This window comes from Leptodactylus fuscus, chromosome 1, assembly GCF_031893055.1.
Source record: "Leptodactylus fuscus isolate aLepFus1 chromosome 1, aLepFus1.hap2, whole genome shotgun sequence".
NCBI classification, from domain to species: Eukaryota; Metazoa; Chordata; class Amphibia; order Anura; family Leptodactylidae; genus Leptodactylus; species Leptodactylus fuscus.
In genome coordinates, this window is record NC_134265.1 from 45,205,492 (window position 1) to 45,493,849 (window position 288,358).

At 43.0% G+C, this 288,358-nt stretch overlaps 3 protein-coding genes across 3 annotated transcripts; 1 reads left to right on the forward strand and 2 right to left on the reverse strand.

Annotated features, from left to right (window-relative positions):
• Positions 1 to 31,350: 31,350 nt before the first annotated feature.
• ELOVL7 (ELOVL fatty acid elongase 7) lies at positions 31,351 to 64,799 on the reverse strand. The gene is made up of 8 exons (XM_075262406.1): positions 64,756 to 64,799; positions 42,965 to 43,041; positions 40,843 to 41,033; positions 39,114 to 39,194; positions 37,261 to 37,317; positions 36,544 to 36,649; positions 31,905 to 32,041; positions 31,351 to 31,658 (listed from the first exon to the last, which is right to left on the reverse strand). Exons 2-8 carry the CDS (start codon positions 43,032 to 43,034, stop codon positions 31,431 to 31,433), a joined length of 870 nt encoding a protein of 289 aa, XP_075118507.1. The 5' UTR covers positions 43,035 to 43,041; positions 64,756 to 64,799; the 3' UTR covers positions 31,351 to 31,430.
• A 25,870-nt stretch (positions 64,800 to 90,669) lies between these two features.
• On the forward strand, positions 90,670 to 160,459 carry NDUFAF2 (NADH:ubiquinone oxidoreductase complex assembly factor 2). Its single transcript, XM_075269787.1, has 4 exons — positions 90,670 to 90,895; positions 138,212 to 138,301; positions 146,972 to 147,012; positions 160,069 to 160,459. The coding sequence occupies exons 1-4, from the start codon at positions 90,781 to 90,783 to the stop codon at positions 160,297 to 160,299; spliced, it is 477 nt and encodes a 158-aa protein (XP_075125888.1). The 5' UTR covers positions 90,670 to 90,780; the 3' UTR covers positions 160,300 to 160,459.
• Positions 160,460 to 162,789: 2,330 nt separating this feature from the next.
• Positions 162,790 to 175,248, reverse strand: SMIM15 (small integral membrane protein 15). Its single transcript, XM_075262407.1, has 2 exons — positions 175,128 to 175,248; positions 162,790 to 164,353 (listed from the first exon to the last, which is right to left on the reverse strand). Exon 2 carries the CDS (start codon positions 164,333 to 164,335, stop codon positions 164,111 to 164,113), a length of 225 nt encoding a protein of 74 aa, XP_075118508.1. The 5' UTR covers positions 164,336 to 164,353; positions 175,128 to 175,248; the 3' UTR covers positions 162,790 to 164,110.
• Between the last annotated feature and the right edge of the window lie 113,110 nt (positions 175,249 to 288,358).

Consider the following 288,358-nt stretch of genomic DNA (forward strand, 5'->3'; position numbering starts at 1 on the left):
CCGTTCTGAGAGCGACTGTGTGCCTGTACATTAGGGTACCAGCACATATGGGGTATTGTCGTGTTCGGGAGAAATTGTGTAACAAAATGTGGGGTGCAATTTTTCCTTTAACCCCTTGTGAAGATGAAAAATTTGAGGCTACAGTGACATTTTATTATAAAAAAAAAAAAGAGTAATTTTTCATTTTCACATCTCAATGGTAAAAAAATCTGTGAAACACCTGTAGGGTCTAAGTGCTCACTATACCCCTTGATAAATTCCTTGAGGGGTCTAGTTTCCAAAATGGGGTCATTTTTTTTGTGGGGGGGGGGGTTCTACTGTTCTGGCACTTCAGGGGCTCTCCAAATGCAACATGGTGCCTGAAACAGATTCCAGCTAAATCTGCCCTCCAAAATCCCAATAGCGCTCCTTCCGCTCTGGACCTCACAGCGTGCCCATAGATCATTTTACATCCACATATGAGGCATTTCTGTTGTTGGGAGAAAATGCTTGACAATTTGTGGGGTGCATTTTCTCTTTTAACCCCTTGTGGAAATGCAAAATTTGGGGTTAAAGCAACATTTTATAGCAAAAAATGTTACTTTTCCTTTTGTTGGGCCAATTCTGCTACACTCCTGTAGGGTCAAAGGGCTCACTATACCCCTTGGTAAATTCCTTGAAGGGTCTAGTTTCCAAAATGGGGTGACATTTTGGGGGTTTCCCCTGTTTTGGCACCTTGGGGCTCTGCAAACGGGACATGGTGCCTGAAAAGTATTCTAGCAAAATCTGGCCTACAAAATCCAATTAGCGCTCCATCCGTTCTGAAAGAGACCGTGTGCCCGTACATTAGGGTACCAGCACATATGGGGTATTTTCGGGTTCGGGAGAAATTGTGTAACAAAATTTGGGGTGCAGTTTCTCCTTTAACCCTTAGTAAATGTGTAAATTCTAGGGCTAAATGAATATATTAGTGACAGAAATTGAAAAATGTAAATTTGACCTCCATTTTGCTGTAATTGCTGTGAAATGCTGAAAGGGTTAAGAAACGTTCTAACTGCTGTTTTGGATTCTTTCAGGATTGCAGTTTTTAGAATGGGGTGACTTTTGGGGGGTTTTTATTAGAGAGGCCTTTCAATTTCCCTTCAGAACTGAACTGGTCCCTTGAAAAATGTGTTTTGGAAATTTTCTTGAAAATTTGGAAAATTACTGCTTGACTTGTAAGCCTTATAATTTCTGAAAAAAATGAAAGGGTGCTTAAAATTTGATTGCTACATAAATCTGAGGCATGGTTAATTATATTTATGAAAAAATTTGGGTAGTATGACTTTCTATTTGAAAGGCTTGCAATTTCAAAGTTTGAAAACTGCATTTTTTTCAAAATTTTCACCAAATTTCCTATTTTTTCATAATTAAAGACAAAACATATTGTCGAAAATTTACTACTGACATGAAGTAAAATGTGTTACGAAAAATCAATTTCAGAATCAGTTGTGTAAGTTAAAGCGTCTCAAAGTTATTGACATTTAAAGTGACACATGTCAGTTTTGAAAAAAGAGGCCTGGTCCTTAAGTCACTTTTGGGCTGTGTCTCTATAGGGTTAAGAAATATTGAGTCTCAGTTAAAAGCTTTTGAGCAAGATTCTAAATATAACTTGTTCCGGGACAACATCTTGAAAAAAATTGATAATGCCGAAAAACAAATCATGATTGTTAAAAAGAAAAAATTCAAGAGGGACACGGAGGACTACACCACCGGTTATGTATATCCCCGTGTGAATAAAGGTAATGGACCAAAGTCCATTTTGAAAAAAAGATGCAATTGGAATAACACCGGTAGAAAAGTCTCATTTAGTTCCTCAGATATAGGATCGGAAGCATCTAATTCAACATACAATGATATTACCTGCACTAATACATCTGATGTGCAGACTAGTACTTCTACACCTTTTGGGAAAAAACGTAAGTTTAATAAATATATGAACACGTCAAAAAACGCTATAGACGAGCAGGACGTAAAGACAGGTCAAAGATCTCATTACCAGACACGGTCCAACAGGTGGAAGCGTCACAATCAATGATCTATGATGCTTCTAATGTTTTGAATCTATCGTTTCACTCAGGAGGAGTTTTCTGTTTTGTCCTGAGGACTGAATTTTGTTCCAGCTCAGGATTTTGATAAATTTTCTACATTATTGGATGTCAACAGATTTGTAAGACTCTTAACAGTGAAGAGACATTTCTATAATACGCAGGAGAATAATATGCTGACTGAAAGTGTTGCTAATTGTTGCAGAGTGCAGTCGAAGAAGCTTCAGAGTAGATTATATGGGTTACTCTTCAGTTTACTTCTCAGAACATGAGGTAACATCCATCAGCATGTCTATATAGAAATACAACAAGGAATACACTGGAAAGGACTAACCATAGATATGCAGCTATTTGAGATACAGACAAGTCTCCATAGCATAGCATTACATGTATTCAGCACATAACAATAATAACATCGCCATCTAGTGTCCGGAAGCTGTAAGTTCCTCCAACACAGTATAATACAATAAGTCTATATCTGTTGCATATATGTATATACCAACAATAATAATAATAACCATGTTTTCACAAATAATGATGAACAAAAAAGGGTTGATAATATTATTTCTGAGAAATCGTTTAAAGAACAAGTTTCGTTGCTTAATTTAGTCCAATTGGAAAATGATAGTACACCCCTTAATGAACACAGTATACGTATGGTGGGAGTTAAAAGTACTAATCCGGGGTTCTATCCCCTGGAGTCTCGGGCTCCCGTCTACGGTCTGTTCCAGCAGGCCGTGGAGAGGGACCTCGAGACTCTGGGGGAGGAGATTAAAAGTCGCAAACGGACCTATAAAGATAATTTAAATCCACAAGAACGCCAGGTTTTAGCCCTTTTGAAAAATCGTAAGGGTGTCGTTTATAAACAATTGGATAAGGATGGTAAAGTGGTTATCCTTAATGAGAGCGATTATGTTGAGGGTTGTCTCAATATTTGGAAGGATGAATCAGTATATAAAGAATTACAACAGAACCCTACAGAACAATTCTTAGGCAAATTATGAGATATAGTTGATATAGGGGTTAAACTAGGTATTTTTTCAGATTCTCAGGCTAAGTATTTAGTGCCTGATTACCCGATTATGGCTATTCTACATGGTCTGCCAAAGACGCATAAGGAGTGTTTTCCACCTCCTTTGCGTCCTGTTGTCGCAGGAATAGATTCTATCAACTCTAGATTATGTACATGGCTAGATGGGTTATTACAGCCCTTGGTACGAAGAGCCCCGTTTTTTTTTTTTTACAGGATTCAAAGGTAGTGCTAAAGGAATTCCGAGATTTTGAATGGAAACAAGGTTATACTTGGTTAACGTGTGACATAGAACAGCTGTATCCTAGTATACCCCATGATGTAGCTCTGATTGCCTTGGAGTTCCATTTGATAAGATACAGTCAATATTCTTTGAATCTATGTGAATATATTGTGAGGGTTACTTCATTCCTGTTACAACATAATTTTTTTGAATTCTGTGGAAGATTTTACTTGCAAATTAGGGGTGCACCTATGGGTGCCCTCTTCTCCCCGACCATAGCCAATCTCTTCCTCTCATGGTGGGAGGAGGGATTTATCTTTACAACTAGGAATCCTTACTATGATAATATTATATGGCTGGGAAGGTACATAGATGACCTTTTGATTGTTTGGGATGGAGAACAGGAGTCAATTGAGGATTTTATGAAATATTTGAATACTAATAATATCAACTTAAAATTCACATACAGTCATCATAAGCAACGCATTTCTTTTTTAGATGTTGAATTCTATGGTAACACTGACACACAGAAAGTAGAAACTAGTCTTTTTCGTAAAGTGACTGCAGGCAATGGAGTTCTCCTTGCCAGCAGCCAACATCCAAGGCACACTTTAAAAGCCATCCCATTAGGTGAACTTATAAGAACTCGTAGGGCATGTTCGGATAATGAAACTTACCAGTCCCAAAAGAAGCTTACTTTGGTAGACTTAGAAAAAGAGGGTATCCTAATTGGAGCTTGATTAGAGCTGAAACAATTGTGGACAAAAAGGATAGGGAATCTTTATTGAGAGATACTAGAAATAAAAATGAAGGTGGACTGAGTAAGAATAAAATAGTGTTTTCAACATCATTTAGCAGACAGTTCTCAGAGATTAAAAGTATTTTTTTACGTAATATGCCCATTTTGTTACAAGACAGTGTGACTAGGAGCATTTTGAAAAATGGCGTAGAGGTAGTGGCCAAGCGGGGTTGCACACTGGGAAATAGATTGTCTCCTAGTATGTATAAACCACAGACAGAAAGTTCTTCCACCTGGTTAAACCTGAAAGGTTTTTTCAGGTGTGGCCAGAGTAGGTGTACTATGTGTCGTTATGCATACAAAACCAACTCTTTCTGTAGTTCAGACTCCAGAGTAAATTTTGTTATTTCCTCCTTTATGAATTGTTGTTCGGATCATATGGTCTATATTATGGAGTGCACTATATGTGATTTGAAGTATGTCGGATGCACTATTAGGCAAGTTAAAACAAGAATTTCCGAGCATATCACTCAAAGTAGTAGCAATAGAGAGAATACATCTGGAGTTTCACGACACTTTGCAGAGGTTCATCAAGGTGATTTCACCGGGCTCCGATATTATGCGATTGAGAGGGTTTCTAGACCTGCCAGAGGAGGTAATTGGCGCAAAAAACTTCTTTTGCGTGAGGCGCATTGGATAATGAAATTGAAAACTCGCCAACCTCTGGGTCTTAACATCAGGACAGATATTTCTTATATTTATTGAGTGTCATAGTATTCCTTTCTATTTTTTGTATACTATATTGGGTTCTTGTGGTGATCATAATTACATTTCTAAGGATACGAAAAGACTAGTATCGTATTATGAATTTAAAATCATTTTGAATAGTTTAAGAAATAAAGTATAAGTGGCTTGAATGTAGGAGCTAGGGTTACTAAGGACGCATCCTTACATAGCACTGCGCGTGTGCGAGATTTTGATGTGAGCTATCGAGTGAACAGGTATACGCAGGATTTAGAAGAGTTCACTTTTGACCATTTCGCACTATGTTAACCAGGAAGGATTCATGAGAGTCTTATTTCAGGTAATAACGTTTTTATTATTAAAATATCTGATTAATATGTATCTAGTGCTCTTGTAGATTGTTTGTGGAGTAAAATGTTTAGTATTATAGCAATGTATATGGAGCCGCGCATAGACGCGGCCTAGTCACGGTAGTTATAGATCTTTTTATAAGGAGTGTTTAAATTCAAAGTATATATATTTTTGTGTAACTATATTGATATATATTTATTTATGTGTAGATTTCTATAGATCATGATTGTATTCATATCTGTTATTGAATAAATTTTTGTAGTAAGAGTTAATTGTATTTTAAGGTGTGTTCTGATTAAAACGGATAGGGAGGGGCTACGTTAATCATTCTTTTAAAAGTCATTTGTTATATGGAAGTTGAGCTGTGAAGAAGGGAATATATTCCCAAAACGCGTTGCCTATATTAACGATGTACCCTGCATAGTTACCATGTAACTTTTTTAAAAGATGACACAATAAAAGTTAAATTTTAATTCTCCCGTGGATATCTACTTGACATCTCTTGGACGTAGCTGGCTATATTTAACTGTTGGATTCCTTTTCGTGTGGCGGGTTAAGAGTCACCTGCATGCCGGGCTCCCTTGAGATTCCCTTTCATACGTCTATATGGTGAGCTGATTTATAATTGAACTTTGTTACTCCACAGTAAGGGCTCCTTCAGACGGAGGGTACGCTGTCTGATTTTGAACGTGTAGACGTTCCGAATCAGCAGCGTTTAAAGCCGGTCTCATTGCTTTCTATGGGATCCGACGTACGTGCGCTCCTCATAGAAATGAATGGGCTGCTTTTTCCCATTCATTTCTATGGGGAGCGCGCGTATGCCGGCTCCCATAGAAAGCTATGGGACCTGCATTAAACGCTGCTGATTCGGAACGTCTACACGTTCAAAATCAGACAGCGTATCCTCCGTCTGAAGGGGCCCTAAGTATTCACTTGTTCTAAAACTGAGAAACAGACTGTGATAAGACTTTGGTAGGCGATTGTTCCCCTAGTCCTGGAGATGGCTGAAGCAGTTATCTGCAGCACACTATAGGGGGGCCCTCAATATTGAAGGCATTGCACAATCGTATATTGCAATACAATAAATATCAGCCTTATATGGTCTTTGCTTTGCAATGAAATGTAGTGTAATAACCGACTGACCAACTGGACTATGAGGTCGGGTAAAATTCTTGGTCTACTTGGTAAGTTCTGCAGCCTCATAGAGCCCTTGTGGATAGAGTGTCTGCAATTTATAGACCCACAGCATCTCAATTCACCTTAAGGTATCAAAAGCGGTTGTTGACAGAAGTCGGTGTCCCTTCTATTGGGGCCATTTTTATTGGCTCTTCTGATGGTGGGGGGTTCAGTGGCAGGAGAGACTATGTTTCAGATATCCATTTTTGATGAATGTCCTTTGTCGATTTGCCCTATAACGTTTAGGCTGTATCATTCTACTAGGCAGTGGTGTAACTACCGCAGAGGCAGCAGAGGCAGCTGCCACAGGGCCCAGGCCATTAGGGGGCCCGGTGACAGCCGCTAACGCTGTGTTTTTTTTTTGTTTTTTTTTAATAGACTGTTACGGACCCTATTTACTTGCCGATCCTGGCTGGGCTGGGATCAGTAAGTGACACTGCGGGCCCCACAAATACTATCATTATACTCGGGGGTCTTTGCAGACCCCCGAGTATAATGATCGGTGGACTGGGAGAGGTAAGGGAACGTAACAAACAGTGTTAATTACCTCTCCACGATCCTGCCAGGCCTCCTTCCTAGTTGTCTGACATCTCTGATGTCACATGAACCCGGCCTGCTTCCCGGGTCATGTGACGTCCAACGTCATTGAACAAGGATGGCAGCGGAGAAGACAACATAGGAGCCGGGGGACAGGTAAGAAACAGTATTTTTATGTTTTTATTCCCCCGGGTCTCCGATTATTATACTCTGGGGTCTGAAAAGACCCCAGAGTATAATAATTGTTTATGGGTGTCGACTATGGGCTATAATACTGTGTGCAGGGGCCACTAAGGGACATAATACTGTGTGCAGGGCTTACTAAGGGACATAATAGAGTGTTGAGGAGGGGGTCGGTCGAGGTCTTCGGTGTCAGTTGGGGGGGGCCATGTCAAAAGTCCGCCACGGGGCCCCGCCATTCCTAGTTATGCCACTGCTACTAGGTGCAAGAATACTCTTCAGTATAAGGCAACGGTGATAGATTTGAGTAATTTTTTAGGATGAACCATTATTTTTGAAACTGTATGTAATTGCGTTTTTTTTTCTATGGCTATACAAACTCTCCTCTTGCATTAGTTTGTCCACTTCACTCATTCCCCCTGGAGAACCTCTTTTCTTTGACTCACATATGTAGTATTCTGGATTGTGCACTACTGAAATTAGGATAACTGGTTATATCCACACATTTATAATGGCTGGATGTGAAGACCTTCCCTTCTTTGATAAATATATTCAGATTTTGGATTTTTACCAGGTCTTTATTGGACTTAGGAATCAATTGAATAACCCAGTTGTCCAAATCCACATCCTGAGTGAAAGTCAACAGATCTCAGGTTCAGCCCAAATAAATTGTCAATGAATCTTTTCTAAAGAACTATATGACCCCTTTACTGACCTAGTATTATAGATAAAAGTCTCCTCATATTACCCCATGGATCGATTTGCATATGAAGGGCACACCTTCATGCCCATTGCGGTGCCATGGTGCTGTTCATAGGTGAAGCTGTCATATGAAAAGTAGTTGTTACTCATAATAAAAGTCATTTTGGACTGGTAATATATCATTGACCTGTTCCAGATAATATTTAGTACCCCTCAAGTGTTGCATTATTTTAACCCTTTCCTGACAATCACTGGCAGCAATGCCCACAATTAGCGCTGGCACTGATTACGGACCTTAAACCCCGTGGCACTTTGGTCAAAGCGGACCGAGGTTCTATTTTCCCATTTTAGGGTAAATCGCTAGCACCCGGAATGAGATTCGGGGGTGGAGATCTGTTGCCATGACAGACAGAGTTAAAATAGATATGAAAAAATAAATAAAAATTAAAATCACTCCCCTTTTCCTACAACGTATACAAAAGTTCATAAAAAAGAAAAACACGTGTATCCCTGGGTCCGAAAACTCCCAATCTACAAACTTATAAAAAAAAAAATTTCCATTTGGTAAATGCCATAGTGGAGAAAAAAAAATCTAAAGTTGTAGTTGTAAGACAATAGCACTAGATTGTTCATATATTAAAGATAAAAACAATGATGCAGAAAGCTGTCCATTCGATGCACAATGTGAATATAGGCATATGTATTAGATCAGGGGTCTCAAACTCAACTCAGCATGTGGGCCGCAGAGCAAGATCCCAGCCAGTCGGCGGGCCACACCGCGGCAAATTTAGCTCCACCCACTTTTATGTTGACTCCGCCTATTCATTTTTCATGTGCCCCCACACTGTATAACCCTCCTACAGTCACCCGTAAACTATATGTCCCCCCTCCATCTTTCCCCCAGTTACATATACACCCTTCATCTGCCCCCAGATTCATGTCCCCCCATCTCTGCCCTCAGATTCATGTCCCCCCATCTCTGCCCCCAGATTCATGTCCCCCATCTCTGCCCCCAGATTCATGTCCCCCCATCTCTGCCCCCAGATTCATGTCCCCCCATCTCTGCCCCCAGATTCATGTCCCCCCCATCTCTGCCCCAGATTCATGTCCCCCCATCTCTTCCCCCAGATTCATGTCCCTCCATTTCTGCCCCCAGTTTCATGTACCCCCCATCTCTGCCCCCAGATTCATGTCCCTCCATTTCTGCCCCAGTGTCATGCCGTTCTCCCCCCTCCCTTCGTCTGCCCCCAGTGTCATGAGTCCCTTCATTCCACCTCAATGTTTAAAGAGGACCTTCCACCATTTTGCCCACAGGCAGTTCTATATACTGCCGGAAAGCTGACAGTGCGCTGAGTTCAGCACACTGTCGGCTTTCCCGATGTGGGCCCAGTGTGAAGAGCTTACGGTCCGGTACCGTAGCTCTTCTATGGTCAGAAGAGCGTCTCTGACACTCAGTCAGAGACGTCCTTCTTTACAGCACAGCCAATCGCGCTGTGCTGTGATAGCCGGGAGGAACGCCCCCTCCCTCCCTGATAATGCTCGTCTATGGACGAGTACTGCGAGCAGAGGGAGGGGGCGTTCCTCCCGGCTCTCACAGCACAGCGCGATTGGCTGTGCTGTGAAGAAGGACGTCTCTGACTGAGTGTCAGAGATGCTCTTCTGACCATAGAAGAGCTACGGTACCGGACCGTAAGCTTTTCACACTGGGCCCACATCGGGAAAGCCGACAGTGTGCTGAACTCAGCGCACTGTCAGCTTTCCGGCAGTATATAAAACTGCCTGTGGGCAAAATGGTGAAACGTCAGGATTCAACTTGGATCCGGCGTCCCTAGGCTTGTGCGGGCCGCACAAAATTGTTCGGGGGGCCGCATGCGGCCCGCGGGCCGCAAGTTTGAGACCCCTGTATTAGATGATATAGATATGGCCCACTTGGGGCTAACCTGTGATCAAATATATAGATATATAAAGCACAATGTATGACACAGGAGGAAAGCAACAACCGCATTATAAGAGTGCAGAGAGTTACCTATATACCAAAAGTTTAGGACATTGTTGATATGTCTAACCCACGGGCTATCAACAATGTGCAAATCTCCATATTATCGCAAAAAAACGTAATGCTGATCCCACCAACTTAAAAAAAGGTTAGTGAAAGTCAGGGCTGTCGGACCCGCCATTGCGGTTCCAACCAATTGTAAATAAAATTTACCATTAAATGAAATATTGTTCCTATTCAGGACAAACATAAGGAGGTCAAGGACAACGCCATTGACAACATGAAGGCACCCCTCGTTTCAAAAAAACTCTTGATCGATTGGAGACAACATTCATGCAGAATTGAGCTTTACAGTGCTTCTACTTCTAAGCTGGCCAGAAAATATTTGACATAAGACATCCATTGTGTTCTGGGCATAGCACGGCAGAGTTATCACAAAAACATAAGAACGTCAGGTTTTCTGCAAAAATAAGTCCTCACTCAATTCCGTAAAAAAAAAATTTTTTAAAAAAATTTAGTAATGGGTATTGGAAAAAGACGAATCTTATAACAAACTTAAGTTTTTACTTGTTCTCATACAGTTACATTGACAGAAAAAAAAAAGCTGTAGGGCTTATTATGTGATGATGGAAAGAACAAACAAAATAGTTTGGTTATCAAGGCCTAAAACAGGCCGGTTACTACAGGGTTAAGTCCATGGTATTGTTGTCTTACATGTTGTCCCTTACATGTTGTCCCTTAAAGTTAGCATTCCAAGATTCCATGATGACATCACAGAACACGGTTGGCCATTATGACATCACAGCTCACTGTCACTACTAATACACTGTTCACAGTCTTGGGGTCACACTTGTCAGTGTTTGTTCTATAGCTAGGAACGTACTGACTGCGCTTGGATTGCAATGTCTGATTTTATAATGGACAATGCTCAGGTGGAAGCACTACAGGAGATTCTTGACAACTATTCCCCTGACGCTGTGCTTCCACCACCTGATGGCATCCTCAGCTTCACTCACCGGCTGGTGGTGGAGCTAGTGAGAGATTGCCTGACCAAATGTCACCAAGGTCCTCTAACCTCAAGTTATCTTGAGGATCTCCAGACCAACATACGGATGTTACTACAACAGGTAAATAGCAGAAACTCTACAGAAATCTTATATACAATAATAGATAATAATAATAATACTGTAATAGAAGGTTATTCACAGGAAATTGTTATTTAGGCCTAAATGTAATTGTAGCAGCAGATCGGAGGAGTGACATGTTAACATATTATGGCATCCTCCGCTTTCGACTCTACGTTCACTGATATAAGAAATTTACTGAGACTGTCTGCAGTAATCTCCTGAGCTCCCTCTAGTGGTGGCTGCAGGAAGGCAGAATCTTTTCTTTTGAATATACGACTATGAAAGAGATTTGGAATTCTATATTAGATAACAAAGCTCTGATGGCTATAATTATATATTGAGAAATGGGATTTTAGGGCCTAAAACCCACAGGTTAAATGGTGGAGATTCACTTTAAGTTGTCCCAAGACTTAATGGTTTCATTAATAATCTAAATTATTTCAAGACCATTAAACACATAAAACTATAAGGATTATTCTTCATTGGTCAACAACCACGTTGTTTGCTATAATAAGACAAATCTATGAGCCCTAATAAATGCAGAATATTTCTTATAATATGACTGACTGTGCCGCTATGCGGGTGAACATTCCGGTTCCACATAATATGGCGACATCTGTAAGTCTATGGAATGCTGTTCTAAGTATTGCTAGGCAACATGATTCCATGATGACATCACGGATCACGGCTGTCCATTATGACATCACAGCTTCCATCACTACTAGTACACTGTTCACAGTCTTGGGGTCACACTTGTCAGTGTTTGTTCTATAGCTAGGAACGTACTGACTGCGATTGGATTGCAATGTCTGAATTTCTAATGGACAATGCTCAGGTGGAAGCACTACAGGGGATTCTTGACAACTATTCCCCTGACGCCGTGCTTCCACCACCTGATGGCATCCTCAGCTTCACTCACCGGCTGGTGGTGGAGCTAGTGAGAGATTGCCTGACCAAATGTCACCAAGGTCCTCTAACCTCAAGTTATCTTGAGGATCTCCAGACCAACATACGGGCGTTACTACAACAGGTAAATGGTAGAAATCCTGACCAAATCTTATACACAAACCATTGTCCACTTTCTTATCTCATGATTTTCCTTCTCTGTGTGCTTTGATCTATTTAGGCTGAAGAAAGATCCCAAAGTAGAGGATTGGTCTTTCTCAAAGAACTGGCCGAATACGTCCTGGATGTGATAGAACGTCCGGCCCCATTGGAACGCCTGGTAAGGATCATCTTCTATATGATATGTCCTTGTTTTCTCCACATTGAGTCAGATATCAGAACATCAGATTCATGATCTTCCTTGTCAGCTCCAGGCAGACACAGGATATTTTATGACAGCCTGTATTCTGCTGTTGTATTCACAGGACCACGGTGGGAAGTTATTATTTCCGACCTCTATTTCTGGTCTTGTTTAGTTATCAGATTTGTCATTTTTGTAAATGCTGCAGTTCTGATAATAGACGTTATTATAGAAATGTTGTGATTATAAGTTACTTCTACATTAATGTGGATGTGCTAGAGAGAAGCTGCAGTGTAAAGTAATTCCACCCAATAATGAAATAAATCATGTAACTCCAGGTTTAATCCTTCCTACCTTCTATATATGGGGATTTAGTGTGTGTGAAATAAATTCATTATATGTCTTATAACTTTTAGGACAAAACAGAAGGCGACACCAAAGAGGGGCAAATTCCAGAACCAGAAATCCCTGACCATGAGAGCTGTCAACTGGGACCAGAAAGTGATCTGACTGAAGGTAAGCCGACCATCCTACATCCTATTTACAAGTATGGTAAAACATTTCCAATGGCCGACCTCTTTGAGAAGTTCTTCCCTTCATCTAGACCAGATAGTCCATGATTGTCCCTGTCATTGTCTTCATTGTGTTATTGTATTATGTACTTCAGATTGATATAATCTAATACATTATGTTTCTTCTTTGTTCTTCTTCACTATTTTAGATAAATCTGAGTTGCCAAATGCAGAAATTAAAATCTCTGAGACCCCAGAGGTCCAAGAATCTGCCAGTGTAAGTATCATGGAGAGAGGTGTCCTTATATCACCAGAGAACTGGGTATAAATGACATATCTGATATTATACCCCATGAAATATCTCTATTCTTAATGTAGATCAGATCTATTGTGTTACATAATAACATTTATACTAAGACCTCCAGTGTGTGATATCCCTTACCATCCAATACTGTACAATAATACATGTGCATGGTGGATACACCTTATATTCTATAGGGTCTGTGCAGAGTCCGGCTTGTATCACCTCCTCTGTATCTGCTGACATTATATAGAGGGGAAAAGTTTCCACATCTGGAGCTTTTATTCCCTGCAGCTTCTATGTCTTATTGTTATTTCTTTTATTCTTCTTTAGAACTCGATCAGATCATTGAATGCGGCGAGAAAGCCATGTAAGAGGGACTTTGAGACCTCCAAACTGGTCAGCAGTGGGGCTTTTGGGTGAGTATTATGTTGGTATTATATACATGTCCCGGGTTTCTTATGACAATGCTTCTGCCTCTGTCCTCTGCCAGTTTAATATTATCATAGAGAAATGATATAGATCCACATGACTGTCCACATCCAATAGTCACCATTCAGGTCAGTGAGGATGTGACATGGATGAGGACTCTGGCAGTCCTGACATTGTGTAGACCTCCCATAGGAGATAGTTTATGTAGTGCCATTTCATATATTACTAGACATGTATTTGTAGTGATGGCTGTAGATCTACTACTCTATTCTTTATAATCCATGCATTTTTCTCTTCTCCAGGGCTGTCTACTTAGTGCACCATAAAGACACACACCAACTATTTGCTATGAAGAAAATGGATAAGCAGAATCTTAATCCAAGAAGACTTGAACTGGCCTTTATCGAAAGGGACATCTTAACATTCGTAGAGTGTCCCTTTGTGGTCTCCATGCTTTGCTCCTTTACAACAAGACATCACCTGTGTATAGTCATGGAGTATGTAGGAGGTAGGGTATATGCATTGTATTTAGCTTTAGCTCATTTCACCATTACTACAATCAGACTGATAGTATATACTCTATATATCCCTAAATGTTATATCCTTCCCCTATGTCTCAGGTTACTTATGGTTATATGGCATGTGGGATCTGCCTTATATAACTCCCTCATTTTTGCTTTCTGCTGCAGGAGGAGACTGCGGGAGCCTTCTAAAGTCAATGGGCTCTTTACCTGTCACCTTGGCTCGGATGTACTTTGCAGAGCTGGTTCTTGCTGTAGAATACCTGCATAGCTATGGTGTGGTGCACAGAGACCTGAAGCCTGACAAGTAAGTGACACTTGTAGTATAATAAAGGGAGAGTTACAGTTATCTTACTGTCTATGGATTATCACCTGGATCTAACACCATCTTTTCTTTCACAGTATTCTGATAACACCCACTGGACATATTAAAGTCACCGATTTTGGGCTTGTAAAACTCGGCCTTATGAGACCAGCAACAAATCTGTACAGGTCTCCAATTCATGACATTACCAGAGAGTTCCTCCATTATGAGGTCAGTTGTACTTACAAGAACTTAACTTCTTCTTAGCTTGCTCTTTACAGATCTCATCTCTGTTCTCTATTTTCCCTGCTAGAAATTGTTTGCACTGATATTTTTGGTCATACTGATTTTCATTGATCCTTATATCTTTCTTCTGCTGCTTTCCAGATCTGTGGCACAGCTTCTTACATAGCCCCAGAGATTATCCTGATGAATGGTTTTGGAAGACCCGTTGACTGGTGGTCACTAGGGATCATCCTACATGAGTTTATTGTAGGATCTGTTCCGTTTGATGGGGAAACCAATGAGGAGCTTTGTATTAAGATCATCACAGGTAAGTATCATAATCTGGATGATACGTGATGTCATTGTCCATTGCTCTGTAAGTCAGAAGGTGCCTTTATATTGCAATTCAGTGGTTTATTGTCTGTAATATTTGCTTTTCTATATGACAGAAGACATAACTTGGGATTCTGATGACAACGCTCCTCCACCCGATGTCCAAGATATTCTCACTGAGCTTCTTCGAAAATATCCTGAAGACAGACTTGGGACAAGTAATATATATAATATTATTAATATATACTTAATACTACTAGGACTTTGGAACAAGACAAACATCATGTTCATGAGGATCAGCACTGAGACTTGTTTCTCTGTCTGATTGTCTATTTGCAGTTCTTTATTCTATGGCTTCTAGTACATGACAATCTTTCCTTCATATCTCCATTTGGCAGTCTCTTTCAATTTCTCCATCACTTTTTGTCTTCTTTTTCCAGGAGGAGCAAATGAGATCAAGGTTCACCCATTCCTGAGGGACTTAGACTTTGAGAACATTCTCAGTCAGAAGCCGGAGTATGTTCCTCAGCTAGTGTCAGACATGGACACCAGCAACTTTGATGCTAGTAAGTACAATGAGATGTCATCTAGACCGAGCTGTTGTTTGTCTCGTCTTCCATTTCTTTATGTTGCCATTATTACTAGTGATAAAATGATTTCTGTGTCGTGTCTTATACTAATAACCTGTAATAACACTTGAATTCATATGACTTGTAGCTCGTTCTAAGAGACATCACCATATGGTCTCAGAGGATGAGGAAGACACAAGCGAGGACGATGACTGCCTAGAGTACGAACATTTTGTGTCATCAACTCAAAGGCTTTCTAAAGTAAGTCCAGTATGTGAGCTATATGTCTATAATACCTAGAAAATAATACATTTACAGCAAAAGGGAAACAATATATTCATGTACATTATATCTTGTATCTCCTTGTGTGTATTTAGCTCTGTACCAGGACGGTGACCAATGAGGATCCCAAGTCCTCTCCAGATTGTTCCTTGGCGCACAGCGCAGACCACTCAGAAATGTGAGTAGATTGTGGGGTTATTACTGGGATCTCCGGGTTGATATCTGTAGAGAACAACAGATAGAAGACAGGGGTAACACTTTACTAAATGTATCCATCACCCCAGCCATCTTTAATGACCTAGCCAGATGGGGGCAGTATTTGCTGAAGCCTTTCTCACCAGTGTTGGGGTATCAGGTCAGCAGTGTAGACATATTTCCTGCCATCTGTCCTCATGATAATACATTTATCTCACAGCTGGGAGCTCAGTAACATTACACTGGATTTAGCTGGATGTTCTGTATTGTATTTCATTTTCATTTTTTCTTCTATAAAACAGGCAGAAAGAATCTTCAACTTCTGAAGGTGATGGTGACAATAAGAGGAGAACTACTAGTAGCAGCAAGTCATCCTCATACACATCGTCAGGTCTGCTCAGGTCTGCACAACCGTCACCTTCTAAATCTGCATTAAACCTGAGAGAACAAAACCAAACCATAGGAGATGTAGAAATCAGAGCCAGAGGTAAGTGTGACAATACCCTCCATGTTGTATCCTGTCAGTCAGTGAGAATACGTCATGGGGAGCGAATGTTCACTGTCAGTGATGAGATTGTCACATGTATGATGAATGATAATGATCCCTTACCCCTGTAGCTAATACTCCTCTGCCATCCTGCCGCAGTGACATCACAGTAGTATCTTGTAATATATTGTCCCATTACTTACATTATATTTCCTTCTCCTAGCTGCTACAGTCCGCAGATTGGTATCATCCTGCCGGCGCGGATTATCCAGGGCTGCTCGTGCCATTAGAAGAGGCTTCTGTTTTGCAGGCTGTTGCCGTTCCACCAGAAATGTGTAGAAGACAGAAAACTCCAAATCGAGCGCCCTGAAGGTCTCTGTTCGCACCAATGGGCAGCACGGTGGCTCAGTGCTTAGCACTGTTGCTTTGCAGCACTGGTGTCCTCACCAAGGGCAACATCTGCAAGGAGTTTGTATGTTCTTCCCGTGCTTGCGTGGGTTTCCTCCGGGTACTCCGGTTTCCTCCCACACTCTAAAGACATACCAGGCCCCCTTCTAAGTCTAATGCCCTGACTTCTACTAGACTTCCTACATTTCATACCTTGAATGAAGTCAATAAAGAAGTAAAAAAAAAAAAAAAAAAAGCATTGTATCTAAGCCTGTCTGTCTATCGTCATACAATTAATCACATAAAGCACAATATGGTATAGTATAAATCCAAAAAGAACCAGGAAAACCTACAGAGCGCTACTGACAAATGACGAGATTCAGGATGAGCTTGATAAGCTGTTATGATTTTATTTGGTTCCAAAGACAGTAAAAACAAGGGCTACGCATTTCGTCAGGTGTCTTCGTCATGCCACTGCGCGGAAAACACATAGAAAATACATAGAAATAAATATATTTATTTATAATGTGACATGGTGTCCAAAAACCAACAATCTAAATCTGCACTCTAAAAGCACATATCGCTCCTTCGCATCTGCGCCCTGCTGTGTGCCCATACTGTAGCTTACGCCCACATGTATGACACTGGTGTACCCCGAATAACATACTTAATGCCATATGTGGGTAGAAAAGGCTGTTTGGGCACAGTCGGGCACAGAAGGGACGGAGCGCTATTTTGGTTTTTGGAGTACAGTTTGGTTTTAGGACACCATACCACTTTTGCAAATCCCCTGAATTGCCAATAAAGTGGAATCCGCAGATATGTCACCGCATTTTGGGCACTATTGCACTGAAGGGATTTATCAAGTGGTGTAGTGAGCATTTTTAACCCTTAAGTGTTGCATTTATTTAGTTTACAGAAATGAAAGTGCAGCTGATAATGAGAAGTGAAAGGTATTCGGTCATTAAAATTCAATTTTTTGTCCCTAACATGTAGGAATAGCCTTAAGAAAGGCTATTCTTCTCCTACCTCTAGATGTCTTCTCCGCGCCACCGTTCAGTAGAAATCCCGTTTTTTTCTGTATGCAAATGAGTTCTCTCGCAGCACTGGGGGCGTCCACAATGCTGCAAGAGAAATCTCCAGTGCCGCCTCTATCTTTGCCTTGGAACGACCTCTCCCTGCATCTTCTTCCGGCGCTGGCTTCAAACTTCTAGGCGTGCGCAGTCGGCTCTGCCATTGGGCCTCAGGCAGAGCCAACTGCGCGTGTCTGTGGCTATTTTCTTGTGGCCGCTTACCACAGCTTACTGTGTAAGCAGCCACAAGAAAATGGCCGCTTACACCAGTTTACTGTGTAAGTGTGCTAGCACCACAAACACATAATTCAGCAACCAGAGCTTAGAAGCATGTTATTAAAATATAACTTTTAATGAAAATTAAATTAAAAAAATTTTTTCCCATGATGACACAAAAAAATTACGCACTTACTACATGTAAACAAGACAAGTGAAACACGACTGCCGCCTACGCGTTTCAAGGCCGAAGCCCCTTACTCATGGCGATGCAAAAACACACTGAACATTGAGAATAAATACCCTTTGGTTAGGTACTATACAATTAGTCTCTACAAGATGCACATGATGGTGATAGTGCATGTAAATAAAACACACATGCAATAGGGTGGTAAGTGCCAACTTAAACAAAAATGAAAACAAGACAAAACACAGTAATAATAACTGGGACTATGGTATAAAAGCTATAATCATAATATACATTATACAAAACTCCATATGCACAATGGAAGACATAAGAACCTGTCACAAGTCGTGTGCAGGATTTGGTTGTGGGAAACAACTTAACCCAATAATGTCCTGTACATCACAGAAAAACCCTTAGGACACTTATATAAAAACTACATCTTATACAATATAAAAGATAAGGAAAGCTTTACTTACCATTACGTAGTGTGTTTAAGAAGGATGGAGAGGAAGATGTGATCGCTGTGTTTGAATGTTAGGAGATCATATAATTGTGACATGGTGTAAACCAATGCCACGTGACCAGCCCACATCCACGTGATATGTAGCCACTCCCCCCTTAGCTACAATCCCTGCATAGAGGGCATTGTACTCGATGTATAAACTCATTGATTGTTGAAACTGAAAAAGTAAAATGAATGAAGAGTATGGATTGATAATAAATAATGCTAAAGTTGCAAATAGTATTGTCAATACAAATAAGATAAATCAGTTCTATAGTTAAGGCCATTGGGATAGCGAGTGGTTAGTTCTGATATCCAAAAGAACTCCCTTTTTAAAAGCTTTCTTCTCCAGTCACCTCCTCTGGGAGGTTTGCTCACCTGCTCTATGGCACAAAATTGGAACGTATTCACATTGCCCTGGTGGTGCTGTATAAAGTGCTTGGAAGCTCCTGAGATGTTAACAGGATTCTCTTTAGTGCAGTCAGACAGGCGTTCAGAAATTCTGAGTTTCAAAGCACAAATGGCGCATCCTACATAAAGAAGAACTGCACCATATAAGATAAATTACATGATCTGATTTGCAATTTAAAAAATTCTTTATAATGTATTTTCTCTGAGTGTTTTTATTTTCAAAGGAAACCATTTTCTTTGCATATCTGCACACTGGGCAGCGCGGAGCCCCACATTTATAGAAACCACAATGGTGTAACCATGTAGTGCCTGTGGTTTTAGATTGATTAACATAAAGGCTCGGTGAGAGTATATTGCTCAAGGATCTACCTCTCCGGGATACGAAATTACACTTACCAGAGATGATGTTGGATAAAACATCATCCTGGTGAAGAATGGGTAAGTATTTGCGAATAATGTGTATGACCTCACTACAATTATTGCTATAATTAGTGCTAAAATAAACATCTCCGAAACCAGACTTTGCATCATCCTTCTCTGAATCACTCAATAGAGAGATAAAAAACATTATTAAAGCTGAAATAGTTGTGGGATAATAGATATTGCGTCACCTTAACAATGTATTCGCATAGTTCCTCAGAATAATCCGTATACTTATATAGATGGTAAGACAGGGCCATTATTGCAAGATCGTGGGGAATGCATGAATATAGTGTGCTAATGTCACATGCAATCCACTTGTAGTTCTCCTGCCATTCAAAGTTATCAAAGCATTTAGGAACACACTTAGAATCTTTTAAGTATCCTGGTACCCTGACCACTAGGGGTTGAAGGAGATCGTCGAGCAATGTACACATTTTTTCATTAAGGGAATTTACCCCCGAAATTATAGGGCGGAGAGGTGGAGGAGAAGTGCTTTTGTGCACTTTAGGTACTCTATAAAATACAGGTATAACTAGGTTGTCCGCTATAAGATTTTTGCTTTGTTTTTCTAGCAGAATACCTGTATTAACACCCTCTAGGACAATATTTTCCAAAAGTGTCTTGAATGTTTCTGTAGGGCCTGACTCTAATGTTTTGTAGGTGGTTGAATCCTGTAATATTTTTAAAGCCTCTGTTTCATAGACTTGGCTGTCCAGGATCACCACCTTGCCTCCTTTGTCAGCCATTTTTATGACAACGGACTTGTTAGCTATTAACTGATTTAAAGCCCTACGTTCACTATATGTTAAATTGTCCTTTTTACGTGTACAATGTTGGTTTATTTGGCTCGACAAACTTCTCAACTTTTTTTCCACCATATTTTGGAAAGAATCCAGGCAAGGTACTCTAGATTTAACGGGATAAAAATAAGGGTTATTAGTTTTGACGCCTATTGTATGTACATTGCGAACATGTTCCGTATCATCTAATGTTTGCAAATTCATAAGGCATTGTTGCTCATCAAACATCATATCTGTAAATTCATTTTTGATAACGGGAAATGTGTCCGCAATACCATTTTCTGTATCTTCATGATGATCAAAAAAATGTCGCTTTAATGTTAATGTGCGGACAAATTTATTTACGTCCACTAAATGTCTCTGTGAGGTTAAAATTCTCATCGGGTACAAAATTAAGGCCTTTATCCAGGAGAGATATCATGTCAGAAGTGAGGGGAAAAGACGAAAGATTCAATACTGAAGTGGACTCCACATCTGGGGAAACTGCATGTGCATGGCCGATATTGGGACTGTCCCTTATTGTGGTTCTCACATTCTGCGCGTGAAATACCTCCGATTTTTTGTTTTTGTGTTTCCTGCCAGCTCTATGTTTGCGTTTTTTGTTTCCTTTGAAAATAAAAACACTCAGAGAAAATACATTATAAAGAATTTTTTAAATTGCAAATCAGATCATGTAATTTATCTTATATGGTGCAGTTCATGCAACCTTCTTTATGTAGGATGCACCATTCATGCTTTGAAACTCAGAATTTCTGAACACCTGTCTGACTGCACTAAAGAGAATCCTGTTAACATCTCAGGAGCTTCCAAGCACTTTATACAGCACCAGGGCAATGTGAATACGTTCCAATTTTGTGCCATAGAGCAGGTGAGCAAACCTCCCAGAGGAGGTGACTGGAGGAGAAAGCTTTTAAAAAGGGAGTTCTTTTGGATATCAGAACTAGCCGCTCGCTATCCCAATGGCCTTAACTATAGAACTGATTTATCTTATCTGTATTGACAATACTATATGCAACGTTAGCATTATTTATTATCAATCCTTACTCTTCATTCATTTTACTATTTCAGTTTCAACAATCAATGAGTTTATACATCGAGTACAATGCCCTCTATACAGGGATTGTAGCTAAGGGGGGAGTGGCTACATATCACGTGGATGTGGGCTGGTCACGTGGCATTGGTTTACACCATGTCACAATTATATGATCTCCTAACATTCAAACACAGCGATCACATCTACCTCTCCATCCTCCTTAAACACAGTGGCGTAACTACCACCATAGCAGCGGTAGCAGCTGCCACAGGGCCCGGGGCATTAGGGGCCCGGTGACAGCTGCTACTGCTGCTATCATTATTCTCGGAGGTCTTTTCGGACCCCCGAGTATAATGATCGGGGCCCCCTGTTAGTGGAATACTTTCCACCAACAGGGGGCCCCGAAGCTGCAGCAACGGCTGAGACACAGGAGCTGCAGGTCTGGCTCCTGTCAGCGCTTCAGGACGTTCCCCCTCTCTCCCCCCTCCCTTTCTCTGCTGTCCTCTGCCCACCAATGAGAGGAGGAGGCGGGGCTTATCCCTGCCGAGCTCCTGCCGTCCTGCACTGGAGGAAGAAAGGAAGAAGGAAAATGAAACTAAAGCTACACAGGTACGTACTGGGGTTACTTATTAATATCAGGCATATGGGGTGATTACTTGTGTTTTAGTAACTCCATGTGCCTCATATTAATAGCAGTTAACCCCATAATCTCCCTCACATTAACCCCTGTGTGCCTCACCATAAGAGTTACTGATATGTGAGACATATGGGGGTAATAGTTATGAATATACTTTATTATTACCTCCATGTCACTCACATATCAGTAACTCTTATGGTGAGGCACACAGGGGTTAATGTGAGGGAGATGATGGGGTTAACTGCTATTAATATGAGGCACATGGAGTTACTAAATTGTAATACACATGACCAGATTTGTTATCCACAATTTGTCCTGGTATAGCGGTCAGCGGGTGACGTGACAGTATTTAGTCCTGTAGGGGCCACTATTGGGTATAATACTGTGTGCAGGGGCCACTATTGGGTATAATACTGTGTGCAGGGGCCACTATGGAACATAATAGAGCGCGCAGGAATGTTTAGGAGGGACTCGGTCGAGATCTTCGGTGTCGGGGGGCCCCATGTCAAAAGTTCGCCATGGGGCCCCGCCATTCCTAGTTACGCCACTGCTTAAACACACTACATAATGGCAAGTAAAGCTTTCCTTATCTCTTATATTGTATAAGATGTAGTTTTTATATAAGTGTCCTAAGGGTTTTTCTGTGATGTACAGGACATTATTGGGTTAAGTTGTTTCCCACAACCAAATCCTGCACACAACTTGTGACAGGTTCTTATGTCTTCCATTGTGCATATGGAGTTTTATATAATGTATATTATGATTATAGCTTTTATACCATAGTCCCAGTTATTATTACTGTGTTTTGTCTTGTTTTCATTTTTGTTTAAGTTGGCGCTTACCACCCTATTAACCCCTTAAGGACCAGGCCATTTTTTGGTTTCGCATTTTCGTTTTTCCCTCCTCACATTTCAAGAGCCATAACTTTTTCCTTTTTCAGTTCACAGAGTCACATGATGGCTTATTGTTTGCGGGACAAATTGTACTTTGTAATGGCACCATTCAATATGCTGTGCAATGTACTGGGAAGCTGGAAAAAAATTCAGAATGAGGTGCAATTGGAGAAAAAATGCATTTGCGCCATTTTCTTATGGGTTTAATTTTTACAGCGTTCACTGTTTGGTACAAATGACATGTTACCTGTGTTCTACGTGTCAGTACGAACGCGGTGATACCAAATTTATATAGTATTTGAAATGTTTTGATACTTTTAAAAAAATGATAAACTTTGCAAAATAGAAAAAAAAATTTGTGTCATCATGTTCTAACACCTGTAACTTTTTCATATTTCCATGTATGGAGCTGGTTGGGGTGTCTTTTTATGCGGGACAAGATGCCGTTTCTATTGATACCATTTGGGGAAAGATCTGATGGTTTGATCACTTTTTATTCCATTTTTTTATAGGAGGCAAAGTGTTGAAAAAAACACTATTTGGCTGTTTTTATTTTTTTTGCCGCTACGCCGTTCGCAGTACGGGATAAATGTTTTAATATTCTAATAGTTCGGGCATTTTGGAGCGCAGGGATACCTAATATGTTTATGTTTAATGTTCTTTAATTACTTTTATAGCTGATCTAGGGAAAGGGGGGTGATTTGAACTTTTATATTTTTTAAATTTTTTCAATACTTTTAAAAACTTTTTTTTTTTCTTGTTATACATTTATGATCAGACCCCTTAGGTACCTTGAAACCTAGGGGGTCTGATCGCTCACACTATTCACTGCAATACTACAGTATTGCAGTGAATAGGAAAATCGCAGCACTTCTATTAGACGATGCCTCTGGCCTCTGGCATCGTCTAATAGACCTAGTGCAGAGACAAGCCTGGAAGCCTTCAATAGGCTTCCGGCTGTCATAGCAACCGATCACCGCCCTCGTCTGACGTTCAGGTGGGCGGCGATCGGCAAAACATGGCGGCGCCCGTGCCGCGGCGCCATTTACACACTGCGGTCACGTTTGACCGCAGTGTGTAAAGGGTTAACACCAGCGATTGGCTCGGGCACCGACCGCTGCTGTTAGTGGCAGGTCCTGGCTGTATTATACAGCCGGCATCTGCCCTGTATGGAGCGAGCTCAGCGTGTGAGCTCGCTCCATACATCCCCATGCGACCCATGACGTACAGTTACGTCAAGGGTCGCTAAGGGGTTAAATGTGTGTTTTATTTACATGCACTATCACCATCATGTGCATCTTGTAGAGACTAATTGTATAGTACCTAACCAAAGGGTATTTATTCTCAATGTTCAGTGTGTTTTTGCATCGCCATGAGTAAGGGGCTTCGGCCTTGAAACGCGTAGGCGGCAGTCGTGTTTCACTTGTCTTGTTTACATGTAGTAAGTGCGTCATTTTTTTGTTACTTTGTTTTTCATGGTTTTTTTGTGTCATCATGGAAAAAAAAAAATTAAATTTTATTTTCATTAAAAGTTATGTTTTAATAACATGCTTCTAAACTCTGGTTGCTGAATTATGTGTTTATGGTGCTAGCATATCTCCGACCTGGACCGGGAGGTTCATTTACTTTTTTGTGCACCAGAGCTTGGTAACTGTTCACATTGTAACCACTAACTATATATCTTTTAGGGCTGTGGTAATTTTTCTCTTAGTTACTGTGTAAGTGGCCAAAGGAAAACTGCCGCGGGTATGCGCAGTCGGCTCTGAGAAGACCCCCGAGTACAATAATACTCTTTGTGGGGCCCCCTGGCGTCACTTACCAATCCCAGACCCTGCCAGGATCGGTATGTAAATAGGCCCGTTACTGTCTAGAGCATGGGGGGGCACAATTAAATTTCCCATGGGGCCACATAAGAAATTGTAACGGTTCTAGAGCGCCATGCGCGTCGTGGCAAATTTAGCTCCACCCACTTCCCGCTGACTCCGCCCATTCTCAATCATTTTTCCATGTGCCCCACAAAGTAAAATCCTCCTACAGTCACCCTAACATTATACCCTCCACATTATAACGTTTCCCTCCAAATGTCCCACAGTATTAAGTCCCTCTCCTGGTGCCCCAGTATAAACCAGCAGAAACTAGAGGGGACATTAAACTGGGGCAGCTGGAGGGAGACATGTCCCCCTCCAACTACCCCCCATGGTTTAATATCCTCCTCCAGCTGCCCCAGTTTAATGTCACCCTCCATCTGCCCCCTAGTTTAATGTGCCCCCTCCATGTGCATTCAGTTTAATTGCCCCCCTACATCTGCCCCTAGTTCCCCCCTCTTGGTCACACATGCTGTCTCTTCTCTCTTTATCATCCAGCAGCCTCCATTGCCGGCAGCTTGCAGGAAGCACACAGTCCCATGTGGCTCCGCCCACTAATGAGTCATAGCCTATCCTGGTGATGACATCATCACAGGTCCTTGAAAAAACTTCCACTAGCTATGCGGGCCACATGGAAGCAGTCAGAGGGCCGGATGTGGCCCGCGGGCCGCACATTGCCCAGGTCTGATCTAACTCCAGCCGGTAACAGGCCCTGTGGCCATTGCAACAGCTGCTACCCCAGTAGTTACGCCACTGATAGTAACATGCTACTGACCACAACCACCATTAGAGACAATCTATTCCATATGAGAGAATTACATGTCACTGGCCACAGTGACCACTAGAGGGAGCCCAGCATGACAGTGGCTACAGTCACCAACAGAGGGAACCTATGCCATATACAGTAGTATAGTGAAAGTATGAGCGAATCACAAACAAAGACAAAAAGACACAGAACAGATAAAAACCGCCCAGACCAAAGATAATGCATGAGCAGAGAAACACTAACAGTGAGACAACTCACTAAAGCAGGACTCCGGAGCACACCACAGTGCACAGCCAGAGAACCACAAAGTAACTGCTGGGGGAGAGGTAGAGCCACAATAGGGAGCTAGCCAGTCCTGTAGTGGGACCAAATACAACAGCAACAACACTAGGAGCGTCTCCAGTGCTGCGAGCAAACTCTCCAGTGTGACGTGATGCGGCCTATGGCGCTAGTGTCGCCAGGATATCTCAGCAGTCTGATGCAGACAGGTGTCTCGTGAACATGACAGCACATCGCGAGTTAAGTGACTTCGAACGTGGGATGATAATCGGTCAGGACTGTACGCCAAGAACTGCACCGCGTAGGTTTCAACAGTCGACGCCTGACCCATTTTACTTTGCTGATGACGCAACACAGAGCTTGAAGACTGGCATGGACCCGCGACCATCGTCATTGGACTATGGAACAGTGGCGTCATGTGGCATGGTCTGATGAATCACAGTTCCATTTTGTACAGAGCCAATGGGCGTGTGAGAGTGTGGCGTATGCCCCATGAAGCCATGGATCCTGCATGCCAACAGAGACATGTCCAGGCCGGAGGTGACTCCGTCGTGGTCTGGGCCATGTTCACATGGTCGCAGTTGGGCCCAATTGTTCGGGTGCAAGGATTAATGACCAGTGCTCGATATGTGCAACTTTTGGCAGATCTGCACCCCTTTCTGGTGTTGGAGTTCCCTGATGGGGATGTTGTGTACCAGTAGGACAATGCAACATGTCATCGCTCGTTGGTGGCACGGGACTGGCTTAATGAACACACCAGTGACCTCACAACCCTCAAATTGCCTGCTCGCTCTGCTGACCTCAACCCCATAAAGCGTTTATGGGATGCTGTGGATACCAGTGTTCACTCCATGGACCCAGAGCCAACTACACAGGACCAATTGTGGGCTGTAGTGCAGACTGCATGGATCAATATCCCTCCAGAACTCATCCAACACCCCGTGGAGTCCATGCCTCGTCGTCTTGCTGCAGTTATCAGGGCTCGCGGAGGGATGACCCGCTATTAAAGGCGCATCCGGTACCTTCCCATGAGTTTTGGCCATCCAGTGTATAAGACCTCCATAGTTCTCTTAACACCATCAGCCATCATTTCTTTTAAAATCCACAGATTCTCATTATTAATACCAGGGACCTGCTTTACTTCGAAGGCCCGATCTATGATAACTACTATTCAGGTAACATTGTTGGTACTACTATGAGTTTCTTGGGTGTGACCAGAATATTCAAGTGGCAATACCTTTATTGTATATGGTGTGGTTAAGGCTTTCCCTTTCTAACCAGTAACTCATAGATTATGCTATAAAATTGGTGCCAGTTATCTTTGTTATTTAGCAAAAAGAAATGTGGATGTAGTACTAGAGTTGGGCCACAAGATGGTACTGTTGCTTGCCTTATTGTGCTGCTCAATATAATATATAGTGTTACATGCTGCAAAGAACATTTTGGTCACATGTTTAGGTCCTCAAGCCAGTAAGGTTCACTACACATGTAGGAGGGACTTGCCTCAAGGTGGGAGACACCTTGAACATTTGAGGCACATGGCCATGAGGGTGGGAGCAGGATGGCCTGTTGTAGCAGCTGGCACAGCAAGAACTGAAAGCAACCAGGAAATTAGAGTAAGTTGCAGGTAGCACAACCTTTGGAGAGGGATTCATTCCAGTTGTATCAGGAACAGCCAGTATCAGAAATAACACGAGAGGGAGACCCCTTTCCCACAGGTGTGCAGTCAAAAAGAAGGCTGCAGAGGTGATGTCCACTCTGTGAGAGGCAGACTAGTGAAGTGTCAGGTGTGACTAAGCCAATCCAAGACTGCAGAGCAAACAGGCTGTGGAGCAATGAAAATCTGAGGCCCAACCAACAAGATGGGGACCGTATGCAGACTAAATACAACTAAGTCACAGGCTAAGTCAGAGAACTGTTAAAGGGGTATTCCCACGTCGCATACTCACCAGTCTTTGCTGCTGTAAAATCTTCTTTCTTCCTGCTTTGTTGCGTCATTGGTGGGCGGGTTACATATGCAAAGTCAGCGGCGAGATGACGTCGCTTCTATGCCGCTGGCCCTGCGTGCGTGCTCATAGATGGTGAGACCAGTCAGTTCTCCAGCCTTCACAATGCCACTACAGACCCAGCATCCGCTGTAATAGAAAGGTGGATGTCGGGAAGGTTAGACGCCGGCACAGGTGCCTGCGACATCGCTACGTTCCTGCCCTGCATGAAGCCAGCAGCGGCAGTAGCGATGCTGCTATTCCACTCCTCCAGAATAACAGCATCGCTTCTGCCGCCACTGGCTTCAAGCGGGGCAGGAGCGTAGCGATGTCGCAGGCCCCAGCACCTGTGCCGGCGTCTAACCCTCCCCGGCATCCGCCTCTCTATTACTGCGGATGCCGGGTCTGTATTGGCGGCCCCTTCCCCCAATGTGTAAATTACCCCCCCCCCCTCCAGGCTCGCTCCCATGCACTTAGCCCCTCCTCCCTCCCCCCTGAGAGCAGCAGATACATCACTTGACTTTTGACCAGATAAGATATAATGAGCATATAATCCCAAGGGCCATAGAAACACAGTGTCAACAATGAAGTGAATAAAGTAAGATAGTGGACAAACAAAGCAGTTTTGCTGAAGCAGTGTATTTAGGAAAAGTCTGAAATTCACATTAACAAGCAGTATAGATAGGATCCTTGTGATGGGACAACCCCTTAATTTAGTTATGGCCACACATTACGTGATGATAGACTGGTACAACCCCTTGTTGATAAAAGGCATGATATTTCTTTCACGATGCAATGATGAAATTATGGCGGCCCCTGTGGAATGGATATAGGTTTCCGATATATACAGTATATGTTCTGCTTTATTCTGCACCAAGCCACACTTGCAGTACTGTACAACTGCTAAGTTTGTGCCACATATGGCCATTTTGCATTACCATTGTTCTTTCGGGCTCAAATAGTCATAGTGACATGTCAGATTTTGATCGGTGGGGATCCATGTGCAAAGACCCTCACCAATTGCTGAAATGATCAGCTGAGTGCTGTGTCTCTTTGGCTGCCAGTCACATCCTGCCGTGAAGCAATATGTTGGCCTGTCGGAGGTTGGCACTAGCTCAATGCTTTCATTCATGTGAGATGAACATTCACAAACTACAGCCCTAAGCTGCAGCTCTGATATCTGCCCTATATATAATGTTAAAGATCCTATCGGTGTTTCCAGCTTTGGTGACAGGAAAGGGATGTTGTTAAAAATCATGCCTTAAGATACCAGAACATTGCCGAAGCCAGTGGAGATGCAGTTTGCAGCTCTGTCAGGATGTGATAGAGGCCCCATGTTGCTATCCACTTCTGGCTTTGGCTCAAAACCCCCCCAAAAAACACGGCGATATTTGAAGAAAAGCTGTGTTTCCACAATATGGGGCCTCATCCTAAATGGGTTATCCACCCTTAAAATGTTGATGGCCTTTCCTTGGGATGGGCCACCAATATTGTATCTGCAGGGTTCCGACAGCTAGGACCTCCACAGATCTACTGTCCAAGGAAAGCGCTGCTCCAGGTAATGTTTAGATTAGGGGTCAGCAACCTCTGGCACCCCAACTGCTCTGAGACTACAACTCCCAACATGCTCCATTCACTTCGTGGCAGTTCAAAGAACAACAGAGCAAGTAGGCATGCTGGGAGTTGTAGTTCCAAAGTACCAAAGATTGCCTCTGGTTTAGATACTGGTTCTGTTCCATAGACTTCATCTTTGAAGTTCTGTAATACCTAAAGCCACCATTACACTTTGTACCTGTTCCCTTTAAAGTCACCGCCTTCTCTAGACACAAATCTCCATCCTGGCACACAGGCGTGCACCTGATTTATGAAGAAACCATATCCTAAGACACTAAATCATATATGTATATGTTTTTCTTTTCATAAATGCAAATTGAGCCTGAAATATGGGCCATCTGGTTTAGTAAATACAGCTCCTTGGTTATGTTATACTGTATCTTGCATTACTATGTACTTGTACTATATTGTATGATGTATTATATACCCGCAGAACTACATTTTGCCCATGACTTGCACCAGGAGACATTTCCTATTTAAAGGAGCCAAAAAAAAATAACACACAACTCTACACAAATTTATAAAAAAAAATTTTTTTATGTATTTTGCCACAATTTGTGCAGAATTGGATATTTTGTGCTGTCTTGCAGCATTTGATTCATTTGTTACAGCCTGTGTCATGTGTTGGAGATGGGACAATCATTCATGGTCACGTCCAAGATCATTCATTCTAGTTTGAGGTCTCAGACATTCACAAGGCGATGGTTTGTGGTTCATCAGGATTTCAAAGTAGAAAATACTTCTTATATCTATCTATGTGTACAATCCTGCCTTCGGTAGAGGGAGGAAATGGTTCTGGGTGAGACTGCTTGCAGGAGGGTCAGGTCGTTGCTGGAGGATCCGGCGTCTGGTGACACTACTGAAACCAGGAGACGTATTATCTGATTGCAAAGAGGCGAGGACACTTACACCTATAATGGTCCTCCCATATGGAGAACCATGCACCCTAGTGATCAGGAGCCCAGAAGCTGTGGTTACAGATGGCTCATTTCCCGTGACAGTGAAAGAATATAGTCATTGCAGACTGCACACCTGTCCAAGTTACATTTCTACCCCACTGTGAGGGTTGTCTTTGCAAGCAACCCATTATACTACATCACCTACAGTAAAAAGGGAACTGCAGCGCAAACCCAGGTGTCCAAACCATGTTCTTCCCTTGTTGTGGAACTCCAAGTGACCTGCAGGGGGCAGAGGATCTGGGCAGTTGCTCCGCGGGGGCTGAACAGAGGAGCAGAGTGTCAGCTATGGTAGCGAAGAAGAGTGGTGCCAGCCACGTGTGCGCTTTATTGCCACCCTTCCCCTAGGCCTGGTGCCTGCATGATGGCGATCAATCCCAGATGACATCTTTGCCCCACTTCTAATGTCAGAAGCAGAGTCGAAATGATAACAAAGACAGATTTCAGACAGATTTATACATTTTTTTTATATATATATTTTGGCACAATTTGTACAAAATAGGACATTTGGTGCTGTCTTACAGCATTGGATTCATTTGTCACAGCCTGTGTCATGTCTCGGAGATGGGACAATCATTCATGGTCACGTCCAAGATCATTCATTCAAGGTTGATGCCTCAGACACTCACATGGCAATGGTTTGTGGTTCATATGGATTTCAAAGTAAAAAATACTTCTCATATCTATCCGTGTGTACAAAAGGACAAGTATTCCGCTTCATAGGCGACTAACAGATAAATATATGTACATTTGTTGAAATTACAACAAAAAAAAAAGGGACAATACACGGTTGTGTCACAAGCATACAATCCCAAATAAGTTACAGTAAAAATACAGGTTTGACGTCTTTTTTGGAATAAAAAGTGCAAAAATATGAACAGGCCTTATCTATCCCAATTGTCTGAGGGAACTAGTTGTCTTGTTGCAAATCGGAGCATGGCTTAAATTTCTTAGGCTGTCCTAGAAATATGAAGCTAGGCCGGGATTAGTTGCTATGGGAAACAGTCAGTTCGTACGACAGTTTTGATAGATAAGGCCCTGTTTATTGGTAGCTAGTGTATGTTCGATTGTCAAGTAGTTCACAGTACCACATGGACGGGTACGGCTGGGTTATTTCCTTTGCGGTCATTGGCGTTTGTCCTTTACATGTCCATTCTGAAGTGCTTTCCCGTTCTGATGCATTTTTGGAAGCCTTTGCCCCTTAGTGTAGGCGTGAAACCAGAAATTCAGGAACAGGACTAGGAAGATGACTCCATACAGCCAAATGACGTATAAGAAAACCGGGTACTGGTACGGACAATCTTTCATGAAGAAGAATTGTCCGATATGGAAAGTCACCATGATGAACTGTGTCTATGGAAGGAGGGGAAAAAAAAATTAAATATATGGAAAGGTCATATAGATTACTATTAGAAAAAAATGTTATACACTTAATGGGGCAAATTCATCAAAACTATATATATATAAAAAAAATATAATAATAATATAAAAGAAATGAACGCCGGGCTGTAATCGGTTACCATGTAAGCAATGTCAATGAAAATGTAATAGGAAAAAAAAAAAACGCCAGCGTAAGAAGTGCTGAAGTCTGATACCTACCAGTTGTATAGAGGTCATGTACTTTTTCCACCACAGGTACTTCTGGTAGGCAGGTCCCAGCGCAGAAAGTCCATAGTAGGTGTACATGATCACATGCACGACACAGTTCACCAACGCATGGAATGTGCCCAAACCACCTGACCGAGAAAAGACATGGAAAATAATCACATACTGCAATATACAGGTCTGTACCAGCAGGTATGTATAGCGCAAGATCTTTAGATATAGAAAATATTTCAGCTTTGGTCTCTACATTAGTTTTTCAGTCTGCCAAAAAGCTGTAGATGAACAAATGAGCAAGCAAGACTATTCAGATTAGTGTCATGGCATTTCATTATAACAAGATGGCCCTTTTTTTTTCCTGCAAAAGATACCAATGGATCTTGATGGAGCTAAATGACCTTTAATGGGATCTGTCATACTGGAAACCAACAGGAACCAATAACATCTTAAAGTGATAACACAACTTCATCATGTCTCGGCTAAACAGCTCTAAGATATTTCTCCCATCATGCATAGTAATGATGACCCACTACGTGAAAAATTCCTTACATATCGAGGATTCATTGGACAAGTGTGTCTTAAGATAGTTTCAATGTGATAGCCAGGTTTTTCACACTGAACCGCTATATCAGTAAAGGACATATATACACGCTCATGTTCTATCACAGTGAAAAACCCAGGACGAGTCCTATACCTGGACTGTTCTGCGGCCCAGGTGCAATGAAGAAAGTGAATGCACAGTCGGCACATGGACATCATCATCATTATACACTTGTGCAAGTACAGGAGTAGCAGCTGACACAGGGTCCGGGACATTATGGGGCCGGGGCGGACCCCTGATTTTTTTTTTTTTTTAAATAGGATGTTATCTGCTGAAGTAACCGTATTTAACAGTATTTACTCACCTATCCCCACTCCTGCTCACTGCCGCCTACACTTCCCCTTCTGTGTCTCATATCATGTCATTGGAGCCCTCTGAAGGCAGAAGGTGGCAGGAGTGGGGATGGGGGCCTGCGAACCCCAACAAACACTGCTATCATTATACTGATTGTAGGGCCAGGGAACATGAAAAACAGTGTTCTTCACCTATCCTGCGCTCCAGCAGTCTTGGGGCATTTTTGGTGACGTCCCAGACTTAACATAGGTCAGGCTGGCGTCATTATGTGTCGCAACGGCAGCCTGGCTCATGTGATGTCTGTACCGACATCGAAGAGGGCTGAAAGCAGCAAAGACTGCACCAGAGCCCAGGAGAGATAAGTAACTGTGTTTTTTATGTTTGTATCCGCACAGATCTCCGATCATTATACTGTGGGATCTGAAAAATCCCAAAGTATATACATTGTTCATGGGTGGTTCACTATGGGGCATAATAGTTTGTGTGCAGTGGCCGCGGTGGGACATTATACTGTGTGCAGGGGCCACTATGGGACATTATACTGTCTGGAGGTCACGTTGGGACATTATAGTGTGTGTAAATGAGGTGTTCTACTGTGTAGGGATCAGGAAGGGGGGGGGGGTCATGCTGTGCCCCCCCCCCCCCCCCCCCCCCAATTCAAAGGTTTGCTGGGGGCCTAGTCTTTGCTACTTAAGCCACTGGTCGTATGCATGTAGACTTCGCTTTAACCAGTGTATGAATACAGACTTGTATCACCACACAGACATGAAGGTGGAAGCCCAGTCTAAATTTGAGGCTACATGTTGCATAAAAGCTGTAGTTTTGGTACAGATTGTGCTACTGTTTTGAGCTGAAGCCAGAGCACAGATGGTAAAATTATTGTCCATTGTTTTTGAACACTCTATAGTGCAAATAAAAATAAAAAAATCACTTTTGCATCAGAAAATGCAGCTAAATTGGAAACAAAGAAATGCAGATTGTTTGCAACATGTGGCTTTAGCCTAGGATGATCAGAGGTTATTAATGATGATATTTTGATAGGCATTCCGAATTGTTTCTCTAGCCCTCACCTTTACCGAGCAATCAATGCTGTTATTTTTGGTGCCCAATATGCCATTTAGTCTCTGTACTGTCAGGAGGATGGTGTCCGGCAGGAGCTGGATTCAGAGCTCCAATCCAGAGATGGACAAAAGTCAGAGTTCAATCATACCCCTTCCCTGCCTGACAGAGCCTAAGGGCCCCTTCACACGGCGTAAGTGCTCATTTAGATACGTATACACGTGTCCGAGCGCGGCGCTTGAAAACAGAGCTCATTGATTTCAATGGGAAGAGCGCGTATATCGGCATATACGAGCGCTTCCCATTGAAATCAATGGGCTCTGTTTTGAAGCGCCGTGCTCGGACACATGTATAAATGAGCGGCACGCTTATGCCGTGTCAAGGGGCCCTTCATGGCAAGGATATTGTCCTATCGTGCAGATTTTAAAATCCACAGCATATCAATTTATGTCACTTTTCTGAACTAGATTTTAAACAAAAAATAAAAAAGCTTCAAAATACGCATGTATAAATATGAAAATACTAGCTGGTACCCGCGACTTCGTCTGCGGTGATTGTAGTAGTGGGTATATACAGGTGCGGGTAAGGTTTTCGTACTGTGTATATGGTATGGGATATGAAATGTAACTTTGTATCTTGTTTTTGCTGTAATTGAGAGAATACATGAGACGTTTGTGTTGAATGTAATTTGTATTAGAGCTGCTATATATACGGTGTTGTGAGAAACTTTACATAGTGACTTTGGGACAGAGGTATTTGAAGTTAACCCTTTCCCGCCGATGGCATTTTTTGATTTTCGTTTTTGACTCCCCTCCTTCTAAACCCCATAACTTTTTTATTTCTCCGCTCCCAGAGCCATATGAGGTCTTAATTTCTCCTGGGACAAATTTTTCTTCATGATGCCACCATTATTTATTCTATATAATGTACTGGGAAGCAGGGAAAAAATTCTGAATGGGGTGGATTTGAAGAAAAAATGCATTTCTGCGACTTTCTTACGGCGTTCACTGTGCAACGAAAATGACATGTCCCCTGTATTCTGTGTTCCGTTACGATTCCAGGGATACCAAATTTATATGGTTTTATTTACATTTTGACCCCTTAAAAAAAATCCAAAACTGTTAAAAAATAATTTTTTGAAAAGTCGCCATGTTCCGACAGCCGTAACTTTTTTATATGTGCGTGTACGGGGATGTATAGGGCGTCTTTTTTTGCGGGGCCAGGTGTACTTTTTAGTTCTACCATTTTTGGGAAATGTTATTGCTTTGATCACTTTTTATTTAAATTTTTATCAGAATCAAAACAGTGAAAAAATGGCGGTTTGTCACTTTTGACCATTTTTCCCGCTAAGGCGTTTACCGAACAGGAAAAAAATTTGTATAGATTTGTAGAGCGGGCGATTTCGGACGTGAGGATATCTAACATGTATATGTTTCACAGTTTTTAACTACTTTTATATGTGTTCTAGGAAAAGGGGGGTGATTTGAATTTTTAATTCTTTTTTATTTATTTTTTTATATTTTTTTTACTTTTTTTTAAACTTTTTTTTTGCCTTTATTAGACCGCCTAGGGGTATTGACATGGGTGGGAGGTGTCGCGGATTGTCAGAGCGGTGGGGGTCGGCAAACATGGCTGCTCCGGAGCGTTAAAGAGAGCCTCCTGGAGTATTGTTAAGGGGAGGGGCAAAGTGGTAAAGTATCTGTATATGTGAGTGTGTGGGGTTAGGGGCGAGGCTGCAGAGGGCAATATGAATTTTGTGGCTTGCTATGGTCCAAAGTGTGTGAGATTGCAGAGATGGTGGTGTGAGATTGGGTTTTGTGGGGGTCCTGGCACAAACGTATGTGCGTTATTGTGACAAAAAGTAGCTTATTGTTTAATTGGGTGTATTAACTATGTTTCTGGAAAATTTCAGCCAAATCGGTGGAGCGGTTTTTCCGTGATTGAGGAACAAACATCCGAACATGCAAACATCCAAACACACAAACCCACAAACTCACAAACCCACAAACTCACAAACTTTCACATTTATAATATTAATAGGATGCACCAAGATCTGGATCATTTGGTGTAGATTTAAACCCTGATCATGTGCATTTACCTGATAGTTCAAGAAAAGGAGGAATGAAGGACTCCTTTTACCACCCCCAAATTATTATGGGGACACAACACATACATTTGATAAGTTAAAGGGGTTGTCCATGAATTGAAGAAACTGCAGAGGAGTGGTCACATGGGGATCAAGTGGACTGTGGTGGAAAACAATAGGGTGCAGATGGGTGGGCTTTTTTTTTTTTTTTTTTTTTTGGGGTTATGCTAGGTTTACACTAGCGCCGGATCCGTTGGGGGACTCAAATGACAGAGAGCCAGACCGTGACAACAGCAGTTACACACAGACACCAGCAGACCCTCACTGTCTATAATTAGGTCTGCTGATCCAAAAATGAAAGCAGCAGAGAAAAAAAGTCCTCCATGCAGGAATTTCCATTCTCCAATTTTCAGCAGTCTCTGCGACGTAGTCTACAACATAGATATGAACCTAGCCTTACCCCTGCCCTAGGCCCCTAAATAGCGCATCCAATTCCTGGCAAACCCCTTTAAAGCAGTTGTAGAAGATCCATAAAGAGAGCCTGAATTTTTACAAAATCGGTTCATAGGCTGTCTATGGTAAAAAGATCAACTTACCAGGAGCAAATTTTACACCAAACCACCAGGTCCATGACATTATAGAGTGGTGAAACACGTGGAGAAATGTAATTTGACTATTCTTCTTACGTAAAACAAAAAAGACCTGGAAAAGAAAATTCAATGTTTTCATTATTATGGTAATCCCAGTTCTAGCAAATAAGTGACTATCTGCAGGTGTATGGAGACAATAATTGTTGGCGAATCAACTATTGAAGGTGAATAGGTACTTTTTATCTGGGGAACCAGTTCAAAAGTTTCTCACTTTGCTGTTGGTGTCAACATGAACATGCCTATATATATATATATATATAGATATATCTATATATATCACTTTGTCATCTAATTTACTAATATATGACCAATTTTAGATGTTGGAAGGCTCTTCAAAAAAAAATATCAAAAATAATATAGTTAGAGGGGTACTCCAGTTATCTCAAGTTACCCCCTTATCCACAGGCAGGGGTCTGACCACTGGGATCAAGAGTATGTGGAGTTCCACTCCAGCATCTAAATGGAGCATTCATTTTCAATGGGACTGCTGGAGATCTCTGCCAAGTATGCCTCCAGTGATCTCGTAGAAGAGAATGGTTTGACCATCTATTTATTTCAGCGTACAAGTAACCCCTAATCTCATGATTCGTGAGGGTCCTAGTGGGTACGGTGCAACTTGCTAAATACTAAGGAGGACGTATAACCATATCAGAATATACTTACCGTGTCAAGTAACTCTATAAATTTAGAAAAGTAGAACAACCAGCATGTCCAGGCCATCTGCAGACGAAGAAAAGACTGGTTAGAATCGTGTACTTCCCCTTTAAATGATCTTTCATGTGCCCTTGGTTACAAGTAACGCCGCGCACACCATTGTTCTTTCCACAATCATGAAACTGTAAGAGGCCTGCGATACAAAGGGCTTATTTGAATATACGGGCGTGGAGAGGACAATGCTGGATTTGAAACAGCTGACAATGTACATTCAGAAGTGGCTACATTATATACCATTCATACAATGCCTTATCCTGCCTACTGTCACATCCTCTGACCGCCAGGATAGACCAGTTATACCACACATGTAGGATTCTTCATCAGGACTCATCAGAAAATTTTTACCAGATTTGTTACGGAAATTTGACTCCTTTAAATGAATCTTCCAAAATCCATACACATGCTACAGAAATTATTCACTTGGAACTGATTTTGATTTGTAAAAATTTCTGTAACAAATATGTGCAGTGTGAATATAACCTAATACTAATCTTGATGGGTTTAGACATATAGATTCATGGAAGATAAAATTTTGTAGCAAAGGGACAAAAGAAAAATTAAAGGCGGCATTACTCACCTCACCGATCCTCTACCTCTACGCTTTTCCAATGTTTATTGGGTACTCACAGGTCTCTACTTCCTGGTTATGTCTCAGCACGGTAGGAAAAGCCTAGAAATGGCCGCTATGCCAATCACTAGCTGGAGATTGGACAAGCGGAAATTTCCTGCGTGTCAAGAGTGGACCAGCAAGTAAGGACCAGCAGGGTCCCAGCAAGTATTGGAGAAGCTGTGAAGGAACACCGCACCAAAAACCATCAAAGTGAAATTTACATATTCATCAGTCTGAAAAATTCCAGAAACAAAAGCAACTTAAGGAAAACAGAAGCCGCTTTCTTAAAGTGTAACTCCCATTTTATTTTATTATATTGTTTCGGGCGGTGTTTGGTGAATCTTTTTTGAATATACGTTATTAACCTATCAAACTTCCTATTTTTCCATTAGCAATGATCTAACTAAGCATTGTCAGGTAGACTCTGTTCATTCATGTGTACTCAATGTAGTATATAGAGCTGAAGCAGTTAAAGGGGGATATGGTCATTTTAAATGGCTGTAGCTCTGGTTTTATACCAGCTAGAAAAATGGTTCTGGCATCGTAAGAAAGCTGAGATTCTTGTGATACTACAGCTATTTTTCAAGGTGGTAGAAAACCTAAGATACAGCCATTTGAAGTAATCCCCCCCTTTAGTAAATGCTTCAGCTCTACATATTTACAATATAGCTGTGTATGGACTTTCCCTAGTAACAGCTCAGTTAGATGGTTGCTGTTTTCTAATAAAAAAGGAAGTTAGATAGGTTAATAAAATATATTACAAAAATGGTCACCAAGCAACCCATGACAATAGCAAAAAAAAAAAATGGGAGTTACACTTTCATTATTTTCACCTTTAATTGGAAGGACAGAAGGGGTGATATTTAGGTCTTTGGGGTTGCACAGACAATAATACAGCACGTCATAGCATTAATACACATGATTATACCAGGATTTTTCTTAAAGGTGATGTGTTACATCGAATCCCATTAGCAATGACCAAGCATTATGCACAGATAAAAAATAGGATATTGTGGAAATGATATTTGCTGCATTGCTACAATAAAAACATGTTTGTCTGCAGAATGTGTATAATATAAGTGATATTATATTTGTCTAATCGTAATGACTTTCTGCCTTTCATCATATCAGTAACCAGTCACACAGTGAAGTATCTGAATGATCACAGCACCCATTACCGTAATTCACTTACCCTTACTGCCTGCGGTGATCTTGAGTAGTCTACAATGTCACATTGAAAAGAGTAACCTGTGGCCCAGCCCGACATAAGGAACTAAAGAGAAGAGGAACAGTGTTAGAGTTAGATTATTCAACAAGCATGAAGAACATCTCATTTCATATGCCCTATTATAGTATATAGATGGAGGGACCACACTCAAATCTCCCACTATTAGCTATGATCGCCAATTTTCCCGAATTTATTGGCATATCAGAGTCCAGAAAAGGACATTGCTCACAGAAGAGGTTTTCTAAAAGTGGTAATCTAGAGTGCAAGACGTAAAAGTGTCTATTTTAATAACGTTAATTTTGGTAGACCTATATTAGCTGGAACGTTGGTGAGATATATGTCCCATCCATTCATAGAGGACATCTAAAGAGGTGGGACTCTTACCCAAGAGTCATTCCTGTGGAATCAATATCCCTTAAAACATACCTGCCAACATATACTCTGAGAAAACAGCTGGTAGGAGAGACCATGCCCCTTTGAGATGTGTGTCACACTCCCTTTTTGGGAATGAAAATACACTGGCCATGCTCATATTCGTAACATGACCATCACATATTGTGCCAACATCACAGATATAAACAGAGTACAACCTGGACCTGGAAGATTTGTCTGCTCTTCCAAGAGTTTCTCCTTTTTTCAGGAGTCCATCAAGAAATTCCAGGAGACTTGGCACTTATGCCTCAAGTAACACAGTTATGATCTAGCAGCCATATCTCACAAAAATTTGCAACATGCGAGTCAAATGGATGAAACCATGAAATTCCTAGACCACGTATCTGCTTCTGGGGTATCTGCGTGACTCCCCTGGATTACCCACATGCTCATCTGCACTCCAGTTCATCCTGCTCTGTTGGACTTAACTCTCAGGTTAGTGTCTGGGTTCCTCTGGATCCTCTTACTTGGTGTTCGCTGGGTGTTCGTCGCTCTCTGGGCAGTTGCGGATCAGGGCCTCAGATTTTTACCAAGTCCAACTTCACTTCTGGTGAAGAACTCTGGGGCCTGGTTCCACTCCAGTTGAGAGAGCGTAGCACACCCAGGACTGTTTTTGCCTCAGCACTTGGGGATCCTGGTTGCCCGGGACTTACAGAGTTATTTGTTGTATCAGGTTCCTAAAAACAACGCTTTGCAAAAGGGGCTTTAGGCATTAAACAAGCTTTCAGATGGGAGTGCAACTACTAGACTGTGGCAGTCATACTGTAATCCAAAAGCAAGCCAACACAGTACATGGCTACCTGTACAATTAACTCTATAGGGTCAATGCCTGAGCTAAGGGAAGATAGGTTGCAAAACCCACTATGGTTAGAGAAATTTTGTTGGATCTCAATATTGATGGTCTATCAATATTAGGTGAGTGTTTGACACCCAGCCCACCCACTGATCAAACTGTAGACCAGTAAACAGATAAATGTAACAACGAAGAGTTGTGACTCTTTAAACAGCTGATTTGTGAGGGTGCTGAGAATTAAAGTTGAGCTCTGTTCACATTGGTGACTCTGTTCAAAACCTGTGTCTATGATAGCATAGCATCACACTATTCTTGCCATCAAAATGACAGAACTCCAACAGAGCCCATTATAAGTTAAATAATTATGATGACTTATAACATTTAAATTCAGAGGACCCATGAAGAAATTCCACTGCTAAGCAGAGAACTTCCCAAAGGACGTGTTACATACGTTTACAGAGCACTTACTTCATAGCACATGTACAAAGAGAATAGGACCATGAAGAAGTTATACAGCGCCATTATGCCCTTTAGGTCAAATGGTTTCCTGTTCTCCATCATCTTGGGCCCAAACGACGTCACAAAATAAATATAGGCCCCAATGATGAGGGTTTGAGGGATCGGAGAAGACATAAGTGGCCAGTCCTCCACTCGTGGATCTATCAAGACAGGAAAGAGAAATTTAATAATCTTTATAAAAACATTAAAAAAATAAAAATAAATCACCAAAAATGTATTAGAACTGGATTTGAGAATTAACTATTTGGTAAAGATTTATCATTTGTGTACTATGGGAATTCGGAGTAACAGTGAAAGGAACTGACAGCCCTTAGGTGTCGTAGTCATATCTGATCACAACATTGGAGGGGTTATGTGTGATCTGAAATGTCTCATCACAGGCACTGCCACGGGGTCTCTGCTGTGCATCTATATTTCTGACAGCTACCATAACATACCATTATGGTAGATTCTGTGAAGGATTTAATGGGGTCCATCAGGTATCCATTACGGTACTAGTCATTTTGCAGAATGAAAGTCCTATATACACAATGTCTTACATGCACAATTTAAAAAAAATCCTCAGAGGCTTCTAAAGAATATGATTATACCATTATTACATCTATAAGAAACATTACAGTCCTCAAAATCACAACCCCCCTCCTAAATTTGGGTTATTATTCCTAAACTGAAATTCCAAGTATTGTAGGTGTTTAGAATCTCATTACATCTGGACACATCATTCTTTTCCCAACACAAAAAGTGCACTGTATCCATTGACTGAAAGGGGGATATTTAGCACTGCAGCACTTCCCCCTTGTAGTGAAGGGGAAGGACGGAGGAGGTTGGCAGCGCCTTGTACTTCTTAGTGCAATATTACATGCTGCAACCTCTCTTACATTCCTGCCAAGTAAAATATAGCATTCATACAACGTGGAGATTTTCCAGGCATAGTAGAAAGAGGGGAGATTCTTCTCAGGAGTACCCTTATAAGAGGGTGTCAAAGAGTCTTGGGAATAACCTGAAAATATCCTAAAGAGTGGTCGTATAAATAATAGATACAAATGGGACCATACAGTAAAGTTCTGTATGAGTGCATAGTCATTGAATGACATTGGCTTTGACATTGCTCCTGGACCTTGGCCAGCATGCTATAGATGTGAGCTATAATTATTAATCCACTTGGTTATTCATAAATAGCTGTTGGCTCCTTGCAAGCGCATTAGCCAGCCCAGCGTGACTTTCATCTCCTTAGACTTAGCCCGCTCGTATTCCTCATAAGGATTAAAGAACCTAATAAACCTACAGTATGGAATGCGCAGCGCTTATCATATATCACTTACAGCCGGACCAGCTTATGTTACACCTCATAAGTTTTCCTGGTTGGACAGATTTTGGGGTTATTTTTATAGGAGGCAGCAGCTTTGTTGGATCCTGCAGTCTAAAATGTGTTCTACTTCTCAGATTTTTTAAGGCAATGCTACTACATTATGTTTTTACACCATTTTCCCAACAGGAGGAAGGACAACAATGGACGTATGTAGATTTAATAGGGTTTCCAGGACTATGATATTGATCAGCTGTCCTTCAGATAGGTCATCAGTATTAGATCGGCGGGGGTCCTACACCTGGAGCCCCCACAGATCAGCTCATTAAAGGGGATGCAGCATTTGGACAAGTGCTGTGGCTGCTTCGCTGTTTACCAAGCGCAGCACTGTACATTGTATTAGTGACTGTGCCTCAAACATCTGATCGATACAGACCTCCAAGTGCCAGACTAGATCCATCTAATATTGATGGCTGATCCTAAGGATAGGGCATCTCTGCTTATACCCACTTATACAATATGGCCTATTATGTCAGTAACCACTGTATTAACTAGAATACACCTGAGAGTCAATAACAACCTCCCTATAGAGCAGCTGAGTAGGTTCCTTCAAAGACCTATATACCTGAAAAGTCATATAATCTTTTACTTTCACATCTTATGGTTTTAGTGATTAACTTAGAACAGATAACACCACCATAAAGACATCTCCATAGACATCCAGAGGGTCCAAGTAATACTTAGGATTTATGGCCTGTCACTCACCAGCATCTTTAATCCAGTCGTCATATAGCAGCACCGCTCTTGATGTTAGGTCCTTGAAGGTCATGTTCATTTGTGTTCTGTAAAATAATTATATACGTTCACTTACACTTGTGTATATACAGGTAATAGACGCTGATTCTGGCAAATAAACAGTTGCAGACCAAGGTTCGGCCATGACATGTTCCTTTAAATTGTTAGACATTTGCTATATGGCCAAAAATTCTGTGCAGGACACTACAGCAATGCTCTCTACGCCAACAGGACTTCATGAGACGCCATGTCTCTAGGGTCACAGTGCCACTGCAGCCAACTTCTACTTTATGTAGATATGGAAGCTTTTAATGGGAAAACCATTGACTTGGTTAGAGCCAACTGTAAGGATTGAAACGAAACGTTCTTTAGTGCATTAGTCCATCATACCCATAATGGATTAGCCCATTAGGAAACATGAGCATGTACATCCTCAATCTGGAGGGAGGGGGCTTACTGAAACTGATAGGTATCGAAACTTGTCATGGTAGAACAATGGAAGAGAAGTCTATCCAAACCAGCACTACTAAAACGACTGAACTAATCTATAGGTCTATGAACATATTACCCTATCAAACCAAGTTTATGTGAAATGTATGGTCATGGTCATACAACAAATGTAAAGCACCATAGAAGTAATATAATAAGTCCAGCACCATGGAATTAATATAATAATGTACAACACCATGGGATTAATATAATGTACAGCACCATGGAATTAATATAATACTGTACAGCACCATGGAATTAATATAATAATGTCCAGCACCATGGAATATAATAATGTCCAGCACCATGGAATATAAATGTACAGCACCATGGAATATACAGTCATGGCCAAAAGTTTTGAGAATGACACAAATATTATATTTTCACATGATCTGCTGCTCTCTGGTTTTTATGTGTGTTTGTCAGATGTTTTTATCACATACAGAAATATAATTGCAATCATATTATGAGTAACAAAAGCTTATATTGACAGTTAGAATGAGTTAATGCAGCAAGTCAATATTTGCAGTGTTGACCCTTCTTCTTCAGGACCTCTGCAATTCTCCCTGGCATGCTCTCAATCAACTTCTGGACCAAATCCTGACTGATAGCCGTCCAAGACTGTGAGAGAGCCGATTCCCTTGGCTGAGAAGCAACCCCACATATGAATGGTTTCAGGATGCTTTGCAGTTGGCATGAGACAAGACTGGTGGTAGTGCTCACCTCATCTTCTCCGAATAAGCTGTTTTCCAGATGTCCCAAACAATCGAAAAGGGGATTCATCAGAGAAAATGACTTTACCCCAGTCCTCAGCAGTCCACTCCCTGTACCTTTTGCAGAATATTAGTCTGTCCCTGATGTTTTTTCTGGAGAGAAGTGGCTTCTTTGCTGCCCTCCTTGAGACCAGGCCTTGCTCCTAGAGTCTCCGCCTCACAGTGTGTGCAGATGCACTCACACCTGCCTGCTGCCATTCCTCAGCAAGCTCTGCACTGCTGGTAGCCCGATCCCGCAACTGGAACACTTTTAAGACACGGTCCTGGCGCTTGCTGGTCTTTCTTGGGCGCCCTGGAGCCTTTTTGCCAACAATGGAACCTCTCTCCTTGAAGTTCTTGATGATGCGATAGATTGTTGACTGAGGTGCAATCTTTCTAGCTTTCTCTTCCCTGTTAGGCCATTTTTGTGCAGTGCAATGATGACTGCACGTGTTTCTTTAGAGATAACCATGGTTAACAGAAGAGAAACAATGATGCCAAGCACCAGCCTCCTTTTAAAGTGTCCAGTGGTGTCATTCTTACTTAATCATGACAGCTTGATCTCCAGCCCTGTCCTCATCAACACCCACACCTGTGTTAATGGAGCAATCACTGAAACGATGTTAGCTGGTCTTTTTAACCCCTTCCCGACATGCGCCGTAATAGTACGGCGCGTGTCGGGTCTGTAACTATGGCAACCGCCCGGGAGCCGGGCGGCCGTCATAGCCGCCGGGTGTCTACTGCTTTAAGCAGTAGACAACCGGCTCTAATGCCTCCGATCGGTCCCCGGACCGATCGGAGGCATTAACCCCTCCGGCGCTGCTGTCAAAGGCGCCGAAGGCGCCATTTTCCCGGCGGCGCATGGGCGCCGCCATTTTGGCAAGGATCGCCGGCTCCTGGAGCATGCTCCAGGGCCGACCCCCCGTTGCCATGACAGCCGGGAGCCTTGTTAAAGGCTCCCAGCCGGTCTGCAAATTCTCTCTTTTGCAGGCTGGTGTATACAGCCTGCAAAAGAGATGATGCTTTTTTGCAATGCATTGCAATGCATTAGCATTGTAATGCATTGCATTAGTGATCAGACCCCCTGGGGTTCAACACCCCTAGGGGGTCTAATAAATGCAAAAAATAAATAAAAAAAAGTAAAAAAAAATATAAAAAAATATAAAAAGTATTAAAAGTTCAAATCACCCCCCTTTCCCTAGAACAGATATAAAAGTAGTTAAAAACTGTGAAACATATACATGTTAGGTATCCCCGCGTCTGAAATCGCCCGCTCTACAAATCTATACAAATATTTTTCCTGTTCGGTAAACGCCGTAGCAGGAAAAATAGTCAAAAGTGCCAAACTGCCGTTTTTTCACTGTTTTAATTCTGATAAAAATTTGAATAAAAAGTGATCAAAGCAATAACATTTCCCGAAAATGGTAGAACTAAAAAGTACACCCGGCCCCGCAAAAAAAGACGCCCTATACATCCCCGTACACTTACGTATAAAAAAGTTACGGCCGTCGGAATATGGCGACTTTTAGAAAAAAAAATTTTTTAACACCGTTTTGGAATTTTTTTTAGGGGTCAAAATGTAAATAAAACCATATAAGTTTGGTATCCCTGGAACCGTACCGAAACACAGAATATAGGGGACATGTCATTTTGGCTGCACAGTGAACGCCGTAAAACCAAAGCCCGTAAGAAAGTCGCAGAAATGCATTTTTTCTTCAAATCCACCCCATTCTGAATTTTTTTCCTGCTTCCCAGTACATTATATAGAATAATTAATGGTGGCATCATGAAGAAAAAATTGTCCCGCAAAAATTAAGACCTCATATGACTCTGGGAGCAGAGAAATAAAAAAGTTATGGGGTTTAGAAGGAGGGGAGTCAAAAACGAAAAACGAAAATCAAAAAATGCCATCGGCGGGAAGGGGTTAAGGCAGGGCTGCAATGATGTTGAAATGTGTTTTGGGGATAAAGTTAATTTTCTAGGCAAATATTGACTTTGCAAGTAATTTCTGTTAAGCTGATCACTCTTTATAACATTCTGGAGTATATGCAAATTGCCATTCGAAAAACTGAAGCAGTAGACTTTGTAAAAATTAATATTTGTATCATTCTCAAAACATTTGGCCATGACTGTAATAATGTCCAGCACCATGGAATATAATAATGTACAGCACCATGGAATTAATATAATAATGTACAGCACCATGGAATATAATAATGTACAACACCATGAAATTAATATAGTAATGTACAGCACCATGGAATTAATATAATACTGTACAGCGCCATGGAATTAATATAATAATGTACAGCACCATGGAATATAATAATGTACAACACCATGGAATTAATATAATAATGTACAGCACAATGGAATTAATGGTGATATATACAGTATATATATATATATATATATATATATATATATATATATATATATATATATATATATATATATATATATATATATGCAATAAGAATAACAGTATACCAGAGCCAAGCTACCCAATCACCTGTATACAATCTAATAGGAAGTAGGAAGCAATAATACTCTTCTTTGAACATGACAGTCAGACCACATTTACAGGTTTCACATATGGTATGTCTCGTGCATAAAACTGACCTTTTTACATTTAACACATGACCAAAACCCATCCTGAACCTGGGGCAAACTAGAAATATTCTTGACATTCTTTATACTAGAATCTTCCCACAAGAGAATAGTTGACATTCTTCTGCATTCCTTCCTGCTGGTATATTGCAGTTTTACCAGATTACTAAACACAAGGTTACAAGTTAGATGAAACTAGTGTAGTCATGTTACATTACTTCAGATCTAGGAAAAAAAAAAATCTTTCCAGGAAAAAAAATCTTTCCAGGAAAATACATAGACTACAATTACTGGAGCACTATGACCTCTAGTGATCAGTAACTGAAACAGTGGCGTAACTACCGCCATAGCAGCAGAGGCAGCTGCCACAGGGCCCGGGCCATTAGGGGCCCGATGACAGCCGCTACTGCTGCAGGTTTTTTTTTGTTTTTTTTTTTTTTTAATAGGCCGTTACGGGCCCTATTTACTTACCAATCCTGGCTGGGCTGGGATCAGTAAGTGACATTGCGGGCCCCACAAACACTATCATTATACTCGGGGGTCTTTGCAGACCCCCAAGTATAATGATCGGCGGACCGGGAGAGGTAAGGGAACGTAAAAAACACTGTTACTTACCTCTCCCCGATCCTGCCAGGCCTCCTTCCTAGTTGTCTGACATCTCTGACGTCACATAAACCCGGCCTGCTTCCCGGGTCATGTGACGTCCGACATCATTGAAGAAGGACGGCAGCGGAGCCCGACAGCATAGGAGCCGGGGAACAGGTAAAAAAAAGTAGTTTTTTATATTTTTATTCCCCCGGGTCTCCGATTATTATACTCTGGGGTCTGAAAAGACCCCAGAGTATAATAATTGTTTATGGGTGTCCACAGTGGGACATAATAGTGTGTGCAGGGGCCACTAAGGGACATAATACTGTGTGCAGGGGCCACTAAGGGACATAATAGTGTGTGCAGGGGCCACTAAGGGACATAATACTGTGTGCAGGGCCACTATGGGACATAATAGTGTGTGCTAGGGCCACTATGGGGATAATACTGTGTGCAGGGGCCACTAAGGGACATAATACTGTGTGCAGGGCCACTATGGGACATAATAGTGTGTGCAGGTAATGTATGACTAGGCATATTTACCAATTCGGAACCTTAAGGTGGCCTTACTCCTTAAAGGGATGCCAAACCTGACAATTTTGTCAAACCCAGTTCATCATCTAATGCGTGTCCACAAAGAACATGTCTCATTTCAGCATGGATGATTCTTTTTTTTTCCCCCAAGAAATAGTGATTATTCCAGTCTCCTTATTGAAAACATACGTATGGTAGGGGATTGGATAGATTAGCTCTTGGGCCAACATCTAATGTATTATTGCTTTTAATTCCAGACTGCATAAAAATAAAAATCATGAGTTACAATGAATGTGTATGGGTCCATGAAAATAGCCAATAAATGTCATCCATACTCTATCCATTTTTCATTTATCAAACTTAATATAAAAGTTGTTTGTTTTTTTTTCTAAAAATGGATTAACCACTGACCCGACTCTAAAATAAAAATATTCATGTGCCATCAGTGGAAAATACTGAGATCATACGAACATGAAAAACAAGGGAATAAAGCCTAAGGTGTATGCCTACCTTCATAGAGTTGTGACATGACAGGGCCTCGGGGTACACTTGTCTGCAACACCCATCACAAGATTTATCACTTTACTAGTGAGTGCAGTTGCATTTCAACTTGTAGGTTGCCATTACCACAACAGTACAAGTGCAAAAAATCCAGCAGGGTTGCAACTGTAGCCTTGCAGTTGAGGCAACATTATGCCAACATGTGGCATATATAAAGTACAAGCTTGTGTCAGAATAAAGATTGCTGCGTAGACGTCACATCGGCGTTGGAGTCTCCATACGAGAGACTGCTTAAAATCTGCGGAGAGAAAAGAGTCCTGCAAGGAGGACTTTTATCTCTACAGGTTTCAGTATAAAACTGGTTAGAAACCTGGCAGACCCCATTAGGGTAAGTTCAGACGGAATTTTTTGTTTCGGAACTTGTAGGCCACCTCAGGTTCCGGACCAAAATACGGGTAGCTGCGAGTGAAAGCCAGTACACTGCACCAGTATCCAGCCGCATACTCCACTCCAGATTAGTCACAGTCTGGAAGAGGGAGTGTCTTAAGGCCAAATCACGAGGCGAAACGACCTGAAGAATGAGCACCTTGCTTCTTTTTCTGGGAGCCGAAACAAACCGGCTGCGTCCATTCATTCCTATGGGTGTGTGCTATTCGAAACAGGAGTTTAGAATAGTACTCGCTCATCTCTAAAGATGACCCAACTATTTAGAGGCGTATCTGTAATCTACTGCAAAATCTGTAACCGGGCACCTGCCTGCCATGTGTCCCCTATACTAATGGTGTTTTCTTATGCAATGTCAAGTGGACACAATGGGCCCCTTCATACACTGAGGCGTGGTTCACATCTGCGCATGCGTTTTTGTTCGGGGAGTCCCCTTGGAACTAATACACATAAAAAAGCAGTTAAGCAGTTCCCTTAGGAAACCAGCACTCCCCATAGACGATAATGGGGAGCTTGGTTTCCCCAAGAAAAACGCAGAGAGAAATGTGCTGCTTGCAGCGCTTTTCCCTCCGCATTTTTCATGTGAAGAGGGTAACGGAATGACCCGAACACAGGTGTAAACAGAGCCTAAGACCCTGACGAACCCCTATTTCTCTATAGCTGATGTGAACTGGACCATGCACTGGTTAAAACCAGAATGTAATATTTGTAATACCCTCGGTCCCACCCATTTCGTTCACCTTCGTTTGGATCTTTTTAGATTTTTGGTTTCAAAAACTCTTCAGTATAACTTTGCAAATTTAGGACATGTGAAATGTGGCAAGAAAAGTGAAACAGGAGAACAACCTCGTTCCACAATGCTGCGAGTTGTAAAAAACTGGTTGGTCGAGTTGAGCAGGATTAAGCTGTATGGACATATCTGACTACGATCTCCTGTCATTATATAAACAGAAGGTGAAGTGTATAAAGATTTTCTAGGGAGAGTATCTAACAGCAGTAGTACTACATCTAGGAATATGATACAGACTAATGTAAAGTATGAATATTATAGGAATTTTTTTTTTTTTTTAGAAAAAGTTACTAAAACACTAGAGCCTTATTCACACAGCAGTGAAAAGCAGTAGGACGATGTCTGTTTTTGAATGGCCACCACACAGCTATTTTAAAAACCATGAAAGTCTATGGGTGTAGCCTCATCGTCTATATTGAAAAGCCGTCCAAACGCTCTGTCAAAAAGTCAATTTAAATAGAAGTCAATGATAGAGGGTTTTTTTATGGACGTTACTTGGAAGACAATTTGTGAAGCAACCCCAACACTGACACAAATAGCTGCCACCACCCGTCACTTACAGCAGACGAGATACCGATATACCAGACAACTCACACCTGCACCTTCTGGGACCACACCTCTAGCACACTGGCACAAAAGGTTAATGAAGCAAAGGTATATTTTCCCTCCTTAGGATTGTGGGGATGTGTTAAAGCCAAGGATAATCTATTTTAACATTTAATATACACAAAAGTGCTTATATACACATACAGTGCTTATGGAAAAAAGATGTAAAAAAGACAAATAAAACAATAAACAAGATACAAAGGGAATACGATAAAGAACAAACTTCTTACAAAAGCCTAGTTTTGGTGCTTGGCAGAAAGTTGAACAAACTACAGACTTGGTTGCATCTCCAGGTATCTGATAAAGGGGAGTCCTCTCCATCACCCATTTGTAGGATTCCTAACCTAGCCTTCTTATTGAAGCCTCATGGATGATATACACAGCATATGATGCAGAAGATTTTTACCAGTCCAGGCGTACAAAACATGCAAATGAAATTATAATCCCTAATTTGGGCTGGCTATAACATTACCGGATAATACAATTGACGCTAGAGATGCATTCATCTTCCCCAACCATAATTCTGTATGGAGATGGTTATAAAACATGAATTATGACATCCATGCCATTTATGTTATGTTTTTCCTTTATTCTATATAGATTCTGTATTAGGCTGACATAAGTACCTGTGGAGTCTGATCTACCCCATACACACAGGGGCGCACACACACATACGCTGGGCTCTTTGCATTGACCTATTAAGTAGTTGTCTGTTATCAATTTAATGAAGACCTTGGACCTAATTCTCTCTCTGTATTGTGAGAAGTGGAATTACCATGCGAACTAGACATACAGCAACACATAACCACTGCATCCAATTAGTTATACAATATTGTTAATTGTTAGAGATGAGCGAACACTAAAATGTTCGAGGTTCGAAATTCGATTCGAACAGCCGCTCAATGTTCGAGTGTTCAAATGGGTTTCGAACCCCATTATAGTCTATGGGGAACATATACTCGTTAAGGGGGAAACCCAAATTCGTGTCTGGAGGGTCACCAAGTCCACTATGACACCCCAGGAAATGATGCCAACACCTCTGGAATGACACTGGGACAGCAGGGGAAGCATGTCTGGGGGCATAAAAGTCACTTTATTTCATGGAAATCCCTGTCAGTTTGCGATTTTCGTAAGCTAACTTTTCCCCATAGAAATGCATTGGCCAGTGCTGATTGGCCAGAGTACAGAACTCGACCAATCAGCGCTGGCTCTGCTGGAGGAGGCGGAGTCTAAGATCGCTCCACACCAGTCTCCATTCAGGTCCGACCTTAGACTCCGCCTCCTCCGGCAGAGCCAGCGCTGATTGGCCAAAGGCTGGCCAATGCATTCCTATGCGAATACAGAGACTTAGCAGTGCTGAGCCATTTCTGCTCAACTACACATCTGATGCACACTCGGCACTGCTACATCAGATGTAGCAATCTGATGTAGCAGAGCCGAGGGTGCACTAGAACCCCTGTGCAAACTCAGTTCACGCTAATAGAATGCATTGGCCAGCGCTGATTGGCCAATGCATTCTATTAGCCCGATGAAGTAGAGCTGAATGTGTGTGCTAAGCACACACATTCAGCTCTACTTCATCGGGCTAATAGAATGCATTGGCCAGCGCTGATTGGCCAGAGTACGGAACTCGACCAATCAGCGCTGGCTCTGCTGGAGGAGGCGGAGTCTAAGATCGCTCCACACCAGTCTCCATTCAGGTCCGACCTTAGACTCCGCCTCCTCCAGCAGAGCCAGCGCTGATTGGCCGAATTCCGTACTCTGGCGAATCAGTGCTGGCCAATGCATTCTATTGGCGTGATGAAGCAGTGCTGAATGTGTGTGTTTAGCTCAACTACACCGGTGGAGTAGTTGAGCTAAGCACACAGATTCAGCTCTGCTTCAATCAGCGCTGGCCAATGCATTCTATTAGCTTGATGAAGCAGAGTGTGCACAAGGGTTCAAGCGCACCCTCGGCTCTGATGTAGCAGAGCCGAGGCTGCACAAGGGTTCAAGCGCACCCTCGGCTCTGATGTAGCAGAGCCGAGGCTGCACAAGGGTTCAAGCGCACCCTCGGCTCTGATGTAGCAGAGCCGAGGGTGCACAAGGGTTCAAGCGCACCCTCGGCTCTGATGTAGAAGAGCCGAGGGTGCACAAGGGTTCAAGCGCACCCTCGGCTCTGATGTAGCAGAGCCGAGGCTGCACAAGGGTTCAAGCACACCCTCGGCTTCATCAAGCTAATAGAATGCATTGGCCAGCGCTGATTGAAGCAGAGCTGAATCTGTGTGCTTAGCTCAACTACTCCACCGGTGTAGTTGAGCTAAACACACACATTCAGCACTGCTTCATCACGCCAATAGAATGCATTGGCCAGCACTGATTGGCCAGAGTACGGAATTCGGCCAATCAGCGCTGGCCAATGCATCCCTATGGGAAAAAGTTTATCTCACAAAAATCACAATTACACACCCGATAGAGCCCCAAAAAGTTATTTTTAATAACATTCCCCCCTAAATAAAGGTTATCCCTAGCTATCCCTGCCTGTACAGCTATCCCTGTCTCATAGTCACAAAGTTCACATTCTCATATGACCCGGATTTGAAATCCACTATTCGTCTAAAATGGAGGTCACCTGATTTCGGCAGCCAATGACTTTTTCCAATTTTTTTCAATGCCCCCGGTGTCGTAGTTCCTGTCCTACCTCCCCTGCGCTGTTATTGGTGCAAAAAAGGCGCCAGGGAAGGTGGGAGGGGAATCGAATTTTGGCGCACTTTACCACGCGGTGTTCGATTCGATTCGAACATGGCGAACACCCTGATATCCGATCGAACATGTGTTCGATAGAACACTGTTCGCTCATCTCTATTAATTGTACAATTAAAAATAATGAATTATTTCATTCTGAAAGCCAAAGGTAACTTTTTGCTTTACGACTCCAACTCTACCCAAAATTGGTCCCGATTCGAACTCCACAACTATATTTGTCTGATTTAGAAAGTCCACTTTTAAGCACGCTAATGTACCAATCCTAAGTTACATGGAACAGTCGTACATTCCATACGCAGGTTACTAACACTGTGTAATGACTCATTTAGCCTATGGTGGTGTTGCTGGAAATGCAGACAAACCCTTTAAATTAAATCCGTCCCTGGGTTTAGTCTGGCCTACCAGAAGGCAGCAAAAAGTGGTGACAAAGACCCCTATTCCTGCACTAGCCACTTTTTTCTTTTAATAGTGCTCAATAAATCACTGTTTAACAGCTTCAAGGGGTCTTTCAATGATGTGCGCAGACACTGGAGCCAGACCCCTGCCACTGATTGACAGTTTACTCTCTATGCACTGTATAGGGAGAAGGCTGTCAATCAGAAAAGGGATAGGGCATTATAAACATGGTGAGAAACTCCCTGTAACCATGTGATGTGGTGACATCATTACTCTAAAAATATAAGCAATGTGTGAATCACTTTTCAATGACAAGCTTGATAACTATTTCCATTGACAGCCAGCACAATTATGAATGAAGCTCTGGACTAAGTGACCTAAAATCAATACAAGATAAGAAATGCAATTTATTCACAAGGTAACACAACTGTTTCTGTAGACCAATGTACACTGTAAAATGGTGTTGATATGTGGACCAGTGCTATATTATGGTGGACCAATCCAGCATTGTGGAAATTTGCTATATGTGCCCATAGCTTAAGAGTAAGTTCATAAGGGTTTTTGGGTCCGGAACCTGAAGCGGCGTTCTGGGCCAAAAACCGGGTGGCCACGACTGAAAGTCGGTGCACTGCACCAGTATCCAGTCGTACACTCCGCTCCGGATTAGGCCCAATGACTGGGCCTAGTCCAGAGGAGGGAGTGTCTTCAGGCCAATTCGCGAGGCGAAAGTCTGAAGAATGAGCATCTTGCTTCTTTTTCCAGGAGCCGGAAAAAAACTGCTCCCGGAAAAATGACCTGAGCGGCTCCCATTGATTTCAATGGGAGCCATCTTTTTGGTAAGGATTTTGAGGCGGAAACGGCCTCATAATCCTGATCAAAAATCCCCGTGTGAACTTACCCTAATAGTTGAATAGTCTCAGGGTATGCTTCAGGAATTTGAAGATTAATTTTTCTTCTTAACCAAATTTTGCCGTAGAGTCTGCCACAAATTAGCAAATTCCGCACCAAGACAGAATTTTTCTTTCCCATTGAAAAGCCATGCACAATCAACAGTACCAAGCATGCATGTGTATGGGAAAGTCAAAGGAATAGCTGTGAGTTATTGAAGATGTACAAGTATCATGATTGGGTTAAGAAAACAAGTTTCAAACAGATGTATTTCCAACTATACATATACCATATTGGAAAAAAAATAACTACATGCTACACTAGCGTCACATCACTGTTGATCGGGTCCATCAGGGAGGACCTGAACAATGGAGAGGTGAACTGCTATAACGCGAACTCACGAAGTCCATAGTCTTTAAACTAAAACCGGCAGGGGAGAAAAAAGAAAAAAAAAAAAAAAAAAAAAAAAAAAAGAGTCAGATTTTTTTGGGCAACTCTGCGATGGGGTTTACAACAAAGATTTTGGCGCAGATATGAACATAACCTAAAATGGTTTGTTTCTTCACAGCCAGATTTCGCTTAACAAGGCCCCCAGGTAAGTCTCACTTTATGCTACTGGCAGGCAAATCCGCACACTAGGGATAGGGTTGAAGAGTCACCCTCTCCAGTTTTTGACATTGCTATACTACTCTATAGGTGCACCATCTCTTGTTTTTTTAATCCTGACATAGAGCTTTTTATGTACGAGGCACCAGGTTTCACAGTTTCCTCAGTCTTGAATCTATTTAGCGACTTAAGCCCGGTTCCGTTCCCCATCCACATGAAATATGCGGCCAGGGAGTCCTACAAGCAGCACTTTTCTCCGCATTTTTTTGTGCGGAAACAGAGCGGAAACCACACAGACCCCCACTATAGGCTATGGGGTCTGCGGATTTCCTTAGGTAACCGCTTTTTTTATGCGTATAGGTTTCCATTCCAGGGGGGCCCCCCAAGTGGATTCCCTGAATGGGGAATGCAGGGCCTTACACAGTCCAAGATCATCCGGTTACTGCTTTTTGAGACATCAGTGACATAGGAGTAGAACCAAGAACTATATAACCTGGCCAGATGGAGAGCAAGTACGGTATAATACATCACATGTCACATATTGATTCAGAACCTTCTGTCCACGTAATAGCAATGTGTAAATCTACAGAATGGAAACTGCCCTCTAGATAACGCCATGACTCCAGTCATATGAACCACGTCACATTCTTGTGATATCTCTAAATAGTAATACAACATCTTAAAACTTTAGGTAAAAACCACATTATTGAACATGCACGGACTCCACTCCTTAGTAACATCACATTAGCCACTCTATGTTGTGTGTGGTAACGCGGCCAACACCCCAAGTGTACGCAGCCTGAATACACACACCAGGGGAAATATGTTCTTTATAAAGGTAACCGGATTACTACTCAATGGAGAAAACCCTCTGACAGCACTGAAATCACTCACAATTTCCAGGAGGTGAATATGGAGTAATATTGATGGTGCAAGGTGCATTTTTAATAAGTTAAGTGCACGCAAAGATGATGCATTATAAAAAGTGCATAGCAAAAAATATATAGATGCAAAAAAATTGTGCAAATCATAAAAGACCCCAATATATCCAAAATATTTCTGAAAAATCAGACAGGTATTGGCATAGGTAAAATGGGGTACTGAGATGGCAACTGCACCTGAAGCCCTTTTCCCTTGGGCCTCATTGGCTGACCTTGGAGTGGACCTGCAGTATTGTCTATTGCTAATAATAATGTCATTGTATAGATTTATTACATACATAATATAGATTTCTGCACGACAAGGCTCTCACTAGGAAGAGCAGATTTGAAGACTTTGATTTGAGGCTAGACTATGAAGGATCAGTGGGGTGCCCCATGGATGAAAATCAGACATGAAATATGTTCGCCTTTCAAGCTGACTTTGCAGAATCACAGTCATGTGAACAAAGCCTTAGGATTTGATAAAGGTATTTTCGGTTTGCTCCCTATAGTGCTAGCATAGAACAGCAGAAGCCTATCTTTTAGTTCGCTCCCCCTTGTATCTTTACAGAAAACTAACTTGCTCCTTGCACAAGGCTCCCACTACTGCACGGCCATAGTAGTGTGTAAAAGGTAGAATTGCAAATTACAATACGAATATAATCCTAGTTTATGCAAAAACCATAATCCTGTTGTCACCTGAGAGATTATGGTGGAAATAACAAATGACATTACAGTATGGACCTGCAGTGGAAAAAGACTCGGAGTCTCAGGAGGATGTCATTTCCTAGATACAATTTATACCAAGCAGGCGGATTCAGACCAACTCCCGGGATTTACATACATGTATACAATGCTAGTAAGTGAATAATGTCTCATTTATTTCCATAGAGAAACTAACCCAACCTATTGCTATTTTTTTTTATGCACCCTTCGCAAATTTTTGGCTAAGGCTCCAAGTTGCATAAAAGCTGATTTTTTTTGTTGCAGATTTTGCTACTTTTGGCTGGAAAGGATGTATAAAGGAAGTTCTTATACTTCTCTGCTCTTAGGCTGGTTGCAGCATGGTCATCTGCAGATGAATTAAAAGCACAGGCTGCACATGGGGGACACGGGGATGTCCCCATGTGCCACTCGTGCACGAGTCGTGCTTCCGCAGCTCTTTTCATTAAATGAATAGGAGCAATGAAAGGATGGGCCACAAAATAGGACAGGAATAGGACCTGTTCTATCTGATGTGGCCCTGACTGTTGGCCCGCATACAGGACCGTGAAAATCACAGTTGGGTATCAGGGCCTATAGAAAAGAATAGTACAATGACCCACACAGCGCCGCACCTCCCATGAGGCGACCGCTTCAGGCGGCGCTATGCCAGGGCCCTAGGGAGGGTGGCATTTTTGCTTACCTAAGCCAGTCCAGGACAAGCTGTCCTGGACTGGCTTAGCACCGAGCGGTGGATTGGGGAGGCCACTGGAGCAGCACTGCTCCAGCTGCCTCCCCTCACGCTCAGGCAGAGAGCAGGTCCTCTCCGTGCCTGCTCTCTGCCTGCGAACGCCACTAAGCCCCGTCCCCTTCGTTTGGCCCTGCCCCCTTCACACCGCTCCGCCTGCAAGGGGCCATGATCCCACTCCTGGCTTTGGCTAAAAAAAAACAGCAAAATCTGCAAAAAAAAAAAAAAAGCCGCTTTTCCATAACCTGGAGGGTAAATTCACACGTATACAAATCAATACTCTTATGTTTAGTAGACAAACATCCAACTGAACCGAAAACTGCACTTTTCGGTACTTCTGAATATAACAGCGCTGTATATCATTTATCTTAAAGGGTTTGAACAGGCTTAGAAAACAATGGCTGCTTTCATCGCAAAATACTGCCACCCCTTTCCCCAGGTTGTATCTGGTATTGCAGCTCAGCTCCACTAGCACCATTCACAACCTCGAACACTGTTTTTGGAAGGAAGTTTTCCCCGTACAGGCATGCACTTCTATGTGTCTGTCTATAGGCATGATGGAACTGTTTCAGAATTCTATAAAAAAAGGTTATCCCGGACAAGCCCCCATAGGACAGGTAGATATCTGTGAACATGGGAGACGAAAGTGGAGATCATATAACCCAAAATCAGAACCAGCCTGGAAATCTGTGTTTTGGCTGCAATAGACCACCGGAGGAAGTCATTTTAGAAAACTAATGAAACGGCAAATATTATGGGTGTTTTCACACACACAGTGGCATTTATGTAAAAAGTGCTGCAAAACTGCTAGTCAATTGACATGCATGACTATAGTAACATAGTAGATGATGGACTTATCTTTATCCAACCTCAACTACAACCTACTCCCCTACTTTGTTGATCCAGAGGAAGGCAAATAAAAAAACAACCCATGAAGCTGACGCCACTTGCCCCAGGTCAGGGGGAAAAAAAAAAATCCTTCTTGACTCTAAATCAGTGTAAAAATCCTGAATCAACTTGTCTTCTCCAAAATTCTACAACCCCCTACCTGTCAAAAACTTGTATTTTCTTTAGGGCATGATAGGTTTCTCATTGTAGTTTTGCAATAATTACTTGCAGTGCCCAAATGTAGCAGTTCTAGTAATATTTACAAGTGCTTCAGTAAGAGAATGGCCCATAAAATATGGTAGATAGATATATGGAATTCCCTCCCCTCCCACCCAATATAGTTGCGTTTCCTGCTGCACCACTTTCACCTCATATGAACTCGGACGCCCTTTTGTTGCTATTATTCTTGAGGCAGCCAAGAAAGTAATGATAGTATATTAATCTTTACCACTGCCCTATCATGTTATTTTACAATACAATGTTGTACAGAACATTCGGAAATGTCACTATAGAGAATGCACTTGTACTTGTTAGACAATGGAGTCTGAAGAAGCCCAACAGGTTTCCCTGACCCCCATAAGGTCACCAATACTCTATAGATAGTGCTAGTAGGTGGAGACCCTGGTAGAGACTTTGTGTTGCGGCCCAAGAGCTCCCGCTATACCACTAAGAACCTTATTAAATTCAAAGTAAAAAATAAAGTGTCAATGGCCATTTTGCATCAAAATAAGATATGCCCTAAAACAGACCGCGAAAACAAAAAAAAACAACCTTACATGTGAATAGCTCCATGGACATTAAAGGGATCCTATCATTCACAAACTATTTTTTGTAGGTACCACGTCGGAATAGCCTTAAGAAAGGCTATTCGTCTCCTACCTTTCGTTGTCTGCTCCGTGCCGCCGTTCTCCTACAATCCCGGTTCTTGTCGGTATGCAAATTAGCTCTCTCGCAGCACTGGGGGAGTCCCCAATGTTGCGAGAGAACTCTCTCCAGCACCGCCTCCATCTTCTTCAGCAGCGTCATCTTCAGCCTCTTCTTCCGGCGGTGGCTTGTAACCTCTAGGCCTTGGGCAGAGCAGACTGCATATGCCCACAGGCCACGAGAAAATGGCCGCTTGCAATACTGTGCAAACAGCCATTTTCTCATGTCCTGTGGGCATGCGCAGTCTGCTCTGCCCGAGGCCTAGAGGTTACAAGCCAGCGCCGGAAGAAGAGGCTGAAGATGATGCTGCTGAAGAAGATGGAAGCGGCGCTGGAGAGAGTTCTCTCGCAGCATTGGGGACGCCTCCAGTGCTGTTTGAGCGCTGGGGCCCGCCCCCAGTGCTGCGAGAGAGCTAATTTGCATACCGACAAGAACCAGGATTGTAGGTGAACAGTGGCACAGAGAAGCCAACAAAAGCTAGGAGACGAATAGCCTTTCTTAAGGCTATTCCGACGTGGTACCTACAAAAAAATAGTGTGTGAATGATAGGATCCCTTTAATGATACACTAGTTTTCTGATTTTTTTCAGCACCCTCGACACTTTCCTGGAAGGGAGGATAGCATGTGTGAGTGAGATCATTTACATCAGATTACTTGCGTAAATGATACCTGAAATGATGCCGAAAATTTGTAGTATTTTTGCAATGTATGACCTTAGCCAAACTGTGATTTTAAAGGGGTGGACTGGGACAAAACTTTACTCCAAGCAGAAGTAGGGGAGGATGTAAAATGAAAGACAAGCCTGCAACCCCTCCAAACTTAAACCCCATCAATATTTGGTGTGACCTTTGCCCTGGAATTGATGATACGGACCCCACAGAGCCCTGATCTCAACATCATTCAGTCTGTCTGGGATTACATGAAGTGACAGATGGATTGGAGCAAGCCTACATCCACAGAAGATCTGGGCTTAGTTCTCCAAGATGGCGGGAACAACCTCCCTGCCGAGGTCCTTCAAAAACTGTCTAAGTACCGAGAAGAACTAATGGAGGGCAAAGGTCACCCCAAATATTAATGGAATGTGTTTTTTCTTCATTCACTACATTTTGGTAATTGATACAAATAAACGATTAACCCTTTATTTCTGAAAGCTTTCTCACTTTACAGCACTTTTCATACTTGCCTCAACAAATACGGATCTGAAATACTGATCAAATATTGATCATGTGAAAGTGACCTAATAAAAAAATTCCCAGAGGTAAAAAAAGCTGTGGCAGAGGACATACATACGTATTCCTGCCGCATACGTCATCTTGGCCACACCCTTGATTTCTCTAAAAAGTCAGGCTGACAGGTAAAGATAATCTATTTCCAAGTAGGCAAATAAAAAGATCCTGTAAAAGCTTATTCAAACTTCATTTAATATTCAAACCTGTAGGTAGGGAAAAAAAACCCTGACCGCCCTGCTCTCCACAGAGCCATTAATATTTTACTACAGTAGATCAGCTCCGGTCTGTGGGCAATACATTATTCTTAGCAGTGAACCAGATGTCACAATGACACCAAGTCCTGCTATATATCACACATAAGATACACATTATCTGCACTGTGATCAGGGTGAAGAGGAGTTTACGGAATAGCAGGAGCCCTGACAGTGTTCTATACTATGTTTTATAGATAGGTTCCTAGGAGCCCTGACAGTGTTCTACACTATGTTTTATAGATAGGTTCCTAGGAGCCCTGACAATATTCTACATTATGTTTTATAGTTAGGTTCCTAGGAGCACTGACAGTATTCTACACTATGTTTTATAGATAGGTTCCTAGGAACCCCAAACAAATCTTGGACCTAAGCCATTCAAATCCTAAATTAAATTAATTCTGAGAGGTTCTCTCATTCAGCAGTATCACGGGAAAGGAGGAGAACAAACTGAATGCTCTCCATCTCTGTCCATGCAGAACTTGGATACACCTGCTGTATGTAAAGCAAGCCACAGATAGGGGGAAGAATTCACATGCTGCAGACTGTCAGGCCACAGCACATGGACAAAAAAAAACCCAGGACAACTGTACTTCAGCTAGGTGAGCATGAAGAGATTTTCACTCAAAGAAATAACTGCAACAAATCTGTGATGTGTGAATATACTCTACATCAGATTTTTGTTTTTCTCTTTCATTATGGGCCTGTTTGGTATTTCCAGGTAGTACATAACCCGTGTATGGCGATCATATCCAGTAAATTGCATTGCAGTAAAACGTGTAATGATAGTCTACAGCAGACCTGGGCGATGTGCGGCCCACGGGCCACATCCGGCCCTCTGACTGCTTCTGTTTGGCCCGCATAGCTAGTGGAAGGTTTTTCAAGGACCTGTGATGATGTCATCACAGCCTATCACCAGGATAGGCTATGACTTGTTAGTGGGCGAAGCCACATGGGACTGTGTGCTTCCTGCAAGCTGCCAGCAATGTGGGCTGCTGGATGATAAAGAGAGAAGAGACAGCATGTGTGAGCAAGAGGGGGGAACTAGGGGCAGATGTAGGGGGGCAGTTAAACTGAATGCACATGGAGGGGGGACATTAAACTAGGGGGCAGATGGAGGGTGACATTAAACTGGGGCAGCTGGAGGAGGATATTAAACCATGGGGGGTAGCTGGAGGGGGACATATCTGCCTCTAGTTGCCCCCAGTTTAATGTCCCCCTCCAGCTGCCCCAGCTTAATGTCCCCTCTAGTTTTTGCTGGTTTATACTGGGGCACCAGGAGAGGGACTTAATACTGTGGGACATTTGGAGGGAAACGTTATAATGTGGGGGTGTACAATGTTAGGGTGATTGTAGGAGGATTATACTTTGTGGGGCACATGGAAAAATGATTGAGAATGGGCGGAGTCAGAGAAGTGGGTGGAGCTAAATTTGCCACTGTGCGCATGGCCCTCTAGAACCGTAACAATTTCTCATGTGGCCCCATGAGAAAATTAATTGCCCACCTCTGGTCTACAGGATAACATGGGTTGGATTTTTTTTTGCAATGGAGGATCCTCTGAAAATCTTCAAGTGAAGCAATTGCCAGTGATTTATGTTGCTGTGGAGCCCGAGGCTCAAACTGTATATTCCCTAAACAAGACCACCATTACTAAGAAATTACATGAGACATACTGTCACTGACTGACATCTATTGTTTCCAGCGAAGACTGACAGTCCTTCAGGCCACAATGGACAGAGGTCTGAGCCTTGAGCAGAGGACCCCTTCATAATAGACACAGGACTAAGGGTGAATTCACACTACGTAAACGCCAGCTTATTCTAAACGTAAAACACGTTCATAATCAGCGCGTATAAAGCAGTTCCCATTCATTTCTATGGGAGCCGGCATACGAGAGCTCCCCATAGAAATGAATGGGCTACTTTTTTCACTACGAGCGCTCCCATGGAAGTGAATGGAAAGTGCCGGCGTGTACGGCTCTGAAGGAGCAGAGCTAGCCGTACACGCGAGCACATCCCATTCACTTCAATGGGAGCGCTCGTAGTGAAAAAAGCAGCCCATTCATTTCTATGGGGAGCTCTCGTATGCCGGCTCCCATAGAAATGAATGGGAACTGCTTTATACGCGCTGATTCTGAACGTGTTTTACGTTTAGAATAAGCTGGCGTTTACGTAGTGTGAATTCACCCTAAAGCTGGCCATACACAGACTTACTTCTGCCAAGTAACTGGCCATGTTAAATATTTTCATCCGGCCGTCGACCAGAGATATCAGTGCTGGCATGACTGACTCACCAAAAGCGGCCATTGGCAAACTTAGGGTGCATTCACACTACGGAACGCCAGCGTGTATCAGAGCCGTACACACCGGCGTTACAGCAGGGCTGCCGGACACTTCCCATTCATTTCTATGGGAGCCGGCATGCGAGCGCTCCCCATAGAAATGAATGGACTGCTTTTTTCCATTCATTTCTATGGGGAGTGCTCGCATGCCGGCTCCCATAGAAATGAATGGGAAGTGTCCGGCAGCCCTGCTGTAACGCCGGCGTGTACGGCTCTGATGCACGCTGGCGTTCCGTAGTGTGAATGCACCCTTATACAAAATTAGGCGTATTCTTGGCGTAAACACTAATTTTATTCCCTGGATAGAAGGAAGGTAACCAGGGTGGATTGCGCCCAAAAACTCCCATTGAAGTGAATGGGAGGTGGAGAATTGGACCCAGCAGGTGCAGGATTTGAGACAGAATTTGGTCAAGCAGAAAAAGTCTACTGTGTGTTTTTTTAAACAATTAAAGACCTTTCACGTCCTCATTAATGTTTGGTATTGTATACCGCTAGAGATCCCACAGTGCGCGGATATGAGACCACTGTTGACTTTCCCACTATGAGCCCTGATGCTGGAGATATCGGTGCCGTTAATTTCACACCAATATACCTCCCCACTTTCAGAAGGGCGTCATTGCTGGGCTGTGAAGAACGCCCCTCCCTGACTGTACTCTAACGCAGCCTTGTACTGTCAGAGGGGGCGTTCCTCACAGCTCAGCGTCATCGCACATACCCTCTGACAGTCGCATTTTCAGAAATTGCAGCATGTCAATTATACCTATGGAAATGCAAGGGGTTTCCCTGTAGGTATAATGGATGCAGATAGTCCATAGAGAAAAACTATGAGGAAAGGAGCTCCAGTAGGAGCACTGCATACACCCATAACATTGTTTTATACAGCATTGGAGAATCTGTCATAGGAAATCAGTGGAGAGAAGTCCTGCATGGTTTCAGTATAAAAACAGCAGACACCATTATAGCCTATGGGGTCCGCGGGTAATTGCTATTTTAGCAGTCCGGCTCTCCATCGTTCAAGTCCCCTGTGCGTAGATGTAAACCTATCCCTGTGAGCAGTGCACTCATTGCCACATATGAGCACACTAACTATACATATCCCCCTCCCCAATTGCATCAGTTTTTGGATCTACCCACATAACTTCTTTAAGACGTTGTCCATTGAAATCTATGGGATCGGATGTCTAAAAATGAATGTGTGCACACGGTCTTACCAGGTGATTCATAGGCTTCATTTACACATTCAGGATTTTGTATGCAATTTTTAAAGCCATAATCACATGTTGATAAAACAAAAGCGGGGCCTGCACCTGTCATACTTTCTCTCCCAACATGATCCACACCTGGTTTTGGTTTCAAAGGCGGCATGCAAAGACCTGAACATGTAAATGCTCCCGTAGTGCAGCCGTGACCTCCAATATATTACACAATAACTAAGAAAGTTTATAAAACACTTATCAAAAGAATCGTAGCCAAGGATTGGATAGATAGATAGATAGATAGATAGATAGATAGATAGATAGATAGATAGATAGGAGATATGATATACGCACACATCAGTCCGCATGTCTGATATGTTACAAACTATATACAATATAACCATATTAGAAATAACAAATAGTTGCGTTATCTCTTTTATTAATTAGTTACACCCCACATTACAGATGGATAGCAGAGAGAGGATGAGTATAGATATACCTGTAGGCACTCTACCTCTATATCCGCTCTTAGAGGGTAAAGCATCCCATGTATAATAAAGATACAGAAGGCAATAGCTAAGAGCGGCGGTACAGGCAGAGAGATTTTCTTACCTCTCAGGACTAGCAGCACCTGTCCCACGGTCTGGACAAGGAGAGAGAACAGACCTCAAGTGCTGCACACAGGATGGGGCAATGAGTCAGTGCCAGACACCTCCCTACTCACATTACACATGCCTACAGGGAGTGGCTGCTACATCACACAGTGGGATGCAAGGCGTGCAGACAAGAAGCTTTCAGGCAGTCACTAGGCTTCATTCTTTACAACAGGAATGTTGAAATGAAACCACCCCGAGGGTTAATAAGTTACACTCATAGGAGGGTATTGTATAAAGAGGTGGAGAGGAAAAAGTAAGGTTAGCTGCAAGTCACACTATCTAATGAGACCCCAGTACTCACTTAGGGGTCATGTGCATGGCAGAACAAGGCTCCTAGTCGTACCGAGCGTAACACAATATCCGTACAACTACAGCCTTCTAGTTCATATTATCCATTTCATCATTTTTCTGCCCGATTCACCTAAAATTAATAGACAAAATTGTAACATGTTCCACCCAGATCTGTATTATAGAACACTGCTTTTAGTGGAGAGGTTGTACTTAGGGTGCATGCACACGTTGCGGCAGATGCATGTGGCTGAAAGCCCACAATTTAACAACCGCCAATGATCGCACGATAAACCCTGCAATGTGAGCGTGCAAACTTAATAAAATGCTTTATGGAAGAAGGTAACATACTGAGTTCCCATGCTTGTTTATTAAAGGGGTTTCTGGGGGTTTTCCCAAGTCGGATTTTCATACTGATCAAGGATAGGCCCATTAGTATGTGATCTGTGGGGGACTGACACCTGGACCCCACACAGATCAGCAGTTTCAGCAACTTTGGGTGCCAGAAGCTGCTAGTGATTAGGCGGTGAATGCAGCACCGCCGCTATTCAGTAACAGGAGAGGCACAGCATTTCTAGAAATGCTTCCTGTCCACTAGCAGCTTCTGGCACCCAGAGGCTGTTGCAACTGCTGATCTGTTAGGAGTCCAGGTGTCAGTCCCTCACAAATCATATTGGATTTGGGATCGTAAAACCCATCTAATAGATGTTGGATGTAGGTACTTTAGAAAGTTCTTCTGACAGATGGCAGTAATGATGTGTGAACAGAACTTAAGAAAATTATGCAATAGCACAATTGTGGAATCATTAGGCTCCGTTCCCACGGAGTAACGCAACGCTCATTTAGACACGTAAACACGTGTCAGAGCAAGGCGCTTCAAAACAGATCCCATAGACTTCAATGGGTGCTGGCTCTGCTAGCTTTTTTTTCCACTAGCGGAATTTTCCACTAATGGAAAATTCCACTAGTGGAAAAAAAGCTAGCAGAACCCATTGAAATCAATGGGAGGCTTTTTTTCAGCGTGGAAAATTCTGCACCAAATTCCTCACCATTTTTCTCCATGTGAATGGACCCTTATTAGTGTCCAGCTAGTGTCCTGGCCTAGGCTCCTGCTCATTGCTACCATTCTTGTTGGCTGTCCAGGAATTATAGCTGACTCAGGTGCAGCCAGGGTGGGCGTAACACAAAAAAAAATCATATTCACCCTCCGTAGTGCTCCATTGTAATAGAGTGCCAGTTCCTGCTTCCCAGGACTCTCCAGGCCAGAAGCAGAGAGGTTTATATAATCATTGAGGACAATCAATGGCCCTTGTGGTCGCTGGAGAAGGACTATTGAGCTCAATCACATATGCCACTGATGCCATTGTTTTCAGCCGTCACTTCCAGGCAGACAAATACCGGAAAGGGGACCGAGACTGTACAATGAAACACCGGGGACAGGTGAGTATGACTTTTTTTGTTTTACACCCAGCCTGGCCACCGCTGAGTTTGCTATAACTCCTGGCCACCGCTGACTTTGCTATAATTCCCAGCCACCGCTGAGTTTGCTATAATTCCTGGCCACCGCTGAGTTTGCTATAATTCCTGGCCACCGCTGAGTTTGCTATAATTCCTGGCCACCACTTAGTTTTCTATCATTTCTGGACAACCCATTTCATTTACTTTTTCTGGCAGGTAGCAAGGCAAAGATGTACATGTGAATGGCCACCAATAGTTGGTATTAACGTGTAACCTTACAAAGCGTTGATCATGTCTTTCACAGCGACAGGAGAAGAAACCTTTGGATGTCAGTTGGAATGACCCGAGGCAATGTTCTCTCTACTGCGCCACAAATACTCCCAGATCTTGAATATGTTAACTATAATCTCATGGTTTACAAAGGCAGGTGCGGCTATGGAAAACTCCTAGGTAACTACAATGGCCAAGCATGTGACTGCAATGCAAATGGAAACACAATATATTCATCTTACCTAGATGTGAAATATTACACAATACAAGGAGAAAAGCTAAAGAGCTTCACAAGCACCAATTTTGTAAGTTTTTTTTATGGATAAGGTTCTCTTCAGGCACAAATTGTGGTATATAATGTATGTCTAACATTGCCATAGTATGTAATAAAAGTGCCCCTTTGGCATTCTTTGGCCGGTATATATGGCTTATTTTGATTTTATCTGTATTGTTAACAGTTAGTTGCACTTTTATATAAATCTAAATATCTCCAAAAATCTTATAATGCACAGTATTATTTTTTAAATGGGCATCAATGGTAGTTGTACCTAACTGGATAGGTATATAACTGTACTCATCAGGGGATATATTTGCATCACCCTTTAAAGAGGACCTGTCTCCAGGTATGACAGGTATGAAAAGCCCAATGACATACCTAATTTGATAGTCACTGTCACCCTGAGCATTTTGGTGTTTTGTTTATCCAAAACTGTTCAGCTATTCCAAAGATATAAGCCCTTTTACTGTTAATGCAAATTAGGATCTACTAAGCCAAGTGGGTGGTAACACTTCATGACATACAGCACACATAGACCCAGCCCCCAGAGAAGCCACAGTGTTACCACCCATTTGGCTAATTTTCATTAACACTAAAAGGGCTTATATATTTGGAATAGAAGAATGGATTCGCATAAACAAAAAGACCAACACAGTCAAGGTTATAATGATGATGGGCTTTTCAGACCTGGTGACAGATCCTCTTTAAATATGTATCCCGAAGGTAGTAAAGCAATGTTGTGTAGTAATTGTTAGAAAACAAGTAATAGTCATGACTTGGTATACTATGGAGGTATGAAACGGAGCAGGACTCCTAGGAGAGACAGTGAGAGTCCTGATGACCCCGCCCACAGTCAGTGATTGACAGCTCTCCCTGTACCAGTATAGGTACAATTTCAGCTAATTGGATTTTTGAGTATTTCCCTTATTACCTAGTTTTCTCACTACTATGTAATAAGACCAAAGAGAAGAGCACTGAAGGCGGATGACAAGTAATATAAGGGCAGTGCAGCATTGGCTAAACACTGGAGATTATTTGCAAGACAAACTGAATCAGAGGCTTGGTAGGCGAGCAGAACAAACAGTACTGTACTATATCACTATGTCAACCAGGGACACTAATGATTAACTGGCCCGACTTCATTCACACTCACAGGAGTCTGGAATTAACAGTATACACATAATCTGTAATTAGAGACACAATCAGATCACGAGATGTCATCAGTATAGTAAAGTACTCAAGTGATCAAATACTGATACTGTATACCTGTATGATAGCATTGTGCAGGGAAAGGTATGGGGAAAAAACACAGCTCTACGTGCAAAAAATATATATATATGCGGCAATTGAAATATCGCACTCACGTTATTTCTGGAGGAGGTTGAGTCTGCCCGGAAAAATCCCTTTCGTCTAGGGTGGTTACAATCCACACGTTCAGAAGTAAGATTCCAGCAAAATCATAGCTCCTTGTTTAAAACTTAGCGTTTATTGATTGTAGACAAGATTCATAAAATCATAATCATTCGTGTGATAAAGCACACTAAGTACATGCAATCGATGGAACAACAGCTGACGCGTTTCGAACACAATAAGTGTTCTTAGTCATAGCTAAATGCATGTTGCCACAGTGCTCAATATATACAGCCAAAAGAGTATAAAGTAATAACACCTGCGGCTTGAGGCCAAAGTAAATTTAACCCCCAACACTCCCATGCCAGTAAACCTTCACATGGAGTTACACATACAAATAAAAATAGAACAATAAAAAACAAAAAAACAAAAAACAGCGATTGTTGTAATAAATATAAATCACATTAAAACATTATCAAGTGAACCAGGAGGCACAAAATAAAGTGATGTATTAGCGATTCGAACTTGGAAGAGAACAGACAGAAAATTGAATGAACCTATGATGAACTGATCCAGCTTGAGGATCACGCTGCATGTTGAATAAATGCTATCCTTACAATAAACTCACCATATCTCTAAACAGGAGTATAAATTGGCAAGGTAAGTATATGCATGTTGGAAAAACAAAACACATACTATTACCTAATTTCAGAGAATAACAACCAATATGTTTAATGGAAGGATACTGGCAAATTTTGCCCATACTAAAGATGGTGGAACGGTTATCGCGATTGTCATACGCATGCTCAAATTTTGAATGTATGTACCTTTCATTAATAAAGGATGCAACATGCATCACACAGCCAAGATAGATGCTGAAAAGCCATTGTAGTCCAAAAGACACATGGATCAACTCCATGGAGGTAAGTATATAAATGTTTGAAATCTATCAAGGGACACAAATAATGCAATACAAACCATATCGAAATAAACATTGTGGCCCGACCGCAAGGAAAGGCATACAATATAGTTAGGATAGGAGATACTGGCAATTCTTTGCCCATAATAAAGATGGTAAAACGGACATCAAACTGATGGTGCGCATACTCGAGTTTTGAGTATGTGTAACTTTAATAAACAATGGACATATCAGAAGTTACACAGCAAAACAAACACTATAAAACCTCCACAATTAAAGGACGTACGAACAAACCCTCCAAGGTAAGAAAAGTGTCTACAATTAAATTTTCTTGAATGCAGTAAGTTGTTGACTATAATAATAATAATAATAATAATATTGCTACATGGATACAACACAATACTTAAATAATATAGTTAGAATGGGAGATACTGGCAATACTTTGCCCATAGTAAAGATGGTTAAAGCGGACATCAATCTGATGGTGCGCATGCTCGAATTTTGAATGTGTGCAACTTTGATAGACAAAAGACATATCAAAAGTTGCACAGCAAAACGAACACTGTAGAACTTCCACAATTAAAGGACGCACGAGCAAACCCTACAAAGGTAAGAAGAGTGTTTACAATCAATTTATATTGGATGCAATAAGTTATTAATTATATTGCTACATGGGTGCAACGCAATACTCGAATAAAAGATTGTAACACAAGGATGACATATCAGACTGATGAAATAAGGCTCAATTGGAAAAAATTTGTATATATGGCTACTGTAAGAAAATATATATATGTAGCTAATATATATATATGCCAAATCATTGCGGAGGTTCATACCTTTGGGAGATCTTGTGTCAAGCTTCATTATCCATGAAGCTTCTTTCAATCTTAATTTGTGGGTTCTGTCACCTCCTCTTATTGGTTTAGGAACCCTATCAATAATTTTGACTGACAAAGAAGATGTGTCACCTTGGTGTATTTGCAGAAAATGCTTCGATACACCTGTGGTCTTAGTGATGTTAGTGTTATTGATAGCCTGTAGATGCTCCGATATTCTTTGTTTGGCAGTTCTAATTGTGCTCCCTACGTAATCCATATTACAGGAACTGCAGTTAACCATGTAAATCACATGGTCTGACATGCAATTAAAGAAATGTCTGATCTTATAGGTACGATTCCGTGACGAGTTTTGGAAGGTGGTACATTTGTTAATATATCTACACATCTTACATCTGGGCATGCCACATTTGTAACAACCCAATAAATCTAACCAAGTGGATGAAATGTTTTTTGTGCCTACAAATAGGCTTGGTGATAAAAAATTGCCGATAGTTTTCCCTTTCTTAGATATAAATTTGCAGCCTTCTGAGATAATCTTGTGAAGGATGTCATCCTGTTTTAGGATTGAAAGATTTTGTTTAACTATGTTTATTATTTCATTGTAATTAACACTGAAATTGGTGGAAAAATAAACATTACAATTTTTATTGTCTGTGTTTGATTTTGTTTCGTATAACAACGAGTGTCTATCTTTCTTTGATACAATGTTCATGGCCCTGTTTATGGTCCAGGAGGGATAACCCCTTTTCCTGAGCCTAGATTTGATCTCATTAGATTGAGTTGTAAATGTACTGTTCAAAGAGCATGTTCTCTTAAAACGAGTGAATTCTCCAACTGGCAAGGCTTTTTTGGTATGTTTGGGATGAAGACTTTTGGCATGCAGTAGACTATTGCCTGCTTGTTGTTTTCGGTATACACTGGTGTTCACTTGGCCATTTGTAACATCACCCCACAAGGTCACATCAAGAAAATTGATTTCTTTTTTTATCAAAATAATGAGTGAACTTGAGATTAAGATCATTGCTGTTCAAATATTTGACAAATGCTGTGCCAGTTTCTTCTCCACCCATCCAGACCATCAGAATGTCATCTATAAATCTACCAAACCAGATGATGTGTTCTTTAAATGGATTGCTGTCGTTGTGAATGAAGTGACTCTCAAACCATGACATGACCAAATTGGCCAGGGATGGCGAGAATTTGGCCCCCATGGGCACCCCTCGAGTTTGAATATAAAATTCTTGATTGAACATAAAATAATTATGATTCAATAATAATAGTTGATCCATGTGTCTTTTGGACTACAATGGCTTTTCAGCATCTATCTTGGCTGTGTGATGCATGTTGCATCCTTTATTAATGAAAGGTACATACATTCAAAATTTGAGCATGCGTATGACAATCGCGATATCCGTTCCACCATCTTTAGTATGGGCAAAATTTGCCAGTATCCTTCCATTAAACATATTGGTTGTTATTCTCTGAAATTAGGTAATAGTATGTGTTTTGTTTTTCCAACATGCATATACTTACCTTGCCAATTTATACTCCTGTTTAGAGATATGGTGAGTTTATTGTAAGGATAGCATTTATTCAACACGCAGCGTGATCCTCAAGCTGGATCAGTTCATCATAGGTTCATTCAATTTTCTGTCTGTTCTCTTCCAAGTTCGAATCGCTAATACATCACTTTATTTTGTGCCTCCTGGTTCACTTGATAATGTTTTAATGTGATTTATATTTATTACAACAATCGCTGGTTTTTGTTTTTTTGTTTTTTATTGTTCTATTTTTATTTGTATGTGTAACTCCATGTGAAGGTTTACTGGCATGGGAGTGTTGGGGGTTAAATTTACTTTGGCCTCAAGCCGCAGGTGTTATTACTTTATACTCTTTTGGCTGTATATATTGAGCACTGTGGCAACATGCATTTAGCTATGACTAAGAACACTTATTGTGTTCGAAACGCGTCAGCTGTTGTTCCATCGATTGCATGTACTTAGTGTGCTTTATCACACGAATGATTATGATTTTATGAATCTTGTCTACAATCAATAAACGCTAAGTTTTAAACAAGGAGCTATGATTTTACTGGAATCTTACTTCTGAACTTGTGGATACCTGTATGATGCTTGTCGGGAGCAGTCTAAAATGTGCAGAATGTAATGTATATTCCAACTAAAGGGGCCCAAATATAAGAGGCAGGAAACGGAAACCTGCAGAACGGAGTGCCGGGCGCAGATGTGAACGAGCCCTTAGGAATACAGTCACACTGTGCGGTGTCTGTGATGCAGTTGCAGCAGTCGAGTTAATGCTTGGTTCACACTAGTGTTGTATCTCCCTTGTTTGGATCCGCCAGGAGATCTGAACAACAGAGAGGTAAACTACTAAAACAGCAGTTACACATGGAGCCCTGCAGAACCCATTGCCTATAATTAAGTTTGTTGGGAGTCCTTCCTATTAAAGCTGAAACCACCAAGGAAAATCCAGGCAGGACTTTTTTCTTCACAGATTTTCATCAGACCGAGGTGAATGTAACCTAATTGATATGGCCAATTGTAGGTTTTAGTCACTGATATCAACTTTGTGTTTCCAAGTCAGTTGTAGGAGCCCAATAGAGAGAGAAAACCCATTCCAGGTTTATTTTATGCCCATTTATTGGGTGGTAAGAGCTGGCATAAAAATGTGGTCTACATAAGGGGCTAGGAGCGGGGTGATGTCAGGCATGAAGGGGCCTCATTTTTATCTTTTGGCTCACCAGTCGTGTCTGTTCGTCATTGTGTCACATATAGACATAAAGGAATCACTTAGTTCTATAATGCTCATGACTAGAGATGAGCGAGTACTGTTCGGATCAGCCGATCCGAACAGCACGCTCGCATAGAAATGAATGGACGTAGCCGGCACGCGGGGGGGTTAAGCGGCCGGCTGCCGTCAAAGCGGAAGTACCAGGTGCTTCCATTCATTTCTATGGAGCGTGCTGTTCGGATCGGCTGATCCGAACAGTACTCGCTCATCTCTACTCATGACCCTTCTACGGATGAGCAGATGAGTACAATGCTGAGAGAGACAGAAAAACAACCGAGTGATGGAATTGCAAAGGGTAAATTTCTAGTTTTTCTATTTGCTATGTCTGCATTCCTTCCGACATAAACAATTTCTACAATCCCATGGACAATCTGTGGGATCTATGATCAGAAACCAGTCCTGCCTGTCAGTCCAGTCTGTCTGCTTATTGATCTGTCATATCACCAAGTAACCATGTTCTAGAGAGAGATGTCCAAACGGTAGTCACTGACAACAGCTGTAGATACAACTCAACAAAAAGAAGAAATGGACAGCTAAAACTGCTAATCTAGAGACATAGAGGATTGGCAGCAGAAGAAGCCCCTGGTCCTTCTAGTCCGCCCTTATATTCTTCCAATATTATCTTAAGATAGACGTGTTTATCCCAGGCATCTTTGTATTCACTTTCTGTAACTTTCCCAAGCACATGTCCTAGAAGTTTCTTCTCTTTCCCTGTAAAAATATTTCCTGACATTGCTTCTGATCTTCCCCCCAACTCATTTAAGATTGTGCTCCTTGTTCTTCCATCCTGAAATGTATTCATACCTAAGATATTTCAAGGTTTCAGTCATATTCTCCTTTTCCCTTTGTTTCCGAGATTAAGTTCTTCAAGTCTATCTTGATAAGTTTTATGATTGAGACCCTCCACCATTTTATGTTTTTTTGCATGTGTTAGACGGATTCACTAAATGGATTTAAAGGGTTATTCCCATCTTGGCAATTCGATGTCAGAATGGAAGTAACTGCTCCCTCTCCTGACCCCTAGGTTGGGTCATACAGAAATAACGGAGCAGTGCTGCTCTATGCTGTTCTCCTAAATCCTATAGAAGAGAATGGGAGCTACAGAAATAATGTAGCAAATTTAGCTACACTGTTTCTGTAGCCGTAAAGCTATGGAAACAGTGTAGCTCAGCCATGTTAGACTGTTTCTGTACCTCCCATGGAAGATACAGGAGCAGCGTAGAGCAGCACTGCTCAGCTTTTCCCATAATTTCCCCGTGGGGGTCAGAACACAGGAGTATGTATTCCAGTTTTCCCAACATGTAAAAATCTGTCCTTTAGGCTGGGACCCCACAGGTTGACGTTTTACAGTAAGTGCAAAGTGGATGAGATTGTAGCGAATCCCATGCCCACTTTGCAGTAAAAACCGCTGTGCGGGCACACCACGATTTCCAAAACCGTTGAGGTTTCAGAAATCGCAGCATGTCAATTATATCTACGGAAACGCCAGCAGTTTCCCTATAAATATAAGCTTTTTGGCTGAGGGACGTCCCGTGGTGCCTTAGCCTAAGTGAAATCTCTTTAAGGGCGGGTTCACACCTGCGCTCGGTCAACGCTTTGTGGGTTTCTGTCTTCTGCCGACAGAAGATGGAAACCTGGCATTCAGAGTCCTTCCATGAGGGCATGTGAGCGTCTTCTGGTCTCTGCGGCAAAACTTTTTTTTTTTTTAACCAGACACAAAGTCCTGCATGTCCGACTTTGTGTCCAGTTAAAAAAAAAACGGTTTCGCCCATGGACGCTCATGGGTGGACACTTTGCAAACCAATTCAAATGAATGGGTTTGAAAACTGCCGATTTCCATCTCCTGTCCAGTTTCTCGGGCAGAAGACGCAGTGGCGTAACTAGGAATGGCGGGGCCCCGTGGCGAACTTTTGACATGCCCCCCCCCCCCCCCGACCGACGCTGAAGACCTCGACCTACTGACCCCTACCACCGCCGCCACCCCCCCGCGCATTTCTGCACACACTATATTGGCCCCCATATTGGCCCCTGCACACAGTATTGTGTCCCCATAGTGGCCCCTGCACACAGTATTATGTCCCATAGTGGTCCCTGCACACAGTATTATGTCCCCATAGTGGCCCCTGCACACAGTATTATGTCCCCATAGTGGCCCCTGCACACAGTATTATGCCCCATAGTGGCCTCAGTACACAGTATTATGTCCCTATAGTGGCCCCTGCACACAGAATTATGTCCCTATAGTGGCCCCTGCACACAGTATTATACCCCATAGTGGCCTCAGTACATAGTATTATGTCCCTATAGTGGCCCCTGCACACAGTATTATGTCCCTATAGTGGCCCCTGCACACAGTATTATACACCATAGTGGCCTCAGTACACAGTATTATGTCCCTATAGTGGCCCCTGCACACAGTATTATGTCCCTATAGTGGCCCCTGCACACAGTATTATACCCCATAGTGGCCTCAGTACACAGTATTATGTCCCTATAGTGGCCCCTGCACACAGTATTATACCCCATAGTGGCCTCAGTACACAGTATTATGTCCCTATAGTGGCCCCTGCAGACAGTATTATGTCCCTATAGTGGCCCCTGCACACAGTATTATACTCCATAGTGGCCCCTGCACACAGTATTATGTCCCAATAGTGGCCTCAGTACACAGTATTATGTCCCTATAGTGGCCCCTGCACACAGTATTATGTCCCTATAGTGGCCCCTGCACACAGTATTATGTCCCTATAGTGGACACCCATGAACAATTATTATACTCTGGGGTCTTTTCAGACCCCAGAGTATAATAATCGGAGACCCAAGGGGGGGATACAAACATAAAAAACTCTCTTACTTACCTTTCTCCCGACTCCCCTCTTCTCCGTCGGCCATTTTCCGGGACGTCATGTGACAGGGCCCTGCGTCGCGGGTCATATGACGTCACGCAAGTAGGCCGAAGCCTGCGCGCAGCCTGGAGAGGTAAGTAACAGTGTTTTTTATGTTTCTTACCTCTCCGGGCCTCCGATCGTTATAATCGGGGGTCCGAAAAGACCCCCGAGTATAACAGTGCTTGTGGGGCCTGCGGTGTCACTTACCGATCCCGGCCCCTGCCAGGATCGGTAAGTATATGGGGCCCGTTACCGGCTGGAGTAATTCCAGCCGGTAACGGCCTATTAAAAAAAACAAAAAACGCAGCGGTAGCGGCTGTCACCGGGCCCCCTAATGTCCCGGGCCCTGTGGCAGGTGCTACTGCTGCTACCACGGTAGTTACGCCACTGAGAAGACGGGAACCTGAAAGTGGAGACCGGGTGCAGGTGTGAACCCGCTCTAACTCCTGTTGCTACACTGCTACAGAACACTTTTAGGCTAAGGCCCCACGTAGAGAAACGCAGTGTTTTTTTATTGCATTTGCACAGGGTTTTCCTCCTCGCACACCAGCATTTCCACAGGTATAATAGACATACTGCGATTTTCAATTTATGCTTTTCTGCTGAGGATTTTTTTCTGCAAAGTGTGGATGGAATTAGCCAGAATCCCATTGACTTTGCAAGTACTGTAAAATGCAGGGTTTTTGCTGCAGTATTTTCGCAATGTGAGGCTTCAACCTCAGTCTGACTAACCTTAGATGTAATGTAGTGAGCCCAGGAAAATCCAATACTATAACAATAGATATTATAGCAAATCAATTATGACAATCTAAAACACAGGCCATTTCCTTAGAGCACTTTGGATTATATATGGCATTATTACAACTCATTACGCCTGCGTTCACAACTGTCATAAATAACCATAGGGGATTTTGCACCATGGTTATACCTTCCTCTCTATGGAAACGTTGTTCCATAAATAGGCCCCCAACAATTAATGCAAGTCAAGACCAATTTGTGGATTAGTTACCTATACAATGCAATAGAGAATCCCACCAGACATCAGTCGCAGATTGGCAGATAAAGTAATTATCAGCAAGAATAAAAATCAGATAAAAGCATGTACGGTATTATTAGTATATTATCTGCGCATAGACGTGACTTGAGAGGCCTACATGAAACCACTTCAATTCCTGTTGCCTAGAATTGCAGGCTAGGGGTAACATGGGAGACATTGCTAATGTGCTGTGGGACCAATGAGGCTGCAAATGGGATTCTAGGACAGTAATTGTAAAAGTAATTAATTGTAGCCTGGCAGACGAAGGAGGAAGAGACATTTAATAATTAACTAATCAGTGCAAGAATAGGTATAGGATAGAAAAGCCACTACAAGACCAGAGAACAGGAATGGCATTGTATTCCATGGGGCCTACATGGTACTCCTGACTGAATCTATCCAACCGCATAACTCATCTCAAATATAGTAAATGTTCCTCTATTGTAGGTTTTGGATAGATTTGGGTACCACATGGACCCACAATGTAATCTTTAACTGACAAATTACTGTACGTCCTGGTAGAGGTGTAACTATAGGCACTGCAGAAGTAGCAATAGCTATCGGGCCCCAGAACCTGAGCCAAAGGTCCCACTGCCACATAAAATATACCACCAGTGGCCTAACTAGGAATAACTGGGCCCCAAGGCGAACATTTGACATACCCACCCCCAACTGTTCCACCTGCACAAACCGCATTCCTGCACACACTATTATGCCCCATAGTGGCCCCTGCACACACAGTATTAATGATTGGAGACCCAGGGAGGATGCAAACATAAAAAACAATGTTACTTACCTCTCCTAGGCTCCAGCGAACTCCCCACTGATTTTGGACATCTTCAATGTTGTGAGCTGGACCTGCATTGCGATGCATAATGATTCATGCCCAGGCCACATGTTGTCTGGGTCGTCACTAAACAGGCTTGAAGCCTGCAGGAGCACAGGAGAGGTAAGTAACAGTGTTTTTTTTATCTTCCCTCACCTTTCCAAGCCCTCTCCGATCATCATACTCGAATATAATGACCCCCGAATATAATGATAGCAGTGTTTGTGGGGTTTGCAGGTCCACGCCCTCACTTACTGATTCCCGCTCCTAATCACAGCCACCCCCGCAGCTTCAAGTTTCGCCAAGGCTTCCTAGGTTGTGACCTCAATTAGAATATATTTGAACTAAATGATCATATAGATTTTATATATATATATATATATATATATATATATATATATATATAAATTTTCTCTAGCAAGGATTGAACGTGTCATTGCCCCTAGCAACCGCTGTATGCCCGCATCCTCCACCAATTTTATTTTCACTCAAAAATACAGTTCAGCAACAAAAGGAAACAATACAAAAATAAATACCTGCCCAGCTAGGCTCTAACTAAACATAGAATAGGTTACCTCACCTAGGATAACAGAAATCAAAAAGCCAGTTAAATCACTCAGGACACAGCTCCAAAAATATGACCTCTCTGTCAGCAATCCAGCCAAGCTCTGCCAAAGTCTGCTGCTGGAGGAACTTCTTAAGCCTCCTTTGATGAGCAGATTCTCTGCAGCTGAGTCTTGCCGGAACATCCCCAAAGTGTGGACTGGAGGGGGGTGGAATGACAGGTCCCCCTACCAACCTACCTGCCATTCCTAAAAAATCCAGCCCAATACTGAGCATTTACCAAAATGCTCAGCAGACGAAAGTTGTCTGCTGAGAACCGTTCTTTCTGGTGTTTTCTCATCTCACCCACCTTAGTAGTCTGGGTGAGACGTACACCCCCTCCATTACCTGACCAGCCATCGGCTTACAATATATATATATATATATATATATTTATCTATCCTAGATCAATATAATGAACTAACACTTTTGATTATTTTGATTGCTAGATCTACATTGTTTTATATACTTTTATTTTTTAATAATGCATCTGGTATTATCAACACTTACTTGTTAATTAGTTTCTCTAGCTTATATAGCGCCAACATATTCTGCAGTGACATTGCCATTCTCTTTGTCCCTAATAGGGCTCACAATCTAAATTCACTATCAGTATGACTTTGGAGTATGGGAGGAAGCCCATGTAAACACATAGAGAACATAGAAACTCCATGCAGATATTGTCCTTTGTTGGACCCCAGAGTAAGGCTTTAGTATTAAGCCCTGATATATAAATTTATAGAGTGAATATAAATTCTCAGTCACAAATCTTAAGTACAAGATATATTACTTAGTATTTGATAAAAAATGTCTAGTACTCTATGGTGCCCTTAGACAAAACTCATCCTAACCCACCAATTTTGCTGCCATCTGACAGCAATCTAAGGTGTATGCATCCTCATTAATACCAGATAAGCACAAATCCAACTCTCCTGCCGATTAGCTCTTCAAAGCAACAGTGGCACTTAAAGAGGACCTTTCACTAACTCCAGCAATTCTAGTTCTTAGCATCTGTTAACAGGTACTGCTCCACTGATTCCAGCACAGTTGGAACTCTCTCTCTAGCCCCCACCATTCCTGAACAATAAGCGCAGTTAGTTTTGGTGCCTGATGTGCTATTTAAGCTCTGTAGCGTCAGAAGGGCAGTATCACACCCCTTGTATGCTCCTGCCTTACACCGCCCACCTGACAGTATAGAGACTAAATAGCATATTAGGAATCAAAACTATCAAAAACTTATTGCTCAGGAATGGTGGAGGCTAAAGAAAAAATTCCAACTGTACCAGAAGCAGTGAAGCAGCACCTATTAACAGATCCTAAGGATTGGTATTGGTGAAAGATTTTCTTTAAGTAAGTGCCATTTCTGCTTCATAGGCCGGTGACATCACATTATTCCCTCACACAGCTTGTTTGCAGGTCAGCCACATTCAACAGAATATGCCTGACCTGCATTCCCAAACACAGGTGATATACAATGTATGGTTCTATGCTTGGTAAGCGGTAAAGACGACACAGTCACCTCTTCAAACAGCTGATCAGTAGGTGGGCTGGTCAGATCCCGACCAATCTTAATGATAGGTCATCAATATTTTGGAGATGGAAAACCCCTTTAATTATGAAGTTCCAGGAGGAAAATAATTCCATCTGCCCCTATGGTTACATATAATATTTGTTAAGGAGTAGGACCATAGCGGACTGCGACTCTCGCCATTCAGCAGTGTTTGCCTAGTGTATACTTATCACTTGCATGTCACCGACACCGCGCACAATGTTTATATAATCCTGCTGTCCCTACATGTGTGACTTTTACAATGTTCTTTAGAGGTTTGCCTTAAAGGTTAAGTATCTCGGGCAATGCAAATTAGTAACATTATAGAAGGACTAATTAGGGTGTGTCCACTGAGATCACACCATGGTCTGATGTGACGTCACGGACTACCTCTAGGTACAATAATACAATAATTCCGTGCAATCTATGGTAATAAGTAACAAGAGGAACAAGCTAGCTGCAAAAGCTCAGAGTGAAGGGTAAAGGCCCTGGTGCCAATGTCTTTGCTTTTCTGGAACATATAATTGTGACTCCTTAGGATATATTTACACACCGGGCAGTAATGGAGTGCACAGTTACATGCAAAGCAACTCCCTAGACATCAAATGGAGCTCAATTGTGATACAACAATATAGACAGAATCATATAGAACTAGTTATCAGAGTCTCTGGAGAGCACTAGAAGAGCTCAGAGAGCAACCCCCCCTAGTGGTGAAGTAACTTGTTCCTGTTGCCTCTTCTGCAATTTTTGTAATTGGGAGAGAACATATTTGTTCTTAGTGGGCAGACTCATTAAATGTGAGTAATCTCAACACCGACTCAAGATATGGCCCCATCATCCCATTCACATCCCAAGTGATTGTTTCATAAAAGTCACCGGCCATGAAATTATGACCATCATTGTGAAGTCAGTGTTCTATGTCCTGTGACTATGACAGTATATGGCATTATTATGCGTGAGATTAGGAAGGTGTCAGGAATACCAGGAAGTCAGTCACATCCGCCTTCTCTTATCAACTACATAGAGCGATTAGATATGTTCACAAGACATACGTTACTTCTCTAAAACAGTAGTTAAGTAACTTCCTATGTCCTCAGTCTTATCAGGTTTTATCGATACATGAGGATATTGCTCACTCTGTGGCCTTGTAGAAATGTCTTGTGATCTACTGATTCTTTCTTCGTAATAAAGTGGGAACATATAGAAATCGTACGGAATAACTGACGTGGATTGCAGTAAGAATTAAGGCCGTATTGAGATTGTATTACACAACCACATTTTGGTCCTTGAAGTGCCGATCAATGAGATTCTGTGTTGATCGGCACTCGTTTGCACTGGCCTGGTTGCATCGATCTGCTGTGATTTGGCTGGATCATGGATTATTGGCAGTAGTTCTCTGATTCACGCCAATGTTCTGCTGATAATCTGCATAAAAGATGTGATCAGCCAACCAGTGATTGTTTTCTGGCTAGTCACCTGATCAGCAACACTAGGACACGGCTGTTATTGGCAGCAGGACCGGCAACAACACCCATCAAACCCGGACAGGTGATTGGGCCCAGTCAAGTTTAAGATAAAATAAGATAATCCTTTAATAGTCCCACCATGGGCAAAATTCAGTGTGTTACAGCAGCATGGATAATATGGGTGCAGGATAATAACAGTAATATATTACAGAAGGAGACACACATATACTGAGAAAAATACTAGGAATCATAGCAGCTAAAGAGAAAGAAGACTTCAGGATCATTTAGTTCTCTGTGCGGAGTGATCTTCGCCTCATCTGATGTATATTATGTAGCCTGACCATGGTTGGGACCTCCTGTAGCGTTCCTTCTCACACTTAGGGTGACACAGTCGGTCACTGACAGTACTGCTCAATGCTGTCACGGTCTCATACATGGGATGGGAGTTGTTCTCCAGCATGGAGCTCACCACGCACAGTATCATCCACCACCTGTACTGGGTCCAGGGGGCTCCCCAGGACAGAGCTGGCCTTTCTAACCAGCCTGTCAAGGCTATTTCTGTCCCTGGCTGGTATGCTACTCCATCTGCAGGCCAATCTGAAGAAGATGGCTGAAGCAAATTTGGCAAGGAGTGCTTCTATTAATATAGATGGAAACGTTCATTACACTGAGAAAGCAGAGCAGTAAGTGCAGATTTCACTTTCAATTACCAGTTGTAGATCCATAGACCCCCACCCCTTCGCTGCTATAGTGCTGTTCCTGTTCATCTTCTATATGTTTAAAAAGGGTCTTCCCACCCCAAAATGTGATCTTCCAAAGTATATCAATAAACCTGGATCTCCTAGTTCATGCAGCACTGTCTGCTTTGCGTATGGAATGTTGCCACAGAGGTTGTTTGTTTGCTTGTTTTCTTTGCTATAATTGCTATGCACTTTACCCCCTGGACAAATGGGCATCGTATCAGGAGAGACATCCATTTGGGCACTGCCACTGGGCATCTGTAAATGCATGTTGCTTGTTTTAATTCTATAAAAGGTGAGTACTCATTTGCACTGAGAAAGTGAAATCTGTCCTTTCTGCTTGCTTCCCATAAAGCGGAGAGAGTAAAATATAAGGCAGCACTGTATTGTATGGAGGATTAGGGACCATTATATGGGGGCATATGGATGCACTGTACTATATAGCAGGCATGTCAAACATGCAGCCCGCGGGCCGCATGCGGACCTTTACTGCACAAAAGTCTCAAACTTTGTCTCTAAACTTTAGAGACAAAGTTTGAGACTTTTGTGCGGGCCGCAGATGTACAAGGAAAGTGAGCGGTGGATTGGGGCGGCCCTGCTGGACGCAGCGCGTCCCCAGCGGCCGCCCCTCACCCTTCGCAGAGAGCAGGTCTCCCTGCCTGCTCCGCCCCCTCCTCCCCACACGCTGGGTGACGTGGCCATGTAATGAAGCCCGCACCCAAGGTGTGCCTGCGTCCTACGCGGTCTCACAAGACCGCTGCGCAGGCTGAAGAGCAGAAGCAGGTAAGCTTTTGCAGAAGAAATTGTGATTTTTCAAGTATTCAACCCCTAGGGGTTAAATACTAGATTTATGATGATGGGGGGGGGGGGGGGGGTTTGGAGTGCTGGGGAGGGGGGGCTTTTTGATGTCTGTCTGACATCCAGAAGCCCCCCTTCCCCAGCACCCCCCCCCCCAGCACTCCAACCCTTCCCCAGCACTCCAACACAATAATGGTGTCTGCCAGCTTTAACTGAGGTGCCATTTTACCGGCAATCGCAGGCACCCGGAGCAAGATTCGGGGCCTGCGTGCATTTTTATGGCAGCCGGGAGCCTTGTGAGGCTCCAGCCTGTCATTTTATACTTTCTATTGTAGGCTACTCTATGTAGCCTGCAGTAGAAATGCTAAATTTTTGCAATGCATGGTATTAGTGATCAGTCCCCTAGGCCCTAGCCATTAGCTGCTGTGTGTGGCCCTCACAACAACCTCTTGTTACTCATGTGGCCCTCAGGGTACCCTGAGTTTGACATGCCTGCTATATAGGGTAATAAAGGGGTACTAAATGGGGACATACCATACCATTATATGGGGCATTGGGTGGCATTATACATTATGGATACATAAGGGGCCACCTCTAGCCCTTTACAACAGATAATAGGTTCTGCTCCACTGATTCTGGTACTGTTTAGGGGGTGTTCACATGTAGGAATTTGATGCTGAATTTGAAGCAGAATCCGCTTCAAATTCCACCTGAAATCTTTCTTCTGCTAGCTGATTTTTTTTTTTTAATTTTCTTGAAATGAATGGAATATACCTTTTCTGTTGGCGTGGAATTGGACAAGGAATTTAACACAGAATTTGTCGAAATCTGCCTGTGGAATTTGGCCCTGCCCAATAAAGGCAAAATGCAGTGGCATTCTTCCCCAAATTCTGCTTCAAATTCCTTTTCAAATTCAAAATCGAAATCATCTTCAAAATCAGTGTCAAAATCCTTGTCGCTATTTGAAGATCAGAAAAATTTTCTTCTTGACAAATTCAGCATCAAATTCCCATGTGTGAACATCCCCCTTGAATTTTCTCTCTAGCCCCCACCATTCCCAAGCAATTTTAGTTCCTGATATACTAGTTAGGCTCTGTACTGTCAGGAGGGCGGTGTCAGGCCCCTTCTGATATTACATTGTCTAAATAGCACATCAGACACCAAAACTAACTGCGCTTGTTGCTCGGGAATGGTGAGGGCTAGAGATAAAATTCCAACAGCACCTGTTAACAGATGATAAGAACTAGAATTGGTGGAGGTGGTGAAGAATTATATGTATGAGGCTGTGGGTTTTTATACTTCCTACAGCTGTATCGAAGATGAACAATGGGTTTCTGGGCTGGTTCTGATTCTGGGTCACGTGATCTGAACCAGCACATAGAGGGGGGACATATAATTTACGGGTGACTGTAGGAGGATTATACTGTGTGCGGGCACATGAAAAATTAACGAGTGGGCGGAGTCAACACAAAAGTGGGCGGGGCTAAATTTTCTGCGCCGCACATTTTGTCCCTCTTTCAGTTCTTCAAAAGCTGGGAGGTATGCTGACAGTCTGGCCTATCGCGTTGTACAGTGTCAGCAGGGAGGAACGCCCCCTCCCCTCCTTATAATACTCATCTATGGACAAGTACTGTGATCAGAGGGAGGGGGGCGTTCCTCCCCGCTCACACTGTACAGCACTATAGGCGCTGCTGTGGAGAAGGACGTTCCTGACAGTCATAAGCGCAGGCACTGTCATCTCCTGGTTTAAAACATGGAAGTTAGTAAGGAAAATGCAAATACTTTAAGTTCAACAGATACTTTTTAAACCATCACTGTCATTTTACTAAATTTCTGAGATTAAGGGTCCACATCCAAGGGATCATATTTAGACCAACAATGTTGTGGAACTCATCAAAGCAGCGCTCAACAGAGCTTCTAATTTGTTAACTGAATGAGAGCACCATCTAGTGGTCAGTCTGCTTTTCAATTCAATTAGATCAAAGATCAACTAAGGATCTATTATCATTTTTCTTTTTCTGTATATGATCAGATACTTTTCGAAAAGCTCCCTATGTATAGGCCAAACATAAAGCCTTGTCGTATACAGTTATATGCCAGGCAGTTGCATATTTTGTCCTGTGGCTTTTATTATTAAATATAATAAAAAGGTCAATCCATATTTCCAGTAGGATCTGCTTTTGTCATATAATAATAGCCAGTTATAGGCTGTAGATACACATTTGGTAGACATTTCTAGGTTTCCCAGTCACCTGTGAGACTTATCAACACTAGTGTTTTATGTTGGTTTTGATGATCCTATTGTCACTGAAGGATGCGGCTAATTTATGAAGAGATGCAGGCAAAACGTACACCAAAAATGGTGTAAATGATGATAAATCAATCAGGGTCAATGGCCCAGCCAAGAGCATGTCCATGTCATGTCCACTTTTTCGAAAGTAGTGAGGGTTGCTTAAAATTCAAAGGTTTGCAAATTTATTTATACACAACAGTGACATTGGTAATAATAAAAAAGCCTCCCCTACTATGGTTTGGGCGCATAATTTACATATATCGTAAGCTCATCTGTACAGTTTTATATCACACTATAGAGATAATACACACACAGTGATATCTGTGTACAGGAGTAGTGACTAGGGTTGAGCAATCGGGATCGGAAAAGATCGGATACCAATCGGCAATCGAGCAAATTTCACGATCACGATCGGTTGGAAAATGATCGGAAATCGGATTTTGAAATCTCAAGATCGGCTCAACCCTGGTAGTCACCAAACTAAAGGACAAACAAACAGCGATGTCACAGTATAGGGATAGTAAATGCCGTTATGTCACAGAGCTCATAGACACAGTAATGTCACAGTAGAGAGACCATAAAACACAGTGATGTCACAGTACAGGGATAATACACACAGTGATGTCACAGTACAGGGATAATATACACAGTGATGTCACAGTACAGGGATAATAAACAGTGATGTCACAGTACAGGGATAATACACACAGTGATGTCACAGTACAGGGATAATACACACAGTGATGTCACAGTACAGGGATAATACACACAGTGATGTCACAGTACAGGGATAATACACACAGTGATGTCACAGTACAGGGATAATAAACACAGTGATGTCACAGTACAGAGATAATACACACAGTGATGTCACAGTACAGGGATAATACACACAGTGATGTCACAGTACAGGGATAATACACACAGTGATGTCACAGTACAGGGATAATACACACAGTGATGTCACAGAACAGGGATAATACAGTGATGTCAGTACAGGGATAATACACGCAGTGATGTCAGTACAGGGATAATATACACAGTGATGTCACAGTACATGGATAATACACAGTGATGTCACAGTACAGGGATAATACACACAGTGATGTCACAGAACAGGGATAATACAGTGATGTCAGTACAGGGATAATACACACAGTGATGTCACAGTACAGGGATAATACACAGTTATGTCACAGTACAGGGATAATACACACAGTGTTGTCACAGTACATGGATAATATACACAGTGATGTCACAGTACAGGGATAATACACACAGTGATGTCACAGTACAGGATAATACACACAGTGATGTCACAGTACAGGGATAATACACACAGTGATGTCACAGTACATGGATAATACACAGTGATGTCACAGTACAGGGATAATACACACAGTGATGTCACAGTACAGGGATAATACACACAGTGATGTTACAGTACATGGATAATACACAGTGATGTCACAGTACAGGATAATACACACAGTGATGTCACAGTACATGGATAATACACAGTGATGTCACAGTACATGGATAATACACAGTGATGTCACAGTACAGGGATAATACACACAGTGATGTCACAGTACATGGATAATACACAGTGATGTCACAGTACAGGGATAATACACACAGTGATGTCACAGTACAGGGATAATACACACAGTGATGTCACAGTACTTGGATAATATACACAGTGATGTCACAGTACAGAGATAATACACACAGTGATGTCACAGTACTTGGATAATATACACAGTGATGTCACAGTACAGGGACAATACACACAGTCATGTCACAGCACATGAGTAAATGCTTAAAGGGGACCTAACAAGTAGTTCTTCCATTTTTTACTGGCCCCATTATGTGCAGCATCAAGTACATTAATGTCCCCCTCCAGCTTCGCCCAGTATAATGTCCCCCACCAGCTAACCCCACAGTTTAGTGTCCTCCTCCAGTTGTCTCCATTTTAATGTTCCCCAACTACCTCCCCCAGTTTAATATCCCCTCCATCTGCTCCCAGTTTAATGTCCTTCTTCATCTGCCCCCACAGTTTAATGTCTAATGTTTAATGTCTCCTCTATCTGCCCCCAAAGTTTCATGTCCCCTCATACGTTCCCCCAGTTTCATGTCCCTCTTAGTATGCCCCCCCAGTTTAATGTCCCCCTCCACCTTCCCCCAGTTTAATCCTTCATCTGCCACCACAGTTCTCTCTGCCCCCAGTTTCATGTCCCCCTCATATGTCCCCCCAGTTTAATGTCCCTCTTAATCTGCCAAAGTTTAACATAAAAAACACTGATACTCACCTTTCCTTGTTCCCCTGCCGTGCAGTCTGCAGTCTCTTGTCCCGGACTGTTCAGGGAGCTGCAGGTGCGATGTGAGTGACGTCATCACATCAGGCCTACAGCTCCCGAAGCACGCAGGGACACTTCGGTGAGGCAGGGGCTGTCCACTCCTGCTTTACCACTGTATTCAACTCATCTGCATGCTCTCCAGAGGCACTCCAGTTGAATGCGGGACATACCACTCTCCATCCAGGACCGTGGGACAGGACCCAGAATCTAAAATTGTCCCACTGAATCCGGGATGGTTGGGAGGTATGCTGTCAGGAGGGCAGCATACCTTCTGACACTATAGAGCTTAAATAGCACATCAGGTACCAAAACTAACTGCGCTGATTGCTCAAGAATGGTGGGAGCAAGTGAAAAAATTCCAACTGTTCCAGAATTTATGGAGCGGTACCTATCAACAAATACTAAGGACTTGAACTGATGGAGGTGGTGAAACATTTACATAATCCTGGTTGTAGGACCAGTATAATATTTCCTTGCGAAGGCCTCTACATGGCATTGCCTACGTGGTCTTCAGACCAATCTACAACTATTATTACATCCAAGACAAAGGAGAGGCTTATCACTGAAGAGGACAGACCTCTATTCCAGCCTCCATTGTCATCTTGATGTGCACCACAATAGTCTTCTTTCAATTCAAGGATTCTGTCCCTCTCAGTTCCCGGCACATGGCGATCATTGGCACAGCCATGAACAGAAGGGAGCGTCCAATCATCCTACAACACTTGATCCGATTTTTGAAGTTTTATGTGGCTTAACAACATTGCTTCTAATTTGCCATTTATGACCCTCCCATGTGATACAGATTGGAGCTAAGTGCTTGGAAATTTGATCTTGGTGACATCTGCTACTTGCTGGATTTGCATAACCTTTACGACTTGTCCTTCATGTTGCTAAAATTTCAATGTTGAGGAGTGTGGTTATTTTTGCTTTTTTTTCCATATGGAAACTTTCCATTGCATGCAAATGGAGTTTAGGGAAACACAAATTTGATACACAAATCCATGACACATGTATACATATGTGCCTGTAACGTGAATGTGAACAGGGCTTAAAGAGGACCTTTCATGAATTGGGGCACATTGTCACCGCCAGTCACAGTCAGTCAGGAACGCCCTTCTTCACAGCAGTGCCTATAGCGCTATACTGTGAGATCGGGGAGGAACGTCCCCTCCCCTCCTGATAGTGCTCTTCCATAGACGAGTACTGGGGAGGCGTTCCTCAGTGGTCTCACAGTACAGCGCTATAGGCACTGCTGTGAAGAAGGGCGTTCCTGACTGACTGTCAGGAATGCCCTTCTGACGGTGAAGAGCTACGGTATTGGCACCGATAGCTCTTCACCCGGGGCACAGATTGTGAAAGCCGACAGTGAGCTGAATTCAGTGCACTGTCGGCTTTCCAGCAGTATATAGAACTGCCTGTGCCCCAACTCATGAAAGGTCCTCTTTAACGTTAAAGGGAATCTGCCAGGATGATTTGGGACACTAAACCACCCACACGCCATTATGGCCGGTGGTTTTCTGTCCCAAATCGCTCTGTTACTAAGCCATACCTCCCAACCGTCTCAATTTCTGCGGGACAATCACGATTCCGGTGACGTGTCCTGCGGTCCTGGTTGGAGGGAGGTATGTCCCGATTTCAACTCAGATATGCGTCCAGAGGACGCAGATCTGAGTTGAACACATACGCGGCTAAACCAAGGAGCTGTCACAGCGCTGCACGCCGGCTACTGGCTGTGTAGACGCGATGTGATGACGTCACATCGCGTCTACAACTGTGTGCGAGAGAGAGGCGCGGAGAGAGCGGCGGGGGAGTGAGGAGAAGGTAAGTGTAATGTGTACACTGAGGTGGAACGTGAAACTGGGGGCAGATGAAGGAGAGGACGGCATGACACTGGGGCAGAGATGTGGGGACATGAATCTGGGGGCAGGGATGGAGGGACATGAATCTGGGGGCAGAGATGGAGGGGACATGAAACTGGGGGCAGAGATGGAGGGGACATGAAACTGGGGGCAGAGATGGAGGGGACATGAATCTGGGGGCAGATGAAGGGTGTATATGAAACTGGGGGAGAGATAGAGGGGGACATATAATTTACGGGTGACTGTAGGAGGATTATACTGTGTGCGGGCACACGAAAAATTAATGAGAATGGGCGGAGTCAACACCAAAAAGTGGGCGGGGCTACATTTGCCACAGCGCGCTACGTGCGCCGCACATTTTGTCCCTCTTTCGGTTCTTCAAAAGTTGGGAGGTATGCTAAGCCATCCATGCACTTCCGGCACTTGTGCATTAAGGCTGGGGTGTATGTCTTCTGCTTCACTGAAGAGCTGCGCAGACCCTGGAGGAGTCCGATGAGACTAATCTCTAGGTAAATATAAAGGTTTATTTTTTAATGGGAGCATGGATGGATTTAAAATAAGGTGATCTGAGACACTAAACCCCTGGTCTATAAGGACAGGTTCCCTATGTAGTCCTTTATAGCCAGGGCTACCCATCAACTTTGGCCACAACTCCCATGGCGTGACCAAAGATCACCACGTCGCCCTACAACTCCTTCACTCATGTTACTGAATAGAGTCAAACTGAGACCCTAGGGTGCTGCGACCATCACAAATAAGCCTAACGATATTTGACTTTTTTGTGACTACCATCCACAGCACTAACATAAGTGAAGGAGTCGCCAAATAACTCAGTAATTGTTTGGCCTCACAGCCTAACCAAGTGTAACTGTAGCCCAAGCATCTGCAGCAATAATATACAATAATAATCATGATACCACTAAGAAGAACCTATAGCCTTAGCATATGACTAGCACCCTCGAGCTTCTCCAAAATGGCCGCGGCTGTTCAGGAAAACGTTCGTAAAGCTACTGCACAGTTTTCTCTCTAGTGTTCAGGAGGTGAGTGTCTGGCTGTGACAGGAGGAGCTAGAGATGAGCTTTCTGACAGAAGACGAGGCGTGAATGCAGCTCCTTATGACAAGAGGACTATGGCCGGCCATGACTACAAAAAGGACGTATAAGCCGCCTGTCAGTGAAGGAAGCGAGGCCGTGACGTACTATCGCTAGAGGATGCGAGGCTGTCATTGGTTGTCACCGCAGGAGGCGGAGCTGTACTAGTTACCAGAACCAATCAGGTGGTGCGGACATGTGCGTTCCATGCTGTGCTGTGTGGACTTTCCCTCTATGTTCCTTGTTTTCTCCGCACTTTCAGCATGGACAAGCTGCGCTCCCTCCTGCAGAGGACACTGGGGACAGTGAGGCAGCACATGGGCACTGACCAGTTTGGGAATAAGTATTATTACATTCCTGAGCAGAAAACATGGACAGGTAACCAGTAGTCCCCACTGCTGCCCCGGCCCCCCACATGTCATGGGGACACTGTTGTCATCATGTATCAAAGCTGAGCTGTTATGGTGTTGTTACCCTTAGGAACCGACCTCTGTTCAGTTTAGACTCTGCGCTGATGTAACATGAATTCTTGTTGCTAGCGACAAGGATGGACTTTATGTAACCCTGGGAACGCGTGCTGTGGCTCGCAGAGGGTTAAATGCTGCAAAATTGCTGATGTCTAACCCGCTGTAATGTGGTGAACATCCCGCAGCAGACACAACAGGTGGGGTTTAAAGGGGTTGTCCAGGAATTACAGATTTTTGCCAGGGAAGTTGAAAAAAAAAAACCCCATACTCGCCTGTCCCAGGTACTTCGGCGTCCTGCACTGCTGTCCGGGCCAGCGGTGCACAGAGACTTGTTCCTGCGGAAGTAATGTAACCTCTGAGGCCAATCAGCCTGCTGGCAAAAATCTGTCATTCTTGGACAACCCCTTTAACCTTTAAAAAGGACCTTTCATGTCCTCATGCGTATGCAGATTTATATACTGCTAGAAATCCGACAGCGAGCTGAATTCCTGTTCTGTCCTCCGGGGCTGGAGATTATCGGTGCTGTTAATTTCGGCACCAATATCTCCCCACTGTCAGGAGGAAGTTCCTCTGGGCGGTAAGGAATGCCTGCCCTCCCACCCCACATCGTACAAGTCTATGGACAAGTGGGCGCGTTCCATACAGCCCAGCGTTGATGCTGAGCTATAAGGTATGCCCTTCTGACAGTGGGGAGATATTGGTGCCGAAATTTATGACACCGATATCTCCAGCCCTGGGAAACACAGCGGAAATTACCTTCCTTTAAAAAAGAAAAACAAGTGGTGTAACGTAGGGAGAATGTACAGAGTGGCAGATCGCACATGTCCTCATCCAATCTATTCATGTCTATGGGACTGCTGGAGGGAGCTGAACAATGTATTTCACCTCTCTACAAAAGTCCCATTAAGATGAATACATTGGTGGTACACATGCAGGGACATGGGACCCCTATTCTTATGATCTGTTGGGGGCCCAGTGTTCAGAATACTCCTATAGGTCCACTCTAAAGGGAGTCTATCACCTCCCCCGCCATTGCTATAGTATTATACATGTAATGAAGTCCAACTGTACCGTTAGAATATCAATGAGCCCCCGGAATGGCTGTAAAAACCTATTTTAACCAATATTCAAATTTGTTTTCAATCCCTGGGTATTAGAAGATTAACTTCGTCCAGTCCTAATGTAAGTGAGCGCCGTTCTGAAATCCCACGCATGCCCAGTAGACGTCTGTAGACCTGGATGTGTCCAAGCATACTACTATACCCCTATACCAACTAGTTTTGTTTTCTTATTTATGTTATTTCTATACGGATACTATATAGGTTTATACACTTGAAGTTTGCAGGTATCCTGAGCATGTGCAGGGATTATTGCTGTCAGGGCTAGATTATGGTGGTCTTCCACTACCCAGGGGATTAAAGACACCGCCCACTGTGTGCCGTAGCCTCATTTACATATCAGTTAAAATGGCTTTTTACATGTGTCACAAATTTCATGGGGAAAGAGGAATAAATTGTTGTCAGAAACCTCTCGTTTGCCTGTGAACAAAGTATCTGCAAACTAAAATCTAGCACGCCCGAACCGTCTTTCCATGATATCTGCCCATTTGTCACATTGTGCATTAGGTCAGGAGAGGAGCCTACTGGGTCATTGGGGCTATTCCTTGCTGTCTTCTGATCTGCTCTCAGTCACGGCTAGAAATATTCAGACTGTGTCATGGATAGAGCCGTGTACATTCCTGGAGGCCCATGTCAGATGCCCACAATATGGCTGCATTTCAACAGTAGTATAGTCATGCAAGGTCTGGGCAGCAGAGGCAGATCAAGAGCTATATTATACTTGTCTGACATTGGTCTAAGGTCTGGTTCACATCTGCGTTTGGTATTCCGCTTGGGGACCCCCCTGAACAAAATAACGAACTCATTCTAAAGCAGTGAGCAATGAAACTGCACGGACCCCATAGACTATAATGGGGTCTGTGTGGTGTCCGCACAAATCATGTGGAGAGAAAAGCGCTGCTTGAACTACTTTTCTCTCCGCATGACTTGTGTGGAAAACACACGGACCCCATTATAGTCTAAGGGGTCCATGTGATTCCATTGCTCACCGCTTTTGAATCTATTCAGTATTCTGTTTGGGGGTTCCCCAAGCAGACTCCCCCAAACAGAATACCGAACGCAGATGTAAACCGGGCCTAAGACCTAATGCATACGACCGAGTGTGCAGGCCTGGGGGACTGACTTCATAGCAAAATGCACCCGGATAACATCTGAGTGGTTGCTGTCCCTCATGGACTACAATGGGAGTTCCATACTGTTCCGATGTCATGAAGCGGGATAGGACCTGCTGTATAATCAAAGGGGCGAAGCATCGGATTCCCGTCAGAGGAGCCTCAGCCTGTTCACTCAGTTGTGTGCATAAGGCCTTAGGGTGTGTTCACATTTGATTTGTTTGACATAGTAATAATAAAACAGAACCGTCTAAAGATCGAGGTATCCCTATGACTGTAATGGGATCTGTTGGGTATCCATTATTCTATCAATGAACAAAATTGTTGGACTTGCGGGACACAACCTCATTGTGGCTCCATTTTCTGTACAAAATGTCCATTCTAAGAAGCCATATAGACTTGAGTACAGTACGTGCTGTGTACATGAGTCCCTGACTTTGAATAGACAGAATTTAGGAGGCTGCTTCCCCCTCGTGAGGAGAGAAGCATCATGTGTATGCTGCCCTATTAGGCTTCATGTATGCAATCCAAGCGTGTTCTCATGTCATGTGCATGAGGCCTTAGGCTACACAGTCAATGAACGATCCATAGTAATTCAATACAAGAATTTTGTGCCTTGTAGCATCTAGTCAGGCCGTTGTCATATTTGACTTGACCTTAAAGGGGTTATTTGGGATTAATATACCCGTATATACTCGAGTATAAGCCGACCCAAATATAAGCCGAGGCCCCTAATTTTACCCCCCAAAATTGGGAAAACTTATTGACTCGAGTATAAGCCTTGGGGGGAGATGCAGTAGCTACTGGAAAATTTCAAAAATTAAAATGGTTGAAGTTTTTGGGTGCAGTAGTTGCTGGGGAAGGGGAGGGGGGTGTTTTGGTTGTCTGTCTGCCCCTTCCCTGAGCTTGAGGACTGGGATTTTTTTCCCCCACTTGGAATTCAGCCTGGCTGAATATAGGGGATCTGCAGTGCTCCTATTAACCCCTTCCTGATGGAACAGGAGCACTGCAGATCCCCTATATTCAGACACCCCCCCCCCTTAAAAAAAAAAAAGATATATTTTTTTTAGCTGACTCGAGTATAAGCCGATGGGGGCTTTTTCAGCACAAAAGCTGTGCTGAAAAATTCGGCTTATACTCGAGTATATATATAATTTTTTCATAGGGCGGGGAACGTGAAAACATATTATTATTATTATGTTGTTGTTTTTTTTTTGTTTTTTTTAAATATTCACCTGTCCCACCTGCTCCGGTGTCTCCCAGAGCGGTCCAGTCCTACTGCTCCTGTGTTTTCTTCCGGCAGAAGTCCCAGTCGCTTGTGACCGATGAGGCCAATCGGCGGCCTAAGGAAAATGAAGCGGGACATCACAACCGGCAAGGACTTCTGGCACAAGACAGCTGAGAAGCAGGACCAGATTGTGCTGGAAGGACACCAAAGCACTGCTGTATGATGGATAACTTATTTAATGTAACACCAGTAGTATATTGGCGATCTGTGTATTACGCCAGGGGCTATGAATAATCCTTTTGCATAAAATGGCATGCCAGTCTACAGAAAATAAAATATAAAATTTGCTGCTTAGATTGTAGTAAAAATGTCATATATTGTATAGTCTAAATCTCCTTATTGTGTGAGACCTTTACATGTACCGTATCTACCCACGAGAGGGCGCCATTGTCTAATAACTGACTGTAAAGTCTTGAGTATATCCCTGTGTGTTACGGTCCTGCTGGTGTACATGGAGGGGCTTATGTCCGTGCCCATGATCTATATCTGCCACGATATGTCCTCTCTGATCACTTTGTCATGATGTTTGATATGTCATTATCTCTGTGTATATTACAAGCTAAATAATTCACATCCCAATATGTTCTGTAAGGGGCGACCATATGAGCGGCACACATGTCTCCATGACAACACTGCCTGACAGAAATCTGGAGGTAGCGTGTCGCCATTATAATGTCCAGTAGTGTAGCCTCAGGCTTTTGGCCTGTAATTTCAGGTAATCCTATGTGGGACTGGTAATAGGATACGATGTCAGATCTACTTTACTGAAGTACAATAAAAATCACCAATCTGTTCTGTTGTACTTTCTTAGATTGGTTTCTAGACACGCTGGGTGACAACCAATATGGCCGACATTTCACCATCCCACCGGCTTTTCTGAAACATTCGCGGGCTACCCAGTTTCCATAACTCCCATTCTCTTCTGTAGGGATTACAGAAATGGTATAGCAAAGTTAGTTTACCTGTTAGGGTAAGTTCACATGGGGGTTTTTGGACCAGATTTTGACGCGGAGGCCGCCTCAGAATCCGGTCCAAAAAACGGCTAGCCGCGACTGGATGCCGGTGCAGTGCATCAGCATCCAGTCGTGGCATTTTGCTCTGGATTAGGCCCAGAACAGGAGGCATAGTCACAGAGTGGCTCTCCATTCTAATACATAAAAGGTGATTCCAAGTGGGGGCATATGGCCAGAAATTATAGTAAGGAGACAACTTCTTTAGGTTGACAGCACATGTGGTGGTGTTTTTTTTTTTTGTTTAGTTTTTTTTGCATATGATAAAGAGAATTGGGGCCCACAAGTTTCCATGGGTACCCTATGCCAACCCACTGCTTTTTTTTCACTTCTGTGACAAATAACTTCCTTAGAAGTGAATGGAGTAGCAGCCAAGTGTGTATTCCACTCTTCTTTTCTTAGGGGGTACTCATGGTGTGGTCCCCATTCTCATACCCTAAACAATCAGAAATTTCCTCCTTCTCCCTGAAGCATTTAGACCTTTATTTCCCTGACCTATGGATATATACGGGTAGATGTTTTCATTCGGAAACCCTCTTTCAAAGGGTTGTCCGGGCTTCTTTTTTCTATGGCCTATAGTTGGTATAGGTCATTAATATATGGTCAATCGGACTGCGACACCCGGCCTGTGGACCAAATAATTTTTTATGGAGCACCCATCGTGTTCACAATACAGGACGGTCCTGCACCTTCACTATATCTCAGCCCCCATGGTATTTAGTCAGAGCTGAGCTGCAGTGGAGGCTACAAACAGAGCTTTCTGCTTCCGGTCCAGCATTGTTTACTGGAGAGGTCCTGGAAGCGGCACCATACAGATAATCGGCCCCTTTTCTATCACATGTTTATAGGCCATAAAAAATACGCTTGGACAACCACTGTAGGGGGAAAGGCTGTGAAGGGTTATTCTTATCGTAGACAGTTATGGCATAGCTGCAGGAGAATGTCTGTCTGATAGATGCAAATCGCAGCTTTTTCCATTCACTTGTATGGGAGTCGGCATAGCACGGAGAGACATCACAACGGCTGCGGCCCTGTGGATGATGACTGCATGGCACCAATTGTTGCATAAGATTCCCGTAATATTATATTATATTATGAAATTGCAATTTATGCAATTTTGTTACTGCCCTAAATGGTATAAAATACGTTACCAGCATCATTACATATAGTATACACAACTAAATATAGGGCAAAAAATTGGCAAAGCAATATAAATAGAACACTATGCTAAAAAAGCGCACTGCCACAGAAAATGTTTAGCAAAAAATATATAAAGCTTTATTTAAATACATTTTAAAACATATATAAGACAGAAATAATGAATGGGGTGATACAACCAAACAGAACAATGAAGGCCCAAGATGGAATACTAATGGTTGATGATGAATAAATGACACTTACATTACATATATATAAGGATATGTGAAACATCCATGGTTTCTAAAGTGCATATATAACATATAGTTTTTTAAAGTGCAAATATTCTGTGAAATAACATGATACCAAGTGGTAAATTACCTATGGGTGGACCTTCATGTAGTGAACGCGCCCCGACGCGCGTTTCGCCACTACCGTGGCTTCGTCAGGGGGAAAAAAAAAGATGATCATTACATATGTAAATAGTTCTCATGCCACATATGATATCCTGTGGATATTGCGTATATACGTGAAGAGTTCTTGCTGGAAATAACAGAAGGGGGGGGCTCATCATGGTTTAAGTGACTCCTTTACATCCCCCCCTTTAGGTCCTTTACATCCCCCTTCTTTAGGTCCTTTACATCCCCCTTCCTCAAGTATTTGAAATGTTTCCCTGCTAAGTGTTGCCGGAGGTCACTTTGTGGGTACTGCCCATTCTAAATATTTTCTGTACCTCTCTGAGCTGAAATAAGTGCTTTTCTTGCTAGTTTTTACCAACCACGGCTTTTATGCAATCTGTAAATTCTGGAAAGAACTTTGTGCCTTCAAACAGAAATTTCCCATCTGAAAATCCTCCCAGGTGTCAGATGCATTTTGGTGCGGTCTTTAACTAGCAGCCTGGAGCACAGTCGTCCTGTGACTGCCAAGCTGACAGTGACATTGGACAGCTGTCAGTACTGCGATCTGCCTCAGATTGACTGCAGTCATTAGTGGATTACAAGTCCTCTTTGTGCTAAATATTGAAGCCCTGTTCATAGGGAATGACGCTTTCCTATATACAGTCCTATGAAAAAGTTTGGGCACCCCTATTAATCTTAATCATTTTTAGTTCTAAATATTTTGGTGTTTGCAACAGCCATTTCAGTTTGATATATCTAATAACTGATGGACACAGTAATATTTCAGGATTGAAATGAGGTTTATTGTACTAACAGAAAATGCGCAATATGCATTAAACCAAAATTTGAGCGGTGCAAAAGTATGGGCACCCTTATCATTTTATTGATTTGAATACTCCTAACTACTTTTTACTGACTTACTGAAGCACAAAATTGGTTTTGTAACCTCAGTGAGCTTTGAACTTCATAGCCAGATGTATCCAATCATGAGAAAAGGTATTTAAGGTGGCCAATTGCAAGTTGTTCTACTATTTGAATCTCCTCTGAAGAGTGGCATCATGGGCTACTCAAAACAACTCTCAAATGATCTGAAAACAAAGATTGTTCAACATAGTTGTTCAGCGGAAGGATACAAAAAGTTGTCTCAGAGATTTAACCTGTCAGTTTCCACTGTGAGGAACATAGTAAGGAAATGGAAGACCACAGGGACAGTTCTTGTTAAGCCCAGAAGTGGCAGGCCAAGAAAAATATCAGAAAGGCAGAGAAGAAGAATGGTGAGAAGAGTCAAGGACAATCCACAGACCACCTCCAAAGAGCTGCAGCATCATCTTGCTGCAGATGGTGTCACTGTGCATCGGTCAACTATACAGCGCACTTTGCACAAATAGAAGCTGTATGGGAGAGTGATGAGAAAGAAGCCGTTTCTGCACGTATGCCACAAATAGAGTTGCCTGAGGTATGAAAAAGCACATTTGGACAAGGCAGCTTCATTTTGGAAACAAAAATTGAGTTGTTTGGTTATAAAAAAAGGCGTTATGCATGGCGTCCAAAAAGAAACAGCATTCCAAGAAAAACACTTGCTACCCACTGTAAAATTTGGTGGAGGTTCCATCATGCTTTGGGGCTGTGTGGCCAATGCCGGCATCGGGAATCTTGTTAAAGTTGAGGGTCGCATGGATTCCACTCAGTATCAGCAGATTCTTGAGAATAATGTTCAAGAATCAGTGACGAAGTTGAAGTTACGCCGGGGATGGAGATTTCAGCAAGACAATGATCCAAAACACCGCTCCAAATCGACTCAGGCATTCATGCAGAGGAACAATTACAATGTTCTGGAATGGCCATCCCAGTCCCCAGACCTGAATATCATTGAACATCTGTGGGATGATTTGAAGCGGGCTGTCCATGCTCGGCGACCATCTAACTTAACTGAACTTGAATTGTTTGTCCAAAATACCTTTATCCAGGAACTGATTAAAAGCTACAGGAAGCGACTAGAGGCTGTTATCTTTGCAAAAGGAGGATGTACTAAATATTAATGTCACTTTTCTGTTGAGGTGCCCATACTTTTGCACCGGTCAAATTTTGGTTTAATGCATATTGCGCATTTTCTGTTAGTACAATAAACCTCATTTCAATCCTGAAATATTACTGTGTCCATCAGTTATTAGATATATCAAACTGAAATGGCTGTTGCAAATACCAAAATATTTAGAACTAAAAATGATTAAGATTAATAGGGGTGCCCAAACTTTTTCATAGGACTGTATACTCCATGTATTAGAAAGTCTAATCTGATAACATTGACAGTGTCTACCAGCGAGGATTAAAGATTCTTTATTTTAAATACTTTATTGCAGCAAGTCAAGGGTGTCTTAAAGGGAACCTGTCAGGTCTATTTGGGACACAGGTCCTTATAGACCAGGGTTTTAGTGTCCAAAATCGTCCTATTTTAAATCTATCCTAGAGATGATGCACCTGCACGGTACTCGAGAGAAGCCAAGGACATACCGTCCGACTTTACTGCTTAAGGCCTCGATCACATCTGCGTTGGGAAATCATTCGGGGAGTCCGCATGGGGACCCTTCTGAATGGACTACCGAAAGCAGTGTGCAGTGAGAGCACATGGACCCCATAGACTATAATGGGGTCCGTGTGTTTTCCGCACGGAACACGTGGACAGAAAAGTAGTTCACAATCTACTTTCCTGTCCACATGACTCGTGCAGACACCGCGCAGAAAGCACACGGACCCCATTATAGTCTATGGGGTCTGTGTGCTTTCACTGCACACTGCTTGCCAATGCTTTCGGTAGTCGATGCGGACTCCCCCAAACAGATTACTGACGCAGATGTGAACGATGTGTCAGCAGTACGGGGCATGTGCACGGATGCTGAAGTGTAGTCCTCTGGCTTCAGTGAAGAATTGCGCCAGCTCGAGGAGTACAGTGGCAGGGCGAGGAGAAAGCTTTTCTATTTTTATTGCGAGTACAGAAGGCGTTATAACAGGACGAATTGGGACACTAAACCCCTGGTCCATAAGGGCCTGTGTGGGTGGTTTAGTGTTTCTCTCTCATATAGGGAAAATGCTCATTATTGTACGGAGCACTATGTAGCAGCATATGAAGACTTTGCAGTGTGCATGTGGTATAAGTCTCAATTGTGTCGTCTGAATACTTTGTGAATGGCTGAATAGCCTTAGAGGGAATTCACACGGAGTAAAGTGGGCGCATAATTACGCAGCGTATACGCTCGTAACTCCCATTGAAGTCAATGGGATCTTTTTGAGCGTGGAAAACTCTGACACGTCGTATACGTGCCAGATCGCGCTCCACTTTACTCCGTGTGAATTCCCCCTGAGGATAAGGCCCCACGGGCTGGGAACAATCGTGGCGGGAACGCATTGCGATTCTTTTCGCAGCACTTTGAACAGAAAGTTCACAGAGTTTTCCCCCCGCAGCCTTTCTGTTACCATTAGGGCTAGTTCACACGGGGACATGGAGGAGGATTTTGACAGTGGAATCCATGTCATAAACCTCCTCCATACAATGGCTAGTTCACACGGAGGCAAAGAGGCTGATTTTGACAGCGAATTTCGCTTCAAAATCCGCCCCTTTACAATAGTGGTCTATGTAGACTGCTAGCAGAAAAAAAGAAGCAACATGACCTTTCTTCAGGCGTTTTCCGCCTGAAGAAAGCAATAGAAGTGAATGGGAGGCGAAAAACGCGCTTTTTTTCGGCCCATTCACTTTACGGGAGGGGAAAACAGCCTGACTTTTTTTGAAGCTGTTTTTACAAAAAAAAAGCTCCTAAAAGCACGGCAAGGTCAAAAAAAGCTTCCTAATTAGGAAGTTTTTTTTTCAGGACCAAATAAGCCACACGTAATTTACATGTGAACTAGCCCGTCTATGTAGACTGCTAGCTTCTTTTTTTTTTTCTGCTAGCAGAAAGCTTGCCAAGGTAAAAAAAAAACGCTTCCTAATTAGGAAGTGTTTTTTTCGGTGCCAAAATAAGTCACACGTTATTTACATGTGAACTAAGCCTTATATCTACGGGAAAGCTGCTGGCATTTCTGTAGATGTAATTGACATGCTGCGAATTCCAAAAACGCGCCGTTTTTTGAAATCGCAGCATCTCCACGATGCGGTTTTAAACGCAAAGTGGGCATGGGATTCACATGAATCCCACCCACTTTGCAGTTACTGTATAATGCTGGGAATTTTCCTGCGGCGTTACCGGCCCGTGGGGCCCCCGGCCTTATACTGATTTTATCGTGTCCACTTTAGGTGATGGCAATGCACATATTCAGGATGTATGAAGATATGGATTCCTTTTTTTTTTTTTTTTTTTTTTTTTTAAATGTAGATTGTGAGCCCCACCTAGAGCTCACAATGTACATTTTTCCCTATCAGTATGTCTTTGGAATATGGGATGGAAATCCATGCAAACACGGGGAGAACATACAAACTCCTTGCAGATGGTTTTATGCCCTTGGCGAGATTTGAACACCAGGACTCCAGCGCTGCAAGGCTGCAGTGCTAACCACTAAGCCACCGTGTGGCCCCCCGATATGGATTCCTGTCTACCATTATCTACTCACCCTCTGGTGCTCCAGAGTTTGGCTTACATATAGGATTTTCCCAGCCCTGAGACTCCCAGGTCGCTGGCCGGTGTATTTTATGAGAGAAGATCTCAGAAATGAACAGTATGATACAAGGACAGTAACATGGCATGTCTGTTTAATAGAATTGCTGTAACATGTCTGATCTGTTCCTCTTAAAGACAACCTTTTTTATGGTCACCTATGAGTTAAAGCATAACTAAATTTTAGGACAAATTTAGATTTTTTTTTCTGGCAGTATTTGTGTCATTAATAAATTTAGTAATATACTTTATTAAAAAATGTTGGCTCCTTTCTGTGAAATCCTGCATGTTTTTCACTCTTTCCCTTGTTTGTGTATTCAGAGCTGTTCCTGCCTCTCACTGAATGTTACTGTGTATGAAGTACGGGGCTGTGTAATATGGAGAGAAAATGAGGGGGAAGGGTCGGTCACGTCAGTTATATCTTGGACGTTATGAACCGTATCAACTTTGATGTCATATGAAAGAGGAGATTCTCTTGCAGTGCTATCTATATTTCCAGAGATACACAAGGGGAAAAAAGTATTTAGGGCTATCATTTTGTTTCTGGTGTCGACAGCTCTTTAGTGTTCACCATAGTGGAGTTTGGAGTGTGACTGTTTGAGGTTGTGGACAGGGGTCTTTTATACACAGAAGCCATTACTACAGGTAATGAGTGGAGGATGGAGGAGCTTCTTAAAGGGGGATTTGCAGGTCTGCGAGAGCCAGAAATTTTGCTTGTTTGTAGGTGACCAAATACTTGCACATAAATTCTTTGTAAATCAGATAATGTGATTTAGTTTAGCTCTGCCCACTTTTATGTTGACTCCTCCCATTCTTATTCATTTTTCATGTGCCCCCACACAGCATAATCCTCCTACAATCACCCATATATTATATGTCCTCATATTATAATTTTTCCTTCCAACTGCCCCACAGTATTAAGTCCCTCTCCTGGTGCCCCAGTTCAAACTGGGGGAAACTAGAGGGGACATGAAACTGAGGCAGCTGGAGGGGGACATTAAACTGAGGGGCAACTTGAGGAGGAGATTAAACTTGGGCAGCTGGACGTTGACATTAAACTGGGGGAAAATAGAGGCAGGTCCCCCTCCAGCTACTCCCACTGTTTAATGTCCCCCTCCATCTGCCCCCAGTTTCATCTCCCTCCTCTATCTCTGCCTCCAGTTTCATCTCCCCCCTCCATCTCTGCCCCTAGTTTCATCTCCCCCCTCCATCTCTGCCCCTAGTTTCATCTCCCCCCTCCATCTCTGCCCCTAGTTTCATGTTGTCGTCCCTCTTCATCTGCCCCCAGTTTCATCTCCCCCCTTCATCTCTGCCCCCAGTTTCATCTCCTCCTCTATCTCTGCCCCAGTTTCATCTCCCCCCTTCATCTCTGCCCCCAGTTTCATCTCCCCCTCATCTTTGCTCCCAGTTTCATGTCCCCCCCCCCCTCCATCTCTGCTCTTAGTTTTATGTAGTCCCCCCCTTTCATCTGCCCCTAGTTTCATGGGCCTCCTTCATTATGTTCCCCCTCAATTTGCCCTCAAGGTTTAACATAAAAAAGTGATACTCACCCTTCTCTTGATCCCCCGCAGCTCTGTCTGCATTCTCACTCACGGAGTTGTAGGCACGATTTGAGTGACGTCATCACATTGCACCTACACCTCCAGGAGCTGGAGCGCAGCGGTGAAGCAGGAGCTGACGACAGCTCCTACTTCACTGAACTGTGTATTCAACTCATCTGTGTCCTCCGGACGCAGATGCGTTGAAGTCAGGACATACCTCCCACCGACTGGGACTGCGGAACAGGACCCCGAATCCGGGAATGTCCCGCAGAATCCAGGATGGTTGAGAGTTATGTGCTAACCACTGAGCCACCGTACTAGTGTTCAGATTGGTAATTACGACTTACATGCAGACAAAGTTTCATGGATGAAACTCGATCATGTGAATGTAGGCTTACAGTATGTAGTGTACACCGCCCCCTACTGGTATCTCCCAGCTGTCAATTTATGCTTGAATTTCTAAGAAGAATTTCAGGAACAGCACACTAGAGTTCTAAGATAAGATGCTCCATAATTTACTTCTTATGGGGAATACTATTGTTTCCTAAAGGTGACATGTCAGGAGAAGTGACAAATCGCTTTTAACTCATGAGATCCTGGACTGTTTATATATAAGCAGACGGTTATCTTGCTCATACTTTTTTTTTTATTGCAAAAGAATCATCATGGATCAATCTATTTATAATATATATATATATATATGTGTGTGTATATATATATTATTGTGTGTGTATGTATATATGTATTAGTATCATGACTATAGGAAGCCCACCGTATGAGGACGTATAGTATAAAGGGCTATGGTAACCGTCATGTAAATTACAGCTCACTATAGCGGATGTAGTAAGCGAGCAGCTTGCACAGTTCTGTACATTTTGCCGGCCGGTATTGTATACCAGGTGTTGGTGCCTGCTTTGTGCCGCCTGCTCAGCAGAGTGAGTGTATTGCACATTAACAGCACTTTCTATCTTGTCAGTCAGAATCCTGTCACCTTACTTAATGAGTGCCAATACCCAGCATGGCATGGCGAGTTATTATTAAATATTTCGCTATGTTCTGCTCTTCCTTCCCCACACTTATATTGAATCCTAATGTTCTGCTATGGTAGAAGGACACATACAGGACTCCAATGCTGCATCGTTGCTGTGTGCTGTTTTATACGACTATCTTTAGCTTTTCCGCCGGTGTTAACAACAGCGGGCACTGAGGGCTCCTGCATATTTATGGGCCGTGTCTAATTGGTAGGGATAATGGCCAGGGCTGTTGCATTGTTTTGTTGCCTTGTTTATCGGTGTATTGTATTTTTGTTCTTCCTACATTGTCTGAAGCTGAATTACTGACAGTGGTATCTAATGTGTGAGTGAAGTATAATAAGACTTGTCTCCAGTAGCCTTTTTATGTCTTAGCTGTTTAGGCCGATGTGCCTTGTAACTCTGCCAGTGTTGGCTTAAGAGGTGGCGACTGGGCGAATGTTTTTTTCATAGAATGTAAGTAAAACTGTGAATTACTTTACAGCATTCATCTTAATATTATCTGTCTAGTCTTTAAAGAGGACCTTTCATCAGATTGGGCACAGGCAGTTCTATATACTGCTGGAAAGCTGACAGTACGCTGAATTCAGCGCACTATCGGCTTTCCCGATCTGTGCCCGGTGTAAAGCGCTATCGGTCCCGGGACCGTAGCGCTTTAGTGTCAGAAGGGCGTTTCTGACAGCCAGGGACGCCCTTCTGCCTCGCGGCGCCTATCGCGCTGTACTGTGTGAGCGGGGAGGAACGCCCCCTCCCTCTGCTCGCACAGCTCGTCCATAGATGAGTATTATCAGGAGCGGGAGGGGGGAGTTCCTCCCCGCTCACACTGTACAGCGCGATAGGCGCTGCTGGGCAGAAGGACGTCCCTGGCTAACTGTCAGAAACGCCCTTCTGACTGTAAAGCGCTACGGTCCCGGGACCGATAGCGCTTTACACCGGGCACAGATCGGGAAAGTCGACAGTGCGCTGAATTCAGCGCACTGTCAGCTTTCCAGCAGTATATAAAACTGCCTGTGCCCGATCTGATGAAAGGTCCTCTTTAAGAGAACAAACCCAAAACAGCGCCACCCTTGTCCATGGACTGTCTCTAGTATTGCAGCTCATGAAGAGAAGCCAAACTGAAAACAGCATCTCCGTTTTGGGGTAGAAAACAGATCCTATTTTGATATCAGACAGTTTATTATTATTTTATTTCTCTTATATACAGTAGCTCCATCATATTCCACGTAGCCCCTGCTCCATATAGGACTCACAATCTACATTTCCTATCAGTAGGTCTTTGGAGTGTAGGAGTAAACCGGAGTGCCTGGAGGAAATCCACACAAATACAGGGAGAACATACAAACTCCTTGCAGATGTCATCCATGGCCAGATTAAGGGCTAGTTCACATGTGAACTGCCCGCGCGGGTTTTGACACAGAGAGAGACGCGGCGAGCCGCGTCTCTCTCTTGTCAAAACCCGCCTGCCGCGACCATCACGGTCGCGGCTTTCCCCTCCGCTGTCGGCTCAAATGAATGAGCCGACATAGGAGGGTGCTTCCGCCTGAAGATAGGGCAGGTCGCTTCTTTTCTCCGCTAGCGGCAGCCCGCTGCTAGCGGAAAAAAAAAGCCCGGCGGTCTACATAGACCACCATTGTAAAGGGGCGGATTTTGAAGCAAAATCCGCTGTCAAAATCCGCCCCTTTGCCCCCGTGTGAACTAGCCCTAAAAGCCAGGACTCCAGTACGGCAAGACAAAGAAGCTAACCACTGAGCCACCATGATTCCCACTTTAAACCAAAGCGGCGTTCACACTACCGCTGCTGTCTGCCCTGGGTTTTATGCCATAAACCCCGGGGAACTGTACAGGGGACGGCTTGCCAGTGGTCATCTTTAAAATCCATCTTCTGCCCTGTGAAACTGAACAGGAGACGGAAACCCAGCGGTGGTGACCACCCGTGTGCGTCTTCTGCCTGTCTGCGGCAAAACCGTTTTTTTTTAACCAGACACAAAGTCCTTCATGTCTGATTTTGCACCCGGCTAAAAAACAAAAAAAACGTTTTCCCCCCACAGACAGGCAGAAGAAGCACACGGGCGGTCACCTTTCAAATGAATGGGTTTGAAAGCTGACTGCTGGGTTTCCGTCTCCTGTTCAATTTTGCGGGACAGAAGATGGAAACTGGTCGGATTGTACAAACTGGACGACGAGTGCAAGTGTGAACCTGCCCTTAGTTGGGCCTCAAAGCAGCTTCTTCACCTTCTACACTTTTGGTTATTCCATGATGCCAAACTCCATATCCATCCATGTCTCCGCTTTCACTACCTTATTTGTAATTGCACATGTTGCGGATCCGCCTGTGGATTTAGTCCCATTTGGTGGTGCAATGGGCATGTGGCCAATAGTTTTTGTGTATGCAAAATCCGTGATTATGTCAAAAAAGTCTGCCTCAGGTCCGTCATGTGCATGAGGCCTAAGGCTGAGTTCACATGAGGTATTTTGGTCAGGATTTTGAGGCCATATCTGTCTCAAAATCCTGACAAAAAAGACGGCTCTCTTTGATTCCAATGGGAGTTGATCGTTTCATTTTTCCGGGAGCCGGAACAAACAGCTCACGGAAAAAAGAACGGACGTGCTCATTCTTCAGGCAGATTGTGCCTCGCGAATCCGCCTGAGGACACTCCATTCATTTGGGCCTAATCCGGATCGCAGTCGTGGCTGGCCCGTATTTTCAACTGGAACCTGAGGCGGCCTCTGCATCCAATTCTGATCCAAAATACTCCGTCTGAACTCAGCCTTAGGGCTCAGATGAAGTAGCAGAAATCATCCTTCTGGTCAGTGAGGGTCCTCAGGGTCAGACCTCCACCCATCTCAAGGGCGGGCCTGTATATAAGATGGGGGTCAAACCTAGAACTATTACTAATGAGAATGCTCTTTCTTAGTCCACGGTGTGGAATGCTAAATTACCAGGTGTGTGTTATTGAGCAAACAGTTATTACTATTATTATGATGGATTGTGAACTCTTTTTGTTTTTTTATGTTTTTTTTTTCCTTCAATCTGGCGTCCATTCATCAATTCCCACCAAACTGAATATACAACCAATAAGACAGAAAATCCCTCTCTGCCGCCCGGTGATGTATTGAGAGCTGTTAGTCAGATAAATGACTCTCTCGGCCTGGTGGCGACTTTTGATGCATGGCTCTCTGGCCAGTGTTTTGTAAAGCTCCTTTTCTATTCTCTGATAAATAGCATTTAAGATCTCCAATACCAAATATTGGAGAAGGATCAGAAGTCGCCGCGGTTATGGTGCCCGTCCTTCGCTTGTGTGTATTCTGCATCGTGATTGATAGATTGTAATGGCAGAATACCTTCTTTAGTTTTTTTTTTTTCCTTCGGCATACTCCATCATTGTCACATTCAATTACTTTTTATAGCTTGCAAGCATAGGTGTTTTTTTTTTTTTTTTTCCATAGATTATAGGTCAGCCAAAGCATTTTTCTTTGACCTTCCACATCGCTGTTCTGCCTGCAAACCCCAAGCATATAATCTCCGGCAGCCAGGAATGTAATGCCAGTAAATATTGGCATATTTTTGGATGCACGAGGACAGTGCTGTGATAGGGATAATGCTGCAGGGTGACCTTCCTGAAGCGTGGGGGTTGATGCTCGGGGTCAGCAGTTGGCAAAAACAGGATTAAAAGGCTTGTTCTGTGTGTATCTGGATCACATAGTAAGGGGTATGTATTGTCAGAAAGTGACCTAATACATTTACGTACTTTCTAACTAAATTTGAGTAGTTCGGGGTTTTTTTTTGTTTTTTGTTTTTTTTTGAAAGTTATATTTATTTAAATCCTGAAATATTGCAGTTTTACTTCCTCTTCTGTAGAGATCACTTCTCAATAGTTACCTACTAGTCATTACACACAGCATTACAATAACAAATAACATATACTGATAACACAAGACCACTATTCACAATAGATGTTGGTTACAACTTTCACTCCTTGCCCACAACACTCTCCTGTAGAGGCCACTGTGGGGTAAATTCACTTAAAGGGGTTGTCCCATATCAAGGATCCTATCTATTCTGGTAGCGTATGGTAGCTTTTCCTAAATATATTGCGTTACAAATGCTGCTTTGTTTGCCTGCTATGTGAACTTATTCCTCCCATTGAACCTACTGTTCCCAACATAAGCAAATATAGCACCGCTAACTTCCATATCGTATCACTTGATTATTATTAGCCAATAGAAGCTCGCAGATCTGTCACGCTTAATAGCCTTGCTGACATACACCTTCAGAGGACAGCGGCTCTCCCTCACTACTGTGCTGTTTTATCAGCCATTATTGAAGGACAGCACTCTAATAGAGATGAGCGAGTAGTGAAATATTTGAGATTCGTTTTGAGTAGAGCCTCAATATTTGACTGCTCAATCAAATATCGAATCCCATTATAGTCTATTGGAAAAAATGCTCGTTTCAGGGGAAATCCCTATTCGACTGAGTCACCAAGTCCACGAGTAGCAGGAGAGTGTTTAGGAGGAGCAAAGTTCAGTTAAAGCGCAGGGACCCCATAGAATATGCCTCTTGCCTCCCATCCAGAAGGAGTCCACAGGAGGACCCCCTGAATGGAATCTCAGCGCAACTGCAAGCGCTTGACAATTAAGCACACGAACCCCATAGCATATAATGGGTTCCATGTGCTTGCAATGCACTGCCTGCATGAATGATTAACTGTCCAGCGCTTGCGCTGATATTCCGTTCTGTCCATTCTGCGGACTCCTTCCGGACAGGAGGCAAGCGCTAATGTGAACCGGCCCTTACTCGTCCTGCAGAACCAGCGTTGATTGGCCGATAGCATTCGGCCAATCAACGCTGGTTCTGCAGTAGGCTTGTCCTTGCTAGTCGGGAGAGCTTGCAGCTTTCGGTTATGCGCAAGCTGACTTTTTCTCATAGGAATGCATTGACCAGCGTTGATTGGACCAATGCTATACAGTGTACAGCATTTGGCCAATCAACGCTGGTTCTGCCGAAGGCTCGTGGCCTCCTCACAGACGAGCCTCCGGCAGAACCAGCGTTGATTGGCCGAATGCTGTACACTGTATAGCATTGGTCCAATCAACGCTGGTCAAGCATTCCTATGAGAAAAAGTCAGCTCCCGCATAACCGCATGCTGCCAGCTCTCCCGACTAGCAAGGATGAGCCTGCTGCAGAACCAGCGTTGATTGGCCAAATGCTATATGTATAGAATTCGGCCAATCAACACTGGTTCTTAATTGAATCTTTACTGCAAATAGGAGTAGTATTCGAACGAGTACGAATATTTCGAATACCGTAGTATTCTATCGAATACCTACTCGATCGAATACTGCTCGCTCATCTCTACACTCTAATATTAGCTAATAGAAGCTTGCAGGTCCTTCATTCTTAATAGCCTACCTAATAGCTATCAGAGTATTGGAGCCCTCTCTATTGTTCTGTGCTATCTGCCATTATCAGAGGAGTTTACATTAGTACTTGGACAGATGATTACTGACATCAGATTGGTTGCTATGGGCAACTGCCTTATTTTAGCTTTCCACCACTTTACATAAATCCTTCTCCATTACATCTTAGGCTTCTTAAGCACCTATTGCAGTTTTCAATCGTGATTCTCGAAGGGACGGCGGCTGCCAGGTGATCTCCCTGAGTTTGGTGGAATCCTTTGCACCCGCACTTTATACCCCAGCAAGACCTGGTACTTTCCTTATTTATAGCTGCAAAAATGTTTAACTTGCTTGAGCCTTATGGGGTTTCTTTTGCCTTCCATTGGATCAACACTGTAGGGGATTGTAGAGTTATAGGTTGGACTTGATGGACTGATGTCTTCATCCAACCTCATCTACTATGTAACTTTTAATTGTCTACAAACGTAAATCTAGTTCTGTCCATGGTAAAAATCCCGTAAAACTCCTTTAGGCAAGCCAGGAACTCATAGGTGAATCTCCGTATGTGTTTTCCAACATTGACCAGTGTGCCATAGGGTCGAAGAGTCATCCCAGTTAACAAACTCCCTTTAACTATGCAGCCATGTTTGCACAGCAGCGTTCAGATGTTCTGATTTTTGTCACATTGGCTGCCACCCTGAATAATGTACTCTGAAGTGGTTTTCTCTATAAAATATTCAAGTGCAGGCTTTCTGCTGAGTGATTTCTGAAATGCCTGTGGTTACTTTGACCAGTGGATCCCATTATGAACACTTGGTTACAGCACATCCCCACGCTGCGACTGACAAGCTGCTAGTACAAGCCTTATCATATTTTATGCATCTGAGCACTAAGCTCATTCCTCACATACTGAACACCCTGTGTTTGCCAAACTCTGTTGCTTCTATGGTTGATAGTAATATCTTGAGTAGAAATGCCTGCATGTATATATGTATACACCGTGCTGCAGTAAAGGAATGCTACTTGATAAGGTTGTCTCTAGGGCCGTGCAGTCTGTAGGCCAAACCACAGACTCTGACTCCACTCCTTTGTTGTCCATCATAAGCAGTAAATTACTACTCGTTATTACTTGCCTAATGGAGAATTCCTGGGGACCACTGGGGAACATTATTAGGTGTCGGGGCCAGTAGGGAGCATGCAGTGTGTTGGTCACTGGGGAGCAAGATACTGTGTGTGTACCTCCACGGACTGTTATACCCCTCCCCACCCCTCCCCACCCCTCCCCACCCCTCCCCACCCCTCCCCACAACTCCCCACCCCTCCCCACCCCTCCCCACCCCTCCCCACCGCTCAACACCCCTCCCCACCCCTCAACACCCCTCCCCACCCCTCAACACCCCTCCCCACCCCTCAACACCCCTCCCCACCCCTCAACACCCCTCCCCATCCCTCAACACCCCTCCCCACCCCTCAACACCCCATCCCTCAACACCCCTCCCCATCCCTCAACACCCCTCCCCATCCCTCAACACCCCTCCCCACCCCTCAACACCCCTCCCCACCCCTCAACACCCCTCCCCACCCCTCAACACCCCTCCCCACCCCTCCCCACCCCTCAACACCCCTCCCCACCCCTCAACTCCCCACCCCACCTCACCCCTCAACACCCCTCCCCACCCCTCAACTCCCCACCTCACCCCTCAACACCTCAACACCCCACCCCTCAACACCCCACCCCTCCCCTCCCCTCAACACCCCTCCCCTCAACACCCCTCCCCACCATACCTCCCCCCCTCCCCTCCCCCCCTCCCCATATAGCAGTCACCAACTAAGAGGGAGATGAGATTCCACGGACTGTTATACCCCAAATCACCTCCCCCCCCCCCATACAGCTGTCACCAACTAAGAGGAAGATGAGACTCCACGGACTGTTGTACCCCAAATCAGCCACCCCCCATACTCTCCCCCTCCGACTCCAACCCCAACACACCTTACTAGCTTTGGCAATGCCAAATATCTATTCGGACGTGCCAATAAAGCCTATTTGATTTGATTCGATTCTGTGAGAGGCCACTAAGGGAGCTTGGTGATGGCAAAAGGTGAATGTTTGTATGTGCTGGTTGTAAAATATAGGCTGGTGTAGCGTTGAGGGTGCGTTCACATGGCGCAGTTATTGCTGCATCAAAACTGCAATGGAAAAATACATGTGGTTTTGGTGCAGTTTTCTAAATTTACAAGTGAAACAAATTTATGCTAAAAATAAGTACATCATAACTGTAGTTTTTTTGTCTTTTGGTAAAAAATTATTTTTGGCAGGGGTGCCTGGAGGAAATGTTTTATTTCCTGGATTGCCTAGTGTTAGGACTGTGCGGCCTTGGTATCAGGGTCGCAGCCTCTTCCGTTGTGACTGTTCAGTCTAGCATGCATGGGGTTAATCCACTTCCAGCTGATAGGCGTGGTCGGTCTGCTGACTGACACTGGTGTCAGCCTATCGGCATCTGGCTTGAGCACCTGGGCTGGTTGATCGGTCCCGCCTTCCCTCCATTTAAGGAGGCTGGTTTGGACGCCTGGCGCTCTAGCCTCAAACCTCATATGTGCACGGCCATGCAAGATATTAGTTTGGCAGCAAACTGCCTAGTTAGGTAGGTAGTGAGAGTCTATGCCCCTTTTGGTTAAAATTGTGGGAATCCCTTCCCTTAGTCAGTATTGGGGGAATCTCTTGCCTTAGACAGGCTGCTACTTGTGGTACTCTGAAGTGGGTGCGGCCCAGTAAGCTATTAGGAGCACACGGTCATCGTTACTTTGTGTTTGGTCTTGCAGTGCAGTAACTGCTAAGACTTTAGAATTCATTTGTGGCTGCTTTGTCCTGCAGTGGCAGCTGCCCTGTGAGGTAACAGGGAGAACTCAGTTGGTGGTGTAGCCCGGCAGTGAAGTTGGCTGTCCGGCCTTGTTCACACCAGTATGCCCTGCATTTCAGAGCCCAGTGGGCTCCGCAGGATATTTATTATTTAGTTTTTCTTAATATATCCTGCCAATCGTAACACCTAGAGTCTGAAAAGGTTAGAAAAGATTGGGCTAAACATACAGGAAAAGGCACTTGGCTACTGATTGGCTGAGATGGGCTATTCATTGGCTCAGAACGCATTTCCTCTGTGTGACAGAGACCAGTCTGGGACCTGGGTAGATTCTAGAATCTGGGTAAAATCAGGAGCTGGATCCAGTAGGTGGCGCTTCCTCCTGTGACTGTTAGTATGAGAAACCACCTGCTGTATCCACTTCAAACCAGTTGGATTAGGGTTGCATATAGGAGAGGCATAGCTAACAACGCAACACCCAAAAATGGTGAGACTACACAGCTAACGCTCCCGGAATCGAGGTAGCGCCACCTACTGGATCCACAACCCAGCTAATTTAAACCACTTCACTCGAGACTCTACCCTGAGACCTGGGGAGTTTCGATACAAGAGCCTGTCAGGGGTCTTCTTAACCCTTTTTGAACCCATTTATGAAAAAAAAATTTAAAAAATTGCTTGTTCCAAGGCATGACCGTTATGTTCCTTTGAGAATTGCTTTGGGTAAAAACATGCAAAATCATATTGTTTTTTTTCCCTTGGATCATCGGCAGGGACAGCTTCAGGACTTTCACAGCTTTGTGTGTTTTTTTTTGTTTTTTGTTTTTTGTTTTTTTTTTTTTTTTTTTTTTACTTTTCCATTTGGGGGAAAAACTGCAATATTGAAGACGGTTCGTAGAGTATTATGGGAAGAATATGCAAATCCGCCTTCCATGATGTAATTAGGAAGACAGTTGCTGCCTCATTGTTGCAAACCAATAGAGGGCGCTCACTGGAATGTGCAAGCCTGTCTTAAGACAGGATTCCAGTGAAATAACCCAATAATGGCTGCTCCCTTTAGCCTCATGCCCGACCTTCCAAGAGGCCTTTGTTTAGCAATGACGCTGGGATTATTATTATTATAACCCTGTCTAAGCCTCTCACCTCTACCAGGTTATAGTCCTCTCTACATCGGGCTGATGAGATCCAACCAGATCGAAACAGCTGTCCTCGATTGAGAGACTATAACCTGGTAATAATCCCAGCGTCATTGCTAAACAAAGGCCTCTTGGAAGGTCGGGCATGAGGCTAAAGGGAGCAGCCATTATTGGGTTATTTCACTGGAATCCTGTCTTAAGACAGGCTTGCACATTCCAGTGAGCGCCCTCTATTGGTTTGCAACAATGAGGCAGCAACTGTCTTCCTAATTACATCATGGAAGGCGGATTTGCATATTCTTCCCATAGTTCCTTGCAAAGTGGAGTGCTAAAGGCTTAACAAGTCTCCACACACCTATATGGTGGTCTCTCCCTAAGGAGTGACAATATCCCCCGAACCCTGTTCGTAGAGTAGTCGCATTTCTTATATATTTGGCTCTCGTGTAGACAACTGTAGGGTTCGCTAAGCATAACCAACATGAGACCCATTTTATACTATGTCTCATTTAAATACAGTCCTTTTTTTTTCTTTTTTTTTTTCCTTCTTTCTCGTTCCGATCTGTAATTTCCAGACGTTTATCCTTTCATGCCTTTGTTATTTCCAGGTCATACGTGTCCCCGTCCCCAGTTAGAGGTTATTAACGGCGGTGCATTAACCTATCTTTGATAACAAGGACATAGACTATGGCCCTAATTGAAGGGGTAGCGAGGACCGTCTTGATTCTAATTCGGGGGACTGTCACACCGTAACTCTTTGGAAAGTGTACCCAGGATAACGAGGAAAAATTACTCGCCTCAAATTGATAGACAGGATGTCTAGGTTTGCACTATTTTCCCGCAGCTGAAATTCAAACATGAGGAAATTGCAGAAATTTACAATTCAATGTGTGTTTCGTCGGGTAGAAATCCACAGATTGTTTTGACACACAGTTAGAAATACAGCATGAAGATGGACGTCTCATGAAATTTGCAGCTGCTGATTGAATTTAGATTTCCATAAAGGCCATCAACAATAGCAGCCTTAGGGCACAACGAAAATATGACAAAAATCGTGAGGCTAGCATATTTTTTCCCCGGCCTTATAGATGCAAATTATTTTTAATAAGGAATCAGACTGGCCAGGAGTTCCCGAAATGAAGCCAGTCAAAGGCAAATCAGTTTTACCTTAATTGATTATAACTAAAAATGTCTACGCTTGACATCTAAATATATTAAGTTTCGGCCTCTACAACAAGGATGGATTCCGTCTTAAATAAGCCTGGTGAGATTGTCGGGAAATCAGACAAGACGTCTTGTACTTAAGTCTATCAATGTTGTGGTTTTTTTTTTTTTTTTTTTTTTTTTTTTTATATATGTTTTTTTTTTTTCATTTAGTCTATATTAGCTCAAAACTCATTTTATTTCCATGGGGGAAGCTTTTAATTATTCTAAAACGCCATCTGTTATCTGCTACAAGTTTTCTACACTCTATCGGATCGACTCCAAATGAATTACCGTACATCGTCCTTATATTATTACTTGAGGTATGTCATTGTTTTATGAAATATCGCCGTGTCTTATTCCCAGTCATTTTCCTTATTACAAGAAATCTGATTTTAATTTTATTATTTAAAGTTTGGTTTTTTGTTTGTTTTTGTTTTTTTAATTTATATTTTATTTATTTTTGGGGGAATTTTTGTACTTTGTTCCCCAACTTTTTTTTTTCCAAAAATATAATCAACGCACAGTAAGGAACAGCTTTGGAGTCGATAGGCCAAGCAGCCATTTCTGACTCTATTTTTCCCACAGTCCAACTCTAACTCCTTCATGAAGCAATAAAGATCCTCTAATTCTCAAAAAAAAATTCTAGTGATTTGAATCCCTATGAATGTAAATATATATAAAAAAATATTAATAATAATTGTATAATATAATTGAAAATTAATCATTTTATTTTGAAGCCGGAGTCGGTCTTTCTTTTCTTTCCCATCTCCAACTGCAGCCAAAATTGGTCCCGACTCTGACTCCACAGCCCTGGTAAGAAATGGTTGTAGGCCACAGCGTCTGCTAAGCAAGAGAAGACCCAACGTTGAGGGGTGGGGACAATTTTGGCATTGGTTTGATCTATCTTGATCGAGGGTTGTCATTTACATTGAGATGGATGGCTGGATATTTGTATTTATAAGTGCCTGTGGTTTTTGACCACTGAGTTTAGCAAGAAGGTTGGCGGGTTTTTTTTTTTTTTTTTTTTTTTAATCTAGTAAAGGGTTGTCTGGCAAAAAAAAATAAAATAAATAAATAATTAAGATCTCAGAAATTAATGAAAGGAATAATACTTGCCTTATACTATGGCGTTCCCAGGAGTGTGTGGTTGGAGTCTGAGTCAGGACTAGTTTGAGTTGGGAGTCCAGTGGGAGGGGGATGTTACCATCTCCAGCTTCAAAATAAAATATTATATAATATTATATAATAAAATAAATATAATATAATATAATTTAAATAATGAAATTTAAAATAATTATGCATTATTAAATATATATTCTAGAATTAGTGATACTTTATAGAGATTACTGAGTTAGATTTATACTTTGTTACATATTTACCTTCTTAGAAATCCCTTCACTAGATCTTTACTCCTTTTGTCTGACCATGGCTGTTTGTCATTTGTCAAGGAGGCTAAATTCACACTAGCGCTTGATATCTGTTGGGGGTTTCCGTCCCCCATAATAATTCATTAGCTGGAAGACTGGCAGATCCCATTATAGTCTATAGCAGACCTGGGCAATGTACGGCCCGTGGGCCATATCCGGCCCCCTGACTGATTCAGTTCGGCCCGCATAGCTTGTCTAGGGAGGCGTGTATTAGTGCCAGCAGGATACTGTAAGAAGATGGAGACGTGTGGTGTGTGTCCTAAGGTACTGAGAGGGGAGGGGAGCTGTGAGATGCAGGGTGGAGTGTGTGTGTGTCTGTCTGTGTCTCAGTAACCTAGAGGCAGATATGGAAGGGGAATGTTATACTGGGGCAGAGATGGAGGGGGAATGTTTTACTGGGGTCAGAGATGGAAGGTGAATGTTATACTGGGGGCAGAGATAGAGGGGGAATGTTATACTGGGGCAGAGGTGAAGGGGGGGACATGAAACTGGGGGAGAGATGGAGGAAGGACATGAAATGGGGCAGATGAAGGGGGATGTGAAACTGGTAGAGAAATGGAGGGGGGACATGAAACTGGGGGTAGATGAAGGGGGGCACTTAAATTGGGAGGACATTAACCACATGAGGACCGCCGTACGTAAATTTACGGCCTCATGTGCTGGTACCTAAAGACCGGACTATTGCCGAAATACGTCCGGCCTTTAGGTACCTTTCTGGCGGGGGGAGGGGTGCGGGGGGGACAGGGGTTAGGTGTTACTAACACCTAACCCCTTCCTCCATAACGTCCAGTCGGAACTGAGTCCGACTGGAAGTTTTAACCCTTTCGATCGCGCCGTGAAACATCACGGCGCGATCGAAAGGCATCCGCCGACAATTGAAGCTGATCGGCACCCCCCGCGGCGAGATCGGAGGGTGCCGATAGCAGTAAAAGGTAGTCTGGGGTCTGGCCAGTGACCCCAGACTGCCCGGAGCCCCCACATACCTGGTGATCCTGCCAGGACCTTCTGATGTCAGGCTGTGCGTCTACACAGCCTGACATCCTGCTACGGAATGCCATGTGGGACACCTGCAGGCTGTGTCTCACATGGCATTCTATATCAGCAAAGTATTGCTGATTGAAGTGTCCTAAATGGACACATGAAAAAGTAAAAAAAAATGTAAAAAAAATAAAATGAAGTGTATGAAAAAAATTAATAAAGTTATAAAGCCCAAAAATCCCTTTTTCTCAATAGAAAATGAATTATATAAAAAAAGAACTCAAAAGTAATAAAAACAATGCATATTTGGTATTGTTGCGTCCGTAACAATCTGTACAATAAAACTGAAATAATATTTAATGTACACGGCGAACGCCGGAAAAAAAAAACGGAAAAAACTCGCCGGAAGTAATGATTTTTCGCCATCTCACCATACAAAATATGCTATAAAAAGTGATCAAAAAGTCATATGCATCCGACAACAGTACCAATAAAAAGCGCAGGTTGTCCCGCAAAAAATAAGCCCTCAACCAACTCTGTCAACCGAAAAATAAAAATGTTACGCCTCTTAGAAGATGCGATGCAAAAAACATTGATTTATGTCCCCAAATGTGTTTTTCCTCTGCAGAACTAGTAACACATAAAAAAATACTATAAATGAGGTATCGCCGTAACCGTACCGACCCGCAGAATAAAGGGAACATGTTACTTATACTGTACGCTGCATGGCGCAAAATTAAAAAAGTAAAACTCAATGCCAGGATTGATTTTTTTTTTTTAAATCCAGCAAAAAAGGGTTAATAAAATGTATTCAATAAGATGTAGACACCCAAAAATGGTGTCATTACGAAATGCATCTCATCCCGCAAAGAATAAGCCCTTATATGGCCGCGTCACCAGAAACATAAAGAAAATATAGCATCTCACAATGTGAAGACAAAAACCCTCAAAAATCGCCAAATTATTAGAACACAACTGGGTGCGTCATGTAGGGAATATATAAGCTGTGTGAGCGGATATCAGGGGACACCCCAGATTTACAGCTTATGAGGGAACAGACACCAGAAGTGACCCCTAAAGTGACCCCCAGAGTGACTCCCCCAATCATAGGAGCTACGGGGACATAGTAGGGAATTTGGTGTTTGCAATGTCCTCCGCACAGCTTATACATTCCCTCTTCGCCATCCGCTGTGCAGTCACGTCCGGGATACTAATACTCACCACACCCCCTGATAAATTCTTTGAGGGGTGCAGTTTTCAAAATGGGGTCACTCCTGGTACCCCATGGAATCCACTTTTCTGGTACCTTACAGGCTCTACAAACATGACATGGCGTCCAGATACCAAACATCTGAATCTGTACTCCAAAAGCCGCATAGCGCTCCTTCCCTTCTGCACCCTGCTGTACGTCCAAACTGCAGTTTATGACACATGTATGACACATGTATGACACTGGTGTACCCCCGGATAACGGACATAATGTCATATGTGGGTATAAACTGATACTAGGGCACAGCCGGACACAGAAGGGAAGAAGGGTCATTTGGTTTTTGGAGCACAGACGGTTTGGTTTTTGGATGCCATGACACTTTTGTAGAGCTGAAACGCCAGTAATTTGGAATCCCCTGATAAATTACCTTATTTTGGAAACTACACCCCTGAAGGATTTATCCAGGGGTACAGACAGCATTTTTAACCCCCAAGTGTTGCTATAACTTTATATATATAACTATAACTGTAGTGGATTGTGAGAGGTGAAAATGACCATTTTTCCAGGAATACGTCCTTTCAGTGCCTAATATATTGTGTCCGCCTTGTATCAGAGATGAACGCTCTAAAAGCTGTTGTGCCTGGGATACCCGTTTAACAGTTTTTGGAGTGTCTCTGCTGACATAAGTCGGGCACAACATGTTGCACACTGAAATGGCAAATCTGTAAAATTTTCATTTTTAACTTCTCTATCAGTTGCGATTTCATTTCTGGAAACTAAATAAATGCAACACTCAAGGGTTAAAAATTCTCGCTACACCACTTGATAAATCCCATCTGTGGGCTAGTGTCCAAAATAGGGTGACATGTCTGCGGATTCCACTTTATTGGCAATTCAGGGGCTTTGCAAAAGTGGCAAAAAAAACCAAACTGTGCTCCAAAAACCAAAATAGCGCTCCTTCCCTTCTGTCCCCGGTTGTGCCCAAACAGCCGATTCTACCCACATATGGCATTAAGTACGTTATCCGGGGTACACCAGTGTCATACATGTGGGCATACACTGCTATTTGGGTACCCAGCAGGGTGCAGATGTGAAGGAGCAATATGTGCTTTTGGAGTGCAGATTTAGATTCTTCGTTTTTGGACACCACGTCACATTTGCAGAGACCCTAAAATTGCCCCTACAAAATGGGGTCACTTCTTGGTGAATTCCAGTTTACTGGAACCTCCAGGGCTCTGCAAAAACATCATGGCGCCCAGAGGGTCCCTCTAAATCTGTATCCCAAAAGCTAAAACGCACAGTGGTCCTTCCCTTCTGAGCCCTGCTGTGTGCCCAAGCAGCAGTTTACACCCACATATATAATTTTTTGACCCCCGGGATGGCCCACTTAATAGTTTTAGGAGTGCAGGTCTCTGACAACACAAAGTGGGTGCAACGTATTGGGCACCGAAATGGCAGATTTTTAAAAATTTCAATTTTCATTTTGTACATTAATTTTTGGGAAGCATTTTAGGCTCAAAATGATAATACCCCTTGATACATTCCTTGACAGGTGTAGTTTCTAAAATGGGGTCACTTTTGAGGGGTTTCCATTGTATTGATACTTTAGGGGCTCTGCAAATGCGACATGGCACCTCAAAACTATTCCAGCAATATATGCCCTCCAAAATCCAAATAGCGCTCTTTCCATTCTGAGCCCCAGCATGTACCCATACAGCAGATTTTGGCCACATATGGGGTATTGCCGTGTTCAGAAGAAATTGTGTAACAAACTGTGGGGGGCTTTTAATTCTTAAACTATTTGCAAAATTAAAACTATGGCGCTAAATGGACGATTTATTGGGAAAAAAAGTAATTTTTCATTTTCACATCCCAATGTTAATAAAATCTGTGAAACACCTGTGAGGCCAAAATACTCACTCTACCCCTAGACAAATTCTATGAGGGGTGTAGTTTCCAAAATGGGGTCACTTATAGGGGGTTTCCACTGTATTGGTACTTTAGGGGCTCTGCAAATGCGACATGGGACCTGAAAAATATTCCAGCAAAATCTGCCCTCCAAAAGCCAAATAGCCCTCTTTCCATTCTGAGCCCCGCCATGTTCCCATACAGCAGATTATGACCACATATGGGGCATTTCTGTGTTCAGCAGAATTTGTGTAACGAACTTTATGGAGCTTTTTCTCCTTTATCCTCTTGTGAAAATTAAAAATTTGGGGCTAAATTGACAGTTTGTTGGAAAAAAAGTAATTTTTCATTTTCATGGCCCAATGTTAATAAAATCTGTGAAACAGCTGTAGGGTCAAAATGCTCACTCTACCCTTTAATATGTTCTGTGGGGGGTATAGTTTCCCAAATGGGGTCACTTTTAGGGGGTTTCCACTGTATTGGTACTCTAGGGGCTCTGCTAATGCGACATGGCACCTAAAATTATTCCAGCAAAATCTGCCATCCAAAAGCCAAATAGCGCTCCTTCCATTCTGAGCCCCGCCATGTTCCCATACAGCAGATTATAGCCACATATGGGGTATTGCCGTGTTCAGGAGAAATTGTTTAACAAACTGTGGGGGGCTTTTACTCCTTTAACCCCTTGTGAAAATGAAAACTTTGGAGATAAAGTGACATTTTAGTAATTTTTCATTTACACATCCCAATGTTAGTAAAATCTGTGAAACAACTGTAGGGTCTAAATGCTGACTATACCCCTTGATGAATTCTGTGAGGGGTGTGGATTCTAAAATGGGGTCACTTTTGGGGGGTTTCCATTGTTTTGGTACTCTAGGGTCTCTGCAAATAAGGCATGGCGCTGAAAATTATTCCAGCAAAATCTGCTGTTCAAACACCCAGTGTCGCTCCTTCCCTTCCATGCACTGCCGTGTGCCCAAAAATCAGTTTACACCCACATGTGGGGTATTTCTGTGCACGGGAGAAATTGCACAATAAACTGTCAGATGCATTTTCTCCTTCAACCCTTTGTGAATGTGTTAATTTTGGGTCTAAATGAATGTATTAGTGAAAAAAAATGAAATGTCTAAATTTCACTGCCATATTATTTTTATTCTTATGAAATGCTTAAAGGGTTAACAAACATCCCAAATGCTGTTTTGAATAATTTGAGGGGTGCAGTTTTGAAAATGGGGTAATTTATGGGGGTTTCTATTATACAGGCCTTTATAATTACTTTCAGAACTGAAGTGGTCCCTAAAAAATTGGTTTGGAGAATTTTCTTGTAAATCTGGAAAATTGCTGTTACACTTGTAAGCCTTGTGACGTCCAAAATAAATTAAAAGACAATCAAAATATGATGCCAATATAAAGCAGAGATATGGGAGATAATATTTATTCATGTATTTGGATGGTATGACTATCTGCCTGAAAAGCAGATAATTTCACATTTTGAAAATTGCAATTTTTTTCAAATTTCCATCAAATTTCCTAGTTTTTTTATAAATAAATGCAAAAATATTGATTAGTGTTTACCACTAACATGAAGTATAATGTGTTACAAGAAAACAATCTCAAATTCATTTGTGTAAGTTAAAGCGTCTCAAAGTTATTGCCATTTAAAGTGACACATGTCAGTTTTGAAAAAAGAGGCCTGGTCTTTAACATACTTTTGGGCCTGGTCCTTAACCGGTTAAACTGGGGACAACTGGAGGGGGGCATTAAACCGTGCAGGTAGCTGGAGGGGGACCTGTCTGCCTCTAGTTGCCCCCCGTTTAATGTCACCCTCCAGCTACCCCTACGGTTTAATTGTTGCTTCCAGCTGCCCAAGTTTAATGTCCCCCTCTAGTTTACACCAGTTTAAACTGGGGCACCAGCAGAGGGACTTAATACTGTGGGGCATTTGGAAGGGATCATTATAATGTGGGGACATATAATGTACAGGTGACTGTAGGTTACCGTTCCGTTTTTCGGGTTTCCAAGGGGACGTGAAGAACGGAAAGCCGTACACTAGTGTGAACCTAGAGTGAGAGTTGAAGTTTGTTTCTAAATTGGACTCTGGAAGAATAAAGGAGTCATCAACTCCATAGCCATGGCTACTCCTATTTCTATTTATAAGCGTTCCTGGTCCCCATCATCCTCATTATACTATAGTCCATTAGTGACATTCCAACGTGGATGAGTGGCCACTGATGAGACTTGTAAAAAAAAAAAAAGTGGACAGGGTGCACAACCATTTGTAAGTGTTTACCAATGTCCTTTTGTCTTCAGATGAAAATCTTGACCTGTGACCTCTTATGGACTGACTGACCAGCTCAATGAATAGATTGCAAGTGGTCCAACCAAACAGTCCTGCTTGACACTTCATCTCTAAGTAGGGGATGGATTTAGGAAATGTTTCTTTGTTTTGTCTTAATGGGTTTTGACACCACCCTTGGAAATAATATCTATTCCGTGTTTTTTGTGGTCCCCCCCCCCTTCCCCCCTTCCCGCGTCTCTTTACTTTGTTCTTAGAACATCTACCTGACATGTCCGGTCAGTGCTGTTACGAAGAGGCCGCCTCTACTTGTGACCATTCCACTATAGCTGGAATATGGGTGGTGGGACTGACAAACTGTGATGTATGTCCACCGACCAAGGGCACATTAGTCATTTTTGATAGGATATTTATAGAACACCAGGGGGCAGCATAGCAAGTACCGTATGTAATAGTAATGGATCCAATTGAAGAATGTAAGTATGGGACAGCTGCTGTAAAAGGTCTCCGTTCAGTCGTCTTAATCCAGCCCCCGGGATTACCGATTATTATACTGTTATGTGCCAGACCATCAGAACATTTAAAATTTCGATTTGATTTGAAGAAATTTTAATGAATTGATTTCTGAATGACCCCTACAGCTTATGAGAACCAGGGCTGTGGATTTGGTAGGCCAAACCCACCACTCTGATTACTCTTTTTCCACAGTCTAAGGGCGGTTTCACACCTGCGTTCAGTCTCGGCTCTCGGGTTTCCATCTTCTGCCCTCTCGGCGGTCAGTTTTCAAACCCATTCACTTGAATGGGTTTGCAAAGTGACACCCGTGAGCGCCTTGTGCCTCTTTGCGGCGAAGACGTTTTTTTTTTTGTTTTTTTAACTGGACACAAAGTCCTGCATGTCCAACTTTGTGTCCAGTTTAAAAAAATCAGTTTTGCCGCGGAGAGACACAAGGCGCTCACGAGCGGTCACTTTGAAACCCATTCTAGTGATTGGGTTTGAAAACTGACCGCCGGGTTTCCATCTCCTGTCCAGTTTCTCTGGACAGAAGACTGAAGCCCGCCGGATTGGCTAAAGTGGAGACCAGGCGCTGGTGTGAACCCGCCCTCGCTCTGACCGCTTCACAAATTGGGACAGCCATGGTCAAGATTCTTTAATTCATTAAAATTCCAGTGATTGATTACTATAAAAGTAAAAATGAATTTTGAAGCCGAAGTCGATAACTTTTTTCCAACTCCATAGAAAATTTTCCGGGAATCCAGAGCCCTGATTATGACTATTGGCATACAGTATAAAGGGGAGATCCTCTGCAGCTAGAAAAATCAAAGGAATGAAAAATAGTCCTGTGTTTTTGTGTATTTCTTTTTTATTTTTGTTTGTTTTTAATCCTATAAGAGTGCATATTCTCTTTTTTTTTTTTTTTGTGATGCGTATCCCATTGTGTCCAGTAGGTGTCTGCACAGGAACATAACATCCATCTAGTTTAGCTGACTAATTGTAGGAACTGAGCGTTCTACTCCATATGTACTCAGTGACATGGCAAAAAGGAGGAAATAAGTCACTGCTGACTTACACATTCGCAGATGTCTGCTCCGCTGTTGTTTTAGATATTTATATGTCGCCGACATATTCCACAGCACTTTACAAGGCACAGACAAAAACGGACATTATAGAATAACACTCTTTATGATGGCAGCTCGGATCCTATGTTAAATGTATGCTCCTGGAGGGTAGATTTGGGGAGGGGGTGCTCTGGTGAGGGGGTTTATAAAGAGATGACTATGTAGCATAAAATGTAACACATATATGGAGTAGGAAGAAGTGGGTTAAAGAATTCGTTAACACTTGTGAGAGTCTTTCACGTAGGGATTTGATGCTGATTTGGAAGCGGATTTTGCCCCCCGTATCAGCGGCTGATTCTGTCTCCCGTTGTTTGCACTGGAAGGCAGAGATCTCAGCAGCACGTCGAACAAAAAAAAAATATCAATCTCCTATCACCCAAAAAAAAACAAGAAAAAAGGGAAAGCAAAAATCAATTTGGGCGTGGATGTCGCAACTCGAGACTCCCTGCTGGTTAGGTCCATTCGTCTGGGCCTAATCGGCGCCGGAATGACGCACCGGAATGCCAATTCCATTCTGAAGTGGGTAGTCGGCAGCTGGAAAGGGAAGAGGAAATTCTCTTCATTTTGCAACGTGTGAACAGCCCCTAAAGGGGGTTTACAGGGGTAACAAAATTGTGCCGACACCAAGGTTTATGGGGTGGTTGGATATCATTGCTGCAATAGTTTTGTAGCAAATACATACCCCATGTGACTGCTAAGGTCATTCCTAGAGTGCAGGAAATGTACAGTACTGCAGCGGTGGGAGTAAGACGCAGAATAACAATCCTTTTCTTATTTTAGAACATTTCCTGCCCATTCCTGAGTCTTCGCCATACAACACAAATAACATGTTCCGTACAGTACAGTGTCGAAGGAAATCCAACTCCAAGGGTCTGTTCAGTAGGATTATGGCGATACTTCATTTACCTAGTTTTTTTATGTTTTGCTATTGTTATACATTCAAAAAAACTTTATTTAAAAATAATTTTATTTATCTAAAACCCATAACTTTTTGTTTTTGGTTGTTTTTTTTTGTCATCGATATTGCTAACTGAGGACTTGTTTTTTTTTTTGTATTTAGCAAGACAAGATGTGCTTTTCTTTGGGTTTATCATTCTTGAGTACATGAAAGATTTTTTGATTTTTGGAAAATCACTTCTGAATGGCTTTTGATTTCTAAACCAATAAAAGGTCTTGAAGTTACTTCATCTCACCAGTGAAGAACATGGTCGACATTCTGAGTGGGATTCAAAAGAACACTAGGGGGCGCCGTTACATGTACAGTACTTTGCAAAGTAAGAATGCTTTCAAAAATAGAATTGTTCAATTTCAATCCCATCAATATTTGGTGTGACCTTTGCCTTCCATCAATTCCTCTCGATACACTGGGAGACGGTTTTTGGTAGAACTCGGCAGGGAGGTTGTTCCCGCCATCTTGGAGAACTAAGCCCAGATCTTCTGTGGATGTCGGCTTGCTCCAATCCTTCTGTCTCTTCATGTCATCCCACAAAGAAAGAAGAGGAACTTCTGAGCGGCACATTGCGTAATAAAATCTTTGTTAACGGGATAATAATGTAAGTAGGCCTGATAGGCCCCTCACCTTGTGAAGTTGTGAGGAGTCACAACAACATCTGCTCACAGGCCCTAGACACATTGAATAACCAGATATTGAATGATTTTATGCCGTTGAAAAAGGGAAACGCATTCCCAAAACGCATTGTGCCTGATTTTTGAATAAAGAGTGAAACTACACTTGACTATACGAGGTTGTGAACTGTGCCTGTGTAAGTGCACGTATTGTCCTGCCTTCCCACGGGTTTCTTACCCAGATGTTCCTATAATCATGTACTGTAATCCCAGACAGACTGGAATATGTTGAGACCAGGGCTCTGCGGGGGCCGTATCATCACTTCCAGGACTCCTCCTCCAAAGGGAAAAGGTCACACCATATAGTCATCTGCTCTAGATGTCTCTTTTTCTCATTCACTTTGCATTTTGTTAATAGTTTATTTTTGTCAGATAACACTTCTATTTTTGATAGTCTTCTTACTTTGCAGCATATCTTCCCTGCCTGAAATGTTTGCGCAGTACTATATGTAATAGCAATAATTTATAAAAAATAAAAAAATAAAAATATATATATATATATACCGGTATATTTTTTTTAATTATGCCAATTCAAAAAGATGATTTTCCATTTTATTTAGCAGATAATTTTGGGTCACTTTTTATTATTTTTCAATGAATCTGATGATCCGATTGTCTGATCACTAGGGTCCTAATTTTATTTTTTAATTAATTAATTTAATCTGCTCAGCCGATCATGTGATCACTAGGGTACTTTTATTTTTTAATTAATGAAATGAATCTGATGAGCCGATTTTCTGATCACTAGGGTCCTATTTTTATTTTTCAATTAATTAAATGAATCTGAGCACTAGGGTTCTTAATAGGAAATCTAGTCTTAAACAGAAGGCCATTTGGCGGTTCCCCTTCTATGATGACATGTCACATGTTGGATATCTTATTATTTTGGGTCCTGAAAAAAAACGCTTCCTAATTAGGAAGCGGTTTTTTGACCTTGAGGCGTTTGGGGGGGCTTTTTCTGGAGCGGTTTTCCCCTCCCCTAAAGTGAATGGACTGGAGAAAAAAAAAAAAAGCTAGGCGTTTTTGGCCTCCCATTCACTTCTATTGCTTTCCTCAGGCGGAATCCACCTGAAGAAAGGTCATGTCGCTTCTTTTTTCTGCTAGCAGTCTCCATAGACCACCATTGTATGGAGGCAGATTTTGAGGCGAAATCTGCTGTCAAAATCTGCCTCGTTGTCCCCAGGTGAACTAGCCCGTACCCAATACTTCCTTTTTTTTTGCACTCGCTTTGCTTTACTGCTGGCTAGCTTGTATATTCCAGAGAGCCTTGTGCACACACTGCACATTATTTCCAGCACCGGTTACATTAGTCAATGTGTCATTGGTAACACTGGGACGGATCCTATGTATATTTTTCCCAGCTAATTAATGTAATTTTGTTGACACTAATAATCTGGATCTGAATTTCGATCCGTCGTCAGGGAAAACACGTTCAACACATCCAATGCGCGGTTGCTTCACGTGTTGGATCAAATTCTTTGCCATTTACTTTTTTCCTCCCTGTAAGTTGGGTGGGAGAAGGAGACATTGAGAAGTCACCTATTTAAATGAGCCTGGTAGACGTCGGCGCTGCTGTCGCATTGGGTTATGGTAATTAATTGATGCTCTCTGCAGCTGTATCTTTATTCTCATTGTGAATTCGCAGTTCATGCATTAGCTGTCATTTTTCCTTTGCCAATTTCAGCAAGACTGGTTCTTCCCTTACTTGCACAATATGTTCCCCTAATAAAAGTACAAAGTACATTATTTTCTTTTCTTCTGGTGCTCAAGCTACAAATTCTGCAGCTCCAGGATTGTAATTTCAAAAGAGAAAATTGTACATTATTTACACTGACAAAACCCGCTATTCACCCTAACAAACGTCGCCGGGTTCTCTTTTTCCTCTTGTACTCCTTTGTGTAAGAGGAAGTAATTGCAGAAACGACATCGGCGCTGTGTACAGCATGTAGATTTTGTCGCCTTTGGTGCTCTAGTCCGTAATTTGATGCAGCGGTGTTGACATAAAGGCAGGATTTCTTTTTCCATTTCTTTACATTTCAATTATGTTCTCTACCTGTCTACGGTGTCAGAGAAAGATTTACTATAGTTATCTGCACTTTTCTGAAAGCATTCTGCCTGCTTTATGGGGGACGAAAATGTAGCATAGATGTGTAATGTCTTTGGGGGAAAAAATGGTAAAAACCGCACAAAATACCATGTGATAAAAATTACACAAAATACTATATGGTAAAAACCACACAAAATACTAAGGGGCCACACGGTGGCTCAGTGGTTAGCACTGCAGCCTTGCAGCGCTGGAGTCCTGGTGTTCAAATCCCGCCAAGGGCATAAAACCAACTGCAAGGAGTTTGTATGTTCTCCCCGTGTTTGCATGGATTTCCATCCCATATTTCAAAGACATACTGATAGGGAAAAATGTACATTGTGAGCTCTATGTGGGGCTCACAATCTACATTTAAAAAAAAAACAAAAAAAAAAACAAAAATACTATATGGTAAAAAACCACACAAAATACTATATGGTAAAAACCACACAAAATACTGTACGGTAAAAACCACACAAAATACTGTATGATAAAAACCACACAAAATACTGTATGGTAAAAACCACACAAAAACACTATATGGTAAAAACCACACAAAAACACTATATGGAAAAAACACACAAAATACTGTATGGTAAAAACCACACAAAATACTGTATAGTAAAAACCACACAAAATACTGTATGGTAAAAACTACACAAAATACTATATGGTAAAAAACACACACAAAATACTGTATGGTAAAAACCACACAAAATACTGTATGGTAAAAACCACACAAAAACACTATATGGAAAAAAACACACAAAATACTGTATGGTAAAAACCACACAAAATACTGTATGGTAAAAACCACACAAAATACTGTATGGTAAAAACTACACAAAATACTGTATGGTAAAAACCACACAAAATACTGTATGGTAAAAACTACACAAAATACTATATGGTAAAAAACACACACAAAATACTGTATGGTAAAAACCACACAAAATACTGTATGGTAAAAACCACACAAAAACACTATATGGAAAAAAACACACAAAATACTATATGGAAAAACTACACAAAATATCATGTGGTGAAAACCACACAAAATACTCTGTCGATCTGCCAGATGCTTTGGTGGTCGTTGGTTTTGTTAATAGGGAGCCAATTGGTGGTCAACAAAAGGGCTGTGGAGTCAGAGTTGGAGCCAATTTTGGGTTGAGTAAGAGTGAGAATATTAGAATATTATATAATTGAATACGCTAGCCGCGACAGAATGCCAATGCAGTGTATCGGCATCCCGTCTCTGCATTTCGCTCCGAATTAGGCCCGAATGAATGGGCCTAATCGGTAGAGAGTCTCACGCCTCGGACGCTGCGGCTGAGTCAGCCGCCAAAAAACTCTGTGTGCATGAGCCCTTAGAGGAGCTTTACTTCTGATTGGCCATGGGTGTCAGCTGTTTATGAAGCAGGAATTGGTGTCAGGCCGTGGAAAAGTAGAGGATTCAGAGTCAGTGGTTTGCCTACCAACTGCATGTCACATGCTGAAATAATGGTATCGCCGCTCAACAAGTAAAGATTGAAAATAAGTCTGAAAATTACTTGCGCAATAAATTTTTGATAGGTTTATAATGATGGTGTATGCTGTGAAAAAAGTAGTACTTTTTTTAAGGTTTTTTTGGCATTTTTAAAAAATTTACATTTACATAATACAGGGGGGTAAAGTGACAACGAAAAGTTTGTCCATTTTCTTTTTTTTTTAGGTAGGGTGTAATTAGTTTTTATTTGAAGACGAGTCCTAGTTTTTTCTCAAAAAGAATTCAAGAATTACAAGATATAAAAACATGCAATTGTAAATACATAAATATATATTATCGTAGTAAAATGGCAGATTTGTTTAAATTGACGCTAAAATGTATGTCTGTCGATGAATCGTGAATTATGCAGCAGATTATTTAGTGAGATAATGACGCTAATATGCATAGTCTGCACTTATAAGCTGGTTCTTCTCAGTTCTAGAGCAGTAATGGCACTTATATTAGTTTCCTCTGTAACCATGGGGCATAACTGTTTGCTAAAAATATGGTTTATGTTTCAGTTTACCCTATACACATTTATCCATACATTAAATCCTCATGCTTGCCATGTAACATTGGATCTTGCTACAATGACACTATTTAATAAGTGCTTACCATGTACACAGGATAGGTGCTGATGTACCTCATACATTTTAAAAGGCATTAAATGGTCACTAACTTAGTCTCATTTAATAGAGCATGTGATTGTAGACCAATATGTAATTCACTTTATTTAAAACCCTGCGGTTTTCTGTCTGAAATCTTTAAAATTGCTACCACTGGATGTCTACCTTAGTTAATTTGCTGTTCACGCCCTGTTACTAGGGAAGTTCTGTAATTAGTTATCTTCAAACTCAAGATGTGTTCACATCGAGTGGAGAGGGGAAGGGCTGTTTTTCTTCACATAGTGAATGTAAAGGGGTGGCTTGTCCTTCCTTACTACCTGTACATGTCTGCAGACACAAAGAAGGTTCTGCAACTTCTAAAATGTAAGGAGAGTTTATTATGCACTTCTATATACTTGTGACTAACTGCTTATGTTATTGTTCATGGGATATTGGTTATAAACAGAAAGCAGCTGTCCTGGTTGTGCTTGCATTCCTCTTTTTCTGTGTCACGGATCTTTTTAGCCGTTGCATAACCTGGATTTGCAGTCCACTGTCCCTGGATGTCCTGTAGTATGTTTAATTGGGCTTTTCTCAGTTTATTTCTTTGCTATTTTACAGTTACCCCTGGCAGAATTACTTGTAAAGAAACCAATTTTAGTAATAAAGGATAGGGATGGGACAGTTTGCTCTTTACTTTATACCCTCCCTGCCTCAGAGAGCAGTGTAAAATGTGTTTGTCAGAAGAAAAACGTATAGGACACTATGTATGAAGGCTTTTAAAGTCAGAAATCAGACTGGTCAGCAAGGCCCTGCAGATATTTCAACTTTTGATGAGAATACAGATACTATTTAAAGATGAATTTTCTCTATCTCCACTATCCCCAGCACTTTACATACTCCAGTAAAGGTCACCCCTCTCATTTTGGAACAGTTGGATTTTTTTTTTCCTCTAGCCTTCATCATTCTGGAGCAATCAACGCCGTTCGTTTCAGCACAGTTATGCTGCATACTGTCAGGTGGGCAGTATCAGGCAGGAGCAAATGGACAAGGACTGCCCTCTTGACCATAGAGAGCTTATTTGTGGTGAAAGTAACAGAAATGATTGCTTGGGAACAAGAGGGGTTAGAGAAAATGTTCCAACAGTACCTATTAAAAAAAAATTAAGAGTTGGAGTTGTTGTTGCGTTTGTTCCCATGGTTCTCTGCGGCTCGCTACATGGAGCCTTAGCCTTACTGTGAGCTTTGTGTGATAATCTTCACCCCAGTTCAGAGAGAACTCAATATATGTGTGAGAGAGGGCCTGAACAGGGAAAAATAGGTGAAAATTGAGAATATATGTGCACAAGATTAGTGTTATTCCTCATGTACATACATGCACTTACATACTATTTATAGTATATATGAAACGTTTGTTAAAACGTTAGGTACGCACCCGTCTTCTAGGACTTCTGTAATTGCTACAAATTAGAAAGGACCTTTCATGTCCTCAGTTTTCTATATCACTAGTGCACTGAATTCAGCACACTGTCGACTTTCTGGGTATGTGCCCTGGTGGTGGAGATGTTGGTGCAGTTAGCTTCAGCACCGATATCTCCCCACTGTCAGAAGGGCTTTCTTCAGACTTTTCTCTCCACCGATTTTTCCATGATGAAGTCTTCGACAGAGACTTTATATAATAATTATACATTTGATTTATATAGCGCCAACATATTCCAAAGAACTTTACAAATTGTAGGGTTCGAGCACAGACAAAAAATATACATTACAAAGTAAATAACACCGCCCCTGACTGCTGCTTGTGTGTGATATTGCTGCTCAGTCACATTCATTTAAAGCGGTTATGTCCTGAAAAGTTTTTAACCTCTTTCCTCAGGATAGATCCTGATCCTGAGAATAGGGGTGATTTCCCCTTGTTGCACATTAAGCTTACCCGAAAACCTCCTATTCATATCAATGGGAATGTCAGAGATGGTGGAGTGCTGAACGTTGGCTCTCTCATTGAAGTTTATGGCAGCGCCTTCCACCACCTGATACCCGAAAATTCAGCCTGATTGTTTTCAGGATTGGTAGGGTCTTGGCAGTCAGCCCCCCACCATTCAGGTATGTATGCTCTATCCTATGGGTAGAGGATATATACTTTTCATGGCATAACACCTTTAATTTGAGCTGAGCTGCAATACCAGATACAACCATTCAACAGATGTGGAGCTGTTTTTGGAAGTCTGTTTATCATTCAACAGCGATCATGCAGAACTGCAGGGACCAATGGCGAGACACTGATTTTGTCCCTCCCCTGCTTAAAGGGGTTGTTTGCTCCCCAAACTTATCAGCTGTATGGAGTCCTTTTCATAAGCTTACTCCGCTGTATCGCGGCCACTGCAGCTCAGCTCTTATTGAAGTCAGTGGGAACAGAGCTGCCGTGATGGTGCCGGCCATGTTACACTGGATGGAGCCTTCTACTTCTCTAAGTAACAGGCACTGGAAGCTTCTCCATACAGCTGATCGGTCTAGGGGCCAGGTCTTAGCCCCCTGCTCATCAGGTATTTATGGCCTATACTGAGGACAACCCCTTTAACCCTAAAACACCACTGTAGAAGCTTGTACCCTTGGACTGCTCTACTTAACCATATAGTGTTTGTACTGATCATATCCGGGCTCTTGGCCTATATACAGTTGTTGTGAACCCATCTTCTCCTGTGCAGTGAGGGCATGCTGGGAGTTGTAGTTTCCGTAGACTGCCGACCTCCCCTTTAGACTTTGTACCTAAACTGACTCATATTGGATTCAGGCATCAGAAATTATCTAAAGAGCAAAACATAAAAAATGGATAAACTGCTTTCTAGATGTAACCGCAGCCCATGCAGGCCCCCAGGAACGCAGCTCTTCGCTTTCTCTGAAGTCATTTTCTAGTAAGTTGCCTTATTTAATGAAATAAAGATCCCTTTAATTACTCACAGGGGATGGACAAACACACAAACATCTCAGATCACAACTTTCCCTTCTTATCTGAAGAACACATTTGAAGCCAAGGTTCCTTGTTGACTAATCTCTGTAAATGAGCGCCCTACATATAAAGCAATGATGATGGTTACTTCATTATTCCAATTGTCAGAAGCCGCGTCTCTGTGGCGAATGAAGACCTTAATATATTATAATTGGCTCCAAGAAACTGTTACATCTGCCACTTCTCATAGCTCACACCTCATGCTTCCTACGTGAGCGCTCGCTCTGTGTGATGTGGCCTCACATTGGCTTTTACAGGGTTATGGTGGAGGTTGAGGCTAGGCTCTCAAAAAGATTGGCAATCGTGTTTACGATCGTGCCCAATTGTAATTGTAAACATTTTACGCAGAATTGTCCTGGTTTATGTCCTATCCTTATCATTCTCAGGTTAGATTCAAGGGAATGAAGCAACACCTGCAATACCAGGGACAGTCTATAGACAAAACTGGTGCCGTTCCAGGAATATTAATTTAGGATAGGTCATCTCTTGAAGATCAGTGGTTGTCCAGCCCCCAGGGTCCCCATGGGGCGTTGATTCCGGAGTGCTGGTTTGGTTTCACAAGTCATGTGATCAGGGGATGATCAGTCCTTGTGGCGTTGGCACCCTTGCAGGCGTATGGAGACTTACAAAGCCATTTTCTCTCCACTAGGGGATTATGGGGAATATGCAAATCTTTTTCCCAGGGTGTAATTAGGAAAACAGTGCCTCTGTATGCTGCCTGTTAGGATAGCCCCCTTAGCATCATGCATGACTTTCTCAATAAGCCTAATAACATGATGCAGGGTTATTGCCAAACCAGTAGATCCATTCCAAAAGGAACAGAATCCCATCTGTGGACTGTGCTGTTTCAATCTGGTTGGATCACATCAGCACAGTGTAGGGAAACTGGTTTGGCTGGGTGAGAGACTTTAGACCAGGGTAAGGGGATAATAACACTCCTTGAGGAATGGGCACCTTTGCAGGTGTATGGAGACTTACAAAGCCATTTTTGCTCCACTAGGGGATTATGGAGAATTTGCAAATCTGTTTCCCAGGGTGTCATTAGGAAAACCGTGCCTCTGTATACTGCCTATTAGGATAGCCCCCTTAGCGTCATGCATGACTTTCTCAATAAGCCTAATAACATGATGCAGGGTTATTGCCAAACCAGTAGATCCATTCCAAAAGGAACAGAATCCCATCTGTGGACAGCGCTGTTTCAATCTGGTTGGATCTCATCAGCACAGTGTAGGGAAACTGGTTTGGCTGGGTGAGAGACTTTAGACCAGGGTCAGGGGATAATAACACTCCTTGAGGAGTGGGCACCTTTGCAGGTGTATGGAGACTATAAAGCCATTTTCGCTCCACTAGGAGATTATGGGGAATATGCAAATCTGTTTTCCAGGCAGCATACAAAGGCACTGTTTTCCTAATTACACCCAGGTCATGTGATGTCATGTTCATCAGTCACATGGCCTGTTCACAACTCCATCTCTTTGAGGTGGATAGACTGAGCTGCAGCGCCAAATATAGCCACTATAGAAATGTACCATGCTGCGCTTGGTTTCCAAAGGGTTTGCAGCACCAACTCAATTCTATAGGGTAGGTCATTTGTGCAATCCTCAGTGAGAGACCATTTAAGTGGATGGGGCAGGGCTTGATGACTTTTTTTGACCTATGGTATATAGGGCCCAGCACTTCAGCCAGTTCTCTTAGGGATTGTTTTTAATGGGAGGCAGAGATCGCAGCAGGACGCTGAAAAAATAATCTTCCTATTCGACCTTGCTGCAAAGTCCTTGATTTGGGATTCCCACCGATTAGGTGCATTCACCTGGGCCTAATCCGCAGCAGAAAGCCATGATGGAATCTATGATCGGCATTGTGCCATGTGTAGCTGGCGGCTAGAAAATTAAGAGGAATTAGGACATATTAACACGGCCAAATTTGTACCAGCTGAAAAATTCAGCTGCAGGAATTTGAAGCTGAATTTTTCTGTTTGACCAAAGTCTAATACGGAATTTGCTGTGGAATCCATCTTGGAATTTTCAAATTCTGCACCAGCCTGGGAGTTCTCGTGGAATCCTCCTGAAGATCTAGCACGATACTTATATTTTCGGTAGCTGAAAAGCCTCTTTCCCATTGAAAAGGATTCAGGCAGAATTTGAAGATAATTTTAAGGTGCAAACTGTGAGGAGGAAGGGGAACGTGATCTTGGACACAGATCGTTTCTTCGTTTTGATAGAATCGGAGGAAAAGGTGGAGATTAAGGAAGAGCTGGGAGACTTGTTTTAGTATTTAGCGTTCCTAGAAGTCCTGTTATTGTCTAATGTTTTTGCATCTTTGTCCCATTGGTGGTTATACCTGGTTTGATTCCTCTGTATTACAGACCAGAATCTGTATACCCTAGCCCTATTACTCCAGCGGGAGGTTGTCACAGTTAATAACTGGAATGACCTTTATGTAATGTGTAGATGTTGAGGGGGAGATGTAGGATGTGCTCTAGTCTCGGCCAGTCAGTATAGCAGCGCCCCAGTAATGGCAGCGGCTCTGTGCCTCTGGGCTTGACTCCAGAGCCGTCTGACAATGAGAAGTCTTCTTGGCTTTGATCTTCCGTTTTCCTTCATGTGACCTTTGCTGACAGATAATTTATTTCTTTCTAATCCATTTGAGAATATTAAATCCTTAAGGGCGCACGTTCTTCTTTCTTGTTCAAAGCCATGCTAATTTGCAATGCAATTTTCATTGTAAATATTATACAGCCGAGCCATCTTGTCTTCTTAACATCTAATCCTTTTCAAAGAACAAATATCTGGAGTTTTGTGCAGCACTGGAAGAGTTAATCACATCTTAGGTTTTCTTTTCTTTTTTGTAATGTTTTTGTCTCTCCTTACGGGAATCTTGTACTTGAGAATGTGCAATATAATACAGGAGGGATTGGTCAGGTGGGTTCAGTGCAAGGTCTTTGTGGGTCAGGTGACGGGACCGTCATAAGTCTTGATGTACTGAGACCACGTGGGGTTTAGAAGCAACCATAATCCATAACGGCAGTCACCAGGGAGCATTCATCTATCGAGCCACTAACCTGAGCCCTCACATCTATCACGTCTTGGTCGACCAAAGACTAAGAAACGTTGCAGCTGCTAAAATTGCAAATACATTTTGTAATATTGTGTAGAAATGGGTATTGCCTGAAGATAAAGTTCTGCTTTATCTGGTAGACATCCTGTGTATGGGATGGAGTTGCAGTATACAGCACTGTCTCTACTATATGTAAAACACACAGGCAGACCGACCAAGGAAAGCATTGAAGAGGCCTTCAGATGATCAGAAGGGTATCACTAGTTGGACACCCACTGAACAGGAATTGATGCCTATTATGAGGAATATATATTATATATATATATATATATATATATATATATCATGAACATTGACTGATAATGAGGCAAGACTAGATCCCCACCTTGTACTTGTATAGCATATGAATCTATTGAATCAACTGTTCAGCTTCCTGCATAATAATGAATAGCATACGGACCCATTCATTGTTATGACTCCATACACAAATCCATAGTTTTACAACTCTAGATCGAATACGACCGAGTGGCAAAATTTGAAGCAAGTGGTGCTGGGAGAAAGATCCTGCGCTCTTCACTTTGTAGGGCAACCCCTTAGTATCAAGGTAGGCCTTGTCTTTAAAGTGAACCTCTCAGATTGACTTGGAACACTGAACCACCCACCCACAGGTCCTTATTATTGCCCCAAATCACCCTGTTTTAAGTCCATCTATTGCCCACATTTGAAAAAAAAAAACAAACAACTAACGTTGAATCTGATGAGTCTCATCGGACTAATTTTTGATATTCCTGGTGCCTGTGCAGTTCTTCGGTGAAGCCAAGGACATACACCCCAACTCTGAGGTACGTGGCATGTGACCTGATGCCAAGTAGAGATGAGCGAACACTGCTCGGATCAGCCGTTCCGAACAGCACGCTCCCATAGAAATGAATGGAAGCACCTGGCACGTACACTTTGCCGGCGGCTGGTCACCATGCCAGCTGCTTCCATTCATTTCTATGGGAGCGTGCTGTTCGGAACGGCTGATCCGAACAGTGTTCGCTCATCTCTAATGCCGAGGTGTAGTCCACTGGCTTAGGTGAATACTGCGGCGGCATGAGGAGTACAGCGGCGGGGTGAGGATAAAGCTTTTTATTGTGGACACTGATGGCTTTGTAACAGGGCCATTTGGGACACTAAACCCCCCGTTTCATAAGTACCTGTCAGTGGTTTAGTGTCCCAAATCATCCTGACGGTTTCCCTGTTTTTTACATCTTATGAAGTGATGTGATCACTTTCATTGGTCCCACCTTGATGATCCTGAGAATGAAGGACTTGCGGTGTTGGCGTAGCACTGCATACCCCTTTAAGTTGGGGAAATGGCGCACAACCCCAATAATCTGAATATGGCAGACCCCTGCACGTTGGGTGGCCGAGGCACCACTATGCAGTGAGGGAAGGATATGCAGGGCTTTATAAGATGGGAAAATGACTTAAAATACATGAGATGTTTCCTTGGGTTGTCAGGTATAACTTAATAATTCTGTATGTTACATTAGATATATTCCTGGACATCACCAGTCCCTAAGGTCATTCTTATCCTTACAAGACTATTAAGCTCCAAACAGAGAAACCCATGAAGAATCATTGCTTGTCCTTACGAGCGGTGATTTCCAAACTTTGGTTTGGCAGAAAATACATTTATCACCTTCCTCATAAATAAGCCAAGAACAGGATTGCCAGCCATCCCGCTTTTCTCCTGGGTGCATGTACTTGCAGATTTCCGTCATACATTTTACATGTAGTCCTAATGGTCCGTTGTTTAAACCATTTTCTGGATTTCTCAAGAATCCCGGCCTAGAGTAAAAATAAACAGTTTATAGAAGGGCGCCAGTGCGTAGGTCAGGGATTTCATTGTAGCATTGATAAATGTTCTTTATATTTAGATCCGTCTGTGGTTAGAGTCCAGTCACACTGCAGGACGGTAGTAGCTCAGTTAGTAAGATGTCGCTATATCTAAGGCTTGTTCTGTGTCGTCTTAGGCCAAACAACTAGAGCAAGAAGAACAGTAGAACCTGCGGAGAAAGAAATCTACAAGTATGAGACGGGACATATTCCAACTGAATGGGAAGGTAATTACATTAATGATGGTTATATGTATCTGCGTGTGTGTTTGTGTCAGTGGGAATAATAAAGTTTATGGTTTTGTTCACACTTTGCACTGCACTTCTTGGATTTTTTTGGTTCCCGCGCTTTCCACTGCTGCATATTTTGTTTAGACACTGTGAGCCCTACTTGGGACAGTGAGTGACGATATTTGTAAAGCACTACGGAATATGTTGGTGAAATATAAATAAATACACCAAATATGACACTGTATGTCGACTGGTGGCAGCATTTACAATGGACTATGGACTGGTCAGCGGCAGCATTTACAATAGACCAGTGACGGTGAACCTTTTAGAGACCTAGTGCCCAAAATGCAAACCAAAACCCTCTAATTTATCACAAAGTGCCAATACGGCAATTTAACCTTAATACTGTGCGGATCCACAACTGCGGACAATTAAGGACCCGCCAACTACAGTCATGTGAATGGAGCTTTACAAAGTTTTCAATATTGCAAACAACTTTGTACTGCATTTGCTACTTTTGAACAATTAATGTTCACTATTTATATCGCACAGATCTGTTTTATAGTGACCACGTAATATTGTTATGACCTGTAACAATGTAAAATGTCTGCTATAAATATAGATACAGTGTGATATAAATAGTGAAGGACTCACGCACAGTCCAATCTGCTCCACAGTGACTTACACAGTACAATCTGCTCCACAATGGCCCACACACAGTATAATCTGCTGCAAAGTGGCCAACACATAGTACAGTTTGCTCCACAGTGACCCAAACACAGTATAATCTGTTCCACAGAGAGGGCTCTGAGTGCCACCTCTAGCACCCGTGCCATAGGTTTGCCATCACAGCTATAGACTATGGTCTGATCAGTGGCAGCATTTATTATATACTATGGACTAGCCAAGCAGCGTTTACAAGAGACTATGGGCTGGTCAGTGGCAGCATTTACCACAGACTATTGACTGGCCAGTGGCAGCATTTACTATAGACTATGAACTGGCCATCGGCAGCATTTACAATAGACTGTGGACTTGCCAGCAGCAGTTCTTACAATACTCTATGGCCTGGTCAGTGGCAGCATTTACTATAGACAATAGTCTGGTGCAAAAGCTCCTTCTGGCCAGTCCATAAACTGACCAGCGGAGGGTTTCCAGCAAGCTATTGACTGTCAGATGGAGCATTTACACCAGGTTATGGACTGGCCATAGACTATGGAGTCACTGGTGGCAGCATTGATACAGGGCGATTGTATTCTACATCAGTTTCGTACAAGTGTTATGGAGTGGTATCCAGGTGTGGTCACTAGTACTCCTCCAAATAAGGATCATGGGAGCCCATGTTCTCAAGACCGGTGGAAGGGTAGCCAGGGACTCTTATTTGCTGTCAAGGATAAGAGTTCTTAATAGGCAAAATCTGTTTAATGTATAGATGGGTCAGATCTACTAGAGCAGCACACAATCCTACATAATGGCTCTCGATTCTGACGGGGGTCCGAAATGGCGTATACCACTCTGTGATGTCCATAATAATTCAGGGATCCAAGAGTATTCAATACTGGTGACCTTTCCACTGGATAGGTCATCAATACCTGAATGGTGGGGGTTCAACACAGCCACTCCATCCAACTCTGCTACCTTCAGGCTAAAAGGGCTGTATATAGTATATGGCTGGATATTACTCTGCCCCTATTCAGGTGAATCAAAGCAGAGCAGAAGTTCCCTTGGGCCACTGTTCTCCCAATCCCTTGAGCTGCTTCTGGCCATGTATACAGCTTTCTGCACCCGATCAATGTGGGGTTCAGGTGTCGGACTCACTGCTCAGATACTGATGATACATCATCGTATGCAATACACTTGGGTCTTAGACTATTCCTGTAAGTGACTGAGGGTATGAGCATATGATACTTTTATTTATATATCAATAATGGAGGCTTATAAATGGCCAGAAATAATTAGTGCAACTAGTCAGCCTGCCCGATACAATAGTACATCAGTAATATCCCGTAGTACAGATGACCGGGCCTTTATGAGAAGCCGTTCACTCCGATGCCAACTTAGTAGAGCTAATAACCATCTCCATCATTTATTTCCCAGTTTCCCTCTAGTGCTGTTGCTAGAAGATGCACTCTGCAAATTCCAGCCCCACCGTCCTCCCGCTGAATGGTCACCTATTGTCTATGCTGCTAGAATATTTTATTTACCTCCTCCCTGTGTCAGCGGCGCTCTTGAAAGCCTATCCGTCATTGCCAGGGCCTATGGAGATTTGGAGAGTGCATGCCTCTTTCAGCATTTTACTGCCTGCTCGCTCCATCCTCCCGATTTCCTGTAGCATTTAGTGATTAATGGCAGCTTTAATTTGCATGCTCACTTTTCTGCTCATTAAAGTGTATTATGTGCCAGTAGGAGTGTAAAGGTTCAATGGAAATCTCATGCATACTAATCAAAATGCAAATAAGCACAGATGAAAGAATGCCGGGGTCTCGATAGGTAGGAAATGTCCAGTTATCTTTGTAAGCTCTACTCGTACATAGACAGGACTATTTAATACCAGCAACGCTGCAAGTGCACCGCACGACCGTCCCCGGCAGAGGCTATAATTACACTTCTAGAAATGGAGAAGAAGTGACGGCTCATGTCTGAGACTCTTTAGCGTGCACCGCAAAAGTCCGCTCCTCCTGAATATGGTATACTTTGTATTTATTTATTTATTCCAAGCTGCCATCTATTCGGTAAAGTGCGGAGGATAGGATTAGGTCTTACATAGATATACTTATTGTCATTGATCTAAAACGTCCGGTGGGTTAGTTGCACCGATTTGTAAATTAAAAAAAAAAAAAAAAAATCACATGATGTAATGTAAGAACATAAATCAGACTAGTCTAATTGATATTGCTGATTTCTCGGATTGCCCTCTGGTCCCTCTTGGCACACAGAAAGTGACCACTGACCAATCACTAGCTGCGGCAGGTCACCATTGTGGCTAGTGATTGGTTGAGTGATCATTTACTGTGTGTTGTGAAGGTCCAGGAAGTAGAGACTGGTCGGGAATATCAGTTAGGAGAGTGTAACCTATAGATAGATATCCATTTTATTTTATTTTTTTACACCATTCTGCGATATTTATTTATTTTTTCCCCCCAATATTTATTTATTTATGTATTATCTGAATGTACCCCTTTACACCCTACAATAATTCATAAGTTGGATATTAACAGAAATAACAATTTCTTAAAATAAAAGTATTTCATTAAGGCAGTTTACCCAGAACTCAAGTTTTTGGTTGGACTCCAAGCGATCAGACGTTTATCCCCTGTTCTGTGAATAAGGTTAGGGTGTTATTAGTGGCAAAATCCTTCTAATGCTTTCTGTCGGAAAGACAAAACACATCAAAGATCGCTACAGCCTAGGGAGGTATTCACCACTCCACTACCCCCAGACCTCCAGAGACGTTGGTGTTACCTCTCCACTACCATAGATCACCAGGGAAAAAAAAAAACATGAACTCCCTTCACAACCAGGAAAGTTTATTTCATCTCCTCTGCTATCCTAGCCCATAATCCCTATGCGTAGGATAGGGGATAAGTTTCACATCTCTGATTCCCCAGTTATCAAGAAATGGGGACTAGAAGTCACCTCTGCATTCTACCTGTGAGTAAAGCGCCAGTGCACTTGCATGACCAGCACTCCATACACTTCTTGTGGCTGCCGGGGATTGTGAGGGACGCTCATGCACCATTCTCCTGATCACTAGGGGTCCCTGCAGTTGGTACCCTGGTGATCTGACTCTTATCCCCTATCCTGTGGATATTCCTTATTCAGCGTTTCTTAACTTGGATGTGTACTATAGTCTGAAAGATATATAGTAATTCCTACCTCACTGCCTGCTGAAAATGGGTCAGTGGGTATCTTCACTAGTATAGCTGAACACTTTGGTATCTGGATAGATATCTGGGTACATGTGTCCATGCGTCCTGGTACCTGCCGCTTCTGTGGACCGGCCTTCTCATTATACGTTCCGCTCATCTCCTTGTTTCATCGGAGCCGTTCCTAGAAGGAGAATTCTGTCTGGTACATTGTGTGTCAAGTGAAGCGGGAAGGAATTAGAGAAGCGTTAATCTGCTTGGAATTTCATAACCCCCTCACCACGCTCAGAATGAAGACAATTTATCTTATTTAATTCGTATTCAAGCGTCCTGAGAATAAGGAAGATTAGTTAATGAGTCTGGGGTCTTTATTTAAGCCAGTAGCGTCCATATAGGAGAGGGGTCTGCACAGCGTCACAGCTATAGCAACCGTTAATGAAAGCCTCCTGCACATTGTCATTTTTACTATTGTCTATGTGAATTATATAAGCTTTTACATTCAGTATTGTCTCCGTGTATGCGCTCTCCTTTACTGGGCAATAAAGATAGAAGAAAAGGCATATAAGATGCCGCAGACTCTATAAGAATCCTATAAATCTCTGCCATTGCTTATATAACCTTCTCTTCTTCTGCTGAGTACGCATGAATGTCCGAATATAATATAATAAATATATAAATGTATGCCTAATATACAGTCTTCTGTGTATACCGATGTAGATATTAGGATTGGTACCATGATTAAAGCTATCCCCTATCCAGAGAACTCAGAGTTGTGTAAATGGTGAACGATTTGGCTGTTGTCCGTGGCAGGCCATGTTTACAACCATAAATGCACTACAGGTTTGTCGTAACTTGTAACTGATAATCTGGCATTTTTGCATTTCGGCCATCAAGGGGGCATAAAGGGGATCACAATTTAATGATGCTACTCTCTGCTAATACACAGTCCAGTCATATTAATGTGACCACCGCCTACTTTTGACGTCAACGTTAAATAACCAATGGCAGAAGGCACGTGTCATTAGCCATCTGGGTGCATTCATTATTGTAGAAGGCATGATGGATCAGCACAAGTATGCATCTATCCTTGCAGACCATGTTCACCCCTACATGCGAAATGTTTTTCCTCAGGATGATGGCATCTACCAGCAGGACAATGCGACGTGCCATAAAGCTCGCAGTGTTAGTGCGTGGTTCGAGGAGCACCAGGATGAGTTTACTTTACTCCCTTGGCCAGCAAATTCACCGGACTTGAACCCAATCGAGAATGTGTCGGACCACCTTGATCGGGTCGTTTGCGCCATGGATGCTCAACCGCGTAACCTAGCGCAGCTGGCCATCAACACAACATCCACTCTCTTCCTGCACGTCTCGCAGCGGTCCGCTCTGCCAAAGGTGGTTATTCTGGACTTTGACAGGTGGTCACATTCATGTGACTGGACTGTGTATATAGGTGGTGTAAAGTCAGATTGGACACACTAACCTTCCAGCATCCACCACTGTCTAGTCTAGGTTTATACGGTCTAGGCGGGACACACAGGGTGGACATAATGTGGATTTGCTGCTGTGGATTCAATGTTTTCTATTCTCAGTAAGGACGTTCATGTTGCATCAGACCCTGCGTTCATTCCCTGAACAATAAGGGTTAAATGACATTAAATACACATTACACAAATGAAGGCAACCTTGACCTTTTGGGGCTACTTAACCATTTAAACTGTTTTTACAATCCATAGATGAAATGGATGGGAGTCTGCTATTAATCTGGTTGACAAACTACAAGACCCATCTTGACTCATAAGCAGTGGCCTTTCTAATGCCAATTTATAGCCCAGTTGCTCTTTGTTGGAAAGGTTATGCTATCGAGAACACATTCTGAACTTTTCCCTGTACCTTGCCTTGCGAGGAATCTGCTCCAGCGCTGCTTCCTATTAACCAGAGACTTAATTTTATTGTCTGACATTTTGCCGCTCTCAGGTCTCCTGCCGCAGTTGTGTCACTGATCAGTTACTTTATCTATTATGGTGGAGAAGAATAGCGCGGGCTGTAGACGTTGGACGGCGCATCTCTTCATACATCCCATTCTTTTCATTTCACTATCACATTAGGACAGATGAAATCTAACAATACACCAGAAGAATAAAATAAACCATCTTGAAATCTACTCTTAAAGGGATCCTAGCTTTGGATACCATTGTTTTTCTGACTAACACGTAGGAATAGCCTTAACTAAGCAGCCATTTTCTTGTGGCCGCTGGCATGCACAGTTGGCTCTGCCTGAGGCCTAGAAGATTGAGACCCAGGGCAGAAGAAGACACAGGGAGAGGGCGTTCCAGAAGAAGATGGAGGCGGCGCTGGAGATTTCTCTTGCAGCATTGGAGACGCCCCCAGTGCTGTTTGAGCGCTGAGGACCTCCACCAGTGCTGCGAGATAACTCATTTACATACCGACAAAAAACGGGATTTCTACCGAATGGCGGCACGGAGAAGACATCTAAAGGTAGGAGAAGAATAGCCTTTCTTAAGGCTATTCCTACGTGTTCGTCAGAAAAAAAGGGTATCCAATGATTGGATCCCTTTAAAGGAGCACTAAATATAGAAGATGCTCTAAAAAATCTCCATGTCCCAGGAGTGTAGCCATGACTCCTCACTGTCCTGGCTGCAAGTCAACTGGCTGGGGCACAAGACTCCCTGCTGTGGCCTGTCTGATTTAGCCCCATTCCCATATGTTTGGGATCCTGCCTGTCTGTAGGTGAAAAACCTCCCTCCTTGGGGACAGAATTGCGCGTCCACAATAGCACATGACCATACTACAGCTCCAACTACTTGCCTTATTTTGTATTTATTTATTAAAACCAGAGTAACCTCTTATCTCCTTCTTTACTAATCTGATTTTATTTTCTGATTTTGATTTTTTTTTTTTTTTTTTTATATTTCTCATACATGATTATGATGGCTATCCTGCCTGAGCTTCACTTCTCCTCTATTAACAGCATTTAGTGTTATGCTTTACAGCATAGTCACGGCCATAGGCTGGTGTTTCCTAATGTTTTTAGGCTCTGGGCACCCTACCAAATAATTTTTATTAAATGATTACAAAAAATGGCCTAAGGATTCCGGTTTACGTTGCATGAAAGCTTGCAGTCACCTTCCCAACCAGAGTGTCATGGCTTCCTGGCGGGCTTCCAAGGTAGCTTTGGGTGCCATGGCACCCCTTTTGGGAATCACCAGAACCAAGAAGTTTAATGGAGAGTTTACTAGGCTTGTTCTGTGCTAAGAGAGGGAGTAGATAAGCTGTGACGTCATCTATTGTCAGCAGTGGATATACTGAGGAGTCCGTGGTGTTATCTATAAAGGTGTTAACTTCTATTGTAATTGTGTCTGTCTTGTCTGTGATGTAACTAAGGTGACTACTACAAGGAAAACCCATATGTCAGTGTATATTCTCAGGCTTACCCTTGATTCACATCTGCGTTTGGTAATCCGTTTGGGGAGTCCACAAATGGAATACCAAACTTATTTACAAGCGGTGTGCAGTGGGAGCGCACGGATCCCCATAGACTATAATGGGATCTCCGCACGAGTCATGCGGACAGAAAAGTAGATTGTGAAGTACTTTCTTGTCTGCATGTTCCCTGCGGAGATCTTACAGCAAGCACATGGACCCCATTACAGTCTATGGGGATCCGTGCGCTCTCACTGCACATTGCTTACCAATGTGTTTGGTATTCTGTTCGGGGGGGGGGGGGGGTCCGCATGCGAACTCCCCTGAACGGATTACCAACGAAGATGTGAACGAGGCTTTAGTGGATAGAGTGAAAACTGTAGGATTTAGTACTTTACTTTTTTAAGTATGTAGATGGTAACATTGAAAATGCAAAAAAAAAATCTGAAAAAAATGTTTAAGATAAAAGTAGGTCATTTTTAGGGACTCCTTTTAAGCTCCCTCTAGTGATGGTTAAAGGTTGCAGACGTTAATGAAATTATGTGAAGAGCAAACAGATGACATTAATTTGGATGCCACATTCTTAGATATAATAGCATATCTGGCTTTATGGTATATGGCCCCACATATTTGATAATGCTGCCATTTTTAATACATTGAAAGCTGGAGATTTCTGTCCAAGGCATAATGCAGAGATTGGCGTATTCCCTATGTGTGATTTATGCTGTAGTCTGAAAGCACGCAAGTAAATAACAGTCAGGTAATGGCAGCTTTTAGAGGTTCATACATACATTGGGGAATATCTCCGACATAAACATATTTTTAACTATACTAAAAAATTCATTAGCTTCCCATCTGTACAAGTCTGAAGACCGGGATCTGTTCACTATCAGTTTGTTTGTTCTTGAAGATTCATGGAAGTTCAACTTTGTTCAGGTCTTAGACAACACAAATCTATCTATCTATCTATCTATCTATCTATCTATCTATCTATCTATCTATCTATCTATCCATCCATCCATCCATCCATCCATCCATCCATCCATCCATCCATCCATATTATCTATCTATCCATCAATTTATCCATCTATCTATCTATCTATCCATCCATCCATCCATCCATCCATATTATCTATGCATCCATCCATCCATATTATCTATCTATCCATCAATTTATCCATCTATCTATCCATCCATCCATCCATCCATCCATCCATCCATCCATCCATCTATATTATCTATGCATCCATCCATCCATATTATCTATCTATCCATCAATTTATCCATCTATCTATCTATCTATCTATCTATCTATCGATCTACTAACTAAAGACCCATTTCTCGTTCTCTCTTGTAGCGTGGATCAGAGGCAAAAGGAAAGATCCTCCGACAATTGAGGTGAGCTTTCAGATCAACGTTGCTTGGGCTCGAAGTTGAAGAATCCAGGTTATGTACCAGACGACTTCTCACTATGTTTCACTCCATTGGTGTAACTGTACTGTGCTCTTTATATCTTATATGCAGAAGTTTTAGGCAGGGATGGGGGGGGGGCTTGAGGGTGGAAGCTGTAAAGTAAGAATGCTTTCAAAAATAGAAGGGTTAATAGAAGGGGTCTTCATTGATGCGAATGGAGAAAAGTGGAATCTAAATCTCCTCAGTATTTGGTGTTACCTTTGCCCTTTGGTGGACGAATCCTGGAAGTGATGATATGGCCCCCTTCCCTGATCTCAACATCATCCAGTCTGTCTGGGATGACATGTAGAAACAGACGGATTGGAGCAAGCCTACATCCACAGAAGATCTGTGCTTAGTTCTCCAAGATGGCGGGAACAACCTCCCTGCCGAGTTCCTTCAAAAACTGTCTGCAAGTACCGAGAAGAATTAATGGAAGGCAAAGGTTACACCAAACATCAATGAGATTTAGATTTTGTTCATTCAGTTCATTTTTCCACATGACAAAAGTAAACTATTAAAGGGATTGTCGAGAAATTTCAATACTTGAGCAGAAGGCCAGGGAAGGTGAAACACAAAAAGAACAAAACAAAAATCATACCCATCTGTCCGGTCCAGTACACACTGGGGCTTGTAAGGGCGGAAGTCCTTGCCACACGGGACCGCTGAGGCCAATTAGCAAAACAAAAAAAAAACGCTACATTTCCGCAATGTGGGGCTTGAACCTGTAAGCATTCTCATGTTGCGGCAATTCCAGCCCCCACACGCACGCTTAAAGGGTCAGGTCCGGTTATATGTAGATTGCTTCAAAGGCTGTCACTAAAGGTAACACCTTTTATAGCTTTGTCTTTATACTTTTTGTCTTTTGTCTACCTCTGTGTCCTAATGTATCCTCATTGTAGCATTATCCGCTCCATCACTCGCTGGGAGGTAAAATGTTGGAGGTAGGAATATCCTTTTTGTCGTAATCTCAGATTCCATTATTGCTACAACTACTGTTGTGACAGATATTGTTTTAGAGATGTAAAAAAAGAAGCACTTATGATAATCGGGAAAGTTTTTACTGAGCAGCAGAAAATGTATGACTGGAAGAATAGAAAGTCATTCTTATGTAAGTGTGCACGCTACTTAGACAGAGTCTTACCGAGACTGTTCTTGTAATGTAAAGCCTGAAATTAAAGGCAAATCCTATCAGAGCTTTACCTATTCATAACCAGCCAGAAGAAATGGAAGGACAGTGCGGGGAAAGCAGGGAAAATGGGTTTTACAATGTATACATAAACCAACCAAACAAGAGGGCCATACAATAACAAAACAGTACTTGCCTCTCGTGCTCCTTTAGGGTACGTTCACACTGAGTTTTTTTGCAGGCTGGAAATATCTGCATCAAGAATTAGAAAACATTCTCTTGATGTGTTTATTTACATGACATGGTTTTTGTTGTGGGTTTGTTTTGTTTTTTTGCTTTTTTGGAAACCTCTCGCAGTTTTTGCAAAAAGAAGAGTCAATAAAGTGCGACAAACTGTGTCATGTTTTTTTCTGCTTCCCATTGATTTCAATGGGGTTTTCAAGTGGAATCCATCTAAAGATGTGTCATAACGCATTGTACAGAGATATACAGGGAGGCCGTACTATGCTTACATTTGCAGAGTGAAACAGGGAGTCAGTACTATCTGTGCCTATATCATTTATAGTGAAAGACAGGGAGGCAGTAGTATCTGTGCCTATATTATTGACAGGGAGTCAGTACTATCTGTGCCTATATCATTTATAGTGAAAGACAGGGAGGCAGTAGTATCTGTGCCTATATTATTGACAGGGAGTCAGTACTATCTGTGCCTATATCATTTATAGTGAAAGACAGGGAGGCAGTAGTATCTGTGCCTATATTATTGACAGGGAGTCAGTACTATCTGTGCCTATATCATTTATAGTGAAAGACAGGGAGGCAGTAGTATCTGTGCCTATATTATTGACAGGGAGACAGTACTATCTGTGCCTATATCATTTATAGTGAAAGACAGGGAGGCAGTACTATCTATGTTTGCATCATTTATAGTGAAAGACAGGGAGACAGTACTATCTGTGTCTGCGTCATTTATAGTGAAAGAGAGGGAGGCAGTAGTATCTGTGCCTATATTATTAACAGGGAAAGACAGGGAGGCAGTACTATCTGTGCCTATATTATTAACAGGGAAAGACAGGGAGGCAGTACTATCTGTGCCTATATTATTAACAGGGAAAGACAGGGAGGCAGTACTATCTGTGCCTATATCACTTATAGTGAAAGACAGGGAGGCAGTAGTATCTGTGCCTAGATTATTGACAGGGAGTCAGTACTATCTGTGCCTATATCATTTATAGTGAAAGACAGGGAGGCAGTACTATCTATGTTTGCATCATTTATAGTGAAAGACAGGGAGACAGTACTATCTGTGTCTGCGTCATTTATAGTGAAAGAGAGGGAGGCAGTAGTATCTGTGCCTATATAATTAACAGGGAAAGACAGGGAGGCAGTACTGTCTGTGCCTATATTATTAACAGGGAAAGACAGGGAGGCAGTACTATCTGTGCCTATATTATTAACAGGGAAAGACAGGGAGGCAGTACTATCTGTGCCTGCATCATTTTATAGCCTGTACTACTCCCTTTTGCAAGATGACCATACAATAATATAATGTAAAGTAACACTATTCAGATAATGGAAGGAATAGATTACAACGCGGAGTAGAATATTTTGCCAGAGTTTAGTTTTTCCTGGGGTCAGACGTCATGTATTAGTTTCTGAACTCTTGGGTAAATCTTACGCGCCTTTCCATTGTTTGTGATACCCCAAGGTTTACCAGATTCTTAAACTTTGGTATTTACATGATTTTTCTTCTTGGGGTTTGTGGAAAGCGATGAAAGTCGCCATTAATTATGCTCATATTTTAATCATGGCAGCTTCCTTTGCTTTCCTCGCAGAGGCATAATAAATCATAGAGGACATTTCCATAATTACTTTTTACTCTTCACGAAAGTTATTCAGGAAAGTTCTCCTTAACTTTCATCTGCCCCTGCGCATTATTAGTATTGGTTTCTTATGTCGATAATAATTACATAATCTATCTACTAATGTGGAAACGTAATTACGTCCAGCACTTTCTAGAATAGCCCACAATGTCATGTATCATGGAGGGCGGGTGAAGATTAAATCCTTCATTAAAATGCTGATTAATCAATGGGAATATGGGCAGACGCCACACTAGCAGCCAAGATGTAACATGTGTCGTCTTATACTTCAGAATGGTAAGGCTAGCTATGGACAGGGGGTGTACGGTAATACTAGGTCCTTACTATAGAGCCATGCTTCTACATGAGAATGGGTCTGTAACATAGGGAATTTTTTTGCTATTGGGTTTGTTAGGGCGGGTTCACACCTGCGCCTGGTCTCTGCTTTGTGAGTTTCTGTCTTCTGCCTGAAAACCTGGACAGGAGACGGAAACCCAGCAGTCATTTTCCGCCCATGAGCGTCTTCTGGTCTCCGGCGAAACTGTTTGTTGTCTTTTTTACATACAAACTGTTTTCGGATGTTGCTCTTGGTTGACTTTGCACCCAAGGCCTCAGTCCTGCAAGGTAACGGTGCTAACCCCTGAGCCACCATGGTGATGTGGTGGTATGTGACATACTGTATCATGTATACACATTTGTCTTCATAGGACTCAGGTAAGTTGAGGTATAAACACGATAAATCGCATACCGCCATATAAAAAGCAAATGTAAAACCATATGTATGGCTGAGTAATCAGGAGCCGTGCACAGGGAATAGAGCCGGAGATTCTGTAAAATAGCATTTGGAAACACTTCACAGCAATTCTGAGAACATTAAAGATTGTAAATGATGCGCAATTAGGGGGTCCCCGGTGTTTACATAAATAGCGAGGATATTGCGATTCTTTATGGATTGAACACATTCAGCTCTGCACCTGCAGCCATTGTCTTACTAATATTCCTGCCGTCTACGTACAACAGGAAGCCGATCTAGTAATTGTTCTGAGCCGTACAGTTTGTTCTTGAAATATGCCTTGGTTGTCGAGGAAATTCCTCTTCTCTCATATTCATGTTTTTGACTAGTCCCTATAATGTTACCGCTAGCGAAGGCTCTAAGGGTATGTTCATAGGGTGGAGAACGAAAAGGAATTTGAGGTGGACAGCCCCTTCGGATTCATCTTCATTTTCCACCCACAAGGTCCATTCGGCCATTGTGACTTTCCACCAGATGAATGGACCTAAGTAACGGGAGTCTTGAGCAAGACGCTTATTTTTTTTCAGTATCCTGCTATGATCTCTATCTCCTATTGAAATCAATGGAAGGTAGAATCAGGGCGAAATCCAACACAAAATCGGCAACAAATTCCACCATGTGAACATACTCTAAGATGTTTCAGTGGTCGAAGGTGCTTTCTGGGACAGTGGACAAGCAGCCTTTTGATGGCGGTCTGCACTCTGCTGATGGTAGACCAGGCTTTGAATTCCGTTTTAGTAATGAAACTTTATTACCACCTTCATCGGTTTTTCTCAGGTTCACCTGTAAGGCCTCATTCACATCTGCTTTCGGGTTTTCCATTCAGGGAGTCCACTTGGGGACCCTCCGAACGGAAACCCATATGCATTAAAAGGCAGTTGCCTGGGAAAACACGCGGACGCTATAGACTATAACGGTGTCCATATGGTTTCCGCACGAAACGTGGAGAGAAGAGAGCTACTTGCAGTACTTTTCTCTCTGCATCTTGTGTGTGGAAACCACATGGACCCCATTATAGTCTATGAGGTCTATATGTTTTCCCAGGTAACCACTTACCTATGCATGTGGGGTTCCCAAGTGGACCACCCAAATGGAAACCCGAATGCAAATGTGAACTGGGCCTAAGGCTCTCAACCTTTGTATTGTAAAAGCTATGAGGAAAACCTGCAGCAATAATGGACAAGTTGCAGGATATATCCCACAGCTCAAGTCACTATGGTCTATTTAATCTCTTCCACAGTACAGTTACTGTACATAGGCGTTCGCTGGTAACCTGCTGCCATCACGCATGGTGTGGCCATGACCTTAGTCCAGCACTTTTTCAGTATTGGTTTTTTTGTCATTGTAGAGACGAGAAAAAAATTTAGTGTTCCATAAACAGAGAGCTGAACACATTCCCACAATGAAGAGGTTGTGGTTAGTCACTTACACCCCAAAGCCATGCAAGAGGTTTTTTAACACCGATTCTCCAACACAATGCTCCTTCAGCAGCGCTATTGATTTCCGGTATTGTTCAGATCTGGTACAGAAACAGAATAATTGTGTCCTATTCTGAGGTATTGTTGGGAAAAGTTATCTCAGGAAAGGTATACACTTGTTCTCTAAGTCACTACGCGGACAGAACATGAGACCCCTGCTGCTTGTCATGTCTAGCACTTTCGTAAGTTTTGGTTCTTATGGTTATTTTTTGGAAAACTTCAGTTCCAAGAATATCCAATTGATACAGTTACCTGCTAAGTGGAGGAACACTTCCCAATCTACCAAATAGAGGCCTTGGGTTCTTAGAAGGGCCATACACATTAGTTTGTGATTGCTTCCAACTAGAGATGAGCGAATACTATTCGAAACTAGTTTCGAATGCCTTGCTCCCATAGGAATGAATGGGAGTGGGCGAACTGCAAGGGGTTAAGCGCCAGCGTGTGGCCGCTCCCATTCATTCCTATGGAGCGAGGTATTCGAAACTGCAGTTTCGAATATTATTCGCTCATCTCACCCTGTGCCCGTGTTTTTGATAGGAAGAGGGAATAAGTCACTGCTAGACTTCTCTGGCAGGAGATCGTCTCCCTTGAGATCTAAAGGATTGGGCATGTTGTAATCCAGCTGCCTGATCCTTCCTTATACCTACATCTGTGGATAGAGGAGAGTGTGGAGTCACCTATACTCATTAGTTAGTAGCCGGTCAGCTCGAGTTGACATTCAGTTAATATATATGGACTTCTTAATTATGAGGGTCACTTATATCACACTGTTATGCAGACTGTAAAAGAAAATCACACTACATCCTGAAGTATTTCCGTGTGCCGTCTTTATTTTTCAGGACTTAGAAATGTATCTGAAAACCAAATAACACACGGACATCATCCATTTTTTTTCACTAACCCAAAGACTTTAATGGCCAAGATGAGTAGAGAGAAGAAAAAAAGGTACCTGCCATGTTTTGTTTTTTTTTTCTCTCCCAATATCAGGCATCTCTGAGCTAGTCCCAATGACCATGACCACCTTGAAGAGAGGGCCCCATAATAAACATCACACTGGCCCCGTATTATAATTTTGGGATTTGCTTTGTTTGCACTGATGACTGGCACCCATTATCAGAGAGGGTCGGTCTAAGTTGTCATATATATATACAGTATATATGAGTATACACACACACAATCACAATATTTTTGGTCTAGCTGTGCCTCACCTCCACCCTGTAAGAGTAATTGGGACTTAGTCTTTATCCAGACCAAATCTACTTATGTGCATCTAACAAAGTGAAAGAGATAACCGGAGCCAACTGTTCACCCAGCATATGCCAGAATACTTTGATGCCGCTGCCAAAAAATTAAACTGCAATGTAGCTGGATATTGGCGGGCGCAGTAATACGCTTGCAGAATGTTCTGTGTGTCAGATGTGATTTTATCCGGAACTAGTGATACGGTATTACTTCCAAGACCGGTCAGGGATCCTGGATAATTACATACAAGTGAACATTTGCAGCGTATCTGTTTTCCCTTTTGTCTGCTGTAGAGGGGGTGGTGTAACATATTAAATACAAGCTCTACATTTCCAAAAACAAAGGCCCCTTCTAAAGCCAAAAGCAGTATGTCTGCATTCGGGGGCTGTTGTAACACATTGCAAAGGTTTCATGAGTGGAGCCCCCTACTTACAGTCAGAAGGGACCACTTGGAGATGTTATAGTATATATTGGTTACTAATGAGGAATCATCACTGAGTTTTATACAATGTAGGGGGCGCTATTACTGTCTTGGGACCTAAAGCCACGTGGTATGAATGGGTGGATTGAAGAATGAAGAGATAAAGGACGGATTAAAAAAAACAAAAACTTGCGGCAGGGAGCTGGGCGCACTGACTCCTTTGTCCATCTTTGTATCCTATGAAAGTTGGGAAGTATGTTTTTAGCAGGGAGAACAATTTTCTCTTAAAGGGGTTGTCCAGGATATACAGGAAAGGAAACGGGATGTCCCTCACATAAGTCACCTGTGATGTCTCGTGCCCTTTCCACAGAATGCCCTCCACATCATATAGTGTTCCCTTGACTGGCCCCCACGTTGTATAGTGTTCCCTCGAGTGGCCCCCCACGTCGTATAGTGTTCCCTCGAGTGGCCTACACTTCGTATAGTGTTCCCTCGAGTGGCCCCCACGTCCTATAGTGTTCCCTCGAGTGGCCCCCACGTCCTATAGTGTTCCCTCGAGTGGCCCCCACGTCCTATAATGTTCCCTCGAGTGGCCCTCACATCGTATTGTGTTCCAATGAGTGGCCCCTACATCGTATAGTGTTCAATCGAGTGGCCCCCACGTCCTATAGTGTTCCCTCGAGTGGCCCCCACGTCCTATAGTGTTCCCTCGAGTGGCCCTCACGTCCTATAGTGTTCCCTTGAGTGGCCCCCACGTCGATTAGTGCCCCTTCAATCATCACTTACAGAAAAAAAGTTCTACTTACCTAACATGGTTTCCACTGAGCCACCTGCAGGCTCCAGCTGTAGTGACGTTTCGGGCTCGGTGCTCCTCACACCTCCCTGCCACAGATCTCATCAGCTGATGCCTAAATGATGGAGCACCCATTTAATTACTATAATGACAAGCCCATATTGATGGTGTAGATAAGACTCCTACTGCTTGGTGTGTACCAGGGTGTAATAATAATCAATTTTTTTAAACTAAAGACAGCAGGTTGATATAGAAGTAAAGTCTGTACTGAATTCTGTCAACCTTGTTATCCTTAAAATAGGGGAGTTGTTATTTTTATTGGATTACAGGGATAGTTGTGGACAGACATATGGAGTAGATTATGGCCATTGATGGTTCTCTTGGGCCATAAAGTGTACGTTTCTTGAGAACTATTGGATTCTTCCAGTATTCGATGGTGTTTCGTCCATGAGCAGAGTTATAAATAGGATCTGCATGTTTTCCTGAACATTACAAATGGGATTCATTCATGCCCCAGATGTTGCGTCTCCATCCCTTCCATCCAAAGTCTATATTAAGCTTTGCCTTGTGCTCTAGTCTTTGGCGGTATTCCCTCTGTCGCTGCACATGTTGCACAGAAGTGGCCCACATGTATAATAGTTATTTTTTGGGGTTGTCTGGAATATTCTCATGTTAGACCATGACAACACAACTTCTCACATTTACTGAATGCAGTCATCTACCAAGGCTGTGTTGTGTTATAGACCAGATGGGGGTCAATGTCTGGTCCTGGACTTGGCACACATACCAAGTGGGATATTGGAAGCCAAAAAATTCTGCCTTTGGGGTTGATGGGAAGTCATCCAATATGAAGACCTAACACTGTATTTGTAGCAATGTTAGGGGAACGTGTGACTAGGGATCGTGTTGGAGCTCCTCCAAAATTTAAGTCCAATCTTCCCTATATTTATTTGTGTATTTTTTAAAATTATTTATGAGGTGATTCTTCAATTATTAACCATTTTATTCCTTATAAAGGCTTTCCCCATTAGCCTGTAGTAGATCTTCCCACTCCAATCTTCAGAATTGGGCCCCCATTGGGATACATCCGGTGTAGGAGTAGTCCAAAGGCAGACGGAGGGTTGCTGCCCCACATATCACCTGCAGGCTGGGTATTGTGTTTCCTGCCAAGTAGAGGGCGCTCCTGTGCAGGGCTGAAGATGGTGTGGCAATACATTGGTCAAGAGATCTACTCATGGGGCTCCATCTCCTATTTATATGTGGATTAGTACATAAGGCTGCCATTGTTCTGACTCTTTATTTGGCAGGTTGGTTATTATATTACCACTGGAGTGCCATAAAAGGGTTAGCTAGGATTAGAAAGAATAGCGCCACCTCTGTTCACAGGTTATATATGGTTTTGCACCCAAACTCTATTAGTTTATGTGGGGTTGAGCTGCAGTACTGGACCCAAAGCACGGACAGGTTACTAGAATAAAGCAGACGTGTTTTCCTAATTCTATACAACCCCTTACATAGACAGTGCCTCAGCCTGTGCTGTTCTGGACACAATAAGTAGCCTCCCCTCCGTTGCTTTCATGCAGAAGCCAAGTCTTTCATCTATTATGTATGTAGTATTTTTTGTTTTTACCTGATGTATTCATCATTTTCTAATGACTTATAGTATTAGATCCAGACGTAATCGGGAGTGATACATGAGAGTCAATGCAATGAGTGCTGGCAGTCAGGTCCATAAGGTTTGGGCTACATACACACATCTGAGTGCGCAGGCCAAGGGGGACTGATGTTATAGCGGAATGCACTCGCATGATATCTGAGCACCGGCCAACCCCCATTGACTTCAGTTAGGGAGGCTCATTCCATTCTGATGTCATATAACAAGATAGGGTCTGCTCTATAATCATCGGAACGGAGCATCGGACGCCCCCTCAGTCTTCGGTCCTGTGTATGTAGCCTGAGAAGTAATATAGTGAGCATGCACCACTCTATGTACAATATATACACAGAAGGCAAATACTCATTTCATTTTTTTAAAGCCATTTTTTATGCATAAAATGGTTGCAAAATGAGACTATATAACGTCACTCAGGACTAATATAGTTGTAAGTGGCGCTGCCCTTGCCACTTTTCAAAAACTGCGCATGGTCAGGACCATCCCTCACAAAACATCCCAATATAATTTATAGAATCGACCTCATTGTGAATTAAGCACCTTAGCACGGGGGACGTCATTGTGGAACATATAGATATGTAATAGATGACAATCCTACAGGGGATCTAACTCAACATGTGCCTTCTATATGAAATTCATTGTGTGATTAAAATATTACTGATTTGTTATAATATGATTTGTGTTTTAAAAAACTTCCTGCTTATAAGTATAGATAATACCTGAGCTTCCAGCGCAAGATTTGTAAGAAAAACCTAGCTTAACTCGGGTGCCGTGACACATCAAAAAATCCATATTTTAGTGATATTTGTAGTCTCTAATAAGAAAAGAGTTATCTTTTTGATATATTTATATATATACTAGCAGAAAGACACGGCTTTTCACGGGTATATTACATTTTTTTAGTTTGTATAGTGGCCCCTAAGAATAACTTGAGTGCTATGGAAACCTGGTGTAAAGCTGTATGTATGTGAAGACAGAAGAACCTGCTTGTTTCCCTTGGTCCATAAGCGTCATGTGATCATGTGTATCTCAGTTTGGATACTGTATCGGTGAAAAACCTGCAATTGGTTGTTATGGAAACCTTTAGTGAAGCTGTGTGTATGTCACCTTGGGTGACACTGTCATCCACAACGTCCTGCCCCTTTAAAGCTGACCCACAGCAGTGAAGAACTATGGCTGGGTTGCTATGGAAACCTGGAGTAAAGCTGTGTGCATGTGGAGACTAAGCACCTGCAAGCTTCTATTGGCTGATAAGGGACATTAGGAGTGCAAAACTTGCAGGCTTGTATTGTCTAATGCAGGTAATTTTTTGGGAATACTGTATCTCAAGAACAGTACGTCCTAGAGAATTGAGACCCATTCTAAAACCTTCCTGGACACCTGATGCACCTGTGTGCCATATTTGGTGAGGAATGGTCCGGTCATTTAGTAGCGCATAAAGAACAGACACACGTAAACTCATATGTATATTTGTATTAGGCCCCATTCCCACGGAGTAATGTGCCACTCATTCTGACGTGTAACGTGTCAGAGTGAGCTCTTCAAAACAGAATCCCATTGACTTCAATGAGTTCCGTTTTATGCGCGCTACACATTGAAATCAATGGGAGGCTTTATAACCCATTGATTACGCGCGTTAAATGGAGTGTCAGAATGAGTGGCGCGTTACTCCGTGGGACGGGGCCTTATATTTATTTCTGACCCATCTCTTGGTTACTCACCCCCCACCTTTTTTCTTTTGGCCTCCCACAGAATATGACCTCTTTTCTGTCCCAACACCATATATGACCCCCCTTTTTTTTATCTCGATACTTACGGCCCACAGTTGACCCCTTTTATACCAACCAACACTTCCCCCCCCCCCCAACACACACGTATAGCGCTGCCCTAGAGGAGGCTGTGGAGGGCAGCCAGAACAAGGGCATGGACAGGTAAGTAAAAATTAGCGGCAGCTGCTTATTGCAATAACAAAATTAGTAGCTACCGATGTGTGTCACCCAAAATGTCTTGAGGTGTCACCTTTGACATGTGTTATAGGTTTGCCATCACTGTCCTAGGCGAAGCTGTTGGATCCTCCTTACACTGCAGGCCCCAGATAGCGTGCAGTGACTTCCATTTTTCTGTAGCACTTGGTGATGATTATCCTGTAAAGCCCCTTTCACCTGATACAAATGAGCACGCTATATACTCTTCGATTTATGTACTATTTTTCCAAAGTAAAACAAGCTGCTGGCTGTCCCCGAGCCCCAAGGACTGCTCAGCCCAATTTGTTCCATATGACGATAGTGAAAAATCCAGAAGGGAGCGCGGTGTAAAATGTGTTTCAAAGAATCCAAACACAGTAACATTTTAATTATTATAATTGATCAAAGGATGTTTGCTCTGAAACGGAATCTGAATGAATTAGGACTGACATCGATTTGGCAACTGTTTACATCTCCGCTGGCAAGAGCACAAAGGAAACGCAGCTTTTGGGAGAGCATTACTTGGATAGCCTTTGTTGTCCTGAGCAGATTCCCCATTGCGGCCCAAGTGCATCTCACTAGCCTTAAATAGCTGAGGGGGTGTAGGACTACAAGCCTGCGTTCAGTCCACGACTTGTGTACGTGTATCGGGTGGGATTTACTATCCCAGCTGCATCAGATTTCTGGCATAGACTGGTATTATGGCATTTCTTTGGTGCACCGAAAACACAAAACTTTGTTCTGAGCCACACCCGACACTTTCCGGAACAGGACAACGGGTTACTTATGCCAGTTTTCTGGGGTCAGTTATACAGTAACTCTATGCCCTGACTAGTGTAGACATTTATTCTAGTGTATGGGCAGTTTATTAATATCCCAGTACCTCTTAATAAATGGTACAAGGCACAGCTGATTTATCAAGACTGGCGTACAAAATGGCGGCTTCCTTAAATCTGCCCCGTCCTAATATACCTTCGTATAGTGCGAGAGGCAGTATTTTATGCCTGTAATTTATAAGAACCTTTTATACATTTTTAGCAGCATTTCATGTGTGATCTCCGCATCAGACGTGAGCAGTTTCAGCACAGACTCTGAATATTGCAGCTGTCTCTTCCTCGTCCTCAGCAGGAAGTCCCAGCATGAACTAAAGTACCAAATGGCAACTGCATTGCAACCGACGAATCTAATGTTTGTCTCTATCTGAAGTGAAAGAACTTTCTTATTGCTAGAAATAGTTTCTATCTCTAAACAAGCAATAAGGTTGAATTTGCAAACCCTTGTGAGGGAAGAATTACAGTGTGGCACCTCTATTTGTCCATGCGCCTTGCAATATTAGCCAAGGCCAGACACAGACAGCGTAGGGCCCCTGTGAAAAACTAGGTATGCAATGGGCCCCTCTGTATCTTCACATTTGGTATGTCCTCCTCTGCTTTTACTCTATGTGAATAGTGATGTACAGAACATCTTACAATATCATTACTCACAATTGCTGATATGGGGCACTTACCAACTAAGGGGACAGTCAGAGTGATTATTTAGGTTACACATCTCCATCAATTTGTGACATTTGGGTTTCGCCATGTCCGAACCGACAGTATCTACATAAATTGTATAACCATAGTCTTATCTATTGACTTATCCATTTCAGGAGATCCTGAAGAATGAGCAGATAAGACTGAACACAATTGCCAAAGGTGAGGAGTTATTGAAGACTGACAAGGCTGCGCCAAGCACAGAAGGGGTTGCGGCCCAGCCAGTGAGAACACAGACTAAAGGACACGCTTCTGCTAAACTCTACGAAAAACTGACCCCCACAGAAGAACCGACAAGCACCGCAAACACATTTGAGCCTGGATCTTGGAATGCCAAGAAAAAGTAGCAAGAAAGATCAGCGCTTCCTCCAAACAGTCTATATGGGCTGTGGGGGCTTGGTTTTTTTTGTGTTGCATTATATTATTGAATTTCTTTACTTTTTACTTCCCATGTTAGATGTGACCTATAAGAGAAAAAAAAAAAAAAAAAAAATATATATATATATATATATATATATATGCTTTAATGTACATTACAAATGTAATAAAGTGTGTAATATATTCTGTAGTGAGGTATAACTGGCCACTGGTCTCGTAGGTGACTGCATGTTGTCTTATGTTCTAAGATAAGACAGATCTTATGATTCTTAATACAACACTGTATGGAAAAAAGAATATGGCAGCATAAGGATATGCTTATTGTTTATGTACACCAAATATAACCATACAAGCCACAGTGATAAGAATTGGCGCACGTCTGGCAGGCACTAAGTATGTGTTTTAGACTCTGAGCTTGACAAATGATTTAAAGGGATCCTATCATTGGATATTCTTTTTTTCTGACTAACACGTAGGAATAGCCTTAAGAAAGGCTATTCTTCTACCTGATGTCTTCTCCGCACCGCCGTTCAGTAGAAATCTGGATTACCTTCGGTATACAAATGAGTTCTCTCACAGCACTGGGGGCGGTCCCCAATGCTGCGAGAGAATTCTCCAGCGACGCCTCCATTTTCTTCTAGAACGCCCTCTTCCCGTGTCTTCTTTCATCGTGAGTTTCAATCTTCTAGGCCTTGGGCAGAGCCGACTGCGCATGTCTTGAACACAAGAAAATGACCGCTTACACCAGCTTACTGTGTATTTTCTTGTGGCCTGGGCATGCGCAGTTGGCTCTGCCCGAGGCCTAGAAGATCGAAACCCAAGGAGGAAGAAGACACAGGGAGAGGCCGTTCCAGAAGAAGATGGAGGCGTCGTTGGAGAGTTCTCTCGTAGCATTGGGGTCACCCCCAGTACTGTTTGAGTGCTGAGGACCGCCTCCAGTGCTGCGAGAGAACTCATTTGCATACCGATGAAAACCTGGATCTCTACCGAACGGCAGCCCGGAGAAGACATCTAAAAGGTAGGAGAAGAATAGCCTTTCTTAAGGCTATTCCTACGTGTTCATCACAAAAAAAGGGTATCCAATGATAGGATCCCTTTAAATGGGTTTTGCTATTATAGACACTTGACCCCTATCGGCAGATCAGGGATAAATTGTCAGATTACCTGGACCTGCAGTGAGAATGGGGCTCGAAAGTCAACCTGCAAATTGATTGACATTGAAGTCTACTTGCTTGATTTGCGTTCCATTTACTTGTATTGGGATTGTGGAAATTGCGGTCCCATAGCGGTGACTGGAGAGCCAATCTCTGGCCCTACACAGGGACGACACAGGGGGACTTTCAGGCACCTGTTCTAATCACTGGGGACCCAGTATTTGGTAGCCCCATCACTCTGACACTTATCCCCTATCCTGTGAATAGGGCATAGGTGCTTGTAATGGTGAAGCCCCTGTAAAATGCTCCTACATATGCAAAATGTTTGGTAGAAGTGAAAAGTTACATAAAAGTATCTGACGATGCAACAAGTTTATCTTCCAGCGTAAGACACTGTAAATCTGAGGTGTCTTTAGACTGTCTTGTCTAATCTCCCGGCTATGTCCTTTACATCAAATGGAGGGTCCCCGTCTTTTCATAATGTCTCAGTAGTGCAGACCCAGGTGTAAGGCCTGTAAAGATTGGATATATAAGCTATAGTATGGACCGCTGCCGCACTGTTTGATCTATTCGGGACTAGAAGTCACAATAGCAGAACCGTTGGGGTTGTGATTACATCTACTTCATGCTTGATAAAAGTGACTGCATTGTGATTTCTGTGTCCTCCATCTCACACTTACTGCAGCTGTAATAGTCATTGACATTCTGATGGGTTTCAATGCTGAGGTTTGGGTAGGATGGATAATGGGCAATATCATCTCCTGCGGTACTGGTGCATGTGGGGTGACATGATGGGGTATTTTCTGACTTGGATATCATTGCAGCCGAAAACTGGTCCCCAACAATGAGCCGTTACTGCCAGGGAAATATGTTAGGTAGTCCCATCAGTGGGCCATTGGGCAAAGAGGGGTCTCAAACACGTGGCCAGGGGAGGTGATGCTGCCAGTTCTCTATTCTTAAAAATAAAACTGGATTTCAGGATCTGTAGAAGAGGAGCCTTCCCGTGGGTGTGTGTATGTGACACCATAGCAGTACAGTCAGGACGCAGAGAGGTAAGTACTATACTAATAACCACCTCTATATGAGGACAGGTAGGGGCCCAACACAAGGAATACAACCCTGCAACTGCAAATCTTTGTAGTCCAGTCTGAGACCCCTGGTGTAACCTTCTACTAAGATCACTTACTGCATTTTACAAGTACTTCATCCCTTGCTGTCATCTTCAGTCATAACATCTCCCAGGCTGTTGTACTGTGAGGTTATATCATCCCAAGACTATGAGTGACATAACAAGTACGTACAAGATCATCTTTAAAGAAAGTCAAGTTTACTCACTTATAGTCATCACTTTGTATTCATATCAGGCAAATAAAAAGAGAAAAATAGAAAATTTATATCGGTCCCTTAAGGGTTTTGACTAGCCCTAAATTGATTTTTTCATACTGTTATGTGACCTGTGGGGGTCTTATGCCCTTACCCCACACAGATCGGTTGTTCTTGCAGGTCCAGGAGCTGTTAGTAGAGAGGTAGCAGCATTCCTATACAAGTAATAGGGGGGAGTTGCAGTACCCAGGCCATCCACTAGCAGCTAACAGAAGATGCTGGAAGAGCTGATCTGTGAAGCTACCGGTCTCAGAACCCTAAAAGATCACACACTGATGACCTGTGGATACATCATTAGTATGGGCAGCACGGTGGCTCAGTGGTTAGCACTGCAGCGCTGGAGTCCCGGGTTCGACCCTGCCAGGAACAACATCTGCGAGGAGTTTGTATGTTCTCCCCCTGTTTGTGTGGATTTTCTCCTATACTACAAAGACATACTGATAGGGAGAAGAAAAAAAAAACATAATTGGTATGAAAAGTCAATTTGGGGCCATAAACCCCTTTTAATAGCAGATAGAAAAGGTGAAGAGCCTAATCCTTATGACTAATATTGCAGCTCAGGCCTAGTCACTTCAATGGTGCTGACCTGCAATACAAAAGACAACCTACAGACAGGTGTGGCGCTGTTGTTGGAAAAAGGCAGCCATGCTTTTTCTATGCCTGGACAAGCTGCATCTTTTTTGAATAGAAAAGTCCATGTGTTACAGCCAAACGAACACTGGTCTGAAAGCATTAGACAAAGCCACGTGCCCCCTATGGTAACATACAGAGGTCCAAATTTTGTGTGAGCGCTCCATGTACTACCATACATATCCTCTATTGAGGATATACTTCTTCTATAAAGGTTTCTACCTGGGGAAAAATCACATGTATTGAGTGTAGCGTGTGGCCCTACAGCACTAGCGCCTGCCACATCTATATGTACAGTCATGGCCTGCAGACATCTCTAGGCACCATATCAGCGCCAACCATGGTCACATGCAATAACCTTTCATGGGAAAATCGGGTGCCAAAAAGGCTGACACTTAAAGAAACGTATGTGCCAAATATAGAAACCGTACATGGCTGAACATAAAGTCTCAGGACTCGCAGCCAAGAGTCTCACATTTTAGAAAATGTCAAAGTGAAAGCATTAGTCTGCAGGTTAACATGGAGCGTTGGATTAGGACGGGGCTACCGAGAGATGGTGACTAAAGAGAGTCTGTGGTTGCTGATGGGTTAACGCCGCCATGAGCCGGGTCTCTCAGTCCTTCTTTGTCCTCTTGGCTTTTGCAATGTTTTCTTGACGTTTCTGCTTCTTTTTCTGCTCTCGTTCTTTGGCCTCAATCATTTTTGCCAGTTTCCATGAGAGTACGGCGCTCGCTATGAACAGCGGGGTGAGGGCCAGGATCACAGTGGTTAGGAAGCCATACGGGTCTTTGGCAGCCCATTCCACGATGTATTCGGCCCAGGCCTTTAGGTCAATCATGTCTTCAGAGAAGAGTCACTGGGGAAAGAAAGAGAGTCACAAAATGGCGGCACCACCAAAGACATGCATACAATATTAGTGCGAGGGTGGACTACAGACCACAGGCACCTGCCCCAACGCACGTTTCACTCACACGCTGCTTCTTCCCGATGTATATTGGGGCAGTTCTCAATGATATAACTGAAGTGTCCCCACATCCCTGGTGTATATACAAGGCCCATAAATCCAGTAGTGTAGAGATTTCTGACGGCAATAGGGAAACGCGTGGAAAGTGGATTTCAGTACAGGATTTCACAGAAAGGAGTTAAAATTTGTTAATAAAGTTGGCTTTTCCGGGACCTAATGGAAAATTCTGACTTATGACCTATCAGTATGTGATCTGTTGAGGTTTGACACACAGCCCATGCACAGATAACCTGTTCTAGTAGGTCCATTCATTCTAATGGGAGACTAGCTAACATCTCTATTAGCTATGGGCAGCACGGTGGCTCAGTGGTTAGCACTGCAGCCTTGCAGCGCTGGAGTCCTAGGTTCAAATCCTGCCAAGGGCAACATTTGCAAGGAGTTTGTATGTTCTCTCCGTGTTTGCGTGGGTTTCCTCCGGGTACTCCGGTTCCCTCCCACACACCAAAGATATACTGATAGGGAATGTAGATTGTGAGCCCTATATGGGACAGTGACTGACAATATCTGTAAAGCTCTGCGGAATATGATGGCGCTATATAAGTAAGCATAATAAAATAAACTTACCTGCAGAGATGGCTGGTCCGGTGCCCGGTGTTCTCGTTCTTCTTCGCCTCTCTGCCTCCCAGGTTAGTGTTAAAGAGCTAGGAAGAAGGCGGGGCTTGTGGCATAGAGGGTGTGGGCGGGTACAGGGCGGGGAGACCTGACGTCTCCCCTCCCAGTACCGCCCACACTCTCCTAACCTGGGAGGCAGGGGGGCAGTGAGGCGAAGAAGAACGAGAACACCGGGCACCGGATCAGCCATCTCTGCAGGTAAATGGACACCAGGGGGGACTAAGTAGCCAGAGGATTAAAAAAAAAAATCCTCTGGCTACTTAGTCATAAAAAAAAAAAAATCACTACACAGCGTGGATTCTAACAATTAAAGCGTTCGATTGTTAGATTCCATGCTGTATATTGAATAGGATTGTTTTTAAAATCCGATCTCCGATTAGTAAAAAAAAATCCCACTGACTTGCATTGGGATCGGAATTGGGATCGAGATCGGGTTCGAATGAAAAATGATCGGAAATCGGATTTCAATATTGATCCTGAAAAGTCAAAATCGGCTCAACCCTAGTCTTGGGTTAACATACAGAAAATACATATATGTAGCGGCCCTCGCCAGAAGTCACAGACCCCCTAAACCTATTAGGTTTTCCACCACTGGCTGAAATGATATGCTGCCTCATCCAGTAACGTAATTTAGCGGCCATTCATTACGCCTGCGGGGAAGCAATCAGGTTCTCTCTTTGTGTGCATTGTTACCATAGAAATGGCACAGTATGTAACAGGAGGCCCGCGGGTCTACGCAGGACAAAAAGATGAATAAAGAAGAGAAGGATAGTAATAGAAGCAGTGCTGGCACAATGGAGTAATAGTGTGACACCTGACAATGGGAAGAGAGAATACCATACAGCACAAGCACATGAAGGAGGAAACGTAGCTGTGCCATGGTCCTGTATCAGCAGGGGCTTATTACTTGTCAGCTATTATTGGCCGCTATGATACTCCACCGTGCACTGGGATGAGATAATGACCGGACCGTCATACATCTGGGAAATGGAGATACATCCACTAAAACTCCCATATACTGCAGGCAGCACGTACACACCTCATAACACCTACAAAGACAACTCGCCACACAGGGCGCAGAGGGGCCGATCACACAGCAGAAAAAACTGAGGCGTTCATCCACTTTCGGCCCCTCTTCAGTTTACTCACGGATTAGCCCCAGACGCAATGGGCCTAGTCGGCCGGGTGTCTTGTGCAATGGGGTCTGTGGCAAGATCAGGGACGACACTTATTTTTTATTATACACCAGAGTATATAATAAGCAGAGGCCCAGAGGAGGTGAGTAAACATAATAAACAGTGTAACTCACCTCCTTCGGGATCCGGCGCAGGTACCCGTCCTCTTTGGGCCTCCTGAATGATGTCAGAGACTGCTGAGGTCTGTCAATGTGACATCATAAGGTTGTGTTACCCACTCACAGCCCTCAGCAGTGCCTGATGTCATTGAAGAGGTGAGTAACTGGTTTTTCCATGTTTGCTCACATCCCCTGGGCCTCCAATCATTATACTCTGGAGTCTGAAGAGTTTAGGTTTTGGTTATTATTCGATTAATTGTCCAGTCCTAGAAAATTGCCCAACTTTTTTTTTTTTTTTTAATACTATTCCAAAAATAACATTTATTTGCTGAAGCTGAACAACTCCTTTAAGCGCTAGTGTAGAGAATTCTGTCCACAATGTATGACTGCACTGACACTATGTGACCTACACTACAATATGGGCACGGCTGTGGTAGTACTATGCCCTGGTCAGCACTATAATCCAGAGAACACAGGACTTTAATATTGGCAGCCTATCTTTAGGATAGGCCATCACTACCAGATTGGTGGAGGACAAACTGTTAAGGTAAGTTCACACAAGGTTTTTTGGTCAGGATTTTGAGGCTTTATCCACCTCAAAATCCTGACCAAAAAGACGGCTCCCAGAAAGAACAATGGGAGACGGTCAGTTCTTTCTTCTGGCTCCCGGGAAAAAGAAGCGGGATGCAGATTCTTTCAGGCGGAGTCGCCTCGCGACATGCGCCTGAAGACACTCCTGACTAGGCCCATTCATTGGGCCTAATCCGGAGTGGAGTGCGCAACTGGATGCTAGTGCAGTGCACCGGCATCCAGTCGCAGCTACCTGTATTTTGGTCCGGAACCTAAGGCGGCCTCAACCTCACATTCCGGACCAAAAAACCCAGTGTGAACTTACCCTTAGTACCGCTTATAACCAGCCTGACTGAGGAATTTACGTGCTCTAGAAAGTCCTGACCGGAGCACTCATGCTTTTAGTGGACATATAGCATATATGTTAAGCACTTACAGCACATAATCCTGCAGGTTTTCAGGCTGTGTCCTGTCCATGGTTGTTCCTTTAATCATGTCCAGATAGTATCCATGTTCTGTCTGGGATTTTAATGGGTCCGTAGACGTTCATTGGTGTCTGCATGCCCCCTTTAAAATCAATGTCTGCTAAAGGTAGATGTGTCAGTACGGTTCCGGGCTCTATTTAGATGGCCAATGTACACAGCCGTTGTAATTTTTTTTTTCCACGTGGGCAACCATTTTCACAGTCCCCTCATAGATTTGACTATTGAGAGATCTGTACAAATGGGGGAAAAAAATAGGATGTATGTTAAAACAGTCGAAAAATTGGTCATGTGAATAACTCCAATCACAGGCATTGAATTTATTGCAGCCGTGTGACACATGCTGTGAAAATCATCTGTGTGAATAGACTTTTAACTGTTGCAGGTCCTTCACTGTTTTGCAGACACAGCACCATATAGTTTGTAGTGGCCGTGCCTGGTATTTCAGTTCCGTGCCATTCACTTGAATGAGACTGAGCTGCAGTACCCAGAATGACCACTAGAACATGTACAGAACTGTGCCTGGTAAACCAATGAAAGGGATGCATCAGCTTAGTGTCAAACCCCCACTCATCTGGAACCATTATCCTTTCATATCTAGGAGTGTCCGAAGAGACAGACATAACCCCGCAGTGCTCTGACAGCTTAGGAATAGGCTGCAGAGACCATTCATTGATGCTATACAGGGTTCTGCACCCTCTGACTGGTGCGGACCATACAGGCCATCCAGGGAAAACTCCATATTAACATAGGGGCGCACTGATTCTTAATAAAGTCGCTCAAGAGTCATTTAGACTTTTGGATTAAGGAAGACTAAAAAAAAAAAAAAAAAAAGCCATTACCAAAGCATTGGCAATGCCTGAGCCATGTGAGCGAAGGGCGCAATAAATAGATTTATGGCACAGTAAACAAAGGTTTCTTCCAACACAAATACCATCCTGGGCTCATAGAAGACAAAGTGATCCCACACAGTACAGGGTAATGGGAGCAACAACATCAGCCCTCCTTCACTACTCCTGGAAATGAGCAATGTCTCAGTCAGTAATCCTTACACATATATGGCCAAGGATTATGTATAGGGGACACTTGTCATAGGAGGGGTGCACTTTATATAACACTGTAAACTGTGAAGGAGTCCATAACGGGGTTAAATGAAATAGTTTCATACCAGGCATTATTCCAAGTAGGAGATGCTGAATTTGACAGCTTGGTGTGAAATCACTATCCTAGGAATCGGTCTTAGAAGGATTCTGCCACATGGAGAATACTCTGCAATCTGCAGGCAGCATGTTATAGAGCAGGAGCAGCTTAATATATACAGGCTGGTGGAGAAGAGAGATTCAGTATAACCTGTCAGTGACACAACTGCCCCTGTATACACCGCTATAGAGGGGAGCTTGTCAGTCATCCATAGGAGAACCTCCTGGACTGTATTACAGAAAAAGCAGAGAAGTCAATGGATAAATGACAGGTTACACTGAATCTTTGTCAGTAAACTCCTCTTAAAGGGCTAGTTCACACGGTGGAAAAGGTTTTACGCCATGTGATTTCGCCGCAACCTGATGCTGAGGCGGTGCATCGCCATCCCGCTCCTGATTAGGCTCGAATGAATGGACCTAATCGGGAGAGAGTCTCGCGCCACGGACACTGTGACTGGTCAACTTCTTCTTCCTGATAGCTGAAAAAAATAAATAAAAAAAATGAGCGCCTCCCATTGAAATGAATGGGAGCCTTTTTTGAAGGCGGATTTCACTTCAAAAAACTCTGTGTGAACAAGCCCTAACATGCTGCAAGACATTTTCCTAGAGACAGGATCCCTTTAACTAATGCTGTATTATATCACACAACCCATACAACAGACTAACGGCTTTACTTGGGACTAGAGATGAGTGAGTACTATTCGAAACGCCCGTTTCGAATAGCACGCACCCATAAGAATGAATAGATGAGGCCGGCCGCTTAACCCCCTGTTTGCTGGCTGCGTCCATTCATTCCTATGGGTGCGTGCTATTCAAAATGGGAGTTTCGAATAGTACTCGCTCGTTTCTACTTGGGACACATTTTTTGTGCTTTTTAAACACTTAGTTTTTTTATTCTTCATCTGTTGAGGAGTGTGACTTAGTGAATAAGGTTGCGGTAAGACTAGTTTTGTGTGACTGCTTAAAATATGCAGAGAGAAGTTCTCCAAGCAGGGCTTTTCTCTCCACCAATTTCAGGTGGAACCCGGCTGACTCCATTATAGTCTATGGCAGGGGTAGGGAACCTTCGGCTCTCCAGGTGCTGTGAAACTACAACTCCCAACATGCTCCATGCACTTCCATGGGAGTTCTAAGAACAGCAGAGCAAGTATGCATGCTGGGAGTTGTAGTTTTGCAACAGCTGGAGAGCCGTATGTTCCCTACCCCTGGCTCTACGGGTTCGTGGTAACTGTTTTTTAATCAGATAGGGTTTCTGGTTTTCAGGTCCCCAAGTGGACACAAAAACGGAAACCCGGACACTAGTGTGAACCTAGCATAAGAGAATGGGTCAAATCGTGCCAATTTGCACTAAATTTTTGACTGGCGGAATCTGTGGCTTAGACTCCAACCCAGATGTGAACTAGGTTCAGTCTAAGCCACAGATTCCGCCTAAAATCAGCAGAGGGAAACGTCAGGCAAGAAGCACTTTTCTCTCTGCCAGCTCCATATAAAACCCGACAGACACCAGGCTGACCCCATTATAGTCTACAGTGTCTACAAGTAACTGCTGTTTAAGTGGACAGGCTCTGCGGACCCCAACAAGGGACAGCCAAATACTAGCGTAAACCTAGGGTGAGAGGGGTCATAAAGTTAGATTAGACAGGATAGGTCATCACTATGTGATCAGTCGGGGTCCGAGCCCCGGCACCCAGGGGTTACTAGAACATATGATCTGTGTGGGGTCTTGGTGTTGGACCTCAGATCACATACTGATAGGTCAACAGTATAAAAGTTAGATTTGGGGGTCAACGCCTATTCTAAGCTGAATGTGCCTGCCACTGTTAGATCAGCTTCAGGCCTAGCATGCACCAGCGTGGGAGCCTGGCTGGAAATCCTTACTTCTGTTGACCAAAATTAAATGTGGGGCCCTTCAATCCTCTAGGGTTCATCTGGATTGTGCTGGTTTTTTACGATGGCAGCAGCTTTTTTGCAGCATGTGTCCTCAACCTCACAGGCACGAGATCTCTTTAGATACTCGTCCAGCTTTGCCAGTATACTTACCTTTCATGTAGTAATGGTGGCTCAGATCACGTCTCTCCAATCCTTGTCATATAGAGCAAACACATCACCCCTATACAGAGACAGTATCATCACCAGGACAACCACGCATGAAGAATAGTAGCTGGAATACGGCGCGGTTTTATATTACGGTCCTCTTCACCAAGGTTGATGGCCTCTCAACTTAAACCCCGGACTCCAACAAGAACTAATACATTGTGTTTGCTTTTCAAGAGCGGAGCCAATGAAGATGAGAGGTGACGGCCAAAGACAACTTCACATTGCTTATTCTGTGAGCAAAAATAATCCACCAATTATCCTCCTATCTCCGCAGAATGCAAGAATAGGACATTTTTGTCATAGAAGAAAACATTTGTCTAGCATTCTCATTACATGGAGAAGACAGAGAGGTTTTTTGTTTGTTCTTGTAGTTTTAGAAAGCGTTTTAATCATGAAAAAAAAAAAAAAAATATTCATATTGTAATATACGTCCCTGAATGTATCCAGCAGGGTAAATAAGAAATGGCGGAGTCTGTTTGCTGTGGTCACGGCCAGGCACACAACAGGGAAAATTTACACATTTGTGGCAGATTTCTGCATCTTGGTACACCGCCCTTTTTTGTGTGCAAAAGTTGCAACACCTTGTTAGTCACCCCTTTCCACAAAAATAGGTGAAGTAGAGCCCAAGGTGGGGACGTCTCAGCCCAACAAATTTACTTTAACTCATGTCATGGGCTCTGATGCAACTCCCTGTTCTCTTCGGGTCTTCTGAGGCCTCTGTGGTCCCTGATGTCAGTCACAAGACCGAAAGAGAAGAAGGAGTCACTCTGGCGCCCAGGAGAGGTGAATAACACTATTTTTTATGTTTGCTCTCCTCTAGAGATGAGCGAACACTGTTCGGATCAGCTGATCCAAACAGCACACTCCCATAGAAATGAATGGAAGCACCTGTGACACTTTCTTTGCCGGCGGCCGGCCGGCGTCACAGGTGTTTCCATTTATTTCTATGGGTGCGTGCTGTTCGGATCGGCTGATCCGAACAGTGTTCGCTCATCTCTACTCTCCTCCCATGGGCCATCCATTATACGCTAAAGAGACGCCACAGTACAATAACAGTTTTGGTTCACACAGGTTGTTCCTCGCACATACTGCAATAACCGATGTACACAAAATCACATTGGTTATCCGGCCTGACATTTCGATTTGAATATTTTTTTCGATGAATTGCCCAGCCCTACTAGAAGGGCCTCAATGATATTTCTTGTGTTTGGTTTTAATGCTATGGCTGATTGGTGTATATAGCATGGACTAGAGGAGTTGTGAGGAGCGCCCCCCTCTGACAGGACAAAGCTATGTCACAGTTTTGTGTGTGGAGACGTTCCTTACAGCACTGAGCTATGAGGAACGCCCTTCTGACAGTGGTGCGGAAACTAACAGCACCAATATGGCCACCACCGGGGCACATACCCGGAAAACAGACAGTGCGCACAGTTGGCTTTCTAGTAGTAAACCGCACTTTCCTAAGGACATGAAAGGTCGTCTTTAACATAACACCTTCCATACCTGATGATGAGGCTTTTATTACCATTTTATGGTAATCCAGATTTCACATATGAAAATAATCTGTATAGAAAACCATCAATATCTGTTCGGTGAGGGTCTTACACTCTGCACCCTCACAGATCAACTGTTTGGAGGAGCAGCACTCCTGTCATTATTCACATCAGGCCATCTACCCATGGAAATAATGTGCCTGCCAAACCAACACAGCCCCTTCTATCAGCTGATCAGCAGGGGTGCAGAGAGTCAGATCTCCACTGATCTGATACGAATGGTATATCCAAATGTTAGGATATCAGTTCCATTCCTGAAAAGCCCCCTCTCGGTGAGGCTAAACAGGGAGTCTGTCTGCAGCTCCCACTGTGTAACCAAAGACTGCCAGGTCACACAAGCCAAGAGAGTTAACCCCGAGGATGCCTTGACTGCGATTCTAAGTGGCAAAAAGCTCAAAAATCATTTTAGGACTCGAGAGTTTCTGTTACGGCAACATCAGAGCCCCCCACGTGATGTCATTTACTCAGATTATTGCAGGAGCTAAAGCCCCAGCCTTAAATGCACTACAGTCACCAGGCTTTGTCCAAATGCAGAACCTATAACCTGAGGCTTGTGTCAGACAGCTGGATTTTGGTCCATGAAACATGGTCTGAGTGACAGCCGTGTTCCCTGCACCTCAACTGACCCAAATTTACTGTGTTATAGAGATAACTATGGCGCTGTGAGTTTGGTCCAGCCAGGTGGTCTGGGAATTGCAGCTGCGACATAGAGTATATTTTTTAGACCACATATAGCATGACCTGACCCTAAAGGGTTTGTCCAGTGTTTAGGAAAAGCTATAAATATCGGTGGGTTAGGTCAAAAGCCGCCCCCTGCTCATCAATTGTATAGGGTCCGTACTATATGTGGCCAAACACAGATACTGCCGCACATCTCCCTCTGAAGTCAACGGGAGCCAAGCTGTGGTATTGGTGGCGCCTCACTCCAAGGACCGGAGCCATCTCCTTCCAGCTCTGTGTTGTCTATAGTATGGATGTTAGAAGTGACCCCATAGAGCTGATCAGCGCGGGGCCGTCTGTTCTTTACTCAGTTTTGTAGACAGCACCCAGATGTGATAATGTGGAAAATTACTCAATGACTATCCCCTTGTGGAATTAGTTATAGGAACATTTTCTACAAAAATTTATTAGAAGTTATTGGACCAAAACCACATATAGTACATGCGGATTTGGTGCCGTGGTCTCCTCTGCAGACCCATCCCTTCACTGCTATGTATGAGCCAAGCACTATACTTGGCAATCATCCACTGTCCCATAGAGATAAATGGAGCGTCATCACACCAGTGTGAACAATGCTCTATTCAATCTAAGCTACTCTGAATCAGTAGCGGTCCCAGTGGTCGACCCCCACTGATAGGACATAGCTTTCATCCAAAGTGCAAGGGATACAGGCTTTGTCCCAGTGTAGAAGCTAGGGTCCCACCCCGTGTCAATAGGCAAAAGAAGAGCTTCACATAGGCAAAAAAAGCTCTTCTTTTGCCTAGCTTTCATCCAAGTTACAACCACTTGATCTGACTGCTGATTGTCTACACTGGTTACTTACGTATCCTCCTATCTCAGTCCTGGAGCAGCATACAACCCCAATATAAACTACAGTGTTATTAGTCACTGACAGCAAGCAGAGATGTGGAAAGCACTGAGGAAGTAAGAGAGACTAGATTAGAAAAATAGCTCGGCTCTGTTCACATCTACATACCTGTGGAGTATCCCGGCTAGCCAATACAGCTAGGGCTATACAGCGGCTTTGCCTCCCTGTGACCAAAGATCGCCATTTTGTCCTGCACCTCCTTCACCAATGTAAGAGAATGATGTCACTATGGGACAAGGGGGCTGCAACTTCAACTTGCATATAAAATATCAGCGGCGCTCGATCTTTTTGAAACTATAAGGCGCAGTACCATGTGACTCCATTCACTTACATTAAAGAAGGATTCACATACACAGCTATCAGAGTCACCATGTAGTAGGAAAAAAAAACAACACTTTCCTATACATCATAAATAATGGTGGGCACATCACCCCAATGGTGGCCAGAAGGACACTCTATTGGCCTCTAGGGTCTTATGGCTACTTTCATGGGGCACACACACTGTTCTCCAAGACTGGATATTGCTGGCCTATCCTCAGTATAGGTTAGCAATATTAGGGCACCCACCCCGGCACCCCCACCAATCAGCTATGCAGAGCAGACAGCTCCATTCACTGTGTAGAGGTCATGCTACTTTTTTGTCTGCTCATTGACTTAGATTATCCATATCTAGTTTTAGAATGGTGCAAATCTAACTAAAACAGTAAAAAAATAAAAACCTGCCATATACTCACTCATAAAAAACCTCTGCACTATTGGAGTCCATCCTGTACCTCATATTCACAGGTCACAGGCCACTGCAGTCACACGTCACCCATAATGTCACTGTGGCAGCCATAATGACGCATATTGTATAGTGATGACATCACACATCCACAGACCAAGGCAGCCAATCAAAGAACACGACAGCCAGTGATTGGCCACTGACCTCTGGTGATGTCATATGTGGGTCAGTAGGACAATAGCAGGACAGGACAGTATGACAGGGGGCAGTTTATATAGGGGAACTCTTTGCTATAATTTTAGGCAGTACTTAAGTGATTGTGGAAAATCCCTTTAAGATTCATTTACAGACTGGTTGAGAGCCCACATTACCCAGGTACAGATGTGTGACCCGCCTGGACCCAGGTCACTGCCTAACAAGAACCTCAACCATCCCAAACTTACTCCCTGAACTCTCCTCCAGCTCCCCCCGTCAGTCAGGTACATACCAGGCCGCACATGAAGGCTCACACACAACCGCTGCCGGGGAGGAAGTAGGAATTCACTCCGAACCCTGACTGCTCTCCTGCCAGCAACACTCCCGCGGCCACAAGCACTTCCTGGAGTCACGGTGTAACAAGCGCTGTGATTGGATGCAGCAGGCGACTACTCGTTGGATGGAATAGAAGCTGAGCTGTGATTGGTCAGCGGAATCCCGGCCGGGTAAAGCTTCATTGACTAAAAGTCTTCGGCTGTGAACTCGTGACGTCATGAGGTGCCAGGACGTGCAAGGGGGAAGTAAGGGAGCGTGTGCAAAGAGCCGCACTTGTATGAAGCGTTCACCAAGTGTGAGGGTGGGACGAGCAGAGGAGCTGTCAGACCACAGACCAGTGTTAACCCTTGGAGGACCACAAGCGTTTTGGGCTTGTTTTTTGCCTACCTGTGTTTACTGTGTTTGCTAATTTGTTGCAACTTATATATATATCTCTGTGTGTGTGTGTGTGTGTGTATATATATATATATATATATATATATATATATGTGTGTGTGTGTGTATATATATATATATATATATATATATATATATATATGTGTGTGTGTGTGTGTATGTATATACATAGATGGATGTATGCGTGTGTTTCTTATTTTTTTACATTTTTTGTAATTTTTATTATTTCAATTTTCAATACTGTTCACATTTGTGTTAGTTTTCCTGTTCTGCAGAAACTTTGATGGATACCAAAACCAGGGTATTAAATGGGCCAAAATAGTGATATTTATGCCCCAGCTCGCTTCTTTTTTCCGCAAGCGGCAAAAAAACGTTAGCGGAAAAAAGAACTGAACGGCTCCCATTGAAGTCAATGGTAGGCGTTTTTTGGAGCAGATTCTGAGGTGGATTCCGGTCCAAAAAACCCATGTGAACTTACCCTCATTTGGGCCTAATCTGGAGCGGAATGCCGCGATTGGATGCTGGTGTACTGCATCGGCTTCCAGTCGCGGCTAGCCATTTTTTGGACTGGATTCTGAGGCGGCCTTCGCGTCAAAATCCGGTCTGAAAAACCCAGCGTGAACTTATTCTTAGTAAATCGAGTCCATCATATTGACCCCCAAGTCCTTCAGGAGGCATCTTCCTTGATCCAAACTACAATGGGATCCATGCTCAGCCATGCCATGAATAAGGCTGATGTTACTGGAAACTTCACATGTAGTCTGTTCTGATACACCAATAAAGACCTGCTTCTACATATCGGATTGTTGGATCATCTCATCTTTAACCACCATTTTATCAGGTTGTTTTTGTCTGAAGTTTTTGATAAATTTTATAGGAGCTAGGTTCAGCGGCGGTATTCACAATTCTATTGTAGGAACTTATAGGAGCCTCAATCACAAGTTCTGTTGACCTTAATAATAAAATTACATGCAACGCTATTGCAAGACAACATGGATTCCGATAACCCCCCCCCCCCCAACACCCCATTCACCTTTCATTTGGCTAAGTATCAATGTGCCCTGAATTGGGAGAAGGGAGTACCTTGCTTCTAACAGTTCTGGTGGTAACATATCTCCCCAATAACAAACAGATCAGTCAGCTGAAATCCGAATGCTCAATCTTTATGTCCCACAACATCTACTGTCGACGAGTCCTCCCAAAAAGAGTTAACTTGTTCAAGACTTGACTTTAGTAGATGTTGATATCCAGTTGGAGAGGGGTCCTCTCTTACCCTGGTGCCGTGTTGGGGTGTGGAGAATGGTCCTGATGGTTAGCACAGGAACGACTCAGGAGGCAGTGAAACCAAGTTGAGCCTTACCGAGGTTACTGGTAACACACGCAGCTTCCCAATGGGAGTTATAGTTAGGAATTCCACTGTGGTGGCTGGTCCATGACTTAAGATGAGGGATGTCCAGTATAAAGATTGTATTTGGTGCCTATTCTCATTCCAGTGAATGTGTATGTTCTGCCTCATCCACTATGGCTATATTGGGTGTATTAACTGAAGTCCCAGGAATTCAGATACCCGGAGATGAATGGGTCCACGCTGGTAGGTTTCACAAGCTCAGCTTCCTCCATTATGGAACACTTTCTCCCTCCTGGACCGTTGGGTAAGTTCAATCCTTTCACGATACACAATGTACAGGGCAACCTGCTACCATCTCTATACACTGTTCAGATACGGCGGCTCCAATAGATCTGATATTGTAGATAATCTGTTTTCCCTTAGCCCAAACAGCAGCACAAGATGGGGTATTCCTGCCCCTGTGTACTGTTAGGACAGGTGGAACTTTTATTAAACTAACAAGTTGCCCTCCCATAAAGGCCCAGGAGACCTCCCCCTCCCTGTGTTAGTCTCCAAGCATCATACAGAATATAACCGTGTATAATCAACCTAAGCCAAAAGGGAGGGAGCTTTGTGCTGCTGTTTGGGCTAAGGGAAAACAGATTATCTACATAATCTTCCATTCCCCCTACGCCCAAACAGCAGCACAAGATGGGGATTTAACGAGTAATACCCCTTCTAGGGAGGGCGATCCTGGCAAGCTGAGGACAGGATCGAGTAACCAAAGGATTTTGCTTTGGTGGTGTGCAAGTCCAGTCTGTAGTGCCTTGCAAAGGTTAAATGTGAAGACCAAGATGCAGCCGCACAGATTTGGTCCACCAAGAGGGATTGTCTCTCTGCCCAAGACGCGGCTACTGCCCTAGTAGCATGGGCACGCAAAAATTCCGGGACCGGCAGACCTTGTGCCTGCAGGGCCCCTGAAATAGCTTCTTTAATCCACCTCGATAGTGTGGGTTTAGATGCTTTCCTTCCCCTGTTGTGACCCAAGAAATTAATGAGCAAATTATCTGCTCTGCTGAATGGACTCGTCCGATCTAGATATATCCGCAGTGTTCGCACAAGGTCCAGGCTGTGCATTCTCTCCTCCCATTCGGAGGCGGGAGAGGGGAAGAATGTTGGTAAGGTTATTGTTTGGTTAATATTTTCCAACGAGGGAACCTTCGGCAGAAATCCTTGGATAAATCTGAGCTGGACTCTGTCCGGAAAAAAGCTTGTATATGGTTCCGAGGCCGCCAGGGCCTGAAGCTCCCCTACTCGCTTGGCCGATGTGATTGCCAGCAAGAAGGTTACCTTCCACGAGAGGTATTTGAACTCTACCTCTGTCAAGGGCTCAAATGGCGGGGCACATAGCCCTTGTAAGACCGCAGCTAGGTCCCATTGGGGAGCCGGGGGCCGTACCGGGGGTCGGAGCCTAGAGGCCCCTTTTTGGAATTGCCTTATGAGAGGATTCTGCGATAATCTGGTCCCTAATAGAGCGGATAGTGCCGAGACATGCACTCTTAGGGTGGCTGGGGACAATCCTTTGTCCAACCCTTCCTGTAAGAACTCCAGAACTGCCTCAATGGATGATGTATCGCATTGTCTCCTGGCCCCCCAGTCCTTAAATACCTGAGAAATCCTCTGGTAACTGTGATTGGTTGAATCCGCTCTAGAGTGGGCTAATGTCCTTAAGACGGCCTGGGACAATCCTCTGTCTCCACGTACGGTGCGGTCAACCTCCAGGCAGTGAGGTTGAACCTGTCCAGATCCTGGCAGAGCTGACTGTTTAGAGTTACCAGGTTTTGGACACGCGGAAGCCTCCAGTAGGTCCCTCGACTCATTAACATGAGGTGGGTAAACCATGCCCTTTTTGGCCAGAACGGCATGATGACAATGGCCGACGTCTGGTCCTGCCTGAGTTTTGCCAATACCCTGGGAATCATTGGGATCGGAGGGAAAACGTATGCTAGTTTGAAGCTCCAGGGTATTGACAGGGCATCGATCGCCAAGGGATTGCCATCCCGATACAGGGAGCAAAAGACTCCCACCTTGGCGTTGTGTTGGGTGGCCATCAGATCCACCTCGGGGAGACCCCACATCCTGGTGAGTTGTTGGAAGATCTTCTGGCTCAGAGACCACTCGGCTGTTGTTACTAGGCCCCTGCTTAGCTGATCCGCCAGGACATTGAGATGGCCCTTGATATGCACCGCTGACAACCTGGATAAGTTCCTTTCTGCCCAGGAAAAGATTTGGTTGGTCACCCGCATCAGGGAGGGAGACCTGGTGCCTCCCTGTTTGTTGACATACTGCACGGCCGTTATGTTGTCTGTTCTCACTCTGACCGCCTTCCCCTGCACATGGGGAGTCAGGTTCCGAAGTGCCAGATATATTGCGGTAAGCTCTTGCCAGTTGGAGGAGCGAGTTCTCTCCTCTTGGCTCCAGGTTCCTCGTATCAGGGTCTCCCCCAGATGTGCTCCCCAACCTGTGAGGGAGGCATCTGTGGTCAACAGGGTCCAGGAAGTCTGGACCGTGGACCTCCCATCTTTGAGTTGGGACCACCATTCCAGTGATCGACGGGTACTGATGGATAACTGGATAGGCTTCTGAAGTCCAGAAGGACTGTGGTTCCATTCTCTCAGGATCTCGAGCTGTAAGGGGCGCATATGCCATAGTGCCCAGGGAACTGCCTCGATGGCCGCGGACATAAGTCCTAGGACCTTCATAGCTGTCCTGATTGTAACCTTCCTGGTTCGGGATAGGTGGTGGACCGCTCGACCAATCTTCTCCTTTCGAGGAGAGGGCAGGGAGATCATCATACTGAGAGAATCCAAATTGAAGCCCAGGAACTGAATCCGGGTTGATGGAACCACTACTGACTTCTGCCAGTTTACCAGCCAGCCCAGCTCGCTTATGAATGCCACTGTGATACTCAACTGCGTGGCGAGGACCTCCCTTGACTGGGCTTTTAATAGCCAGTCGTCTAAATACGGGACAATAAATATCCCCTGGAGGCGCAGGGCGGCTACGACCAGAGCCACTACCTTTGTGAAGGTGTGGGGGGCCGAAGATATACCGAACGGGAGAGCCGTAAACTGGAAGTGATGTAATCTTCCGTTTAGATGTATGGCAATTCTTAGATACTTCCTATGTGGAGCATAAATGGGAATGTGGAGGTATGCGTCCCTCAGATCCAAGGTGACAAATAGATCTCCTGGCTGCAAAAACGGGAGAACCGACCTTATGGTCTCCATACGGATCCGGACCTTGCGGATGAATTGATTTACGTACCTTAGGTCGATAATCATGCGCCACCCTCCGGTCGACTTTGGCACCAGAAATACGGGCGAATAGACGCCTTGACCCTGTTCGTCTAGGGGGACTGGTTCTAATGCAGCCTTGTCCACATACTCCTGCACGGATCTTTGAAGATGAAGCTGCTTGGTGCCCTGAAGAGGGCGGGTCCTCCTGTATTTGTCTGGAGGGGGGGAAAGAAAGCTTATTCTGTAGCCATCCTGTATAAGCTGGAGAACCCATGGATCTTGGATATATTGATGCCAGGCGGCTAGATGTAAGGAGAGGCGACCCCCCACCGCGGCCCTGCAGGCGAGGGGATTGTGATAGTCAGAAGGTGGATCTTTTTTCACCACCACGGGAGGAACCTCGACCGCCTCTTGATTGGCCGCCAGGGCGCCTCCGGAATTGGCCTCTTGACATGCCTCTAGAGGCCGCATAGCCCCGAAAGGACCGTTGCCTGGACCCTGCAGGCTGAGGGAGGCTTTTGCCCTTCGAGTCGGCCAGCCCCTCCATTATGCGGTCGAGCTCACTACCGAATAATCTGCCCGGCTCAAATGGCAAGGCGCACAAATTGAACTTTGAGGCATTGTCTGCCCTCCAGGGTTTGAGCCAGAGGGGACGCCTCGCGGCAGTTGACAAAGCCATAGCCCTTGCTGCCAGCTTGACCTGGTAGAAAGCCGCCTCAGAGAGGTAGTCAGACATCAGACTGATACTCGTCATGGCTGTCAGCAGATCGTCTCTGTGGACACCTGAGTCGATGTCTCTCTCGAGATTCGAGACCTCCGCCCGCAGCCTGGTGACTACCTCACTAGCCGCAATGCCCACTGAGGCCTGCGCTGCAGAGGAGGCATAGATGCGCCTAAGGGACCCCTCCGCCCTGCGGTCCATCACATCCTGGAGGTTCGAACCATCCTCCGCTGGTACCACGGTGCGCTTAGATAGTTTTGAGACCGCTATATCTACTTTAGGCGGAGGGCCCCAAGAGCTGGACTGGGCTTCAGCTAGGGGAAACAGCGACCTGAAACGCCTGGAAGCGTTGAATGGTCGTTCCGGAAACCTCCATTCCGCTTCCATCCTCTTAATCATTTCAGAGTTGGCCTTGAAAGATTTAAGGGAGGTAGATGGAGTCTCTTCAGTAGGGTCTCCCACTTCCTTGGCCCGTACAACTTTTAACAATTTGGGCATTTTGTCTACAGAAAAGACCGGTTTAACGGGTTCCAAGATGTCCTCTTCAGAGGAAACCACATCTAGGATCTGTAGAGCTTCCATAGGGGGGAGAGAAGGAGGGGATGACTCCAAGCGAGGCCTTTTAGACAATTGGGAGATTGAAACTTTCATCTCCCTCATTGACTCCTCCACAAACTCCTTCACCCAGCCAACAACATCTCGGACGGACGTGTCCTCTGACGGGGGCCCACGGCACCCACGGCAGCACTGATATGCATAGCCGTCCGGAAGAGGCACCTCGCACTTGATACAGGCTAGGTGGCGTCGTTTGGCGGGAGCCTTCCTCCTAGGATTTTCAGGTACAGAGGAGGAAGACGACATCTAAGGAGAGATATACATCAATTAATCTCTTATCTTATGCTTTACCCTGAGGCCCCACTAGGGGGAATACATCACCTTATTCCTTCAGGAATCTCTTTCACAAAGGTTTGCTTAGCTGCCTTCTGGTTGCCCAAGAGCAGTAGCAACCTGTTAGCAAGAGCTGACAGGCAAACTATAATGGGCCAGCCAGCTTAAAATAGGGCGGAGGGGGGGGGGGGGGGGGCTAATCTTGACCACGCCCCCAGCGACCTCCGCCTAGCTATCCAAGCCAGGGGGCACTCTGGCCTCCCCTGTGTAAAAAAGAGAGCCTTCCTGGCCTCTTTAGGTGGGGAAATCCTTCCCCTAACAAACCCCTACCTGTGGGCATATAAAAAACACCGTCCGGCGCTTAAGATCACTGGTGCGCATGCATCGGACGGAAAGCCGCGCATGCGCGATTGGCCCGGCGAATCGGGACCCGCGCGCATGCGCGAAGCGGTAAGTGCCGGAAGGCCGCGGCGCACACACAGTGTCCGCGGCCGGAAAAACAGAGGCGCCGCAAGGATCCCCCCTCCGCCAGAAGGAAACTATGTTCCTAGGCGGCTGGGAGCGGCGCCGGAGGACAGAATGGAGCCGACAACGCGGGACCAGAGCTGCCGTCCATCGGAAGGTGACCTCCACTACCCCTAGGTAAGTCAAAAGGGGAGCGGAGGCCCACCTAACTCAGATGGGAGAGGAGACCTCTCCCTCCACCTGTCCTGGTAACAGGACAGAAAAAAACACAGGGAGGGGGAGGTCTCCTGGGCCTTTATGGGAGGGCAACTTGTTAGTTTAATAAAAGTTCCACCTGTCCTAACAGTACACAGGGGCAGGAATACCCCATCTTGTGCTGCTGTTTGGGTGTAGGGGGAAAACCTTTTTAAACCATCATAGTATATACAGATCTTTATACATGTAGTTTATCTGATTTTCCCAGATGCCCATTTATTTCTGTGTATGGCGGCAAAGAAAATAGCCTGATTTCAAATGGCTGCAATGGTGACATCACTGATAGAAAGGGGTATGGGCTACTCTATTAAAAGGGGCTGTCATAGCATTGATGGAATACTATAATATTGTCTTATTCTGGAGGATCAATTTAATCAGTGCATAGTTAGATGGACACCAATGTAGGTCAGTGGGTTTAGTGTAATATTTCATTCTGCAAGGGGCTTGATAATAAAATTTTAACCTCATGGTGGTGAACGGCCATACACGTCTGATGTAACTTGAGGACAGACAACGGTGGGTACATTTTGATCACGCACCAAGGTGAAGGGACAAGATGCAAGCAGCCAGGAGGAGACATGACACGAGTGAACTACTTCTCATCACATTTTTTAAATTACCAAACACAAATCCATGTGATTGACCCGGGGGCAAACCAGATGTGGGCGCTAAACAAAAACAGAAGACGACTGCGAAGCTCTGAGTCACCTTCATCCATATAATAATACACAAAACAGTTTCTTTTTTTATTGAGGAAATGAACAGGCGGATTCCTGAATCCCGTGTTCTTTATACTTGGACTTCAGGGTTTTACAATCTTTCAGAATGGCGGGGTATATAGGATAGTGAGGTGGGGTATGTCGGTATGCTAGAAGTCAAAGGAAAGTGAGTGTGAATGAGCCAATTGTGCGAGAAGATTATAAAAGGATAGAAAGAATGAAAAGACCCCCTAACATACAGTAACTCTGGGTACTGTGGTCATAATTAGAGATGAGTGAACACTGTTTGGATCAGCCGTTCCGAACAGCACGCTCCCATAGAAATGAATGGAAGCAGCTGGCACGTACACTTTGCCGGCGGCCGGTCGCTTAACCCCCCGCGTGCTGGCTACATCCATTCATTTCTATGGGAGCGTGCTGTTCCGAACAGTGTTCGCTCATCTCTAGTCATAATGGGAGAGTCAACTTTTTGGTGGCTAATTTTAGGGGCCTGCTAGAGCTAATTCTCTACTAGATCTCATAATTTCTGGCAATGCAAAACTTGTTGAAAATATCTCTGTGAAAACCTTAGTAACAGTGGGCGCATTGTAATAACATTCCACCTAAATTGTAAAAAGCAAATGCGGGCTGTGAGGACAAAAACATTTAATTTTAGAAAGGTCAGTTTCCCCAAGCTAAGGGCTACATTTCAGGCCATAGACAGGGAGCAGCCATTGTCAAATAATGGTACAAATACTAAGTGGAACTGCAGAAAATCTACTTCGCATAACCATAGTGCTAAATTTATTCCTATAGGGAACAAGTATAAATTTCTTACGTTAACCCCCCCATGGCTTATAGATAATGTAAGGCAATAAACAATAAAAGAGGAAATTTTAAAAAAATACATAAATCTGTAGCCTTTAAAATTTACAAAGGGCTTAATAGTATCTATATAAATAAAATATAATAAAATTAAATGTGAGCAAAGCTCCAGGACGGGATGGAGTACACCCAAGAGTTCTTAAAGAACTTAGTTCAGTTATTCTTGTGTACCTGTTTATAATTTTTTACAAATTCTCTAGTGACGGTACAATGCCACGGAACTGGCACAATACAAATATGGTCTATAGGATTTTCCCAGGTCCTAACAACCCCTAGAATGGCCCAGAGGGGGGAAGGAACGATTAATCGAAATGACCATCTTGTTTTCTCAGTCCAAAGATACAACCCCTCTACAAGTGTGTCAACTGGACAAAATGTCTTCAAGTGTATCATAGATGCATGTCACCAAGAGGGAACTACCAAAAAGTAGCTACTGAGAACCTTTTTATAGGGCATAACTGGAAGAATTTTTACACCCTCTTCTGGAAAAACTCAGTATCTAACAGTTTTGCAGCAATCTGACATTTCTATCTGGGAGCATTATACTCACAATGGACCATGGTTAAAAATGATGTACCCCAAGGCTCAGTATTGGGTCCTCTGTTATATTTGGTGTACCCCAGGGCTCAGTGCTAGATCAACTATTACAGTATAAGTGCACCCAAGAGTTCAGTGCTAGTTCCACTCTTATAGGTGACGTACCCCAGGGCTCAGTCCTTTGTCCTCTGTTATAAATGATATATCCCAGGGTTCAGGTCTGGGTCCTCTGTTATAAGTGGTGTATCTCAATGTTCAGTACTGGGTCCTCTATAATAAGTGGTGTAACCCAGGGTTCAATGCTGGGTCCTCTGTTAGAAGTGGTGTACCCCAGGGTTCAGTGCTGGATCCTTTGTTATAAGTGGTGTATCCCATGGTGCAGTCCTGGGTCTGCTATTATATGTGGTGTACCCCAGGGTTCAATGCTGGGTCATCTGTTAGAAGAGGTTTACCCCAGTGCTCAGTCCTTTGTCCTCTGTTATAAATTATGTACCCCAGTATTCAGGTCTGGGTCCTTTGTTATAAGTGGTGTACCCCAGGGCTCAGTCCTTTGTTATAAGTGGTGTACCCCAGGGCTCAGTGCTGGCTCCTCTCTTATTAGTGTGACAGATGCGGCCCAATCACAGGCCTCAGAGGTTCCTGAAGTCAGTCGGAAGACCTGAAGAGAACAGGGTGTCTTGCTGGAGCCCAGGGGAGGTGAGTAACTCTGTTTTATTATATTTGCTCACCTCCCATAGGTCTCCGATCTTTATATTCTGGGATCTGAAGAGACCCAGAGTACAATAATAGCAGTTTTGGCTCTGAAGTGTTTGGCCTGAACGAAACTGCATGTAGAACCGCATGAATATTGTAATAACCGAATTTAATAACCGATGTGCACAAAATACTATCAGTTATCTGTGTTGAAGATCGGTTGTGGTTATTCTTCAATTAATAAGTAATAGAGGGGCTACCTGCTTGGAACCCCTCTTCCTCTATGAAACAGAATAGAGATGCTCTGCTTGTACTACTTCATTTAGTTTTGGAACTTCAGAACCAGAGCAAAGGCAATAGCTAATCATGTTGCAGGCTCTAAAATTATCTGTGATGAGACAACCCCTAAACAAAATATGTATATATCACAAATACATAAATAGAAGCAAGGGGAAGAAGTAGGAGGGAGATGCAGATCGAAACAAAAGGAGGGATCCACAGATATGCTGTGCAAAGGTTTTAGGTATGGAAAAAAGCTGTAAAGTAAGAATGTTGTTTGAAAAAATAGAAGTGTTGAGAGTTAATTTTCGTCAATTAACAAAATTAAGTGAATGAAGACAAGAGAGATCTAAATCCCATCAATATTTGCCCTGGAAATGATGATACGGCCCGCATTGCGCCCTGATCTCAACATCATCCAGTCTGTCTGGGATTACATGAAGAGACAGAAGGATTAGAGCAAGCCGACATCCACAGAAGATCTGGGCTTAGTTCTCCAAGATGGGGGAACAACCTCCCTGCCGAGGTCCTTCAAAAACTGTCTGCAAGTACCAAGAAGGATTGGTGGAAGGCAAAGGGCAAAAGTCACACCGAATATTGCTGGGATTTAGATCTCCCTTTTGCTTATTGTTAATACTTCTGTTTCTTAAAAAATTATTTGCAGTATTTTTCCACCCCTGCCCCCTACACTTTTACATATACAGGATATAAATATATATCGATTCTCCATAATATAACAATTCCTGATAGCTCTGTGTAATGTGTGTTACTCTGTTATTTCTCCTAGACATTGTTCATTGATAAGTAGGCGCTAATAGTTGGAGGTGTGCCCGGTCCAATCAGTGCTGTAGTCTATGTAGAAACACGCCCCTTTGACAAAGGGAATGGTAACACCCAGCTGTCAATCTGTTATACCGTTCTAGGAGGAATATCAGGGGAATGACACAATCAGAGTAATAAGAAAAGATGCTGCAGAATTATTTTTTCATGGGGAAAGGAGAAAGTATTTTCTCAAGCAGACATGTCAGGAGAGGTGATGGATCTTCTTTTAAGACAATTATAAGAAAGTAACATATATATCAAGTTCTCTGGTTTTCTAAAACATTCTCCTTGGACTCATTTTCCATGTACGACATGCTAGCCATTCCCAAATGTGTCCATCTATCTAAATATTAGCATAGTTGTGACAGAGACAGATAATATTTTAACACAGCATTGCCAAGTTCTCCTCCCTGTGCCGGCTTCATTGTCTTAGAAACCATGGAGATATCTCTAGTTAACGGCACTTATTTGTGACTAAATTATTCATACCAACATTGCAGTGGAAGGAGAGAGACTGTACCTAGCCTGACGTCTTCCAGTTTGGAAATATTCTTGCTATTTTAGACACAGATGTAGAATGTGACTCATGGCATCCATTTCCTCAAAGGACCTGGCCTCTGGCCCTATTCCTTCCCAATGCAGTCACGTCCTATAGACTGACCGCTCCTTCTGTCCGTATCCCTAATTATACCTATATATATTCTTCCCGTTTACACATACACGCAGGGTATAAGGACTATATGACAAGGCGTACCAGAGGTGAACTACTAGGAATAATCCCCTGATATCGCCAGCCCCAGCCAGCTTGCCATTTTCTTGGCTATTTAGTGCGGATTAGTTAAAGGTCAGACATTATTACTCAGTTGTGTTGATTGTGGTTTCTTGGAAGAAAACAACATTTAATACTGGGTACTGGGTATGGGAAATATCTAGAGATACATTTAATATAATCTGCCAATCCCACTAATGTATTACTGAGGGCGGGTTCACACCTGCGCCCAGTCTCCGCTTTGTGGGTTTCCGCCTTCTGCCCCAGAAACTGGACAGTAGACGGAAACCCAGACGGGAAACCGTTTTTTTAAACCGAACACAAAGTCCTGCATGTCTGACTTTGTGTCCGGTTAAAAAAATGGTTTCACCGTGGAGAGGCACAAAATGCTCACGGGCGGTCACTTTTGCAAACCCATTCAAGTGATTGGGTTTGAAAACCCACTGCCGATTTCCAGTTTCTCAGACAGAAGACAGAAACCCACAAAGCAGAGACCGGGCCCAGGTGTGAACCCGCCCTGAGGTTTACCAGTATAACTGATCCTAAAATGGTTGTAATAGACTCCTTTGTAGTATGTCAGTCTTTACTGAGTTCCCCTGCATGAGAATAAGGGTATGTTCCCATGGCGGAAAATGAAGAGGAATTCCGTGGTGGGATACTGATGCAGTGCATTAACATATAATCGCGGCATCCTGCTGCTGATTAGGCCTGGATGAATGGGCCTAATCTGCAGGGAGTCTCAAGCCATAGACCCTGAAGCTGAATCAGCCGCGGTGTCCGCAGCAAGATCGAGCAGGATGCTTCTTTTTTCCGCATCCTGCTGCGATCTCTGTCTGCCATTGAAAACAGTTCTCGGAAGAATCTGCCTCAGAGTCAGGGGAAATATCTGCACCCAAATCCACAGCAAATTCCTCTGTGTGAACACAACCCAAGCCCGGGGCCCCACAGGCCGGTAACACTGCGATTTATCCGTGGCAGAGACGCCGGGGGAGAAGTCGCAGCGTCTTCAAATACAGGCTCACTTTGAGGTAAAAACCACTGCATGGACACACCACGATTTCCAAAACTGGCGCAGTTTTGGAAGTCGCAGCATGTCAATTATACCTACGGAAACGCTGGTGGTTTCCCCATAGATATAATTGTAACAGAAAGTCTGCGAGGAAAACTCCCCGAACTTTCTGTTTAAAGCGCTACAGGAAGAACCGCGATGCATTGCCGCCGTGTTTTTCCCGCAGCACTTTATTGCTGGGACGTCCCATGAGGTTGTAGCCCAAAGGTGTTTTGTTTTTTGTTTTTTTTTTACTTTCTATGGTTTATTTATTAGTATGTATTGTAAACTATGTGTGTGTTTGTTGTTTTTTACATGTCCCACAAGAATCCATAGTGCAATGTACCGCTATACATAGTATTATAGAACATCACACATTAGCTCCTGTTTCCTGACTGCCTTAGAAATCCCTTATTGTGGGGGGTCCAAGAGGTGACGGGGAAAGGGAATCTTGCCCCAGGACCCCCTTGATTCGATAAATGATATTGATCATGGCATCAGGGTGGTTAATCCTGTGCCTGCGGCATTACAGCGCTATACTATTACCTGTAACGTGTGACGTGATTTTGGGATGTATTTTGGACATGACCAAGGCAAGGCGAGGCACCAATCTGGTAATAAAAATTCAACCTTTATTGTGTCACTAGCTATAACCCGCGACTTTGTCCGCTGTCCCCTCACCCTTGCGTGAACCACCTGCAGCACGGCCCATGGCTGCAGCACGGCGCTGGGCCCTCCCACAGCATCATGGGCCGGGACCCCATGGCCCCGCTGCTACACCTCCGGCCCTCCCCTTTCCCCCCACCCTCGCCCCCGGCCCCCTTCCCCCCTTTAGAGATCAGTCACCTCCTACATCTACCCCTTCCCCCCACCAACACCTACCCATGACCCCGGTTACCCTCCCCCCCTTTCCACATGTACAATCTGGCCCCCCTCCCCCTACTTACCTTCTGCCCTCTGGTGCCAACCCCCCCTTGCACTCCCTAACCTGCGCTGCTGCATGCTACGCAGGCCTGAGGCAATGTGTGGCCGGCCGGCATGTCAGCGGTGTTCAGAACCATGCGGGCAGCCGCCATGTTGAGGAAAGGGTCCCCGTGCGCTGGCCACGCCCAAAATTTGGCACCAACCTATGGGCTGATGTGCTGGCTCCCTATCCCGCCCACACACCACCATGCACCAATAGGAGTGGCGTGTAACTACCTGCACTGACGTCATGCCCGGGCCAACAGCGGAGCAGGAGACAACTTTTGAGGGTCGCGGTGGCGTTTTGGGGTGAGTGAGACACTTTTAAAGTAGCCCATTTTTCCTTCCTGGCCAATATGTAGGTATGTGTCAAATTTCTATGAAATCCATCCAGCCATTCCGGTGTGATTGAGGAACAAACATCCAAACACACAAACCTTCACATTTATAATATTAATAGGATCTTAAAACAACAGCAATGATCATTTCGGCCAATATGGCCTTCATCAAGCCAGTTCCCCAACAAAATACAATAATCCAACACAAGTGATGTTTCACCTGCTCCTCAGTAATATAACCTGAGATATGCATCATACATTGTTCTATAGATACCAAGTACTGAGCGGATTATTAAGAAATAGATTGTTTGACACCTTGACCTTGCAGAACCAGATGAGGCCCACAGGGACTACATTATTCCTCTATTTCAGGTCTACACTCATAGAAACATGTAAGATACCTCTTTATTGTACAACAATTGGACTGACAAACAACACCACGAATCTCAGCCCCCAGTACATGTTAAGTGTATTGGAGGTCAAAGTCTTTCGGTGCCTCAATACAAAATGATATTATCCGTTCATTGTCAAAATTAGAGGGGTGCCCCTTGTCAGTCTTCAGCACATTGTCCTCCAGAACCAAGATTAGATTCTCTTATCTATCTAATACAGGGGGCTCCTAACCTCAAAACCCACTCCCATTAGCTGCATGGACCCAGTTCATGGGGGATACTGTTCTTCATTGAAGAGACAAAGCAGTGTATGGAGACATATTTTTCAGGCAATGCCCCATGGGAAAAAGAATGCAAATTAGCTCATAGTAAAGTCCCATATCTGTAGCCAGTACGTTTAGTACTTGTTTTTACTGAGCAAGGCACTGATGGGTTTGGATGCAGCTTTTAAAGAGTACCAAACCTCTTATGATCGGCGCTGACACCCTGAGCAATTTTTTTATCTATCCAAATCCGTTCAGCCATTCAAAGATATAAGCCCTTTTAGTGTTGATGTAAATTAGGGTATACTAGCCAAGTGGGTGGTAACATTGTAGTCTGTGTGTGCTGAATGGCATTGAGTGTTGCCGCCCATTTGTCTAGTATACCCTAGTCACTAAAAGGGCTTATATCTTTGGAATACCAGAAAGGAGTTGGATAACCAAAACACCAAAATGCTCAGGATGACAGCACCGATCACATGATGTATGTCATTGGTATTTTTGGACCTGGAGTCAGGTTTTCTTTAACATACTTTGGGGCAGATTTACTAACCTAAATTCTGGCTTAACTTGCTCAAAAAAACTTGACATACGTGAGCAGCAGATACATGGATGAGGCCATGAGGTTGGTTCCTGTGGTTATTGTAGCAATAGGTCCTCTATTATGATTGGTGTGCCTGTGACGGGAGGTGCAGCAATAAGACTGAGGAAACAGGGAGTGAACAACAAGGTAACCCCTCGTTCACATCTGCGCTTGATAATCCGTTTGGGAGTCCTCATGCCCCGAACAGAATACCAAACACAATTGCAAGCGCTGTACAGTAAAAGCACACAGATCCCCATAGAATATAATGGGGTCCGTGTGTTTGCCACGTGCTGCCCACACGAATCATGCGGACAGGAAAGTAGATTGTGAACTACTTTCCTGTCCGCATGTTCTGTGCGGAGATCTGGCAACAAGCACACAGACTCCATTATAGTCTATGGGGTCCGTGTGCTTTTACTGCACAGCGTTTGCAATTACGTTTGGTATTCTGTTCCCATGCGGACTCCCCTTGTAGATTACCAAACGCAGATGTGAACAAGGGGTAACTCGCTGTGTTTACTGAGGTACAACAGGGTAAATCCAACAACATCCAGATACTGTAGGGTTCCTACTCTTGCTGGGGCTCTAGATAATCACGTCTTTCTGCCCAGAACCCCCCTCCATTGTTTGAGAGACTTTATCCCACTTTGTCATACTTAGCAGTTCGGAGCAGTTCTCTAGAGCAGAGAGTGAAGCCCCAGGAGGAGGAGAAATGCTCCTAAAACCCCTTTGCATAAGAATAAAACACCTATTTTCATGAAAATGGAGCTGCAATGCAGAATAAAAAAGGCATCTTTGGAAAGTTTAGAAGCCGCTCTACAAGGTGCTGCCATTAGCCTGATACCGATTTTCCCGCTGACAGACTCCCTTTAAGGTGTGACAATCTATGCAAAAAAATCACAGCGTTAACCCTGTAGGTTAGCTCCCATGAATTTAACCTGAAGCAGTTTATAGTTTTAACAAATCCCCTCCACATGCCATTTAAAAATGAAGTCACTTTTAACCTTTGCAATGCGGACATTCATCAGCGTTCTTCGCCACGTGTGGCTTTAGGTGTAGTAAGTAGATTTTCAAGCATCACCACCCCATAATTCCTGACATTTGCAAGCATCCATACATCCTTCAAGCAGCTTCGCCGGGTTATTTTCATTAGTCCAGCAATTCTAAGTGTTTTGCATTGTTACATTTCCTGTAGAAATAATGTAATTTTAGCTCGGCGCTCATGAAGCTGCATTTGTGGGGTTCTGGGCCACAGTAATGGTTCCTGCGGTGATAATCAAGTTTAGTAAAGAACAGTCTACTCTTTCTTGTTGATTTAACGCTATTTTCAGGCAGTTGTGTTATTAGGCTAGAAAATCAATGCTGGAAAGAGCGAGGCCTTTCCTCAAGTTAATTGCAAATGTGAAGGCTTATTTTGAGGACTTAACAAAACCTTGTGAAGTGTATTCCTCACGCTGGGTTTCAGGAATGAATGTATTGTATTTAGCGCTAATTGATATTGACAGCAGGATATGCTTGTAAAAAACATAACATTTAACCTCACTGTGTTTACATTGCAAGAAGGAAAAAATGCCGGGCAATTAGCAAGCGGCGGAGTGTATAGATTAGTGTATTACTGCAGTAGGGGGGAAAGGGGAGCGGGTGACTGTAGGGGGTGTCAGAAGGCAAAGGTTAAAGAACCATTACCAGATAATCTATCTGTAAATGATCAACACTGGAAAAGGTGATTAGAACCCGCACAGTTTGCAGTAGCAATAGCAAAAATCCCCAAACCTATTATTTATCATCTAGCTGCAAAATATAATGCGTGATACATATCAGTGGCGTGACTACCATAGAGGCAGCGGAGGCGCCTGCCATAGGGCCCAGGCCATTAGGGGGCCCGGTGACAGCCGCTACCGCTGCATTTTTTTTGTTTTTTTTTAATAGGCCGTTACGGGCCCTATTCACTTGCCGATCCTGGCTGGGCCGGGATCGGTAAGTGACACCGCGGGCCCCACAAATACTATCATTATACTCGGTGGTCTTTGCAGACCCCCGAGTATAATGATCGGAGGCCCGGGAGAGGTAAGGGAACGTAAAAATCACTGTTACTTACCTCTCCACGATCCTGCCAGGCCTCCGTCCTACTTGTCTGACGTCTCTGACATCACATGAACCCGGCCTGCTTCCCGGGTCATGTGACGTCCGACGTCATAGAAGAGGGCCGACAGCAGACAAGACAGCGGTAGGAGCCGGGGGACAGGTAAGTAACAGTAATTTGTTATGTTTTTATTCCCCCGGGTCTCCAATTATTATACTCTGGGGTTTGAAAAGACCCCAGAGTATAATAATTGTTTATGGGTGTCCACTATGGGCTATAATACTGTGTTTAGGGGCCACTATGGGGGATAATACTGTGTGCAGGGGCCACTATGGGGGATAATACTGTGTGCAGGGGCCACTATGGGGGATAATACTGTGTGCAGGGGCCACTATGGGGGATAATACTGTGTGCAGGGGCCACTATGGGGGATAATACTGTGTGGAGGGGCCACTATGGGGGATAATACTGTGTGCAGGGGCCACTATGGGGGATAATACTGTGTGCAGGGGCCACTATGGGGGATAATACTGTGTGCAGGGGCCACTGTGGGGCATACTAGTATGTGCAGGGGCCACTATGGGGGATAATACTGTGTGCAGGGGCCACTGTGGGGCATACTAGTATGTGCAGGGGCCACTATGGGGCATAATACTTGCAGTGAATGGATATCCAGCACTCTGATGCTTCTTGTATAAAAAATAAACTTTTATTTCGGAGACATGCTCCCTTTAAAATCAGTGTATATACAGGACATTGAAGAATGCAGATGGGATGGTGGAACAAACCAAAAAACCAATACTAATACTGTGTGGAGGGGCCACTATGGGGGATAATACTGCGTACAAGGGACACTATGGGCTATAATACTGTGTGCAGGGCCACTATGGGCTATAATACTGTGTGCAGGGCCACTATGGGACATAATACTGTGTGCAGGGCTTACTAAGGGACATAATAGAGTGCGGAGGAGGGGGTCGGTCGAGGTCTTCGGTGTCGGTGGGGGGGGGGGGGGGCATGTCAAAAGTTCGCCACGGGTCCCCGCCATTCCTAGTTACGCCACTGATACATATGATATATATATTTATACTTCTAATGTTACAGCATATAACTGCCATTATGGTCAGTGTTGTTTTTGACTTTTGGGGCTTCATCTAAAAAATGAAGGATCCCCTCTGTGCAGAAAACTGCAACACAACCCTACTTAAAGAGGACCTGTCATCAAGTCTGAAAATCCCACTGACCTACATCACGTGATCGGCGCTGTCACCTTGTGCAGTTTGGTTTTTTCGTTTATCCAAATCCGTTCAGCCATTCCAAAGATATAAGCCCTTTTAGGCTAAGGCCCCACGGGACATCTCACAGGAAAAAAGCGCTGCAGGAAAAAACGCAGCAACGCATCGTGGTTCTTCCCGCAGCACTTTAAACAGAAAGTTTACAGAGTTTTCCTCCGTGGACTTTCTGTTACAATTATACCTATGGGGTAACCGCTGGTGTTTCCATAGATATAATTAACATGCTGAAATTTCCAAAACTGCGCCGGTTTTGGAAATCGTGGCTTGTCTGCACGGCGTTTTTTCACCGCAAAGTGGGCACTAGAATCCCATCCACTTTGCCTGTACTGTAAAACGCCGCGATTTTTCCCGTGACAATTTCGCCATGGGCAAATCATGGCCTTTCCATCCCATGAGACCCTGGACCAAGTGTTAGCCAAATGGTGCATGACATAAAGCACCCGGGGCTCGGGAGAAACCCACTTGGTAGCATTCCATACTTTGCATCAAGATTAAGAAGGGCTTATATCTTTCGAATGGCTGAATGACTTTGTATCAACAGAACACCAAATGGCTCAGGGTGATGGTGTCTATAGCTAGTGATTGGTGGTCGTCCTAGTTTTAATACCTATCTGTTCTTATAACGCTACATTTTGTCGTTCCTCTATTACTCCTCCTAGAAACATATGAACAAATTGACAGCAGCATTTTCCATTTGGGGAAGGGGGTTTGGCTACTATCAGCACAGTGCCATAGTTTGAAGGGACACACCCGTTTGACAAGATGAATGGTAACGCCCAATTTTCAACGTCAGGAGCTCATGTTCTCCAGAATTTCCATTTCATGTGGATTACAAATATTTGCTAAAGAAGACATATCAGGGGAGGTGACGGGTTCTCTGCAAACGGCAGAATTCTGGCTGTATATAATCTTGATATTGTAGATGTTACATACCTATAAGTGATAAAGGACTACTCCACCCGGCATCCATTATTCTCATATTATTCTTGTATTTGTGATGTACCCGTGCCCCTATCCTATATAATGGACAGTAACAGCTTCATCTGCTTTTGTTGACAACCTTCTATGCCCCGAAAATGAAGTAGAATGAAGTAGAAGTTGTCAGAGCCCTAACTCTATCTCTAACTTCACTAGATTATTATACGGTCCTGTTTGAAGCTCTCCATGAATATTTGTATACATATATATAACTGTACCCAAACTATTTTTGTAGAGATTGCCAACAACAAAGCATAACAATGAGTCTTCTTTCAAGCTGTTTCGGAAATATGGATATGAACACCTGTCTATGTGAAAACAATTCATACAGGAAAAACATACTTTGTATGCAGACGCCATAATGATCTTCTGGAATTAAATCCATGTGCTACAGTTACCCAGCTTGAGAACAGACAAGTGCAAGATAGAGTAGTTTATGGATTACTGCTTCTTAATGTGGAATAAAAAAAAAATTCCTTGACTTTAGGATTTTTTTTTTATTACTTCCTGTCCAGAGAGTACAGCTCCTTGGAGTATGGCGCCTCCTGGTGTTCAAACTGTATAGGGATGTGCACTTCCACCTACTGTGCTTAGTGATTATGGACAGGGGAACGTATATTTACAGCTGCCTATATGGGAAAGAGACTGACCAGGATTTGATAAGGACTATATTTAAACCTCCCAGCAGGGGAAGGAGACTGACTGGGAACATAATGGGAACTATATTTACAAATGCCAGAGGGAAAAGGACACTTCATTAATAATTTAATAATAAGTCTGGGTAAGGAATATGCAAATAAGACCTCATTAGTCAAAAGAGGAATCTACCACCTCTTGGAAAGTAGCTCCATATACCTAGTTTTCAAAGAACCCTAAGGGCATAGTCTGGGAATAACAGCTAAGCCAGAATAACTCCTCCAAAGAAAAGGAAAAGCAGGTATTAATCAATAGGGATCTACGTTCCAAAAGGTGGCGCTATGGGCAAATTCTTCTTTTTCATCAATGAGGTCTTATTTGCATATTCCTTACCCAGAATTCTTAGCAGAGCATTCATGATCTAATAAGTCCCTGTACCGTCTCTCCCTAATAAGATACATTACACCTTCTAATCAAGTCTGAACACTCATGCCCCAAGTCTGAAGTAAGAAACTGGAGGTTTTTGGCAGGCTATATGTGTAATACTACTTCAAAGATGAAAATGTAAAAAAAAACACGACAGCCATCCTTGTCAATATTTTCTTACCCATTGATGCTATTTGTTGATGCTATTCTTCCAATTTCAGTCAAAATGGATTTGAGACATTCATTTTATCCCTTTTACCACCTCCATCAATTCCACGGATGGTTGGAATTTCTCTCTAGCCCCCACCATTCCTGAGTAATCCTTGCTTCTTAGTTTTGATGCCTGATATGATAATTTGTCTCTCTACTGTCAAGTGGATGGTCTCAGGCAGGGCAGGTAAGGGTGAGTTCCAGAAAGGGAAGTTCTAGGGCAGCATCATCACCAGTCACAGAGCCCTGTGCTGATATCCCACCATGCACAGTACGCTCCTGTAGTTTGGATGCAGTATATTTGGACATGGTGTTAACTACAGGAGCGGATATCGGCGCAGCATTCCATAACTGATGATGCTGCTGCTCTGGAACTGCTGACTGGATGGGCATTATTTCGGATGACATGGCTGTGCTCTGGCAACGAACTCAACGCCCCCTGTGCTCCGTAAAGCTCAGGTACATACCATTTAAAAAGGTTTTACAGTCATCCCGGTGTGCTAATCTACATATCAAAAGTGCACTGCCTGGCCAAAAAAAAAAGTCGCCTTGTGCAACAAGGTACCGTTCCACCCCTGATATAATTATGAACTGTTCATGACAGGAATTTGCATATATTGAGCTTAGCCTGTCAAGTGCAGATCATAATTAAAGGTGTGAAGCGATGTCTACCAACGGAAGAGCTACCAGAGGAAGAGATGTTAGTGCCTTCAAAAAGGGGCAAGTCATTGGATTGCATCAGGCCAACAAATCGACCAAGGAGATAGCTGAAGTAACTGGTATCGGACAGAGAACTGTTCAGCGTATCATACGAGCATGGTGAGATGGTGGAGAACCCCCCTCCAACCGTGGAAAGTGTGGGCGTAAGACTATACTCAAAACTCGAGGTCGTAGGTCCCTAAAGCCACTGGTGAAGAATAACCGCCGGAAAACCACCTTTGAGCTCACATAGATGTTCAACTCAACGGAGCGACACATTTCGGAGTGAAAAATGCGACGAGAACTCAAAGGAATGGGTCTCAACAGTTATGTCACCACACGAAAGCCATTGGTGACAGAGACCAACAGACGTCGGCGCCTGTCATTTGCAAGAGTCCACAAGGATTGGACCCTAGAGCAGTGGAGAAAGGTCATGTGGTCAGATGAATCACGTTTCACATTGTTCCAGAGTGATGGTCGTGTCCGGGTGCAACAAGAAGCACACGAAACACTGGAATGTGCTGGAAAGGAACCTGCGCTGTCACTCACCACCCCCAACGAATCTGCGTAACCTGGGCTCCCTGATACTCGAGAATTGGATCAAAATCCCTGAGTCTACACTACAGAACATTATAGACTCCATGCCGAGACGGATGCGTGCTGTTATTCATGCTCATGGTGGCCCAACTAAATATTAACACTCGCGACTTTTTTTTTTGGCCAAGCAGTGTATGTTTAGAATTGTCTTTTCAGCGCCTACATTACTATAACAGTAGTCCATCTTGGCTTGTGTAGGTTATAGATTCTCTTTAACCTATTAGTCTTCCTAATCGTATGACGTGTGTGTGAACATCTTGACATCCAATGGCCCAATTTCCCTTTGTCTAGGTTCAATGCTGATGGTTCTCCCATAACATGGATGACCACCAATTAGACTAGCTCATCCTTATGGACACAATTTTCCTCCTCTCTTCCTTATGATAATGAAGAATGAACGCTCAGTCCAGAATACATTATTATTTATTCGCATGCTACGAATTGTCTCTGGCGGGATGACTTTTATTAGTATTTGTTGAGTTCTATGAAACCATTACACGCTAACGTTTCGCCATTTAATCTGATATGTCATGTTGTTTACAAAGCAGTGTGATTTCTCCTGTAAAAGAACAGGTGCAGGATGTATTTTGCACAGCCTGAATTGAAAAGATTCTGTTTTAATGTAGCATATCTTTGAACATAAGAGCTAGTGTTCCTGGTATTTAGAGTAGCTAATCCCGGCAAATGTTTATTCCAGCAAACAGCAGGACAACGGCATTCATCTGCGCAGGAAAACACACCAGTGAATTTCAACCTATTTGCCTATAAATACTTTTTGTCTCTTTGAATGCCCTATTCATTCCTTGCTGTGAACTGGTTTTGAAAGTAATAACATTTATATTAAATCTACCTTAATTATACATCGAGCATTGCGGATAGTAAATTGGCCTCGGCTTGTCTGTGTCATGGTGTCTCTTTACCCACTATGATTAAATAATATCACTGGACGCGGCTAGAAACTGAGATGGAACGCGTGCCAGGGACTCAGTAAGAAGTTCCTTTATTGTTTAGATATCATCGGGGCTGCTTAGGGTTTGCAATGTACTAGAGGCTGTATGTTGGTCGCAGGCCAGGCACAGGCTTCAATGAGAATAAAGCTTGAAATTGCACTTATTGTTTGCACATTTTTAGATTTTTTAATAATATATAAGTTCACAAAATTAACGGAATCCTATAATTTCCTGAATGAGCATTTGGTTAATGAATGGTAGATAAATCCCTTTTTTTATAATAGTAAAATTAAAAGAATTCTACATTTTTGTACATGAATTTTTTGTGTAGTAAAATAGTCCCCTAAATGGCAATGAGTTCCCCATAGAGAATATGCTTTATTGTTTGATTCCACCATTACCGAACCATTCCCATAGTAGGGTGGACCAAGCTCTCCTTCCTTATAAGATAAGATAATCCTTTAATAGCCCCACAGTGGGGAAATTTCATTATGTTACAGCAGCATAGTAATACAGATACAGGATAATACACAGTAATATATTACAGAAGCAGATACACATATGCTGAGAAGAGAAGATATACTAGGAGTCCATAGCAGCTAAGGAACAGAAGAAGAAAGAAGCAAGACTTCATAGTCATAATCATTAGTTTTCTGTACGGAGTGATCTTCACTTGGTCTGATGTAGATTATACAGCCTGGTCGCAGTTGGAAGGAAGGAGGCTGGTATGAACCTCTCGACCACTTCAATAAGCATGGCATGAATAGACTTGCAAATCCCTTGTCGTTCTTGTGTCCTAATCTGCACACGCTAACATATACCTCAAATCTCATACAGAGGTTTGTACATGAATCCACTAAAGCATTGATTCTTGGTAAATTATCCTTGTTGTAAAAAGACCCCCTAGCCCAGTACATTCAGGCTCAATTCACATGGGTTTGCTATCTGTCATGGTGACCAGTTTGGACGTCAACTCTAGTTAGTTGTCATGTTCTTGGCATTCAGACCTTTTGTTGGGGAATGCAGTGGCTCAGTGGTTAGCACTGCAGCCTTGCAGCACTAGAGTCCTGCATTCAAATCCCACCAAGGACAGCATCTGCAAGGAATTTGTATGTTCTTCCTGTGTTTGCGTAGATTTCCTCCCATACTCCAAAGACATACTAATGGGGGGGAGAAAAAAATTCTGTGGCTGTTTCGTATATCAGCGACTTTGGGATGTACATAAAATATTTGTGCACCTGGAGTTCTTTGATTTTTTGCTTGTTTTATTGACTTTTTTTTCTAAGTAGTGCATAACTCGCTGTCCGTTGCGGAGCTGTAGTGTTTGTTCCAGGGGAGTAGACTTGTCTAGTGCTGAGTCAGTCCAGAATTTCCTTAGGCAACCCCTTACTCCATAAGGAAAAGTAAACACAGCTTTCCCCCAAGCTGGTTCAGCAAAACCTCAGCACAGCAAAATAATCACAACAAGGTGCTTATCAAGACGGACGCAGAAGACATTTATTAGGCACTTACTTCAGATTGCGTGTTCATTGTAGGGAAGCTGTACTAAAATTATTTTTAGCAACAGCTTCAATGGAATAAGTCACCAGACTAGGACAGAAATCACGCTTTATGTTAAACAGATTGCTTTAGGCTTAGTGGGGAGAGTTGGAATTGCAAGATTTTTAGGATAAAAAAATACTGTATATAGATAGTAAAAATGGAAAATTAAAAATAACATCAACAAGTATGGCTGCATTATGGAGGTCAGATCACTAGAACATGACATTATCCAATAATATGGAAGATAAAGGGGGCATTCACACGGAGTAAAGTGGCGCTGATTCTGCCATGATAACTCGCGGCAGATTCAGCACTGAAAACGGAACCTATTGAAGTCAATGGGAGTCTTTTTATCAGCGCTGATTCTGCCGTGAGTTATCGTGGCAGAATCAGCGCCACTTTACTCCGTGTGAATGCCCCCTAATTGTGAGCATTTTGGGAAAAACCTTCTGGATCACACATGACTTAGGCTTGGTTCACAAAGAGGAATTTGCCATGGGTTTGGGGGCAGATTTTGCCCTGAATGCGGAGCAGATTACTTCCGGAATCCACCTCCCATCTCAATAAAATACATTTAAGTTTGTGGTTGTAAGGTGCCAAAATATGAAAAAGTTCAAAGGGTATGAATACTTTTGCCACTCTAAGGTTAAGGCCCCACGGGACGATACGCGGCGCTAAAACGCTGCGGGAAAAAAAAGCGGTGGGAACGCATTGTGGTTCTTCCCGCAGCGCTTTGAACAAAAAGTTCGCAGACTTTCTATTGCAATTATATCTACAAGAAAGCCGCCGGTGTTTCCGTAGATATAATTGACATGCTGCGATTTCCAAAACTGCACCGGTTTTGGAAATCGAAGCATGGTTGCACTGCAGTTTTAAACGTAAAGTGGGAATGGGATTGCATGAATCCCATCCACTTTGCAATTACTGTAAAACACCGCAATTTTTCCCTCGGCGTTTCTTTTGTGTACAAATTATGGCGTTTCGAGTCTGTGGGGTCCCGGCCTAAAGTACATTCTCGTGGACCATCGGCGTGCCCGTACCGGAGCATCCAATAACCACTTCTACCAAGTTCTGCTCACTTCTATAATGAGATGTTACTATGTTGCTTCATTTGCTGTTATGATTTTGTATCAATTATTTCCCATATACCTTTTCTAAATTTGTGCAACCCCCTTATTTTCTGTAACAAAAATTCTTAAAAAATCTGTTTACCTTTCAGGACTTTTCTCTCCCCCCTATTTCAAGCAGAATGGGAGTTGTAGTCCCCCAAATGCTAGTGTGAACAAACCATTATTTTTATATAATAAATGGCCAATAGGGGCAACACGGTGGCTCAGTGGTTAGCACTGCAGGCTTGCAGCACTGGAGTCCTGGGTTTGAATCCCACCAGGAACATCTGCAAGGAGTTTGTATGTTCTCCCCGTGTTTGTGTGGATTTCCTCCCATTCTACAAAGACCTACTGATAGGAAAAAAAAAAGTATATTATGATTCCTATTCCTATATGGGGCTCACAATCTACATTAAAAAAAAAGTCCAATATTTTATAGATTTTTTAATTTGAAAAATTGTTCAAGTTGTAACAATTTTTCATTTTAAGCAGTTATACGCTCCCTTGTTGAATCTGTAGACCCCGTTTTGCTCTAGCCATTAACGACCACCGTATTATAAATCTATTTTACATCATGTGTTTGGCTTTTCAGTATTTTTCTATATCTCTATGTGAGTACATTAACAGCACAGTTTCCACAAATACAACAAATAAGCGCAATAATATCATTTATTCCTACCAAAGACGTCAAAGAGCCATGCATTGATTGAAAGTTGACTCATGGTGCCCCGAGCAATCCTTAAATAATACACCTATACAATGCAATCTCCATTATGGTATTGAATTCGCGCAGACACTATAAATTGGCCCAAAAATAACCAAACATCCAGAAAGCAAAATCTATTCCACAATGTCAATGTGTAATTTCAATCTTTGACCTGCAAGTTCATCGAGATTATTACCTTCACAGTTACATGTGGCTTCTGTCATTTATCCACAAAAACATAGTTCACCGAAAACATATTGAACTCCATCCATTCTCAGCGACGGCCTTTCAAAGAGTATTTTATTTCTGCTGTAAAGAGGGAGCAAGAGGACATGAACTGGAAGCAGGTAATACATTTCCGAAGACACATCTAACACAATTGGTTCTCTTTACAGTCAATGACACTTGGGCTAGAATTGATTTGAAATCTATAGATTTTTTTTTTACCATAGAAAATTTTATATAAAAAATGTTAAAATATGAGGAAGGCAAGGTGGAAGTAATGTGATATTAGAGCAGAGATAGTCATGGTATTTGGTATCAGCGCCGATGCAGAAGGCTACCATTGCCTCGATCCCCCCTTATCCTATTTTCCACACCCTTGCTGTACACTGCGCCGAACAAATCACCTTATTAATCATGGATTACAAATATTGTCAAAGAAGGTGGCAAATGACTGTTAAATTTTCTTCCTGATACCAAGGTGCCAAGCCCTGAGGCTGAGCCGGTGTCAGTAGATATCTGGAATTGCGAGGATGTGGGTGGTTCCTTTAAGGAACATTTTAATTTAAAAAATAAACACAAAAAATAATCTCCAGTAAATAGAACTCCTTGAGCCATTCCCATCTGTCACCTGGCTCCCCCACACTTATAGTCATAGAGACACGCTTCTTTGTTGCTATAAAGCTAGAGAGGTTTGCCATTCTGGAGTGTAGGAATGCTGAGTGGCAACTGTAACGGCGAACATTCTTTGTTGTCACATAGTTATATAGTAGATGAGGTTGGATGAAGACATCAGTCCATCAAGTCCAACCTATAACCATACAATCCCCTACAGTGTTGATCCAGGGGAAGGCAAACAAACCCCCATGAGGCTCATGCCAATTGCCCCATTTCAGGGGAAAAAATTCCTTCCGTCACAGTAAGGCTGAAGCCACACATTGCAGAAAAAGCACAGAAAATACAGTGTTTTACAGTACTAGCAAAGTGAACGAAATTCTGGCTAATCCTGTCCATACATTGCAGAAAAAGCAGCATTTTCAAAAGTACCTGCAAAAACACTCACATTGTCCCTATAGGTTTAATAAGGGAAGAAAATCCAGTAAAAAACTTCATTAAAACACAAAGCTGTAGTGTTTATGTGACTTTTTCTCCAAGAAATCAAATGTGTGAAGGTAGCCTAAATTGAATTTTTGGACAAATTGACATAATAGAAATATTCAGAGACTTGTATTCTCAGGAGATTCTTGGTTTTGTGTGTTTGTTTGTTTCCATGTCTTGCATTCACATTAATAGAGCTTGACTGTGCATACTTGCCTTGTCACCTCCATTCTCTGTGTTCCAGTGGTTAGACCGCCAGCACTTTTATGATAGATTTAGTAGCAATTTAGGAAAACTCACAACCACCCCCCTCGCTGAGCCATAAATGTACAGGTCTGGTTCGAAATATTACCGTGTCCAGAATACTTTGTCTCCTGCTCCATCTTCTGAAGTGACCCTGTTGGTTCAGGTTTCCCTATACCCTGTCCTGGCTGCACAATGGTGTAGGGTTACAAGGGCACATGGCACCTGAGGATGATGCTGAGTGGCCTACTCAAAGTGAAATTTTCCTGTAAAGCCTTGTCTTCTGATTAAGATTGACCTTGTCCTTATTCGGACCTTGTCCATATTCCTAGGTATTGCCTCTACCTAGCCTTTAGGATTGTTCTTCTGTTGTTTTACTCATGGTTCTGATCCTTGGCACAGTTGCTGACTACTCTCCTGTCTCATCCTCTGGCTTGTCATATCCTTCCCTATATCCTGGTCCTCTTCCTGGTGATGCTACTACTGTATAAGTGCTACCGCCACCAAAGTCCGACTGCACTAGAGACTGTGACCTAGAGATCCACCTGCTGAACTGTCGGTCCCCCCTTTTAGTGCTTATGCTTGATGATCCTTAGACTCCAAACCTTAGTCTAGCCAGTATGGGGCATTTTATTTTGTATTATTCATGTTTCAATGAAATTCATTCCTTTTTTTATAGGGTGAAAAAATTCAAAAATACGGTGTTCAGAATGTCGTCCACATCTATCCATATATCACCAAATATGAATCTGGCTGATACTATATAGATGACATTCATGTATCAATATGTTTAAGGCCTGGTTCACATATGCGTTGGTAATCTGTTCAGGGGAGTTCGCATGGGGACCCTCCTGAATGGACTACCAAACGCATTGGCAAGCAGTGTGCAGTGAAAGCACACGGACCCCATAGACTATAATGTCAGAACATGTGGACAGAAAAGTACTTCACAATCTACTTTCCTGTCCGCATGATTAGTGCGGAGACCGTGCGGAAAGCACACACACCCATTAGTCTATGGGGTCCATGTGTGCTAACTGCACACCGCTTGCCAATGCGTTCAGTAGTCCGTTCAGGGGGGTCTCCATGCGGACTCCTTGAATGGATTACCAACGCAGATGTGAACCAGGTCTAAGACAAAATCTCCCCTAAGTATACTATGCATTACTTTTGTACTAGACTATTCTAGAAACCAGTTGATGGAAGGATATTTTGCACTTCTTATGATATTTCGTCTCTGTATTTGTAGGCACAGCTGCAGGACAGCATTCTAGTCATCTTTGGAAGACCTTCTAGATCAAGTGCAAGTCTCCCTGTAAGTTTCACATTTCCTCACTTGACCTATCCCTCTCATTATGGGTGGAATGTAGTCATAATCTTTTGGCATCTGCGAGGGAACATGTGTCCAACTTTTTGTTGTATTTGGGTAGATGCAGCCTAATAATATTACACTATGTAAAGTTCTACATTAAAGAGCACAAACAATATATAGTAACACAACTGCTTGGCAATTTAGAGCTAAAGTGTTTCATTGTTATACAATATTTTAATATTTAATTTTTTTTGTTGTTGTTATGAGCCTATAATCATGTGTAATATATCACCTGCTAGATATATAATATACAGTCCTATGAAAAAGTTTGGGCACCCCTATTAATCTTAATCATTTTTTGTTCTAAATATTTTGGTGTTTGCAACAGCCATTTCAGTTTGATATATCTAATAACTGATGGACACAGTAATATTTCAGGATTGAAATGAGGTTTATTGTACTAACAGAAAATGTGCAATATGCATTAAACCAAAATTTGACCGGTGCAAAAGTATTGGCACCCTTATCATTTTATTGATTTGAATTCCCCTAACTACTTTTTACTGACTTACTGAAGCACAAAATTGGTTTTGTAACCTCAGTGAGCTTTGAACTTCATAGCCAGATGTATCCAATCATAAGAAAAGGTATTTAAGGTGGCCAATTGCAAGCTGATCTCCTATTTGAATCTCCTCTGAAGAGTGGCATCATGGGCTACTCAAAACAACTCTCAAATGATCTGAAAACAAAGATTGTTCAACATAGTTGTTTAGGGGAAGGATACAAAACGTTGTCTCAGAGATTTAACCTGTCAGTTTCCACTGTGAGGAACATAGTAAGGAAATGGAAGACCACAGGGACAGTTCTTGTTAAGCCCAGAAGTGGCAGGCCAAGAAAAATATCAGAAAGGCAGAGAAGAAGAATGGTGAGAACAGTCAAGGACAATCCACAGACCACCTCCAAAGAGCTGCAGCATCATCTTGCTGCAGATGGTGTCACTGTGCATCGGTCAACTATACAGCGCACTTTGCACAAATAGAAGCTGTATGGGAGAGTGATGAGAAAGAAGCCGTTTCTGCACGTACGCCACAAATAGAGTTGCCTGAGGTATGAAAAAGCACATTCGGACAAGGCAGCTTCATTTTGGAAACAAAAATTGAGTTGTTTGGTTATAAAAAAAAGGCGTTATGCATGGCGTCCAAAAAGAAACAGCATTCCAAGAAAAACACATGCTACCCACTGTAAAATTTGGTGGAGGTTCCATCATGCTTTGGGGCTGTGTGGCCAATGCCGGCATCGGGAATCTTGTTAAAGTTGAGAGTCGCATGGATTCCACTCAGTATCAGCTGATTCTTGAGAATAATGTTCAAGAATCAGTGACGAAGTTGAAGTTACGCCGGGGATGGATATTTCAGCAAGACAAAGATCCAAAACACCGCTCCAAATCCTCAGGCATTCATGCAGAGGAACAATTACAATGTTCTGGAATGGCCATCCCAGTCCCCAGACCTGAATATCATTGAACATCTGTGGGATGATTTGAAGCGGGCTGTCCATGCTCGGCGACCATCTAACTTAACTGAACTTGAATTGTTTGTCCAAAATACCTTTATCCAGGATCCAGGAACTGATTAAAAGCTACAGGAAGCGACTAGAGGCTGTTATCTTTGCAAAAGGAGGATCTACTAAATATTAATGTCACTTTTCTGTTGAGGTGCCCATACTTTTGCACCGGTCAAATTTTGGTTTAATGCATATTGCACATTTTCTGTTAGTACAATAAACCTCATTTCAATCCTGAAATATTACTGTGTCCATCAGTTATTAGATATATCAAACTGAAATGGCTGTTATAAACACCAAAATATTTAGAACTAAAAATGATTAAGATTAATAGGGGTGCCCAAACTTTTTCATAGGACTGTATATGTGCTAAAAAATGAGAGAGACAAGATAAGTTGTATTTCCTGGAGCCCAGTGGGTGGATTGACAATAGATAGATTTTCATGTGCTTCTCCCAACTTGGGCACCAGGGCACCCTAGTTCCAAGATGGCGGCATGTATGATCCTAAAGGTTTGGCTAATCGCCGGTCTAGTTACTTCACATAATGCCCACCAAGAAGTCACCTGCTTAAAGCTTAGGCTATACATTGACTTCTGAACAGTATATGGTCACATTGTGAAAGTCGGTACAATGTAAATCAGCAACGCACAATGGTGATCTTAATGTCGCTCAGTCACAGCCAGCTTCTATTATTTGTAATGGCGCCAGAGCTAAAGTAATGACCACCCGCCACTACGCCATGGATGGTGCTGTCTGCTTCCAATTCCATGCACTGTCTTTTAACAGACTGGCTGGTAGGCTGGCGCCAGACTATCCCCTAATCTACTATTGATGACCTATCCTAAGAATACGTCATCCCAAATTTTTGCCCGTAAAACCCGTTTAATATAGATACCCAGGCACAAACATAAATTTAGACCCCCTAACTGATTATAGACCCTAGACTAGATCCTGCAGACACTGGCCCCTTCTCTTTCCAACAGCGTGAATGCCCATTACTCCCAGATGATACCGCAGTCATTATCCTGATGTCAGCGCTGGCATTGGGACATTGTGCGGGATCTGGAAGTCATGCTCCCATATTTGGAAGTCGGGAAAGTTTCCCCTTTTTTGGGAGACTCTAACTTTTCTTTTGGAAATCCCACAGTGATGAGACAGATAAGTTGTAAACTTGGCAACCACTCTGAAAATCGCCAAGCCATATAAATGTCCCCAACAGGTGAAGGCGACTGCACTACTGGTATCATACGATAACCCTAGCAGATGAGAGAGAAATATGTAATGATGTTCTGGCGCAGAAAGGGTGTCACTTTCTTCATCCAGGCTGAACATCTCTCCTGAGACTTTTACATAGACCTATTAATTACTGTACAAAACATGATAAAACTGGATTTGTCGTGAACGTCGCCATCTGTTCATTTTGATACCATCTATTAACGATCCTCATTAAAAGAGGTTTTTTTAACCTTTGTTCGAGCGATCAAACATAAAAAGATGATAAGTGCATCGGCAGAAATATTTCAGCGAATGTGCACGGCAATTTATTGAATTGTTTGAGTAAACAAACAACATATAATTACATCAATTATCACTTCACTATTCAGAATTAACCCAGGGAACAATACGAGGTATCAGATCCCGCAACATACTTTAAGCTACATGTTCTCTTTAATTGTTATTATAATGGAGACAATCACACAATGTGACAGCGAGGGGGGGAGATCCACCCTATTGTAGTCTCTCGAAAGATGATAACACTTAGCCTCATTCTCATTTTAATGGCACCTCGGAAAGGTCGGCAGTTTGGGTTGTGAATATTCTGTGAAAATTTGGACCATTGGGAAGAGGGTATGTGCTTTTCGGAAGTTTTGCCACGGAACTCTATGGCAGGTCTATGAGCAGTTGAATAGGGTTTAAGAAAATTCTCAGCTGCCCGCTGGGTTTTCTATATAGAGTTGTATGTAGAAAAAATGGAAACATGGAAAGTTATAGGGAAAGTAAAAAAATATCTCAATAATGAATCTTCTATTTTTCCCATACATAACAATGCCATGCACATTGAATGGCCACTTTATTGGATACACCAATACAGTAACTAGAGATGAGCGAGTAGTATTCGATTGAGTAGGTATTCGATACTACGGTATTTGAAACATTCATACTCGATCGAATACTACTAGGTATTCACAGTAAATATTCGATTCAGAACCAGCTTTGATTGGCCGAATGCTATACAGTGTATAGCAATCAGCCAATCAATGCTGGTTCTGCAGCAGGCTCGTCCTTGCTAGTCGGGAGAGCTGGCAGCTTGCGGTTACGAGGGAGCTTACTTTTTCTCATAGGAATGCATTGACCAGTGTTGATTGGCCAGTGTACAGCATTTGGCCAATCAACGCTGGTTCTGCCGGAGGCTCGTCTGTGAGGAGGCGGAGTCTAAGATCAGCCCACAGCAGTCTCCATTATGGTCCGATCTTAGACTCCTCACAGAAAAACCTCTGGCAGAACTAGCGTTGATTGGCCGAATGCTGTACACTGGCCAATCAACGCTGGTCAATGCCTTCCTATGACAAAAAAGTCAGCTCCCTCGTAACAGCAAGCTGCCAGCTCTCCTGACTAGCAAGGACGAGCCTGCTGCAGAACCAGCATTGATTTGCCGCAGGCTCGTCTTTGCTAGTTGCGAGAGTTGGCAGCTTGCGGTTATGAGCAAGCTTACTTTTTATCAGCGCAACTGCAAGCGCAGTGCAGTTAAAGCGCACGGATCCCATAGACTATAATTAAATATTGTAAAATATTACATTACAGGTTTAAAGAAGACCATAAAAAAGGAACTGCTTCCTGTCGAAGTTGCCTAGACCAGCATATGGCTTCTAAGTAAAGGAGAACATAATATAAAGAGGACCTTTCAATACCCCCAACAAGTCCAACTTTTTGCATTGTTTAATTGTTGCTGCTCCACTCATTTCAGCATAGTTGGAATTTTCTTTCTAGCCCCCACTGTTCCTGAGCAATCACTGCTGTTAGTTTTGGTGCCTGTTATGCTATGTAGACTCTGTACTGTCAGGAGGGCGGTGTCAGACAGGAGCAGACAGGGGTTTGGCACTGAACTCTGACACTGGCTGCTTCTGATTGGAGCTGTGAATCACACCCCCTGCCTGACACCACCTTTTCTGACATTACAGAGCTTAAATAGAACATCAGGCACCAAAACTACCTGCACTTGTTGTTTGGAATGATGGAGGCTACAGAGAACATTCCAACTGTGCTGGAATGAGTAGAGCGGTGTATATTAATATATGCTAAGAACTTGAATTTGTGAAGGTGGTGAGGTGAAAGGTCTTCTTTAACTTTGGTTGGAGCTCCTTTCACTGCCTCAGGTTGCTATGTAGTCCTAGCTTTAAACTAAGAGAGGGAAACAGATGTTAAACTAATTTGGGATCTTTGTTATGTGCTAAAGTGACATTGTACATCACATGAATGGCCACTTTATTAGAGATACCAGCTCTTTCATGATTGGAGCTTCCATGTATGGAAATGACACGTGATGTTGGTGTGCAACATAAAGTATAATGAGCAAACTGTGTGTGGATAAGTTTTACTAGGAACCCACTTTAAATTAATCATAGTCAATGGTCAAACTGCCAACCTTGTAGGGTTTTCTTATGCATTAGTGTCCAGAGTTTTGAGAGAATGGCATGACCAAGGAAAAAGTTTCAGTGAAATGAGATCCTGTGGACGTAAACAACTTGCAGATTGAATGCATCAGATGACAATGACAGGAGTCGTTCTGAAGAACAGACAGTGCACGGTCAAGCAAGTTACAGCTGAGGACAATGCTTGTGCTCCAGGTATGTAACTAAAACAATTTGACGTTCCTTTGCACGGAAGGGCTATAACAGCAGACAACCAGCTGAGTGCCTCTGCTGTCTAAAGTACATAAAATGACAAGACTCTGGTGAGAAATAGAGCACAAAAACAGGATCAATGAGAAAAACATGACCTGATCAGATGAATGCAGATTTCTGTTGTATCATATCAATAGGAGGGTTCAGAATTTGGTACAAGGTGCATGAATAGAGGAATCCTTCCTGCCAGGTTCCAGGGAGGTCTTTGGAGGATCTGAGGTTACGTGTAGGCAGGTAGAGGGAGATTAGGTCAGAGATATATGGAGGGGACAGGTTGTGGATGGCTTTGTATGTTAATGTTAGTAACTTGAACTCTATTCTCTGGGCAATGGGTAGCCAGTGAAGGGACTGGCAGAGGGGAGCAGCCGATTAAGAACTGGGAGGGGGGGGGGAGTGAGGTGAATTAAGCGAGCAGTGCAGTTTAAGGTGGACTGGAGGGGGGTGAGAGTGTTCGCTGGGAGTCCATGAAGACGGGTGTTGCAGTAATCTAAGCAGGAGATTATGAGGGCATGGACAAGCATCTTTGAAGTTTCAGGGGTGAGGAAGAAGTGAATTCAATGGATGTTCTTATTGTTGGAGGCGGCAGGAGGTGTTGAGGGTTTGGACATTTGACTTGAAGGATAGATCAGAGTCCAGGGTTATCCCAAGGCAACAGACCAGTGGGACAGGGGTAAGTGTGGTTCTGTTAACTTTGATAGATAGGTCAGGTAGAAGAGCTGACGAAGATGATTAACTCCGTTTTCTCCATGTTGAATTTGAGAAAGCGGGAGGAGAGAAAGGAGGCTACAACAACTGTACTGTCTGTACTATATACAGTATGAAAAGTGAAGGCACCATCAGGTAGGGACTCGTAGCTCACTTAGGTCACCCAGTCTTTTGGTTGGGTTCGGGTAAGGAAATCCAGCCAGCACTCAGATTTTCAAGTCATTATGAAAGAGTAAAAATATACATTTACGGAGCTGTTTGTACATACGCAGCTTTCTTCTACTAAGGGCCTGGTCTTGTCTTCCACACCACTCTTAATGATATATCTCAGTGATATCACTGACAAGTGGTGCAGTCATTATTACAGAGCGAGGAGTTTTGGTTAAACAGATCACGCTGCGTTCTTTGGATGCTCCATTTTGCTTACTACATTATCTTTATGATTAGTGGAGAAGTAAAGAGCTGTTGTTTTATATTAGCGGTGACATGCATTCTCACTGCTTTGTTCAATGTTCCCTCTCTCTGTACACTCATTAAAAAATACAATTATAGCCGACTCACTTATGCATTTGCAGGAATTTGTGACAAAAATGATAATGCAGTGGTCTCATTAAATACTCTGTCAGAAGCCTGAGAGTTAGCCATTAGGGGCTACCTTATCTCCATGGCAAAAGATAAAATCTAATAATTTAAGAAAAATAACTGATGCAGCAAATTGGCATATTATAAGCATGGAATAAAATGACTTGCTCAGGAAAGATTAAGGGAAAACTTTCTGATCTCCTGGGCATCTCATGAACAAGAGAAGACTTTGAAGAGAAGAGAGAAATTAGCTTTTTTTTTTCTTTTAAATTCAATGAAAGTAGAATATTCAGCACTCGGATAGTACACTCTGCCAAAATGAGATGAGAAAAGAAAAGAATAACCTTGTCTTTTCCTCTGGAGTTACTTCATTTTCGTGCTTAGGTTTATGCTGGGGCATTATTGAGATGGGGTATTAGGCTATAGTTATTGGTTGCTTTGGGGGTGTAACAAGTGACCATCGGGCTCCATACCAAAACTTGAAGGGGTCCCATGTAATAGTGACGACTACCATCAGCATTGGGTGTGAATTAGAAAGAATACAATGGTCATGGCCTTGGATATTGGCTGTTCCTACTCCCCTTTTGGAATGTTAGTTTTCTATAGTCAGGTCATAATGTAAGTGTAATGGAGCCACTCGGGAGACCATGAGGATGGGAACGCCTTGGTCTCTAGAAGCGATCGAGCATAAGTGGTTCTTCTCCAGCTGGAGATAGCCAAGTGCTGTCCTTAGCTATGTTTGAGAGTTCCATAGAATGTTTGGCAGTTCCATAGACTTTGAATGGAGTGGCAACTGTTGTTCCATTCAAACGGAGCCCCCCTATACAGTTGTTCTCATGTTTGTTTGGGGTCTTAGTGACGATCAAATATTAATCAGCTACCCTTTGTCACTCTTAGATAACCTCTTTAATTCTGTTGTGGGCCCAGGGCATGCTCACCCTAATAGCTCCTACAAGGGTTGCCACTTTTTACACTTGTGAACAATATCTATCAAACATGGACTTCTTGTACCCACCAGAGAATATAATGCAGAAGACCATTCAGTGTTGCCACTGTACTTTGTCTCCTTCTAAAAATGTCCAATACTTCATGTAATCCCAGACAGCCTGGATGATGATGAGATTTTGGAAATTTCCAGGACTCCTCCTCCAAAAGGCAAAGGTCACACCAAATATTGATACGATTTGTATTCTTCTTTTCATTAGCTTCTTCTATTTTTGAAAGCATTCTTACTTGTTAGCATTTTTGCACAGAACATATAATGTGCTCCCGAACTGTACAAGGGCCCTTTATTACAAGGACTTAGATATGATATGTAAAATTCCTTGAAACTCCCCATTTCTTTTTTAAATGTAGAGTGTGAGCCCCACATAGAGATCACAATGTACATTTTTCCCTATCAGTATGTCTTTGGAATATGGGATGGAAATCCATGCAAACACGGGGAGAACATACAAACTCCTTGCAGATGATTTTTTGCCCTTGGGATTTGAACACCAGGACTCCAGCGCTGCAAGGCTGCAGTGCTAACCACTGAGCCACCGTGTGGCCCCTGAAACTCCCCATTTCTGAGCACAGTAAGTTGAACACACTAGAAGGGTCGCTTTAAAATAATGGTCCATATTTACTAATTGGGTAAAGTTAGGCCGTCTGAGACATCCCCAGATTTATCACCGTGGCTCAGGTTTTACAATAAATAGGAAATATAATTCACATGGAAAAAAGTTTACTCTATTTATTGGGTAAACTAGTTAGTGCCAAAATTACTTCCCAAAATGTCACAATTAGAGATGAGCGAACAGTAAAATATTCGATATTCGTTTCGAATAGCCCCTCAATATCCGACTATTCGAACGAATATCGAACCTCATTATAGTCTATGGGGAAAAAATGCTAGTTTCAGGGGATCCCACCATTCGACTCAGGAGAGTCAACAAGTCCACTATAACACCCCAGGAAATGATGCCAACACCTCTGTAATGCAACTGGGACAGTAGGGGAAGCATGTCTGGGGGCATCTAACACACCCAAGTCCTTGTATTACGTCGGGATCCCTGTCAGCTTGCGATATGCGGGAGCTGACTTTTTCCCATAGGAATGCATTGACCAGCGTTGATTGGCCAAATGCCATACAGAGTACAGCATTTGACCAATCAACGCTGGTTCTGCTGAAGGCTCGTCTGTGAGGAGGCGGAGTCTAAGATCGGACCAGAATGGAGACTGATGTGGACCAATCTTAGACTCCGCCTCCTCCGGCAGAACCAGTGTTGATTGGCCAAATGCTGTACTCTGTATGGCATTCAGCCAATCAACGCTGGTCAATGCATTCCTATGCCGAGATGTAGCAGGGCTGGCCGCACAGGAAAGCTGGGTAACAAAAATAACTTCCACTACAGCTTCCATAATGGTTTATCCAAGCTTTCCCTAGCTCCTGAATGGCATTGTTCCACTTATGCAGCAATATCGATTAGTGCCTACTACTATAGCTAAATAAAATGTGGGTGATATCCAGCGTGACTGCAATTCCAGCTTTCATAATGGTGTGACCCAGCTTCCTCTGGCTCCTGAGTGACATTTTCTTTACTTATGCAACAATCTAATAATTCATAGGCTGCTATAACCAAACATTCAGAATTTTGGACTCTGGGAAAGATGGGTGATAACCAATTGACTGCCATTCTAACTTACATAAGGGTGTGACCAAGCTTTCTCTGACTCCTGAATCTCCTCTTGGTGATAACTGCCATGACAGCTTTTAATGCTGGTGTGACCCAGCTTTCCCTAGCTCCTGAGTGGCATTTTCTCTACTTATTCAGTAATATAACAATTCACCGGCTGATATAAGCAGATATAAAAAGATTCAACAATAGCTTTGCACCCAGCTTGCGATATGCGCGAGCTGACTTTTTCCCATAGGAATGCATTGACTTCACTCTCCTGATTTATCCTCTCGGTTCTGATGTGCCTTGTAGATTATTGTAAATACTGGATTAATTTCCGGTAGTGGAGCATTTATTTATTCTACCAGTTTCTGTGGTGATAACTTGGACATCAGATTTAGCACAATTTCACCTGGCTTTGGTGAAGGTGTTTGAGCGTCTGGCATCCATAGCTCAGCACTGTATGGGATTTAAACAGCTTGTTCTACTGTTTTCTGTTGTCAGCCAGTTTCTACAATTTCTGATATTTGCTCCAGAGACACTACCTGGTGACTGATGTTAGGTGGAGGACAGAGTAAGGCTAGATTCACACAACTGAGTGCTGGATCACAAACGCCCATCATCATAGATAAGTATAATGCTAAGAGTCCGTGTTCTGGCATTCTGTTCAGGCCAGTAAATTCAGCTGACACGTAGAACGAGTTTCACGGATAGAACTTGGTTGCGTGAATCTACCTAAGGTGGGGGAAAGAAGGATTGTGCTTTATACATCAGAATACTGATATTCAAGCCAAAACAGCTCTGGAGCTCACATTGCTGGTAAACTTCTTGCTTTGATTGGCAGCTCCTGTTTTCCGATTTTCCGCTGATTTCATGCCATTACTAGAATAAATGGCAATTAAACTCTCGCTAATTAGCTCAGATCTAAGCCAATTGCGGAAAGTGATGGAATGACAGCTAGCCATTGCAATGTGGAATGACAAGAGCAGATTTAGGCCAAACATTCTGAATGTATTTTTTATGAGTATCCCAACAGTGTTGGGTAGTTACAGAACTATCCAAACTATAATGCTGAGTGAGAAGTAGCGCGGCTTTATTATATAGTGGGCTTCAAATAAATTAAAAAGTCCAACACATTAAAAATGTAAAGACCAATAAAGCTGCTGAGCTGGAGTCTAAGTAACAAATTGCTGAGTGATAGAAAATCTAATAACCGTTGCATGAAGTCAGATATTCAGGGGGTTATGGGCTTTATTCAAGAATTTGTATACAGAACATAGTGCTTTATGGTGCATAGCCTAGAAACTAACCTTAAAGGGTTATTCCCATCTCAGATCAATAGGATATCCACTGTGAGATAAATGTGGGTCCCATCTTCAGAATAGGCATCTCCACTTTTATGGGATCAACAGAAATGGCTATGACCCTAATTTCCAACAGGCAAACTACTATCCTAGACACAAGTGTTGGTCCAAAGGGTTGGGCTTATATCTCTCAGACACTTTTGATCAGGTCCTGGCGATAGGGTAACCTGTACATAGGTACATGGTGCAATTCTCTTGCACAATCTAGGTGGCATCATCTTCACAACATCTGCCTGTCATCTATGACCTGTTCAGAAAGGTCTTTTCTACATGTATAAAATATACAGTGCAAGGCTTTCATAAACTTCGTAATACACAGACCTATAGAATAACCTTAAAGGTAAGCATACAAAATGAGGGAACCTGGTACTCCTATAAATCATGGCGCCGAAACATCTCGGACTGCAGACTAAGATAAGCTTGGTCACTTGCCAAGATGTATAGACCCAGAGAAGATGTGACAGTGAAAGGGCAATGACTTCTCATTACAGTGCACTGCTATTAATGCAGCTGTCTCCCAAGGGGCCAGATGATCCCTTTTTCCTTTATTTTGTGAATCTATCCCCTCTTATCCCCATGACTATGACCCAGGATGCATTGGAACTTAGAAAGCCATCTGCTTCCTCTAGAACAGCAGCCTGGCTTCATAAATGGTACGTCTGGTTTGGTTCAGACATTTCTATCTGGCTATTGGTGCAGAGTCACAGGTGATGGGGCCCAAAAACCCCTCTGCTATGAAAATGTTATAAGTAGGACATGGGGGCCCAATAAAGATTTTGCAATGGGGTTCAGGAGTGCAAACTACTCCTCTGCCATGTGATAATACATATTATTCAGGTATCTGACCCATTATTTGGGTCCCTTTTGCATTTTGCTGCAATAGGGCTACCATAGAGGCTCAGTACTGTCAGAGTTCTTCTATATGGGCTTATTACTATACCTTTGTATCCTCTTGATTCTATTCCTTCTCACTTAGACTCTATAGAAGCAATGCTACAAGAAAATAGATATGTACAAAGAGTCTGACAAGGTCTGCATGGCCGTGCACAGAGCCCTAAAGGAACTATATAGGCTCCGCACACAGCTATATAGACCCTGTGCTGTGTACATAAGTCTTTTGTCTATGACTACAACTTTATTGCTTTATTTTAGAGATTAGATTATAGTATTTCCAATTGACCGCAGTCCGGGTTAACTAGCTCACGATCTTAAAACTCCCACGTCTTGTCCCAGTAGCGTTATAACTAGAAATGTAGGGTTCCATAGGGCCTATACAAAGTTTGTCTATGGGGTCTTAAAAGATATTGTAAAATGACTTATAAGATCTAAAACCAATAACTTTCTCATTCAGTAATGTATTTCATGGATTCCTAAAATACATGTGTGAGTGGAGAGATCCTTAGCATATGGCTTCCGAGGATGCTAGAATAGACAGAAAATCTAACTAGCTTTTACAGTTCATTAAATGCCAATTCTATATGATTCAGGCTCTGTTCACACTTCTTTATTGCCTTCCTTTGGAAATATACAAGACAGATTTCTCAAGTGGAACATTCCAACATCTGCCACTGGGTAAGTATGCAGTGGAATACATCACCCATAGGAATCCATATTAAAATATACACGCAGAATATTTATTTTTATGTGCCTTTGCATGTAAATGCACCTGCACTCTGTATAGGGATCTAATATATGTAGACTTTAAGTAAATGACGTTTAATCTGAAATAATGCTTTAGTCATTGCCTCTTTTTATATACAGTGTACATAGTTGAAGGTATTGGGGTATTTTCTGATCAACAAGTCAACCTTATTTAGAAAGAAACCTACATGTACGCTCAGTCTATTATACTATCCTCCCCCACAAAGAATCGTAAGCCAAGACAAACGCTAAAGCTGTTTTTATCATATAAAGGTTAATGAGATATTTGATTTCCAGAATAGATGCCTATAGGTGGCGCTAGAGAGTTCAGAAACAATCTATTTTGAATACTTTTTCCAAGGTGGACGTATTGCTTTAGACCACATGCTCATGAGGCACGAGCGAATGCAACAGTCCATTTTTAAAGGGATTTGTTAGGAAACCTAATGCATCAAATAACTCAGTAAGTCCTGGATAACTAGAATTCCCAAGTGCTGATGCAAAAACAGTCCTGGGTGTGCTACGCTCTCCTAACTGGAGCAGAACCAGAGTTCTTCGCCAGAGCTCCTGATGGTTGGGTTGGAATTGGTAAAAGTCTGAAGCCCAGATCCGCAACTGCCTAGAGAGCAACACACACCCAGTGAACCCCAAGTAGGAGGACCCAGAAGGACCCAGACACTAACCTGAGAATGGAATCCCAGAGAGCGAGATGGACTGGAGTTGCAGATGAGCAGGAGGGAAATCCAGGAAATTCTCGCAGATACCCGAGGAACAAACTCGTGGTCAAACAAGCCGAGTCAATAACTAGAGGTAACGAGGTAGCAGAAGGCAGAGGCAGAAGCGAAGTCAGGGAAGCCGGGTCATATACTGGAGGTAAACGGAGTAGCCAAAAACAGGATCTAAAAGGGAGGAAAGGCGGAATCCAAAGGTCATACACAGGAGGTCAGGAAGGTGCCAAATCAGGATCACGGAGGAGAGGTCTGTAAAGCAAGCCGGGTTATACACATCCACAGGAAATCCAAGGTGCAAGGAAAGAGGCAGGAGGTAGCAGGACAGGAGACAGGGAACAGGAGAGGCTCGTCGCTAGGGGAGCTGATACCACAGGGAAATGAATAATCAGCGGCGGGCCTAAGCCAGAATGAAGCCTAAATGAGGCTGACTCCCTGACCCCAGAAGTGCCGGTCCCGGCACTAGGGAGAAACTGGAGTCTCTGCACACTCAAGCGGAGGCCTCCGGCTACCCCAGCGCCAGAACCAGCAAAGACCCAGTGCTGGACAGGGATCAGGTCGGGCGTAACACAGTGGAGGCCCCGGCCCATCCTAACAGGGTTGGATGGGCGACCAAAAATTCCCCTAAGATCTCCTTGTAAATGAACAGCGCTCATTCACTTTTATGGGGCTGCAGGCACTGCCGAAGATTCCAGTGATCGAACACTTATCCCTTGTCCTGCAGATAGGTTATAAGTGTCCATAACAGGACAACCCCTTTAACGTCCATCTATTTTTCATCAATATTCTGGCCATATGTCCATTTTTAAGATCTGTTTGTCATCTATTCTTTTTACCCAACTCACTGATCTGTTTTTAATGCCCATGAAACAGATACAATAGCTGAAAACCGGATGTTGAAAAACTATTAATATACCCCAAAAAACGGATGCATGTATGCACCCATTAACTTCCATTGAGTGATGGGCACACATCATTGTTGTGTGCATGAGGCCTTACACTCTCCCTATCTTGCTGTATCAGGAGCACCAGTCAGCTTCCATTTAGGACTACGGCTTGCTCAACACACATAGGCTTGCCTGGTAACGCGGGATGTCAGTAAAGCAGATGAATGACTGTGCATTGCTCATGTGACTGCTGTCTGTACAACAAAAGCTGTGTGTGCGGTGCTGTAAGAGAATAGGGTGAGAACAGGTGCCAGGGCACAGATGCTGAATGGAAACTGGCGTGCACAGCTGTAAGTGGGTACTTGGAATAACAGAATGTGTGCAGAATTTATCAACCAGTTTGCACCTAATAAAAATACTCGCTCTGCTATGTAGCTGCTGTTAGATAAAAAATACCCGGACTAGTTGTATGTTTAGCGGCGGCACTCCCTCAGCTCCTAATTGTCCGAGAGATTCCGAGAATAGTGATGATAACTGGGCTTTATGCAAACATTGGGGAAAGTGTATTAAAAGATAACTTCAGTAGCATGGCGGAACTTTGCTCTCTATTTTCATATGTAACCCCCATCATATCGGTGCCATCCTCCCCACAAAATCCAATCTAAACTGCTTATCTGGGTGCTATCATGTCCCATGTTAAAGAGGAAACACCGCTTTGACAAAGGAAATAGTTATGCACAGTTATCAATTTATTCATACATTTTCAGGAGGAATAACTGAGGTACGGAGGATTAAAACCATGTGAACTGTGAACAAGCCAAGCAGTACTAATGTGATTATGATGGATTGGGCATAAACAATGGAATTCCATATACTATATCACTATATACTATATACTATATATGTTTGTTCAGCCTCCCAAGAAATAGAATAAAAAATGCTCAGAAAGTCCAATATACCCAAAAAAGTACAGATGAAAGTTACACATAATGGAAAAAAAAAAAAAAGGGAATATTTCTGAGTCCAGTGGTTACTCACCTCTTTAGGTTCAAGGGCTGTCTGATCCGCGCTTAGTGGTCCATAAGTAGCTGGCAGAAGCTGAGTACAGGGATCCCCTATATGGATGGAAGGAGCTGAGTACAGGAATCCTCTACATGGATGGAAGGAGCTGAGTGCAGGGATCCCCTATATGGATAGAAGGAGCTGAGTGCAGGAATCCTCTACATGGATGGAAGGAGCTGAGTGCAGGGATCCCCTATATGGATTGAAGGAGCTGCGTGCAGGAATCCTCTACATGGATGGAAGGAGCTGAGTGCAGGGATCTTCTATATGGATGGAAGGAGCTGAGTGCAGGAATCCTCTACATGGATGGAAGGAGCTGAGTGCAGGGATCCTCTATATTAAAGGAAGGAGGTGAGTGCAGAGATCCTCTACACCAGAGGTAAGGAACCTTCGGCTCTCCAGCTGTTGTGAAACTACAACTCCCAACATGCTCCATTCACTTCCAAGGGAGTTCCAAGAACAGCAGAGCAAGTATGCATGCTGGGAGTTGTAGTTTTGCAACAGCTGGAGAGCCGTACGTTCCCTACCCCTGCTCTACACAGATGGAAGGAGCTGAGTGCATAGATCCTATATATTGATGGAAGGAGCTGAGCGCAGGTCGATAAGGTAGGATCTGTTGGTGGTTTATTGTCTCAAATGGACTTGACAGGTTCCCTTTAAGTGCAGGGATCTTCTATATAAATGGAAGGAGCTGTGTGCAGAGATTCTCTATATCAGGGATAGGGAACGTACAGTTCTCCAGCCGTTGCAAGACTACAACTCCCAGCATGCATAGTTGCTCTGCTGTTCTTGTAACCCCAATGGAAGTGAATGGATCATATTGGGAGTTGTAGTTTCACAGCAGCTGGAGAGACGAAGGTTCCCTATCCCTGCTCTATATGGACAGGAATGGTTGAGTGCAGAGATCTTCTTGAAAGTCCTATTTACAAGAATGGAACAGTTGCAAAGACCTCTGCACTAAACCTGCCATGTGTGAATATACCCTAATATTACTCTTTTTGTGGACTCATTGCATCTTTCATCTACAGTGTTGGCCAAAAGTATTGGCACCCCTGCAATTCTGTCAGATAATACTCATTTTCTTCCAGAAAATGATTGCAATCACAAATTCTTTGGTATTATTATCTTCATTTAATTTGTCTTCAATGGAAAACCACAAAAATAATTGTCAAAAAGTCAAATTGGATATAATTCCACAGCAAACATAAAAAAGGGGGTGGACAAAAGTATTGGCACTGTTTGAAAAATCATGTGATGCTTCTCTAATTTGAGTAATTAACAGTACCTGTTACTTACCTGAGGCACCTAACAGGTGGTGGCAATAACTAAATCACACTTGCAGCCAGTTGAAATGGATTAAAGTTGACTCAACCTCTGTCCTGTGTCCTTGTGTGTACCACATTGAGCATGGAGAAAAGACAGAAGACCAAAGAACTGTCTGAGGACTTGAGAAACAAAATTGTGAGGAAGCATGAGCAATCTCAAGGCTACAAGTCCATCTCCAAAGACCTGAATGTTCCTGTGTCTACCGTGTGCAGTGTCATCAAGAACTTTAAAGCCCATGGCACTGTGGCTAACCTCCCTAGACGTGGACAGAAAAGAAAAATTGTCGAGAGATTTCAACACAAGATTGTGCAGGTGGTGGATAAAGAACCTTGACCAATATCCAAACAAGTTCAAGCTGCCCTGCAGTCCGAGGGTACAACAGTGTCATCCCGTACTATCCGTCGGCGTCTGAATGAAAAGGGACTGTATGGTAGGAGACCCAGGAAGACCCCACTTCTTACCCAAAGACATAAAAAAGCCAGGCTGGAGTTTGCCAAAATTTACCTGAGAAAGCCAAAAACGTTTTGGAAGAATGTTCTCTGGTCAGATGAGACAAAAGTAGGAAAAGGCATCAACATAGAGTTTACAGGAAAAAAAAGAGGCCTTCAAAGAAAAGAACATGGTCCCTACAGTCAAATATGGCGGAGGTTCCCTGATGTTTTGGGGTTGCTTTGCTGCCTCTGGCACTGGACTGCTTGACCGTGTGCATGGCATTATGAAGTCTGAAGACGACCAACACATTGTGCAGCATAATGTAGGGCCCAGTGTGAGAAAGCTGGGTCTCCCTCAGAGGTCAGGGGTCTTCCAGCAGGACAATGATCCAAAACACACTTCAGGTCAGCACTAGAAAATGGTTTGAGAGAAAGCACTGGAGACTTGTAAAGTGGCAGCAATGAGTCCAGCCCTGAATCCCATAGAACACCTGTGGAGGAGAGATCTCTTGATGGCAGTTTGGAGAAGGCCCCCTTCACATCTCAGGGGGGACCTGGAGCAGTTTGCCAAAGAAGAATGGTCTAAAATTCCAGCAGAGCCTTGTAAGAAACTCATTGATGGTTACCGGAAGCAGTCGTTCGCAGTTATTGTGTCTAAAGGTTGTGCTACCAAGTATTAGGCTGAGGGGGCCAATACTTTTGTCCGGCCCATTTTTGAGTTTTGTGTAAAATGATCAATGATTTGACTTTTTTTTTCATTCTCTTTTGTGTTTTTTCATTGCAAGCAAAATAAATGAAGATATTAATACCAAAGAGTTTGTGCTTGCACTCATTTTCTGGAAGAAATTAAGTATTATCCAACACTTTATTTTCTAGGTTCTTTTTTCTGTATCTAGATTTTGTGTTTAATGTTTATTTTCATCACTTTTCCTTAGAATCTAGACCATCTCATCTCTTTGTGGACTGCATTCATTATTAGAGGGTATTGAGCTCCCTGCAGTGTTGTGGCGGTGCTGAGTAATAATACTGTATGCTGAGGTGTCTACCATCTGTCCTGTGCTAAACAAGAAGAGGCGTATTTCCAGCACCCAAAACTGAACTGCAGCCATATTAATGAGCTGGACTAGAAGGAGATATTGTAAAAGGCCTCCATTACCATGCTTGTATTACCTGCTTGCCTGAGCGTTTTCTAATCGTATGTATAATGTATGACAATAGTAAGCCATAATGTATCAGTCAGCCTCAGGGTTTATCATTGGTCTCTTCTCTCTAGGTTTTGGAGACTGAATTGGAAGGGAGACATACTAATAAACAAAATCAGGTCCTGGAAAAAATATCATCCACCCAAAATATCATTATTATTATTATTTTGCTTATTATTTATTAATAGTATTATAGAAGGAGATGAAACACCTGAATAGCACGCAGTTAAAAGGGTTTTCAGCACGCCTATATTGATGATCTATGCTAAGAATAGGTCCTCAATGATCAGCTGCTGGAAGAGGCTGCAGCACACATCGAATGCTGCGGCCTCTTCACTGCTTACCTAGTACAATGCCTTACACTGTATAATGGCTGAGCTCAGTATTGTAGTTGAGTCGGATTCATTTGAAAGCTGCAAACAGGCCATGTGTCACATGAAGATGACGTCTTAGGTTTGTGATCCGGTGGGATACGATCACTTCAGACACCTGTTCTGTGCTGAGCCCCACAAATCTGATTTTCATTACCTATCTCTAGCTAATGAAAATCACATTTTTTTTAGCCAACGCAAAGAATGGCTACAAAAGGAACAGGAAAAATATAGGAAATCCTTATACTTCTACCTTCTGCTCAATCCACTCATGGCTTTGGCTCAAAACAACACAGCAAAATCTGTAACAAAAAAAGCTGCGTTTCTGCATCAGCCTAAAGGATAAGTCATCAATAACCTGATCCTGCAAATACCTGTGAAATATCCTAGACATGTCTCCTGCAAACGTATATTGGATGGATGGAAACACAGAGAACATGGGACTGGCCTACTACAAAGCCTTGGTATTCCTATACAAGTAGAAAGGGTGCCTAACTTCTCCTTTCACATAGGGGGCATTCTCGTGATATCTGAGGTCCTATCAGTGAGACACTTTTTTTGTATCAACTGGTGTTAATAACATAAGTGTTTTGGAGAAACCCCTTTAAGGTTCTATTTGCCTTATACTCATGGAAACTCTCATGTATGCTCAATTATTGGCACCAAACATGTCCAGCAGAGGCAGGCCTACTGTACACGTCTAGCAGGGTCAGGCCTATATGTCCAGCAGAAGCAGGCCTACATGTCCAGCAGGGTCAGGTCTACACGTCCAGCAGGATCAGGTCTACACGTCCAGCAGGGTCAGGCCTACACATCCAGCAGGGTCAGGTCTACATGTCCAGCAGGGTCAGGCCTACACATCCAACAGGGTCAGGCCTACAAGTCCAGCAGGGTCAGGCCTACACGTCCAGCAGGGTCAGGTCTACACGTCCAGCAGGGTCAGGCCTACAAGTCCAGCAGGCTCAGGCCTACACGTCCAGCAGGGTCAGGCCTACACGTCCAGCAGGCTCAGGCCTACACGTCCAGCAGGGTCAGGCCTACACGTCCAGCAGGGTCAGGCCTACACGTCCAGCAGGGTCAGGCCTACACGTCCAGCAGAGTCAGGCATAACCCATTCAGCCGAGGCAGGTCTACTTGTCCAGCAGTGGCAATCATACATGTCTAGCAGAGGACAGGCCTACACATCCAGCAGGGTCAGGCCAACACGTCCAGCAGGATCAGGCATAACCCATCCAGCCGAGGCAGATCTACTTGTCCAGTAGTGGCAGTCATACATGTCTAGCAGAGGACAGGAATTCATGTTTAGCATGGGCAGGCCTACATATCTACAAGGAACATGCCTAGATGTCCACCTTTTCCATAACATGCTTCCTACAGATAAGACTACAGTTATAGCATCCCAGTAGGACTACTGAAAGGGTTATTTAGTGTGTATTGGAAGTGTTTCTGTCAAGTTTGTGCCTTAACCCAGCATATTACTGATGGTCACTTATTCATGGTTATGCGACTTTAGTTATGTCAGTAGTGCTGCGGCTGGAGCAGGACAGAGTGAACTTCTCCTCAGCCTTGGAATAGTCCAGGAGGATTGGCAAGTTTTCATGGGCTTTCCTCATGCCTTGCTCCTTGTCGGGTTGGTAGTTAGAGTTCGAGACACAGGAGATGAGCTCATTGCTCATTTTGATGTATGTGAGTTTCGTCTTTGAGGAGCATTTTCACAGGGCCTCAAAATTTTATATCTAACCAGGCCTAGCCCTCCTTATTATACTTATACCGCACAGTATCTATTCTAGGTATTTTTTTTAATGTTTTTAACACTCTTATTTTAGGAGCCTCCAAGGCATTCCAGAACTATCCGTGATGTCAATGGCAGGTCCAGGTCCACAAGTAATACTCCCAAGGACAGTTTGGATCAAGTGAAGAGTTTACTTGTGGGTCTACACCATTACCCTGTCCTCCATCCTTGTTTTGCAATAACTAATGGTCAGGGATGACAATGGAGGGTAAGGGTGGGCTGATTTATGGTCGGCTCTTCATTATGGAGCTGTAGCGCAGCTGGCTGTCTAATGATAATGAATAAAAAGCTGCTGTCTCTTTTTCTTATCCACCCTGCTGTCGTCCATACTCATATTGTCATAAACCTTGGACCGATGACAATGGAGGGGGATAAAGACTCATGTGTACGGCGCCTTCCCTTCTTTATAGACCCCGTAAGTCGAGAAATGCAAATTCTTGTTTTCCGGTCATGGCAAGATATAAGAAATATGCCATATATACTTTTACTTCATTATACAAACTGCTCAAGGTCATTGCCCCTGTAAGCAGATTGTGCCTGATTTACAAAACCTTAATCTATTAAGTGGAATGGGCTCCATGTAATCAGTCTGGGCCGTGCGGAGTCTATCCCCGGTGAGATATGTATACTAATGAGGTATTTATCAGTGTCAGACAGAGATATCTGCAAGTCTTTGCCATCTGAACCTGCAGTTTGATTAAACAATTATAAGGGTTATATCTGGAAGCAAAGTAATACACTGTATTGTTACTGTAGGCTCCATTCTATCCTCCACGACCACATACTGCTATTTTTGTATGACCTCTGGCTTTCTATATTATATCATTTTTCACTCTTTCATTATAACACATAGGATCGAAGCGAGCTAAAGCACCAGATTTTCAGAATTACTGGACCTAAATGAAATTGTGTACATAATTTTTTAGGCAACTAGGATGGATTTCCGGGGTAACATATAGCCTGCACAGGGGCCCAAATAGTGCAGAAAGCCCACTTTGGCCCCAGATGGTTTTAAAAGAAATATACTGGGTTTTCTCTCATGTCCCCAGGTATCACAGATACAATTTTATTATCATCCACTTCTCTACCCTTCACTATCAGGGATATTACCATTACCTTTAGTACCCTGGACCACCAGGCAGTGACATAAGTACAGTTGTAGCAGCCAAAACCCGGTGGGCCCCTGCTTTTTTTTTCTTCCATAGGCCGTTATGGTCCCTATTTACTTATCGATCCCTTCTCATGGTCACTTCCCCTTATGTCCTCCAAGGAGCCCAAGCCTAACATATCACATTGCTGTGGCCCCCTGGAGGGAAGAAGGGAAAGCGGAGGCGGCCGTGACAAGGAGTTGGGATTGGTAAGTAATGATGCGGGCCCGTGGCAAAAATATTTGTTGAACAAACCCTAATAAATACTGCTATCATTATACTCTGGGGTCTTTTCAGACCCCAAAGTATAATGATTGGATGCCCAGGGGAGGTGAGCCAACATGAAAACCAGTGTTACTCACCTTTCTGACGCAACTCTCCATGCTGTCTTTCACCTCTGTAGTGAAGACATTACATGGCTTAGGCCTGTGTTGCAATACATATTGATGAGGACTGGAAACAGCAGGGAGTTGTGGCAGAGCCCAGGAGAGGTATGTACCACTGTTTTTTTATGTTTGTCACCTCCCCTGGGCTTCCGGTCATTATACTCTGGGGGGGGTTTCAGACCCCAGAGTATAATAATAGTTTGTGGGTGGTGTACCCCAAAAATTATGGGTTCTGCCTGACCTGAAATTTTAGCAGTATTTGCAGCGAACATCGTTGGGACCATGATAGGACATTATACTGTATGGAGGGGCCTCTATGTGACATTATACTGTGCGGAGGAGCCACTGTGGAACATTATACTGTGTGTAGGGGCCCTATAGGACATTATAGGGCCCCTACACACAGTATAATATCCCACAGTGGCTCCTCCACACAGTATAATATCCTATATGAAGGATACTTTGGAACATTATAGTGTGTCTAAATGGGGCGTTACACTGACTGTGGGCTAGGAAAGGGGGCGCTATGTCGTGGGGGGTGCAAATTATAAGTTTGTTATGGGGCCCAGTCTTTGTTAGTTATGCCCCTGCCACCAGGGCTGTAACTATAAACTACTTCACTGCTCTACATCACACGGGATGTTACATTTAACCCCTTTATTACACTAGACAGTAATGTGATGTCTATCCATATCCTTTGCAGATAAAAGTACTCTATGTGAAAACGAGTTCAATCCTACTTGGTTTGCTACAGAATTTCAATTGTAAAAACAGAGCAAAAGTACAGTCCAATGGAGGTGAAAGAGGTTTCCTTAAATGCTATTTAACAAACAGAAACCTTCGACCAATATTTGTGAATTGTACCACTGGTGTTTTCTACTTTGGAAATCACTTTTTGCTTAGGGTTTCTCTTGAGTAGCCAGAATTTCCAATGCTAGGACCATTAACATTCATCTGTGATCTGTGCAAGGGGCCAACATTCTCTAGTCTGGCACTTATTATGTTTCTTCACCTCTCCTGAGTCTCTGATTATTATACTCCAGGGTCTGAAAAGACCCGTGAGTATAATAATAGTTCATGGGTGGGCCACAACGGGACATAATAGAGTTTGGGCAGAAACTTTGGGGCATAATAGTTGGGAGGGCAACTGTGGGGCCTAATAGAGGTTGCAGGGTCCACTGTGGCCCCTGCAACCTCTATTATGCCCCACAGCAACCCCTGCAACCTCTATTACGCCTCACAGCGGCCCCCTGCAACCTCTATTATTCCCCACAGACTATTGTGCCACTGTGGAGCATAATAGAGGCTGCAAGGGATACTGTCGGCATAACAGAGGCTGCAGTGGCCGCTGTAAGGCATAATAGAGGCTTCCGGGAAGCGCCACACCTCTAATGAGGTGAGGCGCCCGCCTTGGGCGGCGGGCCGGAGGGGGGGCGTCAGAACGGGCGATTTTTATTTATTTTTTTTACTGTTTTTGTTACTTTTCCGTTATCGAGCCAACATCGCAGTTCAGCATCAGTATCAGGACATGCTGAACTGCTGACTGCTGGCCCGATGCTGCCTGGCACAGGAGCTGTGTAAAGGAGCAGCGGATCACAGGACGTCAGAGAGGGGCGCCCAGACCCTGCCCTCACTCACGGTGCGGAGAGGATGGTGGAGCTTGGCCTGGCGTGAGCGGTGTGCCACCATGACAGAAGGTGTGTGCGTGTCAGCCACAGCATCAGGGGGTGACAACCAGCCTCACCGTGTGCTCCCGGCACTGGGACGTGCAGCCCGGCCACTGACAAGCTTGTGCTCACCGACAATCACCGCAATCCCCAAGTCAACCCACGCCCCGTCCACGTCTCCATCCTCTCCGCACCGCGAGTGAGGGCAGGGTCTGGGCGCCCCTCTCTGGCGTCCTGTGATCTGCTGCTCCTTTACACAGCTCCAGTGCCAGCCAGCATTGGGCCAGCAGTCAGCAGTTGCTGTTTTTTCTCTGAACCAGCGCAAGGAGAGCATTATATTGGTGAGTGTTTCTGTGCTGGGACCCAACCTATTGCTTAGTGGTCCTGAAGCCTGTAGCGTGAACGTCAGAGATGGCAGGGGCGGTGGATTTGGAGGTGTTATTATATAAATAATGGGAGCCCTGCAGATGTCTGTCCCTTATAGGGGGTAGATAACAGGGGGCATATAGGTGGGCTCAACTTGTACTGTCACTGATGAGAAGAACCAAATCAAAGGTCAATGTGAGAAAATGTCAGATCAATGAGATACTGAAAGTTCCTCTATATGTTGAAGGAACCCATAAAGAAATCAATGACCGCCTATACCCCTCCCCCTGATTTTTCTGCATATAGTCTTCAGCTGGAAGACATTGACATCAGTCGTCATGCTCGGCAGCTGACAGAGAACAAATGGGATGATATACAAGAAAGAAAATCCCTCCAGTGAAATCACTGAATGAAAATGAGATTCTCAATCCCATCAGCTGTATGAGAACCACATCCGATCCCCATTGTCTGACACAGCATGGAGCCCACCATAAGCAGTCAGTCGTGGCCGCTCTGTGCTATGGCGAGGCCGGCCACAGATCCAGTTCACCCCTCTGCAGATAGCCATTTGTTGTGTTTACCGAATAAATGACAGAAATGAAGACGCAGTAATGATATGTTCACATTCCCTGCAGCTGTTTTGCCAATAGATCCGGTCCGGTACCAGGCTGATAAATACATCATTGTGGTATAGAGAAGGGAAATGTACAAAAACAAGGCGAGAGGTAATGGAGGTTTTGTAAAATTGCTGGTGACATGCAATAAATGATATGCTATTAATGGCATTCAGAAAAGACGAGGAGGAGGAAGAAGAAGAATTGTTCTAGGTAGAAAAAAGATTATATTCTGTGCCGCTATGCTATGATAGATTATTAGTTTAAGGAATTGTAAGAATGGCAAAAATAGCCAAGAAAATTCGACATAACCAGCAATTACCTCTTTATGGATAGTCGTAGTGTATGGCGGCTCTTATTGTTCTGGATCACACTATACAAATCCCCATGTGTAAATATATTATAGGATTTTTTTAAAGAAAATACATATACAATTGTACATAAAGGAACAAGAAGCTTTACTGTATATACACCACATCATCCACAGAGATTTCATTGTTAAGTTTCTCATTTCAGAGCTCGTTCACATCTGCGCCCGGTCTCTGTTCTGCAGGTTTCCGTTTCCTGCACAAAACAGAGGCAGGAGATGGAAACCTGCAGGACTCTTTCATATCCATTCATTTGAATGGGTTTGAAAGCTGTCCGGCCGTGAGCGGCGGTGAGCGTTTTATGCTCTCCGCCGCGAAACGTTTTTTTTAAAAAAATCGGACACAGAGTCGGACATGCAGTACTTTGTGTCCGATTTAAAAAAAACGGTTTTGCGGCGGAAAGCATAAAACGCTCACGGCCGGACCCGCTCTGACAGGTTTCCGTCTTCTGCATGCAGAAGAGGGAAACCACAGGACGGAACCCCAAACGCTAGTGTGAACCTAGCGTCACTGATATACAGTTCCAGTTCGTACCCCACTTGTTGAACCCGAAACAGATCTATTTATATGTCATATCCCCCATAGTATTATTTGGCTGTATAGCACTATAGTAAATAACTATGTCACTCTTGGTCTATATACCTAAGACTGTCTTTGCACCCGTCACAACTCCAGGAAACATTCTTCATACATGACTCCCACTGAGGTCCACATCAGTAATTTTGGATATATTCACCTAGGAGAATGCCTGTGGACACCTCCTCGGCTCTAGTTTACCTTTAGACCTATGTTTTGTTTGTTATTTATGTAATTATGTGTTGGTAACAATTAAAACATCATCACTGTAATTGTTGTCATTATCTCAGGGGCCCCGGGGAGGGCACAGCTGCTCCTCTGCTTTACATTAGGCTTACCTACGAATAACATAACAAGGGTTAAATACATATATGTGAGTGCAGAGTACAAGTGTCGTGGTCAATATGGAGATTGTATGTTAGAGTTCAACAAAAATCCATCAGACAATACTTAGTACCAGATATTCTGGTAGCTGAAATACTTGCTGTGTTTAATGAATATCTAGCTATCTTATTGTTAAAGGGGTCATCTTATGAAGACCACCCATTTTAGATCACCATATTTGCACAGAAAGATGCTGCAGAAAATAATAAAACCAATGTTGTTACTTGAAACAGGTGGAATTTAAAGGGGGCATCTACAAGCTGCTTATGCATTGGGATTAAAGGGGTATTCCCATCACCAACCCTCCAGGCAACTCACACCGCCTGGATTTTTATTGGCCTCCTGGTTGTATTAAAGCTTGGAGTGACAGGGCCAGACATAGATGCCAAAGTCTCACATGGCCATTTATTCTCACAGTCGTTCTGTCTGTTTTGCGTTCTGTGCATGCGCACATTCTCTTTGCATCATACAACAGTGAAGAAGAACATGGCTTCAGCTCAGAGAAGAGGAACAGAGCGATTCTAAACATGAATAGTGCCAGCTATTATCGATATGTCACCCCAAAAGTATTTTGGGGTGACATATCAATCATTGGTAGCAGTGTGAGATCAGACCCAGGGACTGCAGAGACGTTGAGGATAAAATATTCTCATGTACGATTGCTGCTGAAGCTCTGTCCCTCTTCTCCAAGCAAAATCTGTTGTCCTCTTTTCTTTGGGGTGCAGTATGATGCATAGAGGCATGTGCACTACACCTGCTTGGAGTAAAGAGAATGTGCACATGTGTGGACTGCAAAACAATACACTGCCATTTAAGACTTTGACATCACTGTCTGACCATGTCAGGCTAGGCCAGGGGTAGGCAACCTTTTTTGTTCGGCATACCGATTTAAATAATAGAATCAAAGATGAAGTGCTTGGAGTCCCAGGCAATAATTGTAAGGCTGACTCCTATACTAAAGTCATATACCCCAAACCATAACACAAAAGTGATGCCACGAGATGCTTCTCGGGACGCACTTGTACTTTCCCATTAGAAGTAATGAGAGTACATGTGCAGCCCTCAATTAGTGGTAAATGTATGTGTCCAGGGGCACTGCATGACAGAACCCTTAGGGTAGTGCCACCCCTGATAATCTGAGCTTCCTGATACAGTGACACTCTTATATATACATACGGTATGTATCTGAATCAATGGTATGAATCACACTTTCTTGGGCTTCTGTTTGAGGGATTGTAAACTTTTTACTCCTATAGCTGAAAATGTAACATTTTATCATCTCATTCATGGTATTGATTAAGTTTTTCTGTTTCATGATAAAAATGAGTTGTCTTAAAAGGGGTTGAATTGGTCGGAGGGGACCCCTGTGAAAAGTTTCTGAAAATTTGCAATGCAGGATAGTCCAGATGGTGGATAAGCAGCCCCAATCAAGTTCCAAAGAAATTCAAGCTGTCCTGCAGGATCGGGGTACATCAGTGTCAGTGCAAACTATCTGCGGATATTTGAATGAAATTAAACGCTATGGCAGGAGACCAAGGAGGACCCCACTGCTGACACAGAGGCATAGAAAAGCTAGACTGCAGTTTGTCAAAATTATGTGAGTAAGTCAAAAGCCTTCTGGTAAAACGTCTTGTGGACAGATGAGACCAAGATAGAGCTTTTTGGTAAATCACATCATTCTACTGTTTACCAAAAATGGAATGAGGCCTACAAAGAAAATAACACAGTACTAACAGGCAGTGGGATAACTAAAGTCTTGTGGGTGCCAGTGCAAACTTTTGTCCAGGGCCCCCTACCCCCTCCCTAGAGCCAATTCTTGATAGTGGAGCTTATGGGTGCTGTAGAGATATCTTAGATACTTGAAAGGGATACAGCTTTAGTACTTACAACTGCAGTTATCAAGAATACGGTGAGTGTATTACAGTGTTGGCCAAAAGTATTGGCACCCCTGCAATTCTTTCAGATAATACTCAGTTTCTTCCAGAAAATGATTGCAAGCACAAACTCTTTGGTATTAATATCTTCATTTATTTTGCTTGCAATGAAAAACACAAAAGAGAATGAAAAAAAAAGTCAAATCATTGATCATTTTACACAAAACTCCAAAAATGGGTCGGACACCTTCCCAGAGCAGCTGGGAGTCTTAGTGGTTCCGAGTTCAGGAACCACTAAGACTCCCAGCTGCTCTGGGAAGGTGATTTATTGCACTTGATAAAGGGCCTAAGTGCCTGAAACACGTCATGCCTTAATAAACATATCGTTATCCAATTGGGTGAGCGCTTCTCCTTGCCAAACCTTCTGAAGATTTTGGTCCCAGTCTGTTGATGCCTCTATGTCCCAGTGACGTTTCTTCCAGCTTCTTCCCTCTCGGTTTCTAACATCTTTTTAATTGTTGGGGTTGTGTCCTACACAACCCCCTAAGGTGAGCGGCTTTCCATTTGCTTACCTTTACTCATACTTGTGCTGAATTTACTACATTAGGGTCGGCTCGGTGCCGTATTTTTCTTCTTCTCTGGATAGTACAGGCTGATTGTACCCTCAGACGCAGGGCAGCTTGAACTTGTTTGGATGTTAGTCAAGGTTCTTTATCCACCATCTGCACAATCTTGCGGTGAAATCTCTCGTCAGTTTTTCTTTTCCGTCCACATCTAGGGAGGTTAGCCACAGTGCCATGGGCTTTAAACTTATTGATGACACTGCGCACGGTAGACACAGGAACATTCAGGTCTTTGGAGATGGACTTGTAGCCTTGAGATTGCTCATGCTTCCTCACAATTTTGCTTCTCAAGTCCTCAGACAGTTCTTTGGTCTTCTTTCTTTTCTCCATGCTCAATGTGGTACCCACAAGGACACAGAGGTCGCGTCAACTTTAATCCATTTCAACTGGCTGCAAGTGTGATTTAGTTATTGCCACCACCTGTTAGGTGCCTCAGGTAAGTAACAGGTGCTGTTAATTACACAAATTAGAGAAGCATCACATGATTTTTTTAAACAGTGCCAATACTTTTGTCCACCCCCTTTTTTATGTTTGGTGTTGAATTATATCCAATTTGGCTTTTTGACAATTCTTTTTGTGGTTTTCCATTGAAGACAAATTAAATGAAGATAATAATACCAAAGAATTTGTGATTGCAATCATTTTCTGGAAGAAAATGAGTATTATCTGACAGAATTGCAGGAGTGCCAATACTTTTGGCCAACACTGTAAATACCATTGTTAAGGGATCTTAAAACTGCTGTTGGGAGAAGTAACCCTGCAAATATATGAGAGACCTGGAGCAGTCTGCAAATGAAGAGGGGTTCAAAATTCCAGTTGAGAGGTGTAAGAAGCTTGTTGGTGGTTATAGGAAGCGATTGATTTCAGTTATTTTTCCAAAGGTTGTGCAACCAAATATTAAGTTCGAGGCTGGCAGTGATTTTGTCCGCCCTATTTTTGCATGAAATTATATAATTTTTAACTTTTGTTTTTTTGTGTTGTCTAATTGTAATAATTTTCTGGGAGAAACACTTCATTTTCTGGAAAAATTTCAGGGGTGTCAACACTTACAGCCATGACTATATGTGGCCATTGCACCCTGAAATTTTTCAGATGTGTTCTGCATATGCCATTCACTTATCTCTTAGGAAACATTTATATTTGCTGAATGCTTTCTAAATACCAATCTAACATATTACAACAGCTTTTACTAAACATTTATCCCAGCTTCATTTTCTATTAATACACGGCCTAAGAATACATTGGTACAACACTGCGCTGTAAATGGATGGCAAGAGATGTAACAGTGTCATTCTCTGGTTCAGCTTTGTATATATAAATCTTATCCAGTATGTGCGTAAATGACTCTTTATACAAAATGCAATTCTCTGTACAGGGAGAAATAATCATTACACCAGAGCACCACTAGGGGGTCGCTGACAACTGTATATAAGTCCTGCTAGTGCAATGGAAAAGGAAAATGATAAGGTAAAAAAGAACCAAAAAAAAACTTATAGCAAAATACAGCAGTGAGAATCCGGATAGGTTACTTGTAATACGATCACTTTGTACTATTCGTTGCAAAAAAAATTGCAGAGATCCTTCATTTTACTGACCACACTCAGGAAATTTTGCAGTTTTTTTTTTCAATAACTGTTTCAATTAGTTTTCTTTATAAAGACAAAAAATATAGGCCGTTGAAAAGTACAGGAATACATATAACAATGGGGTGGATTTACTTAGCTCAGTGCTCCAGAATTCAGTCCTAATGTATGGCAAAAAAATCCTGTCCTATATACTGTACAACATATTTATTTTCCTCTATGTGGTATTGTTCAGCACAGTTATGTGAGTGATATACAGCACTGTTATTCTGAATATCCAGGCATGGTATGGTGGTATGATTTGGATACGGTACAGCAGATTAGATTTATTTAGATGCGAGGTGTTATATTTGGGCACAGTATGGCAGTACTTTTTTTGATATGGCACCTTTATTTCAGCAATACATTTTTTGCATATTTCTGTTCTGTGACTGATTACTGTATATACTGGAGTATAAGCCAAATTTTTAAGCACAGTTTTTGTGCTGAAAAAGCCCCCCTCGGCTTATATTCGAGTCAAGCAAAAAAAATAAAAAATTTAAAAGTTACTTATTATCTATCTATCTATCTATCTATCTATCTATCTATCTATCTATCTTATATATCTATATACAGTATCTATCTATCATATATATATATATATATATATATACAGTCCTATGAAAAAGTTTGGGCACCCCTATTAATCTTAATCATTTTTAGTTCTAAATATTTTGGTGTTTGCAGCAGCCATTTCAGTTTGATATATCTAATAACTGATGGACACAGTAATATTTCAGGATTGAAATGAGGTTTATTGTACTAACAGAAAATGTGCAATATGCATTAAACCAAAATTTGACCAGTGCAAAAGTATGGGCACCTCAACAGAAAAGTGACATTAATATTTAGTACATCCTCCTTTTGCAAAGATAACAGCCTCTAGTCGCTTCCTGTAGCTTTTAATCAGTTCCTGGATCCTGGATGAATGTATTTTGGACCATTCCTCTTTACACAACAATTCAAGTTCAGTTAAGTTTGATGGTCGCCGAGCATGGACAGCCCACTCTCAAATGATCTGAAAACAAAGATTGTTCAACATAGTTGTTCAGGGGAAGGATACAAAAAGTTGTCTCAGAGATTTAACCTGTCAGTTTCCACTGTGAGGAACATAGTAAGGAAATGGAAGACCACAGGGACAGTTCTTGTTAAGCCCAGAAGTGGCAGGCCAAGAAAAATATCAGAAAGGCAGAGAAGAAGAATGGTGAGAACAGTCAAGGACAATCCACAGACCACCTCCAAAGAGCTGCAGCATCATCTTGCTGCAGATGGTGTCACTGTGCATCGGTCAACAATACAGCGCACTTTGCACAAGGAGAAGCTGTATGGGAGAGTGATGAGAAAGAAGCCGTTTCTGCAAGCACGCCACAAACAGAGTCGCCTGAGGTATGCAAAAGCACATTTGGACAAGCCAGCTTCATTTTGGAAGAAGGTCCTGTGGACTGATGAAAAAAAGATTGAGTTGTTTGGTCATACAAAAAGGAGTTATGAATGGCGTCCAAAAAAACAGCATTCCAAGAAAAACACATGCTACCCACTGTAAAATTTGGTGGAGGTTCCATCATGCTTTGGGGCTGTGTGGCCAATGCCGGCACCGGGAATCTTGTTAAAGTTGAGGGTCGCATGGATTCCACTCAGTATCAGCAGATTCTTGAGAATAATGTTCAAGAATCAGTGACGAAGTTGAAGTTACACCGGGGATGGATATTTCAGCAAGACAATGATCCAAAACACTGCTCCAAATCGACTCAGGCATTCATGCAGAGGAACAATTACAATGTTCTGGAATGGCCATCCCAGTCCCCAGACCTGAATATCATTGAACATCTGTGGGATGATTTGAAGCGGGCTGTCCATGCTTGGCGACCATCAAACTTAACTGAACTTGAATTTTGTAAAGAGGAATGGTCCAAAATACCTTCATCCAGGATCCAGGAACTGATTAAAAGCTACAGGAAGCGACTAGAGGCAAAAGGAGGATCTACTAAATATTAATGTCACTTTTCTGTTGAGGTGCCCATACTTTTGCACCGGTCAAATTTTGGTTTAATGCATATTGCACATTTTCTGTTAGTACAATAAACCTCATTTCAATCCTGAAATATTACTGTGTCCATCAGTTATTAGATATATCAAACTGAAATGGCTGTTGCAAATACCAAAATATTTAGAACTAAAAATGATTAAGATTAATAGGGGTGCCCAAACTTTTTCATAGGACTGTATATATCATACCTCCCAACTTTTGAAGAACAGAAAGAGAGACAAAATGTGCGGTGCGCCCATTTTCATTCATTTTTCATGTGCCCCTACACAGTATAATCCTCCTATAGTCACCCGTACATTATATGCCCCCACATTATAACGTTCATTTCTTACTGCCCCACAGTATTAGGTCCCTCTCCTGGTGCCCCTGTTTAAACTGGCGGAAACTAGAGGGGACATGAAACTGGGCAGCTGGAGGGGGACATTAGCAGTGGGGGTAGTTGGAGGAGGACAATACATTAATGGCAGATGAAGTAGGACATTAAACTGGGGGCAAGTAGAGGCAGACAGGTCCAGCTACCTTCACGGTTTAATGCCCCTCCAGTTGTCCCCAATTTAATGTCCCTCCACAGTGGTCCCCTACAGCAGTGCCACCCACCCAGTATAATATATTCCACAGTGGCAGCACACACAGTATAATATGCTCCCCACAGTAGCCCCCACACAGTATAATATGCTCCCCATAGTGGCCCCCACACACTATAATATGCTCCCCACAGTGGCCCCCACACAGTATAATATGCTCCCAACACTGGCCCCATACTGTATTATATGCTCCCAACACTGGCCCCCACCCAGCATTATATGCTCCCCACCCAGTATTATATTCTCTCCACAGTGGCCCCCACACAGTATTATATACTCACAACATCCCCCCTCCGTTTCGGTGCTATTATTATAGCCTCCACAGTCCCCAGAGTATAATAATCGGAGGCCCATGGAAGGTGTATAACAAACACTCATACTCACTTTGCCTCACATTACCTGGGCATCCTCGCTCCATCCGGCTGTCTTCAGCATATTCGGCCCTCTTCAGACATCACTGTTGAGGCCTGTCATTGGGTCTCAGCAGTCACGTATGGCACATTGGTGTGCCTGTGACTGCTGAGGCCTAATCACAGGCCTCAGTCACTTGACAGAAAAGCACTGGAGGGGATGCCCAGCCCAGGAAAGGAGAGTATATGTATTTATAATTTTCAGTCACCACCGCTTGGCTGCCATCTATTGGAAAGCGGCCTGGCGATATCCAATAACAGTATGTATAGTGGTCGGGGAACCAGGCTTTCCTCGACCGCTACCATAGTGGTCCGGGGTTCCGATTATCTCCAACTGATCGCGGGCTCCATACCTCACCAGGCTCGGTCGTGGTCACATTTCCTGCAACCGCGATCATTACGCCACTGGCTATTGTAGTCAAGACATTGACTTTAGTTACTCCATCCTGGCTTCAGATAGGGTGCTACCTAAGTATCTGATTAAAGCTATGGAACCTTTTGTTACTTGAGAGCTATGGTTGATTTTCTTTTAGTGTCAGATGATGTGTTGCGTCCATGATGCAGCCTGGGCTACTTGGAGCTGATTATTGACATTGCAGGTAGTTTAGTTTGTTCTGTCATTAGTGTTAGTGTGTCCGTCTTGCTTGCTCTGATATGACTGTCACTAGGTAGACTATCTGTATGCTGGCGGTTTACCTTTCCTGTGCTTATGAATCTTTCCAGCTTTTGTAAACTTCCTCTTGGACGTTGCGAATAATACGTCCAAATATTTAAAGTCCATTTAGCATTAGACTCGTGTCAGAAGTAAACTGCAATATCTATTTATTTTATGCCGGCCAAGTCTCCGTACAAAATTATTGGAGGTCAAATCCAGTGCAGGCGCCGAGTCCTCATTTTTAGTCGAGCGTGATCTGAATAATATCAGTTCAGAATCAGATGAGGAAAGGTTAAATCAGTCAATAAGACGAGTTTAGCTGAGAAACAAGAATGAAACAAAAGTCGAAAATAATTCCTATATGGTTTCTGGTAGAAAACCTAATGAAATTATCTAATCCATTGCTTCTCATATGACTCTCCCGACACAAGTGATCACAGATTGCTCGGTCCAAGAATACATTGTCCTATGCATATTAGGCAAAGAAGGTGAAAAAGAGGGCACTGTGGCTGGCACTGATGGTATTCTGCATGTCCCACTTTAGCATGGACTACAATCACTGGTGAGGTCTGGAGATGTCAATGGTTTAGCTGTTGAGCACTTAGGTCCCATGCACACAACCATCTGTATCGTCCGATTTTAGAGCAATGGAAATCAATGGGTACATACTGTTTGTGACCCACAGGGCTGCATAAGCCCTCCCTCCCATTTTTTGGGCAACGTTTGTTTCGCGGTTAGGTTTTTTCCTTTTGGGTTTGTTATTTATTTGGTTTGTATTTCCTTTGCTTGTTATTTATTCTTTGTTTTTTTCCTTCAGGTGTCACAGCTGGCATGTTGGCGGGACCTTGCGCCTCCCCTTCCCCCCTTTTGGTCATCTGGCGTAGAAGATGAGAGGCGCGTCACCCGCTGAACATCACGCACATGTACACCGCAGGCGGTGGCGGGGCATTCTGGTGACGCACTTGTCTTGGCATAGAAGGGGGGTAGCAGGGTTCTGCTGATGTGTTTATTTAATAAAGCCGTGGCCGACCCCCACATTTTCACCCAAGAGAGTGTTTGTGTTTTGTTATTATGGGGTTTTGATCAGTCGCAAGGGAGGGTTGGTCTCAGGTATTCACATCACATTACGCTTGGTCATGCCTGTAGATGCAAGGCCATAACAAAGGCAATAGCAGGAGATTGGCGGATAACTACAAGCAGTAGAGACAGATATCTAAAACTAGCATACTTCTGCAAGCCAAGACAAACCCCCCAGACACCTCACCAGAGCCCACCCCAAGGAGAGTTGGACTTGCGCTCAATCTGGGATTCTGAATTCTCACCAAACAGATGTACTGATAATAAATGCATTGCTGCAGAACAAAAGCAAAGTCCCAAAAAACTTACAAAGTAGTGAGGAAACAAGAGAAGTCGTACCAGTGGGGTCAAAATCAGGAGAGGACATTATAACAGAAACAATAGATGAAAGCAATATCCGTTTTTAATGTCCATTTTTCGGGGAATGTAATAGTTTCACTGACGTCCAAAATGGGTGAGCGGGTCAATAAAAAAAGACCAATGAAGTTCATCTGTTTTTTTTTTTTCACGGATAATAAAAATCAGATGACAAATAAAAGCAAAATAGACATTAAAACCTGACACAAAGCCAGAAAACGGATGAAAAATATGTCACTCACTGATGGAAACGGGTCTTTAAAAATTGGTAGTTTCATGTCCAATTTTTTAAAGTTGTGTGTGTGTAGCTGTAGGCCGCGTGATGTCTGAATTTAACCATTTTAAAACAGCGGACACCCAGTGGACCAAATTATAGTCAATGAGGTCCGCCAGTGTCCGTGTATAATTGCTGTTTTAGCGGTTCAGCTCTTTCCCGGCAAACCCAAACCCAATGGAGATTGAGGCGTTAGCGTCATTGTAGAAGGCGAGGCGAGACCCAGGCGCTAGCATCATTGTATAACTTCTAGCAGAATCTAGCGTCATCGTATAAGGCGAGGCGAGACCCAGGTGCTAGCCGTCATTGTATATCTTCTAGCAGAATCTAGCGTCATTGTATAAGGCGAGGCGTGACCCAGGCGCTAGCGTCATTGTATAACTTCTAGCAGAATCTAGCGTCATTGTATAACTTCTAGCAGAATCTAGCATCATTGTATAACTTCTAGCGGAATCTAGTATCATGTATAACTTCTAGTGGAATCTAGCGTCATTGTATAAGGCGAGGCATGACCCAGGCGCTAGCGTCATTGTATAACTTCTAGCGGAATCTAGTATCATGTATAACTTCTAGCGGAATCTAGCGTCATTGTATAACTTCTAGCGGAATCTAGTAGCATGTATAACTTCTAGCGGAATCTAGCGTCATTGCAAAACTTCTAGCGGAATCTAGCGTCATTGTAAAACTTCTAGCGGAATCTAGCGTCATTGTATAACTTCTAGCGGAATCTAGCGTCATTGTATAAGGCGAGGCATGACCCAGGCGCTAGCGTCATTGTATAACTTCTAGCGGAATCTAGTATCATGTATAACTTCTAGCGGAATCTAGCTTCATTGCAAAACTTCTAGCGGAATCTAGCGTCATTGTATAACTTCTAGAAGAATCTAGTGCCATTGTATAACTTCTAGCAGAATCTAGCGTCATTGTGTAACTTCTAGCGGAATCTAGTATCATGTATAACTTCTAGCGGAATCTAGCGTCATTGTATAACTTCTAGCGGAATCTAATAGCATGTATAACTTCTAGCGGAATCTAGCGTCATTGTATAACTTCTAGCGGAATCTAATAGCATGTATAACTTCTAGCGGAATCTAGCGTCATTGCAAAACTTCTAGCGGAATCTAGCGTCATTGTAAAACTTCTAGCGGAATCTAGCGTCATTGTATAACTTCTAGCGGAATCTAGTATCATGTATAACTTCTAGCGGAATCTAGCGTCATTGTATAACTTCTAGCGGAATCTAGTATCATGTATAACTTCTAGCGGAATCTAGCGTCATTGTAAAACTTCTAGCGGAATCTAGCGTCATTGTATAAGGCGAGGCATGACCCAGGCGCTAGCGTCATTGTATAACTTCTAGAAGAATCTAGTGTCATTGTATAACTTCTAGCGGAATGTAACGTCATTGTAAAACTTCTAGCGGAATCTAGCGTCATTGTATAAGGCGAGGCGTGACCCAGGCACTAGCATCATTGTATAACTTCTAGAAGAATCTAGTGTCATTGTATAACTTCTAGCGGAATGTAACGTCATTGTATAACTTCTAGCGGAATCTAGCGTCATAGTATAACTTCAATAGTGCCCTGGCTGCCTTACTTGAAAGGAAAAATATTATCGAGTATTGGTTTTAGATTTTTGGTGAAAACAAGATGTCCCAGGGTTTTATATTGCCATATTTAGAGTTTGCAAAGAAATTTTTGCCCCGACTATAACCCACTGTAGGGTTATAGATTGGACTTAATTGATGAGACTTCTACTATGATATTATATAAGATATTTGACTACAAGATGATTTTATGCTTTTTATGTTTCGTGGAAAAAAAACAAGAAGAAAACGCTGCCCTGGAAAGCGCTGGTTCTTTTGTTGGTAGCTATGGAGACACATTAATCACTATGTGACTGTAGTGTCTGAACTCCAGTAACAATGAATAAGAAAGACTTTCCTAGCTGAAGCAAACAGGATGTCCTGCTTATATCTGGGCTATTAGAGGAAGTCTGCACAAATCAGCTTTCCTGGACTCCACCAGTTCATCACCCAGTTCATGGTTTACACAGGGCTAAGGTTGCAGGATCACCAGCTCTGCGCTGCCATAAATTGCAACAGTTTCCTTTCCAGCAACTCTCTATACAGAACGTGTGATGGCGGCTAATAAGGTCATCGATCTCGGGTAAACTACCGTCATATCTTAGCTTGTTTATTCCGTTTTGTGATGGAAAGACCTAAAGTTATTTTTAAGTTCAGAGAGAGGTTCACATTTTAGCTTGAAGGCTTAGGCGAGCGTGTTGCCCTTATGTTTCTATTGCTTATATATATAGTAGTGTAGTGTGCAAAAGTTTCAGGCAGGTGTGGAAAAATTGCTGCAAAGTAAAGCTTTCAATTAAAGTGTTAATAGTTTATTTTAATCAATTAACAGAAGGAAATGAATGAAAAAAAGAGAAATCTAAATCCCAGCAATATTTGCAGGACAGGTAGGGAAGCCGATAGGGAGCAGTGAAGCTGCAAAGCTACAGAAGTTGGAGATTTAGCAGGCAATTTTTATAATTTTTACAGTATGTATATATATATATATATATATATATATATATATATATATATATATCTCTAAAAGAGTTTTTCCAGGTAAAAGATATCTAATATTAGATCAGTGAGTGTTCCAGCACCCAGCACCTCCACTGATCAGCTGCTATTCACTATATGGTAAAAGGAGACAACTCGGTCTGCTGGATAGTGCCCTTACTGGCTTATTGTAGCTCAGCCCGAATTCATATAAATGGGGGCTGAGCTACAGTAACCACTTTTTATTTTTATTTTACTTATTGTGCTTGCTTATATAGCACCAACATATTCCACAGCGCTTCACAGACATTGTCAATACTCACGGTTCCATATAGGACTCGCAATCTACATTCCCTATCTGTATGTATTTGTAGTGTGGGAGGAAACTGGAGTACATGGAGGAAACCCACACAAACACAGGGAGAACATACAAACTCCTTGCAAATGTCGTCCTTGGCTGGACTCGAACCCAGGACTCCACGCTGCAAGAAAACAGGGCTAAACACTATAAAGTGGATTGTGCTTTTTGCTTCCAGCACTCTCTACTGTGCAGTAACAGTGCTGCAGCTCCCGTCATGAGTAATGATAAATTTGGGATATTGGCCCCTATGTAGCAATAGCTGATATTTTTTGGATTACCTTCTATCTAACATGGCTACTAAAGAGTCAATTGCCCATCGAATGTAGTCTTTGGCATGTAAACTGGATGATATCCTATAAATCCTAAACATACTAGTTTTTCTGGTCCTCCCACATGTTAAGGATTGCCCGGAGGAATATCTATGAGTTATTGTGCAATGTACTATTCCCATAGTTTCGTTTGTGGGTATATGCCACTGTCTGTTCCAATTTTGAGCATAGGAGGATAATTTATTGCCACAACTTCCTTATTAGAACAGAAATAAGTAAATATGGATGTTCTGTATACTGGCAGGAGACATCCATCTTGTGCAATTTCATAATACTGTGTGCAGGGGCCACTATGGGGCATAATCTGTAGTACGGGGGCACCACAAGGTACAGTTCTTGCCCCATTCCTCTTCACACTGTACACTGCTGACTTTAGGCACAACTCATCCAGCTGTTACTTACAGAAGTACTCTGATGATTCTGCTATAGTCGGCCTTATCACTGATGGCGACGATAGGGAATACAGAGACTTAAATCGGGATTTTGTTGAATGGTGCCAGCAGAACCAGCTCAGGATTAATGCTGGGAAGACCAAGGAGATGGTGGTGGACTTTAGTAAACGGAGAGGTGCTCCGACCCCGGTGGAAATCCAGGGGACATGCATTGAGATAGTCAGGACCTATAAGTATCTGGGTGTGCTCCTCAATAATAAACTAGACTGGGCTGATCACCTGGAGGCGCTGCACAGAAAGGGCCACAGCAGGCTCTACCTGCTCAGGAGGCTGAGGGCCTTCGGAGTCCAGGGGACACTTCTTAGGGCCTTCTTCAACTCTGTGGTTGTTTCAGCCATCTTTTTCGGTGAAGCCTGCTAGGGGAGCAGTATATCAACCAGGGACAGAAATAGACTTGACAGGCTGATCAGGAGGGCCAGCTCTGTCCTGGGGAGCCCCTTGGACCCAGTACAGGTGGTGGGTGACAGAAGGATACTGTCTGTGGTGACCTCCATGCGGGGGAACAAATCCCACCCCATGTATGGGACCTTGATGGGACTTGGCAGCACTGTAAGTGACCGTCTGCTTCACCCCAAGTGTGAGAAGGAGCGCTATCGCAAGTCCTTCCTTCCAACCGCGACCAGGCTGTATAATCTACATCAGACCAAGCAAAGATCACTCCGCACAGAGAACTAATGATTATGAATGTCCTCCTTCTTTCTTCTCTGTTCCTAAGCTGCTATGGACTCCTAGCATATCTTTCTCAGTATATGTGTGTCTACTACTTCTGTAATATTTACTGTGTATTATCATGTATCTGTATTACTATGCAGCTGTAACATACTGAAATTTCCCCACTGTGGGACTATTAAAGGATTATCTTATCTTATCTTAATACTGTGTGCAGGGGCCACCATGTGGCATGTTAAAACATGGATTTCTTGGTCATAAAACATGTATGACCATTGCACGCCCTGTCCTCTATATGGCGCTGTCAGTAGTTTTCAGGGGTCAAACCTGACTACAAATTCCCTTTAATTACATTTCATAGCATATGATCCCAATCCCTAAACCCCTCCACACTCTCTGTGTTCCTGAACTCTTGCAAATGGCATCAGGATATCTAATCCAAACCTTGTGATCTGCGGTTCAGGGCATCGACATAGTGGATATCGGCATCTGCTTGGGTTTCCTAACCATACACTTTCTACAGCGTATAATATACAATTAGTGTGAAGCGAATTATAAATGTGGTTTCCCCATTTCTTAAGTAAACATGTCAAATGCTTATTTTTAGATAAAATCTTTATTTGGTCTAAGAGAGCAACGGAGGATAAATGTAATGGCTTCCATGATGTGACTATAGACACGTATGACTGAGTACGAGTGTTATAAGATCGTTCTTACATTCTTATTACACATTTATGAGTATATGGTTGCTTAAATGGAGGGAATCTTCATGGTGCTATTTTTTTGCTGATTTCTCCTATTATTGGGGGTGATACATTAGCCCCAGGAGGAGCTCAGCCTGATCTGGGTTCTTTAGGACCCAGCAGCTCACACAGTCTCTGGATGACATCACTGCTGGAATGATGACAGCCCATCCGCTATAACAGTAGTAACCCACAGACCCCATTTAGTATAATGGAGTTGTCCGGGTGTGTGCGGGTTTACGCCATTTTTATACTGAAACTGACAGAGAGAAAAGTTGGAGACTCCAACTCAGATGTGAACCTAGCCGTAACAGTGGACCATTCATAATATGCCGTACTTTTACGTCTGTCCAAAAAAACCCCGGAAAGAAACAAATCCCTTTTTTTTAAACATTAATGTCTACGGCCAACAGTTTGGATCAGTTTGTGTTGTTTTTTTTTGCGTCCATTTTTTGCCTGCATTAAATGGATGTAAAAAATATGATCGGAATAGAGTCTAAGTTGTATGCCAATATATTCCTTACCCTTAACATATTGAGGACTTGCTCACGGTCTCCCTCGTGCTCCGCACATCCTAACATTGCCTGTGTAAGATACAGCTCACTCTTCATTAAAGCAGTAAGTAGAATGGACAGGCAGGTCAGCGCGGTCCCTGAAGGTCAGCCGCACATTCATCTCCTTCGGCTGTGATCTAGGATTTCAGTATAATGATGGCGTGTACACTTCTATAAAGACGGAAAGAGCATAGGAAGGCAAGGTGGGGCGACAAGTGCTACCCCAATGCTTGTTAATGTTTGCTATGACTTTATCTATTCTCTAGTTTTATAGGAATATTGGTATATATGACACAGCAGACCTACTTGTTTATTCAATCTCTATCAATCTCCTAACATGTTGACTGTCTGTCTGTTCGTTCTCTATGCGCGACCAAACAACTTGACCGATCTTCACCAAATTTGGCACACAGATACTTCAGGTGTCCGGGAAGGATTAAGACAAGGCCCCAACTCACTCGGATGTACTGTTCCAGAGATACAGATTTTCCCAACACCCTGACCCCCCCCATTAGCCAATACAAACCTGCAAGTCTTTCACTCATATTCCAACTGCAATACACACAGTTACTCCACATGTACAATCCAACACTGATATCCAAACTGAGCTACACACATCAGAAGATTAGATACAGAGGTCAGTACCCAGTATCACATGCCAGAGGATTAGATACGCACGTCTGCACACAGTTCCACATGCCAGAGGATTAGATACGTGCGTCTGCTCAAAAAACCACACGCTGAAGGATTAGATACACAGGTCAGCACACAGTATCACACAGGATTAGAGATGCACATCTGCACACAGTTCCACAACCCAAAGGATTAGATATGCACGTCTGCACACAGTTCCACAACCCAAAGGATTAGATATGCACGTCTGCACACAGTACCACACGCTGAAGGATTAGATACACAGGTCAGCACACAGTATCACACGCCAGAGAATTAGATACGCGCATCTGCACAAAGTACCACATGGCTAAAGATTAGATACGCGCATCTGCACACACTGATACATACCAGAGGATTAGATACGCGCATCTGCACAAAGTACCACACGCTGGTGGATTAGATACACAGGTCAGTACACAATATTATACGTCAGAGGATTAGATACATGCATCTTCACACAGTACCACACACCGGAGAATTAGATACCCATGTCTGCACACAGTACCACATGCCGGAGGATTGGATACACGCCAATGCACACAGTTACACACCCCACAGGATTAGATACGTGCATCTACACACAGTTACACTTGCCAGATGATTAGGTACGCACGTCTGCACAAAGTATCACACGCTGGAGGATTAGATACACAGGTCAGCACACAGTATCACACACCAGAGGATTAGATACACGCATCTGCACACAGTTCCATATGCCAAAGGATTAGATACGCACCTCTGCACAGTTCCACATGCCAGAGGATTAGATATGCACGTCTGCACACAATTCCACATGCCAAAGGATTAGATACGCGCATCTGCACAAAGTACCACATGCCGGAGGATTGGATACGCACCACTGCACACAGTACTATCGGGGGATTAGATACACATGTCTGCACACAGTTCCACGCACTCGAGGATTATATACATGCTTCTATACACAGTTGCACATGCCGCAGCATTAGATACGCATTTCTGCGCATAGTTCCACATGCCGGAGGATTAGATATGCACGTCTTTACACAATACCAGAGGATTAGATACGCATGTCAACACACAGTACCACACACCGGAGGATTGAATACGCACGTCTGTACACAGTACCACACGCTGGAGGATTAGATACACAAGTCAGCACACAGTACCACATGCCAGAGTATTAAATATGCACATATGCGCACAGTACCACAAGCCGGAGGATTAGATACGTGTGTATGCACAGGGTACCAAGCGCCAGAGGATTAGATACGCACGTCTTCACACAAATCCACAAGCCAGAGGATTAGTATGCACCAATGCACACAATACCACACAGGGGAGGATTAGATACGCGCCACTGCACACAGTACCACACGGCAGAGATTTAGATATGTGCCACTGCACACAGTACCACACACTAGAGGATTGGATACGCACCACTCCACACAGTACCACATGCCAGTAGAATAGATACGTGCATCAGCACACAGTACCTCACGCCGGAGGATTAGATACACGGCTCTGCACAGAATACCACATATTATAGTTTTACTCCAGGTTTCCAAAGCAACCCAGCCATTTTTCTTCACTACTTTATGTCAGCTTTAAAGGGGCATGGCGCTGTGGATGACACTGTTACACAAGGTCACATACACACAGCTTTACTCCAGGTCTCCATAACAACCGATCGCAGGTTTTTCACTGATATCCTAAATGAGACACACATAATCACATGACGCCTATAGACACACACAAATGATATACAAAATACACCAGTGCAAAACTGGACAATTCTTATGGGGCCACTACACAAACAAAAAAATAAAATATACCCATGCGAAGCCGGGTCCTCCTGCTAGTAACATATATACTGTAACAGCTGTTACCTTTTTCAAACGCAGTTTCAAACGCAAACTAAAGACGCATCTTTTCAGACAAGCCTATCACAATTCCTAATGCACAAAATTGTCTGAACACTGTATAAGCAATGCCGCCCCTGCTACCTCTTGTGTCACCCCCTCTACCTCATAGATTGTAAGCTCTTTTGAGCAGGGCCCTCAGTCCCATTGTGTGAAATGACGTTCTTTGTTATGTATGTCTGTATCTGAACCCTATAAATTGTACAGTGCTGCGGAATATGTTGGCGCTATATAAATAAAATGTATTATTATTATTATTACCTTTGGTAATCCACATTATGTTCTAGTTGACTATGACCTCTGATATTCTATGGTTTTGTCTCCTCGCCAACTTCTGCTTCATATATTATGGTCCACTATGTCTCCATCTTACAGAAATGTGGGCGTTTGAAAAACCAGTTTAGGAATCTGCTGGTGGTTTAAGGGCCCAAAATCTGGTGACTGGTACCTTTAACATTCAAGTGGTATTCCAATTTCAAGTCTTTTTTTTACCACACAAATGGCACCTCACCTATCAGGAGAACAGGGGTGCCATGGCTACTAGATGTACCCTCTTCAGTGAGGAGGTGCCCAGGCTGGTGCTTGCCTCGCCATGTTAAGTCTACAGCACCTATGGCAAGAGCAGAGCAAGAAGAGAGCCAAGGGCATCAAATACTATAGAGAGGAGGCCACTGGCACTGCCTGGTCCTACTATTGTAGACTTCAATAAAGAGGGCTGTGTACAAGCCTGGCCCCGTCTACCCTAAAGCATCTGTAATGTCCTATGTCACCAGACATGTTGTGTATGGAGCTCAAATGAATAGCGTATCTATGTATATGAATACATAGTTGTGTGCAGATGTCTCCCCAGTGCTGATAGTTATAGGAGATTTCTGAGACCCAGGCCTAATGGCTACTGATGATGACCCATCCATAATATAGATCATCAGTATCTGATCAGTGGGGTTAACACCCAGACCTCACACCGATCAGCTGATTTAGCTGCTGCAAGTTATATACAAAGCATATGGCCGGAAGCAGTTTTTCCAGCACCACTGCTACAGTGTATGGAGACAGAAGCTGTATACAGTGTATTGAGCTGTACTCTCTAAAGATGGCACCAAGGAGCTGGACTCTGATCCCATTCACTTGAATAGGGGCTGAGCTACTTTCCATTTGTTTACTTATATATATGGCTTCCATCAGTCAACTCAGCTGATGCAGATTCCGGATGTCAGACCCACACCGATCTGATACTGATCACCTATCCACACGATAGGTCATTAGGATCCATTATGTCTTGGTCTTAGACAACCCCTTTGATAAAAGCTATGCTTTGATATCCATCCTTGTCATTAGAGCATAGCTGAACAAACCTGCCTATGTGACTGGCCAAGTATCTAAGGCTATGTTCACATCTCCTGTCTGCCCAAAGTTGGTGAAGGAAAAATTCCCGCACGAAGAGTGTCCATTGTTTCTTAAAAACCACGGACGTCCAATGGACCCATTAAGGGCCCCTTCACACGGAGGATACGCTGGCTGATTCTGAATGTGTAAACGTTCCGAATCAGCAGCATTTAAAACAGGTCCGATTGCTTTTTATGGGAGCCGGCATATGCGCGCTCCCCATAGAAATGAATGGGAAAAAGCAGCCCATTCATTTCTATGGGGAGCGCACGTATGCCGGCTCACATAGAAAGCAATGGGACATGTTTTAAACGCTGCTGATTCGGAACGTTTACACGTTCAAAATCAGACAGCGTATCCTCCGTCTGAAGGGGCCCTATTACAGTCGATGGGGTCTGCTAGGCTCCATGTGTAACAGCTATTTAGCGGTCCACATCTCCGTTGTTCTGGTCCTATGATGAATAAGAACAATGGAGAGACAGCGCTAGTGTGAACCTAGCGTTATGTGTATGGGGGTCTCATGACCCTCCTCCAAGGATAATATTGGGGGGGGGGAGGATGGGGCATACCAGAGCCTGTTTTCTACCAGCTGTTACTCCCCCATTGAGAACACATGCACACTCGGCTAAACTGAGTTTCAATGTGAATAGGGGGCTGGGAGGAATAGCTGTTGGCTGAAGCTGCTGAAGATGTATGGGCACCGTAAAATCCATAGATGCCAGACTGTAGACTGAGAAATGAGTTCTATATAATAAGTATCCAGAAGTCTCAGCGCCTCTCCCTATATATGTATTGTGATCTGCTTTGTATCAGCTGATGTATTCATCTCTTAATGCTTCATAGATAACCTCACTTTATATTGGCTTTATCCAGTCATCCTGTTAGTATTCATCCCATGGTATATAAATCATACATACGTGTATCCCCAAGTCTCTGTACTTTAAATAATGTATTGCCATATCTCACAGTCACTCATCTGTCCTTCTTATGTCGGAATCAAGATTGGTCGCAGTCCATCATCCTTGTCTGAATTATAATTCTATTTCCATACACGACAAAGTTCAGTCTTCTGTTATTAGACAATGACTTTGGATTTGCAAAAACAAGGTCATCCAAATTTTTGATTGTCTGACAATATAAACAGCACCAAACCTTATCAGCTCGAGCATGTGCGGGATAAGAAGTAAGTCTGATGAACAGCTAAAGGGTGTTTTGTGTCTGTCAGGACGGCATATGTTCAGATATGAAGTGTGCGGTCCTCATCATATTGATGCCATTTATGTTAATAGACAATGCACACCAGCAAACGCAAAACGATTCTGCGGCTTCCCACTTTACATTAAAAATAGTCATTGTTTATCGCCATCATGCCCACGACGGCTTACGTCATGTCCATGGACCCTATATAACAGCAGCTACAATAGGACACAGGTGGGGAAGTTTCTAATAATACCTGTGCAGCCCCTATGGGCCAAGTATTAAATTCCATTTTCTGCCATTAGGTAAAGTGATATCCATTTGTTATTCACCTGTGGTACAGACCCAGTTTAGTTCACTAACCACCCCCTGTATCTAAATACCTTGGCCCAGGCAAATAGGTTTATTGGTAACCGATACCTGGCGCCCAAGTCCCCTGACCATGGTCCTTGGTGGAGTTCACTACGTTACACTTTTGGATAGAGCTGAATGGGAGCTCCTCCTAGTGGTGGCTGGAGACAAACAGAATCTTATCATGTCATGCAGATCTATAGATACGGTACATTTTTCTGGACAAAACGACTTCCATTAAAGGGATTATAGAGGATTAAACATTGCTGCTTTATTTTATAAAGAGCTCCGCTTCCTCTTCTCAAAAAGTGACATCATGTCCGCTGATCACATGGCCATGCTATAGTTTGGTCCCAATGAGACTGAACTGTAACATATCCATATGTTCAACTGATGTGATGTCACTTCCTTATAGGAAGACGGGGAGTTCTTTCTGAAGTCATATATACTAATCCCTGTAACCCTTTTAACTTTTGTGCCTACCCAAGCACATGTAATATTAGGTATTAGGGACCAAGGATATCAATTGTATCAGTTTGTATATAATGGGGGCATTATGTTGTCTCCATAGAGGGAGACACTCACTAATCTCCCTGTATGAATCTTATATTTGTCCGTTAAGGTTCTTATTTTGGACCCTTTGGTCAATTTCTGGCTGCTGTAAGACATCTTATTCTCCTAAAGTATTTTCTCCTAGAAGCATTGCGATATCTTGGATTCTGTATATATACCGCCTAAATCAGAGGCACATGGAGGTACAGTATGGGTTATAGCAGTCTATGGTGCCATATTATTGGTTCGTATAGCACTGATCCATATCACAGTCAGGTTCTTTGGCTAATATGGAAGCTACACATAGTGGCTGGTGCATGAAGGCATGCTATGCACATTGCAGACGATTTTGTGAGAATCTTTCATACAATTATAATGCAACTTCTATCAACAAAAAATATTCAATCCAATGTAAGTGAATCGCAGTATAAACGTATTAAACTTGTTCAAGCTATTCAGGATTGGATGAGAATAGGCTATCAATATTTGATTGTGGGGGTCCTACTGATCAACCGGATGAAGAGGACGCTCATGATCAGACTTAAGGACAGGTCGCCATTATTTGGGTCCCTTTAAGTCTTGGCACACTTTGGACAGTGTAATTTATGTCAAATTAACAGATGACAATGTCACTGATCAGTCATTGTAGACATTAAGTACAGGCTAAAGATGCAGATGAAGCTGAATATTTTTGCCGGTGGGTATATCGGACACAGAGATGCCCAGGAGTGTTGTGGACAGAGCTTCATTATGATGCAGAGGAACAGACACTAGAGATGAGCGAACAGTGTTCTATCGAACACATGTTCGATCGGATATCAGGGTGTTCGCCATGTTCGAATCGAATCGAACACCACGTGGTAAAGTGCGCCAAAATTCGATTCCCCTCCCACCTTCCCTGGCGCCTTTTTTGCACCAATAACAGCGCAGGGGAGGTGGGACAGGAACTACGACACTGGGGGCATTGAAAAAAATTGGAAAAAGTCATTGGCTGCCGAAATCAGGTGACCTCCATTTTAGACGAATAGTGGATTTCAAATCCGGGTCATATGAGAATGTGAACTTTGTGACTATGAGACAGGGATAGCTGTACAGGCAGGGATAGCTAGGGATAACCTTTATTTAGGGGGGAATGTTATTAAAAATAACTTTTTGGGGCTCTATCGGGTGTGTAATTGTGATTTTTGTGAGATAAACTTTTTCCCATAGGGATGCATTGGCCAGCGCTGATTGGCCGAATTCCGTACTCTGGCCAATCAGCGCTGGCCAATGCATTCTATTAGCTTGATGAAGCAGAGTGTGCACAAGGGTTCAAGCGCACCCTCGGCTCTGATGTAGCAGAGCCGAGGCTGCACAAGGGTTCAAGCGCACCCTCGGCTCTGATGTAGGAGAGCCGAGGGTGCACTTGAACCCTTGTGCACCCTCAGCTCTGCTACATCAGAGCCGAGGGTGCGCTTGAACCCTTGTGCACACTCTGCTTCATCAAGCTAATAGAATGCATTGGCCAGCGCTGATTGGCCAATGTATTCTATTAGCCTGATGAAGTAGAGCTGAATGTGTGTGCTAAGCACACACATTCAGCTCTACTTCATCGGGCTAATAGAATGCATTGGCCAGCGCTGATTGGCCAGAGTACGGAACTCGACCAATCAGCGCTGGCTCTGCTGGAGGAGGCGGAGTCTAAGATCGCTCCACACCAGTCTCCATTCAGGTCCGACCTTAGACTCCGCCTCCTCCGGCAGAGCCAGCGCTGATTGGCCGAAGGCTGGCCAATGCATTCCTATGCGAATGCAGACTTAGCAGTGCTGAGTCAGTTTTGCTCAACTACACATCTGATGCACACTCGGCACTGCTACATCAGATGTAGCAATCTGATGTAGCAGAGCCGAGGGTGCACTAGAACCCCTGTGCAAACTCAGTTCACACTAATAGAATGCATTGGCCAGCGCTGATTGGCCAATGCATTCTATTAGCCGGATGAAGTAGAGCTGAATGTGTGTGCTAAGCACACACATTCAGCACTGCTTCATCAAGCCAATACAATGCATTAGCCAGTGCTGATTGGCCAGAGTACGGAATTCGGCCAATCAGCGCTGGCTCTGCTGGAGGAGGCGGAGTCTAAGGTCGGACCTGAATGGAGACTGGTGTGGAGCGATCTTAGACTCCGCCTCCTCCAGCAGAGCCAGCGCTGATTGGTCGAGTTCCGTACTCTGGCCAATCAGCGCTGGCCAATGCATTCTATTAGCCCGATGAAGTAGAGCTGAATGTGTGTGCTTAGCACACACATTCAGCTCTACTTCATCAGGCTAATAGAATACATTGGCCAATCAGCGCTGGCCAATGCATTCTATTAGCTTGATGAAGCAGAGTGTGCACAAGGGTTCAAGCGCACCCTCGGCTCTGATGTAGCAGAGCCGAGGCTGCACAAGGGTTCAAGTGCACCCTCGGCTCTCCTACATCAGAGCCGAGGGTGCGCTTGAACCCTTGTGCAGCCTCGGCTCTGCTACATCAGAGCCGAGGGTGCGCTTGAACCCTTGTGCACACTCTGCTTCATCAAGCTAATAGAATGCATTGGCCAGCACTGATTGGCCAGAGTACGGAATTCGGCCAATCAGCGCTGGCCAATGCATTCTATTAGCCCGATGAAGTAGAGCTGAATGTGTGTGCTAAGCACACACATTCAGCACTGCTTCATCACGCCAATACAATGCATTAGCCAGTGCTGATTGGCCAGAGTACGGAATTCGGCCAATCAGCGCTGGCTCTGCTGGAGGAGGCGGAGTCTAAGATCGCTCCACACCAGTCTCCATTCAGGTCCGACCTTAGACTCCGCCTCCTCCAGCAGAGCCAGCGCTGATTGGCCGAATTCCGTACTCTGGCCAATCAGCACTGGCTAATGCATTGTATTGGCTTGATGAAGCAGTGCTGAATGTGTGTGCTTAGCACACACATTCAGCTCTACTTCATCGGGCTAATAGAATGCATTGGCCAATCAGCGCTGGCCAATGCATTCTATTAGCGTGAACTGAGTTTGCACAGGGGTTCTAGTGCACCCTCGGCTCTGCTACATCAGATTGCTACATCTGATGTAGCAGTGCCGAGTGTGCATCAGATGTGTAGTTGAGCAAAACTGACTCAGCACTGCTAAGTCTGCATTCGCATAGGAATGCATTGGCCAGCCTTCGGCCAATCAGCGCTGGCTCTGCCGGAGGAGGCGGAGTCTAAGGTCGGACCTGAATGGAGACTGGTGTGGAGCGATCTTAGACTCCGCCTCCTCCAGCAGAGCCAGCGCTGATTGGCCGAATTCCGTACTCTGGCCAATCAGCACTGGCTAATGCATTGTATTGGCTTGATGAAGCAGTGCTGAATGTGTGTGCTTAGCACACACATTCAGCTCTACTTCATCGGGCTAATAGAATGCATTGGCCAATCAGCGCTGGCCAATGCATTCTATTAGCGTGAACTGAGTTTGCACAGGGGTTCTAGTGCACCCTCGGCTCTGCTACATCAGATTGCTACATCTGATGTAGCAGTGCCGAGTGTGCATCAGATGTGTAGTTGAGCAAAACTGACTCAGCACTGCTAAGTCTGCATTCGCATAGGAATGCATTGGCCAGCCTTCGGCCAATCAGCGCTGGCTCTGCCGGAGGAGGCGGAGTCTAAGGTCGGACCTGAATGGAGACTGGTGTGGAGCTATCTTAGACTCCGCCTCCTCCAGCAGAGCCAGCGCTGATTGGTCGAGTTCCGTACTCTGGCCAATCAGCACTGGCCAATGCATTTCTATGGGGAAAAGTTAGCTTGCGAAAATCGCAAACTGACAGGGATTTCCATGAAATAAAGTGACTTTTATGCCCCCAGACATGCTTCCCCTGCTGTCCCAGTGTCATTCCAGGGTGTTGGTATCATTTCCTGGGGTGTCATAGTGGACTTGGTGACCCTCCAGACACGAATTTGGGTTTCCCCCTTAACGAGTTTATGTTCCCCATAGACTATAATGGGGTTCGAAACCCATTCGAACACTCGAACAGTGAGCGGCTGTTCGAATCGAATTTCGAACCTCGAACATTTTAGTGTTCGCTCATCTCTAACAGACACGGGTCACATCTGAATGGGACGTTCAAGAGTTCGACTGACACTGGCAGCTGAACATCTGTTGCTGTAATTCTCTATTTTTTTTGCATTGTATATGATAGGAAGCATGTGAAGTATGGTTACATAGTCTGCCCAGTGCAACACTGGGGGAAATTTTTCAGTAATGCTGTAAGGGCAGGTTTTGGTGACATGTACTATGATACACTATGTTACATGTACGGGCCCAAGATCTGCGGTACCCCTGTCCTACTATCCATGTGCTCTACTTTAGAAATACAAAATGCTATCATTAAAGGTTATTATACAGCAGCCGAGGTCACTATAGACACAGCTATAGGGGATGCAATGGTAGCAGTCAGACCCAGACCCTGTTGCCTGAAGAGCCCATAAACCTCACTGACATATAAGAAGAAACCAGTATTATAAATGACACATTGTAGTTGGGATGGAAGGAGGGGTTGCAGATTTTGCACAGAAATACAATATCTTCAAGTTATGCAACAATGCAAACTTGGTATGGATCCGCAACACTGAGGTAAGTATAAAATCTTGTTTTATTCCATCAAATTAAAACAGGTCAAAGGGACCTCCAGACAAAACATAAATCCATTAAAAGGTGCAACAAAAAGAAGGAAAAGTGAGAAAAAACATGATGCCGCAAGTCTGACGCGTTTCGGGGTTTTTAATGCCCCTTAATCATAGCTCAAGTTTGCATTGTTGTATCAACACAGCTCCGTGGAATCGGGAGAACGGGTCGTGCACCTGGGTAATGCTTCTGTGACTAAAGAAACATACATCTGAATGGTGAGCTTACCTCTCATATATATATATTTTGATCTTCAAGTTATGCTTCGGAAGCACCATAGGTGAGGACATCATATTAGGAATCAGCACTGCCTTCCCCCTAGTTTTCCAGTACTATACATTACATAATGCAGCTCGGCCGAGTTTACACAGCAGTTTCTGAGCGTTTTTCCCCAGTTCTATTTTTGTTGTGCAAATGCCGAGCTAGCTGATGAAATGTGATGAGATAAAACAGGAGGAAACATCATAGAGGAAGTATAATCCAGGTCAGGATTCGTCTCTGCCAGGAGCACATTTTTTAGCAGAGCAGAGAAAATAGATGTGGAAAGTGCTCCAGATAACTCTAGAAGGGAAAGTCTGCGAGTCTAATAGGCCTTATACACAAAACCAAAGGCAGAAAAGCTACCGAGAAATGTATGGATGGAGGTGAAATAGTGTGGGACCTCTGTTATATTAGAATAGTAAACCGATAAAACTCATATCTTGATGATCGTCTTGTTAGTTTTGAGTTAATTGTACTTGTTTTTGTACTATATATATATATATATATATATATATATATATATTAGAGAGCATTCAACAAATCCCTATAGAATATCCAATTATACATATGTAGCAAAACTGTAACAATGTATCTTATATATTACTGTGCAATGTTATACAGTTTTGTTATCATAGTTATTTTCCCTAAACTGTCCCTGTACTGGAATGAATAGATACAGAAGGGCTCTTGGCATTCTCTGCCCCCAAGCCATGAGCGTGGGCTGTCATGGGGACAGTCATATCCCATTGAAGTAATGTCCTTCACTTGTATACTATGCCATAGAGGCACAGAAGGAATGGAGTATGACTATAGGAGGAATAGACACAATATTAATAAACACTGAGATAGAAGTGAAGCAGAGATTAGTGAAGAGTCTCTATATAGGTGGTCACATAACCAAAGCTTTGACTGACAATGGTTGACTGAAACAACATGCAAAGTTGCTATCTTTGCAAAAAAAGAAAGGAAACCCGCCAGATTTATTGGGATCACTACACTGCCAGCACACAGTTAAAGGGATTCTATCATTAGAATGCCATATTCCACAAATACCACGTCGGAATAACCTTTAGAAAGGCTATTCTTCTCCTACCTTTAGAGTTCATCTCCGCGCTGCCGTTCGGTAGATATTCCCAGTTTTCTTCGTTATGCTAATGAGTTTTCTCGCAGTACTGGGCGTCCCAGTATGTACAGGAAGATGTCCATATACAGTTACTGTGAAAAGGTGTCCTTTGTGACCCCTTCTCTATACTGACAAGTCCCCTACATCCCCCTCACTATTAACATGGTATCTGTTGATGCCATGACAGTATTCTGCCATCTATAAACTGACATCCATGTCTTCCTTTTATGACGACTCATCTACTTTGTCAACAATCCATTTGATATACAATTGTTAGATCTGTAACAATAAATCTCATTTATCACACCCTTTTAATGCATATGAATGTCATGGCGTGGGAGCTGAGATTTCCCCAGTAATATCTGCTGTGATTTAGGATATTGAGACTCTGGACCTGCATTGATAAAGTGATCAGTGCCAGGCTAGTCTATTGGATTAGAAAATCGACACTTATCCCTGTCCAGTAGATAAGAAATAAGTGTCTGATCACTGGGGGCCCTACTGCTAAGACCTAACAAGAATGGGGGTCCTGCACCGCACATACACTCTATACAAAGTCTATGGGACTTATAGCTGAGAGATATAGGTGTGCAGAGCCTGGCTATCTATATCTGCCCCTTAGAAAGGAGTAGGTTATAGATGTCAGTGTTCAGAATACCCCATTAATGTTATACTGTATCGCTCTATCTGTGCATAATACTGTATGAAAAGGTCGCATTGCCTTTCATCTGTATTGAGAGGCTTTTTTTTACTTTTATTGTGTTCAGTGTTTTAAGACCGTCTTTTGTGCCTACATTTTAGAGAGGTTCTGATAATATTAGCATTTCACATTTTTTGTTCTTTGTGTATAGAAACAATGACATGCTGGGGAACAAAGGATGAAAAACAAAGAAAGGATTGAAAGTAGGACAAATACGCTCATGCAGTCATATGGAAGTTCAATGCACATTTGGCGCAAATGAAGAACACTTATAAAAACTACTGCATGCTAGACTCTATTGCTATGGCTAGAATCCTGGGTGAACAATAAACTACAAGTTATATTATATCCGGGGACTCACAGAAAAACGCCATGATGTAGGAATTTCACAGGCAAATAAGATTCGTAAGACCACAACTATATGTTGAATGGTCAACAAACTTTGCATAGATCAATAGCCCAAATGAATCTAAGAAAATCTGTAATTTGTGTTATCAGAGAAAAATGCTTCTTTCTTCACTTAAAAGGAGCATTTCTTCCTTATCCTCCCTACTAAGTAGCACACTTACATTTAAATTTCTGCTAAATCCATCTTACTCTCCCAAGACAGACTGTCAGCTCACTGTAGGATCAAATTAAGATAGGGAGCAGGATATCTGGATTTCTCCATGTGCTATGTTTGGAAGATATCATAAATAGCTCACGGACAGCTGATAATTTAAGAGAGTCTGCAGAGGTGGAAAACTGCTAAAAAAAGAATAAAAACATAATAGAAAAAGTGTTTTCACATACACACAAATGAAAGCTAGGCGTGTGGAGATATTAGGAATAATTTATAGCAGCAAATTATTGTGCAAATAGGTTGTACAGCAAGATTCACAAAGAGGACTGGCATATGGAGTGTAATACACAGTCCAGTCACATTAATGTGACCACCTGTTAAAATCCAGAATAGCCACCTTTGGCAGAGCGGACCGCTGCGAGATGTGCAGGAACAGAGGGGATGTTGTGATGATGGTCACTGGGATGTTGAGCCATGCCGACTCCAGTGCCGTGTCCAGCTGCGCTAGGTTACACGGTTGAGCATCCATGGCACGAACAACCCGATCGAGGTGGTCCCACAGATTCTCGATTGGGTTCAAGTCCAGGGAATTTGCTGGCCAAGGGAGTACGGTAAAGTCATCCTGGTGCTCCTCTAACCACACACGTACACTGCGAGCTTTATGACACGTCACATTGTCCTGCTGGTAGATGCCATCATCCTGAGGAAAAGCATTTCGCATGTAGGGGTGAACATGGTCCGCAAGGATAGATATATTGATCCATCGTGCCTTCTACAATGATGAGTGCCCCCAGATGGCTGATGACACGTGCCTTCTGCCATTGGTTATTTAACGTTGACATCAAAAGTAGGTGGTGGTCACATTAATATGACTGGACTGTGTATATGTAGTACAATGTCTATGGAAGGAATTTAAAGCTCGGTTAGTAAATGAGTAAAATGTAACTGGAATGGTTAATGATCCTGATACCAATGTCATTTCTTGGCCACTCTTGAGAGTGGTTACCCAGAATATGTCTCAGGTTGTCCTCTCCTCTCCTAAATCACACAGACAACCCATTTAGATGAATAGTGTAATGTTTAATCTCACCAGTGGTGGCGCTGCATGGAAACTGAACACTTGCAGCTTGATTTCTGGACAGATTAGAATTGATTGCTGATTGTTTGATTGAAGTTTCCAACAAAGGGTATCAGGGACCTACCTATAGGGGGTGCAGGTTGAGACTGATCATTGTCTGCAGGTCTAAGGCTGCTTCATTTACACTCTGCCTGAGCAAAGGTTTCTAGTTTACTGTGTGAAGGTTCCTAGTTTACTAGTGTCCTGCCAAGGTGTTATATTCTACTTATCGTTACTATGTTAATCCCAACTTGTTATATGACCTAATCTCTGCCTTCAGTCTGTAGTATATTCTTCTGGATATCTGTTTTTGACTTTGATATGACTTTACCTTTGCCTGCTATCACTATCTTCTGATCACCTGGTACTGACCCTGGCCTGTTCCTGACCACTGAACCCCTCCTGCAGCTTTGACCTCAGCCTGTATTCAGATTCTGTTTCTGTCTGACTTTATTGGTACACCGCATCAGTCCCTGACTTGCCTGGTTAGTTGTTACCAACACCAGGACCACTCCAAGAGGTATCAACCTTGTGGTCTCTCTGCAGTGAAGGCAATTAATGTTAAAGAGGGGGCGTGCGCCATCATGTGTCCCCATTCTCCGCACATTACACCCATGGTCATCTTTGTTCTTATAATATACCAGTTATACTGTATAAACTCATTACAATGGTAGTTAAAACTTGTAAATTCTCATAAATTAACCTTTGTAATATGCATGAGCTGGCGGCTGTATGGGCTTTCGGAGGAGCTTGTTCCATCTGAGGTTTGCTTATAATATCCTATGCCAGTCTTTTTGCATATAACCGATGTATAATTCCTCTTGTGGAGCGATGTTTGGAAGCAGAGGCTTATTTTACAGGCCGGTATGAATATCATGTGCATGTTGCAGGTAGGCGTATTCTCAGGTGAGCCAAAGGCAGCAGCTGGTTGGAGAGTTGGACAAGGTGGCAGGTGACAAAGTTGATGAGATAGGAGATATCCAGTGCAGGACTCTGCATATATAAGTGGTTGTCATTTTTCTGTCACTAAATGATTTATAGCTCAATTTCATTAATATTGAGTGAATAAAACATTGGTGTCTTATTCAATATTCATCTATATTTTACAGTAATGAGATTAAAACTGTTTCATCCTGTGGGGACCTTTTAAGGGTGTAAGTGAGGACAAATCTAAATTCTACACTAGGTCCACCTTAGACTATCATTTTACAAGTCATGTGTAGGTTTAAAAAACATTGTATAAGTCACTTTTGTATATACATTACATTATGGGGCAGCCAGTATTATAGGGCGGAGCTGCCGACATAACTATAAACTGAGCTGAGCAAGGGATGCTGGGAGATTTTAGCTCTGAAACCAGCATGATAGTGAATGCAGCTATGGGCTAGAATACAGGCTTCATCTGATTATCCCTATTTCTCATATTATGGCACTATGGATTAAATAAGGCCATTCGGCAGTGTAGCTGGCACTTTTTTAGGTACCATGGTTATGTAGCAACAGAATCTATGTGTTAGTAGCACGAAGGATGTCTTAGGATTATTAGAATGTGGTACCAGGGGTTAAAACCCAATAATAACAATTGGGGACTTGGACTAACTAAAGTGGCCAACGCAACAGGCGTTGCAGTAAATTGTTATACTATGGGGTTCGAAGCGATCCCACAGTATAAGTGGAGCCAAAAAAATAAAAAAAATTATACTCACCGTCCCTCACCATTTTTTGGACTTCCTTGAGGTGTCTGGGGCCTTCCTAGTTACGTCATTACGCTCAGTGTGCCGGTGTCATGAAACCCCAGGCCATGGCATGGGCATAATACTGTGTGCAGGGACCACTATGGGACTGCCCAATCCAAAACCAAATGGGACCCCAGCCACTTGACCCGAAACAAAAGTAATCTTGAAGATCGCCCATCTCGATTAGTAATTAGCAATAAACCCGATTTCTTAGGAAGCTTATTTACAATAGTTTTTGGAGTATGGGAGAGAGAGAGAGGACAACCTAAAAGGGTATTCTAGTAATAAGTTACCCCCTATCCACTGGATAAGGAACAACTTTTAGATTAGTAGGGGTCTGACCATTCATAAGACTGGAGGTCTTGAGTTCCTCTTTTTGAAAGAAGTGGTAGTGACGCACACCTGCTGTTGCCCTATTTATCTTTTTGGAACAAAGAGAAGGTAAGCACAGTGCTTGGCTATTTTCGATACTCTCATACAGATACAAAGAGTGACAGGACTCAGTATGGCTGCTGCTTCCGTCAAATAAGGTAGATTTAAGCCCTCCTTTTTGTAGGACTGAGGCTCCCATGGGGCCCATGAACACCCAAATGTCTTCCCAACTTTAACAAGTGTATACCTCTTAGAAGTAGCCTATGGTGGCAGTAGAATTGTACATGTATCTGTTAATATACTTATGCCTGCATAAGCAAAGGGGTAGCATTATAGCGTGGGCAGTGCATGCCTTCTCCGGGAATAGCAAGGGAGTCTATTGCTCCTTCACAGTGAAGTCCCTACTGTACTGTGCTACACTCCCTTGATCCCTGGGTTTTGCAGCATCCTGAGCATGTGCAATGTATAAACTCAACCTAATATTGGGAATTGATTGAGAATGAGCGTTCCTATGAGTGACCATTCAGCCCATTTAACTTTAGCCTGGTGGGGGCTCCACAATCCTTATTCAGCCCAAAGTAGTCTTAATCAGTTCCAATTTCATTCTGCCCTTCATGACAGAGAACCTCCCGTTATATTGTCCCTCTCCTTGCATTGCTCAGTTATCACATACCATCATCCAGTGAGTTGCACGGCCTGACTGGTTTGATATTACTGCCGGTTCATTTAGCAAAATTTTACTTGTACTCAGGACTCATCTCTGGAGATATTCTCCTGGGTCCAGTTCTCCAAATGATTTCTTCTCCATTTCATTTCACCTTAATATTTGTTTATCAGATCTACAGCTACAGAAATGTTTGCCGTATTGAGCGCCTCGGTCTTCTGTAGCTGGAGGAAATTAATTGGGATTCCTTGGTGGCTCGGAAAATGTCAATTAAACAAACATGATGTCTCTTTCCCAAATATTCATTATTCACACATACACTTCTCTATACGCCGCTGTCATTACACCTTCTAATTCTATGAACAGAGCACCTTCTCCTTCCATCCCACGAGGCTCTTCTTCTACCCCTACAAGTCATCTACAGGAAAATGGTCTTCCAATTAAAGATATCACCACCCTATTGAAATGTGCTGTTTCTTCCAGGTTCCCATAGAAACTTCTCCATAGTACGGCAATCTGGGTATCCAATTAAAGGAGGGATATATTTAGATACATGTTTCACCTCAACGAAATGTAGTATTGATATATTTTTACAACTCGGAATTGTCTTGGGATACTACCACAGCTAATACATGTAATTACACTGCCATACAATACAGGGAGACCATGTGCCGAATGCAACCCATGTCACGATGTCAGGCGCAGGTCTTATAGTACTTAGAATTGATTCACACAAAGCTTGTTACATGGGCTGCAGAAAATGTCAAGAGCGTAGAAATCAAACTTCATGGAAATCATATACAATATAGTCCAGGAGCGGCTGGAGTAATCCCAATACAGTACAAAAGTTACAAAACCATGCTAGATCTCCAGGGATGACCCAAAAGCATCCTGGACCACCATGGAATAATGACTTGTAACATAGACATAGATGGCTACAGCAACGCTACACCCCAGAATTTACAGGAATACTATAACTAACCCTACAACCACCCTATACGGAAAGTATAGGGAGATGTGGGGCATGTAGGGATAGACAGTATACCATATGTAGTGAAAGATGAGAGCTAGGTTTTCTTTGTGAGACGTACCAATGCATTTGGCAGTCCCTCTTTAACCACTTCAGGTCCGAGCCAATTTCCCTGATTCAGAACCGGACACGTTTTCAGGTTTTTTTTGTACATTCGGTTTTGAGGGCTAGAACGTTTTTTTTTTTGTTCGGGTTATTCAAATAACTTTAGTGGGGTTTTTTCAATGTCACATAGGGCTTTACTTTTATGTTATTTTTCTTTTTGCATATTTTTTTTTCTTTTTTTTTATATCCGGGAGAACGTATGCAACAATAAAGGGAAACGTGTTTGTTTTTTACATTTCACACTGTTTTTTAATAAGTTCGTAATAAGGTCATAATATACCTCTTCTAACCTGAACTGCAGAGCTGATCTGTGTCCTCTAGGACCTAGCGGCTTCTACATTTACCAGCCCCTGGCAGACCACGTGACCACCAGCATCATAGCTCCCATATCTGTGTACAAACCATTCCTGTCTTCTCTATGGGGGGTCCGGCTGTAGTCACAACCGGCTCCTCAGTTCTGCAGCTGCATAATGTTGTGAAGCTGCTTAACACTTTAGGCCCTAAAGTTTAGGGGGTAAGGGTATGTCCTTGCAGGGTTAAGAGAGGACCGCCCGGACAAAATTGGTTAAAATCCTGGGTTTGTTACTATGGCATTATTTGGTCATACTGTAAATCCATTAGGTTTTTTGTATTATATTACATCACTGGGTACTGGTTCTTTTCATGAGACCAGATTCAGACTTCGGATCTTTGCAGTGCATACAGTGCTGGGTTCCCTTTGCTGTATATCGGGCACCGCACTCATTTTGTAATGGCTCGGCCTGGTATCACGGCTAAGTCTTGTTCACTTGAAGTAGCATTGAGCTGCAGAACAAGTCTCAGCAACTACTATGTATGGAGCTGTGCCTGGTAAACAATGAGGCACTTGATGCCACTCCGATCATATGATCTGCGGGGGTGCCCGGAGTCAGGCCCGCTTTAATATGATATTGACAACCTTACCTAAGGATAGGCCATCAATATCAAAGTACTGAAAACCAGTGTCAGACTGAGGTACCTAGGACCCACCAGTAAAATCATTCTAGTGGGCTACTGTTTAGGTATAGGCAAATATGGCCTGACCCCCTCTCACAGATTTCTAACACTTTCTACATGGAGTTTGTACGTTCTCCCCGTGTTTGTGTGGGGTTCCTCCAGGTACTGCAGTGTCCTCATACACTGCAAAGACATACTGATAGAACGAATGGTGGGCCCTATGGTAGTGGGAGCCCCCTTGGGACACTTGGATAGTCCTGCATTTGCTGTTTCGTTGTTCTGGGTCCGAGCTGCCCCAACTCATCTGCATCCTCCATATGCCAATGAATTTAAGACAGTGGTGAAGTAGTGATGAACTAGACTCCGCGCCATACCACTAGAAGTGTTAGCCCAGAGACTTCTATTTACTGGTGGTGTTTTTTATAATGGGAAACCACTCTTAAGGTTTGTTTTTTTTGGGTTTTTTTAAAAAAACATCTTCAAAGGAAATTTCTAATATTGTTGCAGACACGTTTCATTGTTTCCTCTAGAGAAATAAAACACTACCACGTTGGTATTGGGGCCTATCAGGCCTGAGGCTGGCGGGTCATCCACCCCTAGTGTAGACGATTGCTGTATATTAGTAATTATCAGCCAGAACCTCATGTTGTTGACTTTGGGTCACAGATCTTTTTCTTTCGACTAGGTAGAACTTCACACCTAAGCGGTGCTTTCTCATGACCCGTGAACATGTAGTTTCCATGGCAATGGCGACTCCTGCAGTTTGTAAACAACCTCATTGAACTTCCAGCCTGTGAGGTTATTTTTGCAGATATTTCTATGATCGATCTACAATGCTTTCCTGCAGGATGTATGGCTCAGAAATACAATGGCATTATTAGCCCGTGCTCACACAATGTCAATAGCTAAACAGGTGGCTGTCATCTCTGCCTCTGGTGTGAAAGCAACGCTAATGGTATTCTTTAGGAGCCGGAACAAAGAGAAAATAAGCTAAAAAAAGAACCAGAACTCAGGTCTGCGGCCCCCTATGGATATTATTCATATCACACTGACATGGTGTGTGCTTATAGTATGCTTATAGTTAGATCAATCCATGTTCCCATAAATTTTAAAGCATACTTGGACCCTAATGAAGGTCCCAGATCCCAGTAGGGTCCACACTCCCCTCTGGGACCCGATAAGCCCCTTTTAGTGGTGTGGAACTGTGCAAGCCAGACCCTTTTTTTGTCACGTAAAAGTGAGCACATTACAAAAGTGGTGGAGCATTTGCCTGATTTTCAAGGACTTTGACAGATTACCATAGTTCCCATGATCAGTGGGGGTCCCAGTGGTAGGACCGTCACCCACCAGCAAGTTAACTAGTAAGCAGAGAAACTCCAATATAATAAACAATAGATAAAACATAACATTTATTGAGTCTCAATAAAAAACAACCACATAATCAACAGAAAAGGTGTATTAATAATAATGGAACAGTCTTACCAGTTCTAGTAGGTAATGTACCATCACACACTAGGGTCAAGCACAGCGCCGCACCTCCCATGAGGCGACCGCTTCAGGCGGCGCTTTGCTGGGCCCCCGGGGGGGGGGCGGCATTTTTGCTGACCTAAGCCAGTCCAGGACAAACTGTCCTAGACTGGTTTAGCGTCACCGTCTCGGCAGCCCGGCACGGGAAGTGAGCAGTGGATTGGGGAGGCCCTATGGATGCAGCGCTGCTCCACCGGCCTCCCCTCACGCTCAGGCAGAGAGCAGGTCCTCTCCCTGCCTGCTCTCTGCCTGCTAACGCCACCGGGGTGGGGGGGGTGGCTTTCTGTCGTCCGCCTCAGGCGGCATAAAAGCTAGGTTCACCCCTGGTCAAGCAGATTATCAGCAGCAAGGGAAACACAATGGATGCAGGAGAACAATACTGAAACACCCTGTCACCCCAAAAATAGCTCTAACATCTGTGAGGTTGCTGTGAGCTCCCATGTTGAGCAGCATTATATTGTGTGTGGGCCACTGTGGAGCATATAATATTGTGTGGGGCCTACTGCAGTGCATATAAAACTGTGTGGAGGCCACTGTGGAGCATATAATACTGTGTGTGAGCCACTGTGGAGCATATAATACTGTGTGTGAGCTACTGTGAAGCATATAATACTGTGTGTGAGCCACTGTGGAGCATATAATACTGTGTGTGAGCTACTGTGGAGCATATAATACTGTGTGTTAGCCACTGTGGAGCATATAATACTGTGTGTTAGCCACTGTGGAGCATATAATACTGTGTGTGAGCCACTGTGGAACATATAATACTGTGTGTGAGCCACTGTGGAGCATATTATACTGTTCCAGTATTGTTTACATGCCAGGCACTGCTCACTCACTGCATTATTGGTAAGTTGTGGGTACTACAGCTGTATCCCTTTCAAGTAGCAGAGATATTGCTGCAGCAAACGTAACTGTCACTATCAAGAATTTAATTATGCCACTGTATATATCCATTTTGGCACATGGACATGCACCTGATTTATTAAAAGACTGGAGCCTCTTGGAGCCTCAGACACACCTTGTACAAGTTGAGGGGTCTTTATTAAAAACTAGCGTAAGCAAGGCCAGTCTGTGCTCTTGGATAGACCAGTCTAAAGTCGGGGGAGTGTCTTAGACTACCAGAGCACCATGTATATGAATTAGTTTGAAGAGTAAATGGAGGACTGGAAATTGGACCAGAAAGATTATAAAGGGCAACAGGTATTTTAACTATGCATTAAGCGTTTGTTTTGAAATTTTTTAAAGGGTCGCTTTAAGGGGTAAGGCCCTGCACTAGGTTTTCGGTCATCTATATTCAGGTACGGATAGGTGGGCAGGTCAAAAAAATGCAAAACAAAACTGGACAACCCGCTATCAATTATTATATGTATTAGCCTGTTATATTATGTGTTAGCCAAGTGTGGCTTGTGAAAATAAATCAGTAAATGCGCCCCTAGATACATACATACATATTATTACGGTATGTTATTTTTAGCGAGCCACAGCTCTGAATTATTCACAGTGACGTACTGAACAATGCCAATCTTACCCTGGTGATTATAGTCCTCGGTGATTTTCCCAGAAGACGCTATGACCAGTCTTGGTTCAGGTCAGATTTTAGAAATGAATAGTAGAAACTGTCCAAGGCTGGTCCCTGAAGACGGCTGTCAGGCTGCAATGCTTGGAGTGATCTCCACATGCACAACTGCAAATGAACCCGTATTAACATTTCTGCTGGCTTCAGACTGCATGGTCTGATAAATGAGAGGAGCTTACATCTTTCTGCCAGAGGGCCACCTCCCCATGTCTTTTTATGTGTCACTGGCCCCATGGCAGTCAAAGCATTAATAAAAAGCTTAATCTCTGTCCGTTTCCATCTTATCTTATTATTTTTGTTGTAGGCTTCCTTATTAGAAAAAATCTCGACATTTCACCCCCTCCTCTCGTCTGAGGCCATCTTTAAGGTATTTATTACTGATTGAATTATAGATTAGTATAGACGTATACAGAAACAGTAAGGACAGCAATGTGTGAACATGTAATAAGACTATGTTCACACCTCTTGCACATGACAGTGATTCTTTTGATGGGGTTAATGTCCTGTCCATTAAAAACTCACATTAATGGGGGTTTTGCATCAGTTTGCATACGTTCCATTTTTCTGTTTCTGATGGATGAGTATCATCGGTTTTGTATCAGTTTTCTCATTGAAAAGAACATATACATTTCATTGGTCTGTCTGTTTTGACCCAAATCACCATCAGTTTGTTTTACATCAGTTAAAATCGGATCTATTGATTTCTATTGGTTGAGGGTGCCCGTGGAAATGGACAAAGAGCAGGCGAAAAACGAGTGGTTAAAAAAATGTGCATGCGAATAGACGCATTGAATTCAGTGTCTTAAAACGGAGATGTGATGGACGCTGGCGTTTACAAGAGATCAATAATGAATAATGGCCGTGTCACATAGGTTTTTTTAATGGATGTCACATGACATGGGGGTTATTTACATGACTGTTATTTTGACATTCTGTTAAAACGGACCGTCAAAATGTAGGTTATGTTTTATTTTTGTTTTCACAAACGCCTCCACCAGTGGTGCAACAAAGAATGTGGGGTCCTGTAGCCCAACTCACTAACCCCCAACCACTTCCACCCCAATCGACTCCCCCCCCCCCCCGAAGACCTGACCAATCCCCCCCCCCCCCCATATTCCTGCACGCATTATTATGCCCCATAGTGGCCCTTTCACACAGTATTATGCCTCATAGTGGCCCCTGCACACAGTATTATGCCCCATAATGGCCCCTGCACACAGTATTACGCCCCATAGTGGCCCCTGCACACAGTATTATGCCCTATAGTGGCCCCTGTACACAGTATTATGCCCTGTAGTGTCCCTTGCACACAGTATTATGCCCCATAATGGACCACCCATAAACAATTATTATACTCTGGGGTCTTTTAAGACCCCAGAGTATAATAATCAGAGACCAAGGGGAGGATACAAACATAAAAAAACACTGTTACTTACCTCTCCTGGGCTCTGATGCACTCCCTGCTGATGTCGGCCATCTTCAATGATGGAAGAGACATCACTTCAGCTGGGGCTGGCATTGCGATGCATGAGGACACAAGCACAGCCCAAGTGATGTCTGGGACGTCACACAAGTAGACTGAAGCCTTCCAGAGCCAGGAGAGGTAAGTAACAGTGTTTTTTATGTTAACCTCACCTCCCCTGAGCCTCCAATCATTATACTCGGGATGGGTGTCTGAAAAATATCAGTGGATTCAACCCCACAATAGCCTAATCTTCACTTTTGGTTAAAAAAATAAAATAAAATAAAAAAATAACAAAGTAAATTAATTCATCTCTGCTATTATCTAATAGGAAAATCTATATTGAAGCCCAAAAATACATATTGGCCCTCACAACGGCCTTTGTCAAGTGCAAAGAAAATAACTAAAAGTTGTTATGAGTATGGCAATGATGTTTTCTGCATCATAACAATTACTAGTAACAATCTTTAGATCTTTAGACCACATCAGAAGTCTTAGTGATACAGTGACTGTACCTGCAATGTGTATACATGCCGAACAACATCTGTGCACTTCACATGTAACGTGTCAGTGCATCTGGTAGCAATGTGCTTGTAAGGTCATTTATGTGTTCCCAGCAATGTTTACCAGGGCTCTTTGTTATTATAGAGTAGACATAGCGAAGTACGGCGTTATACGGTTACGTTATTCAGTCACATGGGTGATTCATCCAGTTACTGGAAGTCAGGATATATACCTCCCTGGCTGCTAAGTATATAATGAAAGCTATAGACGATGTACATGAACACGGACTGTTTTACACCGCATTAGTCATCAGGTTAGTCACATTCTCTTTCCATACCCCGGAGCAATGACTCTTTACATAAGTTATTTTCTATAATATCCTGCAGACAAAATACTTGTTAAAAGTGTCTCAACCCATGTGGTATATATTAACAGAGCCGAAAAATTCTCATGGTGCAGAGTAACTAGGACACTGACAAGAAAGCTGATTCATAAGTTTTATAGCAAAGATTTTCCTTTTAATTGTGGGTTTTTCCCAAATATCTATATCTGGACTGCGACTATGGACGCCCACAGCGTGGGTTGATCGAAGGTCCTTTCTTGACACATTGCTTCAGAATGGAGTGGGTAAGGAGAAGTTGGTGAGTGACAACAGGGAAGGTGCCTCGTGGCAAGGCAAGGTGTCTACTAAGGCTTCTGTCTTAAGGGCATGGATACAAATTAATTCCAGGAAGAGGTACCGGCAGGGGACAGTATGTGCCCCTGGCTGGCCCTCCTTGTTTGATCTTGGCTGCCGTCACCGTGTACACCTGCACAGGTAATACATAGCTAAGGCTGGGCATGAGTGATATCACCAATTGTAACAAGCTGTTCAGTTAACTTATATATACTGACGTCTCATTAAAAATTGCCAGCATAATTCTAAATAGGACTTGTCAGCTCTCCTGACATGTTTACTTTTTTAAAGAGGACCTTTCATCTCCTCGGGCACATGTGGTTTTATACACTGTTAGAAAGCCGACAGTGCACTGAATTCAGCATACTGGGTGCTTTTCCATTATGTGCCCCGGATAAAGAGCTATCGGTGCTGTTACCGATAGCTCTTCACTGTCAGAAGGGCGTTCCTGACAGTCTAGCGGGGAACACCCCACCTGACAGTTCTGTCCATAGGGATGCACTGTGAGAAGACGTTCCTTACTGCCCAGCCATGATGCTGAGCTGTGAGGAACGCCCTCCCAGTACTAGTCTATGAGCGAGTACTGTCAGGAGGTGGTGGGAGTCCTCACCACTCAGCATCATGGCTGGGCGGAAAGGAACTACCCTTCATAGTGCAGAGCTATGGACAGTACTGTCAGGAGGGGTGTTCCCATCTAAACTGTCAGGAACGCCCTTCTGCCAGTGAAGAGCTATTGATAACAGAACCGATAGCTCTTCACCCAGGGCGCATAATGAGAGAGCCGACAGTGCGCTGAATTCAGCGCACTGTTGACTTTCTAACGATATATTAAAACGCATGTGCCCAAGGACATGAAAGGTCCTCTTTAAACACTTGCCTTTCTTATAAATCTATAAACTTCCAGGAAGAATAACAGAGGAAAGACACAAGGAAGAGTTCCAAAGAAAAGATTTGTTATCTTATACAGAATACAAATTCGTTCTAAGCATGAGTAAACTGATTCAAAATCAATTTCCCAAAAGTTTCAGGTTTGAACAATATACAGAATTTTGGGGATTCAGCACCCATGTATGACAATTATACTCTGGGGTCAGGAGAGGTGCAGAAATATCATAAACACTCATACTTGCCTTCACTCACCTCTCTTGGGCTCCTTTGTCTCTTCCGCCCTCTTCCAGGTCCCCTTCGCCCATCTTCCAGGGTGTTGGGTGATTTCACGGGAGACCACTGAGGCCTGTGAAAAAAATTCTGGAGAATTTCTAGTTTTTGGTAAACATTTTGGGACTAAGTTTGGAAGGTTTTTTTTTAAGGTAGAATAGGTCAATGAATTTTGTCTCTATTTACATGTGGTTGGCACCCCTCCATGAGGTCATTACGGGCTGAGATACCCATTTAGTGGCATCTGTAACTTTCCCTACCAAAGATTATGGTCCCATACAATAAGATACATGTGAAAGAATATGCAATCTGATAGCTAAAAATGCTAACTCATATATTCCACAGCTCTATGAGCAGAATGTACTTACATCCATGTACTTAGATCCTCTCGGGGCTCACAGTCTAATTTTCCTCCCTCACACACTTACACACACTCTCAGGCCAATTTTATAGTAAACTCATTAACCCAATTATGTCTACGGAATATGGAGGTAGGCAATGTTCCAAAATATCAGTGGCCACAGATGTATGACAAGATTAGTGACCTCAAACCCATCGGAAGGAGACCATGAGGCTACTACTATGGGGCTCCTTAAAAGACTTGTGTAGGTCTCATCTCTCTACAGGCCTCACAATACTGGAAGACTCGAGCGGGAGGAATAAGGAGATTACTGGCAGGCCCGAGTGTGGGGAATAAGGAGATGTAGGCCGAAAAAAACCTCTAAGTGCTTCTGTCAATAGCGTTTATTAGTGTGGTAGTGTTATGCAGGACCACAGGAGACCCTGTTTTAATCTTGTCCACCCGAGTCAATCCAGACTTTACTTAACCATTTCTTCACCTTTTATTGTGATAAGAAGCAAATATGGAATCGCTCCGTCTACAGTATCTGGGGCTATGGATTGCTCCGCATTGCCGGTGACTTTAGATCGTCCTCTGCTCCTCCGTCACCCTGACGTCTAGTTCCCCAGGAGTGAAATAGTCAATGCAGGTAATCTACTGTAGACCAGAGGAATGCAATGAGCTGTCTAGCAGTGTTTTTGATAAAGCAAAGATTGATGTAAGCAGATTGCATGTGAGATCTTACATCCTGAGTCTGCTTTCTGTTACCTCATTGATCCTCATCATGGTGATCTGGCCTAGAGGGATTACTTACAATCTAGAACTAATTCTGTGGAGAGGGTAGACATCGAAACTGGATATGTGGTCCTCACCAGAAAGGACTGAACTAAAATATTATAGCTAATATTTCTTCAGCGGCAAAAATAGAAGAAGAGCTAGTATGAAAAGATTAGACCTTTATACATTCTGGGTAATATATGCTGTGAGAGAGTGAAGGGTGTGGTCTGGGAAGACAGGTATGTCCCAGCCAGGCAGCTAAAGGGTGTTTGGTAAAAACTCACACCAGGGAGGTCAGCTGACTAATTAGGCTCTAATAACAGTGAGTGTGAAGACTAGCAGGGTGACAACACACTGACAGAGTTGAACTGTCCAGACCGGACCTCCAAAGCAGGTACTGTGCCACCCGTTGTTGTTGTTGCCAAGGTGGGAGACTGGTAGCCAGTCTCCTGTATAGTCAGGGAAAAGTTTCCTTATGTTTAAGTTAGTTTCTCAGCCGAGAAGGGTTTTGTTTTGTTCATCCTGTGGCTTTGCAAAAACAGTGTATGCGTTACATGTGAATAAAACCTGAACCTTTGTGCAATCCAATGTCTGTGTCCCTGTTTCCTGCACTGCTGTAAGCATCTACCTGAGCGGTTCCCCACAATGCCCATAGGACCTAACCACGCACCAAAAATACAGTATAATAGATCTAGGCCACCAAACATGAAGATACAAAACCAACAATGACAATAACTGAGGATATGATAGAAGAAACAAGATAGGGAAGGTTAACACTAAACCTGCACTCTTGGAATTCACCCTGTCAAAAGTCTGGGTACTTCGGGGGAATTTACTAAGATATCCATTTGCGATGCCAGTCTTAGTCCATTCCATTGGTCCTGTGAGATGTACCAGAACTACTTAGAGGCTCGGGTGCATTTTGCAAGGTCTTGTTCTTCTGAACTGAAATTCATGACAGCCAAATTGTAGTCCTGCTATTCATTGTGAAGTTTGTATGACTACAATACCCAAACATCTTGCGGTTCTATTGTCCATATATCCAGAAGAAGCCGTAGCAATGTTCTGAAACATGTAGATCATCCAGAGTAATAATAGGACTAAGTGCCTCTATGTTAGTTAAAGAGAAGTTTGCACTCAACAAGTGAATCCAACAAGGGGCAGAAGTGTGGGGGTGAGGGCATATGATGCAGCCAACACTGGATTTAAAGCCCTGTCTACCCTTGGAGGCCAAAACTAAGCCTTTACCAACAACAGACATCCATTGGTCACTAAATGTATATGGAGCTTCAGAAGCATTGGCGGATGTGGCCTTAACTAGAGATGAGCGAATAGTATTCGAAACTCTAGTTTCGAATACCTCGCTCCTTAGGCATGAATGGGAGCAGCCGGCTCTTATCCCCTTGCTGTTTGCCCGCTCCCATTCATTCCTATGGGAGCGAGGTATTCGAAACTATGTTTCGATTACTATTTGAATCAACACTAGTCTTAACCCTTAGCCCCATGCACATTGGGTAATCCAGTCTGTACATTGACTGAATTTTCTAGAAGATTGGACTCCCAGTATCATAAACCACCATTATGCAAGGTGTCCCATTTTCTGACTAGGCACAGACTGGGAAATTCGGTTGATGTACAGAATGGATCCTGGTCTGGATTACACCATGCACAATGGCACTTAACCACTCTCGGAATAGGTGGCCGTACACATTAGATCAACGTCATCTGCATCTGCCAATTTTTCCATTTCAAGATCTCAGTCATTCAGTAGGAACATTAACTGTTTACTTCCAAGGAGATAAAATGTGGCCATGTGGTAGACGCACATCTGTATAGCTGACCATGCACTTAAGATAGCGGAAAAAAAAACAAAATAATTCACTTAGTAAAACACAGAATTACAACAATGATTAATAGTGTGAGGAAGCGCTACCAGTAAGGATCAATAAGTAATAATGCTTCATTAACTACTCATCGAGTAAAGTTTATCACTTGCTGGATACCAGATCTAGGGCTGCACGAGCCAATGCACTGCTAAATAGATCAATGACTCTCTAATGTCTTACAGTCAGATATATATACTGCTATATACAGTATGTGCTGGAGTATGATCATGAAAAATGCAAGGGAAGAAGAAGAGTACCACCTCCTGTATCGCATTAATATTCATAATATCACACAAATATACCTTTCTAAATATATGAAGTACTTAGTGTGCCATGTAATAACTGTAAGGGTGTGCACCTCCTATATCAGTGATCCCAACAAGGAACCTCAACACTATGGTTAGAAGGATCCCCATGCCTTCACACAACGTTATCTGTGTCCTGAGGATGATTTTTGTCTTTTGGTAAAAATTATCTGGTTGGGGTTCCCCAGGGAATTCGCTTTTTTTTCAAGGGTGCCCTCAGTCTGAAAAGGTTGGGAAACACTGTCCTACATGAAAGTCATATAATGCAAACCATTGGGTTGGACATGGGGCCAAGAGTAACCTGCCATGTGGGGTAGAGGAAGTCCATCACACAGCCTAGTCTTTTTGTTGAAGAAATCCAAACATTTTTACAGCCTTATTGAAATGAATGAATGAATGAATGAAAGAAAATTTAGCTGCCACATTATACTTTGCATAGGCAATTGCTGTCCTTTGGCTAGTCTACTGACCTGAATGAATTGATTTTAATGTAGCCATGTCCTGCTGTAAAAAAAAGATGGCTGCCACAAGGCCGTTAAACTTGTTCATGTGTATAGATGCCACACATTGTACACATTGTACTAACCCCCCTATTCTCCCCGAACATCATAAGATAAGTATATTTAGTTAGGTATTAGCTGATATTTACTCAGACTTGCAACCAAGTACAAGGGTCCTCATTGTTTGGTGACTTCTTACCTTACAAGGATGACTTCCACTCACATCACTGGAAAGGCCGGATTTACTAGCTTAGACTAATGCAAGGACATGTTAAAAATAACAATGCCAAGTACAATGGATCTACATACAAAGCTTTTTATTAGACAGCAGTGTCTTAAAGGGGTTGCCCAGGATTAAAAAAACATGGCTGCTATCCTCAAGGAACAGCACCACATCTGTCCATGGGTTGAACCTAGTATTGCATCTCGGGTCTTCTTGAAGTGATTGGGGCTGGGCTGCAATATCATATACAACCTATGGAGGAAAGTAGCCATGTTGTTGTTATCCAGGACGACCCCAGTTCTTGTGTTTTGGAGCCACAAAAGCTTTTCTAGCCATAGCTCTCTTGGTGACCTCACTCTCTAGAGCCTACAGCTATGTCTAATTCCTTCCATCATTCAATGGCTTAATGAGGGATTATCCCGTGAATTTTTTGCATTCGCCCCTGACCTTGTCAAAGTCTAGAGTGAAGTAGAATATTCTGTGGTCTTCCGAATGTTGTTTTTGCCAAGGAAATGACTCAACAACAGTTGAACCTTCCAGACACAGGTATTCACATTACAGTCACATGAGTGAGCGCTCACAGATAATCTCCTTCTTACGCTGCGTCTTCAAACTACTTCCAGGGATGTGTCAGGCGAGTTATAAGAATGGGGTCAAATAATTGAGCATTTAATGGTTTCTGCATTTAATAATTACATATATGGATTGATTTGCCACCGCTTTTACATTAAAGAGAAGGTCACATATTTAAGTATGCGGAAAAGAAATGTGGTTTTATTTTTTTAATGTAGCTATATATTTTTTATTTTCAGAAATTTCCTTTGGGACAATCACTTACTGTAAAGTTGTGCGTGTGAGTTTTATGGCAGTAATAATAAATGTAATAGATGTTTCTTAAAGACTAATATGCTGGAAATCTCTTTAAGGCTAAAGCCCCATGGTGTGGAAATGCAGCATTTTTTGTTGCGATTTTTTAAGCCAAAGCCAAGAATGGCTACAAAAGGAATGGGAAACATATAGGAAGCTTCTTATACTTCCACCTTCTGCTCAATCCACTCCTAGCTTTGGCTCAAAAAACCGTAACAAAATCTGCAACAAAAAAAGCTGCGTTTCGCAATGTGGGGCTTTAGCCTAAAACACATTGATGTAACTCTGTCCTCAGGTTTGGGGCCCATGACCAGCAGCATGTCCTTATGTTGCTGAGGTTTAAGCTTGGTTCACATCTGTGTTCGGTATTCCATTCAGGGAGTCTGTTTTGGGAACGGAATACTGAACGTATAAAAATCAGTGAGCATTGAAAGCACACGGACCCCATAGACTATAATGGGGTCTATGTGTTTTCCATGTGGTGTTCACAAGTGTCATGCAGAGAGAAAAGTACTTCAAGAACTACTTTCCTCTTCATATGATTCGTGTGAACCCCGCTCGGAAATCACACGGACTGGAGCAGATTCACCAGAATATTATTGCAATCTATAGAAGGACCTTGTATTTTTTTTTTTGTCTTTGTCTTTTTCACAAAGCAAAAAAAATATCCAATGAAAAACCTGATGAACAGTTGCCAGAATAATTTTGGTCTGTGGGAGGAAACCAGAGTTTTGGAATACGGGAAGAACAAATTTCATGTAGATAGTATCTAGTATCAGCATGGAAACTTGGATCTAGTGCTGAGAAAGCAGTGACAGCCGCTGCCGCGGTAATAGATGAACGCTCGCTTCATTTACTCAGACTGTTTTTACTTCACTTTTTTTTTAGGTTAACTGGAAATATGAATATATTGTTATTAATAGGATTTCATTTTAGCCTTAGAGTGTTGGTTATTTTTTGGTTTTAACATAAATGTCTATATTTCTAACTGACGTACAATTAATAGATAGATAGATAGATAGATAGATAGATAGATAGATAGATAGATAGATAGTAGATAGATGATTTATGTATGTGATAGATAGATGATAGGTAGATAGATTGTAGATAGATAGATAATAGATAGATAGATAGATAGATAGATAGATAGATAGATAGATAGATAGATAGATAGTAGATAGATGATATAGATGATTTATGTATGTGATAGATAGAGGATAGATAGATAAATAGATAGATGATTGATAGATAGATAGATAGATAGATAGATAGATAGATAGATAGTAGATAGATAGATGATTTATGTATGTGATAGATAGATGATAGATAGATAGATAGATAGATGATTTATGTATGTGATAGATAGATAGATAGATAGATAGATAGATAGATAGATAGATAGATAGATAGGAGATAGATAGATAGATAGATAGACATGAGATAGATAGAAATAGTTACTTTAATTCTGATTCTACATTTTGCTTCACATTTCTTTAATGTTAATCTAAGTATTAAGTATTTATTAATATATTTCTTTATTTTAGTCTTAGAATGTTGGTTATTTTTTATTTTTAACATTAACATCAATATTTCTACCTAATAATTTACAATTGATGATAAATAGATACAGTACATAGAAAGATATTAGCAAAAAGTTCAAAGGAGCACAGCGATAAGAAAGATGGGTGCATAATACAAGGGAAGACGTGGAGCGCTGCCAGTTTGTCTTGATCTAGATAAATATTTAGATAGATGGATATTTATTTGAATTCTGATTCTACATTTTGCTATTAGAATGTTGGTTATTTTTTCGTTTTAATGACAATGTCAATATTTATACCATACAGTATTTAATAGATAGCAGATAGATAGATAGATAGATAGATAGATGATAGATAGATAGATAGGATATAGATAGATAGATAGATAGATAGATAGATAGATAGATAGATAGATAGATAGATATGAGAGATAGATAGATAGATAGATAGATAGATAGATAGATAGATAGGAGATAGATAGCTGATAGATAGATAGATAGATAGATAGATAGATAGATAGATAGATCTTTACTTTAATTCTTTTTACATTACATTTTTTATTTTAAATGTAAATATTAATATATATGTTTTAATTAGAATGTCGGCAAGTTTTTATGTTAACTTTGATACCTTATAACATACATCTGATGATAGATAGATAGATAGATAGATAGATAGATAGATAGATAGATAGATAGTTCTGTATGAGTGCCATTGTAATGATCTCTAGGCTTTCGGCTTGGTGTGGGACCCTGGTGCTGAATGATGCCCTTTAAGTCATATTCCCACAAAATGCATAAAAAGACCCAGTGTGCCTCTTCAAAACTGACAGACACTTAATAATACGTGACACAGTTTGGGGGGGAGGGGAGACGTGATATAAGAAGCCTGTGTTTGATATGTAGCCCATAATAACTGGAACTTGTTGACAATGCTGTGACACTTGTCAATTACCAGCTGGCAGAAAATGCAGATGACATGCATAATTCATCAAAACTGTACCCTTTGTTGTCACGCTGTCTGATTTAGATTCACAGTGTAATCGAATGTTGGGTTTTTTTTCAAATAAGGAAACATATTTTAATTAAACCACAGACTTTTCTCAATGTCAAGTTTCAACTTAGATGTTCAATTTAATGCAATTGCTGGGCTCGCACTGTCTGCTTCATCTATATGCAGATTTATCAGCTTTAAATGTATATACGGTGTATAATATTTACTGCCCTTTAGATTACAAGAACTCCATGCAGGATTCTCATTTACATTGTAATACATTGTAAAGGTGTAGAGATTTTTTTTATTTATGGCCGATCCTTAGAATAGCCGATAAATATCTGATCAGTAGGAGGCTGACAGATAGATAGTTATGGCCTATATAGGCCATAAATTAAAAAAAAAAAGAAAATCATGGAGTACCCCTTTAAGAAACCATAATTGAATTTGTCAAAAATGGAGTATAAAGATAAATTGGGCATTGTTAGTGGTGTATCCCAATCAGGGGTATAACTACCGGAGTAGCAGCTGTAGCGGCTGCCACAGGGCCCTAGACATTAGGGGGCTCAGTGACCGCTGCTACACTGCGTTTTTTTTTTTTTTTTTTTTAATAGGCCGTTACCGCAGAGGCCAGGATTGGTAAGTGATGCCGCGGGCCCCACAAGCGCTATTATACTCAGAGATCTTTTCATACCCCTGAGTATAATGATCGGAGGCCCGGGAGAGGTGAGGGAACATAAAAAAACAGCGTTACTTACCTCTCCGGGCAGGCTTTGGGCCTACTTGCGTGACGTCCCTGAATTCACATGACCGGGCCTGCATCCAAATGCGTCATGACGAAGGTCTCCCGTCACATTACGTCCCGGACGTCATTGAAAATGGCCGACAGTGGTGTAGAGTGCAGCGCAGCCAGGTAGAGCCAAGTAACATTGTTTTTTATGTTTTTATCCCCCCTGGGTCTCCGATTATTATACTCTGGGGTCTGAAAAGACCCCAGAGTATAATAATTGTTCATGAGTGTCCACAATGTAGCATAATACTGTGTACAGGGGCCACTATGGGACATAATACTGTGTGCAGGGGCCACTATGGGACATAATACTGTGTGCAGGGGCCATTTGGGTCATAATACTGTGTGCAGGGACCACTATGGGACATAATACTGTGTGCAGGGGCCACTATGGGACATAATACTGTGTGCAGGGGCCACTATGGGGCATAATATTGTGTGCAGGGGCCATTATGGGTCATAATACTGTGTGCAGTGGCCACTATGGGACATAATACTGTGTGCAGGGGCCATTTGGGTCATAATACTGTGTGCAGGGACCACTATGGGACATAATACTGTGTGCAGGGGCCACTATGGGGGATAATACCGTGTGCAGGGGCCACTATGGGGAATAATACTGTGTGCAGGGGCCATTATGGGTCATAATACTGTGTGCAAGGGCCATTATGGGTCATAATACTGTGTGCAGGGGCCACTATGGGATATAATACTGTGTGCAGGGGCCACTATGGGGGATAATACCGTGTGCAGGGGCCACTATGGGGCATAATACTGTGTGCAGGGGCCATTATGGGTCATAATACTGTGTGCAGTGGCCACTATGGGGCATAATACTGTGTGCAGGGGCCACTATGGAGCATAATACTGTGTACTGAGGCCACTATGGGGGATAATACTGTGTGCAGGGGCCACTATGGGGGATAATACCGTGTGCAGGGGCCACTATGGGGGATAATACTGTGTGCAGGGGCCACTATGGGGCATAATACTGTGTGCAGGGGCCACTATGGAGCATAATACTGTGTGCAGGGGCCACTATGGGGGGGTCGGTTGGTCGAGTTCTCTGACGTTGGTCGGGTGGGGGCCATGTCAAAAGTTCACCATGGGGCCCCGCCATTCCTAGTTAAGCCACTGATCCCAACCTATAAAGTGTTGTGGGTTATTAATAAATCTCCCCCAGACGAAAAATGGACTGAGAACTCTGTTTGTCACAAAAAACTGGACGTTCATGTGAGTAAAGCCTTAGCGTTTTTAGTAAGTGACTTCACAAATTCTAGAGCAACATCCCAGCCTTGAGGTTTTTAGTATTGCTGGTTGGCCTCTGATCTACAGTAATGCCATGTTTATATTTACTGTGGCCGTATTCACACCAGACACTCCACTACAGTATATCCTCTCTTACAGGTTCTCTGGGGCACAATATTCCCATGAATGGAGGTGTATGAAGATTGAAGTAGAAATTACACCCGCTTCACTGTTACATCTTTCTGACATAAGACTCGGCATTGTAATTTCAAGTGTTTCTTCTAGATGTTGCCCTCAGGACTGAACTTCCAGGGCCTTTTAGTATCGATTTAGTATGGACAGGCATATTTACTACTGGATATATTGTAGATAAAATACTATTTCTACAATAACAACGTATAAAGGGAAATGTGTCGATGAAACAAAACAATGTCTTGTGATTCCTGTTTTTACAATGTAGTCTATCTGCAGAATTCCATAGATGCCAAAAAATTCTACATTTAAAGGGATGGCTCTCAGGAACTTGGTAATGGGAGGGCGTTACTCAAGGTCAAAAATCTTGATATCAAACCAGAAATATGCAAATGAGCCTCAAGTGCAAAGGGGCGCCAGATCCTCCAAGGACTCTGTATTGAGGTCTGCAAATCTGAAGCTATGGTACGACCCATTGCACTGTGGGCAGAGCCATCAGGTTTTATAATAATATATGTAAATAACGCCTGAAATCAGCTATGGACTAGAGTAGATTTCAGCGCAGGGACGTAGTCCTGAGGAGGTTGCAACTGACTTATGAGAAGCTTGTAAGAATCGGAGACCATTGAAGAGGCCACAAGGACTCGTAAAGGTGCAGAGCAATTCCCATACTAAGTGTGGTGTAGTGTGGAGCATCTCAAAGATATTGTGATCTGACTAGTGGAGATGAAGGTCCCCAATCCCAGGGGCAGCACAGTGGCTTAGTGGTTAGCACTGCAGCCTTGTAGCACTGGAGTCCTGGGTTCAAATCCTGCCAGGAACAACATCTGCAAGGAGTTTGTATGTTATTCACGTGTTTGCGTGGATTTCCTCCCATACTCAAAAGACGTGATAGGAAAAACAAAACATTGTGAGTAGGGTTGAGCGATCGGGATCGGATTCCGATCAAGTAAATTTCACGATCGCGATCGGAATTCCAATCCAGATCTTTTTAGGTGGGATCGAGGTCGGAAGTTATTTCCCAAAATGCTTTGCTACTGGCCAAGCATTGTGGGAAAAGCTAACAATGTTAGCTAGGTCCCATAGGAATGAATGGATGCAGCCGGCTGCATCCATTCATTCTAATGGGAGACTAGCTAACATCTCTAGTAGCTAATAACACTTTCCTGCACAGAAGCGCTGCTGCAGGTCTGGTCCCCGCTGTTATCGCTCCTATTCTCACCTCGCTGCCCCCGCCTGCCAGGTTAGTGTTACAGACCTAGGAAGAAGGCGGGGCATGTGGCGTAGGAGAGTGTGAGCAGGTACTGTGAGGGGAGACTTGAGTGATGCACTCATATCTCCCCACCCTGTACCTGCCCACACTCTCCTAAGCCACAAGCCCCACCTTCTTCCTAGGTCTGTAACACTAACCAGGGAGGCGGGGGCATCGAAGTGAGAAGAGGTGAGAAGATGAGCGAGAACAGTAGGGAACAGACCAGCGGCAGGGCTTCTGTGCAGGTAAGTGGACAACAGGGGGGACTAAGTAGCCAGAGGATTTTTTTTTAATCACTACACAGCGTGGAGTCTAACAATTAAAGCGTTCAATTTTTAGACTCCATGCTGTGTAGTGAATAGGATCGTTTTTAAAATCCAATCTTCGATTATTAAAAAAATCCCATTGACTTGCATTGGGATCCAAATTGGCATCGGGATCGGGTTCGAATGGAAAATGATTGGAAATCGGATTTTAAAAATGATCCTGAAATCTCAAGATCGGCTCAACCCTAATTGCGAGCCCTATATGGGGCTCACAACATATATATGTATACACATATATATAAAAAGTCCCCAATCCCAGTTTAGGGGCCACTGGTGAAGGTCATGGGACTTCATAATAAACTATTTGCTGAACTAAATTGTATAACTTGGCCCAGGTAATCCTTGATATACGATGACCCTGTGAAAAGGCTGCTGTACTCCAGTAAGTGCTGCAGTCACCCCTTTGCTCTGCTGACTAGTAAGATCCTGGAAGTTGTGCTAAGTCTAGGTTCACACTTGTCACGTCTCCATTTTGGGATTCTAAGGTGTAAAGTATGTGCCCTGTTTTTTTGTCCAAAATTCTGCGGCATTAGTTTATCTGCCCCAGTATCTATTCCTAGTCTATATCACTGAACATATCCCCATGTAGATTCAGATTATGAGCTCTTTGCACCTCTTTTACATTCCTAACTTGCTTGCTTAATAATAAACTATATTTTGTCCCGTACACTACACGTCTTCTTTAGTTTGTATTGTTTGTTTTCTTTGTGTATTTGTCTGTAATGGGATTTCCATGTGGCGTATGTGCAGTTTTCAGTTCTTTAGAATGATACGTGACAGGGCTTCATGTTTCTGCTCAGTCTGTTTATTTTTACATAATTATCGTTCCATAATTAGCTATCGCTCTGTCCGTGGGGGGTTGATTTATGAGGATTTTCTCACACTTCTCGTATTATCAGAATTTCTTTTAAAACAGAGGCAGATAAATATTAGCATCATTAATAGGTGCCAACATATTTATTGGGCAAGATATGATCAGTTCATGCAGATAGAAATACTATATAATAACATGTATAATTCAATATAATTACAGAAGACATATACAGTACTGTGTAAAAGATTAAGAAAATGGCAAGTAAAGTAAATGAACTAGAGAAATCTAAATCCCATCAATATTTGGTGTTCCCTTTGCCCTTTGGAGGAGGAGTCCTGGAAGTGATGATACGGCCCCTGCAGAGCCCTGATCTCAACATCGTCCAATCTGTCTGGGATTACAAGAAGAGACAGAAGGATTGGAGCAAGCCTACATCCACAGAGGATCTGGGCTTAGTTCTCCAAGATGTTTGGAACAACCAAGTTCCTTCAAAAACTGTCTAGAAGAACTGAGAACAATTGATGGAAGGCAAAGGGCAAAGGTCACACAAAATATTCATTGAATTTAGATTTCTCTTTTATTCATTCTCTTAATTTTGTTAATTGACAAAAATAAACTTCTAATTCTTAAAACTTTCTTACTATGCAGCATGTCTTCCAAACCTACCTAAAATTTATACTGTAGAATATGGAAATCAGATGGAAAATACCTACTAAAGTCTAAATCTCCTCATAATAATTAGAATTGTGATGATAGTCTAATTTCTATAGATAATGGTAGATTCTCACATAGCGACACCAGGGATACATCTCTTTATGCAGTACATACATTTAATCACATTTTCCGAAGTCCCAAGGATACCTGTGTGCTCCAGGCTATAAGACTCTGGGAAACTTCAATTTCTCCTCCAATTTAGGCACGTTCTCTCCCTTCAATGGGCTGACAGCAAAAGTTTCCTGTCGGAGGGCCACAGCAGTAAAGATTTCCTACAGGGGCTGCAGTGGTTACTCAGCAATGGAGTGATCTGGAGACTCAATCTCCTTCAATCTCCTTCCCTGCCAATGGTTGGTTTGACTGGAACAAGTCCTACTGCAAAAGGAGGGGTGTACCAGTCCACAGTAGATTGCATCACACAGGGGAGAAAATAAGACAAGGGAAGGTGTCAAATAATTAAATATATTACAGTAGCACATAACACAATAAAACAGTGTCCATTGGGATGCTGGCCATGTATTAAAGGGATCCTATCACTCACACACATTTTTTTCTAGGTACCACGTCGGAATAGCCTTAAGAAAGGCTATTCTTCTCCTACCTTTCGTCGTCTTCTCCGCGCCACCGTTCGCCTACAATCCCGGTTCTTGTCGGTATGCAAATTAGCTATCTCGCAGTACTGGGGGCGGGCCCCAGTGCTCAAACAGCACTGAGGGCGTCCCCAATGCTGCGAGAGAACTAGAAGTTACAAGCCACTGCCGGAAGAAGAGGATGAAGATGACGCTGCTGATGAAAATGGAAGCAGCACTGGAGAGAGTTCTCTTGCAGCATTGGGGATGCCCCCAGTGCTGTTTGAGCGCTGAGGCCCGCCCCCAGTGCTGCGAGAGAGCTAATTTGTATATCGAGAAAAACTGAGATTGTAGGTGAACGGAGGCGCGGAGAAGACGATGAAAGGTAGGAGAAGAATAGCCTTTCTTAAGGCTACTCCAACGTGGTACCTAGAAAAATTGTGTGAGTGATAGGATTGTAGTATAAATGGTGGTGCCCCATAAGTAGAATCCATCTCCCACACATGGCATGTTGTATTACAGTCAGAGCGTTCCGGGAAATCCATTGGTTGCAGGAACTAAAGCCATGAGGATGAGCGGTTTGTCAAGGCAGCAATCTGTGGACAACCTCTATTTGGTAACAAGTCTATGGGGTGTGTCTATTTCTCAACGAGTCTAGAGGCTGGAGCTTCAGCGATCTGGAGGTCTATAACAGGCCAATGAACTTTCAGCTTGTAGAAGAACCTACTACATGATGTATTCTAACGGGGTGAAATCCTTGCACAATAGGCACACTTATGAGATTCAGCGGGATCCTAGTATGAGAAGCAACAATCTTCCAAAGACCATGATAAATTATACCATTTTGCAGATTTATCAAAAATGTTAATCTTGGTGGCAGATACTCTAAGAGAATGCTAAGTACTTTGACCAGGATGAATTGCGTGATTACTAGGATATGTGTAGCTTGGGGACATGGTCAGTGCACCCCAGCTTACTGATATTCAGCAGAATGTACTGGAGCATCGCACTCAATGAGACTCTTTTTTTGCTTTCCCAACAAAAGCTAATTTATCTTTCAACAACCTCTTTGTGTCGGCCCTCCTAGGGACATGGACATTTCAAAAGGCAAACACAATATTCAATGGAGCATAGAAAAATATTTTGATTTGTATAATTTTCCTGTCTATGGGTGTGAAAAGGTTTCTCAACTAATAATAGAATTTCAGACATTCCTGGAAAAGCAGAAGTGAGGTTTTTTTTTTGTGCTGACTGAGTTCATCTTTACATAATGAATCAGCAAAAAGAGTCTATTAATATATTGTCCTTTTTGTAGTTTTTGGCCTGTGTTTAGGTCACAGGTTATCAAAATTAAAATTTTGTGAGTTATAATAAATATGTCAGGCTGAAGGATCCCCGGCTTGGCCTGTCCCGCTTTGAACACATTTGCACAAGATGGTGAGCGAGTAGGGTTGAGCCGAGCTTGATATTTCAGGATTGATTTTAAAATCTAATTTCCGATCATTTTCCAGCCAATCCCCATTGTGGAATTTGCTCAATTGCTGATCGGGATCCGATCTTTCTCTTTGCTCAACCCATTTAATGATAACTACATGAATAGGGTTGAGTCGAACTTGAGATAACCTCTGACCTCGATCCCGCCGGAAAAGATTGGGATTGGAATTCTGATCGTGATCGTGAAATTTACCCGATCGCCAATTGGAATCCGATCTTCTCCGATCCCAATCGCTCAACCCTATGAGCGAGATGTAGAGCAAGGATCGTGCACCCGTTTGGCATAGGAAAGGGTCTTGAGCCAAATGTGTATCAAAATATCATTACTCTACCCCTAAAAAACTGGTGTAAAGAGATTGTTAAATCCCCCCATTGAATAAAAAATAAATAAAAAATTGTCTATTTTAATGGCCCAACAAAAAAAGGAACATGTCTTACTTTCATGAATCTATTAATAGACTCAAAACTGATGTATGGTCATGTGAATAAGGCCTAACAACGACAAAACAAGGCTCAAATTCTATATCAATAATACGCAACACGGTGGCACAGTGGTTAGCAGTACAACCAGCGCCGCACCTCCCAGGAGGGAGGGCGGCATTTTTGCTTACCTAAGCCAGTCCAGGACAAGCTGTCCTGGACTGGCTTAGCATCACCATCACCGAGCGATGGATTGGGGAGGCCCTGTGGATGCAGCGCTGCTCCAGCGCCCTCCCCTCACGCTCAGGCAGAGAGCAGGTCCTCTCCCTGCTCTCTGCCTGCTAACGCCACTCCGCCACACCCCCTTTGCTCCACCACGCCCCCTTCGCTCCGCCCCCTCCTCCCGGGGGGGGGGGGGAGGGTGCAGCTTTCTGTCGTCCGCCTCGGGCGGCAAAAAAGGTAGGTTCACCCCTGACTACAACCTTGTAACGCTGGAGTCCTGGGTTCAAATCGTTTCAAGGACAACACCCATAAGGAGTTTGCATGTTCTCCCCGTGTTTATGTGGATTTCCTCCCATACTCCAAAGACATACTAAGAGCGGGGAAAAAAAAATGTACATTGTGATTCCTATATGGGGCTCACAATCTACATTAAAAAATAAATAAATTCTATATAAATAATGAACAAAATTAATTTTATTTAATCAATTTTAAAAAATTGTCTGCAATATACAGTATTTCCCAAAGTAGAGACTTTAATGGTGCAACAGAACTTCATTTGTGAGGACAACTTTTTGTCAGGAATGCATTGCAGTTCTTCCTGCAGCACCTTGAACAGAAAGTTCACAGAGTTTTCCTCCATGGACTTTCTGTTACAATTATATCTACTGGAAAGCTGCCAGCATTTCCATTGATATAATTGACATGCTGCGATTTCCAGTTTTGGAAATCGAAGCGTGTCCGCGCTTCGGTTTTAAACGCTAAGTGGCCATGGGATTCGCATG

Bases quoted from the DNA above. Each gene is read 5' to 3' on its own strand.
- NDUFAF2 (XM_075269787.1), top strand. From the start codon at position 90,781: ATGGACAAGCTGCGCTCCCTCCTGCAGAGGACACTGGGGACAGTGAGG. The intron at 90,896-138,211 runs GTAACCAGTAGT...GTGTCGTCTTAG, and splicing joins TGAGCAGAAAACATGGACAG to GCCAAACAACTAGAGCAAGA. The intron at 138,302-146,971 runs GTAATTACATTA...TCTCTCTTGTAG, and splicing joins TATTCCAACTGAATGGGAAG to CGTGGATCAGAGGCAAAAGG.
- ELOVL7 (XM_075262406.1), bottom strand. From the start codon at position 43,034: ATGAACATGACCTTCAAGGACCTAACATCAAGAGCGGTGCTGCTATAT. The intron at 36,650-37,260 runs GTAAGTATATTC...TTTCTTTTCCAG, and splicing joins TTATAGAGTTACTTGACACG to GTCTTTTTTGTTTTACGTAA. The intron at 31,659-31,904 runs GTAGGTATCAGA...CTCCTTCCATAG, and splicing joins ACATGACCTCTATACAACTG to ACACAGTTCATCATGGTGAC.
- SMIM15 (XM_075262407.1), bottom strand. From the start codon at position 164,335: ATGATTGACCTAAAGGCCTGGGCCGAATACATCGTGGAATGGGCTGCC.